Raw genomic sequence first — 218,306 nt, 5'->3', positions numbered from 1 at the left:
CAGCTCTACCCTCTATTGTATCATCAGTATGTGTCAGTTTGTAAAAAAAACTCTCTTTTCCTTGAAATATTTACATTAGAAATATAAACATTTTTTAAAAACATTTCGTTTTTCTGGAGATTAAAGCTTGTTTACCATAACCACGCCCACTCTGCTGTGATTGGTCAAGCATCAATTTCCGTCATCGGAGGTCATTAATCCCGGAGGTCTCCAACTTTAAGGGACTCGTTGTATAAACCAAGGTTTGATTACAGCTGGCTGGAGGAGGAGGGAATCCATTGTTGCGTCATAATCTGCTCTCGTATCCTCTCGTTTGCCGAGATTTCAGACGGGGGAGAACTTTATTAAGTACAAACTTGAAAACATGGTCATGATGAGAGACTCACTGCATCTTGGAGAGAAAGACTTCAACATTTGAAACATGTCAGTGAGTCAAGAGAGTTGGGTTTTCAGCAATTTATTGCAACCGAACATTCTGTCTTTATCTCGTGTGTTGTCATGGAAATGTCCTCATCCTCTTACAGTCGGCGTCAGCGTCTCTCGAACCTCTGCCACTAACAGGTTTGACGATGCCTTTATTTTCCTGCGTATCCGTCGGATTCAAGCAATTATCTGTTGACACATCGGTGTGTGTGTGTGTGTGTGACATTGCTCCCTGTGTGTTGGATTCATTGAAGTCGTTAAAATTAATAGAAGTCGGCATTGAGCAACTTTAGCGGTTTAACTGCTACCGCTATCTTTGTCCTCAGGCAACACAAGAAATGTGTCCTTTTTCCCTCACCACGGAAAAATAAAAAAAATAAAAAGATTAACTCTTGCAAGGTTTGCGTAGCGTCGTAGTTCAAGACCTAACATCAGTATAACTTATAGTACAAAAGAATATGATTCATTTTGGAAACTACTCATGAGAATCTGCATCTTACCAACACTGCAGCAACTCTCATGACGCATGAACGGGACACAAAACAGGTCTCGGTGGATTAATGATATTCCATCTCATCTGTTTATCGTGGCAGGTTAATAAAAACAGCAGGTAAATATGCGTGAAAACCCCCTATAATAATGTGCAGCCTCGCTCACCATCCAGCCCTCTGAGAAATCAAAGGCTCTGCTGCAACACGGGGCGGATGAAAAGGTGAACAATTAGCCTGTAAACACAGAGGAGCACTTAGTGGTGGGAAGAAAAAAAAAAAGCCTCCTCAGTAGGAGGAGAAAAAACCGAGCTAAAGAGAATCTCTGTGCCTGCAGCGAGTCACATGAAACACTGGTAGTTAGGATAATGAAGTACTGGAACGTGAATTAAGAGTCCAGAAGTTGCTGCAGCTGAAACGACAATGCTTTGTGTGGAACCCTTAAAAACAAGTGTTGTCAGTAGATAAGATTCACGATGATGTATCACGAGTCATATTCTCTATCTCGTCTTCAATACCTCATTTTCATCTTCAATATCACCTGTTTTTATAGCTAATAAACTATTAAAAGAACTGGGAATCCTTTTTTTTTATTTTCAATTTCCTGTCTGTTTTATGACAAAAGTCATCCACGATTTCATTTCTCTTCCCTTCCACTGTTTTCACTTTGTGTGAGAGACTTCTCAAAATGCCATCTCCTCTTTTTTAAAATTGACTTCTGATTGTTTCCTCAATCTTGCATCTTCAACATGATTTGATTGCCGCTCTCGGGAGAAGCTTTTGTCTTTTAAAACTCGGATAATTCAGTTTTTTAACCGTATTTCTCCCTCAAGAAACGTTCATGTCTTGATGTCTTTCCCCTCATTTATAATCGCCATCTGAAATTCCATCTTATGGAATTCTTTTCGTTTTTGTAGCAGTAGAATCTTATCAATTCAAGTTTGCATTAAGGGTTTTTCTTTGAAGGGGTTATTTGTTCATTCCATACCTTTTACCATCAAAACTTGTTTAATATTATCTATCAGAAAATATAGATGAATATCACAATATTCTTTTACACAATAGTGTATCCTGGCCACTAAATGGCAGCTGAACATTGAGATCCCATCATTGACTGAGGACGAGAGGATACAGTCCACTCCATATGTTTGGATATATTTTGGTTTAAAATAGATAGAAGTAGCAAAGACTTCGTCAAGACCGGAGTCAAGTACTCGACAATACTACTTATATTTCCTTGTTTCTAAAGTATCACAATATATTGTGTATATATATATATATATATATATATGTGTCGTGATATGTATCGTATCTCCAGATTCTTTACAATACAGATCCCTATTTAATGTATTTAATTTTTTTTTAATTTGTATTATTTTTTTTCTACAATTGTAAAAACTAGAAAACTGTCCATGACCAAATACCTCATCATGAAGTAAAATGTGCATTATAACTAAATATATTTATCATATTGCCATTCTTTTAGTATGTGATTTTTGATACACAGTTAAAGTTTTCAGTGATGAGCATCGCTCTTAATTATCGGAAAGTTGTGACATTTTTATTTGACTTACCGACCAATCCCTAGCATCATCATACTAATGGCTACCATTAAGAAATGTCAAATTTTGCTTATTGAAGTAATTAAAATGGCCATGTTTGGTAGATTTAATTTCCTCAATTCACACGATTCCTCCGATGTTGCTTCAGTGATTCCTGTGCGACTCGAATAGAAGGAAACATGTCTTGGTTCACAGACACATTCTGTCAAACGAAAACCACCTCTCATCGTTTCTCTCTCCAGCGACACGCTTTGAAAAGCACCTGATGTGTTTCAACTGACTTTTGACCCTCAAAAGACGCGTCGTCGCACACACTCTCTCCCCCTGTGGACTCGCTTCACGCCACCATAATTACTCTCCAGCACGGCATGCAGGAGAAGGAGGTGGACGGTCTCTCTACGGGGAACTTTACTGTGACAGGAGCTCAGAATCCGCCGACCAAGCACCACCACAGGGCCTCATTATGGTCTGGTGTCCGAAAATTGTGGATCCGGGTGGATTCTCTCTTTCCTCTGTGTGAAGCTGCTCCTGGAGATTGATTGTAACGGCGTCAGACATGTAGTAGAGGTTCTGTTGCAGGTGCCATAAATCTAAGCGACTGTTGTAGATACAATTTCATGGCCGTCGAAAATGAGATTTGAATGTCAGAGAAACGAAAAATGAGGTAATTTTGCCAAGAGCAACATGACTTATGGCTTCTCAGAATGACGTGGATCTTTGGATTTTACAGCTTCATTTCATGATGAACTGCCGTCCATTTTCTTTTTTGTTTAGAATTCCGTGATGTCTCGGAGACGGAGTTTCAAGGTGCGTTCCATTTGTGATCCTTCACCTTCAGAAGTCTTGTTATCAAAGTTTGTTGAAAGAAAGAATGCTGAGGCATTATTTCTATGACTAGGGAAAAACCATAAGTTACATTCAAAGATTTGTCATGGGCAGAAAGAACAAACAAAGTTGAAGAGATGACAAGAAGAAAAAAATGTTGTTTTTTTTTTAAATAGTGGCACATAAGTCTGGTGTATGTTTTTGTTACAGAAAGAAACAACTTTCAGACCAACAACTGACCTTTTCCTGGAGCTATTGACCTTATATTTCTCCCAAACAGGAGTTTTACTATTTGTTTTGTCGCGCCTCGAGAGAAAGCCTGGAAAAAACACAATAGCTGTTTGTTTCAAGAAGGATTATAACGGCTAAATTCCAATAATACAGTAACTTTAAAACCCTTTTTTTTTCTCCATTAATGATATTTAGCATCATCCTCTCATCGTTAGCGTCAAAGCAGTACCTTTTAGAATACACGTCTACAGTAGGTCAAAATTTGTGCACACAAACACTACACTAAAAACTGTACTCCTTCGTTTAGATGGGCGGCTCATTGATGCTACTTCCCTGAGCCAATCACAGCCCAGGATACTTGGCGGTGAAAAATACAGGCCACAGAATACCATGAACTTATTATTTAAAGGGCACTTAATGTGCCGATTTAAATGTCTCTTAAATTGTTCTAGGACCTCTATTATACTCATCAGTTTGTTTCTTTTTGCACAAAACTCTCATTTAATAAAGATATTTACATTAGAAAATACGCTCAAGCCCCGCCGACTTAAGATGCACTGTAGAAAAAATCTCGTCCAAGCAACCACGCCCACTCTGCTCTGATTGGTCACAAAAACACGAGTTGCATTCAAGGACTCGCGTGAATTTCAAACTCGCCCCTAAAACTCCTGTTTTGTACATTAAAAACGAATAATAAAAATAAGGTTTGCTGCTTAATGTACACATTACAAAAACAGCTAAAGGCAGAAGTAACTCTCACCATGTTTACATAAATATTTATTAACATGTAGGTACTTAACTGATTTAGGGCTTCTAGGGGAGGACACCTGCACCAGAGTGACGTCAGAATGTTTAATTTAAACCGTATTCTCGTTTGAGATTTCAGACGTGAGAGAACTTTATTAAGTAATAACTTCAAAACGGAGCAACGTCATGATGAATGACTGTCAAACAGGGTGTGAAAATAAAAGTACACAACCTGGTGAAAACCCTGATGCGTACCTGGCCTTAAAACGTACACCCTCGTCTCCTGCATTTCTCAGCAAATAAAACTCGGTTCTCACTTGACACCACAGAAGAAGAATGTCCAACAGCATCTTTTAAAAAACACCATTATCTCAAAGAACACATTTCCTCCCAAGTACATGAAGATTTGAGCCAGAATCAGCAGAATACTGAAGAGCTTTTACCCTCATTCTGTCATAATGGTTTACACACACTGTCCGGGCCAGTGTTGCAGTCATCACTTCACTTTGTGCTGAAGTTTAACTTTGTTTTTCTCTCGCCCGAGGCTCGACAACATTGTCTTCAAGGATGTTGTTCATTTGCATCATGACCTTTTCCAATATTGGATGTTGGAATTTACAAGGCTATACCTGAGGTCGGCCAAGGTCGTAGGCTGCCAGGGTTTATCGACCGATACGTCAAGTTGCTCATTTTAAAGTCCTTGTTTGAAGCTGTTTAGTTTTCAGTGGATGGCAGATGACATTACCGCGCAAATGGCTACATCCAAGAAACACGTTGTAAGAGTTGATTTTAGCTCATTTAAAGAAGGAAGATGGTCAAATAAGGATGGGAATGACTGATATGTCTATGGCAGGGGTGGGCAATTATAATTCTTCAAGGGCCACATTAAATTCTGTGAATGTTGTTAGGGGCCGTCAAGCAAAAAGAAAGACGAGGAAAATCCCCCCCAAAAAGGACGTTCGTCATTAGGCTGTGACATTTATTAAGCTAAATAAACTGCAATTTTATTATTGTATATATGAGTTTTTTTCAAAACATTTCTTCAATTAACTTAATATATATACTAAAAAAAAGATTATGTGTTATGTGAAAATGTAAATGAATAATAAATAAAAATTACATTTGTTAATGCATTTATACATGATCATACTTTGACATTACGAGGGCCGCATAAATACAATCAAAGATCCGCATGTGGCCCCCGGGCCGTACTTTAGGCAGGTCTGGTCTATGGTCATTTGCTGTGTCTCAAATCGCATACTTCCGTTCTCAAAGTTAGTATTTTTAGTGCGTAAGTGCGTCTCCATTCTTAGTATGCGAAATATGAGTGCGCCATGCACACTAAATTGGCGTACTAACACGCCCACAAAACTGAGTATGGTTCGATGGACACTATCTACCCTAAACAGCTGCCATCTTAGTGACGTTGTAAACGGAAGTTACGTCATATATATATATATATATACAGTATATATATATACTTACAGGTGTATTTTCCACAGCAGTAGAAGGATGACACGTCTTCGCTGCTGATACCAGCTTAAATATCTCGCGAATATTTAGATTCTCATATTTTTTCTTTATTTCTTTTTACAAAATTGCAAAACGTGCTGCCAGCAGGTGTCGATAGCGTTCAAACAGCTGGTTTAAACATCGTTAAATAGAAGTAAAAGAAGAAGCTGTCGCGTCATTTCCTGTTAGTGTGTAGCGTCAGTGTTTGATTTGAGACATACTATCTGTGGAGAATTTGCGTACTAGTTAGTATGCACACTATCCTGATGCATACTAACTTCTAGTATACTAAGAGAAGTATGCGATTTGAGACACAGCACTAGATGTCACGCAGCAGCCACGTTTGATAGTTTGATAGTTACTTTATAAACAACAGTTTTAAATCAGAATTATGTCATTTAAAAATGAGCCCGATGACATTCGAGTGAATTAAAGTAGCTGATTTGTGTTTAACTGGTTTAAGTCCAAGCTATAAAATAATTAAAATACTAATGGCTACATTCGACTAACATGCTAGAGTAATACCTGAGAGGAAAGTCATGACAGATTAAATGAATAAACATGAATATATAAACGTGGAGTAAGAAAAAAAAAGAGGTGTTCTGTAGATAAAATATCTTCAATCATTTTGGCCACAACAACACGTCGTCTCCCCGGAGGTCTCTGGATGGTGCCTGCTAGGTTTCTGCTAAACTCCGCCATTAATCAGAAGCTTGTTCAGATCTTGGGGTGCGTTCCCGGGGAGGATTATGCCTCAGCGGTTGAGAGAAATACCAGCTTTTGCTTTGTTTTTTTCTTTTCTGCCAAATGAGCAGCGAGAAGAAGCCGTGGCCTGATTTGAAGGAGCTGTCCAGATGCTGAACCGGCTTCAATGAATGGAAGCTTCTGTTGAATGTGGTGGAGTTTAAAGGAACTGAGCTGGACTTGAGGTCTTAAACCAACAATGACAGATATTGTCATGATTTATTTTAATGTTGGTGCGGTTTCTGTGTGACAGCATCTTCCAAATGATGGTACTTGAGAAGGTGTAATTGTGATTATACAGTTCATTTAAAGAAATAGATCACTGTGCATAAGATAAATCCCGGATGATTAATATTATTTGCTTATTTTGATATACAATATTGTTACACAACCCCCTGTCACCTCCTCTTAATTCATCAAACTTCTCATTTCACTCATAGAAACGGTGACCTTGGCAGTTTGTCTAGTTAAAATAATGATCGTCGTGAACGTCGCAGCGTTACTCACATTTGATGGAGAGACAAAAGAAACGAGGAAAGACGAGGGACACTGCGGCAACCTTGAATTTCCATGTTTACAGTTTCTGAGGAAAATGGTTATAAATCATTCATTCACTTTCTTCAGATCTATGGGGGCGCATGAGGAATGTTAGTTGACAGGAACGTTTGGTGGTTCGCGGGAGATAGAAACTGCTTGATAAAACACATTCTTAGGCCTAAATTTCCCAAAATAACTTCATTGGTCATTGCAGGTTAAAGGTCAACGAATGTGTTGATTCAAGTGTCTCTTAAATTGATCCTAGACCTCTATTTTGTCATCAGTGTCCATTTGTAATCTTTATGATCTTAAGCCCCGCCCACTAAATCATTCAATCGTTGTTGTTTTTTACCATAACCACGCCCACTCTGCTGTGATTGGTCAACAATTGAGGTTTGTCAATGCACATTATCAATTACAAGGGAAGCCTCCACTTCCAAGGGACTCCTTGTATAAACAAAGCGGGTGTAATTACGGCCGGCTGGAGGAGGTGTGAAGCCATTATTACGTCATAATGGACTCCCCTCTCGTAACCTCTCGTTCGCCAAGATTTCAGACTGGGGGGGAGAACTTTATAAAGTAATACATTCAAAACATGGTCTTGATGAGGGACTTACTGTATCTTGGAGAGGAAAACTCGGGTTTAGACATCAGTTGTCCTTTTAGCACCATCATGCTAATGGTTACATTAGAGGTCTATGGTTTCTTTAAAGTACAAGATATTTCCACCATGGTGTTTTTGGAAGGGCTTAAACTGTTTGATAATCCAAACACTTTGCTGTTGAGGGAGCAGCCATTTGCTTCTTGTTTTATGAAGTAATGTTCAGGCATTTGAATATAGGCATTTGAAATGTTGCTTTATATTTAATATATTTATTATTTTTGCTTCGGCAATTTTATTGTTGTTTTTTATGGTTTATATTGACACTGCTTTCAAAAGCCTGAGTCCTTTCACTCAGTATCGATATTCAGCGTGAGTTCGAGGTTATATTTAGACCGTTTTGTTGGACTTTCTCCACGCAAACAAGCGTGTGTGGAGGCTGCGTGGACCACCGTGGGTGTGCAGTGGCAGCAGACTGGGAGGGTGGAGTTCTCTCTGCTTTACTTCTCTCTGGCTCCTCTGGCACCAGAGCTCAGTCTTTGCGCGGAAACCCACCGAGCGCAGAGTCTCCTGGCATGTGACCCCTCGACATCATCCGCAGCAACTTTCCATGCTGTTCCCAGCCGGAGGGACCCCACTTAGCGGACTCGTCTGGACCGGATTCGCTGCCCATCTTCTGCCTCCAGTCTCGCGCCGGGTGTTCTCGGTCTCACCACCTCGTGGTTCGGGCGGGAGATAAAGTGTCGACCCGGGGACCCTGGCCCGGGTCATGGAGGGTGACGTTATGGACAAAGTGGAGGCGACCGCGACGGTCGGAGACCTGGACCCCATGAGCGTCAGCATCCCTGCCACCAAGGTGGAGATCACCGTGTCCTGCAGGTGAGGAGACACTCCCCGCATCCCTCTCCACACGTTTATAATGAAATATTGATCAGATGCGAACAGAAAAAAAAATGACACAACTTGTGCGTAAAACAGAAAATAATCGTCGCGCTTGGATCGATCCTGGAGTTTCAAATGCGATCAATAATTTGATTTATGTCAACGCGCCTTATTCTAACATTTTATTTCTCCTGAGACTTTTTTTTTAATGCATATTGCAACGCAAATCATGTTTTATATGCGATAAAAAATGTGTGCATGAACTGAATGAATTGCAGTGCGTGAGGGCGCGCGTGTTGGTTTCCACAAGGGGGCATCGATTATGTGATGGAATTTGCTGTGATGCGTTTCCACCAGTGGATCCAGGATCAGTGACTGTCAGAAAATACTCTTGTGTTCTTTCTAAAAATGAATTTTTTTTTATGAATGAACCAGAAGATTAATCCACTAAATAACCAGGGAAGGGGAGAGAAGACACTCCCTGATGCGACCTGGTTGAGTGAATTATCTAGATTCTTATATTGACTAAACTGTTTTTATTCAACCACAAAATCATTGACTCTGAATCTCCTGTCGTGTGTTTGTGGCCCCCAGTTGTCGGGGGGGACGGCATTGAAAAAAATCTGTGGTTGTCTCTTGATTTGACTGACGTTTCTAGTCGTGAAATTGATTGTCGGTCAAATCCGTACGTCAGAACGCACACAAAAATGGGGGGAACAAAGGTTAAATTGGAAAGCTCATGATTTTCCCCGCAGCAATGTGGCAACAAAAGAGGTAATCGCATTTTTCTGTCAAATGTAATTTTCAAATAAATGGATAAATAAATGAGATGATGATACAAATAACCAGTCCAACCCACCCTTAGGTGGGACCTACTGTAGGCTTGGTGGTTTTCCAGAGTCTCTAAGATTCATAAAAGATGATTGACATACTACAAACACTTAATATCTGATATCGACTCCATGATCTTAAATAAAGTGTCAGTGTTTTATTGCTCGGAGACGTCCTGACCATTGATTTACGATGGTGTTTTCTGTCAACGTCTCGGCTCTTTGTCATGAGGACGGGGGTCAGATCTGAGCAGCATTGTTATATTGTGACTCATCCATCTTCTATATTTCATCTATATTACCGCCAGAGTTCTTTCATGGAGGCTCTATCAGTGGGTGTTTTATTTCCAAGCAGCTGTGTTTACTGACCCACGAGCTCCCCTGTCCAGTATTAAAGACTCCTCTCTCCAAGCTAGCTTCAGGACATAAGGCGAAAACATAATCTCTTTTCTCTCACTGGGAGCTTGGAACTTGGGTTTATTTCTCTTAATTCTGAGAAAAAGGGACTGTTGCGGTCGGAGCTGGGAGAGAGTGAACCATCAAACACAGCAAACAGATCAAGAGCTGAGGACAGGGATCTGCACCAGTGGTTCTGGTGACCAGAGAGTTTTAACTTGGAATTTTTGCTCAAATTTTAGGATGTTCTTGATCTGATCTGAGTTTTGTGAAACACATTATACCCACGAGCAACACCTTTCTTTGAAGACGGGTGTGAACAACTGTAGAACAGATTTATTCACTGGTGAAATATCAGAAGCTCAATGCAGGGAGGATTGGTCGACACCAAAGGGTTCGTAGTGAAGTTGCTACAGAGGTTTGGATTTTGCTGGATCGATGGATGAACTACATTTTACTTATTTATTTAAACGCTCTTGAAACCCTCAAACCTATCCAAAATGAAACAAGATTGCAACATTTGAGGCCACGACTGTTTAAAAAAAACGTGAAATTGGATTTTAGTTTAGCCAAAAGCTTGGATATTTTTGCCTACATTCACGCTTTGATCATGCTATCCTGAAATCTGACCAAAAAATAAGCAGCTCGGCGTGTGATGTGGGTCAGAACAGAGGCTCACGCTGTAATTGATTTTGTGAGTCGGAGAGTGTGGAGATTGCAGAAAACATGGAATTGAATTGTATCACGGTGCTTTGCCGGAGCAGCTGATACCGTCGTAAGCCTCCGTGACCAACTGGGAGGACGGATAAAAAACGCTCCTGATTCATATCGAGAGGGAGCGATGTCCTTTGTGTGAGCCCCCGATTGAATCCAAATACTTAAGTTGCTGTCAGGCGTTTCACCTTTAATTGCATACCGGGTGACCTAGGGACGTCCTCACGAGAGGAATTACCTCAAACTGCTCCATCTCTGGAGCGCCACTGGAATTACATCATTTTTTACGGTGGGTTGCGGGTGATATTACATAAGTAATAGTTATTTGTGAAGAGCCTTTTTAGACCAGGGTCACAAAGCGCTTGAACAATAGAAAGCAATACACATTTGAAAATACCTACACATTGTAAAGCTCTAAAAGGCCAAGACAACATAAAACAAAAATAGGAGTCCCAGGAGATCAGGGAAAGACCTGCACACATAAAAAGGTCTTAAGATGCTCCTTAAAGGAGTCAGTGGATCCATCAAACACAGAGGGATTATGATCGTTCCAAAGCTTAGGAGCAACGGTCTGGAAGGATTTCTCTCTTGATCCGGAAGCGTTCTCAGGAACCATCAGTAGATTCTGATCCACAGACCTCAGAGCCCGAGCTGGGGTTGTAAGGCAGGATCAAATCACTGATGTAAGGAGGAGTCTGACCATGAATAGATCTGAAAGTAAAACCAGAATTTTAAAATGGATTCTGAAAGAAACTGGCAGCCGATGCAGAGTTTTAAGGATCAGGGAAATGTGAGTTCTTCTACTAGAGCAGGTCAGAATTCTCAGGATCGAGATCCTGCCCCAAAGAGAATCTTGGGGTCTTGTTCATGGGTGAGGGAAGATTACGTTTCTACCTTCAACAAGATACATCTTTAAAAGGATATCTGGGCTCTCCCTCACAGATAAGCGTAGCCATCCGGGCGGTTCTCTGAGTAGAACTGCTGATCCTCTGCTTTGAGAAGAGCCAGATTAGCTATAAGGATAACCTCTAGGTTGCCTTGCTATTGAAGTGTTTATGGTATGTCCCACTAGTAGGAGACCATGGGCAATACCCGAGATAAGCTGAATAAACAACATCTCTTATCTGGCCTGGGAACATCTTGGGGTCCCTGATGAGATGCTGGACGAACTAGGAATGAACGAGACCGCTGCCTTACGAGACGTACATTCAAACTAAAATATTAACCGACGGGTAGAAATTGGAATAAACAACCAATACATCATGTATATTAACACTTCACCACCATGACAGTTATCTCTCTAAAGTATTCAGTCACATGAACAAGTCAATTATGCAAGTACTTCTAATATATATTTAATTATGCAGCATTTGAAATGCATTCCTCCTGACATATTTCCTTAAATATTTCATAAAGCTATTTACACATCCTGGTTCACTGAATTGCATTCATGCATGAACTTCCTCCCATTTCATGTGTCTTGAGTAGTTTGATCTCGCGAGAGCGACAGTCGCCGCGTGATAAGATTGCTTCTTAAACAGCTGATTTAAAATTCCAACACAAGCGTGAGGGCCACTGGGTTACTGCCTCCACTCACTTGATCTTTCATGTTCATTATTTAATACTCGTGTAGAAACCATAAATATTTCACCAGTTGACTGTTTCATTTGCTGCGTCATGCTTTAGCGACGATGCATTCATGAAAGGATGTGTTTCTGTAGCTAGAATTCATCCTCGGTTTGTCAGAAATCTTTGAGGAGAGTTTGAAGTTGAACTACGACCCCCCCACGTCGAATCCCTCTTGTTTAAATGTTTGGTAGAAACCGGAGGCTCGGTATTGATCAGCTTTTAAAAAAGAGCCCCCGAACGTTTTTGAAATATGTTCTATTCACAGGAGGGATTTCAAAGAACCTTTCAACGCTTTCAAAAAGAATGCTGAGTCGGCACAAAGCCTTGAGCAAACTCCCACCGCTGTTTGAAAATAGTCACGGAAAATTAAAGGCAAACTCTGACATCAGCAGAAAAGGAATTTAAGGATGGAGATAATTTTCAAGCACACAGGTACAAGACTGCTGCAATCATTTACACAACGTCGAACCTCTTTGCTTTTGTTCAAAGGAACATTTCGCTAATGGACAACCTCGGCAAACACCTGGAAGAACAATGATGACTCTTGTGCTGGAAAATGAGAAACAGCAAATCTGAAATGTTGCCATTAGTGTGACAATGCTATCGAGTGTATCGCTGTTCCAGACTCCAACAACTGCAGGCCGTACGACTATACAGACAGACTTCTTGTTAGATGTCGAGTCAGTGCTCAGAATTGATGTACGGCCATTAACTTGGTCCTCAGCTCCAATCTTATCTCTGCATGATAGTTTCAACCTTCACAAACAAGAAGATAAAGTTGTGGAAATTAGAAAAAAAGACTGGAAAACAACCTTTTTTTTAAAATTACATTTCCTTTTAAACATTTCCACTTTGTTTCAGACATTATAAGTATATTCTTGTTACTAGGGCCATTCCATAACTTTCAATAATAATGATAAAAACAAAAGGAATCAGGGTAAGTAATTAGGCTTTTTAATTACAACTTCCTTTCTTCAGACTCTCCCCAAAGCTAAGAAAAAAAAGGCAGTTCAGCCCAGTCATTGGCAGTACAGTGTACTTTTACCTTTGAATTAAAATGTTTTATTCATTGGTTGCAATCAAGATGTGAAGGCAAACGTGATCAGTCTATAATGAGAGGCTCGAGTAGAGCTGTGTTGAGCATATGCTTGATGTGAGTTTTGATGAAGATCTACTTCCGTACCCACTTATACCCAGTGATCTGAGCTCGCTGCTACAATGGTTTTGAACGTAGGATCCATCTAGATTAGTCTTGGCGGCATCACGCCAACATCAAACCATCAGACCTGATTTTCCCCCAGTGACCAATTAATCAGCACGTAGACCAAGCTGGACCAGTCTCAGCTGCCTCTCTGTGTCGTTGGCTGCTGTAACCATTCATCTGCCGTGATGGATCGCTCGCAGTAGAGCTGCATCCAATCAATGCTTTTCCATAGCCGGCAGGGATCTAACCGGCCCCGGCCGCTCCGGTCCCGAGGGATTCATTACCTGGCCAAACACACAATAGCTCACATGACCGGCCCGTGACAAATGCATGCAGGGAGAGGATCACCCGGCTGGCCAGGGTCCACTGATTGCCGCCGGAACCCGGGGTCAGTGGGAAAACGTGCGAATCTTGATCTAGAAGTGTCCGAAAGCAATCAGTCGAGCATGTGTGTGTGTGTGTGTGTGTGTGTGTGTGTGTGTGTGTGTGTGTGTGTGTGTGTGTGTGTGTGTGTGTGTGTGTGTGTGTGTGTGTGTGTGTGTGTGTGTGTGTGTGTGTGTGTGTGTGTGTGTGTGTGTGTGTGTGTGTTCTCTCTACTGTCCGGAACTGATCTTAAGGCTACACAATTGTGACTATATGAACGCATTTAAATTGCTTTTGTCTCACCTGTTGCCAGACGGCATCGGTAATCGTTTTCCAACCTGAGTGTCAACTGTTTTCTGGGTTAATTTCCATGGATTTAAACAACTTTTGCTGTGTCTCAAATCGCATACTTCTCTTAACATGCTAGAAGTTAGTATGCATCAGGATAGAGTACTAATCCTAAGTAGTACGCAAATTCTCCACAGATAGTATGTCTTAAAATTAAAACACTGACGCTACGCACTAACCGGAAATGACGCGACAGCTTCTTCTTTTACTTCTATTTAATGATGGTTCAACCAGCTTTTGGAACACTATCGACACCTGCTGGCAGCACGTTTTGCAAGTTTGGAAGACGAAATTAAGAAAAAATGAGAATCTAAATATTCTCGAGATATTTAAGCTGGTATCAGCAGCAAAGACGTGTCATCCTTCTACTGCTGCTGAAAATACACCTGTAAGTATATGAATATATATATATGCGTATATATGTGACGTAACTTCCGTTTACAACGTCACTAAGATGGCGGCTGTTTAGGGTAGATAGTGTCCATCGAACCATACTCAGTTTTGTGGGCGATTTAGTACGCCAATTTAGTGTGCATGGAGCACTAAATTTCGCATACTAAGATTTGAGACGCACTTACGCACTAAAAATACTAACTTTGAGTACGCTAGTATGTGATTTGAGACACAGCACTGGTTTATAGTATCTTTGTGCCATGAGGAAGGTGATGTCATCACTGTAAGTGGAATGAAAAAGCTTTTTCATTCCATTTCATTCATTCATTTCATTCATTTGAAGCTGTGAACTAAAATATTTCTTTAGCTTGTTTTACACGCCCTGAACTAAAAAGTAAACTTGATTTTGAGCGAGACCAGCACTTAAAAAAATAAACAACACTACCCAATTTTACTTCTAAATAAGTGAGTAAATGATATTGTTTTTTAAGACCAGGGTCACAAAGCGCTTAAACAATCAAAACAAAACTCAATAAAATAAATACTTAAATAAAGATCACATGGAGAACAACACAATAAATCAACTCTCAAACTCGATTAAAAAATGTTTGTGCCATATACTGGTTCTCCAACAATCACTCCCTCTCAATAAACTCATAACTACAGCTACGTACCTTTTAGCGGATTTTACATGCATAACTGGAAATGTATTCCTTTAGAACCCGCGTAGAAATGATTTTGAATCGAGTTCTTGTCCTGAAAATCCTGTGGAACTCTTGATACGTGTGGAGGTGAATCTGCTGTGTTTGGACTTTCCTGCTGCAGAAGTTCTGGTGGTCCATGTTCTCTACAAAGTACTTTTGGATGAGTTATGAGTTATGACATTTTAAATGCACAAGAGGATCCTCAATAAATAGTTGATTTATGAACCATTTTGGAAGCAATATAATGGCATGTTTTTTAAAAAGTATTTGAAGTAATTAACTGTAGTATTGCTGGTACTCTACACACACGTCCACATGTAGCTGCCAGAGGTGCTGGTCATCTGACGTTTCATGTCAGTCCAACGTTACTTTTTCAAAAGAGCGCATTAATATTTGAGGCTTTTGTGTTGTTGTTCCTTTTAATCTCCTCTGACCCGTTTTCCCCGTTGTTTGATTAAAAGTTTTGGCTTGAACTAGTTTCGAATTGTGCCGCGCCATGAATAATTAACGGCGTATGTTGTGATTAAAAGATGAATGTTTTGGGGATGATGTGTCGAGAAAATGTGTCACATGACGCTTCCGTGTGCCGGAGAGGCTGTTTTGGTGTTTATTCAATGTTTAAATTGCAGCGGTCTCGCAGGTCGACGGAGCAGATGATTATGCATGAATTTGTGACACGGTGAAAATAAATTTGGATCCCGAAACACACGCGGCCCTGGTTGGTGTCAATGATATTAATATATTCTTGTTCAGAGATCTCTCGGAGGAGGTTTGGTTTAGAGGTTCACGGCAGCCGACCCCGACGCCCTCGCGAGTGTTGATTGGAGTGATGGAAGACACTTTTCACTCCGGATCAAAAGTATCAAGCTGTTCCTCTGCCACGGATCCTCGAGGGGGTCTGGAGTGTGTGTTGGCAGACGACTGCGTTGGTGGTGTTTGACCATCGCACACGCTTGTCAGGGAAACATCGGAGGCGGCGGATCGTTTGAACAATGTGTGACAGATTGTTCAATGACACGTTCACATGTTGACGGTTGTTTTGTGTAGACGATGTTGGTCGAATCTGTTTCAAAATAGTTGTTTTTTTTAGTATCAAAATGTTTTGAAGACTTCTAGTTTGTTTTGGATGAACAAGTAACCATTGTTGTTTAGTTTAGAGTCTACTGACTCCTTTAAGAAACATCTCAAGACGTTTCTATTTGTTCAGGCTTTTCCTTGATTTTCTGGAACTCCTGTGTTGTTCTCAGTATTATCTTGATCTTTAAAGTATATACTTTTTTGAGTATTGTTTTGATTGTTAAAGCGCTTTGTGACCCTGGTCTGGAAAAGCGCTATATAAATAAAAATTACTTACTTACTTACTTACTTACATTCTCAAACTAAAGTGGAAATGTGATCCCTTCATCTTTCTCTGGGTTTTATTAGCAGCTAGGAAGAAGACAGTAGAGTCGTTACTTGGTTTTCCAGATCAACTTCACACATTTCTACTTGGAAACTACTACAAGATTACAAGCAATTTCTTGTGTTAAATCTGTTGTACAAAGAGGATTTCTACAGTGGGGCTACTTACGGTGTAGGATTCAATGATGTATGTGCATATTGTCTAAGAACCACTTCAAGAACATGAGGAGGTTTTCTTCTATTCTGTAAAGCACTTCATTTGCTGCTGCTTTCATGGGAAATAAAACTTTGATAATGATCTATTTGAGGTTCATTGTCGTACATTGGAGATTGCGCCATGAATTGACAAACGTTCCTGGCGGCTTTTTGTGCTTTGAAATGGCAACTAAAGTTGAAGTCTTCCTCTCCAAGATGCAGTAAGTTCCTCATCATGACCATGTTTTAAAGATTATTACTTTATAAAGTTCTCCCTCTTCTGAAATCTTAGCAAACGAGAGGTTACGAGAGTCCATTATGATGTAATAATGGCTTCACTCCTCCCCCAGCCAGCCTTTATCACAACCCACTTTGTTTATACAACGAGTGTCTTCCTGGATTAATGAAACATGGTGACAAACCTCTATGTTTTGACAAATGACAGCAGAGTGGGTGTGGTTATGGTAAACTATCTGTTAGTGGGCGGGGCTTGAGCACATTTTCTAATGTAAATATGTCAATAAGAAGAGTTTTGTACTAACAAAGACATACTGGTGAGTACAATAGAGTCCAACATCTGTTTAAGACACACTTAAATCTACACTTTAGATTGCCCTTTTAATCAAAGAAATGGGTTTAAAAAATGTTTCATTTAATGTAGCCATTAGGGCAGCCTTTCTATTAAACTGAAATGCATCTTTTCCCAGAATAATACATTTAAAAAAAATTAAAAAACGAAATCTCCACTTGACAAGAAACTTTCCTTCATACACTGGAGGTCGACAGACTCTGGATCTGTACGTCAGGACAGGAATTGGCAGCTCGCTTTGTTCTGGCCGTCGACGAGCTGTTTCAGGAACACGATTAATTCTAATTGCAGTTTATAATTGTCTCCTGGTTAATGAGCCAATTTACGTGTAATCTGTTTAAAAAACGAATTGAACCTCTTAGTTTCTTAGCTACATTTAATTAGCTGGATATAGCGTTAAAGACCTTTTATTTGAATACAATGAAAAGCTTTTACATCAGTCAAATCGTTTACACGTGGAGAGTCAACATGAGACTCGAGCAATGTTGACTTCTAATATTGAAGGATGGATGATTGCAGCTTTAGGTTTGAGGTTCTCTGCGGGATGGAAAGCTAACTGAGATATGAAGAGTCTTAAGTTTCGAAAATGAAATCCAAAATTCATTGTAGTTTGAAAAGAAGCCAGTGTGGGTCTCCACCCCTGACTTCACAGGTTTGTTTTTGGATTAAAAAAACCCCCGACCAGCTTGAATCCAGGTTTTGCTTCAAGCTGTTTTCTCAGACATATGTGCGAGTCACTACCGTGGATAGTCTGTTGTTGTACTTTTCCCACCTGCCGAGCTCGGCTCAACATGATTCCAGCTCCAATTAGATGAACTTACATCCCCCCCCCCACTCTATTACACTCAATTACTCTTGTGCTTTATTTATTACAGAGCTTTATTTATAAAGGCCATTTGGCTTCACATTTGACTGAACACTGTTTATTTTCTTCATCAATTAATCACCGCTTTGTCGACGGGCGGCACCGAGACGACATATGCGAGGGTGTATATCTGCGGAGTCGGGAATTATGAGATGTGGACTTTGTAGCGATTTAACTAGCAAGGTGACCCAGAAGCGGGGGATAATAATTTACCAGGCGGGAGGTTTTCACCAAAGACACTTTAATAATCACACAAAAACACGACGTAATACACAAAACGTCCACAAGATGACATTACAAATCTCAGTCTTTACGAGTCCAATTAAAAGGAAAACAGAATTCCAAGAAAACAGGTTAAGGGTGGCTGCAAGGCGCACGATCCACTACAAAAAGGGAAACATTAAACTCACAAAAGGAAACGCAAAAGCGCTGACGGGGAAAAAACAGTCAGGAGGTTGGCGTTCAAGTAGCAAAGAGAGTTTTACCGATTGTCCAGAGAAAAGGTGCTGACATCGACTCTTTAAGCAGCACCGTTTATTATACTGATAGTCGACAGCCGTGGATCTTGCCAAGCATCGCTCTCACCGACTGTTGAGAGAACAATGAAACCCAGGAAACCCAGGAAGGGGAACGTGACAGACTTGATAGTATTGAGGAATTTCGGCCAAAAAGATGTTGGTTATTATCGGGAATAGTCGTGTTGACTTAATTTAAACTGTAAGAAGCAACTTTGTTATTATTATATTGGGAAAAAAAGTCCAATTGTACAATGAATTCATTACTTTCAGGAAAAATAGAATCTGTGGATGTAATGGATCGTTTGAGTGTCGGAATAACGACTTTACAATTTTATGTCCATACCGGTTAATAAATGACTATTGTGTAGTTACCTCAACAGTTTTAGGAAAAGAAACATCGTAACTCTGGCATCTGTTTAGTGTTTTCGAGCTCCATGATGTCGTTATCTTGTGCTCGAATCGTTTCCCATCACGATCGGCCCATGAGAAACACCGTTATTGCAAAGTTACCGACTCGCTCTGTACCAATATTTCTCCAATGGTTCCCCGGAGCGCCGATTGAACGTCGGCAGGAACCAAACGCTCAATTTGGATCCTCTGCCTCGACTTTCATGGCTCCTTACCATCTTTTTTACGACCCCTCTTTTCTGGTTCTTGTGCACTTTTTGTCGGATGTAACGAGGAGATGAGAAGATTTGGACGGATTTAAAACACTATCCATTTATTCATTACATCCCCCACAGCTTCCTCTATAATCCTACCTCCGTATTAAAGAAACCAGCAGCGATTTGATTGCCGACTTTGTTTCTAGTGTAACAGAAACGAGTGATTTTCATTCATTATACTTCCAAACGAGAAATTTTAGAAACTGATTATCCTTCTTAGGGGGCGAGAGACTGCTGACCATGGAATGCGGTGATTTTTTTTTGACCTGCAGAGATCGCTGGCTGGACATGAAGTGAATAATTGAACAGATGAAGCACCTGGTGGCCCTCACGCTGAAGGCTGGCAGGAAATGCAAGGACCCGTATATGCAAACACAGCTTCAGTTGAACATGTAAGGTTAGAAAAAGCTGGTGGGTTCGGAGCCGCCCCCCCCGTCGAGCTTTCACTTTCGTCGTCGTGGTAAAAGTCTCCTTGAATTCTCTATTCAGCGTCGGCGCCGTGATTCATGGTCGCAGACAATAGTCGCGCGGCGAAACTTCAACGGAATCGAAAGGTTGTCAGAGATATGGTGGTAAATCCGTGCCGACGCCGCCGCCAAAAAAAAAGCAAAACCATCAAACGGAACCCACGCTCTGACTTCTTCTCCGTCGAGATTTGAACCAAAGACTCTGTCGCAGAAGTGCTTTGACCGAGACACGGTGCCGCCCTGAGGCACTTCCTTTGGTTTTTTTTTAAAAGGTTGAAGTGACCTCTGAGGAAGAAGTGGCGTCCCTTCTCCTCGGTTCCTCAACTCCAGCGATCGTTAAAAAGACGCCTCGGGTTATTTTCAGACAAAAACCGTGGACCCGCTGACCTGCCTGTGTACGGCCCGGCATCACAAAGCGGGTCCCAGGTATTAAAGCCAGAATCAAGCAGGTGAGACCAGTGACTGTACAGATCTATACATCACATTCTTTTGACTCGAGTAAAACATCCCTGGGGACCAGCGAAGGATCTGACACAGCAGCAACTCTCCCTCTAACAACCCACAGTTGAGTCTCACCGCATAATCCAGCACATGGATAAGTCCAGGACTCTCCAGGGAGGCAATTATATTTGTTACCCTTCCTGTCAAATCAAGGCTGAGGATCCTCTGCTGGTATTAATACCCAGATTAGTTGGTTTCTCTCGTAAGATGAAAATATTATGAAGCTTTGAACTAGTAAATGTTGCTAGTAAAGAATGAGATGTTTGACGAGTGGAGCTACAGTTGAATGTCAGTATTTATAGAGTTTCTTAGACAGTGGTGATATTAAAGGAGAGCGAAAGTTTATGTGCAGTTTGATGAAGACTTTTTATTTTAATTGGAGTCAAACCTTCAAAATGCAATCCAGATGTAACTCCTTAACACCACCTCTAATACGGTTCGTTTCATGACAATATAGATAATTGAGGTGACAGCTGTGTCTCGTACTGTAATATTTGCTGTCACATTTTGTGTTTTAGTTATTATACGTATGTTTTTAATTTATTCAATCAATTTATCATCAATTTTTGATGCCTTCATTTCGACTTCCTGAAAAATATTGTTTTTAGATACGAATTAAAGATAAGAAAGATATATTCTAACTAAAAGAAAATGACACTAAACATAGTACTAATCTTGAGTTTAATATTCCATTTTTGGTCAATTTCCACTTTAAAGTGTATTCCTAAAGAAAAACTAAGTAACAAATAAGTTTCAGTTCAAAAGCACACTTGCTTCACTTCACTACCTTGGTCAGCTATCGGTTTTTCTTCAGAAAAGTCCTCTCATTATTAAGTTTTGATCACACGTGGGCAACAAAAAAGACATGGAATTTTGCAATAATCAACAATTTGGGTTGGTGCCACAAAAAAGAATTTGATACACAGCTTTAGTAAAACCTTTGCTCTACATGTCTGCACTTTCCTCATCCATGAGCGTCATTGGTTGTCTTCCTTTATTCCATCACTCAATATCTTCTAACTTCCTTCCTAACTTCCCCTGATTTTACAGTTTTTTATTGTGTTCAAAAAGGTAACCATCACCAAGGTGGAAAATAGCTCCAAGAAAATTGACCTGAACCCTTGTCGACAACTTGTATTTCTGCTTAAATTGGGAGAAGAAACCGTTTCTGATCTTAATCAGAGTCATTACAATAGAAACAAAAACCCTTTTTTATTGAACCAGACATGTAAGCAATCACAGTTCAAGGTGGGAAAAGTGTGCGAACCCTTAGAATAATGACTTCTCAAGGAGCTAATTGGAGCCAAGAGTCAGCAAACCTGGGAGTCTAATCAATGTGATGAGATTGTCGGTGTTGGTTAAAGCCGCCCTGGTCAGACCGACTGGAGAAAGTTTAGATTGCGTTTGCCAGTTGTTTATTGATAGTTAAAACACATTTTAAGGCAAATATATGCAGAAATCAAAGTTATCCCAAAGGGTTCATACACTATTCCTTGCAACTGTAATTCTACTTTGATATGCTAGTAGCAAAAAACGAAGGTAATGCTGTGTGTTGTTCAGCGTGGCATAAACAACAATCAGCATAACAATTAGCTTTGTTTCTACGATTAAATTACAATGATCATCCATCAAGCACGTAACGATAAATATTTAATTAACACCAAACGCATTACCGACATCGACAAACAAAGTAAGCACAACCAGGCGCCGCGTAAACGTGCATTATTCAAGACGCCGCTCCTGCAGGTGTCTCGCTGATCCTCAATTAATTCAGCGCAACCAGGTTAATTTGCCGCTGAATTAAAAAATGACTCTGCTCGGGATAATTATGCAAGTAAAAAAAAAACTATTGATTTTTTTTTTTTTTTTTTCATTGCTGCAAAGTGAAATTGAAGGTAATTACCTGTGGTTTGGTTTGTTTTACATCCCGCTCATGACTGACTCATTTGCATGTGATAATGACAACGCTCATCAGCACAGAGCAAATACTATTCCACATAATGTTCCTTCCGGAGCCGCTACGTTTCCGTTCCTTAGCAACAAAGTGCTTCAGAATTTTTTTTTTCTTTTGTTGTGAAAAGGAATCAATGGAGACCAAAAGAAATGTTCGATTCACTACAACTCTGTGGAGTCTTTCTCTGTTTGGGAAGGTGATGCAGGTGCTGGTATTCTAGCAGGTCCTGAGGTGGATTTTTTAATGTTGGTTAGTGTGTAAATCTGAGAACTTGGTGCTCAGTGGGAAATTGTCTTGACCTGGATGGATGTAAAACGTCTTCCCCAGTGTCTCTGTAAAGAGAAGTGAGAAATGAACTCGATTTTTTTTTTCTGTGCTCACAAGCTTTTTGTAGTAACTTAAATAAAGTTTCTCTACTTGGTATCTGGATTTTTTTTAGATGTGGTGAAAAGATTGTTAATTTGGGAGGGACTTGAAGATATAAACCAGTCTTTCCGTATCTTTGATAAAGAATATTTTTGTTTTCAGATTTATTTGCTGAATTATAGTTTTATTTAGATTTTAATGTCTTCAAAAACATTTAGTCTTAGATTAACATAAACCACATAACATTAATTTAACATATAAACTGGTAAATAGTAGCGAAATTAGATTAATTAAAGTAGTGGCAGGAATGTCAAACAATTCAAAGTCGGCTCCAATGAGGTCACAACTAATGTTGCCTAATATCTTAAGCCTATGTGTTACCTATGGGTCAAGGTGACCCGAAAGCCAGAAAACAAATGTCTTTGTCGTATCCCTTCTGAACCATCTCTGCTACTGCATATGTATATCTGGGAGTCCATTGTGAGATAAGAGTGGCTTCACTCCTCCTCCAGCCAGCTGTAATGACGCCCTGCTTCGTTTATACAACAAGTCACTTGGAGGTGGAGATTTCTGGGATTGACCAATCACAACAGAGTGGGTGTGGTTATGATGAACAAGATTTAATCTCCAGAAAAAAAGCGTTTTCATACTGATGAGTACAATAGGTCCAATATCTATTTAAGACACACTTAAATTAAACTTTAATCAAAGGGGTTATGATAGACATACTGGAGTTAATCCAGTTTTCAGTGCATTTTAAATGACTATACCAGGGAGGTCATTCATTCATCTTGACCCTGAAACAACTGAAGGGATACCATGAACACATTTATTTTCAGGCCTTCGGGTCACCTTGACCCTGAGATTACACAAGGGTTGAAACAAATTAGAGAACTTTAAAAATGACCCCCGATGACTTTGATTTATTGTCATTCGACAAGGCGACGTGCAGGAATGTCCCGACCTCCTTAACTACGAGACAAGATGACAAGAAAATGTCTCAATAAATTACTAATCCATTTAAGAACATCCAGTATATATATATCAAATTATCCCCGAGCTGAATAAATGGCCTCATATAATGTCACATCAAGATAACCTGCAGCCGAAGCGTAAATCAACGTCTATTTAAATGCTAAATAACTTGGAATTGGCTGCTGGCCGTGAATAGCTGCTGTCATGCAAATGCAAAGAGGAAGAAAAGAGTCCAGTGAAGACGTGATAAAAAAGAATTGAAAAAAGGCTAATAACTCAGATGAATTATAGGAGGTTGTTCAGGTGAGAAGTCAAGGTTGGTGCGCCTTGATAGAAATGTGATATATATTCTAGAGCAGCATCATCAAAACTCTATCGGTTTAATGTATTTAATTAAGCTTGTGTTCGCATCAACACTTCCGAAAATGACGGTCAAACTTTAGTTTGGTTCATTTACATCTTCAATGAAAAACATTTCGATTTTCTACCGGGTCAGAGGAGTTTTTAAATGTAGCCGTTACTGCTAAATGATTTTTTTTTCCCCATACGAGAGGATTAAGAATCTAGTAAAGATTCAAATTCAGACATTAAGATCTTTTCTTACTAGAATATCTGGGATGACATATTTCAAAAGTTGAATTCTTCCTTTCTAAGATGCAGTAAGTCCCTCATCAGGACCACTGAGGTTATTACTTTATTACTATTACTTTACTTTATAAAGTAAGTAAGTAAGTAATTTTTATTTGTATAGCGCTTTTCCAGACCAGGGTCACAAAGCGCTTAAACAATCAAAACAATATTCAATAAAGTATATACTTTAAAGATCAAGATAAAACTGATAACACAACAGGAGTTCTAGAAAATCAAGGAAAAGCCTGAACAAATAAAATCGTCTTCTGAAATCTGGGCGAAGGAGAGGTTACGAGAGTCCATTATTACATAATAGTGGCTTCACTCCTCCTCCAGCCAGCTGTAATCACGCCCCGCTTTGTTTATACAACAAGTCACTTGGAGGTGGAGATTTCTGGGATTGACCAATCAGAGCAGAGTGGGTGTGGTTATGCTGAACAAGATTTAATCTCCAGAAAAAAAGTGTTTTCATACTGATGAGTACAATAGGTCCAAGATCTATTAAGACAAACTTAAATTAAACTTTAATCAAAGGGGTTATGATGTTCAGACATACTGGAGTTAATCCAGTTTTCAGTCCATTTTAAATGACTGTATAAAACTGTATCTGCAATTAAATGTCCTGAGTCAGTTCGACACTGTGCTCTGAATGGATGGAAACCCACTTCAAAATGTCTCTGATCTTGTTTTCCTGGACTAGTTTCTGAGGCAGTAGGAGGTAGAAGAGTTCGCCTCAGTGGTGTTTTGTTTTTCTGCGTGGTTAGTAGATACGTTTTTCTCTACATACGGATTCTTAGGTTGCTTCGTCCGCGGCCTGGAGGGACTTATTTTTCTGCAAATTCTGAATAAAGACAAAAAGAAAAAAAGAAGCAGCTGTGTAGTTTCTCCTGCTGTTGTTTCTCTCTCTCCGTCTCTTTATCTTCTCAGACCTTTACTCCTACTGGCTTGTGAACAGATCTTTGACTAGTCAGTGATTCACAACAAACTTTCTGGCTTCTGTTGTATCATTTTTCTGACTTGATAAAAATCCCACACACCAAATGATATGCAAAGTTAAAAATTACGCAAGTCATCTTATCCGGCAGCAACACCACAGAAACTTTCTTCGTCAAAATCCTCCAGAGATGTTGCCGGCAAGAATTTAGATGCATATAAACAGCAGAAGAACCTTGAGGGACGCGCTGACGAGTTCATTAGTAATAAAGACGAACCGCTGCGAGGTCCATTACATATGCATGTATTCATCAACCCTCACAGGTGTGCGTGAGATGTTTTCCTGTCTGGCAACGAAAAAACAATGCTGCATATATTACAGATTTTCATATGATTTTATTTGAATCATGGCTTCCTCAGTCCACAGCTGCAGTAGATCATCACTTGGTTTAACCTGGCCAAAATCCGGAGCGACTCTCACCTGGATTTAGGATCCATTTCCTGTCCCAACTTTTACATAAAAAGAAAAAAGGAAGCGATGGTGGTTGAGTTGAGGATCTTGTTGAGGGCTTCGATCCCTCCTTGCACAGTTTTGTATTCCTTAACTGGTGCTAAACAATAAAAGAAAGAAAAGAAAAGATGGTCACATGACAGGATCTGTGGCAATATGTTGAAAACTCTTTTTAAACCCTTCAATACACTGGAGATCATTCTTTCAAAACTATTTTTTTCAACTTGTGTGGTCACTATGAGTCATTCTGTTGAATAGAAGCTGTTAACTGGTAATGGATGGATGGATGGATGGATGGATAGATGGATAGATAACTGGCTAATATAATGGCTTGTAAGCATCAACACATACCAAGCGAACACAATGTATGTTTCTCTCAGAGCTGATTAAATATCTGCCTTCGCAACCCATACGCTCTGAAAAACTATGTTATGCTTTTTAAAGTCGGTTTCTTTGATGAATAGTCTTTTCAGCTGTCGGAAAATGTAAAGTATTTGATCGCATGTAAGACAAGTGTCTTTCTGCGTTAGAGTTTTTCGCTTCGCAAGGTCTTCTGCCTTTCAAAGAAGTTTCTACTTTGCTGTAATTATGAAGAAAATCAACTTTATTCCTCGACCCTCTGTCCACCTGACATTTTAAACCTGTGATAGTTGCAGTCTTTCTCTCGAGTGACTTAAAAAAAAAAAGAAGGAACTTTAGGGATTGGACTTCTCATGTCTGTAAGGGGATCATTAAAGGCCAGGCGTGTAAAGAATCTGAGTAAACTTACTTTTTGTCCTACTTTCCGAGAAGCTCATTTACATCTACAGTCTTTTCCTCGCATCACTTTACGGGATAATGATCTCTCATCCCACTGGTTCCTGCGAAGACGACGACTTAACTTGTGATATAGGCTGCGTGAGTCGGATCAGCAGGATTATCTCCGGACCCGTAATGATGGTCCTGCGGCACCGCTATCTCTTCCTTCCATAGACACGCTTGTAGAACTCGTGACCCCCACCAGGATCCCCCCTTTTGAAGTGCCTGATCAAGGTAGAATTCTGGAAATGAATCTCTCACTTCATTGCTCCTCTTATCGCCCCCTGTTGATGGAGGCGCTAATTGTTTGCGTTAATGGACACAACAGACGCAAACGACTTTATCTGCAGCGATAACGAGGCTGTCAACGATCCCGCCGCCATCGCAGCAGCACAAACAAAGCTACGTTTATTATTCGCCCACACATTCCCCCGGGGGTGGCGGAAGATTTTGTGTCCTGTAATGTGAAAATTACGTTAAGGTGAATGATGTGGTGCTAAAATCTCATCTGTATTCATTGAATTTCTGCTGCCACCGCAAGTGAAGAGGACGGTTCCGTGCCGGCGCCGCTGTAATACAAGGTTTTTATTTTCTAATGCAATTGCCGAGGACGGATGATGGCGGCTTTTGTCAGACTATTGAAATTCCCACAGACACATTATTTCAGCATTATAAGTAGGTTATTCATCTGCTTCGATATCTTGGTTAGGGAAGGCTTAAGATTCGCCTTTTATCCTTCATATGGACAAGTTCAGATGTTCACTGTTGGCTCTTCTACAAAAATACTACGGTAATCTTACAGTTCAGGTCTCAGAAGTTGGAGCTCGAAGGGCCATTTTGTGACGTCATTTTTCGAGAATCTTCCGTTTTATTTATGCTTTAATTCAACTTTTAACCTATAGTTGTTGTTTTTCTATTGCATATATCACCTAGAAAAAAACATATTTAATTTATTTGGTTAGGACCAAAAGTAGCTTAGATGGACTTTATTAATCCCTCTGGAGATCTCCTTCGGGAAATTGGGCAGACGATAGTTTCATAAAAACAAGAACAAAGTTCAGACAAAAGAACAAGTACAAGGGATTACAAAGTGCAAATATAAAGAGTGCAAACCCATAAAGAATGATTAACATAGAATAAAATTATCTTTTGAAACGGTAGTAACATTTATCTATAAGTGTTTATTTAAAAAAATATAAGATATTAAAAGTTTAAAAGAATAACAGTCCAAAAGAAGAAACAAATATAGACTTTCACAAAAACTCGGCCTTAAAATGTAACTTTTTAAATCTTTTTTTGCAATTGAGGTTGAAAAAATTGTGTTTCTGGCTCTTCTACTGTCGGAGAAGTGTAACTGTATTGTTGTAAACCATATACCGTTATACCATATAAAAGTGGGTAATGACTGTTAATAAAAAGCAATTAGGAATAGGAAAAAATAACACTTGTATCAAAAACATAAATAGTCTTTTTATGAGTAACTTCTTCCAGTCAGTCAACAAAAATGCAGGTTCCTCATAGAAAAAAACAAAAAACAAGATAAATGTAATATATTGTAAAAGCAAAAAAAAGCTATATTGAAGTAAAGCCATTTAATTATTGTAAATGTTTTGTTGCTTAATATTCTAAATAATTGTATACGTTTTCTTCGCATATCAGAATCAGCCACTTTTAATGCCAATGTTGTAAACACAAGATAGGAATATATAAATAATTCGTTTTATTTTTCTTCATTTCCCTTTTCAAAGGCGTTTAATAAGATCTAAAAGTTTGTTATTTCGCCCGGAAAAAAAACACTTTTCGTTTGAACAAGTGATGATCATGACCTCCTTGCATTGAAGTGTTTGAATAAGAAACTCACGGTTGTTTCGAGATTCCGTCCTCGTGGAATTTTTGAATAAAAGTTAAAGCCCACGAGAACAAGGCTCGTGTTACGAGGGCTACCAGAGGTGAAATGGAAAAGCCAGTCGTCTCTATTGCATCACATCTTCAGAGGTAGAAGGTCTGCTGAACTCATACAGTCAAAGCAGCAGCAATTTCTTATTTCTTTACTTTGGTTTAACTGTTGCTTTTTCGCTCCTGATTACTTTGTGCGCTCGTACCGGTCTCTCAATACACTGTGATTGCACTCCCACCTTCCATCTCTGCCCCCCAGGCAGGTTACAAACACCATGAATGTCCCTCCTTTTTTCTAGTTTTTCCTTTTCTTCTCGTTCCTCCTGCGGGTTTTTCACTCTTCGTGCGCCGCTTTGTCTCGGAGGGTAAATAAACGTTTGATTAATTCAAATCATCAACTTCTTCCTCCAAGCTTTCTTCCTGCTAAATTTATACCGAGTCGCTGTTGGACACAAAAAAAAAGAAAAAGAAAAAGAAATTCATTGTGGATCATTGGGGAAGAAAGACTCCAGCTCCTCACAAACAAAACCAGTCATTTATTATTTAGTGATTTTAGCGAAAGGCTAAAAATAAAGATTGCATGAATAATATCGTGGTTGATTGCGGGTCTTTTCTTGGATCCCGACTGGAGTCGATCAAATCTCCTGTTTCTGTAGCGTAAAGTCATTCTTTATTCGAGGGCCAGATGTATCAGTTTACTAGACCAAGGTAAAGGTGGTTGACTGTGACTTTGCAGCAGCTTAAAGTGTTTTTACTGTCTAAACATATGGTAATAATTGACTGAGAAATAACCAGAACATAAAAGAGTTTTGTCAACGCTGTATTTACAACAAATATCTTCTCTCTTACAGGAATCTGCTGGACCGGGACACCTTCTCCAAGTCCGACCCTTGTAAGTTAAACCTTTTAACGTGGACTCAGATTAGTGAACATCCTCAGCGAGCGGCACGAGTGTCTCACGGGAAAAGCGTTGGTTTCTCTCAACACCTCAGCTCGTGTAATTGAAAAAGAAGGTCAAAGACGCCGCTGTCGATAATTGAGAGAGTTACTTGCTCTGGCCTTGAGATTCATCTTGATGATAGTTAAGGTCAAAATTGAGTGAAATGATTTTTTTTACAGGTGTTACTGTATCTAAGGGAATGAAAAGTGCTTATCTTATCTATTGATCTGCAACACTTGGTCTTCAAACGCCTCCTTCTTTGTGATGCACACAGAGTGGGTTTCTCAGCTTCACTCTTTCAACGCGTGTCACTGTTTTGTGCATCGAATCGATTTAGGAATTAAATTATCAAAACAAAACCCCTAAACATTTCACCTCGATTCTCGCCGCCCTCGATCTGCAGAGCTCCTCGTCAATCGCCAGCTCTCGGCTGTCGTGTCTGGCGGCAGATGAGACTCTGTTGAGATCGTGCCAGATTGAAATCTCAAATGGAAGACTAGCAATTTAAATTTCTGTTGCTCATTGGCATCCTCAGTCGGAGCATCTCCGTCCGCGGACAGAATTTCTAAGTTGCAAAGTAAATTCAGAACTTATTTCTTTTCCTAATTCGCTGTCATCACTCACTAGACAGTAGTTGTTGCTCTAAACATGTAAAAAATGATTTTCCAAACATGAAAACACAACAGTTTGGTCAACAACACACAAAATGATGTTCGACCAACAGACTTCATGATGTACATTTTGTTGAATAGGCTTTTCAAAAGTATTCTTAACGGCTTAAATAATGAAATAAATTAGTCAATTTTGTTTCATCACAGCTAAGATCACTACTTGACAAACACTCAGTTTGAAGTATATTTTTGGCAATTAACTTCCCCAAACATATCAAAGTTTGTTGGCAAAAATTTCATCTGACATTATGTCTGACTTCACTCGATCAGTAGAAAAATCAAACCAAGTTTTATTGCAATGCAACACACTACTACACAATAGTGTTCCTAGTCCACCATAAATAAATAAAATGTATCTACCAACATTATTTTTGATATAAAATACAATGAAATCCTTGATTTATTTCAGGGATGTTTGTAGTTTGTGGTTGTCCTATAGATTAGGTTTCATTCATGGATGTTGCTGAACTACAGTCTTTTAAAAATATAACTAGATGCCTTCAAATGTATCCAAAAAAACCCCAAGTTACAATTTGTAGTTACATTAAAGCGTCTTCAATGATCAAATTTAGACTGAAGTGTCTCTGGACTCCAGTATTTGCACGACTGATCGATTGTCTCTTAAAAATGCCACTTGAAGCAGGTGGTCATAATGTTTTGTCTGATCAATGCTGCACTTTCATTTCATTATTCCAAAATTCTATTTATTTGAAAGCTGTTTGTTTTTAAATACATCAAAAAGTAACAATGCAAATAACAGCATGAAATGAAAAAACAACAATTAAAAGATGATCAGTCAAAAAGTAGCAATAGTAAGAAGAGGTTGGAAAGTAAACCTGAAAAAATAGACACAATTTTAAATTGTTATGTTTCTAAAGTGATTTGGAGAAACTTAGAAAATGATTATGACTGGTTTGTTTTATCTTCTTGAATATAATTTAAAACTGCAATGAGTAAAATTGATTGAAATGCCCCCCAAAAAAACCCCATCAAGTTAAGGTCATTAATTTCCAATATCTTTATAATAAAATATTATTGTAACTCAAATATCTAACCTATGAACTTGAGTTTTCATCCTGCAGGAGTTCCCTCAATTATTTCAGGCGTCCATGTTTGAAACTTAATCGACAAGGTCTTAAAACAAATTGAATAAAACAACTTTAAACGTCTCTTTAAATCATTTAAAAATAAGCTTTTATTAAAGAAACTGATGTCAACTTGCTTGACCACAGCTACTAAATGTAACTAAAGTACAAGTGAAGTCCAATAGTGGCAAAACGGATGGACTCTCTCTCAAAGAGTACCTTGAGGTCAAGATATTTTGGCAGATGTACTCGGAGTACTTCAGTAGCTCCATTAGCCGGATTAGCCGACCAGACGACAGACATTAGCCGCGATGTGTTCGAGCCGTAGATCTCTTCTTGCTCCTCCAGATGTTCTCGTTAAACCAAACGTTCTGTGGCCAAATCGTAAATTCCAGAGAACATTTCCTCTGCTTCCCAGACGTTAAAGCAGCTCGTGATGCATTGTTTTCGCCCGGTGGTGCTGTCAGGACGTCGCCCGGTAATTGATGATGGACGTCAATATTGACGAGAGCAGACTTCTGGAGTGTGATGTTCAGTGACACCATCTTCTCTTCTCCCTCATTCCAGTGGTGGTGCTGTACACTCAGGGCGTGGAGTGCAAACAGTGGCGAGAGGTAAGAGACACAAGGCATGACGTTCTCCCACTTTAAACGCTCCGAGGGTGTCAGTCACTCGTGATTGATTGACCCCGTAAATATCCCGCCGCTGACTGAGCGGTGACGGATTGAAGTGACATGTTTGGGTAAAGATTTGTTTTTTATGGACGCCCGGGTGTAATTAGAGGCGCCGACGTGATCAAGTCGATAAAGAGTCCGTTCTCTTCTGTCGGTGTCGGCGTGTGAGAAATGAAATATCAGCCTCCAAGAATTAATCAGTCGGTGGATAAATGAAGCTCCATCACGGTTAATCTGCAGACGAGGTGTCTGAACGTACACCAGCCATCCATCTGAGACCACAGATTTAAACCATTTGTCATGTTTACAAAAACAAACTTTTGACACTTTTATTATTTCACTTTTCTGCCGCTTGACAAGTGATTGTTCAGGAGGTAATCTAGTTTTGACTAAAACATTGGAAATAAAATCACATTAAAGAACCTTCCAAGATCAGTCAGAAATATAATCGGCAAAATACTTGTTCTGAAAATATTAAGTTAAAAATTGTGGGTAAAACTAAGAGCAAGATTTTTGACGTATGTAGCTCGCTACGCTAAAATGCTAAATGTAGCGTTTAAATTCTTTTTCTTCTGCTATTTGCCTTTTTTGTGTCGCTTCCTCGTTGAGCTCCCCACTTTCAGAACCGGTTTGCTCCGAAACTTCCCCTACAGCGCTTCACTCTCCATGTCTCACTCCCTCTCAATAAACTCAGCGTCATTTAGCTTAATGTTTTTCCTAAAATGTTCAGGAGTGTTTGAGAAGTTCTGCTGTTTCATTGTATGTAATGGAACTGATGGTTCCAGATTTATTGGACTGAGAAGTCTGCCTTACTCTTGACTCAGGTGTATCTGCTCTAGGTTTAAGCAATGCCAGAGGTTGTAAGTACTAAAAAAGTATAAACCTTAAAAATCCTACGAACAGACAGTGAATTAGATTTTGTTACTAACTAAATTATTGACGGAACTAACAAGAAGTTGCATTTTAGCAGTTTAGAAACGGAAGCTACAGCTGTTTTCAGTAAAATTGGAGCAAACAAAATCAGTTTTATTTCCACTGTGAGTTTGTCGAGCATCTGCTTGTCACACCACGTCCCATATGTACACAAACGTCTCTCGTTTTTTTTGGCTCGCACCACACTGTGGGTTAGCTGCCACCGCTAATGTAGCCAGACGTGCACAGAATGACACAAACCAGGCACGGCTTGAGTCTCAGAAGGATTGAGGACGACAAACATGTAAATGACCAGCAGTATTTTTTAGTATCGCTTTTATTTAAACACAAACTACCGAGGAAATCCCAAGTGGAGGATCAAACGATGGATGGTGAAAGATTATAGATGTACACACACAGTCATTGTGTGTAATGTGTGAGTTTTGGGTATCAAGAAAAACATTAAAAAAAAATCAAAAACTAAATTTGTAGCTTACTTTAAAAAGTTGCATGTCCTCCAACGGTTTTGGCCTTATTTTAGACCAAATCTCTTTAAGAGCTTTTTTCCCAACTATAATAAACATCTTCAGGCTTTCATGGAGTTCATCTCAATGCTAAGCTGCGCCGCAGGGATCTAAGATTAAATATGGTTCTGGTGGACTCGGTGCAAAGTGTGTCCAAGTTTTGATAAACATTCCACTTATATTTGGAGTTTTAAAAGATTGTTTTCCAACTTCCACCTGTAAAAACAGCTGTATTTTCCTAAATGAATCTCTTAATAAAACAAGAGCTCTCTTACAGATGACGCCACACTCGTCTTCTGAGAGGTCGTTTTTTTCTTTCGTTCTGACTGCTATGGAAGTGTGGAGGTGTTGAAGCTGCAGCGGGCGGGGCCTCCTACACCTGTCATGTCTGGTTACTGCGCTCCACCTCCGGCTGACGCTCTGAAAGAGATAGGAGCGAGTGCTGGGCTGCCGACGACAGCTGGCTGTAGACGCTGCAGAGTCAAGCTGCGCAGCGTTGATAAAGCCAAGAGTGTCTTCTGCTCCTCTGCCATGTAATGTATTTGGGTTCTCCTGAGGGCGGTCGGTTGGAGGAGCTTTCGCTCGGCCACCAACCGACTGTAATCCAATTATTCTTCTGCGGGACAAACTCTCGCACTGGTTCACACTCCTGCGTCTGAATTTCTTCCGAAAGACTTAACTTTTTTTATTTTCTATTCAAGGGGGATTCAGAAGTCTTTACATTGTTGGACGTCGGACAAAGACGGTTATTTCTTCGAGCCTTATTTTTAACAGCTGCTAATGAAGCTCGTGCCTCGAGAGGTTTTTCCCCAAACTTGCGTCAGAACAAAGCGGTTTCTTGAAACCGTTTTGGGATCATTTTACGCTTTAAAGCCTGTTGATTATTATGAACTATTATTTTCTCCGTCACCCATGTTATGATTAATCGGTGCTCTTTGCCATCCAAGTGAGCCACGAAGACTTGATGCTCCAAAGGGAATCTTATCAGATCCCACTGAGCCTCTTCCTCCATATTCCCACTGGATCCGCTAACTAGTGCAATGGATTCATTTTTCATTCAGCGCCTTCTTAATGCCCTTGTATTCCCGCCTGCGTTTTGACAACTTCCACCACGCAGTCGATGTCGAAAAACATTTTTATTTTTGTGCATCCTTTATTTATCCAGATTAGTCTCTCAAGAGAGACCTGGCGAGGACAGACGGCAAAAAACAGTTACATATAAAAACAATTGCATTCAATATTGAGTGCAATAGCACGACATAAGAAGAAAAAGGAAACAGGATTACTGACTAAAACATTCACAATTTCCGAAGTAGTCCGACGTCAAATTACTGACAACAGCCTTAAATTTGTTAAAAGTTACTAGAATTTGTCAAAAGTTACTAGAAATTCATTAAACATTACTAGAAATTCCTTAAACGTTACTAGGCATCCATTAAAAATTTCTAGATATTCGTTAAACGTTACTAGACATTCGTTAAAAGTTAGTAGAATTTGTTAAAAATTTGCTAGAAATTCGTTAAAAGTTAGGAAATTTGGTAAAAGTTACTATAAATGTGTTAAAAGTTACTAAAATGTGTTAAATGTTACTAGACACTTGTTAAAAGTTAGTAGAATTCATTAAAAGTTTCTAGAAATTCGTTAAACGTTACTAGAAATGTGTTAAAAGTCTCTAATAGTTTCGTTGTCAAACTGAATTCCCTTCTCCTTCTCTTTCCCCCTCAGTAGAATTTTCTTAGTCACGAATTCCTGAGTTGACAATTATTAGTCTTGGTTCCTCCGGGTGTAATTATCTTTGCAAAGAGGATCGTCTTTTTTGAATAAAATCACCGCCTGGAGCTCTAAGCTCGGTTAGCTTAGCTGTTAGCCATCGCTCTAGCGTTGTCAAGATTCTTTCCTCCTCAACTATTTGTCAAGTTTTCAAAATGGCTTTGAGAGAATTGCCTGTAAACTCAGTCAACCGACTGATTTCTCCATTAGCAAGACACACTCCTTTTATTTTAAACAGTTTTTTTTTAGGATTCTTAATTAACAGTTAAATGATTAGTTTAACTTATTAATAGTTCTTAGTTTTAGATCTGGAGTGTGATACCACGATCGTGATGGAATTTCTCGCTGCTGCCTTCGAGTGTTTATTGATGCTACAACGGGGACGTATAAAAGATAAATGCTGCTCCAGGTTCATCTCCGACATCAAGGTGGTTGTTTACGTGATAATGATGTGTAATTATGCAAACATCGCCGCTTCTCCCCTCCAGCATCTGGACGCCGAGTTGAAGTGGGAGATCGGTTATTATCTCAGGTCTCCGGCTGACGCTGCTCTTTCTTTATACTCTGGCAGGAGACCGAAGTGTGTTATTGTTCTCCGCTGACACATTCATCTCCTCCCTCACAGCAGAGGAGCTTTCACTCAGGTCCAGGGGGGAGAAGAAGAAGAAGAAGAGGAACACAGTGGTGGACCTTTAAACACGACTACTCGCCGCAGGAGGGACAACGCGAACCCCACTCCTTAATATAGTCTCTAATCCTAGCCTTACTGATCCGCCAGCGTTATTACTTCACATCCTCAGTTCACAGTGACACCTTCTGTCTTATTTACGCAAATTTCAAATGTGTCTGCGACTGAATAATTCATTGTGACGGCAATTAGGTGACGCCTGCGAGTTATTATTACTAATTTGATCCCATCAGTGTTGGGCTGTTAAGGTTCCTTGTTTTACTGTGAGCTCCTGCCTGGGCTGCGAAAAAAGTCTTTCCTCGGCGCCGACAATACGCGCCTCGTTATTTCTAATCGTCTCTCGGCTGCTGCCAGTTGTTTAGAAGCGTCTCGCAGATGAATGGAATTAGTGTCGACGGGCTCCACCGTAATGAGAAGAAGCGTGGAGGAAGTTGACAGTCAGGCGGCGAAAAAGATGTCAGGACTGGACTTTTTAAGATGTGTCTTCTCTCCCGGGTTCTGATCTAGTTCGGGAGAACGGAGGTGATCGACAACTCTCTGAACCCGGACTTTGTCAGGAAGTACATCCTGGACTACTTCTTTGAGGAGAAGCAGAACCTCCGATTTGACGTGTGAGTCTTTACGATCCAAACACTCTCTCTCTCTCTCTTTCTCTCTTTCTCCACTTCCTCTTCATCCTTCTCTTGTCATCAGCTTCAGTCTCTCCTGAGGAATTATTCATCGACTTCCAACCTCAACGAAGTGTGTGTTACTGATGAATTTTTTATTCCAGCAAGAAACTATCCTAGTACACAATTAGCGGAGTCTCCTGCTTCACAACAAACACGGCGTCACTACCAATAAAACTCAGATTTTTGATGACATTTTCAGGACAAAGATGACAAAAATATAGGTGGTATACTGGAGTACCATCTGGATCCACACGTTTTTGAAGGGATAACTCTTGCATGAGTTTGATGCTGCATTATAGCAACAAAAAAAAAGGAATAAAGAAACAGTGTAAATGAGAGGAATAGTGTAATTACTGCAATTAATGAACATTATAAAAAATAAAGATAATACAATTTCTTGAATAAAGTTTCATTTTGTATGAATATTTACTTTTTTTATAGACTGCTGTGGAAACATGTAAATATAATATAAAGTCGCTTTTTCTTTTACATTTTCTTTCTATTTACTTTTAATGAACGAGAAACGGAGATGAAGTTTAATAAGTAATGTTTAGTTTAACTTTTAATGAATAATGAAAACCTAATTCTAAATGAAACATTTGTGCAATTTCATAGTTTGACCAAATGAGAGTCGCCTAAATTCAGTCTGTCAGTCCAATATAAGTGATCGTGCTTTTACTTTAGTTTGAGTTTCCCGGTCAGGAGTGGAGTAATAAAAAGTTAAAATCTTTGGTATGATACTTATTATACAATAATACAAGACCACTTTACTAACAATAGTCTTGGACAGAATGTCACCAACTCTGGATGTCATTTCCTTCAGGGATACTTTGGCATTTCCACTTCCTATTGTTGTTATAATCCATGAATGATGCCCAAAATATTTCCTCATCAACTCCGTAATCCTGCAACATAATGAACGTCCCTCAAACATACGCAAACGTTGTAAGGTTCCTCACGTCGTGGACGGTCCCCGGAGCGCCTCCATCGCCAGCGTTAAAATGAAGACGCAGGTCTCTCCGCCGCTTGATGATGAATTCATCTGGCTCAGCATCGTGGCAGCTCCAGCCAGGGCCGAGAGGATCCCTCCACAATTAGTCTCACGCCTTTACATCCCTTTTATTGCAGAGGTGGGAGTCCGGTCAATCTGGACTTTTAATGACTTGGACATCAACTTTCACCTGCACACGATGGAAACTCGCTCTGTTGTTGTTGACGTTCCCCGAGACCATATCAGAACTTAATTAGCACTGAAAGATTAGTTCTTTTAATCCCAGGTGAGGGTGTGTGTGTTCTCGTCTTAAAGGATTGTTGTGTGTGTGTTTGCAGGTACGACATCGATTCCAAAAGTCCAGATCTGGCAAAACATGTGAGTCTCAAGCTTTTGATCGAAACTTTCTTTGAAGGTCTGGCTGAAAAAAAAAAAAAAGTCCTCAACACGAATTGATCATGTGATTTTTAAACACATTTTTAAAAAAATTAAAGGGGAGGTAGATAATATTAAACAATATTGTGAGAAGGGCTGCAGATGTTTACAGATCAAATCTTGATTCTAGACGTTGAGACTAGAAGTGTAATCTCGTTTTTTGATACCACACCAGTTTTTTTCTGTTCCCACCGACCAATCACAAGAGGTCCAAGAAGAACCTTAACCTGAGGTTTATGATTGAAAAGTTGAGTAACCAAAACTTACAAAATACATCCAAAATCAAAGAGAATCATCTAAAAAAAAAGACGCGCTCCAGGTCTTGATCTGGACTAGAGGTGCTGGAAACACACTGGACTGAAAGATCATTTGCGCTTGTCTCCCTTCCCTTGAAATTGATCGCTACGGAAGCTTCTCTTCGCTCGCCTTATCAGGCGCAGTAACACCGTCTCAAAGTCTGACAGGAACTAATGCACTTTGAGATGAACCAACCAATCCCTCCTCGGCCGTACTCTCGATGCGAGACCTTCAGAGAAAGTCTTTACTTCCTGTTGGGTACACACATGCATTATAAACCTCCATCTGTATATAATGCATTGTTACCTAGACGTGAGCTTCTAGTTGTGTGTTTAGATTCATGCATGTTGCTTGATTTTTGTTTTTGTCTCTATGCAAACCATTAAGTATGCATCTATAAACTATCATTCAGAACTATGGAAGGTCTCATATTGTGCCTTTTGAACGCTTCAAAAGAAGGATATCTGCTGAATAAATGGCAGCACAATTGAAAGAAGAAGAAGCTCTGAGGCAGAATATGGAACCTTTTCTTCTCTTTGTCGTCTAAGTGGCTCTTGTTCAAACGCAGCAACAATTTGCAGTGTGTGGTTTGCATTACACCAAACCCTTCCTCTTTATTCTGCCGTCTCTGTGATGCTCTTGTGCTGCTTTGTCTTTTTGTAAAACCCTCGTGACTCTAAGCTCTCTCTCTCCCTCTCTCTCTCTCTCCGAGCCTCCGGCCTCTCCCTTCCTCACTCCTTCAAATCTCTCCTCTCACACATCTTCCTCCTCCTGCACTTGTTTGATGACAGTCTGGTATTTGAGTCGTGTGCCTTCCGTTCCATGATATGCTCTGTTGTGTCACTTGCTGCTGCCTGGGCTGTCTCTCTCTCTCTCTCTCTCTCACTCTCTCTCTCTCTCTCGCCTCCTCCTTGTCCACCCTGGAAAAGCCAACCGACTTTAACGTACGTGTTTGCCTCATTCATAACTGAACAATGACTTCAAGGAGGTTTTGACTCCTCCCGACTCACCCGTTACCCCCTAAACTCCATCTTCTCCCTTCATACCACCACGACAGGACTTCCTGGGTCAGGTCCACTGCACGCTGGGAGAGATTGTGGGCTCACCTGCCAGTCGCCTGGAGAAACCCCTCGGGTGAGTTTCCCATTTAGCTCAAAAGCACATCTTTGAAGTTGGGATTTTTGGCTGCCGGTACGACGGCCCCTCTCTCTTGACATACTGTCGGGCTGGGCTTTGAGACACTTCAGTTTTCACGACAGTAGGTTCTAACAGTGGGAGCCAGAAACCAATACTTTCGATCTACTGAATTTCTGCTTCCATCATATCCCCCAGAAACACATTATTGATACAGAACCGATCAAACATAGAGTTTTGATCTAAATAATACGCTACTTAAAACTTACTGGCATGTTTGTTTGCTTCTCTCATGGTCGTCCGCTGAGAAACTTTTATGACTACGGTGACTATTACTGTACTGTACTGTAATCTAACAAAGTTTTTATCCAATATGGTCCATAAGGTTATCAAGAAAAAGGTATTTCCCAATGTTTCTATTCTTGATTTGTCGCCTTACTTTACCAGAGTTTAGGCCAAAGTTTATTCAACTTAAATTTCCTTTGGGCCAGATTTTCAGTAGGATATGAGCTGGTCAACCCCTCTACTTTTATTTCCTGCTGCATTTAATGCAAACAGCTGTAAAATGGATACTTTCTTTTACAAATAATTGAGCACTAATGGATCTCCTCACATTATACTGCTTGTTGCTCGTGCAGACATCGAAAGGCACATCGAAAATAATCCAGTATTTTCTTAGTATAGATATTTTTCTGTCCATTGCCCGTTAAATCTTCTGTTTTCGTGTCATTATTTATGAGGGAAGGGTCCAGTGCAAACGTCCCTTAAACATTTATAGTTGACTGCAGTCTAATGACATTGGGAATCTGGCTGATCTTATACCCAAACAGTTTGTGTTCAATACCCGCTTTTTTTTTAACCTGTGGCGGCTTTTTGCTACAACCTGAGCGTTTTTTGAATAACGCGTGTTTCCGTTCATGGGTGTCGGAACATCCGAAGCATCGCTTTGCAGATATTTTGGCAGAAACCTCAAACAATCGCCCAAGCTGTGATAAATACGTCCGCCTGCTGCAGCCATCATTAGAGAGGCCGTCTAGCGAAGCCAGTGGAGAGACACGATGCTGTGAATCCATCAGCTCCTGCAGACCAGGGAGATAAAAAGCTCAGTACAAGTGTTTGAGGAACAGTGTGGAGATGGTACAGTGAGGCCCACGGAGCTCTGCAGCCTTCAGTCCAGATTGAAAGCAAGGGTTGGATCAAGAGAAGCTGCTGCAGAGTCTCACCTCGCGTCATAAACGAGCAGACGCTCCGAGGGCCCGGTCCTGCTTGACAGGCAAAAAGACCTGATTCTGCAGCTTTGAGCGAGAAGCCTCTTTCACAGCCGCCGCCAAAAGTTCCGGCGAAACTGAATTAAGCAGAATGAGGAAGGCAGATTATTTCAAACTGCTGCCTCAGACGGCTCGTCCTTGTTGTTGTTGTTGTTGTTGCTTCTACACAGATTCAAAGAGTCTTGTTAAATAGAGACACACATTTTATTATCCTTAAAAAAAAAAAGCCAACTCCAGAAAAGGGTGCACAACAGCAATTAGTTGTATTGACTTTTTTCCAGACATAAATGTTTCACGGTTTGCTGTTCCTTTAATGGATGAAAGTGCATTTAAAAAAAAAAAAGTGCTTTTAAATGGTGGTGCCAGGATGTTGATGTGCGAGACACTTTCATCTAACTCTCCTCCCTGCTGCATCATGTTTCTGGTGTCGTTTTTATCTTTGCAATTTATTTAAAGTTAACCCCCGACAGGAGAAAAAATTAATTTGAAGGCATTTTGACAGATTTCCGACATATTAAAACGAGCAACCGGGAGGAGCTTCATGTCCAAAATCTCTAAAGCAAAGTTGCTGTGGAAGAACAGACTCCTCGCTGAAGGACGACCAAACCTGAGACCTTCACTGTTTTGTTGAAAAATGATTAGTTTTAGAGCAAACCTCATGACTCACTGGCCTTCTGTCAGCGTTCATTATTGTTCACATTCTTAAAAAACACCTTTTTTAGTTTGAAATCATCATAAAATCATCTCATAATGCAGTCATTAATTCACTGCGATCGATCCTTGGGTTTTTCGACCTTAATACAAAAACATGTATTAAAATATCATCCAAGGATTCCTTTGGTTATTCAACCCTGAACAGGGGGAGTAGCTTGACCGCCCCCCCCCCCCCCCCGGTGATAATGGAGTTTTCCCTCCTGTGACGGTTGACGGCTGTGATGGTCGTTCAATGTGTGATCCATTTCTCTGTCATGCATCCTTGATGTGACGGTTTCCTCCGTCAGGCTCCTGCTGCTCCTTAAACAAGCCCGCGAACTGCATCCAATGACCTGCTTCAGAAACACATCTCTTTATTCTTCACACTTCATCTTTAATTTATTCTCCCCCCCACATCCATCCCCGGCCTCTGTGTCTGTCCTGACCTGGTTTCTCTGTGTGTTCTTAATCTATTTCACCACTCGGCTTCGCTTTACTTTTCTCTCACGTGGCAAGTACTTGTCAACCTTAAAAAACCCGACGATATCCGTCTTAAAATACTTCGACTCGTGCCATAAATCTGTCTTCATATTTCTGATGCACTACCACTAATAACAGCCCTGAAGTGAGCGACTTCTCGCCAGAAAAGCTTTTCTGTATAAATCTAATGGCCGTTGTTCGGAAGCATTTTGTATTTCAAGTTTGACAGGCGACATTCTGTGGAAGTAAGATTGTGTTTTCTGGCATCACCGTCGTCATTCCCGGTTCTGCCCGCTTGTTAAGAGCTTTTTGATCGACGAAATGTGTCTCTTTCTTTAGAGTTAATTCTTAATGTCTCACTTCTGCAGTAATAACCTCACCTTCGGCTGATATATGACCTCTTGAAAAAAAAACTAGAAATGCTGCTGGATGGAGGTGGAATAATAAAAAGGTTCTCAAGCAATAAGTAGGGTAGAAATTCCATTGAGAAATTCGATTGAAGTTGAATCTGGTCCACATCAGGGCGGTCGCAGTACAGAGGTATTGATTTGATTGTCTGTAGATTCCAGCTGCTTCGTCTCCTCCTGTAGCTCCACAGTGGTAGCGGAAGATTCCGCCCAATTACTGAGCATCGCTGGTGGTTGCAAACATGTCTAGTGGCTAGTAAGGACAGCGAGACACGCTTAACAAACGGGTGGGTGGTTTTTTTTATGGGTTTTCTAAAAGAAAATGAGCGGCGGCTACATTTGACCGTACGCCTGTTCATCTTGTTGTCTTTGGGCTAGTTGTTGCCCTGAATTTCACTTTTTGTATTTAGTCATAAAGACACATTCCCTCAGTACCTCCTTGGATCGAACCAGAAATGGGATTTTTCTATTATTTGATTAATAATAACAAAAAAAAATGAAATTATCATTAAAGGCCAACTAATGTCTAAATCCAACTCTCCTGACTCTCATGTTTCAAATGTTGAAGTCTTTCTCTCCAAGATACAGTTAGTTCCTCATTATGACCATGTTTCGAACTTATTACTTTATAAAGTTCTCCCCCGTCTGAAATCTCAGCGAACGAGGGGTTAAGAGAGCGGAGTGTATATTATGGCGTAATAATGGCTTCACTTCTTCTCAAGGCAGCTGTAATCTTTGTTTATACAATGAGTCCCTTGGAGGCGGATACTGCCTTGAATGATGACGCACGGTGACAAACCTTGATGTTTGACCAATCACAGCAGAGTGGGCGTGGCTATGGTCAACAAGATTTCATCTCAATAAAGCACATTTTCAATGTCAATATTTTAATGAAAAGAGTTTTGTACAAACAGACACTGATGATACAATAGAGTCCAACATCTATTTAAGACACACTTAAATCAACACTTAAGTTGACCTTTAAGTCCAGGGTGAATTCATGTAAATTGTGACCAGTTTGATTGTAGAAGAAACATTAAGTTTGTGTTGCTGATATCTCTATTGTGATTTCTATCCATTGCTCTGTCCTTTTTTCCCTCAACATCACCACAGTTTTTATACGTAAACACTCCAAGTCAACACATCCTGAAGAGCACGAACAAGCACGTCTTTGATCCGAGCTACAAAGATCGCTCCTTCCTCCGCTATCAATAACCTTGATATATGCTTCTCATCAAAAGCAGATTACGGGGCGACTCCTTTGTTACCTCCCCTCAGCATTTATTCCTGTCATAAGACAGGATGAAGGAACAGTCGTTCCTCCGTGGAAAAACGTTCCCGAACGGCGACGTCACTTGTTCCATGTGGAGGCTTTAATAACCGCCCGCTCGCAGGGCGGCGTCGTAATGAGCCCGTATAGGTGGCGAGATAAAATGGTTCATTATACAAATGGAGGTAACCTTTGGTGTTGGCACGCTCGGTTTTCACCACACACTTGAACATACGAACGCAGCAAACCATTAGCATGTTCACCCATTAGCCTGCTGTGTGTCTGCCGTCTGCCTCGCACTCGATGTGGGAAATGAAGCGTCGGCTCCACTGCTGTGGAAGTGCAGCTGCTGCCGCTGCGAGGGAATGGAAAAAAGAAGGATTTGTGGAAATGCACGGAAATGGCAATTTTGGTCTTTGAAAAATAATTGTTTGATAATGTGATGCGGTCGAATAGAGGATCTTATTATTTTTAGTTTTGTCGTGTAGCTGATTTTTCTGAACACATTTATTATGGCAAAATTATACTTGTTTTTTCTCATCAGCAATTTTGTTTTTCTTTTGGCTTGATGGCCCCTAATGGTCTTAAATATCGACCCTTAGGCTCTTATCTTACCTTATGCTGACAAACATGTTTTAATAGTGCAGTGGAGATTTCTTTACAGTTTGGTATCTTATTTCACTTTAGGCGTTGATGGTTTTTTTTTACCTTCTGATGTTCCAGTTCAAACTAGCTTCACTGCTGTTTGAGCTGTCGCATCTTATCAGTACCCACTCTGCCCAGCTGGGGGCAGTATTCAAAGCCCACTATTCCTACATAAAAAAACATTATCAAGCAGCATCTGGATGTGAATCAAATAAAAACAACAACAAACCCTACATCCAACTGATGCTGCCAGTCCTGTTGTTTAACGTGTCCGGAGTTGCCCCTGGCAAAATATCACACCCCATTTTAAACTATTGCGGGTGTAAAATTCACCTCTCTGTGTAGACCAAAGACGGTTTCATTTGTATTCACATCTTGTTTTGTTTTTTTCTAGCATGACCTTCCTGACTTGCAGTTTAAAAAGCCCTCTGATATTTTCGTGAATATGATAAGTGGTTATCTCAGTATCATCTAAAAAAAAAAAAAAAAAATCTGTAGTTGGCTTGAAGTGGGCGGGGCTTAGCAAAAGGTCAATTAAACTCTATTGGTAAGAAATATTGCCTCTGAAAATTAATATTTTATCGTAACCTTATTCACAACCGCTGGACATTTAAATAGAGACAAGTGACATTCAAGTGGTATAAAGGTCAGACACATCTTTACAACCATTAGTTGCTCAACGATTTCCTTGGAAACACCAAAAAAATCCAGGCTTTACAATTTGGCGACTAAGCAAAGTTGTTAGACGAAGGAAATGGATGCAGGTTTGTGTTGGGAGCTGCGTGACTGTGTGCCGCTGCAGTGGGCGGTGAAATGCTTTAGATGGCTTACAGTAATCACGTCCTCTGCCTCGGGACATCACATGCAATTAGACGCTTCTCCTGCCTCACTAAATGCCAATTTAGGCTGCGAGGCTGAGCACTAACAAGAGTCCCTCAGTAATAATAAATATTCCTGCTTAGGTCTGGAGAACCGGAAGAACTCTGACCAAATAGAGCTTCTCTTTACCCCCTAACTTCTCCTGCCGTTATTAAACGCACCGCGACTCCTAATGGCCCCGGGGTTTGAAAGCCCTGCTGATAATGTGATGATAGATTTTCGGCTTTTCTGTGCTAATGGGTTCGCTAGAGCAGCAGAGGGTTTTTTTTTTCTTCTTTTTTACTCCTCGGTAAAGCTCCGCCGATTTGTTTTTCAATCAATGCCGCCGATGTTTGGATGGTTTCGCTCTCCGCCAGGGGTGAGATGGCGGAACCTGCTCCCGCCGTGAAGTCATTTCTTCAGCGCCCTCTTTAACTGTCACTTCTGGGATGCAAATAAAAGTGATAATAATAAATGCAAGTATAAAAAAAAATGATTGCTCTTGTTCTGAGTGGTGCAGCGTACACGGAATATCAAGCACCAGGGAGTCGACTGTAAAAGTCTTGGTCATATCATCTTATTAGAGTACTGCAGTAGCACCTGCCCAAAGTTTTGAAACAAAACATATTTCACGCAGTAAGTCTCTTTAATTTGATATTTAACTCATTAACCACTTATTTGCAGTTAAAAAAAAAAAAAGTAATCGCTGATTTGGGAGGAATATCTTGTTATAGATCTTAATTCTAAAAGAAATTGCATTAAAAAATACAGCTGATTCATGGCATTATTACACTTAATCTTTTTAATTAGATTTTAGAACATATTTTTTTTGTCTTAAAGTGATAGCTCATGCAAAATTCATTTACTACTCATTTTCTACTCACCCTCGCGTCGACTAAGGTTTAGGAATATTTTCCGAGTTATCGCTCAACTCACTTCTCTTCGTCCGAAAAGACGCACTAGCGTACTAAATGTTAGTATTTTAGTGCGTTAGTGCGTCTCAATTCTTAGTATGCGAAATTTAGTGTGCCATGCACACTAAATTGGCGTACTTAAACGCCCAGAAAACTGAGTATGGTTCGATGTACACTAACCACCCTAAACAGCCGCCATCTTAGTGACGTTTTAAACGGAAGTTACGTCATATATAAATGCATATATATATATACTTACAGGTGCATTTTCAGCAGCAGTAGAAGGATGACGTCTTCGCTGCTGATACCAGCTTAAATATCTCGCGAATATTTAGATTCTCATATTTTTTCTTTATTTCTTTTTCCAAAGTTACAATATGTGCTGCCAGCAGGTGGCGATAGCGTTCCAACAGCTGATTGAAACATCGCTAAATAGAAGTAGAAGAAGAAGCTGTCATGTGATTTCCTGTTAGTGTGTAGCAGCAGTGTTTGATTTGAGACATACTATCTGTGGAGAATTTGCGTACTAGTTAGTACTACACTAAACTGATGCATACTAACTTATAGTATACTAAGAGTAGTATGCGATTTGAGACACAGCACAAGTGTTTCCTGTCTGTGTAGCATGTTAGTCTGTTAGCTTCGACTACAAACAAGCTTAAAATAAAGACTTGTTTGTTGTCGTTTTATAATCGGTTTTGCTCGTTGGGGCTTCAATACGAGAGGGACATGACAGATGAACAGTGGAGGTATTTTGATGTTTCTGAAGTTTGTCTTTTTTCGACTAAGAAAAGTGAACGCCTGTCGCGACCGTCATATGGACATAAATCTCTGCCTGTAACTCTACCTACTATGAAAACTCCTAAAATGACAATTTATTCTTATGCTTTTTTAATTTGATGACAGTCCCTTACAACAGTATAAAATGAGGGCCCTGAGGAAATCCAACTAAAAAAAAACCTGCTCAAATGTATCTTTGAATCATAAAACAAACATTTATGGTGCATTTACGGAGACAAGAATACCTGGGCCACATAAAAGGATGCGTTGGGCCAGTTTAACTTGAATGGAAAGAGAATCTTTTTATATTAAACCAATGTTTTCACGACTGCTGTAATTTAAAACTTGCACTGAACAGCATTTACACACTGACCTATTTAATAAAGTCATTTGAGGATTTAAAACTTAAAAAATGAATGTTGATCGCCGCGAGGAACTGCAGTGAAGTTCTGCATATAAAGTGGTTGGAAAAATAGACATTTAAAGACGTGTGAAGTGGAAGTTTTTCTTCTCCTACTGCGGGATTTTCCTACGGACAGTTTAGAATCTGTAGTTAAACAGAGAGGAGAAGGTCAAGGCCGCTGTAGGAATTCGATTAGCGACCTCAGGTGAAAGGTCTCGGGAATAACAAGCTCTCAAAACACCATAATTTCTCCAAACAAAAACAGTCGGTGGAAGGTAAAGAGAGTCTCCTGCAGGGAAAATGAGAAAAGAGTTCAGCGAGTCCTTCAGAGGAGAATCTTGTCAAAGGGAGGAAACAAGCGAGAGGAAATGAAAGGTCTCGGCTCCTTCCCTGACTGACACCTTCACCGTCGTCCTGGAGTCCCATGTTTATTGGCTCCGCCTGCAGGAGGTTGATGGTGTCAATCACAACAATTCCAAGCTCATTTACAGCGATTGAATCCAACGCTTCCGACGCGACTCTTCCCGACGTCGAGTTATTAGCAGGTGGAATAAAAAAAAGTCCAACAGGATTAGTTTGACGACGTCGACGTGGGAATAAATACTGTTGCGCAACTTCTCAGCCGCCGGTGAGAGAAAACAAACACTTCTTCTCTAAATCCATATCTGGCATTTCCGCAGCACATTCTGTGACCTATTTAGGTGCTTTTTCGCTCACTTGAACAAAGCCTGAAAGATGTAAATGCAGCTGCCTCCAGCCTCCCACTTTAAATATGAAACTCAGAGCCGCGGTTGGAAGTAGGACCTTCAATCTCACAGGGCTCCCATTTTTCCTCTGTCTTTTTTAATTAGTCTGAGCAAAGTTCCGTCCTCTTCTTTTCAGGTGATTATGGAGGCGCAGCGGCGCGTGAAGATCGCTGGGGGATTACTGTTATAATCCCACGTAGACTTTTGGCAGTCACGGCTAATTCCCGCCCGCCGCTGATGTAGAACCTTTTGCCGCGGCACGAATCCAGATGATCAGTGTTCCTCTTCGCTTCTCAGAGTAAACCGGACCGGATTTGCTCATTCGGTTTATACAGCTGAGCCTTCGCTATCTGCTCGCTCCAGGGCTCCCCCTAGAGGACGGGCTGTCATTGTTACTTACCCACACACCTGTGTTTGCACGATTTGTCCGTTTTGGTCAAAATACAATATTACATACTCTTAAATGTAGTGATTCGGAGAAGTTAGAACAAGAAATTACAAGATTAATTTAAGGAGGATTCAATTTATCATTTGCTTTTATTTGCCAAAATCTTTCAGTAAAATCACAAAAAAAGAGCTGAGCCAGAGGGCTCTGAAAGTTGATGCTTGTTTTAAAGTATATACAGATCAACTGTCTAATTTTTATCTCCTTTATTTATTTCTTTCATCCATCTCTTTTTGGGGGAAATATTTTTGAAATTATACTATATTTATAAATCAAATGCATTTAAAATGAATTATTGCGCAATAAAAAAAAAAATTAGTTTGTCATGGCGTAATGAGTTTTGCATTAGATATTTGTTGCTGTTGTTGCTAAACATATTAAATATACTTTTTTTTTTATTATTTCCAATCATTCAAGATCCTTTAATTGTCCCTTTACAATATTCACAGTATAAACTGTGGCCCCTGATGTCGATTGTTGTCCAGCAAATGATTCAATTCATCTGGAATATGAATTTCACAGAAAACTATGAAGTTCTCAGACGAGTTCTCAGGTAGAAAAAGATACATTTGGTCTGTTTTAGATAAGAGTCATTCATCCTCCACTTCCTGCTTTGATTTCCTGTGATACAAAACCAAAATAAGCTTAAGAATCTGCAGCCGTTTGCTCAAATAAAATGTTGGAGATTGTGTTTTAGGTCTTCTCTCCTCCGCCCCAAACATTTTTAATCCTGCCCGACCAGGTGTGAAATTGCAAGCTAACAGTCTCTCAGTACGATGACACCACAGTCACTTTCCATTTGCTCCCAAATCTGCCGACTCCGCCCTCCGGCAGCTGCCTCGTTGACCGACCCAAAGTGATAAATTGAATCCCCCTTTATTTTTTTTTTGATATCCTCAGCCTCATTTTCTTGGAGTAGATCCGTCGCTCTAATCTTGTATGCGTGACACGCCGCGGCGTTGTTAAATATCAAGACCATTCCTCATCCTAATGACCGGGTGTGAGCAGCATCAACAATTGCTTTCTTCTCCCCCATTTGGGTTCTAATGTCGGCAACCTGCGCCCACACTGATGGGCCGCGGAGGCGCCGGGGCTTTCGTGAATCACTGTTTGACGACAGGAAAAAGTGCCCTGAGATGGGAAATTATACTTGCTGGCTGAACCTCTCGACACAATCTGTCATCCCGGCGGAGACCGGAGCAGAGGAACCTGGTAATTGAAGAGAAATATGCTGCTTGATCCTCTTCCACCGAGCTGATCAAACGCCGAGCAGGCCGAGCGTCTGTGGAGACGTCCACCTCTTTCGCTTCGGTTCGGTCTCGTTTGTTTACTCGTCCACGTCGCCGCTCGTCCTCTGGATTCTCGGTTGACGGGGAGACGTCGGCAGGCGTCACTCAAACTGATAATTACTGGAGAGAGCTTCGTTTCAAGAGCTCTTCACAATGTGTCTCTTAGTTAAAGCTTTTTGGATCTCGTTTTAATGTCATTGTCAATATAAATCTTCACTATTTAATCATTTTTATTAAGACAGCAGACAATTTATCAATGTCTGGAAAGACATTTAGAATCAAGTTAAATTTCCTTGTTAAAATTTATCTTTCAAAACACTCAACAAAAACAAAAGTATCGTTTCTTAAATAATAAGTTTAAATATCCCACAGTTTCACGTAAAAACCCAGCGGGCTATCTTTGTTTTTCACCATGGCATCTTGTTTTTGGCGAGTTCTTGCTCGTCTAGTGTTGTTGTCTTGTTTCCCGATTCATCAGACGCCCCTCGAGGCTCCGTTAGTTCAGGCTAGTAATGAGTCTTTGGCTTTAACTGAATCAAATTCATTTTCTATTTTTTGCCCTTTCTTTGACTGTTGTTTAAGGGCGTCTACGCTGTTGCATTTTCTGTTGGAACATTCTGTTCGGCGTTGAATTTCGCATAAGATCCTGCTATTGTTGGATTGTGTTGTGGTGACATTGTGTTAAACCTGCATAAAGTGGTCATTTTATTTTGAAGGCGTCTACAAATAGCGACAAAAGGTAAAACACTATCAGTCTTTTCTCTTGTTTCTGTAATAATTTAACTGTCCCCCACTTTCATGTTCCACCTGTTTCAAAGACAATATTTCTTAAGTGAAATCTCAGGTTATATAATACAAACACAAGCAGGAGCCAAGGTCTTAAGCAGCAAGTTCCTACACAATTTGAGACGGCGCATACATTAAAACAGTTAAAATACAGTGAAAATTGTTCACTTACTTATCTAGTCTAATACATTTTTTAATTAATTGTAATTTTTGGGGTTTTGGTACCTGTTAGGGCCGTTGATGACGGTGAACACCACCTGAAACACACAAAAATACTAACTTAATGTCAAATATATTTTCATTAAAGAACTACAATGAAGCACATTTATCTATGAATGTAAGAACTGTTGCTATTATAGATCATGTTTTCATCGGTATCTAGTGGTAACCCATACATACAACTGGTTGCACGATCTAAAGAATAATATAAATAAGGATTTATTCATGAGGAGTCTCTCATAAATAATCTATATAAGGAAAATAAGAAATGGCACCAGTTTACAAAACGGAATATATCGGTCGAGTGTAATTAATCAAACCCGTTTCCAGTCCGAGGTGAATCCACGCCACACACTGCATCTTCATTTCCTGAACACAAACGCAACATAAGCAGGAGCCGGACCTGCAGTCGCTCCGATCACCTCGGACTAAATGAATTTATTAAATCCCATTAATCAGACGCCGGCGAGAACATCCCTCCGTCATCAGTCACGCCCGGACGCCTCGTTGTGAGAGTCTCACTTGAACCTTTATTGAGACCTGGCTCTGCACTTCCTGCTTCATTGTGATGGATTCACTCGGAGGCGGAACCTGTTCTAGATCTTAATAAGATGAACTCAATTACAGCAGAGCCACGAGAGTAACGTGCCAGGATGCAATATTCAAACGCCTTGATGATGGAGAGAATGCACCACTTCTCGCTCGTTGTGGAGGTGATTGATATTTTCCGCAGGCATCTGTACCCCGACAATCATGGTCGTCCCCGGTGTTCATTATGCAAACGTGTCCAGGGCGGGATCAGCGAGGCTCGTGCGTCGTAAAGCATGTTTGACTCTGATTTGAACTGTTTTCCACGAGCGTCGGGATCAATACTTACAAACCACGGCGTCGATTGAAAAGATTCCTGCTCGGCTCGCTTGTGGATCGGAACCCGAGAAACGTTGGATAAGGATGGATGGACACGCCTTCGATTTGAGACCAACTTTGTTCCGTACTTTACGTGACAACAAAACTGAGGGTTTTAGAACAATTTGACTCAAGAAAACATGCGATTGTCACACAGTAAACTGCTGACAAATTGTGTTTCTATAGCTATAAAGTCAGATTGGATCTCACGGGTGCTAACAGGGTCCTACAGAGATCTTTCATAACTACTCCCTTATAACAAGTAGAAAAGCGTCAATATGCTCATTTTATTCGTCTCATTCGAAGGAAGGTTTTACACTAACTTGGGGCGACATAGCTCAGATGGTAGAGTGGTTGCCTGCAGTCCAAAAGGTTGCAGGTTCAATCCCAGCTCCAGACAAGCTTGTGTCCCTGAGCAAGACACTTTACCCTGATTGCTCCTGATGGCAGATTCGGCGCCATGTGGTGCAGCCTACTCCCATCAGTATGTGTGAATGGCTGTCAAAGCGCTTTGTGACCCTGGTCTAGAAAGGCGCTATATAAATAGAGATTATTATTATTATTATTATTACTACTACTAAAGTATTGCTCTGTTGGTCAAATATCAACCAACTTACAACCTTTAAAAAGATGGAATTCAACAACATTTTTGGCCTTTAGCCCTTAGTCTGTGTCTCGTTTTTTTTTTTATCTGTCGGGATCGAATAATGAACCCTTTAACCCTTGTTTTAATTCCGGGTCCAGGTGACCCATAGGCCTGAAAACGAATGTTATTGTTTTGTCCCATGTGTTATCTCGGGGTCAAGGTGGACGACCTCCCTGGCCTCCAGAAATACATACATATATTCATCCAGAGACAACATAAGGGTTACCACAAACACATTTGTTTGTTTTCATATTGACCCTGAGATAACACAAGGGATACCACAAACACATTTGTTTTCGGGCCTTCGGGTCATCTTGACCCTCAGATAACACAAGATTCAAGTCCATGCAAGCATGTTAATGTGACAATTCAGTATTTGAGAAAAGATTCCATGGCCTTGGCATTTTGTATTTGGAATCATTTCCACAGTTTTGTATCTTGTAAAAAGCAAGTACTTCAGCTAGTAAATTATAAAAGTAAATAATGGCAGTAAAACCAGTTGATTGGCTTTAAACACAACCAGTTTGATGATGACAGATCTGGTCAAACATCGTAAACTTTCCTGGTTTTCTTGGAAAGTTTGAGTTCAAGTCTTGTTTTTTGGTGAGTTCTTGATCTTCTAGAGTTGCTGTCTCGTTTGCAGATTCATCAGACATCCTTTGAAAGTTGTGCGTCGTTAATCGTTTGCTACTATCAGAAGTTTTCGAGCGAGAGAATCACAAACTGCGAGGGCTCATCAAAACCGCCGCGATCGCCGATGATTGCAGGTTTGATGGCGACGTTAACGACCGGATCGTTACACGATCGTGGCGCGACGACATTGCGGCAACATTAACTGGAGGGCAGCAGCCGGAGAAGTCGTTATGGAGTGACGGCAGGTGAAGACCAGGCCCGGGTGAAGTGGTCTTTCAACGCAGATTTAGCCGCATGCTAATGGGGAATAATCCTCTTTCAAGGAGTCACGAACAACGACACAAACATGTCGTGTTTAATTTGTGTCTCTTTTCCTGTGGTTCAGAGCAGGTAGAAGAATCACTGTTGCCCCGAGTTTCATCATCGAGTCCTTTCCTTTCCCACGGTGGAAATAAACCCTCTTGATGTAAGACCGCGGCTCTCACTAGCAATCAGGTTGTCGTCGACGATGAGAAGAATCGTTATTGGGATCAGAACCAGGCGAGAGTTGCTCTCTAGGTGACGAGGAGCTGATCACACATTAGGAACTAAATCTTGTACAAATGGATGGTGGGCGGGGGGTGTCGTGATGTTCTGCTCCAACTCTGCTAATCCCTCTCGTGGCCCTGCGTTTTGCTTTCATCTGGAAAAAGTTGCCGCTCGCCTCTTACTTCCTGTTGAACTTTCAGAATAAAGGCGTGGTTTCTAAGATGCGACAATCAAATCAACATGGTGCAAATCTGTAGAATGTTTAAACTCTATAGAAGGCGTTAAAATAAATCAAATAAAATGCTATTCAATTTACTTTCAACTTCAAAATAATTTAAAAAAGATTAAATTGAAAGATAATGGACAATTTAGAAGCTAAATTTGTATAGATATGTATTAGAAAAAAAATCTCAATATATATATAATATGATGAAATGAATAAACTGAGAAATCTTAAAAGTTTATACCGTTACAATAAATACAAAGTATATATGCTAAACTTTAAAATTATAAAGTTAATAATGGTGAAAGAAAAAATCTCAGTTTGAGTTGATCATGTTTCCTCTTATATAAGCTTAAATAAATATGAAGAAACTTTTTTATTCTCATATTTGAACAGACTAAATGTTGACTCTATAAACTGGAGTTTTGCTTTCTCTACCAACCATTTTTCACCGAGATTAAAATTCAACATTTTGCTCTTATTACTCATTTCAATGGGTGGAAACAAAATCTTATTAAGCTGAAGACGTTCGCCGCAGAAATCCCAGGGTCGCTAAATAATTCAGCGCTCATTTAATAGAGCAGTTCCTCCTCCTGCGCTCGCGCCGGCAGTTTACGGCAAAACCAATTTAGCTGATTGAAAGAAATATTGGTCCCTGTCGCTCCCCCTCGACTCCATCACTTGAACTGGCTTTACTGGGCTTTACTGGCTTGTTTAAATGTCGTCACGGAGCGATGGTTCAGTCACCTTGAGATCTGGTCCCTCACTGTGACACCATTGTGGATTCCTTTACTGCTTCTCTTACGGCCTTCTTTATAGTCTCCCAGGAAACGAATGGGGACGAGGAGTCGTTACGTTATAACCAAGTGAACCATCACATTCGTCACTGTATTCCAGCGGCTCCTGTAGAAGAAAACTTCTCCGCGCTTGAGTCCCGATGACGGACGAGGCGGGTAAATGGAAAGCATATCTTGGAGGGAGGCAGTAAACACTTCCTGCTGGGGTAGATAAGAACGAGGAGCCCTCTCTGTCTCCGGGCAGCAGGTCCGGCCGAGGAAAGATTTGTGCGTTTGATTATCTTTGTAAATAATGTAAGCCGCCTCCAGCGCCGACACCCCCGACTTTCCAGGAACCAGTCGACTCCCCGGCTTGACCTTTGATGATTCCCCGCTTTGTGAGGCCACCGCAGGAACCTTTTGTAATTTCCGTCTTTATCGGACTGTGGAGTGTCGTCGCTGCGATCCGATCTGCCGTGTAGCTTCACACCCGGCCAACCGTTCCTTCACCTTCGGAGTCTGTTTTTCCACTCGAAGGAACACAGCGGTCCATGGTTTAGGAGCGGATCAGGGGCAGTTTGGAGTTATTTTGGAGGTACGAAGTCGGACTCTGCTGGAGAATCCTAATGAGTGCCGCAGATGAATCGGAACCGCAGTGTTTCACCACATTATTCTCTCTCGTGGGTTGACAAAAAAAAGAGTAACGTTCTATCCAAACTGTCAGTCGAGTCTCCCGCTGCTGTCGCCTTAAAATAAACTTCAATTATATGTAAAACAGACTGAAGGAGAAAAAGGACGGGGGAAAACCTAATGAGAGATGTGGTGGACTTTTTTTTTTGTACATTCAAACAAGACAAATCCAGTTCTGCCGGTGCTTATATCATAACTTTTCTCTAAAGTCTTTGGTGGATTGTAGTTTTAAATTTGTTAGAGGTTGTTTTGCATCCAAATGACTATTTCCATGAGATTTTAGCAAAAGGACTGGGCTGTAGACGCTACATTTTGCAGGTTTTCCAGATTACCATCTGGATCCATGTATCTATAAAAGGTTTGACAAGCTTCCACAACTCCTTTTCGCGTGTGTTGTGCGAGTGAATAACCACCTGCTGTTCGATCGTGGCACTGCCACTGACTGACCGAAGGTATCGACTTGAATGGGCCAAGTAAGCATTTGAGCTGCTTGGCGGGGGTCTGCGCTCTCAAGTGGCTTTTATAGCTTCAAACTTGTACTTGCAGACAGTGAATAAAACACTTGCATCATTGACTTTTAAGATAACTGGAGTGGGTTGCCAACAACAGTGCTAATGGCTACTGCATAAACTATGCATTTTTGTCATGTATTCAGTTGTATTTCTTTGGCAAAAGTGCCAAACTGCAACCAAATGTGTCACCAGTTTATTATCGATGCATTACTGTTCTCGACGTGAATTTATTCTCCTTCTTTCCAACAGAGGGATACCAGGGAAGAAATGTGGAACCATCCTCTTGTCGGCCGAGGAGCTGGGGAACTGCAGAGTAAGTTTTCTAACCGTCCAATTACCTCATTGTTCAACAGTACAGTGATGCTATACACCAATAAAAATACAAATACTTTTCTACCTGTTGAAGCAAGATGAGATATTCAAGTATTGGTTGCTGCAAATATCAGCCAAAACATTATCATCACCTCCTTTATACACAACTTTCTTTGTCACTGTTTGAAGCCAAGGTTTGCTATTTGGAGAAGAAAGTTGTCAAAGGTAAAGTGCATGCTGGGAACAGGTGCTCTGTCGTTGCTTGGCCTCGTCCTTTCTTTTCTTCCCCACAGCTTGTTGCGTAAAGTGTCGCTGAAGTTCAGCCCGTCCTGACCCTGAACATCTAATTTCCGAACATGTTTTTTTTCGACACTTTCCTGTAAGATAACGGTAACTTACTGAAGTTCCAAGTGAGCTTTGACGGCTTTAATTCGTCCAATTAATGTGAATCTCACTTTTTAAAGTCTATTTCTGGTGATTTCTTTGTAAAGAAGTATCTTAGACACGCTGAGTAATCGCGCTCATGAATGATCTCCGCCACTTCTTGCATCGGATAACGAGTGTTTACAAAGACGCCTCCACGTTATGAATGCGTGTATTAAAAGCGACGTGAACTTGTCACTTTGCAGTCGCTCGCCGTCAGTCGGGGGTTGTTTACACGGAGGCTGTGAACGGCTGTGAATTGGCCGTTGTTTATTCCGATAATAACCTTCGTCCTCTAATATTCATCGACGCCACATGGCTGCGTGGAATCATAAAGAAGGAGATTAAAGTGCCGCCGGCGAGGCAAAGGGGAGCTTAATAGACGAGCCTCCATAAACTGGCCATCGAGCCGCGTCCGTGCGCGAATGTTTCACGACATGCAGGTGCTTGTCCGAGTCCGATCGAGTGGGATTATCTTCAGAGGCTCTTTGTTCTGGTGAGGCTGCAGAAAGCGCCGGGACGCTGCAGTTCAGGCGCTCACGGTCATCTCTGCGATCAGGTGTGTTGGTAATCACCGCAGAGATGCTCTCCAGTGTAATATAAATGCAAATAGAAGTTCCATCAAATCTCTGAGCAAAACCACCGTTTTCCTTTTTCGCTCCTGCCCTCCAACGTTTACAGAGGATTTAGCAGCCGGTGCTTCAGAATCAGAACCAGAATCAGAAAACCTTTATTAGTCCCGCGAGGGGAAATTCGGTTTAACAACAGCAAGAGAAATAAAAACACCCAGAAATAAAAACGAGAAAGAAAATCTAAATAGAATAAAAGATAAATCTGCGCTATATAATATATACACAATCATATTTACATAAATAACAAGAGGTGCAGTTAAATCGTTATCTTGGTGTGTTCTTGTTGTGGAGTCTGATGGCAGCAGGGAGGAAAGACCTGCAGTACCTCTCCCTCACACACCTGGGATGGAGCATCCTATCACTGATGGAGCTCCTCTTCAGACGCTGCTTCACGCCTGGAGAGCCTGACGATCAGAAGTACCATCGAAGTCCAAACCTGGACGATGAATCGGTCCCAAAACGACGAGTCAATAGAGTCGATAAATAGTTGATAAACCAAGCAATCATATTTACTAAATGTATTCACTTAAAACAATGAGTCACTTGCGGCAACAACGAGTCGCCAAAAAGAGTCGTAGGTAAAGAAGTCAATATAAAATGGTTACTAGTCAACATGAGTCACTAAGAACTTTGAGTCACTCAGCAGAAAAATAAGGAATTCAACATTCAACTCTGAACTTTAAGTCACTAACACAACAGAGAGTCACTTGGAAACAAAAGAAGTAATTCAACGTCCCACTAAAATCCATATGAGTCACTCAGAACTTTGAGTCACTCAGAAACAGAAGAATTAATTCAACGTCCCACTAAAATCCATATGAGTCACTCAGAACTTTGAGTCACTCAGAAACAGAAGAATTAATTCAACGTCCCACTAAAATCCATATGAGTCACTCAGAACTTTGAGTCACTCAGAAACAGAAGAATTAATTCAACGTCCCACTAAAATCCATATGAGTCACTCAGAACTTTGAGTCACTCAGAAACAGAAGAATTAATTCAACGTCCCACTAAAATCCATATGAGTCACTCAGAACTTTGAGTCACTCAGAAACAGAAGAATTAATTCAACGTCCCACTAAAATCCATATGAGTCACTCAGAACTTTGAGTCACTCAGAAACAGAAGAATTAATTCAACGTCCCACTAAAATCCATATGAGTCACTCAGAACTTTGAGTCACTAGCACCCGAAAGAGTCACTCAGAAACAGAAGAAGTCATTTAACATACAGAATACTGAAAATTAAAATGAGTCACTTAGAACTTTGAGTCAAAAACACAACAAAGAGTCACTCATCACAAAAATAGAAAAGTGTCAGTCTAATCAACATGAGTCACGCGGAACTTTGAGTCACAAGCACAACAAAGAGTCACTCAGAAACAGAAGAAGTAACTCAAAATACAGTATCACTAAAATTAAAATGAGTCCCTTACAATTTTGAGTCACAAGCACAACAAGGAGTCACTCAGAAACAAGAAGTAACTCAACAGGCCATTAAAATCAACACGAATCACTCAGATATTTGAGTCACTAAAACAACAAAGAGTCACTCGGCAGAAAAATAATTAACTAAACGTTTAACAAAAATCATGTTAAACAAATGACTCGACATGTCACTAAAATCAACTTGAGTCACACAGAACTTTGAGTCACTAAAACAACAAATTCAAGGAGTCGCTCGACTGGATGAGTCACGAACAATGAGTCAGTTTAAATCTCCAATAAAGAAACACAACAAGCAACATAAGAGTCACATTTATATCAGACGCGTGAATCTAAAACGGGTCTGACTCAGGAGTGACTCACATGAGAAACACTGATGAAGTTCAGAGTCTTTAGGGAACATTAGTTGTTTGTTCCTTCGCTTCTCTTTGTCTTCTGCTTGTGTTGTTGCTGCTTGTGTTTTCTCTGCAGCCGCGCTGACACAATAAAAGAAATAACAAGAATCCGTAGAGAGTATAAATTGCTCCCGAGATTCCCCCGGTGATCTGAAGCCTCTGCCGCAGAAAATAAATGTTCCTGCTCTCCCACATTCTAATGGGAAACACTGCAGCGTCTGAGGCTGGAGAAGGTTCAGTGGTCAAGAGAAGATCTGAGGATTTCGTCATTTAGTTTCTGGCTTCTCAAGCGTTCGGCGCGCCTCAGGGCTCTGTGCTGGGGCCGCTGAGGTTCTTCACATCTCGATGAAACGTGTGAAGCGGAGGATGTTGAAGGAGGTCAGAGGCTGCGAGTCACAGGGAGAAGAAGGTCCAGCAGATGTGGGTCAGAGTGGATCGATGGAAGTCGCTCGTTCACGTCCACGAGATGCTCTTTCAAAACCCCGGAATTCTCGAGAGAAAGTTTTCACACAAACAGCTCTTTTATCTGCTGTCAAGTGCAGATATGAAGCCAAATGTTCCTCTGGAGTCCGGATGGTTAAACAAAAACAGATTCAAAAGAGCAGCTTCTGTTCGAGAGCAGAGTGGAGATGATTATTCAGACCAAAGAACACGATATCACCTCATTACCTATTCTAAAGGTTAATTTAAACATTATTCTTATTACCATTACTCTTTCTTTACTGCTGCCATCAACAAGGTGTCAAATGCCAAAGAAATAGGCAATAAATGATATGGATAATACGTTTGCAGGGAAATGATATTCTGGCTGTAAAAATGGGTTTAATGAGCTCCTTGACAGAGGTCTGTGTACTCTGAGTCAGTGATGAGATAAAATTAGTTTAAAAAATGGGAATTAAGTTGAATTAAAACATTTTTAAACTTCAAATTATGTAATTTGAAATACATGTTACCTGCTCTTTTCTTTGTTTTATGTACAGTATTTATAAGCATATACAGTATATACTGTATATATCTATATATAGAGATGTATATAAATACTTGAATTGTTATTTTATGACTAATATTCTCCATAATAACGTAATTTGTAATACATATTTTTTTTAATTATGTCACTATAGATATCATGTTTTTATCTTTTAAAATCCATAAAATCCCAAGAATTAAGTAAATATATTTTTATTAGTTAAAACGGTGATGAAATTGTAACTGAAATGCATTTATATATATATCTTTATTTTTTAACTATAAAATAATAGACAGTATTTTTATTTAATTAATTATTGGGATTTTATGGATTTTAAAAGATAAAAACAAAATGATTATTAACTTCTTTTTTTTTTACAAAGCAAATACAACCATAAGATGTTATATGATATCTGTAGTCACATAATATATATATAAAAAAACACATTTATAAAAAAATGTATTATTGAAAAGATAAGTTGAAAAACTAAAAAAGATTAGAATTAATTAACTTTTTAATTCGAAAAATTAGTAAAGATAAACAATACGGTTTTGCTTTTAAAACACTATTAAAAGCAGATCTCATGAGTTTGTAAAGTTTGCTTTAGATTATATATATGGATGTAACATAATAATTATAATTATAATAACTATAACATAAAACCCTTTAACGTCTCGTTGAAACCGAGCTGCACCAGGACTGAAAGCGAGAGTCGCTGACACCAGCATTGTTCTGTAATGGTAGCATATGTTCAAAAGTCTCCTAAATGATGGTCATTATCGTAATGACGGACGTTTCAATCCCTCATTAGCTCTTTCATTCGCTTTAGCGGCGCCCCACAATTTCGCCGTCTTCAAAATGACGACTTTTAGGTGTTTTCAAAATCTCACTGAAGATGCATTCAGGGACCGTCGTCTGACCTCGCTTCTTGTGAGAAGACGCTTTGTTTCCTTTTGTTTGTAGGCGCCGACATATTAGACAAACACAGTCTGGGATTTATTGTTGTTGTCCTTCTTTTGTGTGTTTATCGTCCTACTTCTCTGAGTCCTCGTGTCTCCGTCTGCAGGATTACGCCACCATGCAGTTCTGCGCCAACAAGTTGGATAAGAAAGACTTTTTCGGGAAGTCCGACCCCTTCATGGTCTTCTACAGAAGCAACGAGGACAGAACGTGAGTGTTGATGGATGTTTTCTTACACGTGTCAGACTCAACACATTTAAGACGGTCTGTTAACTTTAAATACATCCAGAATTAGACTCCATTCTACTTTAAACGACACAAATAAATCATATTTAATGGTGGAAAATGGATTTACTGAAGGGCCACTTTATATATTATGTCTGTAGGTCGGGGTTGTTGAGCCAAAAGAAAGAAGGGAATAGAAAAATGGCCTTTAATAGGTTTTCTTTCAGCTGACAAAAGACGAACACAAAAAGGGATATTAAATATAACTAGGTTTGAATAGTATTAAATATTAAATAGAAGTAAAAAGTATTTTATCATGATCAGTTTTATAGTTTTGCTCGCGGTCGAAGTGCGTTTCTACAAAACTGACAATTTTCTTTAGTAGTTGACATTAAAAATAACTTGAAATAAAGTGAATTTTTTACTTGACACCTTTAGGATCGTTGTCTTACTATTATTATTATTAATATTGAGTTTATTTAAATAAATATAAAATATATCGGCTTATTTTTTATCCTTTCGTAAACATTTTTTTATGCAGGTTTTCATTTCATATTAAGCTTCTTTTTGATTTTGCTAGTTACTGCGGGAGCCTCAGACGTGACATGGTGAAAAGAAAATAAAGTAATTTGTGCTTCAAATTAAATAAATTTAATTTATTATGTTAAAATTCAATTCAATCAATTGCAATGAACTGCTGTGAGGTCACTAGTAGCTAAATTGTTGGAGAACTCGACTCCGGTCCTGGGTTCGACTCCCGACTTGGAATTATTATTTCTACATTAGTAATAATAAGATATAACAATAATAACAATATTTTGAGGAGTAACTTATCATTAAAAATAGACTAGATCTCCTTTTATTCTATTTTTGTTAAGGCATCTTTTATACTCTCATGTAATTCACACCAGAATGTTAATTTGTCACCAGGAAGTACTACTTCATAGCCATTATTAGGATTATTATTATTATTTTCTAACCATGTGACCAACTCTACAAGTATGAAATGAGGCCTCATGGGAAATTTAGGGCGATTCAAAAATACAGTCAAAAAGCTACACGTGGAACAAAATCCCACAGGTTTATAAAAGTGTCTCCTGGTCTGGAAAAGTGCTATACAAATAAAAATGACTTACTTACTTTAATAAAACTGCTAGTTTTGCAGGCGGAGATTATAAACAAGTAACAATGAGATGATAATATCTGACCATAATATCTACATTAATAAGAGATGATCTAGTTATTGGATTCTTTAAACCACTCGTTAAGACCATTTAAAAGCTACTAGTCAAGTCGTTACTAAAGAAATCAAGGAAACAATTTCAATGCCTACAAGGATTCATGAAACGACTACATTAGCATCAAGGCGTAGCGAGTTAACCTCAGAGACCCGGTTTCCTTTGACCGTCACCTGGATCAGAACCAGCGGTGAAGCAGCTCACGGGTCCATATGGACGAGTCCAGCAGACACCGGCCCATGTTGAGGGGAAATCTCCGTCTCCGGGTTTAGCATTTCAAATCTCTGACCCGCACCTCCAGGTTCACCATCTGCCACAAGACGGAGGTGGTGAAGAACACCCTGAACCCCATCTGGCAGCCCTTCTCCATCCCTGTGCGGGCGCTCTGCAACGGGGACTACGACAGGTACTTGATCCTTGATCAGTTTTTCCCTCCGTCATCCGGAACACTCCGCCCTTGTCGGTTTTATCGATCCGCTTCACGGTTCCACGACTGTATCCACTTCATTCAAATCTCTACCCGAGCAAATGACCTCCCGGGGAAAACTCTGAGGAGGCTGAAAACAAAAGGCACTAAAGAGTGGGAGGAAGACTCGGGGTCTATAGATCCTGACAGGATTCCTGCTGGGACCAGTGTGGGAGTGCTCGCATGGAAACATGAAAGGAGAAGGCGTGAGAGAAAGTACATGTCAGTCTCTCTGCCCTTCCACGCCACGCTGGGTGTCAAAAGAGGTTCTTAACTCCGACCCGGCCTCGCATCACCTGCTCACTCGGGCTAATTGGGTCGGACAGATGGAGAGCTGGCAGGAAGGACTTCTGATTCCCTGAGAGGCTTTTGATGCCAGAGTCGCAGATCAAACTCTTGTCTCTGCCATGGATTTAACTGTCAAATATTACATGTAATTACTGTGGTACTACCATCTTAAAGTACTAAAGTACTACTTCAACTAATAAGGCAACAGTATCCAGGGATTGCTGTTACAATATAGAAGTAAATCTGGATATTGAATAGTTTAATTTAACATTTATAATGTTGAAAATGTGTTTTTTAATTGAAATGTTGAATATGTTTTATTGAATAATTGAATTAATTCGTTTAAGATGAAAAGTTCTTATTTATTTATTTTTTATAATTGAACCAAAAAAAGTACAATATCAACTTAAGTGTAGAAAGTCTTAAAATATGAATTTCTCACTTTTTAAAATTTGTAAATATTATTAAAACTTTCAGAAAATGTGTTAATAATTTATTATTTATTTTAAGAATATCATACTCAAAAATGTACATATAAAAATCTAATTAATATACATTTCTTTATTTAATTATTTTAAAAAATACTTTCAATATAGAAACTGTTGAATAAATTGTTTTGAAAAATAATTCAATATTAAAAAAAATCAATACATTTTTTTACGAGTGTCGTCAAATCCCCCGGTTCTAAATCCATCAGGTCTCCTTAACGATGTCGTCATCGTTCTGGTTCTGATCCGATCCAAGCAAATTAAACATCAGGACAAATTGCAGTTGATCAGCAGAACTCTGGTCAGACCTTCTCCAGTCGTCCGAGTCGGAGGGAGATCAATCAGGAGAAAGCAGGTCAATCCTCCTTTTATCTGCTCGTCGGTCGTTCCACAGCCTTTGATGGAACCTGTGGACGTCCAAACTCATCGTTAGAAGGAGAATTGAATCCTGATGATTAAGAGTTCCTCACGTAACTTTCTGACCTCGAGGCGAGACTCGTTTACAGGCGGAGGAGCGGCGCTGTCCGCGGTGCTGAATTCTTAACGCAGGTTCAGCGAGGCGTCGTTTGTTCTGGAATAAGCTCATGAAAGTTTCAACCGGTGGTTCAGTCGGGTTACAGTCCAGGAGGGAGTTTGACGTATGAATTATGCCATTGAATCATTATTTCTTAGGATAAGAAGCTCCACAGTTGTTTAAGCCCAGTGTTGGACTCCTGGCCACTGCTCTGTGGCCGCATTGTTCAGGACCAGATAAAAAAAAAAAAGAAAAAGTAAAATCAAATTCCATATGACAGTTTATATGGAATTAAATTTAATATGGTTTTACCTTTGCTAGTTTTGGACTTGTTAAAGGTTTGACAATGTCACCCTTTTCGTGTCATGACCCGACAAAATTCTTGAATCATGGAGGTTTTTTTATTTGATTATTTGCTGTGTTTCATAATTGAATGTGAAATTAGCTCCTTGGCAGAGGTATGCAGTGTCTGAGTGCTTTTAAAAATAATGATTCTTTATTTAGCCTTTTTTGTGGTTACTTTGCTCTTTGTTTCATGGTTAAAAATTCATGTTTATTACTACTTAAAAATAACGAATTGAATAAAGCAATGGCAGATATGCAGTGTCTGGTACAACATACCTCTGCCAAGGAGACACTGCATATCTCCTTGGTAGAGGTATGCAGTGTCAAAGTGCTTTTTTTTAAACAATTATTCTTTTACATATTTTGTTTTACTACTTTGGCGCTTTGTCCCGTTGTTGAATAATTTTCGATCCCCTTACCAATTCAATTAAATAATTAAATAAAGCCATGTGAAATTAACTCCTTGGCAGAGGTATGCACTGTCAAAGTGCTTCATCAAATTATTTACTTTTTGTTTTACATTGTTATTTGTTCTACTTTGTCCCGTTGTTACTACTTAAAATAATTAAATTATTTTTTTGGTAAATATCCTTTTATCCAAATAGTAAATGTTTAATTTTGGTTCACATTAACTCTGCAGGAACATATTAAAAGAGTCTCTTCAAACTGATCTTCCATGTGTTTCCCTGCAGGACGATCAAAGTGGAAATCTACGACTGGGACAGAGACGGAAGGTAACTCACCACAAACGACAGATCCCGGTGTCATTTTTATTTTTTAAAACCTTCTCCCCATGATTCCGTCTTCAGCCACGACTTCATCGGCGAATTGACGACCAGCTACAAGGAGCTGTGTCGAGGTCAGAGCCAGCTAAACGTTTACGAGGTGAGTGAGCTGTTGAGAGACGGGCGTCTCACTTGAACCGGTGCGTTGGAGCGGCTCATGTTTGATTGAGGGGATCTTGGACCGGATGATTATTCACGGCGTCTGAGGTGACGAGCCCTCTTCGATTTCCGGAGCAGATCAATGCACACTTAGCGTTATCAAGGTCAAGTTATCCGGGGTTTAATGAGAAGAAAGTGCAGGCCTTCGTGCAGCTCCAGTGTTTAAAATTAACAGCCCGGCCTCCTCGTCCCGGCCTGCCCTCGTCGGCGGCGAGTGGCGAGAGGTTAAGTGGTGCGGCAGAGCGCATGAGGAGCGGCGGCGCCCGGAATACAAATGCCCCCGAAAGGCTCGTGGAGACTTTTTTTTTGGTGGAGGACGGGATTCCACTGTCCCGTCCATCCCTCATTTAAAAGCCTCTCGGTGTCGTATCAGCTGCTCCTGGAGGAGGTTTAAGGAGGGATCAGATGGAGAAGATTGAGCTGCTCTCAGGGTCGCCCTTTAAGTCCGCTGACGCCGCAGAAAGATCTGCCTCCATTACCCTTCATCGAGCCATTTTCTTCACGCCTTTTTCCGGGTCGGGGGCCCGGGAGAAGTTTCTACATCTTTAAAGGTTAACCAGTTGAGACCGTGATGAGGTCAGCGGGGTTTTGATGTGTTCGGACGTGAACGTGGGCGGAAAAGTTTTTCGGCGTCTGAGGAATTTCTTCCACTTGAAGCTCAAATCTCTGACGGTGGTTAGAACTTTCAGTTCTGCACAGGATTCCACAGGAAACCTTGACGGGAGATCGGTCCAATCCACTCTGGTGTTAGCGCTACATGCTAACAGTTGGTTGGCAGCAGGAATGAGTTCACTGAGAGGGAGTGAGAAGGTTGGAAAACGAGTTTTGAAGTGTTTTTTGAGGTAAATGTTTGTTTTTTTGTTAGTGTTAGAAGGCTTATTGTTTGAGTTTCAATCTCACAGAGAAGTTTTTAGAAAATAAATCAGAAAAAGACCTTGAAACTGACTCATCGACGTGCATAAAAAAGTCAACTTTAAAAGCAAAGGACTGAAATTTTGTTACCCTGAATATGTGAAATCTCAGATTTATAATTAATGTCCATTTTAAGGTTTTAAAGTTGTAAAAGAGATTTCTTTTCTGACTTTTTTTTCCTTCCAAACTGTTATTACGCAGTAACATATCCTCAGTGGTGGTGAATGACTGCACCTTAAAGCACAATTAAATAAATTCTACAGCATTAAGATCCAAATAAATGTGGATATATTTTGGTGTTGAAAAGCTTAAATTCAATACAAATCAATAATAAAACGTCAATCTTTCTTCTTGACTCAACGCTTCAAGGTTCAGGGTGAGATCGATCCGTGGGCCCAAAAAAGTAACTTTAATTAAAAGTACTATCGACTCATCTGAAGCGATCGATGAGATCACAACCGCCGCGTGTTCCCCGGAGAGATATTTAATTTGAAAAGAGCAAACGGTGAAATCAGCAGATGTTTCCATCACGATATCCAAACTTTTCCCTCTAGAATTCCCACGACGTGAATTCACTCGCCTCGATAGCGTTGTATGTTTTCACATTGGCGACGAGTCGTCCCGTGAATAATCTCCGTGATCAATGTTCTCTGGTTCCCTCCTGTATTGGATCATGTCGCTCGGCTCCATTAACCTCGCAGCGTAGGAGGCGAACAATGCTTTTATTAGCGGCCGTCGACTGCTGGGGAAGAATTCTGCTGCGGGTTTACGTTCTTTCTTCTCCTCCGCCAGGTGATGAATGCCAAGAAGAAGCTAAAGAAAAAGAGATATATCAACTCTGGGACGGTAAGTCTGAGATAAGGATGCAGAGACTTCATTTGTATTCATGTGGAATTTTGCTCGTTTTTAAAAAAAGAATCTGACTTCGGAATATCTTTGCTTTTTCTTCACCGTCGTGTCGAGGTTTTTAGCAACACAACTATGAACGCACAATAACGACTGTCAACTGCTGACATTTTTCACGTTAGCAAATGCAAAACAAGACGCTTTAGTAATGAAATAATGGGTTAAAGTGGGTCCAAATGTCCGTCCAATCCTACTGTGTCAGAGCTGGTTTCCGCCAGAGCTCCAGAAGGCTTCCGCAGATGTTTCTCCCTCGATGGATTCCTGGCTCCGACTGTGACCACGAGAGCCAGGAAAACAAAGCAAATGTTTGCCGGCGCCGCTTCGTTACTGCCGTTTACTTTGGCCGCCGGATGTGTTTGCGGCGACTCTGTAATTAAAATCACTGGCCACTTCTGCAACACGTCCGCGCTCGCCTGTAATCCGCCACCGGAGAATCATTTCGAGGCGGTTCCAGTCGGCTTGTGGGCGGGCGGTGAGGTCAGCGGCTAATGTGCGGATGTGTAGGTTCGCTCCATCACCACCTGAGATGATCAGCCGCTGTTTCCTCCCTCAGGTGTCCTTGTTGTCGTTCAACGTGGAGTCGGAGCACACCTTCCTGGACTACATCAAGGGCGGGTGAGCAGCCAGAGTTCCTCTTTCTCTGCAGAGTCATGTTCATGTCGGTTTGTTTGTCTTCATGTAAACATTTGGGTCAGTTTAACATATAAATCAATCAGAAATGTCAATTATAAATGAACTTGAATGACACAAAAGAAAGAACAAATATATCGTTATCATCATCATCACTGAATGTTGTTATTGATCTACTTTTCAAAAAGATTTAATACGATGTAACAATTAATTAATATGGTAACACTATAGAATACCTATCCATTATAACTAGTTAATAGATCATTAGTTAACTGTTAAGCTTGTTCATGATCTATTACTTATTAATAAATGATCGTTGTAAATCATTAACATACAGTTAACAAGTCATTTACAACTAACAACAACTAACAACTAATTTATTGGTTATGTATAACGTTATAAACAGTAGTTTATTTTATCTTTAAATAATGTATATAATAATGTACAGTTTTACATAATTACAAACTGTTATACATAATGTCATTATTTCTCATCAATTAATATTAGTATTCTATAAGTGAACATAAATGTATATAGATATATAAATACCACATCATTTAGACTGCAAAAATCTCAATAAAACTGGCTACATCATTTGAATATGTAAACATATATATATTTTAATACTACATACTTTAATTCAAGCAAAAAAAATAAGAAAAAACTCTTTGAAATTCACTTAGTCCGCTTTTGTTTCTGCTGCCACCTGCTGTAGAGTTATTGAAAGCGTTTTATTTCTTCTGAAAAAGTGGCATCGATCAAATGTTGATTCGAATCGTTTGGTCCAACAATCCGACAACAAAAAAACTGACAGATTCGAAAGCACGGCTACAGAATATTGATGGACTCCCCTCTACTGTAAGTCCTGTCAGTACTTCAGCCTTTAAAGAAATGAGCGCAACTGACGTCCCCAACTCACTGCCGCTGTGCGTCTAATCTGAAACAAGATGGAGAGACTCTAAGACGACGACATCACTTATGGTGATAATGTGCGTCCGAAACTCAACGCCGGCTTTCGTTCGCCGCCGCAGGAAACCCTGATAAACTGTTTACAGACGACTGGCTCTCAACGACTCGCTGCACCAGCAGATCTTCATTGGATTCCTTCTGTAACTAGATTTTAGCTTTCGAAGCCACGTGACAAAATGTCAGGGAATAAATAAAAAGATCAACGCATTCAGACGCACATACAGACGTATGACTCTTATCTGCCCTGATGATGAGGACGATAAAGTGTGAGGAAGATCTTGGGAGCTTAATTAAGATCCGTCACACATGGATCTGCTCCTCTGTGGTTCACTGGCTGCTTTAAGTTCTTGCTGCTGACGGCCCACTGTCCCAGATCTGTCCCCTGCACCCCCCCTGATCCTCCCTCACAATCCTGCACCCCCCAATCCTCCCTCACACCCCTGCACCCCCCAATCCTCCCTCACAATCCTGCACCCCCCGATCACACTGTGGAGATGAGAAGCTCCTCAAGCTTCATCTATCAGCGTCGGCAGCAGAGATACCGACCACACCTCAGACTCTCAGCCTCCTGGAGGTGGAACAACAGACTCGGGGTTCAGGCTGTGGTATCAGGAGCCCAGACTGTGAATCAGCGAGAAAGAAGGGAATAAAGTTGAGACAAGAGTCGCTTCATCTTTTTCCGGCTCAGACACCGAACGATGTCAGCGAGACGAGGAAGAAAAGTGCCTGCGTGTGTTTTGAGATCACTCTGGGGAGGGAAGAGATGGAAGACTTTAAATTACCTCCACATCTGGGTTTGGATCGTTTGGGTTTAAATCCTGGCAGCACTTCTGCTCCACAATAAAGTTAGTTTTTAGAGCTTAATCTTAAATTAACGTTGGCTGTTTGTTAAAGTATTGTAAGTAAGTAAGTAAGTAAGTAATATTTATTTGTGTAGCGCTTTTCCAGACCAGGGTCACAAAGCGCTTTAACAATCAAAACAATATTCAATAAAGTATATACTTTAAAGATCAAGATAATACTGAGAACAACACAGGAGTTCCAGAAAATCAAGGAAAAGCCTGAACAAATAAAAACGTCTTAAGATGTTTCTTAAAGGAGTCAGTAGACTCCATCAAGCGCAAAGAGAGAGGAAGATCGTTCCAAAGCTTAGGAGCAACAGCCTGAAAAGATTTCTCTCCTCTGGTCCTGAACCGAGTGCGAGGAACCATAAGTAGATTCTGATCCACAGACCTCAGAGCCCGAGCTGGGGTGTAAGGCTGGATCAGATCAGTGATGTAAGGAGGAGCCTGACCATGAATAGATCTGAAAGTAAGAACCAGAATTTTAAAGTTGATCCTGAAAGAAACTGGAAGCCAGTGAAGAGTTTTAAGGATTGGAGAAATGTGAGTTCTTCTACTAGAGCGGCTCAGAATTCTCGCTGTAGAGTTCTGAGTCAACTGCAGACGAGACAGATCCTTCTTGTTAAGACATGAAAATAAACTGTTACAATAGTCCAGACGAGAAGAAACAAACGCATGGATTATAAGATCCAGATCATGTTCCGACAACATTTTCCTAAGTTTGGAGATTTTTCTCAGTTGAAGAAAACAGTTTCTGGTCAGTTTTCGGCAGTGAGACATGTCTTTATAAAATACAACACCCAGGTTTCTCAGGCTCAGTTTGACAGACTGACCTAAGTCACCCAAGTACTGACTCAACCCTGGAATCTTATCATCAGGAGCAATCACCAGTGTTTCAGTTTTCATTGTCATTAATTCTTGGCTAAAAGTTAACGCTACGTTTTTTTTGAAGGAAGATAATGTGCTGGACATGATATTGTCAATGCGCTAATGGCTACATTCAAAAATAACGTGTATCGTTAGTTTTTACACTTTTTTTTCTGGTCAATTCTACTATCAAAGGAAATTAAGAAATGACCTTCACATTTCACTTCAAGTTTTTTAATCCTTTTCAACCACTTTTTCGTAGTAAACTTCTCACTCCAAAAATGGATGACGATGATGATGATGATGATGATGAAGATTAGAACTTTTAAAAAGCGTGAAAGTGTCGAACTCTCTGTTTTGGTCGAATGGTCTCTTCATACCTTACCAAATAAATGAATATAAATAAACTCACACCACATTTTCTAAGGACTATTCTGTGTCAGGACTGCTCTGCTAATGGCTACATTAAAAAACTGTATCTATAGTTAACTTTAATTGCGTTAAATTGTAACTATCAAAGGAAACAAAAATATTTTCGGCAGGATTAGTGGTGAAGATTGATTGATTGATTGAGTTGAAGTGACAGAGTAACTGGTGAGTTTGGTTTCCTCCCACAGTCTAACAAATCAAGACTTTTTTCCCATCCAAAATGTGAGCTTTCCTACTTGTCCGCAAACCCCCTAGGTAGCTGGGATAGTGGGACAAACGTGGGCCAAAATGAAAAATGGCCGTTCACTGTGACACTTATTGGTTTTCCTTCCCGTTCAGACACTAAATAACAACAAGAGGGTTCTCATCACTGGAGTGATTCATACAGTTTTCATTTCCACACCATCTCGGTTGATTGTGTTCCTCGTCCGACTGAATTACATCTTCTCTGGAGACTCTTAGATCGCACGGAAGCCATTATTAACGCTGGCAACAATTCAGTGATGGTAAAGATTTAATGTCTCCTAAGACGTCAGAATCTCACACGAGCGCCTGGATGAAGCTCGACGACGACGGCTCTAAAGAATTAGTTTAACTTTACGAGGAGTTCTCTCTCCGGATGTTTGACACCTTCTCCTGGATCAAGGATCTGGGAAATCTTTGATCTTTTTCGTTTGTTCTTTGTTTTAGTGTCTTGTTTTGTGGTTTCCTTTCCCCAAAGACGTAATAATATCATACACCTTCCTTCACGAACCATGTTTATGCTCTTTGGCCTTACTTCCTGTTTCGCTCCCTTTTTTGAAGGATTGACCTTCACATGACCTTAAAGTTTTATCTTATCTTTAAATAATGTAAAGTAAAGCATGCAGAGCAACTGGTTAAACACAGAGCAGATTCACCTGCACCTGTCAACCCTTTTCATTTTAGGACAATAACTGCTGAACAATGTGAAACTTTCCATCATGCTACATATCCACTAAATGCATGCAGATGCAGTGATGAGTTCACTGAGTGGGAGTGAGAAAACAGTGAGCAGTGTTGTAAAGCAGGAGCGACCATAGAGTTTAAAAAGTTATTATTTATGCGAGTTAAAAGGTTCGTCGAGCGAAGTTTCGAGTTTTAAAATTGAGGCAAACATTTGATGGAGTCAGGAAGGTCGTTGTGCTCCGAACACTCTGCAGTGGAATCCATCAAAAGTTCACGCTCCGGCCTCATTGAAATGTTTCTCAATTAAATCAGAGGTGACATCAAGCGTGTAATGGCCTTCGCCACGTCTCTATTCACAACCTTAATTATGGTTTCAAATCCAAACGGGCGGAGAACAAAAAATAGATCTGTGAATCCACAGCAACGGGGGACCCCGGGTACAAAAGCTGTTCCTCGTTGCTGTGATTTACTGTATCCGTAGGAAAAGGACGACTCGCTGGAGGATTTCGGTCCCGTCTGTTTTGAAGGATTTATGGTGAATCCAGAAGAACAAAGCTGTCACCGACAAATTTATGATCCCCCCCCCATCAGGGAGCGGCACGTAATGACGGCACAATTATATGCGCGTCAGCACATCCCTCACGGAAGATCCGCAAAATAGGAAACCAAGTGAGGAATCACCTGAGCTCCGGGACTATAGATCCAAAGATTAGGGACAGAAATAAACACCCACCGTTTGAGGTTTGCAATAAGATCCTCCTCCTCCCCCCCGACAATAAACACATCCGTCCACATCAATCCACATAGATTTTCCACGGTGACGGTTCGAACTAATCCACATGTTCCTGGTGGAGCTGAAGACAAACGTGTTCAGACGAGGCACGATTGTGTTTGTTTTTTTTGTTGAAATACGCTCGGAATATTAAATTAGGGACGTCGATAAATGGACTGATGCCCAGCTGACAATTCTAAAGATTTCAGGGGAATAGATAGAAATATAAATAGATGGATGGATGGATGGATGGATAAACTTTATTGATACCTCTGGAGATCTTCTTCGGGAAATTGTTTTTCCATCACACAGCAACACAGACGATAGATTCTTAAAACATCTATCTTTAGACTTAGATTGTGTCATCTTGTTCTTTCTTTTTATGTTCTTGTTCTTATTTTATTTTGATTTATTTTTTATGAAAAATTGCTGTATTTTCTGTGGCTATTGGAAAAAAACGATTTCCCGAAGGAGACCTCCTGAGGGATCAATAAAGTTTTACCTTAACTTATCTTACCTTAAATCAAGAACAAATTGCAATAAAAAGAAAGTGCAAGATGACACAATCTAAATCTAGAGATAAAGAACATAGATCAAAGAAAAAGAATGATAAGATTAACATGGAATAAAATCATCTTTTCGCTCCGCTTCTGAGAACTAAACAGCCTAATAGCACAAGGAATGAATGAGTTCCTGAGTCTATTTGTGTTGCATCATGGGAGGAGCATTCGTGCAATAAAAGTAAAAGTGATTTTTTAGTGTGTTTTGTTACTACAGTAATACACCGATCGGTTTATTCTGATAGGAAGGTCATGAAATGTTCCGCTTTTGTACCTTATTTTCAAAAGAAGTTAACAGGTTTTTCATCCAGCATTTATTGAAGAATGTTCTATGCGTTACAATAATATCACGGAATCTCAAGGTTACAAAAACGCTAAAATATGGTAATAACTATGAACGGACATGAAAAATCAAATGCGATTAAGAATTTAAAACCATAACTTCCACTCATGGACTTTCATTTTCCACTTTTTTTCAGAAATACGCTGATATTAAGAAGCTCTTTAGTGAAAAAATGGCTGCCAAATCAAACGGTTAATGTCGCTAGATCCACACTAGATGCAAAGATAAAGGCCCACAGGGTGCAGTAGAGAGCCGTTTGGCAAGATGCTGTTCTCGTTACTCAAACAAAGATGGCTGCCATTAGTCCGAGCACTTCATGCAGTTTAGGATTGAGTCCGACAAACAGTCTGTTGAGATCATAGGTTAACGGAGGAGAAGGAGAAGAATCTGTGGTGAATAATTTAGAGTTAATCAGGCTCCGGACGCCATTATCCACCTCCACCCCTGAGGGACCAGCAATTAAAGCACCGACTGTGCCGCATTATGCAGTCACTGTTGCGAGGGCCGCAGAGAAAAGAGTCGTAATATGATGGAAAAACACTGAACCAGTAGGAAATGTTTTCCGACGACAGAAAGTGGACACGTTTGTCGGCGACAAACGCTTTAGCTTGTGATGAATCCTCATCATCCGGAAGAAAACCCTTCAGGATGAAGTCGTTCTTCCCATCAGGCTCCCGCTGAGAGTTCGAACTCATATATTCATCCGCACTTTCGTTGATCCTCGATCAATCGTGAAATCGCCTCCTTTTTCCTCGCGCTAAACAAGGTTTGCAGGAGCTCCGCGAGATTAATGATCCTCGCGCCGCCGAACCACATTCGTCTTGTTGTGCCGTTGTCGCTCCACAACAACAACACAACTAAGAAGCTTAGAATGCAAAGCCCCGGAGCGTGAGCCGGAGCCTTCCTCGGCTGGTTGAGAACGCCGCTGTGCATTTGATTTACGGCTGCTGACGTCCACGGGTTACTGAACGTCCTCGGTCTGGACTTCATCGAGATCCTCGTGTGGTCAAGACCACGAGCTGTAGAGACTTAGGAGGGAATTGACTTACATTACACGGGTGAAGAAATGTATCTATAGTTATATATATGTATATATATGGCAGATAATCAAGGCAACTATGAGTTTATGACGATAAATCAGATGAAACAAGTTTAAATCTTTGGAAAAAACACATTAAAAAGAGCTTTATAACTTGTTTTCAGTCTAGATTATGAAACTACGATGCATGACTAGTCTTTTAACTAAATTAAAATCACTTTTTTTTCCTGCTAATTAAACACTCTAGAACAGAGGTCCAGAACCTTTTATTTAACCGCGGCCTGGTCTAATGTCGGCATTATATCCTCGGACAAACCTTTAGATAAAAACGGTAAAGTTTGTTTCACTCGTTTTCTCTGGTTTACAGGTTTATTTGTGTAGATTTGACTGAAACTAGAATCTAAAGTGTCAAGATTCAGAGGAAACACCATATTTTATTTCAAAACTAAATCTCTTAAAGAGAGTAGTAATCAATAGAACAGAAATTATATAAGTTATATTTTATTTCTGTGCCGCCTGGTAACAAATTACTTGAGGAACGGTTTGATATTTGGATCAATGTTCTATTGGGCTCGAGTTCTGTTCCAACATTATTTCTTTTTCTTCTCACTCCTTCTCATTGAACTCATCCCTGTAGCTGTATGAGTGTGATTTTAACCGTCATCTTGTAATCAAAAGTTGTACTAAGAAGTGTGTGTATCTTGATGTGAACGAAGCAGTTCTGTGTTGTACCGTAATGACAGTAATACGAGCTCAAAGCCATGTTTTGAGCTTTCAAAAGAAATTTGCTGGATATGATTGAAATCAAACCCTGTTTGTCACAAACACAACCAGAAGACATTTAGACGAGTGCGATATGGAGGTGAATCCATGAGTCACCGGAGCTCGTGCTTGTTAAGAACATCTTTGACACTCAACACGTTGGATATTTTCAAGCTCCGTATATTTCAACAAGCAAAGGCTCAGAATCTTCACAGTGAAGTAGGTCATTCAAGGCGTCGGTGTCGGCGAGGAACAGCAGCTCACGTCAATATTGTGATTTATTTACGGCTCTTCGTACGGCGCAACATAAATACACTCGAGAGGTGTTCTCAAGTTTGTCCACGCTGGACGCCCTCGCCGCTCCTCCACTGACCTAAAAAAGAGGCTATATTTGAGCAGGTAGACAGGATTCCTCGGCGGAGCACGAATGACCACCAGCTGCCAGCGTGAGAGGAAGTGGGCGGACGTTTGTTATTGTTAGCCATCAGGGTCGAAGGCTTGTTCGCTGAAGTGGGTTGGATTCCATCATGTGGAGACTCAACTAGATCTGGACTAGTTTTGTGAAGTTGTTTGACACGTGTGTCCACCAGAGGGCGCCACTCAAAATACAGAAAAAACAGACCTAAGACTCGACAGGAAGTTTCTCTGACTCGTGGATTCACAGACGACTAAACACTTTCCACATTACCTTTAAATAATTTATGAAAGTTGCTAATTTTTTTTTACGTTTTTGGAAAATTGAACCCCACTTTATCGATGACTTAATTATGTATTGTTTAAAAATAAATATTCTCTTGTTCATTAGTGCAAGATTGGACTAAAAATGTCCAGTTGCTAGTTATCGATAAACAAGATTGTATTCTAACCGAGTTTAATGTTATTTAGTTATAATAAAATAATGAAATCCAGACTTTCATGTTCCCTGATTATTTATTTTTGAAATTATATTTACTGTTACCACATTATTCATGAATAAGACGATTTATTTATCTCCATAATTAACTGAAGTAACTCCATGTTGACCAAACATTTAAAAAAAAGATTTTGATGACATTAGAACTAGAAAGATTGTTGTCTCCCCGGTGCTGGAGCGACCCATGTTCTCTACCCAGCTGCACTTCTTTCACACAACGCTATTCCTTTCGGAACATTTAGTCTCAAAACTCTCTCGTCTGATTGACACCCTCGGGCTCATGATTGACACGTGTCTGGAGTTTGCGACGCACAAAAGTCGCGTTAGCTTGGATCAGACGCGACAAAAAGCTTGTGTGTTCCATCGAGGCGACACAAAAGAGGCACCTTTTGAGGTCGACTCTTTGATCCGCTGATTTCGCAGAACAAGGTTCGGAATCGGCTCAAATTGGAGCCTCGTGCTCGGATAACAAGTTTCCGTCGCGAGCCGGGAGCTGATTAAGGGTCCGAGGAATGGAGGCCGTGGTTTATGCCGCACGCCGGGAAATTTCTCAATGGAAAGCGAAGCCGGGGAAGCAATCAGAGCTAATCACAATGGAGGAGCACGTACTTTGATCCAGACTCCACTTCCCAGCTCCCCGGGGAGGAATCCAGCAGAGACTAGTTAGGATTCTCCTCAAGGTTCCTTCCTCATGAATTAAACATCCCGGCTAACTTTGGTAAGGTTGGCGGTAATAAGGAGAGCGTCAGACTTCTTAAGCACAACATTTAAGTTTGAGAGAATAGTTTTTAAAATATGGATGATGGCGGCGGATGCACGCGCAGGATTCCCTGACGTTTCATGTTGGAACGACGAAGGAAAACACGCAGCAATTAAGCAATAATTAAGGCGTGGAAATGTGATAATTTCCCAACAGACCCGACGCTCGTCCTCCCGTATCTGTATGTTTTCATCAGCGGCAGGTTATCGTGGAGACTGAAGGAAATCCAACTCCGTTCAGGGAATTATAGCTTGAATTAAAATATTAATGTGAATTATTGAATAGATAAATACATGAGGAAAGATGAAATGGTTTTAAAACCATATCAGATTCATGTCAAGATCTTTAAAATGTTAGTAAAAGCTACAGTAAGTGAAGGAAATATTAAAGTTAAATTATTTAATTATTAGATTCTTCAATCTGAGAAGAAAATAGTACATTAAAAAAAAGTTCCTTATATCAGTAATATGTGAATATGTGCGTGTAAAAATGTTGACTTAACTTGCATTATTTCCTTTTTTCAACTTAACAAGTAAACAAGTTAAATAAAAAGTTCAATTCTTACAAGGTTCTCCTCCCAAAAATGATCAATAAAATTCAACTTTAGCGTCAAATTTGTTGCATGAAAACAAAGGTGTCGACACGAACACGACGGACTGAAGTTGTGAGAGAAACCTGAAGGACACGCTCGTGATTTGTGATAAAACTGTTTTCTATTCTCCGTCTCTTCCAGGACTCAGATCCACTTCACCGTGGCCATCGATTTCACCGCTTCCAACGGTGAGTGTCGACAAGCGCCGCTCGCTTCTCATCGCGAGAGAAGCTTCATAAACAAAGCAGAGAAATTAAAAAATAAGATAAAACTTCTGAGGCACGAAAGTGTAGGAAACATGACGATATCATCATGTATGTCAAGCATTTATCAGACACGGACGGTACAGGTACAGGTGCTGTTTTATTTTGAAAATCCACCTTCTTTTTACTTCCTGTTTCAGCTTGACTTGTTAGAAAACATTTGTATATGAAAGTTTCATATTGAGTCAATTAAATGTAGGAACAGGAACTTCCAAAATGTACTTTTAATTTGCACTCATGTTAAAAAATGTGACCTTTATGGAGGAATCGATCTTGAGAAAATCAAGATGTCGGATCAAAGTCCAAAAAGAAATTCAACTTAATGAGGAAATTAAACCCGTTTTTTTTTTCCTTCTTCTCTCACCGGAGTCCATGAGTCCAAACAAGTCGCTCGCTCGTGTTTATTTAATGAACCTTTCTAACGACTTGAAAAGCGCAGAAATGATCATCACTCTTTTCAGCGGCTGCTGCGTGTCGTCGGCTAATGAGTCCTGATGGAAACAACAAGCTGTGTCCAGCTGCACTTTTCTTAGCCCTCAAGTCCACGATTACCACCGAAAAACACTTGTTTAGGTCTCCAGTTTAACGCGGGCCGACTTATTGTCTGCATTATTTCCACGTCCAGCCTTTGACAAACCCAGCAAAAAACAAAAATGGTTACGAGCGGCAAAAGTAAACGTATAATATAACGCTGAGTCGGCACAAACCCTGGGCTGGTTTCTCTGCAACAAGATGGTTTTGTGTTTCACTCTTTTTTCTTTACTAGTTTAGAGGTTTATTTTTTTGAGTAAACTTCACTAACACAGGCGTCTTGACGTGTCAAGAGTCACAAGGTAATGTTACTGAGGAGAAAATCTCACTTTTTTTTTCAAAATAAAACACTTTTTAGATTTTAATCATCACTATATTTCTGTGAACTCTTGATATCGACCCCTGGAGGTTTGAGTGTGAATTGTTCTATTATCTAAACATAAGCTCAAGAATATATCATCCAAGAGAGACTCTGTGTGGAGCTTCTCAGCGAGAACTTCACGGCTGATGAGATCTGACGCTAATTAATCTGATCTGACAACTTGTCAACGTCGTGGTTTCATTTCTTCCTCCTATTCCGGGCGCTCCCTCGTGTTCCTCCTCCGTCAGCCGTCACTTCTGCGCCCCGTCCTCGCATCGCTGACCCCCCCCGTCTCGTGTCTCGTCTCGGCAGGAAACCCGTCTCAGTCCACCTCGCTCCACTACATGAACCCCTACCAGATGAACGCGTACGCCATGGCGCTGAAGGCGGTGGGCGAGATCATCCAGGACTACGACAGTGATAAGATGTTCCCGGCTCTGGGGTTCGGCGCTAAGCTGCCCCCCGACGGGAGGGTCTCGCACGAGTTCCCTCTGGTGAGTAAAGACTTCGGTGAGGAGTCTTCAGCGCCGAGCTTCTGTTTGTTGTCGTGCAAATGATCTTCTGAGAGTCCAACACAACGAGGGCCTCCTCTTCACCATCTACTCTATCAAGACCCTCCACTGGAGGTCTGGTCCACTTGGAACAAATATTTCCACAAAAGTGTTTCTGAATCAGTCAGACTCTGCAAAAGTCAATAAATGATCTCTGGAGGTTTAAATGACTTTTTTGACTGAAGGTTAATTTTGTTTATCAGAACCACAGGTGCCAGAACTTTAAAGTGGAAAACTTTAAATTCAACCTTCGCTCGTTTTTATACTCGTGTCGACTAAAGGTTGGGATTAATTTCACAGTACGAGTTCCTTTTTAGAGCTATAGACAGAGTTTGTTCATTTTAATGTAGCAGCTGGAGCTCAGTTGTCCTTGTCTTCTTTCAAAAAGACTTAAAAACTTCTAAATAACTTTTTACCAAAGTCGCACGTTCATAATATAAAAATACAAATATTAAACAAATGTACAAATTAGATTAAATATACAGATATGCAAATAATAAGAATATTTGATTAAAAAACCTACAGATACATATACATATAGATTGTATTGTTGTTTTTTAAAATGTTTTTAAAACTCATGGTAATTATTGTTATTTATTTGCAGAATAATGTTATGAGATTTAAGATATTCAGATTTTAAAAGTAATAAAAAATATTTGAGTGATATTCTACAGTTGTGGAACTTATTTTATTAATAAAATGTACTTGAATCAATATTGAAAGATGATTTTATCTGTTTTATTTATTAAAATTTTCTAGATTTGAGATTCCTCAATATAAATGGGTATCTTTTTTTTATCAAAGAATCCAGAACAGGATGTTTAAAAATAGTCGGATGATCATTCATTTGTTCCACCGTTGGATTCGAGTTGTAACGGCAGCAAATGTACAGTAAAAAAGGAAAAACATACAGTGAAAATAAAAAAATAAAAAAATTACATCCTACTAATAACATAATAATGCATAAAATTTGATGGATTTTTATCACAAAAAAAATATTATGTTTTTTTTTACTTTTATATAATAGTCTGAAGAGAAAATAAGTTTTGTTTGTGGTATTAAGATTGAGAAAGTACAAAATAATGAGTATATTTTACAGATGTATAGTTTGACCTGATCTGGTGGTTTATCCTCTCTCTGGTTCCACAGAACGGGAACGTGGAGAACCCCTACTGCACCGGCATGGAGGGGATTCTGGAAGCGTACCACCAAAGCCTTAAGACGGTCCAGCTGTACGGACCCACCAACTTCGCCCCCGTCGTCAACCACGTGGCGAGGTAATCCCTACAGCTCGTCTCACGGCGCGTCTCAAAGTCGTTCTCCAGATAATCTCGGGAGAAACTGACGGACGGAGCGAAGGCGAAGTAAACGATGTCGGGAACACGGGCGTGTCTTCCACGACCGCTTTGTTATTCCGATCTCACGAGCGCAGATAAGGATGTGAGCTGAGTGAGAATGGATGACATTCATGTGCTCTTCTTCCCACCGGGCTGTGTTATCAATCAAACCGCGCTCTCGGGACTGAAGGCAGCGCTGGTCGTGATAATGGAGCGTCTGTCCGTCAAGGTTTCATTGAATATCAGCTTCTAAAACACTTAGATCAAGATTCAACACTCGCTCTGGGACCTGCAGCTCATCACGCCTGATGAAAATGTTATTTGAAGTGAGTAGCCTCCCCAAAAATGGTCTCTGTGAGCCCTAAAGAGCTTCTCTTTAACCCCAATAATCTTCTCTTTGAGCCCTAAAAATCTTCTCTTTAACCCCTAAAAATCTTCTCTTTAACCCCTAAAAATCTTCTCTTTAACCCCAATAATCTTCTCTTTGGCCCTCAAAAAAAATAATCTCTTTGAACCCCAGAAAGGAAACTTATCTTGAAAAACAAAAGCGGTTGGATCTAGAAAATTCAAGAACCATCTGATTGCAGAGACTGTTACGTACGGAACAAATCTATGAAACGCTTGCATGGATGAGTTCACTGGGAAGGAGTGAGACTGAGAGAGATCGGTGTTGGGAAACCAGTTTGCAGCGAGTTTCTTGAGGAAGAAAGTGATTGAATTGTTGTAAAAAGGTCATTTTTCAGTCGTTTCAAGTCCTACATCAACCGATAAAAACCTGACATTGAACCTTAAAGTTCAACTTATGTGTAGATTTAAGTGTTTCTTAAATAGACGTTGGACTCTATTGTATCATCATCTTTATAGACATTTACATTTGAAAATGATCTTGAGCCCCGCCTACTGATAATCACACCCACTCTGCTGTGATTGGTCAGGCATTGAGGTTTGTCACTGCTCGTCGTCAATCAAAGAGACTCGTTGTATAAACAAAGCGAGCGTAATAACAGCTGGCTGGAGGAGGAGTGAAGCCATTATTATGTCACAATGGACTCTGCTCTCGTAACCTCTCGTTCGCCCAGATTTCAGACGGGGAAGATCTTTATAAAGTAATTACAAGAGAGTTGGGGTTTTCAGTTCTGAAGATATTTCCACTCAAAGTGGACAATACAATCTTCACTTAAATTAACATCATTTGGTTGAACTCAACATCTCAACAAACCTCTATATAACGGTAACCTGAACAGCTCCCATAATACTTTGCTGCCCGGCCTACCAATCGCAGCTGTCAATCACTTCTGAAACGGCAGCACCTGTGTAAAATATACTGTAAATACAGCATTGTAGCAACCAATCAGCTGTCACTGAATAGAGCCGGGTGTATCAGGGGGTTCACTGTTTTGTCGGCACCATAAGTAAGGCGGGTAACAAGTGCCTCCCATTCTGAGCTTGTGTTGTTGAGACGACAAACGATCAACAGAAAGTCAAACGAGCAGCTCTGAGATTAAACCGTCGCCGCGTCGGGGCTCACCTTTGACCTTGTGTCCCTTGATCCCCGACTTCCCTCGTCAACGTCAGTCGATGGCGGGAGAAGACTGCGACTCTGGCACGAAACACCCCCGTGAATTATTCATGACGAGTCCACGACGGGCGGACGAAAGTAGGCCACGCTTACTGTGCTGTTGAGTCTCTGATGGACCCGCGGAGACCTGAGAGACCGGGGAGAACAAGTCGGTCTTATTTACATGTCTATATTCGGAGTGTGAGAAGAAAAAGGAAGAGGAAGTTGAGAAGAAGGTGTTGATAATAACAAAAAATAGTTGTTAAAATGGTCGTCTATAATGAGCGTGTTGATATAAAAGTGGTCTCACTCTCTTCTCAGGTACGCCGCCGCCGTGGAGGACGGCTCTCAATACTTCGTCCTCCTCATCATCACCGACGGCGTCATCTCCGACATGGCTCAGACGAAGGAGGCCATCGTGAACGTAAGTGCCGCTCTCGCCCGTCTCCCCGGTCTCCAGTCTCCAGGACACGACGCCGCGGCTCAGATCCAATATCGTCCTCGTTCCTCGCCGTGATCCACGTCGGCCCGGAGGTGCTCGAGAGCCGAGTCTCCTCTCCGGGGCGAGTGGCTCACTTTATTAGAACGAGGAGATGTTTGGGTTTTCGCGTCCGCCCCGGAGGCAGCGACTCTGAGCTCGTCAGGAGTGAAGAGAAGGAGGTTGAGTGAGTCGACGAGGAGCCGCTCCGAACCCCCAGCAGACTGGGTTTAAAGGGAATTTGCGACTGTTAATCAAACCATTCGAACAGCCACACCTTCCTTTTAAGATCTTGTCTGCTGCTCTGCACCTCTGCTGACGTCCCACGTCTGCTCCACCTCAGAGATGAGAGTCTCGTCAGCGCTTTAAATCAAGACGGTTCGCAGCCACAAATGTGTCATTTTGCTTTGTGTGTGTTTGAGGAACTGTGTTGCTGCGCCTTCATCCCAGAGAGGATATCAATGCAGGGTCTCGGCTCTCGCTGACGGATGTGTTCGCTGATCCTCCTCGACAGTGTCTGCAGTGAATTAGATCTTCTGCTCTCCGTCCAATAACCCTTCAGATGTTCTTTAAATATTCAGCACCTGAGAAAACACATTTTATAAACTGACTCGGTCGACTTTTGTGTGGAAATGTATCAGGGCCGTCGCAATATTGAAGGTTTGGATTTAAATTAAATTAATTTAATAGTTTCTATGTTGAAAGATTTGATTTATTTGAATTATATGATTGAATTCAATCATTTTGAAATTGGATTTTTTTTACAGTTTGATATTGTCATTACATTAATTTAAAAAAAAATAAAATATTGAAATCAAAGCAGAGCTAGTTGATCAGCCAATCATGGTGGCACCATTATAGAAAATCTATTTTTAATTTAACTTAATTCGATTTTTTAATTATTGGACAAAGAATATCAAACTCTGTGTAATCATTCTTTTCAAATATTCGATTACATTTTTTTTTTACAATAATCACTTTATGACAGAAACAAATTCAACCTTTTAATAAACAAATTATTGAATTAAATATGAAAAGAAACACATTTTTATATAGAATTAATTAAATCTAGTAATGTAAAGGTATAATGAAATACTTAAATAAAAAACATTTCAATAAATCAAACATTTTAAAAGTTAAATTCAACCATTCAATATTCTGATGACTCTGATATTCAGTACTTTTACACTTGATGAGAAATGTTTAGGGGGAAAAAAACCACAATGCTTCATGAACCACGATCCGTTCATTGGATTTTGCTCAAAAGCTTGAAAACAGATATTTATATAAAAGTGCAGTATCTGTATATTAAGGGCGAGGCGGGTTTATGGTGTTCATACCTCAGGTTTCTATCCTCCATCTCTGCACCGTAAGTAGCAAACGCTGTAAAACTGAATAATTCACCTGGAGAGCTCTGTGTGGATGTGATCAGGCGTTGGAAGGATTATCTGAGCAGGATCTTATCAGCGCCGCTACATGTATGTGTCTGTCACGAGGCGAGGGAAACATCCATAAGTGAGAGCGATGGCAGCGGCGTCGACGCCGAGGGGGTCCAGCTGAAGTCTATTTACTTCCATCTCCTCCCCCAGGAGGTTCTTCTCTCGTGGAGTTTGACCCATTTCTGCATCTGTTAATGTGTCTCCAGCATGCATCATTCATTCACAGCAGCCATGGAGTCATGAACGCCTGAAACTGTGAGAACATGTTCAGTTTAATGGAACATGTTTATCACGCGCTAAAGACGCAGCAGCTTTTTGTTGTTGAAGATTGAAGTTTTTGTTTTGTGCTGGTAAATCACGAGGGTGCGTTTAAGCTGCTGTGGACTGAGATGCAACAAGATGGTTGGATTCCTCCAGTAAACACCACTTATCTGCACTGTTGACGCCAGAGTCTCTGAAGTGTGATCATGTGATGCTTCATTATCATGTCAAGTCACTGGTGTGAACGACGTCTGCGAACACAAGAGGAAACATTTGATTCATGTCGAGCTACAAAACTTACTCCTAAGGTCTGAACACAGATTTAGATTTTAGCTTTTATATGAAGTAAATATGTTAAGAATGTTCAGTAGTAACTTAATTGTGTTTTCGTAGAAGTTAAAGTATTTTTTAAAAACAATGATCCAAAATATTATTAAAAAATACATCACAATGTATTTGACGCTGGAGTTTGTTTCAATATAAATAATTTGTTGAAGTATCAGCGTTTGTATCACAGGCTACATCTGGCAATTTGTTCAGTCAAAATCTCAAAGTAGTTTTTTTTAACATGTTTTCAACTTTAACTTTAACATATTTCACCATTTTAAGAAGTTGAAAATCATATTTTAGTTCTGATTCCCGTCAATGTTCCATGTGTGTCAATCTCTGCGAACATGTGACCACGACCAGAATTCCTGGTGGCAGCAGCTCCTCCTGGAATATCTCACTTAAGCTCAGGAAACACAGAGACAAATTGTTTCTTTAATAATTGGATTTATTTCTCCTCGTTTCTGGACTGACTCTTGTTTTTCCTCCTAACAGGCAGCGAAGCTCCCGATGTCCATCATCATTGTTGGAGTCGGACAAGCAGAGTTTGACGGTGAGAACACACACACACACACACACACACACACACACACACACACACACACACACACACACACACACACACACACACACACACACACACACACACACACACACACACACACACACACACACACACACACACAAGCAGTTCTACCTCACATCTAACTACCCTCCCTCTAAACTTTCCTACCAACAATCCCTCTAACCTTCTCTAACTACCCTCCCTCTAACCTTCCCTAACTACCCTCCCTCTAACCTTTCCTACCAACAATCCCTCTAACCTTCTCTAACTACCCTCCCTCTAACCTTACCTAACTACCCTCCCTCTAACCTTTCCTACCAACAATCCCTCTAACCTTCTCTAACTACCCTCCCTCTAACCTTCCCTAACTACCCTCCCTCTAACCTTCTCTAACTACCCTCCCTCTAACCTTCTCTAACTACCCTCCCTCTAACCTTACCTAACTACCCTCCCTCTAACCTTTCCTACCAACCATCCCTTTAACCTTACCTACTATGTTACCACTCAACCTCCCTTAAAGACTCCCTAGCTACCCACCCATCTATTATCAAACCTCCTCTCGATTTAATCTTCCCTACCATCCATCTCTCTAACTTACCCTAACTCTCCTCCCTCTAACCTTCCATTTTAAAAATCTAGAAATAACCAGCCCCTCACCCTCTTACCTACCCCTTACCTTCGCTTCCTACCTACAGATATACTAACTTACTTACCCACCCTGAATAAATCTCTATCCACCCTCTAACCTACCATGTTCCTTCCCTAATAACCCACTCTACCAAAACCTAGAAATAAACTACCCTCCCCAACCATTAACCTTCCCCACCTACCCACCCTCTAACCTACACAGCTCCTAGTATAGTTAAGATGATAAAGTGACTCTAGTTTATCTCTATTTATCTCTATTTATCTCTATTTATCCTCGGCAGCAATGGTGGAACTTGACGGTGACGACATCAGGATTTCTTCTCGGGGGAAACTGGCCGAGAGAGACATCGTTCAGGTGAGTCACGTGTTGTCAGATGTTCACCAGTGAACTGACATGTTCAGCTAATTTAGGTTAAAAGTACCTGAGAAGCTGATTTTTAAAACTTCTCTCCAACAGTTCGTTCCGTTCAGAGACTATATGGACCGCACAGGAAACCATGTTCTGAGCATGGCCCGGCTGGCGAAGGACGTTCTGGCCGAGATCCCTGACCAGCTCATCTCCTACATGAAGAGCAGAGCCATAAAGCCCAACCCTCCTCCCCCGCCCTACTCACCCGGCGACCGCCCCGAGTCCAAGCCCGTCTGAACCCTGGACTCCTTCACTGATCCCGACCCTCTTTTGCGGGAGTTCTTTGGCAGCCTCCAGGGAACCTTCTGGAGAGGATCAGGAGTTTTAGTTGTTCACTGTCCAAGCTGTCCCAGTGGTTCTGTGGTTCTGTAGGAAACGGGCCTGTCTGGCATTTATATCTTAGAACGTGCCCGTTTGTATCATGTTTGTGATACTTTTCTGGAATCGGTGTGTGTGTAAAACTAGAGTTTGTATATTTATTCAAAGGAAAATGGGGTTTTTTTTGAACGGAACAGTCGGGACAGAAGTTTTCCGTTCTCTATTTTACGAGTGAATCTCCATTTCTACTTTGATAAGCATGTGATGAGTTTACAAACCGTCCTCACTGATCTTTGCTTCAAGACGCCATCTTAACAATAGCCTGCACTACAAACTGAAGAAGCACAAAGTCTGAAACTTTTCTTTCCAACATCACGACCCTCGTTTGCCCTCCACGTGTCCACAGCCTCATCAACTACTTCCTTGTTAGCTCGCAGGAACTGTTACTCACGTGTTGTTGTTTTTGTCAATTGAGATCCTTTGACATGTCATTTAAACTTGTGAGGGGATTCGAACCAGCTTTGCTGATACTTTTTGGAGAATCCACTCAGACAAACCCCTCGAAAAGCTGTCAAAGGCATCGTTGAGTTAAGTGTCACTTAAATAAGTTGAGATGCACAACAAACTAGAATCACTTGAACTGGACTTTAGTCTGAACACCTAACAAGTGAAAGAAACAACCTAAAGGTTCTACTTTTGTCTACGTCTTCACTATTTCATGGCCTAAATTAACATATATAAGATTATACGAACTTGAACAGCGAGATTGACATTCATCAACCTTAACATTATGACCACCCAGATACATTACTTCAATTAGACTCCAATTTTGTTGTAATTTTTTTAAACATTTATATTTTGTTTTGACGTCTATTTATTCCTCATAGTTGGTGATATCATCAGTTATGCTTTTTCTATCAGTTATTTAACAGCAAACAAACATGTATTTTCACTTCTTGATTTGTTGCCACTCATCATGAAGGGCTGATGGACCCACTGTCGATAAAACTATAGTTTTGATCGAAAAAAAATGTATCTTTAACAAAATTTGATCTTAACTTTGGATTAAGTCAATCCAGGATTTAATATAGAGGCTTATATTGGCGATTTAATAACTAGCAATATTAACTAACCATGGTGAGGATCTCTTTTTTTTATCGTGGGCCTTATTCACCCCCCAAGCCTTTAGTTCTACACAGGTGGTCATAATGTTGTGGACGATGTTTTCACTTCACACTCCTTTAAAGTACATTTATATTTTGGGGAAACTCACCCTCTACGGCAGACCCCCCCCCCGTCACTCACTCCCGATCCAAATGTGCCTACTGTGTGGAGACGTGTTGTCCTGACGTGTGAAGCGGCTCAATGAGCCTTGTTGTACAAAAAGTCCAGACTTGTTTACAGTCGACCAGGAGCTGGCTCACACCACGCTTGTTCTCCATCTCTGCGAACCCCAGATCGTCTTTTCAACGCTGACGTCATGTCAGCTGCTGAAGAAGAACCATGGAAACTCACTTTCAGTTCCGTGACATTTTTCCCAGCCGGCGATGGCACACGGTGTCCGGAAGCCTCGGCAAACATCCGAGGATCAACATTCCACGGGGAAGCAGCTCTTGACGACCAGAATCATTTCCTAGAAACACACACATATGAAGAGAAGTAATGTCAGCTTCAGAAAACACATTTCATCTTCCAGATCTGGGGGAGACTCAACTTTCTTTGACTCCAAAACTAAATTCTTGGGGAGTTTTCGGCCTCCATCGCGTCTACAAGCGTCAGATGTTTGTCATTCCCGATGTTGTGCGTCTTCGACTCCAACATTGAGTTAATATTCATCCGTTGTGTTGCTCGTTGATTATTCACACATATTAAAAGGGCATGATGTTTGTCAAGTCAGCATGCGGCTCATTTCCAGAGGTCGTCAAAGGTCACGGGGGAAAACTTTGTATGCACACGAATTAAACTTTTTGGAGGTGGATTATTTTTCTCAGACGAGCAGTCGTGGCAACACTTATGCAAATGTTTACTGGAATATATTTTCTGGGCTTATTTTTTGGTAGAAAAATCTCTTTGTAAGAATGGCTGAACGCTAACCATGTACATAGACGTTCAGTGACAACTCTGTGCATGTTGGCGCCACACTTGGACTCACCTGCTCCGTGTGTGTTTACATACCTCTGCATGCTGAGTAGTTTCGAAGCAGGATCGTGGTCATATGTGGTTTGTGAGATGCTTTGTAATGGATTGCCTTAACGAAGACCATAAAATAAACCTACACAGGCAGAATGCAAGAGTTGTCGGTTTGAGTTTCTGTTGTCTGACGTCGACGGACGACACGTCTGCGACCTGCTGCAGTTGACACCAGTGTTGGGCGAGTCGCTTTGAAATGGTAACTTAACTTAAGTGACTAGTTACTTACTTACTTCTTTCAGAAGCAACTCCACTACTTTAAGTTGATGGTTACTTTTAGAGTAACTAGGAAAAGAAAATTGTTAAAGTGGGGAAAAGGGGCAATTTTTCAAAGTGAAGGAACATGATGGTTCATGAGTAGTATTAGTATTATTAGCGCAGTATAAGTATCAGTTCTATCATCAGAGGTGTTACTGTAGTGGTATAATTAGTAGTAGTTGTAGTAAAGGAAGTATAAGCCCTATCGGTAGATAGGTTATTGTAGTAGAAGTAGTAGTTGTAGTGAAGTAGAAGTATCATTAATATCAGTATAAGTATTGCTGTAATAGTATCACTAGAGGTAATGCAGTTGAAGTATCATTAGAAGTGGTACTGTACTGTAGTACAGCAGCAGAAGTATCAGTACTATCAGAAACATTGTTTTGATTGTAAAAGTGGTGATGGAGTTAAAGTACCACAACTATCTGTAGAAGTATTGCTGTAGAAATACCAGTACTGTCAGAAGTGTTACTGTAGAGATAATGCAGTTAAAGTATCCAAACTATCAGTAATAAGTGTAACTATAGTAGTAATACAAGTAGTTAAGCAGTCAAAGTACCAGTACTGTCAATAGAAGTGTTACTGTAGAGATAATGCAGTTAAAGTATCAGTAGATGTGGTACTGTAGTAGTATGAGTAGTAGTACAGCAGCAGAAGTATCAGTACTATCAGTGGTGATGTAGTTAAAGTACCACAACTATCTGTAGAAGTAAAAGTACCAGTACTGTCAGTAGAAGTGGTATCAGTAGTAGTAAGACAGTATCAGTACCATAAGTAGAAGCATTACTGTAGTAGTAGTAGTAGTGATGGTAAAGTAGACAGTAGTTCTGTCAGTAGAGTGTAATAAATGATTACATTACATCAAAACAATTTGTTTGTTAAACGAACATTCTCAACCTAAGAAATGAGTCTCATCTAGAAGTATAATGTAGTCATGAAAGTGTGACATCCTGACATCCTGAGTTATGAACATAAAGTAACAGGAAAAAAAGTTTGTTTTCACAGTAATGATAAATGTGTTTTTTGACAGTAGTAGTTTCAGCACTAGACACACAAAGTAACGTAGTTAATGGTACAAGGTTTTACTCGAACATTGTTTCTAAAACCTATAATTATGGGATAGTACTGACAAGGAGTCTGAGGATCAACCACTTAACCTGCAGCAGGTAAGATGAATGTTTATTGACAAACATGAGGTGAGAAGGTGAAGGAGTTTGTAAAGCGGAGGAACAAGAGCCTCTGATGACATCACTGCAGCACAATGAAGCACCAACACAGTTCAGCCGCTGCTCTTGAACCATGAATCATCATTATGTCTGATGAAGAAATTGTTTCTCAGGGCAGCAGTGAGTTCACTGGAGTAACGTGGGAGAGATTAGAGTCTGACGCTCTCCAGCATCAGAGATGTGAGCCGTAATGATGATGAATCTGCACTGACGTCTGACAAGAAACACAAATCATGTTCACCTTCTTCAACAACATGTTTGTCCTGATCAGCCTCCACTGGAGCAGTGGTACTACTAATACGACTGCAGTACCACTTCTACTTATAGTACTGGTGCTTCTGCTGCACCGATACTACTGCAGTACCACTTCTACTTATAGTACTGGTGCTTCTGCTGCAACAATACTACTGCAGTACCACTTCTACTTATAGTACTGGTGCTTCTTCTGCACCTATACTACTGCAGTACCACTTCTACTTATAGTACTGGTGCTTCTTCTGCACCGATACTACTGCAGTACCACTTCTACTTATAGTACTGGTGCTTCTTCTGCACCTATACTACTGCAGTACCACTTCTACTTATAGTACTGGTGCTTCTTCTGCACCTATACTACTGCAGTACCACTTCTACTTATAGTACTGGTGCTTCTTCTGCACCGATACTACTGCAGTACCACTTCTACTTATAGTACTGGTGCTTCTTCTGCACCTATACTACTGCAGTACCACTTCTACTTATAGTACTGGTGCTTCTTCTGCACCTATACTACTGCAGTACCACTTCTACTTATAGTACTGGTGCTTCTTCTGCACCGATACTACTGCAGTACCACTTCTACTTATAGTACTGGTGCTTCTGCTGCACCTATACTACTGCAGTACCACTTCTACTTATAGTACTGGTGCTTCTGCTGCACCTATACTACTGCAGTACCACTTCTACTTATAGTACTGGTGCTTCTTCTGCACCTATACTACTGCAGTACCACTTCTACTTATAGTACTGGTGCTTCTTCTGCACCGATACTACTGCAGTACCACTTCTACTTATAGTACTGGTGCTTCTTCTGCACCGATACTACTGCAGTACCACTTCTACTTATAGTACTGGTGCTTCTGCTGCACCGATACTACTGCAGTACCACTTCTACTTATAGTATTGGTGCTTCTGCTGCACCTATACTACTGCAGTACCACTTCTACTTATAGTACTGGTGCTTCTTCTGCACCTATACTACTGCAGTACCACTTCTACTTATAGTACTGGTGCTTCTTCTGCACCGATACTACTGCAGTACCACTTCTACTTATAGTACTGGTGCTTCTTCTGCACCGATACTACTGCAGTACCACTTCTACTTATAGTACTGGTGCTTCTGCTGCACCGATACTACTGCAGTACCACTTCTACTTATAGTACTGGTGCTTCTGCTGCACCGATACTACTGCAGTACCACTTCTACTTATAGTACTGGTGCTTCTGCTGCACCGATACTACTGCAGTACCACTTCTACTTATAGTACTGGTGCTTCTGCTGCACCGATACTACTGCAGTACCACTTCTACTTATAGTACTGGTGCTTCTTCTGCACCGATACTACTGCAGTACCACTTCTACTTATAGTACTGGTGCTTCTGCTGCACCGATACTACTGCAGTACCACTTTTACTTATAGTACTGGTGCTTCTGCTGCACCGATACTACTGCAGTACCACTTCTACTTATAGTACTGGTGCTGCACCGATACTACTGCAGTACCACTTCTACTTATAGTACTGGTGCTTCTGCTGCACCGATACTACTGCAGTACCACTTCTACTTATAGTACTGGTGCTTCTGCTGCACCGATACTACTGCAGTACCACTTCTACTTATAGTACTGGTGCTTCTGCTGCACCGATACTACTACAGTACCACTTCTACTTATAGTACTGGTGCTTCTGCTGCACCGATACTACTGCAGTACCACTTCTACTTATAGTACTGGTGCTTCTGCTGCACCGATACTACTGCAGTACCACTTCTACTTATAGTACTGGTGCTTCTGCTGCACCGATACTACTGCAGTACCACTTCTACTTATAGTACTGGTGCTTCTGCTGCACCGATACTACTGCAGTACCACTTCTACTTATAGTACTGGTGCTTCTTCTGCACCGATACTACTGCAGTACAACTTCTACTTATAGTACTGGTGCTGCACCGATACTACTGCAGTACCACTTCTACTTATAGTACTGGTGCTTCTGCTGCACCGATACTACTGCAGTACCACTTCTACTTATAGTACTGGTGCTTCTGCTGCACCGATACTACTGCAGTACCACTTCTACTTATAGTACTGGTGCTTCTTCTGCACCGATACTACTGCAGTACCACTTCTACTTATAGTACTGGTGCTTCTGCTGCACCGATACTACTGCAGTACCACTTTTACTTATAGTACTGGTGCTTCTGCTGCACCGATACTACTGCAGTACCACTTCTACTTATAGTACTGGTGCTGCACCGATACTACTGCAGTACCACTTCTACTTATAGTACTGGTGCTTCTGCTGCACCGATACTACTGCAGTACCACTTCTACTTATAGTACTGGTACTTCTACTGCACCGATACTACTGCAGTACCACATCTACTTATAGTACTGGTGCTTCTGCTGCACCGATACTACTGCAGTACCACTTCTACTTATAGTTCTGGTGCTGCACCGATACTACTGCAGTACCACTTTTACTTATAGTACTGGTGCTTCTGCTGCACCGATACTACTGCAGTACCACTTCTACTTATAGTACTGGTGCTGCACCGATACTACTGCAGTACCACTTCTACTTATAGTACTGGTGCTTCTGCTGCACCGATACTACTGCAGTACCACTTCTACTTATAGTACTGGTACTTCTACTGCACCGACACTACTGCAGTACCACATCTACTTATAGTACTGGTGCTTCTGCTGCACCGATACTACTGCAGTACCACTTCTACTTATAGCACTGGTGCTTCTTCTGCAACGATACCCCTGCAGTACCACTTCTACTTATACAGTAGTACTGGTACTTCTCCTGCACTGATACCCCTGCAGTACCACTTCTACTTATAGTACTGGTACTTCTGCTGCACCGATACCCCTGCAGTACCACTTCTACTTATACAGTAGTACTGGTACTTCTCCTGCACTGATACCCCTGCAGTACCACTTCTACTTATAGTACTGGTACTTCTCCTGCACTGATACACCTGCAGTACCACTTCTCCTTATAGTACTGGTACTTCTTCTGCACTGATACCCCTGCAGTACCACATCTACTTATAGTACTGGTACTTCTCCTGCACTGATAAACATGCAGTACCACTTCTCCTTATAGTACTGGTACTTCTCCTGCACTGATAAACCTGCAGTACCACTTCTCCTTATAGTACTGGTACTTCTGCTGCACTGATACAACTGCAGTACCACTTCTACTTATAGTATTGGTACTTCTGTTGCACTGATACTACCAATACTACTGCAGTACCACTTCTACTTATAGTACTGGTACTTCAGTTGCACCGATACTACCAATACTACTGCAGTACCACTTCTACTTATAGTACTGGTACTTCTGCTGCACTGATACAACTGCAGTACAACTTCTACTTATAGTATTGGTACTTCTGTTGCACTGATACTACCAATACTACTGCAGTACCACTTCTACTTATAGTACCGGTACTTCTGCTGCACTGATACAACTGCAGTACAACTTCTACTTATAGTACCGGTGCTTCTGCTGCACTGATACAACTGCAGTACAACTTCTACTTATAGTACTGGTACTTCAGTTGCACCGATACTACCAATACTACTGCAGTACCACTTCTACTTATAGTACCGGTGCTTCTGCTGCACTGATACAACTGCAGTACAACTTCTACTTATAGTACTGGTACTTCAGTTGCACCGATACTACCAATACTACTGCAGTACCACTTCTACCTATAGTACTGGTACTTCTGCTGCACTGATACAACTGCAGTACCACTTCACCTTATAGTACCGGTACTTCTGCTGCACTGATACAACTGCAGTACAACTTCTACTTATAGTACTGGTACTTCTCCTGCACTGATACCCCTGCAGTACCACTTCTACTTATAGTACTGGTACTTCTCCTGCACTGATAAACATGCAGTACCACTTCTCCTTATAGTACTGGTACTTCTCCTGCACTGATAAACCTGCAGTACCACTTCTCCTTATAGTACTGGTACTTCTGCTGCACTGATACAACTGCAGTACCACTTCTACTTATAGTACTGGTACTTCTGCTGCACTGATACAACTGCAGTACCACTTCTACTTATAGTATTGGTACTTCTGTTGCACTGATACTACCAATACTACTGCAGTACCACTTCTACTTATAGTACTGGTACTTCAGTTGCACCGATACTACCAATACTACTGCAGTACCACTTCTACTTATAGTACTGGTACTTCTGCTGCACTGATACAACTGCAGTACCACTTCACCTTATAGTACCGGTACTTCTGCTGCACTGATACAACTGCAGTACAACTTCTACTTATAGTACCGGTACTTCTGCTGCACTGATACAACTGCAGTACCACTTCACCTTATAGTACCGGTACTTCTGCTGCACTGATAGAACTGCAGTACAACTTCTACTTATAGTACTGGTACTTCTGCTGCACTGATATAACTGCAGTACAACTTCTACTTATAGTACGGGTACTTCTGCTGCACTGATACAACTGCAGTACAACTTCTACTTATAGTATGGGTACTTCTGCTGCACTGATACAACTGCAGTACCACTTCACCTTATAGTACTGGTACTTCTGCTAAACTGATACAACTGCAGTACCACTTCTACTTATAGTACTGGTACTTCTGCTGCACTGATACACCTGCAGTACCACTTCTACTTATAGTACTGGTACTTCTGTTGCACTGATACTACCAGTACTACAGCAGTTCCACTTATAGTACTGCTACTTCTGTTGCACTGATACTACTAATACTACTGCCGTACAACTTCTTCGTATAGTACTGGTACTTCTGCTGCACTGATACAACTGCAGTTTCACTTCTACTTTTAGTACTGGTACTTCTGTTGCACTGATACTACTAATACTACTGCACTACCACTTCTACTTATAGTACTGGTGCTTCTGTTGGACTGATACTACCAATACTACTGCAGTACCACTTCTACTTATAGTAATGGTTCTTCTGCTGCACTGATACAACTGCAGTACCACTTCTACTTATAGTACTGGTACTTCTGCTACACTGATACAACTGCAGTACCACTTCTACTTATAGTACTGGTACTTATGTTGCACTGATACAACTAATACTACTGCATTACCACTTCTACTTATAGTACTGGTACTTATGTTGCACTGATACAACTAATACTACTGCATTACCACTTCTACTTATAGTACTGGTACTTCTGCTGCACTGATACAACTGCAGTTCCACTTCTACTTATAGTACTGGTACTTCTGCTACACTGATACAACTGCAGTACCACTTCTACTTATAGTACTGGTACTTATGTTGCACTGATACAACTAATACTACTGCATCACCACTTCTACTTATAGTACTGGTACTTATGTTGCACTGATACAACTGCAGTTCCACTTCTACTTATAGTACTGGTACTTCTGCTACACTGATACAACTGCAGTACCACTTCTACTTATAGTACTGGTACTTCTGCTGCACTGATACAACTGCAGTTCCACTTCTACTTATAGTACTGGTACTTCTGCTACACTGATACAACTGCAGTACCACTTCTACTTATAGTACTGGTACTTATGTTGCACTGATACAACTAATACTACTGCAGTACCACTTATACTTATAGTACTGGTACTTCTGCTGCACTGATACAACTGCAGTTACACTTCTACTTATAGTACTGGTACTTCATCACTGACTAACTGTTGAAGTACATATACATATAAAGTGTATCACTACTACTACAACAAATAGTAAATAATAAATAAATAGTATCTCAACCTAACGCGTGAAATTCTTTTTGATCATAGATGAATATATTAAAGCAACTAAAGCGATGAGACAGATGTTTAGTCCTGACCAGCAGAGAATCCCTCACAATGTGGAGGTGCGTTACTGACCCCTACTGGACACAAACACATGGAGTCCAACAGTACTTCTATATCGATCTTTCTCTTCATGAAGATTTAAGCTCGGGTGACTACAGTGACTATCAATCCTGCAGCTCAGAGCCAAATGAAGATGCCATGTTGCAACATCCAATAAAAAACAGATTTCTACCTGAAATGAGAGCAGAAGAGGCGATGCCTGGCATGTTGAGCATCACAACATTATTTACTGCTCTTGCACACACTTGAGTCTCCATAAATTACCTGCCGTCGTGAGCAAAACAACAGTGAGATTGGAAATGTCAGAGATATTTTGGTGATTTCGTTTGATTCCACCTGCTGCCTGAACCAGCAAAAATAAACCAGACTGGATCAAACCCAATGAATTATTTGGCCACTAATCTTTCATAGTTTCCTCATAACATAGGAAGATGGGACAGAAACCATGAAGTAATCTTGACATATTGTCATCCATGTTTGTGTCTGGCGACACGAATAGCGGCGACAAAGTGACAACCTCTGCTGCTGTGTGGGTGTGACACCTCTTTTTCTACCACAGGAACAGAGAACAATCACTGGGGTTCGGTTTCTTCACCCGAGCCACAACAATTTTGCAAACCTAAATTCCCATTGGTCCGTCAGATCCTCTGTGTTTGAGGCCTTGGATGACAGAAGAGCTCGTCTAATGAGCAGACATTACAAGAAATACTGCTTTCTGAGAGCTGCTTTCTGCACCAGTGTTTACGCCCGAAGATAAATCCTTGTGGAAAGTGACGGCGTCTGTCAACTTGATGGATTTATTTTTAAATAGTTTCATGTTTCTCTACCGATGCATACTTGTGGTGTGACAGTCACACGTTGGGAATCTCTACGTATCCAAAGGATTTTGGATTTGTGGAAGTTCTAACACGTCAAGATGTACCAGATAAACGGCAATTTACAAACGATTCAAGGATTTAACAAGTTTTGCCTCGGTTTAGAAACAGACACAAACAAACGCACCTCATATTTTTTTGACATATGCTGCAGGGACGCCCAGATTAACTAGAAATAAAGAAGTATCTGCTCTCCTTTATATTTACACTTATTTTTAAATTTTATGTATATAATATGTATTTCTATTTCTTTCTTTTTATGTACATTTTGGTACCATATAAATTGTAAGTAAGGGAGTCCAGGGGGACCAGGGTCACAAAGCGCTTAAACAATCAAAAACAAAACTCAATAAACTATATACTTAAATGATCAAGATAACACTGAGAACAACAAAGCAGTTCCAGAAAATCAAGGAAAAGCAAGCACAAATTGTATATGTAAGTAAGTAAGTAAGTAATTTTTATTTGTATAGCGCTTTTCCAGACCAGGGTCACAAAGCTTATTAACTTACTTACTTACTAACTAACTTACTTATGTATACTATATTCTCTTCTATGCATGTGAACAGAGAAACTGGAACTATAAAACAATTTCCCTTTGAGGATGAATTAAGTATTTCTGATTCATGAAGCATCCATGTGTTTAACTGTGTCATAACAGTGAGTCTTAACTAATACGTCTTTTGAGTTAAAGGGTCTAAATAATGGTTTTTAGCTGTAAATATATCGTCTTTTAATTTGTTGTGCAAAGATATTCCCCTGTTTTGGCATTTATATCCATAAGGCTTTTCCTTAATTTTCTGGAACTCCTGTTGTGTTATCAGTGTTATCTTGATCTTTAAAGTATATACTTTATTGAATATTGTTTTGATTGTTTAAGCGCTTTGTGACCCTGGTCTGGGAAAGCGCTATATAAATAAAAATTACTTACTTACAGACAGAAAAATAGTTTATATAATTTGTTTGATAGAAGTATGTGTAGTTGTAATAACATGTCTATACTCTAGGGGCGGTAGCGCGACGTTGACACTATAATTAGGTAAAGAAGAAGATCTACAGTCGAAATGTAACAGCGGGTATTTATTGTTTTTGCGCCTTTTTTTTTTAAGGTGCAAACGGTTGTGAAAAGAACGGACACAGGGCGGGTCGCGGTTCGACCCTCGCTCATGCTAACAGGCTAACTCTCCTGCACACGAACATGTCTGTTAACGGGAGAATCATCCCCAACACGCCGCTGGCTGTGGACTTCTGGCAGCTTCGCAAATGTCCGTCGACTCGCCTCTTCTTCCTGTCGCACCTGCACAGCGACCACACGGTGGGACTCACCTCCACCTGGACCAACAGACCCATCTACTGCTCACCCGTGACCCGGACCCTGCTCACGCTCAAGCTGCAGGTCAGTCTCTGCACCAGAAACTTTTTTTTTTATATTGTAAAGTAAGGATCGAGAAATGTATGTATTTTAAAGCAAAAAAAAAAGAAAGAAACCAAACTTTTCAAAATAAACATGTTTTAATTAAATTATTTAATAAATAAATTCAATATAACAACATGGTAAATGTTTAATTCAACCATTATATAATCTGATGACTTTACTTCCATATATGTGGTATATTATTATTGTACACTGATCGATCTTGTTAAAAAGTTGTCAGACATAAGAAAAGAAATAAAGTTTTTAAATCTTTTCTGTCGTCAGGTCAAAGAAAAATGGATCCATCCTCTAGAGCTGGGCGAGCCGCACCTCCTTCCTCTGGACGACATCGGAAAAGAGAAGCTGACGGTTACCCTGATGGATGCCAACCACTGCCCCGGATCGGTCATGTTTCTGTTCGAAGGATATTTTGGAACCGTCCTCTACACTGGTAAATACTTCTTTTTAAATAAACGCTGCTTTTGAGAAAGTTTTTCCACACTGTCTCGCCTGCAGTTGATACAAAACTCTGTAGCAAGAATTCTGACCCGCTCTAGTAGAAGAACTCACATTTCTCCGATCCTTAAAACTCTTCACTGGCTTCTAGTTTCTTTCAGAATCAACTTTAAAATTCTGGTTCTTACTTTCAGATCTATTCATGGTCAGGCTTCTCCTTACATCACTGATCTGATCCAGCCTTACACCCCAGCTCGGGCTCTGAGGTCTGTGGATCAGAATCTACTTATGGTTCCTCGCACACGGTTCAGGACCAGAGGAGAGAAATCCTTCCAGGCTGTTGCTCCTAAGCTTTGGAACGATCTTCCTCTCTCTTTGAGTTTGATGGATCTACTGACTCCTTTAAGAAACATCTTAAGACGTTTTTATTTGTTCAGGCTTTTTCTTGATTTTCTGGAACTCCTGTTGTGTTATCAGTTTTATCTTGATCTTTAAAGTATATACTTTATTGAGTATTGTTTTGATTGTTTTAGCGCTTTGTGACCCTGGTATGGAAAAGCGCTATACTATAAAATTACTTACTTACGTTGAAAAAAAATCTGTCTTTATTTTAAGGGGACTTCAGATACATTCCTTCGATGCTGCGCGAGATTTACCAGAAAACCAGCGCCACCATCGACGTCCTGTATCTGGACAACACCAACTGTGACCCGAACCGCAGCCTCCCCACCAGGAAACAGGCCACTCAACAAATCAAAGAGATCATTCGCAGCCACCCGGACCACAACGTTGTCATAGGTGAGCGTGTTTGGCAGCAAGATCTTCCACGTTTGAACACTTCATAACGTCGCATTATTGACACTGAAGAAGAATAACAACAAATCATTTAATCAGAATCAAGGATTTAAACTTGAGTCTCATGTAAACAAGGATAACAAATCATAACCGTTTACAAAAATAAAGAACCGTTTTATAGGACGACTGCAATAGAAAGATCATTAAAAAATGGTGAACTTTGACAGTCAAAATCTAAACAAAACATTTTAACATGTCTTCCATGGCAGGTCTGTACTCTCTTGGAAAGGAGTCCCTGCTGGTGGATCTCGCCATGGAGTTCAAAACCTGGATCGAAGTGAGTTTCGATCGCATGGAGACCGTCACAGCTCTGGACCTGCAGGACGTCTTCACCACGGAGCTCGGAGCCGGTCGCATCCGAGCCGTCAATCACTCCCAGATCACCTCCGCCAACCTGCGACGGTGGGACGCCGAGCAGCCCACGCTGGCCATCCTGCCCACCAGCAGGCCCCTGCAGTCCTTCCACGCCAACGTCCACATCGTCCCGTACTCGGACCACTCCTCGTTCCAGGAGCTGGAGGACTTTGTGTCCGCGCTCGCGCCCACGACCCTGGTGCCCATCGTGGGACGCGGAGTTCCCGAGAGCCTTTTGACATTTTTGCCGAGTGGGAAGGATCACGAGTTCCTGGTGCCCGAGTCTGTCCAGTGCTACATGTCGAGTCACTCAGAGTCCACTTCTTTAAAAGCCGCCACGGTTTCACGGAAACGCCGTCGACCTCTTCTTCCCAAGGGAGTGATTTTCGAGACTTCGCCCAGCTCGTCTCAGAAGAAGAGAAGGCTCTCCTCCGACATGGAGAGTCTGCAGGCGGACGATTCTGAGGCAGATCAAGAACCTGCCCTGGTCTTGGACCTGACGAGGACCTTGAACGGCGTGATGGATTCTGAAGTCTTGTCGACCGGTCCCGACGATGAGTCTGTGTCTTCGGAATCCTGCAGCTTGAGCCACGGTGGCTCATCTGCAGCAGGAGTGGACTCCCCCAGGACTCCCAGGGAGAGCAACGGCACGACCCACGGTTGCAGGTCCGACTCCAGCGAGGGTCAGAGCGATGCCTCACTGTCGAAGGGCAGCGACAACTCCCTTCGGATCCGGTTGGACCAGGAGTCGTCTTTCTTAGATCCATCCAGAGAGCTGCTCCAGCGTATCGAGCAGATCGAAAATGAGATTTTGAAGAATCTTCCGTTCACAGAGGACGACTTCAAGCGATGGGGTCCGCTTGACAAGAGCCTCCTGGAACAGTTCCCACTATGTCCTTGAAACAGTGTGACCTTGAGGTCACAGTCTGCTTCTGTTAAAAAGTCTTGTCCATGGTTTACAGTTACTTCAGAAATTAAGTATTTTACTCAAGAAAACTCCTTGAACACACTTCAGTTTAACACTTTTACCTAATGTTTTTATAAATGCAAGATGACGTAATGATGGTGCTCAAAGTTGATCGTCGGCTAAAGTCACGTTTGTTTTTGTAAAAATATGACTTGATATGCAGTGAACAGTAAAACCTGTGTTGTTTTTTTCTATGTTCCTTTAAAGACAATTAATCACAATTATGCCTCTATGTGTGTGAAATGTTGCTGCTGTTTAACCCACTCTTTAACCTCATGTTTGTTCTTCGAATAAAGTCACGATTACTGTGTTAATGACTTGTATTTGTTGTTGTATATGCTTTACCTCTTTTTATCCACTAGAGGCCAGCAAACACCCTTTTCTCCTTGAGGGATGTGGATCAGCCCCTTCAAAGCTGTCCCTGTATAACAGATGGTAGATATAGTTTAGCATGATTTAAATGGAATAATTTGTGTGTAATTTCTTACTGCATCAGAAGTTGTCATCCAGCTCTACAGTCACGTGTCTACAGACACGCACACCGTCTCCTTCACTTCTTTTGTGAGGCGTCGGCATCAGTTGTGTAACTGCAAACAAAAGGAAGATCCTTTCACGCCTCTGAACAGGAGCTTCTAGCGTTTGTTCGCTAGTACGGTTTCATCGTTTGGTCACACAGTTTCCTCATATCTGTTTCTTTGTCTCTGTTGACAGCTGTGGCTCAACTTGCTTTCATTCTGCATTTGTTCAACTAAAGCGACAACCATACACTACCCACAGGTTTGCCTTTTCAGCACCAGATGGATGTTAAATTGCACCTTCTGTCACTTCATATGTTAATCCAGCTTTTGCATTTTAAATGTGATTCTTTGTTAAAAAAAAATGCTTCTTTTTTTTTTTAAATAATGAATTAAATATATTCATTCAATATTTAAATTCGGATTAAATTAATTCCAATAATTAATTAAAAAAAAACAAACATGTTGCACATTCAATGTTTTCTGATATTTATCATTTATAGCTTTTAAAATTCAATAAATAAATGTTGCTATAACGGTGCCATCAGGAAATGGTTATTTTAAAGGTTTTGAATAATAAATAAAGTTTATTTTTTTGGGGGAAAAAAACAAACCTTGGGAATTGTTGAATATTGCATTTAATTAGAATATCAAAAAGAATCTAGGACAGCGGAATAAAACTTAATATATTTCTACCTCTTCTTGTAACAGTTTTGAATCATGTGTTGGTTTCTATTCATTATTCTTTTTATTTCTGAGGGTTTGTTTATGATTTGTTTATTTTAAGGAGCACCAGAGGGCAGCAGCGAGGGCAGGTAGAGAGCGAGAGAGAGACAGAGTTGTTAAGTTGAGATCACCTGTGCAGGTGAGGCCCTTTGTCTCCAGAGCATGGCATGCGGCACAGGCACAGGTTTGGATTTTTTGTTTAAAAAAGATTAAAAGAGCTCATAATTGGTTAAAAATACTTTTGATTTAATGAATATATTAAATTAAGCTACTAAACATTAAATTTGATAATTGAAACAATGTAGATATAATAAAAATGTTTGAGTTAACATAGTTTAACAGTGTTGAATTATTTATTTTATGAGATTCTTAAGAGAATAAGAATTCTGATGAAATTTGTAATTTAAGAAATTAATAATAAATATGCTTCATGTTTGGAAAATATTTATATAATTTAGTTTCTGATTTTATCTTTTGACTGACTGTTTTCAAGTCATCGAGCTATACTATTGTTTCTATCCTTGAATAAAGAAACAGAATTTTATGAGTCGTCCAGTTTTACTCTATGTCAGACCTGGACAAATTGCGGCCCTTTCACTGTATTTATTCTAATGCATTAACAAATATTATATATAACAATATTTTGTATTTATTATTAATTTACATTTTTACACAACTCTTCCTTCCATTTTGTGTCTTTTTTTTAGTATATATTAATCCCTCAAAATATTTTTTATAAGTTAATTGAAGACATTTTTTGAAACTCATCTATACAAGAATAAAATTGCAGCTTATTTAGCTTAACAAATGTCACGGCCTAATGACGCATTTCCTAGGGATTGTTTTCGTCTTTCTTTTTGCTTGACGGCCCCTAACAACATTCACATTATTTAATGTGGCCCTTGAAGAATTTTAATCGCCCAAATAACTCGACAAATCTTTTTAACCCCCTCATAGATTCTCTCAGTTTAACAGGTACAAAGTCACACCTGTCTGACCTCTTTCACCATTACCATAAATAAATACTACTTGGTTCAAATAAGTACTATTTACACGCATAAGAGCGATTAATTAGAGTATTCATTTGGAATATATTTACTTGTTCATTTCATATTTGTTATGTTGCTTAACTCCAGTCGTCTAACCAACTGAAAGAACAAGATGGCCGTTGAAGAAAACTGACCTTCTCTAGAACCAGAAGTTGAAACGATGCATCAGTGCTGAGCAGTGGATGAAGCTGGAGAGTCGGAGGAGAGAAGAAAGCAAAAGATGAGATGTGAGTTTCTGGCTGAAGCATGAAAATTAAACATTTTTTCCATCTGGTTTTATTTGAGATTCTTCTATGATCATGATGGCTTTATCATTTTAATGTAATAATAAATACATTGACATGATTTTGTTGACCTAGTTATGTTGTGTCTAACAAAAAAACGTCATGCAAGCGGCAACTATAACTACTTGTATAATTTGAAAATAAATAGTGTATATAACTGTTTTAAACAAAGTTAAACATGTATTAAGAGCCTTTTGGACAATTTGTTGTTTTTTTTCAAATGTTAACTAGATCATTTGGTCGATCGATTGAATACGTTTATAGTTGAATTATATTTGGAGCAACATAAGTTGGTTTCTCAATATTATCACTACATTTTAAAGAGTATTATTCTACTTTTTTAAATACTGGCTTAGTGTTGCTAACAAAAATGCGTGTGGTTTAAGCTCAAAACTGGACAAAAATTAAATGCATGTTCACATTTAGTTGTAAAATGACATTAAACATAAGGACATTTTTATCAGTATCATGAAATTCAACGCAAAAATACAATTTAAACGCATGCAATACATAGTTTAGCAGGGAAATGAAAAGTTGTAGCTGACATTTTACACTCGAGTTTAATTCCTGGTTCCTTTTTTCTGTCGAGCGGCAGAATAATTTAATGTAAAACACGTTTAACTCGAAGATTAAACTCCTAAAGCTTTATAACATTTTATAAACATACCAACACCGCCATCATCACTGCGACGCCGAGTCACGTGACGCAATCACGCACACCTGCGAAAACCTTCCCTAAAGAATACATTTTGAATTTTATTAAAAGTAAAATCAATAACCAATAAACGTTTTTTCAGTTATAGATCTGATAATAAGAAACATAATTTGAAACGATGATAATTTAGCGAATTATTTACTCTTTTTTAAAACGTATAAGGTCCACTAGAGGGCGCCATATAATCAATACTTCATATACAGTTTATTTACAAGGTCAATTTTTTTTTTTTAATGAATAATTATTTTTGATTTCCCATACACATTTTGTATTCACTGGATTATTTACACACACCCATGAGAATTATTTCAGCAATGATGGGAGGGGAAGCTCGTGTCCATTTATACTCATGTCTTCTACATGATCTTGTCAAACTCAGAGACGTCCAGATTCTTGCCCTAATCCTTATGTCAACGGCAATGCATGCTGGGATCTCTTTGTCCTACCACCTGCAGGAATGCATTGTACAGACATAATGGTGCGTTTGTGGAATAAACCACGTATATGGTAATTATTTAGTACTTTTAAATATAAAAAGGAATAAAGAGTTTCAGTCAAATTTACTGATCAGGGGCAAATCTGGTATTTTAAGTCATTTAAAGTGGTTTAAAGAAGTAAATTTTTCTTAAATATGTACCGGTTTTGTAATTTAAACTTTTAAAATAATTAATTCATTTAAAAAAAACGGCAGTTTTGACATTTAAGATGAGAAAAAATGTTTTGAAAAATGTTTTTACGCTCTTTGTTCAATAATGACATACAAGAATGTGAAAGTTTTATGTATCAAGTGCGTTCTTTATTCCAAATCGTGTCATACACTTAAATAAACACGTTTTTTTTGTAAGAAAGTTCATGAAAACTCACCAGAAGTTATGAGAGTTTTACCCTTTTAATCTATTTTTCTTTTTTCTTTAGCCATATATGTACTTTGGGGCCACTTTAAAAATGAACGTATCAACTACATCTAACTACTGTCATCCTGCTGCTGCTTAGTTTGGACATTGTTCAAACACTGATCTATTGCCACAAGCATTGCAGCCTGTAAGTGTTCTTGTGTCTGACAGTTTCCATGAAAAAGCATCAAAAATGTTACAAATCCAAAGTTAGTTTCAGCTCATGCTGTTGCTAATGTCTCAGAATATTCTGTCAAATCCTCCTGCAGAGCTGAAAATAAGACCGTTTCTGTTTCCCAATCAGTTTTGTTCCTCTATACCTGCAGGCCTTTATGGAGCCGGTTTGGCCGGTTATGTGGGATTTCGGCAGAACAGGAATATCAAGGGAGAACTTGCCCAGGCCTCTGTGTTTGTGTTCCTCAAGGGAACAACTGCTCCGACTGGTTTTCTGGGGTGGGGAGGTCTCGCTGGGAGGGCGAGAGGCGTTCACACTCGTTTCCTCTCTTCGCCTGTATCACTCGGTCCATCTCTGCAGGGAGAGCGAGCGAGAACAGCCGGGTCAGCAGCCAGAGGGGAGACCAGAGCGGCGCCAGGTGAGTTTCCGTCTCAGGTGCACCTTGGCTTGCGTGTGAATGGTGTCTCGCTGCTGTTATGAAAGTTGCTTTTAAATCAAATATTGTTTTTTTTGCTATTTTGAAACTAATATGTACCAAAAAAAAAAATTGAAAATCAAGAAAACAAGGACATCAAATATTTGCTACAAAGTCGTTCATTTAAAGCCAATCATAAATGTCGTGGGCGGAGCCAAGCAGTGACCCCCCAGCTTCATTGTAGTCGAGGTTCATTAGCAGATTACACTACATATTATCTTGTGGCTTTTAAAGGTCCTTGACAACCTCTCAGTTTTTTGGTCCCATATGTGGCCCTGACCCCCCCTTTGACCATATTGGATCAAGAAATAACCAAATCACATTCAGGTTAAATAAATGTCATGAGAATAAATTCAAATAAACAAACGGATGAAGGTCCTGGAGCATCATTGGTTTGTATCGATCATTTAAAAAAAAGTTATATTTCAATATAATTTTATGAAATATTCAGTTTCAGGAAAAAAGACGGTAAGATGTATGATATGTAGATGGGTTTCTGGTTCACGAACAGAATGTCCTTTGAAAAATGTTGTCAAACGCAATTTTCCTTATCACTTCTTAAAGACATTACATGACTGAGGGCAAAATATAGCTACTTAAATTGATCACTTAAATAATTCCATCAGTTGAGGAGACCTTGAGCCAGCATAGCGCCCCCTTTTGGTCAACGATTTGTTCCCAAGACATAGGAAAACGGAAGCTTTATTTAATTGACAATGTATCTTATTGTCAAGAACAGCACGGGCGGCTTTCATTAGGACGTATGAAAGAGTTTTTGTAAATTAAATTGAAAGAAATTCAGCAGATGTTTGTCCCGAGTTAGTCCAGGAGTAGAAGCGCTTTAGGAACCAACACCTCTTTTTAGAAAACGCTTCCACTCCATCCTGAGAAAATGAGACCTACTGCAGGAAACTTTGCGCTTTTTAGAAAGTTGCATTAATGGAAAATGCCCATTTTTAAAGTGCAAACTCATTTGCTTTATTATGTTTTACTTTAATAGCTTCATCAACTGGTTGACTAAACGGTTAGGAGCACGTGCCTCGGAGCAAAGGTGGCCCTTGGGCAAAGAAATATCCAGGGTTTCATGAAAGTCGGTGACTAACAAACAAGAAGATGAATCAAAAGTAAAGGAGCGTCGGAGAAATCGGCTTTTTTTTTTCCTTGATTCAAAAGGTTCCTCGACTCCGAGCGTCAACAGTTGGAGTGTGTGAAAATATGATCAAACGATATCGGAGGAGGAGGGGAGAGGCAGACAGGTCTTTTCTTGCTCTGCACAAGTGATCAACAGACTTTTACCCTGACGGATCCTGACATGTCGGCTCCTCACCGATCGGAACAAAAATGATTTTTTTTTTTTTTATTCCTGATTTATGTCGCAAGACCATGATGTGCTACAGCTTCCATTTCAGATTGTGGTTGTTTTGATAACATTTATAACAGAATCAAACATTTTTTGATACCGGTTGATTTTGTCGTCCTTCGTGTTTTGTTTTTTTTCTTTAATTATAACTATTGCTACACTTATTCGAGAGTTTTGTTTCTGATATAGTTAACATTGAAGTCGATTTTAACATCAGACACTTGTTTTTTCCCTTTAGACGCCATCTTTTTTTTGTAGTTGTAGCTCCTTAAAGTATTAAGAGCCAGTATTAACAGTTATTTTCGAATTAATTTTTAAAAACAATTAAATTCAGACTAGTTTTGAGGAAGATTTTAAAAGGACACAAAGTAACCAACAGTTGTTGAGCAATATAGTTGTTATTGCAGACATCAAACAATGTCCATCTTCACCAAAAAGGCAAATATCTTACAGATAAAAAAACAATTCCCAAGAAGAAATGTTAGCAATTAAGGCCCTTCATGTTAGCAAAGCATGCTACGTAGCTTGTCCAATCAAGAGGTAGATGGATAAACTTTATTGATACCTCTGCAGGTCTCCTACAGGAAATTGTTTTTCCAGTCAGCACACAGCAACATAGACGATAAGTTCATAAAACAAGAACAAAAACAAAGTGAAATAAAATAACAAAAAGACAAATGGCAGAAGTCTAAGTATAAAAAAACATGGATCAAATAAAAATAACAAAGACGAAGGATACAAATATTCAAATGGAATATCATCTTTTCACTCAATTCCTGCGCCCAAACTCAGAATTATACAACCTTATAGCACGAGAAATCAATGAGTCCCTGAGTCTATTAGTGTTGCATCTGGGGAGGAGCAAAGTTAAGTAATAGTGATTTGTAAGAGGCTGCAAGTCAAGGCACGAGTAGAACAGAATATGAAACTATTTTGTAACACCATGTTAATACTCAACAATGCAGTGACACTTTTTTTTTTTTTGTAAAGCTACACAAATTCAATTTGTGACAGAGAAAAAGAAAGGGATCCTTATCTTCAGTGTTAAAATAAAGGTGTGTGTATGTGTCGAGTGACCTCATCAGCAAAGTCGACTGATTCAAAAAGGATTTTTCTAACATGTTTTATTTTCACTAACTATATTCTTAGTCAGTGACTGTCTTAAAACTTCTTGTTCGTCCAGTTTCCACCGCATTCTTTGATCGGCATGACATCTAAACATTGTGGAATGACAACTATTTTCTGTAATCTATAATAAGAATCTGAAAAAAAAGTGTTAATTATTCATGAGAACAAGAAGTGGAGTTACACAACAATACATGCCCTGAAAAAAGTAATATTTATTCCCAGATTTTATGGTCTAACTATGGGTGTTGCGTCTTTTTTTATGGTTGTTAATGAAGACTATTTTATGTATTTTTCTTACTGTTTTATTATATTTTATTTTTTTATTCCTCCTAATTGAAATTGGTTAACATTTCAAAAACTTTTACCTTAAAACATTTCCTGCCCTTCAAATTAATTTGAATTCCTAAGATATAGAAAACTATTATTTTCTCCTCGGATTTATTTTTAATTCCATAATTATCTATTGGTTTTTAAATCTGGTCGTCTGTAGCAGCTGTTTTTATACAGAAACCATATTTATGAAACGTATCTTCTTGATTACTTCATATTATAATGCGAATGATGTATACGAACACTGTTAAAAATATGTAAACAGCTGGAATAAAAGAGGTTTTTTTGTAACCTGTAGAATTCAAGTTTTGAAACAGTGACTCACTGATGACACCTCTGTGTCTGCTTCTCTTCTTATACAACTTTTTTTTCTTCTTCTTCTGACGCACAAGTTGAAGCTCGGCACGCTTTGAATGCGTCTTGAAATGTATTGGCGAGTGTGAACTGGCGCAGCTGGTAGTGCTGGTTCTATCTTCGATATGACAACGAAACTCCTGCTGCGAGCATGTTTTTATCAAGAGGTCACATTTCAAAATGGCCGACTGATGGTGAAGCCGATGTGAGGTTACAGAAGCTGCTGCTGCTTCATTAAATTGAGGAGTTACCGAGTGGGAAAATGTCCTGAATCTTTAAAAAAGGTGTATATTTTTCAGTAAACTATTCGTTAAATGAATCCAAAAAAACCTCTCTATGGTTGTTTCGAAGGTGCTCTCTGCCAAAGTAGAATGAATACATGTTTGTTTGTTTTTTTTGGCTCTACAGGCTCATGAATGCAGACATGGAGGGATTCCACGAGCTCCTCCTGAAAGTCAAGGAGGCTCATGAACGTGAAGTGGAAGGTGAGGCTGCAACAGTGACCACTGGTGCGAGGAGGATAATCTTTTCTTTTGTTTTCTCCCCCTCTAGGTTGGCAGATGAAAGTGCAGGAGCTGTCCAACAAGAAGGGATGGTCAGTTGTGCCGTCATCGGAAAATAATGTCCATTAATGACTCAAACTTTAATCGTCCACAGCGATACGAAGCGGATGGAGGAGCTGTTCACGAGGAACCAGCAGATGAAGGAGCAGCAGAGGATCCTGACGGAAAACATCAAGAATCTGGAGAACAGGTGAAAATGTTGCCCTGGATACCGGCGTAAATATCTTGCGAATATTTCTTGATCCAAACTTGCAAAACATGCTGCCAGCAGGTGTCATCGATAGTGTTTCTACAGCTGGTTCTTCATTGTTAAATATTAGTAGAAGAAGAAGCTGTCGCGTCATTTCCTGTTAGTGTGTAAGCACTAAGTAAGTCATTTATATTTGTATAGCGCTTTTCCAGACCAGGGTCACAAAGCGCTTTAACAATCAAAACAATATTCAATAAAGTATATACTTTAAAGATCAAGATAAAACTGATAACACAACAGGAGTTCCAGAAAATCAAGGAAAAGCCTGAACAAATAAAAACGTCTTAAGATGTTTCTTAAAGGAGTCAGTAGATCCATCAAGAAAGAGAGAGGAAGATCGTTCCAAAGCTTAGGAGCAACAGTCTGGAATGATTTCTCTCCTCTGGTCCTGAACCGTGTGTGAGGAACCATCAGTAGATTCTGATCCACAGACCTCAGAGCCCGAGCTGGGGTGTAAGTCTGGATCAGATCAGTGATGTAAGGAGGAGTCTGACCATGAATAGATCTGAAAGTAAGAACCAGAATTTTAGAGTTGATCCTGAAAGAAACTGGCAGCCAGTGAAGAGTTTTAAGGATCAGAGAAATGTGAGTTCTCCTACTTGAGCGTGTTTGATTTGAGACATACTATCCATCGAGAATTTGCGTACTAGTTAGTACGTACACTATCCTGATGCAAACTAACCGCCAGTACACCGAGAGAAGTATGCAATTTGAGAGGTGTGACGCCAGGAAGTTATCTACCTTATCTCCTCGAGTCGACTCAAGTTCTATTTTTAAGAAGTCATTCCTAGTATCCAGTTTTATGACGCACACAAAACAATCGATATCTAAGGAAAACTCATCTCAACTGCATCGTAATCCCATTTAAAACCCAAGTTTCTTTACATTTTATTGCTATGTAAAAATGCACTTTTCCAAGATTGAACCTATGATATGTTTATATGTCCAAATCCATCAGAAAATGTCAGTTTCAACAGTACAGCCACGGAAACAGAGCGAGTAACTGGTGTCTCCTGCACAGATTGCGAGCTGGACTGTGCGACAGGTGCACCGTCACGCAGGAGGTGGCCAAGAGAAGACAGCAGGAGTTTGAAGTATCGCAGATCCAGAGCCTCCAGCACATCACTCTGCTTGGTTAAATATTAAAACTTTCATTGGAATATCTGTCTCTCAAGTCATGTTTAATTGTATTTTATTGTTCTTCTGCAGTGGGAGAGGTGAAGCAGCTGAAGAAGGATAATCGCAGGTTAAGAGACGAGAATGCCAGTTTAAGAGCCGTGATAAAGTAAGTACAACGTCATTATTTTTTCTTTTTAATTCTTATTTATATTTAATTGTTTTAGTTGTTTTTTATGGACAGGTTTTCTCCTGGACTTGTGTATAATTGAAGTGTATTTTCGTTGCAGAGGGGCCAGTGAACAATTCACTAACGCTGAAGTTAAGCCGGTGAGATCGCCTGATCTATCGCCCCCTGCTGGTCCCACCGCGACAGTGATCAACAGAATCGCAGAGCAACCGACAGAGGGCGATGTTGTCGTGAAAACTGAGCCTTATCATAGAAACGACGGTGAGGACAAGACTGATCTTATATTATATTAAGTTTATTTGCACCTTTTATTCTTACTTTCTTTTCTCTCAATGATCAGACGACCACCTCAGACAGATGCAGAGGATTCCGTTTGTAAGTTGATCTATATTTATCGCAGTCTAAACATATTTGACCTCAAGTTTCAGCTACTTAAAATTCAACCGGATGTATCATTGTATTCATTTTGTGTGTATAAAGTTTGACCAGAGGCTCAGACTTGTGTCTTAAATTTTAAATAACGAAATATATATACAATGATTAAACCCTTTAAAGTATGTACTTTATTGAATATTGTTTTGATTGTTTAAGCGCTTTGTGACCCTGGTCTGGAAAAGCGCTATGTAAATAAAAATTACTTACTTACTTATAATATAGTAATCAACATTTCTTTGTCTTTTAACCTTTTTTTGACACTCATACCATATCTATTTACTACTTTGTATCATCATCTATCTAAATATATTTTTATAAGACGCGATTCAACAATAATAATTGAATATTCATGAATATAATTCATATTCTTCACCACAACGGGGTCCATTTTGCTTCTCACTCTTAATTTCTATTTTTTTTCTTCCCACCAGAATATCCCACTTTCTATGGTCCCCTCACTCTGGAAGGCGGAAACAAGTCCGTCTTTCTCTAGAGAGAGAAGGTAAAACAAGTGAGAATCACCAGCGACTTTAATTTATGGTGCACAGAAGATGGATAAAGTCTGTTTTTTTTTTATTTTATTTACAGACACTCTGTTGAAGTGAACGACCAGCGAGCAACAACCTCCTCTCAAGCGCCTCCTAAAAACCTGTCAGGCAGTGGAGAAGTGACCACAGCCAAGCAGATCCCTTGCCGGCCTCAGCCAATCAAAAGCGTCCCTGCCGCCCACCCCTGGGATCCCACTGACTGGGTCTCTGTAGCAGAAACAGTCGCTCGCGCCAACTTCTTGCAACAACCGTCCCAGAAACTGGGTCCCGTCCGATTTACAAACCCGATCCAGCTGCCGAAGTACGGGGGGTATTCGGGTTCTCGTAGACCAGGTTTTGGGCCTTTGTGGCACAAGCCGACAAGCCCGCAGTCGCCGGCTAAAGAACCCACCGTTTTCTTCCGTCTGAGGAATCTGGCTGATCATGGCCACGCCAAGGACAAGAAGGAGGTCCAGCCCTCCAACACTGTCCCTGCAGAAGCATCTAAAGAACACTACGACGCCCCCTTAGACTTGTCGGACAGAGGGAAGTCCAAATCAAGCCCAGATAGAGAGGCTGGAGAAGCGAGAAATGGTGAGATGGACTCTGAGAATAATCCTCACACACTTCTGTCCTCACCTTCCCCGAGTGAATCCCAACCAGCCGCCGTCATGCAGGAGGAGTTTTCTTCCGAGCAGGTATTCCTTATTTTCTCTTTTCAGAATCAACATTTGAGCCGTTTTGTCTCGATTAGATATTTGAAGTCGGAGCTCTTATAAGATTGGAAAAGTTTCTTACATTTAACACTATTATATAAAATGATTAATCATCTGTAAAAGTACTAGCACCCAAATAAATTCAATAAAATGACGCTAGTTGCAAAAAAAAAATGAAATAGTCCTTGTATATTATATATAAATTCAGAGCTTAAAGTCGGGGTAGATGATCTTCAAAATGTTGTGAGTGAGTGGCATGTTGAATTCAAAAGTTAAGAAATGCAAGGAATCCTCACTAAAATGTTGCTTCACTTTAATGATGCTCAGTATCTGGGGGTCCAAATCATTTAATGTGGCCTGTATCGGTGTAACTTTCAACTGAAAACCTAAATCACCAAAATGACAGTTGATATCATTAAATGTCAAAAATGAATCTATAGAATGAATATAAGAGGGTTCTTTTCTTTTTTTTAAGCCATTAGATGTTTCGGCCTGCAGGATAAAAAAATGTTTTGTAAGTAATTGTCTTGTTTTGAGCCCCAGGCAATATTTTGTACAATACAGACTAAACTTTCCTTTTGATTCTTTCAATACTGAGTGGGATTCCGTTCCAAATAACCATAAATTCATTTTGAAACGCCATAAAAATGTTTTACGGTAATGTATTTTCCACGGGGGAATAAAATGTAATCAATCAATTATAAAGACATTTTCCAGGGGAAAAGAAAAATCTCCTTTACTTCCTTCAAACAGAGTATTTCAGCTCTTTTGGTTAGTAGAACCATCTCTTAAAATGATGAACAAATTTAACTCAATTAATCGCTAATGATTTGTGCTCATTGTAGAATAATAATCAAAATTAAAAGTGGGTTAAAAAACAAAACAAAAAAAACACTCAGCTTTGTATTAAACACTCATCTCTCCAGATATAAATGTGCAGCGTTGTAACAAAGTCAAGTCAAGAGTGTCATCTCTGCAGGTCGACCGGGACGAGGAGCGAAGAGAGGAAAGCAACGCAGAGCAAGACATCCTGACGATTTCCATGCGACCTGGTGAGAAACTTGTCGAAGCCATTTGTAGCAAACGAATGAGCGAAAACTGACTTTTCCCAGTGGTTCTGCTGGAGTCTCTGAACCCTGTTCCGCAGACGAAGGAGTCTTCGACCACAAACGGAAAGGTAAGAGTCGACCAGGAAAATCAAAAACTTGTTCATCACATTGTGATTTCTTTCTTTTGTCGCAGTCGTCAGCGGTGACTGTGTTGGAGTGCAGCTCCGGAGATGAGGAGGAGGAGGACGAGGGAGAGATGGAGGAGTCGGCATCAGGGCCGGAGAGTAACCAGGGCTGCAAGCGCAAGAGAACATCTGACATGAGTACGGCAACATTATTCACCGTAAAATGTCTTATAATTGGTTTAATTCTGAACAATGATAACTTATGTAGTAGAGCTGTAGGTGTTATTTTAACAAAGTACTGAGACGTTTTGAATATTCCAGGAAGATAAAACGAGGAACCGACACAAATTGGAAATGGCAAAAAGCGAAACTTAAAATTTACAAAATTGCTGTTACACTATTTTTTACACTAGGGGGAGCCAAAAACACTTTTCTAAATTCCACAGATTGGACCTTTAGGCGATAATTTTTTCTACGTAAAGCAGTCTTTATCAGATTCTTCGACACAATTTTACATTTATAATGGAAAAAAAGAAATGATTATGAAATAAAGATACAAATAAAAAATACTTTCATTTTGAAGTCAAAGTGTTAAGGTTAATGATTTCTCAAGTCTGGATGTTTGTAACCAAACTACCGACTGTCTTTTTTATTTTGGACAAATTGACTTTTGTGAGATATTGAGATTATGGGATAGAATGTTCCTACATTAACATTTAATAGAAATATATATCCAATCCTTTAGAAATCAGCTCTCTGACACCGTTCATAAGTTGTTGCAGATTAGTACAAGTTTAAGTTTTAATGTGTTCTTTTCCCAAAGTTAAAATGATGTACCTCTAGATACAGATATATAGATGGATATAATTCTATTTAAAAAAAAAGGATATATAGATCTAGATGTATATCTAGATATAAATCAAATTTTCCAAGTTCATAAAGCTGGCACATGTCATTGGAGTTAGTGAATTGTCATCACAACTACAAATATTCAAATATTACCTGAGAAACGTGCACTAAAAAAAAAATGTCCTCCTGTCTTCCCAGATGGGCACGAGGAGAGGAAAGTCAAGATCACGATGCGAACAGAGGACAAGAGCTGAATGAGACTTTCAACACATGGTGCTGATGGTTCTTGAGGTACTGCCAGGACAACTGATCTTTCTTTGGAAGCTCCTCCAGTGTTGTCTTAGAGAAGATTGAACAAATCCACAAAATGTTCTCTTGCTCGTCGCAGTATTCTCCGAGGTGTGTTATCGAGGTGTTATCATGAGTCTCTCCTTCATGTGGATCTGAACCAGAAGTCATTTGGGTGCAAACGATCCGGTCCCACAGCAGTGACCGGCCCCAGGGCCACATGCACGGAGCAGTAATGGGTTTTTAAAATGTGTTATTGATTAGATTTTTACCACGTTACATTCATCTAGTGTCTGACATGCCTGCACGCATACATTAGCTGTGACACCAATAGTTTGAACCTCCAGCTGGACCTTAACAATTCTGTTGTGTTTCATGGTGCTGTTGGTTTCTTTTGACAGGAATAAAACGAGCTTTTGACTGAATAAGGAATAAGAATGTGGCACATTGGTACCACAAGATAAATTGATTTGTTTAACAAATGTTAGTAGCAGTTTCAATTTCTGATGCCATTTTCTTCCCGAGTGTCAAGACTTGCTAGTGTTGAGAAGGAGTGAGAGCTCACGACTTCTTCTTTTCTCTAAGGTCGCTTTACTTTCTTGGAAATCCCAACTTTCACAATCGCTAAGATTCTAGATTGCACTCCCATGAATTGAGCTTAAAATAAGCTTCCTTCTTAGGATTGTGGTTGTGACGGCGCTTCTTGAAATGTTCAGAGCTGGAAATATAATAATGTAACATAGACCTGTGTTTATCTTGATCTTACGGCTGTGGAATTGTTCAGAAAAGGTCTTATGTTCCAAGATAAATTACAAGTATATGCATCAAACTCATTTTCTTACTCTAAACACTCATCTCTCGGTCTCACACCCTCTTGGTGAACTCATCACCTCAGCTCCGCTCTTCATCCTGTATCAGCATCATGAAAGTTATTTTTTTTAACTTTGAAATGGTCCTTTTTTTCATCCTTTAATAACAAATCATAAAGTAATACATTTATTTTCACTCACTTTGTGAGATAAACACATGGTAGTGGGTCAGAGAATGATCATTTAAACTTCCCAGCCACATTCTTGTGAGTCTCATCTCCATATTCTAATGTCAAACAGGGAGTTCTGAGTCGATGCTGCCTCACACCTAAAGGACTATTCACTGATGATTCAAATCGGTTTTCATGTACCATTTTAGCTCATGAGCCAGCTTTTTTTCTGTCGACTCGACACAAATGTGGACACTTGGAGTTCAAAAGATTCCTGACTTTGCTGTCAAAGATCATATTTGTCACAGTTCGTCTCGGCCCGCCTTTGATTACAGAAAAAGGAAACGAGTTCCTCTTCCCCTTTTTCATGTTAAATGACTTGCAAGTGTTGAGTTTCCTTTCACAGCTGTTCAACTCTGAAGATGTACAAACTGTAAAATGTGTGACGTTTCCTTGTACAAATATTCATGTTTTCTTCATCCTTATGTCAAACTTGTCATCTTCTCGCTTCAGCCGTTAGCCTCCGTGATCCCCTGAGTGCAACAAAGCTTTAAAAAAAACCTTATTGTTGGTGCACTTACACATTGTTCTCATGCAATTATTCTGGAAATCCTACCAGAAAAAAACAATTATTTTGAAATAAACCTTGGGTAGATTTACTTAATTTATGTTTAATTGTGTTTTGTGTAACCATTTTATACAAAAAAGTTTCAAATTAATATTGAAATTTACTTTCCACAGGAAACTGCTGTAGTACACATGCCTGGCCTATGTGAGGCGCTGTGGTGTGTTCTCAAATCATCATAGAAGAAATGTGCTACACTGCAGGGGATACCTTTTGAGTGGAAGTTTTACTCTGGTAATATACATTTCTGGATGACGCTCTTTGTGATGGAAAAGTACTGAGCTAAAGAATGTTTGTCAAGTTTATTAAACCCCACTATAATTGTATCACTGCTGATGTTTTCATCACCACTGCTGGTATGACCACAATGTGGTGGTACTTCCTGCCAGGTCTCTCCGAATTACTAAAAGCCTCCCGCAACCTCGAGCATCCTACGAATAAAATGGCCTCTCCAAAAAAAAAAAAGATGACTTCTATTCAAGAAAACAATTTAAAAAGTGAATAAAAAATATATTTGTGTTAAGGGGAAACCTTTGGAGTAAGATAATTAACGGGATGCAAAACCGCAACAAAGATATAACGGCGAACTAACAGCTCTGTGCTTCAGAAAGAATTCGGACAACGGTGTTCGACTTTCTCCTCACAAGTGTTTTTTTACTTTAAACCAGATATGATTTTTATTTGTTTTAGTAAAAGCTCTTTGTTATAAATGTGACTGTGGTTTGAAGTTAGCTACAACTTTATAACTTTTCTCTTCAAGTTTATAATTTAATTTGCAGATGAGGATATAAATCTGTCTGATCTGACACACTAGCTAGGAAATGATAGACTTATGTGTATACAGGAGCTAACAGTATAGCTTTAACTGTTTCTTTGTGATGTTTTTTGCATTGAAGCAATTTATTTGAGCTGCCAAATGATTTGTTTTTTTATATATATATAGAGCACGTTGTGGATCACATTTTGAAGTTCTTTATTGTTAATAAAACACGACACAAATGTATTTTTCATATTTTGACAGTCAACCAGACAGGCTTGAAACAAGATGACAAAAAACAAACCTTACAAAAGTGATCTTAAGAAAGTGATGACATTGTACAACAGATTATTTAGGTTTTAGGAAATGGTTCCGTGTCCCTTCTGTTCCAGACGGTTGAGAAGGAAACAAGCTGGTGTGTGTTCCACTCAAAGCTTTATTGTTCCGACATGCTCTGAACAGCAGCTGGACTCTTCATCCCATCCCTGGAATCTTCTGTCATCTTTACCCCAAATTCTCCCTGTGATTGAGTTTATTTTCAGACAATATCCGACTCAGCGGTCCTGGTCGCACATGGAACATTTGTTTAATCCCACAGTTGATTGAGGATTATGGAGCGAGGAGCTGTCTAACATGTGATGCTGAAGGCCTCGGGCTGCATCACGCCTCATCCCCGCTCGGCTCTCAAAAGACAGAAGGGGTTGTGATACTAGTAAAAAGAAGAAAAAGACAATCATAATAGTATAGTTTAAGGAAAAAAAGATCAATGATTAAATGTAGAGCAGTAGCATTCCTTTCCAAAAATATTGTCAAATGAGTTTTATTTTGAAACGAGGGATGTTTCCTGCCTGTCAAGGCATCACAGATGGGTGGGCCGGTCATAATCTGTCTGATTGGTGTTGAGCACTGAAGCCGGGTTCCTCTTTTTCTCCGTCTGTCTGACTTCCTCGTTTAGTGGTCAGCTCTGCACTTCCCTCACGCAGCAGACGAACAGTTGCTCTTCAACAATGGACGTCAACCTCTGAAAAAAAGGATGAATTCTTCTGCAGTCGTTTGACTCGAGAAGACATTCCACAGCATCACAGATCTTCCTACCTGTGTTTTGTACAAAGACGGTAAGGTTTTCTTTCTACTTTTAAATTGGATTTAATAAAAACTAGAATAAACCAAATAAAAATGACAAGATAATATATACATAAATTGTGTTTTGATCATGAAGTTATGTTGTGAACATTGAGAGGAAGAATAGTTTGAATTAACAGTTGAAAGAAAAAAGAGGAACTTGCATTAAAAATGGTGGAGATCACCATCTGAAACTGAACATAAAAAAATGAAAAGTCTCCAGCATCATCGCCCTTGTGAGTCTAGACAAGAAATAAATGGTCAAATGAATTGTTACCCTAATTAAAGTGAGTATATTTAACATTTAAGGTTTTCTTACTAGAGTGTAAATATGTGTTTTCCTCCAGATTCTATCTTTTTAAGGTGTTTCTGAATGATAAATGGTGTAGATCGAGTGTGTAGGCACATAACTTGATTATTGCTGTGATTCCATTAGATGTTGTTTTGTATAACGTTCAGTTTTTTGTTGATGGGTTGGTTAATTGCTTTAATTTTAGTTTTATTTTCAGTTCTTAATGGAGCTTCAATCACCACGTTAGCCAATATTTAACCAATTCTCAGGATTTCATGTGAATCCATTCTCTTTTTTTTGTGTTATACTGTTGACAACACTAGAGAAAACATAACCTCCGAGAAGTCAAAAATAATACATAAAAACAATGGATACGTGTTGCCAAATGAATACCTTTGCTATAATCTATAACAAATCAACTCCTTCTCTAGACTTTAGAACCAAAATCGAGACATTAAACACGAATATTCCCACGATGTATCTTCTTCCCCTTCTCCCTGCTCGGGTCGCGGGGGCAGCAACTTAAGCAGAACCCCAACTTGTCTTCCTGCTATTAACACAACTGACCGCAATTACACATCACAAGTCACAGAGGTGAAACAACCTTGCAACATAAATTTGTACCGAGGCACGAAACTCCCATTGACAGAGTCAAGACAACACAACACTCTGACGTACTCCACAGGAAGCTTATTAAAAGTGACGCATCAGAAAGTGCTTCTATAATTGTGGTACAAAAATAACTGTAAAGTGTCACATACTGACATGTGAAATTATAAGTTGACTCTGATGGGTTACAGGACGTCTTGTGTCTCAGAGGTCAACTTTCTAAGGGGAACTAGATTTGTACAGTGTTGTGACACTTTCCATGGTAAACTGAAAGTACTTGCAAACCTTGACAACCCTTTCTGTCACAAGAGAAAAATGAAACAACCCTGTAATGAAAAATGATGACATAGTCCAAAGAACACACTGTATCAATCAACGTCATGAAATAAATATATTTAAAATATGGATAATTGCTTAAGCATTGAGACCCTAAAAAACACAATTGTGAATTTGCAAAAAGGGGAAATTAATTAAACCTTTAAATATAATCAAAATCTATTTTAACTTTGGTGCTTTTGTTATCTTCTTTGTTTCACTTCTGCACAAGGAAAGCACATATTTCACAACCAGTCAACCATGTGACACTTCTTCTCACCGATATACATAAAACTGTTTGGATCAAAAACCTTTCTTCAGAATAATAAAGAGTCTATGAACATTATTCCTACATTTGTCTCTTTGCGTGATAAACATGAGAATGAAGTTTGACAACGATGCAGATACAACTTAACTTATGATCATGTATTTAGCATGAAAATACACATTTATACTTCACCAACAATGAGCTAATTCTCTTGTCAGGGTTATGCATCATATGAGTGTCAGCTGAGACAAAGCTCCTACAGAAAATACTCCTCAATAGTATATAGTGTTCACGTTACGATTATTGAAAAATAAACCTTACATTAAATGATAATCATCAACACACCTCATTCATGTTTCTAAGAACCTCAATCGTTTTTAGACGTTTCATGTTTTAACTAAAAATGCGTATTGATATATTTGTGCGTACTAAACAGTTTATAAGTAACAAAATGTCCAAAAAAAACACACAGTCCAAGCGCCTGTTTTGATTTCGCCACAGTTTGGTGTCAATTTTTTAAAATAAGTTGTGTACAGTTACAGACACAACACCTTAAATTACAAGTATTATTATTATTATAATCGTATGATGTTATATCAAACAAATTTTATGCAAAAGAAGAAATAATATCTTCCTATATTCAAATGAATTCCCGGTAAGCCTGGTTTTTGGTTGATTTATTTAACGTGTCCATGTTTCTCCAGCGCAGGAAGCACAATGGGCTGCGTGGGCTCCAAGAAGGAGGATGAGTTCTCAGACAAGGACTCCAACAGCAACGATAACAGCCGTGCACAGGTGGCCCACTACGTGAAGGACCCGACCTCCGGGAAGTTTGGAAACAACACGGTAAGAACCGACAAATAAACTTCATCCCGTTTTTGACTTCTCATCCTTTTTTTGGGGGGGAATTCACAGAGAATGAATCGACACCTACCGATCCACGAACGAGTAACGGTTAAATATTTATAACGGTTAAGACGATCCGAAGGTCAACTCCTTCATAAAACCCTAACAACTACTTTATTGATCAATAGGCTCACAGTCTCGCTGCATGTGTATCATTAATAATCAACATGTAATGTGTTCAATATTCACACCATCTTTCAGCCTCATGATTGTATCAGTTCTGAGTATCAACATCTGGTTTCCCCAAACAGTTATGAAACAGGATTCTTACATAATGCTTGTTGTCGCCGTCATAAATTGATACAATCTCCTTCACATGTACAGAATATTTAATTTTCTTTTTGTTTTTTAAACGTGCTTGGTTTTAATGCGAAAAATTAATTGTGTTATTGTCTGAGGTCAAGCTGAACTGTAATAAACTTGTGTTATAAATTGTTTTATGAGAGCTAACGTGTGTCAGAAGCACGATTGCGTCTTTCTGCTTCTTGATAAACTAAATATGCTACTTCCACTAATAGTTGTTCTAGATGTTCATAAAGTGGCTAAATCCAAAGATAATTTGCAATAACAAGAAAATGTCTTCTGTCCAATCGTCACATTGAATGTTTGACCTTATTGGTTTCCTTGTGTGTGTGTGTGTGTGTGTGCTCTACACGTGTTAGTAAACCATGATAATAATTGGGAAGTTGCGCAATAGAGAAGATTAAAAAAAAAGATTGGTCTCAATCTGAACATTCTGTCCAATTATTTTGAATTACATGATTAACAATATAAATCTTAATAAAATTACTTATTTTCCATATTATTTAAAGAATAATAATAATATTTAATATAATATATAATAAAAATATCATTATATTTTGCTTCTTAGTCTTCCAAGGATTTAGCAAACTGCCGTTTGCTTCTGCTTTTGTATTTACTTATTGATTCTGTTGTTTTCACACATGGATGAACCAGAAACGTGTGACTTCTCCTTTATATCATCGCAGATGTATCCTGTAACGTTCTTCGTTCTTCTTACTGTAGCTCTTTATGAATAACTGCAGTTATTTGTCAACATTTACCTGGAGTACACAATTTGTGAAGAGTGTGCATCGTGGTCCCATTCACTAGTATTTGACACCATTTGAATGTCACTTGTCTTTCTTCTCTTTTATTAAACCATAATTAAATATATCAGTACATTTTTTTTCCACTTTGTCAGTGAAAATAATTCTCTTTCTTTTGGTTCTCAGAGTAAGATCCCATCCAACTCGCTTGATGGTGAGTGACTTTTTTAAATGCATCTTCTGGACATATTTTTCTAGACAACGTAAACACCTTAAAAGTCTGTAACAGAAAGCAAGCAGAGAATATGGGTTCAGATAACTGTCGCACTGACACAGGTAGTTGCATTACAGAATGATGTTGGTTATAGTGTAAAGAGCAAACTGACCTGAGTGACTGAAGGTCACTGTGATATGATTGAGGAAGTATTTCTCTTTATTAGAGTGTCTTAAACCATTTTTATGTAGCTTAAATTTTCTCTGTTCCTCTCCACAAAAACTACTAGTCAAAATGCCACGGACATACGTCTTGATGTACTGCTTTTCTCGTCCATCTTTGAAGGTGAAGTTGGCTTCATCGCAATGGCGTTGTACGACTACGACGCGATACACGACGGGGACCTCGGCTTCAAGAAGGGAGACAAGCTCCGCATCTTAGAAGAGTGAGTAATCCGGCCATTTTCCAGGGGAGGTAAAGCACAGACTGAGCTTTGGGTTTCTTTTATTAGAAGCCCTTACGGGTTAAAATAACAGTTGGTGTTTGCATTGAGGGTTAGAGAAAAAGGGAACCAAAAACACCCTTATCTGTCATTTGCATAGAAAATAAAGCATCTCTGTGTGGGTGATGTCATCGTGAAATAAAATGGGCCAAGAAGTGAATCTTGGGGAATTCCCTACACACAAAGAGTTCCATTAAAACCACCAGGAATTAAAAAAAACAAACAACTAATCCCTGAATGAATTTGATGAATGACTTTTTTTCCTGTCTTTCTTTAGGTCAGGAGAGTGGTGGAAAGCCATGCTCATCAGCACCAGTCGGGAGGGTTTCATCCCGAGCAATTATGTGGCCAAAGATACTTTGGAGGCAGAAGAGTAGGTGGACCGATGTTTCGGAAACTTCTATTGTTTCAATTGTTTATGTTGTTGATAATGTGAATATCATTTGTGCAGTAGAATATTCCATTTTGGCAAATTTATAATCTCATTTTTATTGTCTTCTCCTCTGAATCCGGCCTTTAAAAAGTGTATTTTCTGGTCAGACCTGTTAACCCTTGACCTTTGCTTCTGTTGTGTCCCGATGATCAGCTGGTTCTTCAAAGGCGTGAGCAGGAAGGACGCTGAGCGGCAGCTGCTGGCCGCCGGCAACAAAGTGGGATCCTTCATGATCAGGGACAGCGAGACGACCAAGGGTGAGTTATCGACAGACAAACGATGACATCAGAATAAAACGGGTTTAAAACTGCCTTCTACGACCACAGGGGCCTACTCCCTGTCTATCCGGGACAATTCCGGCCAGTCCGTGGAGAAGGTGAAACATTACAAGATCCGGACGCTGGACAACGGAGGGTACTACATCTCTCCACGGATCACCTTCAAAACCCTGCAGGAGCTGATCAGCCATTACAAGAGTCAGTCCCTCAACTCACAATTTGAGCATTTGATATTATCGATGATAATATTGTTGTTAAAATAATAACAATGATTTTTTAATTAAGAATTTACTTACTTTTGTTTTAATTACTTTCTGTAACAAAAAGGGATATTGTGCCTTATTCTAATTATCTTCCTGTTTGTTATCTATTCTCAAACAAAACTTTTAATATTATTGGAAGTCTCTATATATTTGTAGACATCAATAATCTCTGTTCCTTATATTATCTTAACACTTAAACCTCTTAACAGGTCACAAATTTTAAATTAATCTGGCAAACCATCTCTCGGGCCACATATAATGACTTGGTGGTCCAGATTTGGCCCCCAGGTTGGGGGTTGACATTCTATCCCTTGTGTTATCTCAGGGTCAAGGTGACCCGATGGCCCAAAAATATATACCTTGATGTACTTTAAGTCAACAAGGAGGATTCAAAGCTCAAATCAAGGATCTTTTTTCACTAAATTAAAGCTGAATAAACACATATTACACTGAAAACACAGTGAATGTATCAGAATGGTAGTATTACTTTCACAAGATCAATTAGCTATGAACCAATAAAAAATACCGTATTATGCATTTTACAATTATGCTATTGCTTATTCATATGGAATTAAAGCAAAATCTGTTTGTAATCCGCCTGCATCTACATTTTAAAATCATCCTTTTGTAACCTGTTCCTTATCAACAAGAGTAAATTCATAATGCAGCTATTTCTTAATTTAAGCTAATATATTATATATTAATATATGATTTATTTAAATATCTGTGGAGCAGCTGATTGTACTGATAAGCAAATTATATTAAATATTCTTGGAAAACTATTGTTTTGGGCTGTGAGTGCAGCATCCAAATAAGAAACTGTATCTATCTATCATGAGTCTATTCACTTAACTTGATGTCCTCGCTCTAGAGCAGGGAGATGGCCTCTGCCAAACCCTGACGAATGCCTGCCTAAGCCCTAAACCGGAGAAGCCGTGGGAGAAGGACGCCTGGGAGATTCCACGCTCCTCCCTGAAGATGGAGCGGAAACTCGGAGCCGGACAGTTTGGAGATGTGTGGCTGGGTGAGATGAAAGTCGGATTGGAGGTAGAAAAAAAAGCTTTTCATCGTCTGACTGAACGTGTTTTCTTTCGGAAGCCACGTACAATAAACACACCAAGGTGGCGGTGAAGACCATGAAGCCCGGGAGCATGTCGGTGGAAGCCTTCATGGGCGAGGCCAACCTGATGAAGAGCCTCCAGCACGATAAGCTAGTCCGTCTGCACGCGGTGGTCACCAAGGACGAACCCATTTACATCATCACTGAGTTGATGGAGAAAGGTGTGCGACTTGTTCATCCTTATACCCATCCATCTGAGATCAGTCATTTTAAAATATTGAAATCAATAATTATTCAACCCTAGAAAACCTTCTTCTCATGGTGACAGAAACTATTACATTATTATTTTGAACCAAGATTTGATTTCACATTCCGTTCTTTAAAGAATGGCGTTTATAAATATAACGTTGTCTTGAGAATAAATTACAACATAAATCATCTTAAAAAAGGTATGAAAGAATATCTCTAAATAAGTATATTGGAAATGAAGTGAGATAACTAAGGATGATAAGGGATTCATCTAGAAAAAACAAACATTATATGGTGTATATTTACAGGAGAATAAAAATAATAACGTAGCATACATGTGTATATATGGATATTTATATGGATAACTGCTTAGTATATGAATAAATATTGTACTATATAATTGTATCTTGTGTAACATAGATGATAAGAGACTAAATATATGTTGCTTCCTATTGCTATAAGAGCATATATATTGTGTATTTTTATGGATATCTATGTAGAAATATGTGGCAATTTGATACAAACTGAAGAAGTATTTTTTCTTCTTCCTATTCCTTTCTTTCCTTCCTACAGTACTTTTTTTTCTTTTTTATTGTGATTTATTTGTGTCATTATTTGTCTATTTTGGACCAATATTTACATGTGTTATGCTGGTTTGAAATAACATTCATAAACTCATTCCTTTCACTTTTTAATATCTACACTATTTCCGCAGAAGTGTATTACTTCTACTACTATTACTATTACTACTACTTAGTGTAGTGATAAGTCCTACATGAATTTGTTGGTCTGTTTTTCTGTAGGTAGTTTACTAGACTTCCTGAAAAGTGACGAGGGTGGTCGCGTTATTCTCCCCAAGCTCATTGACTTTTCTGCACAGGTACGTTCACTAAACAAGCTTAATTATTATCACTGGTAAAAACAATTCAGTAAATTGTATTTTGTGTCTTAAAATTCATCATATTCTGGATTCCAGATTGCAGAAGGCATGGCCTACATCGAGCTCAGGAACTATATCCACAGAGACCTCAGAGCTGCAAACATCCTGGTCAACAGTACCCTGGTGTGCAAAATCGCAGACTTCGGTCTCGCTCGTATCATCGAGGACAACGAATACACTGCCAGAGAAGGTGTGTAGTAGCACGGGGGAAAACATCGGTTAACTATGGGGGTGACAAGACTTTATCCTCTGAAATCCAGGAGCCAAATTCCCCATCAAGTGGACGGCCCCTGAAGCCATCAACTTCGGCTCCTTCACCATCAAATCGGACGTCTGGTCTTTTGGGGTTTTGCTCACAGAGATCATCAGCTATGGACGAACACCATACCCAGGTAACGTGTTTCTAAATGTTTGTCATCACGTAAACAAATAAAATGATCTCAACACTAGGAAACGTTATTTCCTCCTTGTTAATTATTGTCAGGAATGACTAACCCCGAGGTGATTCGATCGCTGGAGAAGGGACACCGCATGCAGCGTCTGGACAGCTGTCCCACGGAACTGTACGAGATCATGACGGAGTGTTGGAAGAACAAGCCCGACAACCGTCCCACCTTTGAGTACCTGCAGAGCGTGCTGGAGGACTTCTACACAGCCACAGAGAGCCAGTATCAGCAGCAGCCATGATTATTTCTTTTTTTTTTTTCAGCTATCAAAGTAAATAATGCAGTACTTTCTTCACTCATTTCTGTTTTTATCAGATAAATACCACAAGCTGTACAGAGAATATTTTTATAGCTTAGTTACTAAAAGCTCTTTTTGTATTCTATTGTTTACTATTAGTGGAATACTTATCATTAGTAAGTTTTGAATTAATAAAAAAAAAAGAGTAAACCTGTGTCTTTTCGGTTGTAAATAGAGATTCAAGACATCATGATGGAAATGAGAAGAAGACGATGAACTAGCTAAAAACAGAGACCAAATGATATATTGTTGATTGCTTTACTAAAAAACGAACTGGAAAGACTGATCCGAGTCCATATTTTTTATTGAATACATTAATATAATACCTTGTGCCTTACATTGTTTCTTATTTATTACATTAACAGGATATTCTTCTCGTGCATAAAGGCATAAAAATAAGAAGGGATGGAACATGTTTCCGTCATATTTGAGGTCAAATGAAGCATTTGAACTGTAATTTATGTTTGTACTGATGATTTTACGTAAAATAAACGTTGATAAATAAAATTGTTGTCCATGTTCTTTAATCGTATATTCTGTCGGTTTGGGCCATGATCATAGAAATGGAAAAGATTTATCTGGAGTTTTTTTTGTGGGAGTGGACTCTTCCTGACTGAGGATTATTTACTAAGATCAGGTGTGAATGTTACAACTGGAAAGTTCTAAGATTCTATCAAAAAGTCTTTTTCCTCTTCTTTCACTCACAGAACAATTCTTTGCGCAATAGTATAACCAAAACCTTTGCAATTTGCCTCTTTATTTCATAAAGCTATGCACAACATATATCTGAACAGCATTAAATCAAATTTTAATTGTTATATTACATAGTAAAATTATAAAATGATATTGCATGCTTAATTCCATCAACCCCCATTCTTTAAATGTTTTTATTTCGTGTCATTGTATTATTACTTTTATAAATCATTTAAATTTTTGGATCTTTCTATATATGTTTATATACTCGGGTTTTTATCTTTAGTGCTTACTTTCTATCACTGACCAAAGGCGTCTTTGCATTTTTGTTTATACTTTTAAAGAATGAAACCGTCACAATATTTCTCTGACGTCACGAATGACACGTATTCAAAATGGCGGCCGCAGCGATGGTGAGTGGAGAAGCAAACTCTTCTTTTTCTTAGGCTCTACTAAACTGCGAATATAGTAACACGTAGTATAGTTTGACACATATTGTTTAGTATATATTTCTACATCTGGAATATATTCCCCGCTGTGAGGGACTGGCTTTGTCAGCTCCCTCTTATACGGTTCTTGCTAACTGGCTTGTGTTAGCTAACCTAGCTTGACTATAACTAATATCTTGCTATATGACATGTACTTGGATTCACCTCGATTAATGTAACTATGACTTCTCTAAAGGTTAGCAATGAACTGGGTTTAAATGTTGTCATGTGTTGTTTCGTCCAGAGAAAACTGCTAATCCAACTTTCACTCATTGTTAGCGATGTTCGCCCCATGAACTAGTATCAGTGCAGTAACATGTCAGTAATACATCAGCTCCAACGAGTTATTCCGGTCAATATACCGTATTGTTACGATCAGAACTATCCCAGGCAAGTGATATCGTTTTTGTTACGACATTCTCTAAAACTTGTCGACCAACTTCCGCCTTATCCACCTAATGTTAACATTATTATACTTGTGAACACCCCAAGTTTCAAAAATCTACATTTTAATAAAGCTTTAAATCATCTAATGTGTGCCTTTATTTACATACAGAACGTTCTTATTAGTTTTGACATAAACATGCATTCCCATTTTTTTTAATATTAAAAAGGATCACTTGTGTTATATTAGGAAATATTTTGTTGTAACCAAGTATTTCAATATTTTCATAACATTGGAGCAGAATAAAGCATGTGATTCATTTAAATTGGACTTAAGTTAAAGCATAACCTGGAATAATAGTTTAGGAATAAGATGTTGATTTTTTTAAACGATCTTCCTCTCTCTTTGCTTGATGGATCTACTGACTCCTTCAAGAAACATCTTAAGACGTTTTTATTTGTTCAGGCTTTTCCTTGATTTTCTGGAACTCCTGTTGTGTTATCAGTTTTATCTTGATCTTTAAAGTATATACTTTATTGAATATTGTTTTGATTGTTTAAGCGCTTTGTGACCCTGGTCTGGAAAAGCGCTATACAAATAACAATTACTTACTTACAGCTATTTCTTTTTTATAAACTATTTTAAATTTGGGTTCAACTGTTACTAAAAACTAAGGCAGTGCTGCTGAAGTTTCATGTGACTCTTTGCTATTACCGTTTTAATCTCTTTTTAAACATTCAACCTCCCTTCAGCCAATCACTCTTATCACAGGCACCTCAGTGGAGTCACCATGTCATGCCAGCGGTAACATTTGTTTGCCGTGCTGTTAGAAATCCTGGAACAATGTGTATCAGGCATCATTTCATCCTGGAAATATATTCTCATGTTATGGACAGTTGTAGTTTTTCTGCTAAAGAGTAAAGCAGGGAAACTACACTTACATGAGTCTACATATCCTGAATTAGTGGACGATTTAGATTGTATGACGCTTAAATGGCAATCACCATGAAGTTAGCAAGTTATTAAATTATATTTTAATAATTTTCTACTAGTAACTTTCAAAAGGCATCACCCTTTTTGGGGGGGTTTATTGATTATCAATCACACAGCCTTTGTTTCTCTGTCGAATTTACTCATTGACCAACCCTCTTAATCATGTGATGATCAAATACTTTACCATGATACAAACTTTATACCAAATGGAAATGTGAGGTTTTGATATGTACATTAATAAGAAATCTTGTAGAATCACATTATGAACATCTTGTTACTTACTAAGTCAAAGATGAAAATTACATAAAAGGTTTGTTCTTGCTTTGATGTCTTGTGTGTTTATGTTTCAGGAGACGTGGTGGGCCTTGCTGCTGCTGTCGTCGTTGCCTGTGGTGCGGCCATTTTACGTACCTGGAGTGGCTCCCCGGGATTTCCATGAGGGTGATACAGTAGATATAAAGGTTAGAAAATAATGAGCTTCATATATGTTCTAACATTTTATACATTCCTGGGACAAAATGCATTACATCTCACATTAGTTTTTAATTCAAATGTATTGTCCTGCTGTACTGCATTATGTTTTTATTTTTTTATTGAAATATAAAAAGATGGCTGCCGATGTGTCATAACAACTGATTTTTTTGTATGCATTGTTTTTTTATTATGCTTCCAGGCAGTGAAGCTGACCAGCTCCCGAACACAGCTCCCCTATGAGTACTACTCACTGCCATACTGCAAGCCCGATTCTGTCTTTTACAAGGGGGAGAACTTGGGTTAGTTAACTCATCTACTCTCATGAGGCCGAGTTTTAAAAACTGTTGTCCTACTTCTTTCCCTGCAGGGGAGGTGCTGCGTGGTGACAGAATTGTGAACACGCTATACAATGTGGAAATGAACAAGGACAAGAAATGTGAAGTGGTGTGCAACAAGAAAAAGCTCAGTATCAAAGAGAGCAAGTTGATCGCAGAAAGAATACAGGAGGAATATTATGTTCATCTGTAAGCTGCCTTCGCAATCTATCAACTATTATGCATTAAATTTAAAAAAATGATTTGTTCTCTCAAGTTGTCACCCTTTATAGTATTGCAGATAACTTGCCGGTTGCAACCAGACTGGAGTTTTACCCAAACAAGGAGGCGGGAGGAGATGAGGAGCAGAGGAAGGATGCTGTGAAGGATGTCCAGTTTGAACATGGATACAGACTGGGCTTTGTCGACAACAACAAGGTAGCGTTTCTATCTTCTTCTCTGGATACTGATTGGAATTCTAACAAACCACATTTATTTCTACATACATTATTTTTGGGCGGGGATCAGGTGCTTGCTTGTTTCCATTGGTTCCCCATAAGGGAACAGGTGGTAGAAAATTAAAAATAACAATTTTATAAATAATAATTTCATTATTAGAAGAAGGCATTGATGTTTTCTGACTGACTTCTTAAATCTACTTTCAGAGCTTATTGAAGCTAAAACAACTGACCGGATGTATCTCTCATTTAATTTTGTGTCTCTTCTCTATTTACAGTTTTACCTGCACAACCACCTCTCCTTCATCTTGTACTACCACAGAGAAAAGGTGGAGGAGGGAGAATTGCACGAGTACAGGGTGGTGCGATTTGAGGTCATCCCACAAAGTGTTAAAGTAGACGGTAGGTTTTAAGGTCATTTTGGGGAACAAGATGTCATGAAATTGGTCATAAAATTAGGAATTTCTCTGCAGATATGAAGGCAGAAGAGAAGCTAAAAACATGCATCCTGCCAGAGGCCAGTGGCTCTTATCCACAGGAGATTGACCCAACCAAAGAAAACGAAGTCCTGTTCACGTACTCGGTCCACTGGGAGGTCAGTGCCCATTGTTGTTGTTTATTCGAATCGTTACCAACTTGATACCTACAAATAAGGTTACGCGGACTATGATTTGAATTTCACAAATTTGTACACATTTTATCCACTTTTTTAGCTGTTGAGTTTGAAGCCTAAAAACGAATGTAAAGTGTAGGGAATGAATTGGTTGTAACTGTTAAACTATAGTAGCACTATCAGTTAACACAGGAACCACAAACTGAAACTGGGTGTGTCAACACTTGTAGAAAGTGTCAAGTTCTTACTCTAAAAAAGTGTTTTTTTTTTTTTTCTTGTATTCAACAACAAATTTTTTTTATAAACATATATATACTGTGTATATATATTGTCAATGTCTTGACTATATTTTCTATTCAGTTTACAACTCATGGTGGTAAATAAGTGACTTTTCATGGAAAACACAGAATTTTCTGGGTGACCCCAAACTTTTGAACGGTAGTGTATATATATATATATATCTGTTGTATTTGATACTCATCTGTTTAAGTATTTCTATTTAAGATATTTATTTCTTTAAAAACGGTGTCAATAAAATTCAAATTATATTTAAAATGCCTCAAGTAAACTTGGATTTTTAAATAGTCAGATCAAGAGATCGGAAACTTAAATGCCGTCATGGACATTATGTCTGTTTAGAAAATGATCCATTAGTTATCAGAGTTTGGGCATGAATAACCGTCTGTTCACGATATTAAATAACCAATTCAACACGACTGTATATTACGGTACATAATAGTATTTTGTCACTTGTGCAGGAAAGCGAAGTGAAGTGGGCGTCCCGATGGGACACATACTTGACCATGAGCGACGTCCAGATTCACTGGTTCTCCATCGTCAACTCTGTGGTGGTCGTCTTTTTCCTCTCTGGTACGTTAGAACGGATGATATTATGCCTTTTATTGTTTTTTAAAACCTTTTTTTCCCCTTCGCAGGTATTCTGAGTATGATCATCATCAGGACCTTGAGGAAAGACATCGCCAACTACAACAGAGAAGATGACATTGTACGTTTTAATCCAAGTTCCATTAATGTCATTAATAACGTGTTTTCCCACAATTTTAATAGGTATGGTTTATAGTTATATGTAGAAATTGTAAATGTAAAATATTTGAATGTATTATTCCTAATGTAAAAGTATACGCTATTATAAACTATTAAATGTTGTCACTGGTCAATGAGTATTCTAGTTCCAAGAGTAAATTAAATTCACCTTCAGGCAACATACCATCTGTTCCTCCAATCAACAGGAGGACACAATGGAGGAGTCGGGCTGGAAGAATGTTCATGGAGACGTCTTCAGGCCACCCCAGTATCCCATGATCCTCAGCTCCCTGCTGGGCTCAGGCATTCAACTCTTCTGCATGATCCTCATCGTTATCTGTGAGTCTTTTCTTTTATCTTTAGGCGTGTTGTTTTTTTCCACACCTTCTGACAATTGAAAGGAAGGAAAATCAAAAGCTTTTTATTTAACAGCGTTATCTTTTGAAGTAGTTTATTGACGCTGATTTATTTTATTCTCTAGTTGTTGCGATGTTGGGGATGTTGTCACCGTCCAGTCGAGGAGCTCTGATGACGACTTCCTGTTTCCTTTTCATGTTCATGGGGTGAGATACCAACTTTTGAAGTCTTTTTTTTTTTTACTTTCAAAGCTGATTTTCTGTCCTCCATGATTAGAGTGTTTGGTGGTTACTTCGCCGGACGATTGTACCGCACACTGAAAGGCCATCGATGGAGAAAAGGGGCATTTTGTGTGAGTCCATCAACCTTTGTGATACATTTCTCTTTTTAGACTTTCTTCTTAACGTTTGTTTCCATGTAGACGGCAACTTTGTATCCTGCTGTCGTTTTTGGAATCTGCTTCGTCCTCAACTGCTTCATCTGGGGAGAACATTCATCAGGCGCGGTCAGTTCCAAGCATTCATTAATTTAACTTTGCAAATTAACATATCACAGATAAACAAGTCCAAGTCCTTCCTGTATATCTCACACAACACATGTGTGTCTCACCAGGTTCCCTTCACAACAATGCTGGCTCTGCTCTGCATGTGGTTTGGGATTTCCATGCCTCTGGTCTACTTGGGATACTACTTCGGCTTCCGTAAGCAGCCATACGATAACCCCGTGCGCACCAATCAGATCCCTCGACAGGTCCCAGAGCAGCGCTGGTACATGAACAAGTTTGTAGGGTGAGTTTTTAAACTTGTTCCCCAAGCTGAGAAACATGAATTAATTAATCCTCTTTGTTTCCTTCCCTCTAGAATCCTGATGGCAGGAATCCTGCCCTTCGGTGCCATGTTTATCGAGCTCTTCTTCATTTTTAGTGTGAGTCTCGGGTTTCCTAATGTCTCTTGCTGTACTATTCCATCTAAAAATGTGTTTGTTTCTAATGCCAGGCCATCTGGGAGAATCAGTTCTATTACCTGTTTGGCTTCCTGTTCCTGGTCTTCATCATCCTCGTGGTCTCCTGCTCTCAGATCAGCATCGTCATGGTTTACTTCCAGCTCTGTGCAGAGGTACGTCCATCTATCCAGGATGCCTATCGGTCCCGATAACTTGGGGAATTAATGTTGTTTTTAAATTTTTTTTAAAGGACTATCGCTGGTGGTGGAGAACCTTCCTGGTCTCTGGAGGCTCTGCATTCTACGTCCTCATTTATGCTGTCTTTTACTTCATCAACAAGGTACGGTTCCCCACTGTGGGACGAATAAAGGTTTATCTTCCTCTTTGACATTATCATCGATTGATAATCTACTGTGAAATATACATACTTAACAGCTTTTTGTAGCACGAGAGCAAAGTTCTGACTGAAAAGACTGTTTAAAAACTCTAAAAGTTGACGTTTCTTCTGACTCTTTCCCGGCCTTGTTGCTCATCCTAATGATCCTCCACTCTTCTGCAGCTGGACATCGTGGAGTTCATCCCATCCCTTCTCTACTTTGGCTACACCGCGTTGATGGTACTTTCCTTCTGGCTGCTAACGGGCACAATTGGATTCTACGCGGCGTACGTGTTCATCCGGAAGATCTACGCGGCGGTCAAGATCGACTGAGAGTCTTCACCGCTCTCGTCGTTTTTTTCTCTCGTCACATTCTGTTATTTTTAAATATATTTTTTATTCTTTATGTCCATCAAGCACTGACTTGTGTGTCCAGGGGACGATATGTGTGCTTTTTTTTTTTTGTTTACGGTGCAAAAAGCCCCATCTACTGGTGACATGGGGAAGAACAGCAAGAGACTCCCTTCCTCTTTCCCCCTCTCCTGTCTTTCTGAGACACAGGCGTGGAGGGAGTTCTCTGAGTGGACCGTTCTTTTACCGAGCACACAGCACAGCGGGGCCAAAGCTTGTCAAATGGTGTCTGCACATTTACAGTCTAACTTCGCGATGTTTTTACATTCACTCTTGTTGATCATGGACTCTTGTCTGTTGTTTCCCGGGGGAAGGAATCCTCTCTCCTGGCGTCTCGATTCGAGATTTTCCGCAGCAGAAGCAAAGAATCCAGAGAGAGAGAGAGAGGGAGAGAAGGAGCAACTTTTGGTTATGGTGTTTGTTCTGTAGAAGTGTTCTGGATGGAGATTATGTTGAAAGGTTTGCACTGTAACAGGAGGATTGGTTAAATTAAATGTTCTGTTATTTTTTACTTTGGTTTCCATGTCATGTTGTGACGTTACTTACTGCAGCTAATTTGGAAATCACGCGGTTCTAATAAGAAGTCACTGATCTATGTGTGGCTTGATCTGAAGGTCAACAAAGTAAGATCCCTTTATATCCTCCAAACATGCCATCAGTGTAGCTCAACTGTACTATGCACCAAAGCAGACTATTACAACCCACGGAGACGATTTACTTCCTTCGTGAGTTCAACACTGTTTATATATTTTTGTCTTTCATCAGTTGAATCTTAAGATGATTTTTTTGGGTTGTTTTTTTTTAATTTTAACATTCTCCAACTGTTCTATGGTCCTATGAGCAAGTTTCCCCTCCTTTGCCTCAAAAGTTTGATTAACTTAAGATAATATTACATTAATGGAGGCTTTGATAGCACAACGATCACTTCTTGCAACGGACAAACAATTGTTGAGTCTTTTAAGTGCCAAACTGTCGTTAATTATCTACAAATAAACAATTATCAACCTTAAAAAGACTAAAACATGTATTTATTTAAACAATGGAACACGTTAGAAAAAATAAAAGTACATGAATTAACTGTGTGACAAACTGTATAATAAAAAACGCGCTAATATTAAACGCTCGTAAAGCTACGTAGCGTCGTGTGACGTCATGAGTGCGACACTCGAACACCTGTGTGCGTCACCACAACAAAAATGCTAACCCGGAAATTGTTACTTAATATTTAGAACATTTAATCCACAACAACTGGTTATGAAGGAATTTCAGCTTAAAGTAAAGAGTTTAAAACCGCTTTTTAAGGAAGGAAAGTCGCGTGCTAGCAATGAACTCGTGACATCTTGGACATTTTGTCGTTCATGACAGCTGTCAATCAAATTGACGCCCATTTGTCCAACAAGGATGCGACTTGTCTGAGCTACAGAAACTTCTAGAAGATGAAAGTTCGACAACATGACTTGAAGAAGGAAGTCTTGGAACCACAAACAGCTTCTTTAGGTAAGAATCCTTTTTTACTATTCCTTTATGTATCCTCAAGTGTCTATTTTGTTTCTATTTTGAATTAAATATATGTTTATAAATTAGCACAACTGTTTCAGACAAGGTACGGTGGACCAGAAGTGCAAGAAAAGAATGTACAAACAAAACAGAGAATTTCCATACTTTAAAAAAGATTACAAACTCAAACAAGATTCGAATTTACATATTTACAAACTTAGGATTTCTTTAAAATGTATTTAAAAACGCTAAATTTACAAACTCTTAATTTTCTGAACCAAATTTTGCATACTTGGAACTCTGAAACACATTTACTAACTAGTTTGTAAATGTCTTTCAGGAAATTGTAAAGTTTTAACCTTGTGGTAGTTACTCAAAATGTATTTAATTTCAAAATTCTGGGACATAAAAAAAAAGTAACCCAGAATATTAACTGTATTCATCCTGTATTCATTTTATTTCATTGACTTTTTGTTCAGGCTTTTCCTTGATTTTCTGGAACTCCTGTTGTGTTATCAGTTTTATCTTGATCTTTAAAGTATATACTTTATTGAATATTGTTTTGATTGTTTAAGCGCTTTGTGACCCTGGTCTGGAAAAGCGCTATACAAATAAAAATTACTTACTTACTTTCACACAATAACATGTTCATGATTGTTAGCAGCCAAAAAAACAGTTGTTAAAATGAACAAAATGACTCAAAGAAACTAGGAAACCACTGGTTTGTCTTTTTAATCATTTCAACATAACGCATGACAACTGAAAGATACACTGAACTGTACAATAGTTCTGTTGTTGTGATCATCATCTCTTTGGATCAACCAATATACAAATCTGTCACTTAGACATCTGCAGCAACTGTTTGCATGTGAGATATGTAACAAAAAAAAAAATGCCCTCCTTCTCAGAAGCACATCGCTTATATAATTCTCCCTGTAGTTGATAAAACTCCAAGCTATATAAAATATAGTGTAACTGAATTATCTATTCAACTTTTATTCATCATCTTTCTTGTTCCAGAGGTGGCTGTAATAGCAAGTGATAAAAATAAAATGGGCTATGTCACTAAAAACAAGATACACAAAGAGGTTGGAATGCAAGACTTACATTAAGCTAGAAATATATATATATATATATATATATATATATATATGTATATTTATAATCTACATGTGGATGTCATCTGCGCCAGAAAGGTTCTTAGTAAATGCAAAAAAAAAAAGGGGGAAAAGGAAGCAATGTTCGAATCACATGAGTTCATTTGAGGTCAATTCATCTAGAAGAAATTCCCTTAAAATATCTTCTGCACCTACTAGTACAGAGGAGGTGAGGATAAGTGCATCCCTAGTAGGCGCAGGCCGAGGTAATGGAGCTACAGCCAAGTTGATGAGCAACGATCTAAGTTAAGAGGAGGAGTTGTGACAAGGGGTTAAAAAAGTTTTCTTCGTTTACTGTAGTCATTAACAGTTGGGTCATTCTAAGGAAAAAGGTGCTTTTGGTGTTTTTTCTTTACTCCTTTTTTAAGAACATGCTCCTTATTATGAGAAGTCCTTCATTAGCCCCTAAATATTAATTTCAAATTATCTTTTCAAATTGTAATACTATTAATAGTAGTTTACCCTGATCAAATTAAATCAAAAGGAAAACATTGAACTTCTCTATTTTAGTTTATCTTTATTTAAAAAAAATAAATCTGTTTTAATAAAAATGACACCTGAAAACATTTGTTGTGTTAAAGAAAGGCATCCAACGTAATCCAACATGCTATTGGTACTTTTTAAAAAACTTTAAAATACACTTTCATATTACCAATTCAAAATATACAGTGTATTATACAGTTAAATTTACTTGCAAAGGCACTAGAACAATATCGTTTTTTACATTTAAGTAAAAGACTTTGAACTCCATATGCAAGTTTTTTTCTTACACGTTTCCGTATTTACGTTATACAAATAATTTTTAAGTGCTTTCTTGTGGGTAACAAAAGTTAAATTTACTTCTTATAAATCCAGCTTTTTAAGCCACAAACTCTTCCACGTCAAAGATGTTGCCACTGTCCGCTTGGCCGTAGAGTTCAATTATATAAATGTCACTATATTGATAAGAAAAATAAAACTTTTATGTAAGTACGGAAGAGGTTATTAGTGAAAGGTCTATCAAAAATACTGTTATTCTTTTGGAGAAGAGAAATACACAAGGTTGATAAAATCTACACAATAGACTAATGGCACATACATAAACAGAATCAATACAAAAAACTTAAAACCATATAAGCTGAAATACTCTTTAAAGTTTGAAAGTGCTAGAATTCAGATTAGCTCACAGAAACCCAGGGAGGACAAACTTCATACATGCCAAAAGCTTTACCTCATCCATGTATGTAGCTTTTCTTTTTAAGCTTCACAACAAACTATCTGTTACAAAAATACAAGTCAATTTGAGTGCTACGGATTTGGCTAAAAGCCGAGATGAGGTTTTCTTAAGAAGAGCCTTTTGAAGCGCTCAGGAAAAGTTCAAATTATCAGTTCTTTTTAAAGGTGCTACTTTCCATTTATGTGTGATCACTTTAGAAGCCATCAAACATTCTGGGTTCATTCTGGGAGAGTTGGTGAAAATACAAAGGGGAAAAAGGCAATAATGTCTTTTATGTTTAAGGGGAAAAACTACATCCTACAGTATGAAAATCACTATCATTTGAAGCAGTTGTGCAAAATTGTAGTTTCTTCTCCCCAGGTTTTGGTAAGAAAAAAAATGAGGTGATGTGTTGTGTTGTTTTTTTTTTAACGAGGTCCTTTGTACAAACAGAAAATAATACATCATACGACAACAAAACTACACAAAAATGTTTGACTGTAGGAGCGACGCCCCCGTGCAGGCAGCCCTCAAGCCCGCCAGGCTTTGAATGTCAAAGCTTTCCGGTACGCGGTGGCTCTCGGCACTGCCATCTTTTTTCTCAGACCCTTTTTTGTGAAGCAGCTGAACGAGGCCGGAAACGGTTTTTTTGGGGGGCGGGGGGGCTCTTGAACACTTTGACGGTGCCTTATTTGTGCATGTTCTTGAGAAAATAATTGAAATCTAGTGGTCTACAGCTCCACCTGTAGCTAAAAAAGCAGCAAGTTTGTATGTGCTGTTTCTTTCCAGCTCTTGATTGTTACTGGTGTGTTAAGAATATGACGTTATATCCGACGCTATTGACTTTTAACCCAACGCACTTTTTCTTGAGGCTTTCGGGTTTCACTTTGGGCTTCGTGGCGGGAGTAAAGATTCTAAACTTTTGTGACCGAATCATCCGAGATCGAGCCGAAGACAAACACCTAACTGTCCGTGTTCAATAGACTGGATCCCGACTTTTTTTTTCGCCAGCGCACACACACCCCATCCACAGTTCTGTATCCACTACACTAACTCAAGTACACAAACAGGTAAGATCAGATCTGACATTGAAAGCTAATACTTCATCCATTTTCCATCAAAAAAAAAAGAAAAAAAAAGCAAGATACACACAAATGTAAACCTGCCAGACATTAAAAAACATTTCGTTTTAATACCTAAAATACACCTTAAATGAGATAAAAGTAATTATAATATTCATTTCTGAGATATTTCGTACACTGCAATAACATTCTTAAACACGTTTTTTTTCCTTTATCCCTCACTGTAAATCTTTTGTTTTAGCCATTCACATATGTCAGGGTTCATCATGCCTCTTTATTCCGAAGACGATCTAAAGATGTGGTTGTGGTTTGTTTCCTATAATAGTGATCGCTTGGGGCCTTTATGGTTATGTAAAACCATGCATACATATTGATACTTTTATGGATTTATTTGATGAGGTTTAATTCAGATCAATCTCCACTTGTAGCAATAATTTTGCAGGATTAAGTGACAGAAGTGACATGTATATGTATGTAATTACATATACGTTATTACATGATATTTGAGGGATCTTTAAACTAAAGTCGACGCCCCTCACAGGAGACGATTTCTAAGAAAGAAAAAAGTAGTTGGGGAAGGGATGAGGGGGATTCAGGGTGAAGTGCCTTCTGCTAAAGAAAAAAAAAAGTGCTTCTCTTGAGGTTTTTTTTTTTTTTTAAAGCCAGCATGATTTAAGTCTCACAGCATTCAGTGAACTAGTGCGTTCCTGTTTGTCGATAAAGTAGTACTGTGAGGAGAAGGAGATGTTCGCCTGCTCTAGGAGCATGTTGGCTTTCAGAGGAAAAATATAACAAGCGTTTTCCCTTTTTTTCGATGATAGGGATTTCCAAAAAGATTTGTTTGGCGAGTTTTTCTCACTTATTTATCTTTCCCGCTCTGCCGTTCTTCAATAAACTGCTGCTGCTTCAAAACTCAAGATGAGACATAACCTTCTTTTGAATTTGGAGGAAAAACAAAACAAAATATCCACTTCAAACTATATTTTTTTCCGGGTCACAACAGGACAGATGGTAACGAAAAGTTATCTTTGATACATTATTACTTTAGAAAAGTTTGCAGTATCACGCCTTTTGGCCTACTGATGCTGCGCTCTAGACTAGAAAGTGGGCAATAAAAAGGAGGCAATAAGGGGTCGTAAATGGATAACAAAAGGAGGGGTTAATAAATGGTTATAACTATAAGATAAGGGAAAAGCCCAAATAAAAGAGTATTATCTCGCCCTTGACTTTTTTTTTGCTTTAAGGGGTTTTACTTCCATTTAAGGCTCAAAAGCATGTAAGTGCTTTTATTTAAGGCTGAGTGTCTTTTTTGAACTGAACAAGCTACATGAAATCTACAGCCGGACATTGTTCTCACTGGAAGGCCTGGTGAAAACGAGGCAGCGTGGTGGTACTGAGGCTGGAGCTAAACACTGGTGGGAGAGGGTGCAGGGGTCCGAGGCCCAGACCCCCGCCGGAGCTCTGTTGCTCCTGAGGTTGTGGTTGCAAAGAGGTAAGAGGTGCTGCCGCGACGGCCGCGGGGTGAGGCTCAACAGCATGCAGAGATGAGGAGGAGGAGGAAGAGGAGGTCGCCGACGAGGTGTAGCCCATTACGAGCCCCCCTGTGCTCATGGGGGCGCTGTAGGGAGGAAGATTGAGGGGAAGGAACCCCAGCAGGTGGGAAAAGTCCATGTTAGCAGCGCACAGAGACTCGGCGATCATCGCGGGGCTCTTGGACAGGAGGACGTCTCCACAAAGCTCGTCCGTTAAGCCCGAGGTGGGCTCCAGTCCATCCTTAGGGGGTGACGGGGCGGCGTGGGGCTCTATGGAGTGTACCGGACCGGGCAAACCGCTCTGCAGATCCATGAGGAAGCTCTCCATCTCCACTTTCAAGGGCTTGTCCAGTAGGTATGAGGTAGATCCCAGCGGGTACTTGTGGGCAGACTGGGGCTGGTGCTGCTGCTGGGGAGCAGAGGGCTGGTGGTGGGTGGGCAACGGCGGAGAATGGTGGTGATGGTGGTGGTGGTGGTGGTGGTGGTGATGATGGGAGTGCGGGTGTATCGGACTGGGCGAGTCCATGTGACACCCCATGCCCATCGCCGCGGTCAGAGAGCCGGGCATCAGGGTCGGGTGCGGGTGAGCCACCCCGGAATTTGACATGGCCTGAAGGTGGTGGGGGTTGTACATGCCCATGGAAAACTGGCCGCCGCCGGGGAAAGCTTTACCCATCATCGGGTCTTTATTGGTACCCATGCCGCACATCATGGGACTCAGCTCCTCCTTCACAGAACACGGCGGCGACCCTGAAGCCAAGAGACCCAACATGTCCGGGGGCTCGGTCTTGATTTTCAGCAGCTCCTGCGAGTGGCTCTTCTTCACGTGGCGCGTCAGGTGGTCCTTCCTGCCGAAGCGCTGGGCACAATACTGGCACAGGAAATCCTTCCGGCCCGTGTGCACCACCATGTGCCGCCTCACGTCCTTCCGCGTGTAGAAGCGCCGGTCGCAGTGGTCGCACGGGTGCTTCTTCTCCTTGGCGCCGCCCGAGGACTTCCCGGAGTGGCTCTTGAGGTGCTCCAGCAGGACGGGCGTGCTCTCGTAGCTCTGCATGCACACTTTGCAGGTGAGGTCGCCGGCGGTCGCCGAGTGCATGGCCACATGGCGCTTGTATCCCAGCTTGGTGTTGTAGTGCTTCCCGCACTCCTCGCACTTGAACGCCTCTTTGTTGGGGTCGTGGGTCTGCAGGTGGTTCTTCAGGTGGTCTTTGCGGTGGAACATCTTCTCACAGAACGAGCACTGGTGGGTCTTCTGCGGAGAGTGTGTGGCCATATGCCTGTGGGGCGAACATGAAGTATCAGCAAATATTTTGATACACAAGCAGTTTTTTTGACCGAGACATTCACTGAAAAACAGGCCGGTTAGGTAGGAAACTAACCAAGCTACTGGTGACCACACAAACGCAAAACATTTTTATTTGTTCAGGCTTTTCCTTGATTTTTCTGGAACTCCTGTTGTGTTATCAGTTTTATCTTGACCTTTAAAGTATATACTTTATTGAATATTGTTTTGATTGTTTAAGCGCTTTGTGACCCTGGTCTGGAAAAGCGCTATATAAATAAAAATGACTTACTTACTTACTTACATCCACCGATTGCACTTATTAATTAATTTAAAAATGGATTTATACATTTCCAGTTTGTAACTCTAAATTTGTAAATCACAGCGGTCGCCATATTGCGGTTTACCTTCCATGTCTCGCTGTTTTGGCAGATTATTTTTTGCGTTATTTAGTCAGGAACGACAAAGCCCCTAGTCATTGTAAAAAAATAGGTGAGTTATTTTAACTGCACGTAAGTAAGTAAGTAAGTAAGTAATTTTTATTTATATAGTGCTTTTCCAGACCAGGGTCACAAAGCGCTTAAACAATCAAAACAATATTCAATAAAGTATATACTTTAAAGGTCAAGATATAACTGATAACACAACAGGAGTTCCAGAAAATCAAGGAAAAGCCTGAACAAATAGAAACGTCTTATGATGTTTCTTGAAGGAGTCAGTAGATCCATCAAGCGCAAAGATTAAGCCCACCTGTTACCAGCTTTACTGCTTTAGTTGGTCAATTCCCACCCACTCCCCACCTTTCTACACACTACTCTATTTAGTGACAGCCGCTACCAAACTGTATTTAATTTCTATGCATTTTGCTATGTTAAAATGGGATTGACGGCTGCGATCGATTGACTGGGCGGCAAAGCATCATGGTAGCTGTTCGGGTCACGTTTACCGAGGAGGTCATTGACAGGGATGGCGTCTCAAGATAAATGTTTCCAGTTGCAAAAGATGGTTACCTGAAGAGCTTGTATTTGGAGCTGAAGGCCTTGACACAGTGAGGCTGTGAGCAGTGAAAGGGTTTCTCTCCCGTGTGGTTGAGCCCGTGGAGCCGGAGCTTCTCCTGGGTGGCGAACAGTGCCCCGCACACCAAACACTCGTTCCCTCTCGCCCTCTCCACCTCTTCTGCTCCGTCCCCCCTCGCTCGCTCCGTCTCTAGCTCAGTGCGTGGCAGCGGGGCAGTGCTCCCGAACAGCTTTCCGGCGGTCCGTCTTCCCTCTTCCTCCAGCGTCAGTGCGGTAATATGGTGTGAGGCATCGGTGGCAGCAGCTGCCATGGCAGCCCTAGAGTGCCGCTGCCATGAAAATCCACCTGTAGCTCCCCTGCACTGCAGGCTTAAAGCGGGTACTTTTGTCGGGGTGCTCCTCGGGTCAAGGGTCAGTCGCTCGCAGACGATGACATAGAATCTGTCGCGAGAGACCACATGTCGAATTTCACAAACTTCATAAATTGTTCGAATCATACGATACGTATTACACTACAGGATCAACGTTACGATATATTGTGATACTGTAGTAACAAGGATATTTGTAGTACTTGACTCCGGACCACATGACTCTTGAAGAACTCGTAACTACCGTAATTTGTCTTGAAACCAAAATATGTCCAAATATCCCCTTTAAAAGCGGCTGGAGACAACTGTATCCTCTCATTCTCAGTCATCACCAAAATATTTCCAAACATCAGCTTTAAAAGCGGCTGGAGACAACTGTATCCTCTCATTCTCAGTCATCACCAAAATAAGTCCAAATATCAACTTTAAAAGCTGCAGGAGACAACTGTATCCTCTCGTCCTCAGTCATCGCCAGGATCTTATTGATCCTTTAGCTACGCGGGAAGTAATGACTGCTGCTATCTCTAGTGGCCAAAAGTTTAATTTCTACACTAAAATGAACAAACACAGAACATTTGCATGTTTTAAATTTTAAAAATGACTTTATTTTTTACACTATAAACGATAAAAATAACATTTATAAAAAACGAAATGTAATTTAAAAGTCGTATTGATATTTTGTAACACCCCTAGTGAACACAGTGAGGGTTAAAATACATTAAAATACAAGTATTCAGTACCTGTTGTAATCACTTTATCCGGCCACACTGCTCACATAAGGCTCCTCGCTTCTTCTCACCCAGTCCCAACAGCTATGGTTGGAGGTGAGTAGGAAATATTGCTCTGCATCTTCATTGTCCTGAAACAAAAGAAAGAAATAGAGATTTAATATTTATTTTTCTGTTTGTAGAGTTTTGCCTTATTAAACAATGCACAACCCTGAGATAAAATCCCTCTTGAAATCTGTTTATGACCCTGGTCTAGAAAGGCGCTATAGAAATAGACATTATTATTATTAATAGCCATTTTGGAGCATGTTCCTGCAGCGGCCACAAGAGGGCGCTGAAGCACAAGTCTGGCTGCCTTGACAGGAAGTTGTTATGTGATGACTGATGTCTCTCTGTCAGTGAAACAAAACAGAACTATTACGAGTTTAAATATGAGAAGGCTGGACGTAATGATCCGTCTTCATCGCTCTCCGTCATCTTTACTTGTCAACACAGAGAAGCGTTTGTGCGAGTTTGTGCGTGCAATGCAGGGTTGTGTGTCGGCATATGTACATGTGTGTGCATGTACGGAACTAGATCAGCTCCTGTAATTCCTCAGGAAAAACAAACAAACACACACACACACACACGGGTCCGGGGTTGAGAGAGGTTGTTGTCGGAGGTGGGTGAAGACTGGGGTCTATGTTTACGTCATGAAGCCTGAAGCTGCCAAGAAGCTCGGACAACTGTTGCTACTTTGAGTAAAAGAGTTAAGAAAACAAACTGGAGCGGCAGAGAAACCGGATGATCGCGCACACACACACACACACACACTCACACACTCTCTCTCTCTCTAGTGCTGCATTCCCTTATTTACCCTTTGTGACCTCAGCGACCTGACAAGCTCACACACCAGCTCAGTCCAAGGTTGAGAGGACACAAAACTGATCTCACGTCAGTGTGTGTCACGTGAAGCAGGAGTGCACAGAAAACAAAAACAGATTTAATTTAGATGAATTAATTTGGCTGTTTTTTTTTCATTTTAATATTGTTAAATACTGCAGCTTTACAGACAATTAAATAGTGTGACAAATATCTGATGTCTATTTTGACTAGGGTCGTCACGATACTAAAATCTTTTACTTGATACCAAATACTCAAGAAAGTATTAGATATTCAATACTGTTTTCGATACCACAAGGAACAAAAAAGACCCACACATTTAAAATAAATAGTTTTATAAGAAGAAAAATGAAAAAAATAACTACAATTTACAATAACGTAACAATGAACTTGTGCAGAAAGGCAACTATGATTACAAGTTTCAGGTCTGAGGTACACAAAAAACAACAATCAGAACAATATTTTTAAGTTCTACTTTTGAAAATGAGTATTTTATACAACCTTTTGGACTTTTGATACTTGACGATTAATTTTGACCCTCATATAAAATCATAAAAATCATACACACTACTTAATATCCAATAAACCAACTTAAAACATAGAAACAGAAAAAAGTGAACTCAGTGACTTCAGTTCAGAAGTACTGCACCTCTGTAAGAATAACAACAAAGAATATTTCAGTTTGAGTTTCATGTTTTGAGTGTTTTTTTCTCAAGGCTGTTGACGCTTTTGTACAGGCACTGGAATTTGGATTGTCTAGTTTAGTTACTTTAGTTCAGCGACAGTAACGAAAACAAAAATCCTTAAATTCAATTCTAAGTCCTCACTTAGGAATCTGTACCTTAGCATTGCTGCCATAAAACACTAGTTTAACAAAACCGATGAGCAGCAAGAAGATGAAATGTTCTGACTTTGTACATGATTTTAAGTATTTTTTATTGAATCTCTTTTATACCTGTTTCTTTAATTTTGTTTTGAGGTCCTAACAAAAAGTAAGATGAGGTTTTATACTTTATCTTTTTGCTTCATGTGTGGTTTCATGTATTAGAAAAACATAAATTCTTTAAAAAAAAAAATAGTATTTTCCTTTCTTGATACCACATGTTTTTTTTCCTTTTTTTTCTAAAATGATAGAAGATTTAAAGCGGTAAACTCAATAACCCGGGACCTACTGACCCCTCACAGTGTGGTTTTACTTAAGTGACCAAGACCTCGACCATAATCTGAGCAGCTGTCGTTTTAAACGTAATGTATCCTTTAAATTTAATTTATGTTTTTTTTTCCCCCCCCTCTCACCATATATAAACAGGTATACGCACTTAAACATTTCCTATATGATCTCCACACGTGCACGACCTCACAGATAAATGTACGAAAGCAGACGTTATGAGTGAGAGGTTTGGAAAGGATGGAATTTCTGATCCTCGTCCAGTGCTTTGCCCTCATGCATATACTGTAAACAAAGCAAAAAACAAATGGAGTGTTTAGGTATATTTTCCCCCCTGATCCGAACATGCTGCAGCAACAGACACATGTGCACGATGGTGTGTGTGATCCCTTCATGTGTGTGTGTTTACAGCGGTGCTTAAGAGGACCTGACAGCTGCAGCTTTGTGTCGTGGTCATCACCCAGCAGGGAGCGTGCAGGGGGTGACACCCGGCTCATTGACCACCCTCAGGGAGCCCGGTTCTATTGTACGGCCTACCCACGTCGCACATTCCTTACCAGAACCAGGGCCTGGTGCTGATTCCGCCGCACATGCAACGTAGGTTGACCATCAGATTTTCTAGTCAATTACCTTCTTTCCCTTTTAAAAAAAAATGTCCCTCCCCTCCCTTTAGACCAATCATTTTGGCTGAAATATTTCTTATAATCATATCTTGTCATCGATAAATCACCCCTATGTGTGTGTTAAGTTTTTGTCAAGTATATCAACATAGATTTTCAGGAAAATGGTGATTATTTGACGTGGAACAGATATTCTTTTTCTTTTGCGGAACCATCTGGATCCGTGTCTCTTTTGAAGGATGTATAGAAAGTAGCTGCTTGGCAGTGGTCTGGGCTTTCTGAATCATTTTCTCGCTACACATTTTTGTGTCTTAACACATAGACGGCGCATTAACTGACACAAACACTAAAAGAATAACTTGAAATGACTTAAAGAGAAGATTCTTTTTTGACACAAACAGTCTTTCTTTCGAGTGAAAATGACCTCCTCCTGCAGCCGGTCTCTCCTGGTGTTCCGCATAGCAAGTAAAAGAAGCCACATTCTTCCGAGCTTTGAAGAGAGCAGGAAGAGAAATTGGATGCTCCCTGCACACGCTTGGAATTTCTGTCAGAAAAGCGCTGTTTGTTCCAGTAATGTTTCGCTCAGCCTTTGAGCAAACAAGCTATTATGCTCAGGTTCTGATCCTGACTGAGAACTGTGTTTTTCCCGCGGTGGCCAAACCATACTGACCATCTGATTAGATTACATGCCGTGACTTGTTTACTGACCATCCTCAAACAATAAACCACCGCTCTGACCCCGCTGCGTCTCTAGATTGATCCGCCTGCTGCCAGTCTTTACAGCCGTCAACACCAGAGACTTGCTGTAGAGTTTTACAAGATCTTTATTTAGGTTTTTCATTGAACTATAAAAGAGTATTGAGCTGACACTACTCCATGATTGATTTATTCTATTTATTTTTTATACAGTGAAATAAAATCAATGTCATTTTCACACAGCGCCATGTTTTAGTTCATTAATAATGAACATAATTATATTTATTCTCTTTTGTTATTCTAGTGTGAACAGACTTGGACAAAATAATGTAGAAATAACAATTACATTTATTTTTATTCATAACTTATCTCTCAATATGACTTTTGGCTTTTGTTTTAGGGCTTTTGTCATTTTTTGGGGGGTATTTATTGCCCCCAAAAAGTGAATATAAAAATAAAGTAGCAAGAAATGCAATTTAAAAACAGCTTAACTTAAATAACTTTAGCATATTTAGCTTTACTTTGAACTTTTTTCTTCTTTATTTTTGCTGGATGGCCCCTCACAAGAGCCAGTGTATAAAATGTGGCCCCTGAGGAAATTTAATTGTCCACCAAGACCATCTAGACGTTGCTTCATGAAGAAAATATAGGACAATCTGCACCACCATGTTTTATGTCTTAGCTGTGCAAAAAAAAACACTTTTTTAGCAAAAATATTAAGCTAGTTTCAACATTTTACCTAAAGGTATATACTCTATATGCACTTAAAATAATCCTGGATAGTAAAAAAGGATTTAAACTACATTAAAACTAACTAACAAATAATAATCTCTTGGAAATTCTCAATCAACAAGTGACGTACAAGACAAAAAGTCACAAACTTTGCAAGAGTTTCTTTAGGAAAACACTTAGTCACAGCCTCATTTATCAATTATCAGAATCTAAATTTAAGTTGATCATAATAACTTGCACCAAATTTGATGGCCTGTTGAGTTATTTAACTTTTTATTTATAAAAACATGGTTTATTTTTAATTTTATGTCACATCAAGTGCATCTCTAATGTGACAACAGAGGTCAGCGTTAGGTAATGACCACCGTGTTGCTTACGTAACCTCGTATGTATATATTTTACAGGTCAGAGGGTTTGTTCCCCCCTTAGCCCTCGGACCTCTCGCAGCATACCGTAACCAAACACTGATCACACTTCAGATCCCACACTTTTTTTTTTTCGAACCCCGTAGGATGAGACTCACATTCTAAAATGGCTTTTCACAAATTCACGGGGAACCTTCCCTTCACTTCCCCCTCATCAAAAACGGCGAGCAGAATGGAGCCGCCACTTTCCAACCGCCCGGGTGTCTTTGGTTTCTGTCCTGGATGAAAGAGCTTCCACATTCCTTTCCTGCGAGGTCAGAGGTCAGGCTCTGCACTGCCTGCCTGCCCGCCCGCCACGGCTCCCGCATGCTGAGTGACTGGTATTAACCCTTTCTCTGCACTCACATGTGGGGGTGGTTCAGGGGTAAAAAAAAAAAATGCTTGTCAGATGCTCGGTAGTTTGGTGCAGCAGAGCAAGTGACCACACTATACGAACAATCTAAATTTAGAGGTGAGTTAACCGTCCGAGGTTAGGTGACAACAGCCGCTCTTTGAGGAGCGAGGGGGGGGTGAAGCGCACTCTGAGGAGGGGGAAATGTTTCACGAAAACACCTGAACGCTACACAACATAATACTTTAAGTCAATATTTGTGGATTCATTCATCCTGTACTTGGATGTGTAACTTTCTATATTAACACTCGCTGATGATTTTAGACGTATATAGAGAGTTCAACCATATGTTCGAAATACACTTCGGTTTAAGAAGCAAAATATCAAACAGCGATCACTGAAATAAAAACCTTTCCAGTGCGAAGGTCATCAAATACATGTTTTTGACACAAGAATAGTCCAGAGATATATTAATGAATTTGAAGAACATGAAAATACTGTTCATATGAAACCCATACGTTATCACACAATACACTTAAATGCTCATTTATAAACATTAATAAATGATCGTATCACATACATACATGATCATAAGCCGGAGCTAAAGACAGCATTGTGTCACGTTTATGAGTAAATGTTGTTCTCTTTTTAGTATATATTTTTATTGAGTATTGCTTTGATTGTTTAAGCGCCTTGTGACCCTGGTCTAGAAAAGCGCCCTACAAATATAAATTACTTACTTACTTACTTAAACAAAAAATAAACTTGAGTATAAAAGGAATTGTAAGTATAAAGTAACAAGAACTGTTTGTCCCCCTTTTTTTTTTTAAATCAGCTGAAACTTTTTGATAACGACCGTAAATGGTTTATTTACAGTTGAAAACTGTTGGATTTTAGGTTAGAATTTGGTTGACAAGAGTTGAAAATGCTTGATATATGATATATATATGATATATATACAAATATATGATGCATATAAAGCAAAAACTGTGAATGGTTCAAAGAGTCGATTGTTGAACATGAAGTACAGTTAAATTGATTTCATTGAAAATCCTACGATTGTACTTGAGTGACGTATACAACAAAGCATAAATGTGTATTACTCGAAGTACACAATTGTTGAAAAACTTACAAATTTACTGAAGTAAACAAAACAGTTAGTTTTCACTCTGATTGGATGGTTTTCACCTCCATCTTCACCCATAGAAACATACCTCAAGAATTTGTGTTTTATAAAATGTAATGTGAATTTTTTTAATATCATTTACCTTCCTAAGATGTAATCTACCTTATGGAAATGTGTGATTCATATTTTTAGATCTGTTGTACTGTAAATATACAATAGATATTTTTAATTTTCTGAGTTTTTATAACTGTAAGCAATTGATAAAAATCAAATAAAAATAATCCAAAGAAATCAGGAAACTTCATCCACACGCTTGAGTCGTGACCCAGGCTTAAAGATCACCGAAAAAAGGAGGGAAAACAGGAGTAATTTGCGGCGCTGCAGTCAGGGGTCTTTGCACCAGTCAAGTGACTCCAGAGAGGAGGCGGAGCACTGGGGGTGTGTTGAGGCTTCATGCTCCACTGAGCACATTGAAGTCCAGCAGCAAGTGATGGTGGCATGACTGTCATCCACACACACAGAAGTTATCCCCGCATAACTTAAAACGCCATCAGTATCAACAATAATATATATATATTTATAGTTATTTATTTTGTCGTTTATTTATGCATTATCACATATTTACATAGATTAGTTAATCTGCTTCGTAACTTTTTTTTTTGCATCTCGCATTATCTCACGATTTCTCTTGAAAAACAGTAGAACGTCTTCAGCTGAAATGATTGACACGGTGTAAACTATTTCGACAGAGCCCTCCCTCCGAGTCACTCCGCCCACAAAACCTCCTCTAGTTTCAGTTCCTTTTTCCGCTCGTGTTTTCTGACCCGAGGTGAAGCTCCAAACACGGATGCCAACAGGAAGACGACCCCAACCCTCTCCTCCACTTGTGCCGGCCGTTGGTACAGCAGGCTGAGATGTTGCCAACTATCCTTTGCTAAGAATAGGCCAAACTGTGGTTTGATAGTGGGGGGGTTTAGGGGGGCTAGGGGGGGTATCTCAAGAAAACTGCCACGGAGAAACCTTCACCATCCTTCCTGACCATTTCCCAACGCTGTGCAGGATCTGATTCGACACCTCGTCAATCATTCTCTTACTTTGATAAGTGACAAAGGAAGTTAAAATCCGACTAGTTTGACACTTGTTAGCTACTTTTATTTTGTACTGGAAATTATTTGTTATTCATTCTTTCTGCAAGAAAACCACTTTAGAGGTCATTTACAATCACTGGAAAATGGTTTTTACTACGTAAAATATAATATTATTTTTGCTAGAATTTGTCTTATAGAATTGGTATTGAAAGAAGTATCGTTCCCATATTCAAGTGAAGGTATTGGTGTAAGTAGTAAGATGATATTTGAGTATCAGCAGTGCAGTAAAAATGCAATTGTGTGAGAGAAGAACAAATTTAACTCACAAACCCTTAAAAAGGACAATGATATTTACGTGTTTTATCTTGACCTTTAAAGTATATACTTTATTGAATATTGTTTTGATTGTTTAAGCGCTTTGTGACCCTGGTCTGGAAAAGCGCTATACAAATAAAAATTACTTACTTACTTACTTACTTAAATTTGTCAAATGTAAATGATAAAAATGAACAGTAATTTGAATAGTTACACTATTTGCAAACCCTTCCGGACGTTTCAAATTCATAAAATCAGTTTAATTATCTTAAACCTAAGATTAATGACAAAACAAGCTGCAACAGCAAAAAGAATTGGGAATTTTTGTGATTTTTTTCAATTGCCATCGATAGGAAAACACAGGATTAAATAACAAACCACTCGTTGTTTTCGTCATTTGATTTTTCGATGCCGATTTATATTTAAACGTGATTGTATACGTGCTTTTTACCAAATTGTTTTTTAATGAGTTATTATAATCTTTAACGTTACACTGTGGAGAAATGTAGAGAAATAAAAGTACAGATAAGTACCTTTATATGTAGTACAGTAAAACATTAAAGTACCCACAAAATCATTGATTTAGGTAAACCTTAAAAAAAAATGTTATATATATTTTAGAACGTAAACAAATATTTGTGGCGAGAATTAAACTACAATTAAGGTCATTTAAATAGTTAATAACATCATTATAACCGGGTTGGTTCACATTAGAGCAGCAGCTGGTTCAGGCCACGAGTCGAGGTTGATCTTAACTAACTTATAAGAACTAACACATAAAAGCGAAGCGAGGAGAAAAAAAGCCAGGCTGGTATTTGACTGATGTTTATAACTCGATCCTGATCAGAGGAGGAATAAAAAAGTGCAGCACAGCGTGTGGTGGAGGTCAGCGGGGTCATTCAGGGTGAAGCCGAGTCCAAACACCCACTTTGACGTTGGTAATCAGTGTACTGGGCATAAGTCCACATGCTCACTGAAGAGCATCCACACACACACACACACACAACACACACAACCTCAGCGACACACCGCTAGCAAACAGATTTTGCGGCAACTTTCATCTCACCAAATTTCCAGATATCGCTTTCACATATTACCTCCGAAAACTTCCTTACGCCATTAACACGAACAGACCTCTGCCAAGCAGCTCATTTACACCCCAACTGTATTTATAGCCAATATTATCACATCAGACAACATTATTATTGCACAACACACCCATAAACACCTCTTGACGGAGTTGCCACTCCTTCAAAATATTCCCCGCATCCAGATGGTAATCCTAATCATCGCCAACAAACGTACATCATCAGCGTATCGGTCGATCGTGTTCGTATATTTAGTAATAAAATAACAAAAATTGTCCAAGTGGTCGTAATATTACGTCTAATCGGCGTAATAAGATCGTCGTATTTCTTCGGCAACATTCCATGTTTCCATGTTTCGCTCGGTTAAATGTTGACATTGACCGCATGACCAGCGTGTCGGCATGAGTGAGTTCTTGTGTGTTTGGGGGGGGTGGTGCTGGTGGTGTGGGGGGGGGTGGTGGGAGATTCTGGGGAAAGCCCTGGCAGGGAGTCCTGGCCATGACCTGAAGCTCCACAGCAGCCGGAGATGTGGGCATAGTGCCAGTGGGCGACCCGCCAAGGCACACCAAGGCACCCCCCCGCCCTCCCGACAGCCCTTTCCTTGTCTTTCCTCTATGTGTATTTTCTTGTGTGTGTACATCTGGCTTCCTCACTTGTTTCCTGTTCACAACACTGGCTTCAGTCGACACACAAGGAGAACGTAGGAGCGACAATTATTGATCACCTCAATACTCGAAACACAGATTCATATCTTCAAATTCAACTATTTCTTTGGCTATATATATATATATATATATATATATATATAAAATAAGAACAAGAACAAAGAGAATTAAAGAACACAAATAAGATAAAATAAAATTATATATATATATATATATATATATATAATTTATTTTTTATGAAAAATTGCTGTATTTGCTGTGGCTAATTGTAAAAAAACAACCCTGAGGGATCATAAAGTTCTACCTAATCTAATATATATATATATATATATATATATATATATATATATATATATATATAATCTGAGTCATCTATATTTGATCTTTGTTTTATTGTTGTTTATTATTGTTATTTATCGTTATTTTGTCGTGCTTGAAACACCATGCTGCATTTCATTTAAATGATTGTTTGTTTTTTGTGAAAGAAATATAAGAAAATAAATGAAAAGCTGCTTAATTGAACCAATAAAATAGTCAAATTAATTCAGATTCTAAGACTTACAGATGTATAAAAATCCATAGAAAAACACAAAGTAACACGGGGTCGTTCCAAACGTGCACAAGTGTTATATAATAAATTATTTTAATCAGTCTATAACACAACAATATATGGGTGAACATGGGTTATTGTTACGTGGACATGTGCGTTCGCCCCCCCCTGCCCTGATTATTCTCCGGCTCTGAGCGCATCAATCCAGCCGCCGGAACCTTTGTTCCCCCCAGTCCGCCAGCAGCTCTCCCCCGATTCAGATGTGGTCAGCAACAAACAATCTCTAAGTTTGGCAACGTCAGCTACGCTAAAAACAACAGACATTGTCAGACCGGCTTTTGTTGACAGAAATCTACAGGTTCCCAATAGAGCCGACAACCTTTTTTTTTTAACATCAAATTCACCTCTTTTTTAACGCCTGCTGCGCCTGATATGAATACTCGTGGAGAAGCAAGAAGCCACGTGTTGAAGTGTGTATGCAATACAAGAAGGAGGCGCAAAAGAAACTTGTAAAAATAACATTCTTGCATAATTAGGGCTTTGAAAAATTGGCAGTGGGCTGACTTTTTCTTTTAAGCGCCATCACCTTCTGAGAATTACAGTTGCACAAAGTTACAGGAGATGACAGCCATGAGACGAGACCCACCTCCTTCTTAGCGGCTTTTGTAAATCTTCGGACTAAATTGAAGGTTTTTTTGAGGGGGGGTGAGGGCGGGGGGGTGCTTTTCCTCTTATAAACAAAGGTGTAGGGGGGGTTGTAGGCAGTTCAGTGCAGCCGACCAAACAATGGCAGGGTTTTTGAAAAATGGTGCAGGGGGCAACCTGGTTGAATCCGCTAGTCTCATGTGCCTGGCTCAAAGTTTTGAGCGTGCAATACCAAGTACACACTGCCAGGACTCTGGAATAGTATGGGTGCACCGAAAAGTATTTTCGTGGTCGATACCGATTGCCAATTTTCTCAAGAGTTCGAATCCGATTTTTGCCAAAATCTTTACCCATAGAAACTTAAACACACAAACTTATTGATAAAGAGGAAATAAAACTGTCTATTTAAAACAAAACAGCCTTTAAAGACCGAAAAATAATTAACAATACAAAACTCTTCAATAAAATAAATAGTTTGAAAACTACAACAGGGAACTAATCAAACCGACAATCTTCACTTCAATCACGGCATGTTTTTATTCGCAAAATATACATGTAACAATTGTTGTGTGTGTTAATTGAATTCACGTTCAGCTAGTGTTTCACATTTAATTATCAAATTCCCTGCGTACTTGAAAGCATCGTCGTCAGCGAATGCATCGTTCGTGTGTGACCAAGAGGTTCGGTTAACGGACGTCGTTTCTCAGTTCAATTTACGTATCCATTGTTGATTTATTAAAAAAGAGAAAGAAGAAATAACTAAAAGTTCCATCAATCATCGTGTACGTATATTAATAGTATCTTCTTAAAAAAAGAATCGGCATATTCTTGTTATTTTGTCCGTACAGGATGACGTCAAAAATGCTCATATGCCAAAATATATTTAATCAGTCGCTGTTGACAACGCAATTTTTTTTCTCTATTCTCTACTGTCCACACCAAGATATAGTCTGTCGCATTCGCTCAAGTTCTGTATTAAAATTGGCTTTCAGTGCGAACACACGTTTTTAAGTCACTGGACCTTTTGGAAAAGCTTTAACATCTTGGCGTCTCTAGTCTTTTACCCAGAAAACAAAAGCAAAATCGTTCTACGGATTAGTATTCATTTGGCAAAATAATGTTTTTCTTATTTGACATGTTTATTCAAAATCACGGGTTTCTCTTTTATTACAATAAGAAGATTATTGGACAAACGAGACAACATGCTCTTAGATTTAGAGAAAACCACAAATATAAGTTTAACTTTTAGTTTTACCAATAATATTTTAAGTATTTAAAGTAAATATTTAAAGATACAAGTGAGTTGTCTACATCAAATTTCTGTGTTTTGAGACGTTCCACCTGTGGATGCAGTCGCACCTACAGGTCTGGCATGTATACTCCATTGTTGTCAGTGTTTCCATGTCAGGGTTTTTTAAGTGTGTCCTTCATGATACTTTCAATTGTACTGAGAAGCCTCAATGATCTCCTCCGTCACTGAGAGTAATGGTCTGTCTCCTCCTGAAGTCAACCGTGTGGTCTCTTGTTCTTGTTGACGCTGAAGACGCCGCTGTTGTTTTGCACTGTAACGTGTCCCCCTGAGGCCACGTATCATATGGTCTGCATACTTGATGATGGTCATGGGTTCGAACGGTAGCACGGCTTACTGCACACCCTGTGCCGATGACCAACGAGGAGTCGTTCCCACGCACTGCTTCTATTATAGCATAGTTAAGTTGGATTTTTTTTCTTGGATTATACTCGTATTATTAAGTTGTCATAACAATAAGGAGCGAGATGCTGTTAAGAAAAGGCAAAAGGAATGAGAGAGAGAGAGAGAGAGAGAGAGAGAGAGAGAGTGAAGGACGGGAAACGAGCTCAGTAGTTCTTCATAAACACTCAAAACTCTTTCTTACTCTCTCCTTCTCCACTCCAGCCCCCTGAGATCAAAACACACTCTTATTTGAATGACTGGGTTTGCCGGAGGGTGGTCTTCCACCTCACTACCTCTCCAATACGATAATATGTGTGTGTTGAGGGGGGGGGGGGAGGTAAGGAGTTCCCTCTTTCCTCCTCAAAAGCTTCAGGTTTCAGTCGGAGGGTAAAATAGTTCACAGATTGCGCCGCATCAAATCCAAAGATCCATCCTCATCCAGAGAAGTCCCACAACTCCCCGAGACCATCTGTATCGTCTTGTTCGACGAGTTACCAACGTCCTGTCAGTGACGGGAGGTGATCGCTCCCGACTTTAAAAACATCTCAGAATTTCCTGTTTGGAGCAGGTGTCAACAGGAAGCTTTGTTAAGAGAATTATATCACGACAAAATCCTTCAGTTGTGTATCGATAAGACATTAAGTCGCCGGAGAAGTGTAAGCAAAACGTGAGACTTGACGACAGGTTTTTGGAACACTTAGATGGTCGAAACGAAAAAGTCTGGTAGCTCAGCAGAGATGTGATGCTGCAACTTGATCTGTGAATGTACGACCCACCACGGCCGCATTCCAAAGACCTGACGTCATCCAAGCCGAGTTTGTTTCTGAGCGAGTTGCACGCGTTGACGGAAGTTCTACTAAATATTCAGGAATTAAGGAATGTCTTGACAGTATTTAATGAAAACAAACGCATGTAAATAAAGGATTGATGTTGACTTTGAGGATATACATCCGTAGTTCATGATGCCGTTCTTTCCAGTGTCCCAGGTGTTAGCAATTAAACAGAAGTTACATTTTTCATCCTACGTTTGTGGCGCTTTTCCTTCACCGCGTCTTGAAGATGATGTTTGGAAAGGTGTCGACCGGCTACTCATAGGAACTCAACTTGAACTTCAACACTTGATAACACAACTTAAATGTCAGTCTGCCATGACAGAAGATTGAAATGTGATGTATTGCTAGCAGACATGGGGGCAAGACAAGAACATTCAAGGACAGTTCGATATGAAAGCAACAGAGAACTTGAATAAGAAGCTAACACGTGCACAACTTCAGTTTAAGTAAACATTTGAAAACAATAAAAGTGATAAATCAGCCCATACTTCCACCAAGGAGCTCAAGTTTAAAGATAATTGTGTTGGCCAGCCGTGGAAAAAAACATCCGTCACCAGAACTCGAACTTAGACCAGCGTCTCAAGACATCAAGTCTCCTAAAACAATATTAAATTAACAATAAAAACACATTTTTCGCCACATTCTTTTTAAATGTGCGAGTCTGGAAGGGAGCTGGGCAGCAGCAATGATAAGCAAGATAAGTAAAAATCTAAAGAGATACAGATCTAACTCGGATGGAAATAATTAATATCACCAAATGTATTTACTTTTAAATAAACCTAGCCGGTCCAAATTACAGAAAATCCATTTATAACCTTTAAGTTGAACTGGTGGAAGGAATTACCAAGGCTTATGAACTCAAGTCACATTGAACACAGACCATAAGTTAACAAAAGACACAACAACACAACATGGCGTAGCATCATACTACATACATACTACAGCAACACATTTGTGATAATATACAAAGATATATCTGTGTTATTCAATTGTTTTTTTTTTAGGTCATGAGGAATTTTTCAAAGGTTTGAAGTCTGGTGTTTGTTGTTGTTTTTAAGTCAACACTTAATTAAACCAACACAAGGCATAACTGATCTGGAAGTTGTATGTTTGTTGATCCTTTTCTACTAGAACTGATGTTCCTTCAGTGGTTTGTTAGTCTGTGAAAACCACAATATCTTACAACGTGTTTACTTTTAGTTGCATGAATATCTTCTGATTCGATTCTGTAGTTTCATTTAGACCAACAATAGTTTTTATCCAAGCTGTGCGCTTACTTATATCCACTACTTAACCCTGTCAAATGTGCAAACTGTAGCATAGAACTCTATTAAGGTAAGCTTTAATTAAAAAAACATTCAAATATTCTCAGGCTCAGCTCAGGCTTTCAAAATATATCATTAATATTATGAATTATTACTAAAGTCAACATCATATGTCAGGGAACCTGTTTAGTCACCAACCATTTCCCCATAGTAAGTCTTTTTTTTAATCAAACGTATAAAAATTATATAAATATTACTGTCACATTAGACAGCACCCTAGATTTCACAAGAGGCGACTTCCCAAAAATGACTGTTAATGGAAAAAACTTCAATAATACTTTTCTAAATGTTTTAAATATTTATTTTACTATGTGAAAACCACACACGGACAGCCAGGTTTTAAAATGTATGTTATATTTTCTAGCCTAAAAAACACATGTCAATATGATGACATCTGCAAATCTTTGTAAAAACTAAAAATATATCATAAATAGCATCAGCTCAAGAGACTTAAACCTAGAAAACACTTATTCATTGTTTCTCGTAAAAGAAGCAGATGAGAGTGCAATCTTTTTATATTAGTTTTTTTTTTAAATGGACACCAATGACTATTTAATTGAAAGAAACGGTGAATTCAATATAGAGACAATCCTTATTTTCTAAATATACATTATTTGCTTAAGAACTTCACAAGGAATCGTAAATCATGTTTACAATGACATTTACTACGACACACCTGCTACAAAGTATCTTCTCATTACACACTTGGAAGGACGGGAGTGTTGAAGAGAAACCACACGGATGATCACTTAATACTCGCTCTGAAAGCTGCTACTGAAAGTCACTGACAAAATGGGACCATCTAAACAAAACAGCAGAGAAATGAGGGAGGGGGGGGGAAACCGGGAGGAGAGGAGGGAGGTATAGCAATGAGCGAGGCAGCGTCACGTGACCAGCAGTCCAGCAGAGAGTGCTATAATAGGCCCCCTCTCGGAGCAAAGAGGCAGAGGCTGGATGAGAACCAAAATCCCTCTACCACACACAGGCCGACCATTGTTGGCTATTCACTGGACTCCATCTCGGGCCACTTTATCATTCAATTAGGACAGCTTTCACACCGCACACCACAGAAAAGAGGCCTTCAATCAAACTGAAAACTTCACACTGGCCCTGGAGGGGACGCAGAGAGGGGACTCTCAGTCGTCACCCCACTTTCATTTTTCCCTGCTTGTTGTTGTTCCTGATAACTTTGTGAGATGGAGAGAAAAGATGGAGGGATGTAAAGGAGGGGAGATGAGGACATCCCGCTTGTTGCACGTTAGCTTCCAGGTGTGTGTGTGTGTGTGTGTGTGTGTGTGACGGTGTGAGGGGTTAAATTTTGCTAAGTGGCTGTGTGTGGAGGGACCCGGGGTTGGTTGGTAGGTGGTGGGGTGGGGGGGGCAAAGAAAGAGAGTGAGGGAGTGAGGAGAGAGAGGGGGGAAAATTCAAAGCGCAGAGCAAAGAATGGCACAGCAAAGTACACTTGAAGTAAATAATGAGAGAGAGGAGTATCCTCCAGAAAAGAGGGGAGCTGTACGGGTACTGTAAGGGACTTCTGAGGGACAGAGGAAAGACATTTAGATAGAATTGTTGGGAATAAAATAAACGTGTAAGTATTGAATATTTGTCTAATTATTTTAGCAATGTCTTTCATAGTGTTTTTATGTATTTATTTGTCCTAAAAATTAGTTATTTGATTGAATTTTAAATGATTTTAAAGCTCAGATTTGTCCCCCGGGCTGCGAGTGTGACACATCCGATGTCACTGAAGGAGAATCTTGCTCACGACTATGAAGGGAGTGAGTGAAGACCAGCACCTTCTAATAAAGCCAGTCTTCTCTCTCTCTGAAGGACTCATTCAATAGTGTCTCCAGAGATTCGATTATTTATGTTGAAGTGAAAACTACTGTACCTGTTAGAGCCTGCAATTTACGATTGGGGAGGAGGGGGGGGGGGACATATTATTAAATATCCTGTTACAGGAATGTCGAGGAAATGTGTCATCAGACAATGAGGCAGCTTATAAATCCAGCCTCCCTTCATTCATCAGCTCCACTGTACGTGAGTCAGGAGTCTCCGCATGTATCGCGTTTCATCTTCAACCCCTTGACTCACCGACCGGCGTCTTCACGCTCATTCCCCGGTGGTGACTGGGACACTATCGGAAGCATAGCTTCCAAGTGAATCACTTTGGTTGCACGTTTGATGTGTAACTCAACCTACGATCAGAAACGTTTTGATCTTAGGATTTTACCGTTTTCTCGATGAACCATCAACCACAAATATGTTTTCGTCAGCCCTGACAATTCTCAGGATTTACATTCAGAATTTGATCTGAATCTAGTTGATTACGGGTGTTCGAACATCTGGGCCAAATTGAGACAAATTGCGGCACCGAGTCGCCTATTTTAAGAAGCAGCGAACACTTCATTGGTGAAGAACCAGCAATTCCGTAGAAGCTGAAACTGTCTGGGAAAAGTCGTGGTCAGTGCTGGGTGCACTGTGTATGATGGAATGTTCTGAAGACCTCAACTAGTAGGATGGAATGAGACGTTCGGACAAAATATTTTTACGTGAATTCAAAGCAAAATAAATAACGTAAGGGACTTAAATAGAATTTTAAAGGATTTGGTTGAGGTCAAGGAGAAGTTATTGCATTTTGGTGGCGTTCTGGAATTTTCGAAGGATTATTACTTACTGCTGCTGCTTACTTGGTGGATAAAGTCATGTCTGATATTGTTTTTAAACTTTTAAAACATTGATTTAGTTTGACATTTTTCTCATTTTCAACCTATTATTGAGTGACATTCATTACAACATACCATCTTTTTCTTTTCAATGCATCGTGGGGAGTGATTTACTGTTGCATTGTGGGGAATAAAAACAAAAACAGGAGCAAAATATCGGATTCACAATCTTCCCCATCAAAAAAATCACCAATACTTTGATCTCGGCGCTAAAGGGGATCTCATGACGTCCATCCCGGTGACCCTCTGCTCTTAAAGTTCCACATGACAAATCACAAAAGCCGCTCGTCAGTGAAGTTTCCGATTTTGTATTTTCTTTTCCATTTGCCCTGCTATGACTTAATCTGCCGCCGATCATCGCGGAGGCCAACAGACTTCCCACTATTCCCGCTTCTCTTCCCTCCGAAAAGTCTAAGGTTAAGTACAAGACTATCAGTGTGTAAGAGACGACCTTCCAAACCAGCACTGTGTTTACAGCGCGGGGAGAAAAGCCTATTAATAAATCTGTCCTAGACAGCCTGGCGGAAGTGGCCTGAGGCCTGTAAACCTAGTCTGGATGGACACAGTGTGAGAATGAAGAATTGGAAGTTTGAGGAGGAAATGTAGAGTTTGGACAATGAGTGCATTCATCGTATCTGCATAGTTTGTGGGTTCTGAGTATTACAGGTCATATTGGGGGGATCTAGCCAGAAGCCCTGCAGACCATTCCTGGAGCCGCTCAGGCCCGGAATGATGATTAATGCTGCCACGCTGGGAATATAGTTGATGTTGAATAATATGTCTCTCTTGACAACACATTTCATTCTTGCCTTTGCAGAGTAATGGTTTCAGTGAATGTCATTTTTTTATTTAAAAAAGTTCCACTAAAACATTCTCTTAAAATTAGGAATCGAGATAATATAATGTGATTCAGATAATATTTATTTTCGTGGTCCATATGTACTCCCAAGCTTTATAAAAAAAGTTTTAACTATTTCAATTTATTACATTTATGATTGATTTAATTTGCACTAATTTAAGGTCTTCCCTGTGGTGGTTAGCCTTGCATCACTGAAGCACTGGATGGTTCCACTAGGGGGCGCACTGATACGCATCATAAACAGATAAAAAAAATCAGTTTATTCATTTTATCCTGATTATTATCTTATCCCAGCTCCCAGGGTAAGAGGCACGGGACACCCTCAACTAGTGTCCTATTGGTAACGTGGCACCCAGAGAGAAACCACCACTTACTCTATAAACAGAATTTGGACAAAATTGCTCAATTAACCCACGTATGTTTTTAGACTGTGGGAGGAAACCGGAGTCCCCGGATTTTATCCCTTGCAAGCCAGGGCTGATGTACGAACTGCACACAGAGCGGATGCAGGTCGACTCAAGCTGAAGCAAACCATGTGTACATTGTCTATATTTATCGCACTGTTGGCGCAATAACTCAAAAACTGATGATTGGATTTATAAGCGTGAGGTTTATAATGGGACAAGGAATCAACAATACACTTTTGTTGTGTTCCGTATAACCGTCTGAATCCGATAATGTTCAAGAGGAAAGAAAGGTAGAAGATACGATAACTTATGCTGCATCTCTTATCAAAGATGACATTTTAAATCTTGAGTTCTTGATAAAGTTACGAGAGCTAAATCTGAAAGTTTACATTCACAAGTCAAAAAAAGCTCCCAATCTGGTGTTTGTTTATTTGAGTCTCTGTAGGCAACTCTTGCATGTATTTCCAGCCAAACACTTATTTTTAAAATACCCAAACACAAACTAACACGACTGTGTTTAAGCCGTGCCGTGTGGTGTAAACCAGAGCCGCTCGCTGATGGATGGATGCCGGTTCTGAAAAGCCACAGCTGCCCGGCTCTTCCTAGAAAACACGCTCGTGAGAAAGAGCGACAGTATGTGGTGGAAGCATCTCGCATCCTCTTACTATTTCTGAGCAGCACAAGTCGTCAGAATCGTGTGCCGCGCTAGAAAAATGTGTGGGTTGTGTTTGTGTTGCTACGCATGAATTTGTCTTTTTATCACCAATTTAGTGAAATTTTGATTGTTCTGCAACTACTTATGTTATCGTGGTTCCCAACCCCTGGTCTAATTCATATTCATTAAAATGTTTTAATTTATAATAAAGAAGATTAAATGAGAACGAATTAATGAAAAAACAACATATTTTTTTTAATTTCTGATTGAGGAAAAGCATCATATGAAATTGATTGAGTATCCCAGCATGCCGCTCAGTGTTAGCTCCGCCCATATCGCTTTACACTAGTGCTGTGTCTCAAATCGCATACTTCTCTTAGTATACTAGAAGTTAGTATGCATCAGGATAGTGTACGTTCTAACTGGTACGCAAATTCTCAACAGATAGTATGTCTCAAATTAAACACTGACACTACACACTAACAGGAAATGACGCCACAGCTTCTTCTTCTACTACTATTTAACAATGTTTCAACCAGCTGTTTGAACGCTATCGCCACCTGCTGGCAGCACGTTTTGCAAGTTTAGAGGAAGAAATAAAGAAAAAATATGAGAATCGAAATATTCGCGAGATATTTAAGCTGGTATCAGCAGCGAAGATGTGTCATTCTTCTACTGTTGGCTGAAAATACACCTGTAATTATAATATATATATATATATATATATATATATATGACGTAACTTCCGTTTACAACGTCACTAAGATGGCAGCTGTTTAGGGTAGATAGTGTCCATCGAACCATACTCAGTTTTGTGGGCGTTTTAGTACGCCAATTTAGTGTGCATGGCGCACTAAATTTCGCATATTTAGAATTGAGACGCACTTAAGCACTAAAAATACTAACTTTGAGTACGCTAGTATGCGATTTGAGACACAGCATAGTTCTTCTGCAACAGTCTTTGTTTTTAAATGTATTTTTAATGAAATAAATATTTATATTAATTGCGTTTTTTTGTAGCTATTTTTACATCACCTGTAGAAATGCACAAAAATCTAAATATTAGATTGAAATGCTGTTGACAAAATTTAGAAGAAGCTTTGAGAAAAATCTTTATCGCTATCATGAAAAGTAAAACACTTGGTAAAATGACCTTTTGTGATGGACTTGGTCACGGTTCACACTTTTGCTCTATGTTCGGACATTTCTCTAGTTAAATTTTTAGTATTTTTTGATATAAAAAAACACTGTAACGGAACCCAAACGTGCTTTACTCGGAAAATATACTTTTTTTTCATGAGGGTGTGATGAAGATAAAGGAAGCGACAACAAGAAGAAGCAGGAAGTGCTTTAGTAAATGACATAACCATGTCCACCACGGTCAGCGTTGGAGATTGTAATGCAAAGAGCAGACCAGGACTCGCACTGGTCGCACCGGCTGAGATCTCGCACAGAGTGAAAGAGAACGAGTGCAATGAGAGGAAATAGAAATATTTAAAACCCTTGAAAACATTCTCCCATCTGCAACACTTTAAGACAGGCATGTTCGAAGTAACGCCCGGGGGCCGTTTGCGGCCCATGCACAGATTTCACGTTAAAAACATTTAAAAAAAGTTAATATAAAACTTAAAACCTTTTATGATCTTGCCAAAGAAAATCACTAGAACGTGAAGCTGCAACGTGTAAAAAGTAAAACCTTCTCTTTTGGACCTTATCCACATATATGTGCTTTTATTTTGAAACTTCTGAACGCCGCAGCTTTAAAATGTTTATCCCAAAGTCAAAGGTGTGATTGGGAAGAATTGGACGAACTAAAACCCCTCCTGACGTGGGTTCGAAGGCTCACACTAAGCAGCTACTGTGCAAGAATCCACATACGAGGAATAAATAAATGTCGCTGCGCTCACTGGAAAAACAAATACACAAACTGCGGCGACGAACATGTACGCACACATCCTCCGCCTCCGCTAACGCCTCGTATTCCCATTCTCAGGCTCTCGCTCTCCTCCTCCTCCGCGGCTCAGAGAAAACAACAAATACTACAAACTTTTTTTTTTTCGCGGCACTTCACAGAGGAACAACATCCATTCTGGCATGAACCCGCTGTCCCCTGGTTCCCTTGTGCCGCTCCCCCTCGTCCCATCCCAGAAGGTGAAGCAGTACAAAGAAAGGGATCAGAGCTTTTTCCGATTCTTCCCTGGTTATTAACTAGCGTTCGTCGCCTCAGAGGGCCGTCCTTCCCATTAACCCAACTGATGCTCTTTTCTCATGGAAATCAGCCTGCTGTTGCCGCTGCCGCCGCCACCTTCTCTGCAGCCACCGCTGCCTCTGCCGGGCAGAGGTGGGTGCACGGGATGGTGGGGTGGGGGGGGTAGGATTCTGAGAGACCACCTCCCTCCCTTCCAAATCTTACACACACACACAGCCTCAGCAACAGGCTTGAGCACAAGCAGGCAAACACATTCACTCGCTCACAAAGGCAAACATGAAACGTGCTGCCTCCGACCACAGGGGGATGAATGTCATGGAAGGCAGTACAGGGACGGTGTTGATTGAGAAGCTGGCTCAGAAAAAAAATGTTTTTGAAGTGTCGCTTCAACAGGTGCACAACCTCGGTTTACTCCTAATAAATGTGTTCATTAACAGCAGTGTTAGGACCTATATTTCCTGAGGGGGCCACGTTTTATACAGTGGCTCTTGTCAGGGGCCATCGAGCTAAAATAAAAGAGCGAAAAGTCAAGCTTACTATGCTAAATTGTACTTTTGTATTTTATATAACTTGTATTGATGTAAATATACATTTGATTTATATTCACTAAAATATTTTTTGATGGGCAATAAATATTCACAAGCCATATATAGAGACTAGTATTGAATATGTATATATATATATATATATATAAATATATATATATATATATATGTGTGTGTCAGAGTAAATATTGGAATCCAGTAGAGATTGGAATACCAATCTGTACTAGTACAGATTGGTATTCCTACTACTGAACCGGGATCTGAATATTGGAATTCCAATCTGTACTAGGACAAATGGGAATTCTACCAGTACAATCTCCAAATCTAATAGGAGAGATTTGAAATCAAAATGTTTTGGAAAATAGACTGAATCATGGAATTCCAATCCGTACAAGTAGGATTCCAGATCCTACTGGATTCCAATCTGTACTGTGATAAAGAAATTAAGTAAGTTGCCATTGGTTGTGGTATCGATACTTTAGAAAAATAGTATTCTATCCTGATACAACATTTTAATATTGATACTTCTTTGAATATCAATACATTTGTCAACCTTACTGCTTTTTTTGTGGTGGTAGTGCAGGAGTGTCAAACTAAATCACAAAATTGGCCAAAACTTTCTCCTTTAGCCGTCTAAGTCGCAGGCAAAACGAAATGTATATTTAACAAACTGTACATAAGAGTTAGAGTCTGATAGTGATAGCATTTTTTATTATTAAGGTTAATTATTTTATGGGTTTGTCCTTCTCTATCAAATTAATCACCAAGAAAAAAGTTACTGTCATTGGAAGTCTCTGTTTAATTGTTTATGTCGACAAACTATTATCCTTATCTTAACTTAAACATAAGCAACTGAATATGTCACGATATCAACATGAACATTAATTTACTTTTGCCACTTAAAATAACCTTGGCAGGTGCCGCCATTTTTGATCAATAAGTCCAATTCCGGAACATGTTTCATATTGAACAAAGTTGGACTCTCCAGAGCAATAGTAATGATAAGTTTCTCCTGATTATGGGATGAATATTTCAGTCTGAAACTCTAACAGGAATCAACCGTGAGGAAGAGATTTATCAAATATTTCACAACAACGTTGACTGAATAAAGCGTCAGTTGATGAAACATGTTTCCGGACACACTCCTTCCCTGCGCGACAACAAAAACATGCTAAAGTTAACCTCCGGTGCCCTTCGGAGGAAACCCAATCTTGCAGAAGCCGCTGAAGCGACTCCCCTGGCCCGGGTCGGTGTGTGTACAGCAAACACCAGCACATGGTCCTGACTTGCAGGGCGACCGGCAGCAACAAAGCCATTGTCTTATGACAAAAAAAAAAACTGACTTCCATTTCCTTATTGTGTAGCTGGAGGGAACACATTGAGCGAGCGTGTGTGTAGGAGTGTGTGTGTGTGTTTGTAGTGGTTGAGGTGTCGGAAAACGACTTTAACTGCACTTTAACCGGCTTTGTTTTGATCCTTATCTTCAGGAATTGTATCTACTTGAACTATTGTGATTCAACATTTTGAGGCATTTAAAGGTAAATGTCTGCTGAGGTAGATTTTGCGAAATAATTTTGATTACAAAAATAGTTAGAAGTTGGAAGCTTTAAATTTGATAATATTCCTTGATTTTATATTATATATATATATATATATATATATATATATATATATATATATGTGTGTGTGTGTTAATACTTATTACAAGGAACATATTAATGATAATAATAATTGATTTTGACTTCAAAAATATCATAAGAAAAATAGTTAGAAGTTGGAAGCTTTAAATTTGATAATATACCTTGATTTTATATTATATATATATATATATATATATATATATATATGTGTGTGTGTGTGTTAATACTTATTACAAGGAACATATTAATGATAATAATAATTGATTTTGACTTCAAAAATATCATAAGAATCTTTTTTTAAATAAATATTTGAAATGCTGAGGGAGAACAAAGTACAGTAGGCCGGAGTCCAATTATAAAAGTAATTAAAAAGAAAAATTGTAATAACTTCACTATTACATCTGTAGTCTATGTGTAATAATGCATTTAATAATGTTAATCTTTTAGCTCAATTAACTTATATGTATTGTATTATAGTCATTTAAGTAGTAGTGTAAGATTATGACATGGATATTAATCAAGTCAAATTCAGAGGGTTAATCTGAGATTTAATTACACATAAATAAATAAACTTTTATTTCCTCAGGGGTCTAATTTCTTGGATCTCTTTTCAGTTCATGATAAAACATCGGTGAATAGATCTTTATTTGTTAGTGCCAACATTATTAAACGGTGGTTATAAACAAAAAATGTATCTACTGAAGTCATGTTTTATAGCTAATAATAGTAATAAACTTCAATAACTACTACTCATAACATGCATGTCCTGATGTATGTAAACGTGGGTGGTGGTGCGTTTCCTGAATTTTCTTTTTGGTGCTATTTTTAACAATGTTTAAGGATGTTTTCTTTGGCTTCAAGGACAGGAGGTGTCGCTCACGTCATCTTCTCTTGATCTGGAGTTTTTTAGAATGAAATGGTGTCAATCAAACAACCGTTTGAGAGAAGGAAGAAGGCGACGATGAATCACTTGATCGTGTCACTCAACTTGACCGTCTTATATTTAGTCACAACCAATCTTTTATTGAGTCGCTCCTGTGTACTCGGTTACACATCGACTTTGCACTTGAGCAGTGATATAAAGCCGGCGCTGCTACATTAATCCAAGCCTCACACAGCATTTACTGCTTCCCGACAAACAAGATCAGTTGTAATGGTTTCCAGTCGCTGCTTTGGACAATTTTTACAGCATCTTTCACAGAGTTTTGTGACGACAAAGTCGCACACTTTTGTGCGTTAGGTGGCATCAGACATGAGCCGCTCATCCATCCTCACTGTAACATGTGTCACTGTGGTGCAGACAATACATTCATATGATTGACATACAGCGAAACCAATCTGACCTCAAACACCTCAAAGACAACACATGCAAAAAAACAAACTTAAAAAGCCTGTTATCTCTCTTACGTCCACAAGGGGCAGTGGAATTAATCTACGTGAAAATGATGTTGATTTAAATATATCGGAATCTTTAATGGTCAGTGTTGTAAACACAACATGGGTTTTTTTTAGTGGTTGCAGTACATAATGAATTAATTAAATAGGATGACACACAAAATAAGCAACAGAACTGAATTTTAAAATATATTTTAAATGATAATATATGTGTTTATGTCTTGTTGTTGTCATCACAACTTAGCTGAAGCTACAGTTATTGCATGAAACTAGTCAACAGTAAAGTTATTAGTTCATAACGGTAGTTTTATTACAACAAAATCCATCAATGGCGCTGTTTTAATCTAAGGAGATATGGCATCACATGTTTAGTAAAAATGTGTTTTGATCAATAATATCCATCTTATTGCCACTGTATTACTATGTTATTAATTATATTTAGAACATTCTCAGACCTCTGGTTAAATACACAGTAATAATGTTCTATTTCTTAGTTACTCTTGGAAATCAAGGTTGTGATGTTGCTTTATTTCTATTTTGTACACAGTTTACTCAAAGATGCATTATTTATTCAAATATAACTCACTAGTTTACTGTAAAAAACGACTTAAATGGTGACGTAAACGACTTGTTTTCCTTCTTTATAACAATGAAAACACTATTTTTTCTGTTAACTTTAAATGAATTATATATGTTTTTAATAGAAGAAAATACACAAGTATCTTTGTCCCCCTGGTCTTAATTGAGTCTTTGACCTGCAAGTGTATTGTGACGAATCCTGTCGACGAAAAATGAACAAAAATCATTAAAGTCGCACAAGCTGCAGACACGGGTCACAGCGCCACCAACTGGTATGGAGGCAGAATTGACCTGCGTTAGTGTCATATTCCCTAAGTTTACAGGATAATGATCTCATTTGATTTATCTGATATGAAGACGCTTAATTGACGACAAAACTTTGAAAAAGGAAAACTGAAAGTTAACAAATATAAACATGCAAGTTATATACAAAGCAGGTTATTTAGTTTTTAACTTTTGTAAAGTACTTGTTAAACTATTAGAGTTAAATTCAAGCAGATTATGATATTCAACTTCCACAGAAAAAAAGTACATATTATATTAATATATAAACATCACTAGTGTGTCATAATCATTTTTGATCAAATCCTTCGACAACACCGGAGAGTGAAAAACAAATATGAAGTAGTTTAAAGAGAATTACAGGTGAATGTTTTATTTATTTACACCTCAAACGTTATTATTTTCATTTGTGAGCCTCGAATCAACAAGTGCACAAACTGAACCCCCACATTCTGACCTTAACAACCCCCCCTTGATTCCCCACCTCATGGAAGGTTGTTATTTACCCGCTTCCAAGGAAAAGCACACACACACACACACACACACACCCCCCCCTCCACACACACACTCACGGAGGCAGAAGGCAAAACATCCGACCAGCCACGAACATGACATGCAGGCAACAGCGAAGGCTTTTTTTTTGTTTGTTTTACTGTCGAGCGTCGATCAAACTTGACAGACAGACAGAAAGATCCAGTTATTGATCAGTGTGTTCTGGTCACGAACACACACACACACACACCACGGGACTCACTTTGACCCCCCCACGAGTCTCTCTCTCGCACACTTTGGTCAATAATCTTCAAGTTTGACACTGAAAAAAAACTCAAGAAAATAAGGGTCGTTTAAGCAAAGTGCATGTAGTCGAGCAGCTCCACGCGCACAGTCGAGCACAAACACACGCACACAACAACAGACACACGACCGTGTCATTAAAAATGAAATATTCAGATCCTTTCCACGCTTCTCGCAGAAATACTTGTGTCGCATGTCACGATAGATCCACGAGAAACTTTAGAAGTTTGTGAAACAGCTTGAAAAACACAAGGGGAAGGAAGAGAAGAGAAAAAAAAGCAGCAGTTTACGCACCAAAAAGTTTCCAGCACCGCATTAGTCAATTTCACATGGATCCCCGGTAACCTTCCATCCCGGACCGGACCACGAAAGCCACCCACCGACTCCTGGATCCGCTGACCCCTCCGATCGGACCTTTTAAATGAGTTTTCCCCCTATTTTTTCCCAAAATATTTTTTGGGCAGTATTCTGGGCCCGAGTGTGTGTGTGGCTCTTCTCAGGCTGCAGCCGAGTTATGGGGCGGTAAGCATTGTGGGAGTGTGACGTCACATCACTTTCACAACTTTTTTTAGTCGCACAGTTTACTGTTTTGTTTTTTGTTTTGTTTTTTAACTGCAGCGCAGATTCACATGATACACCTGCAGGAAAACACATGTATAGTTAAAATCATCTTAAAAAACTATGTTTATTAATTACGCAGCAACTACTTTATTTATATTTCTATTAAACAATTAACACTTTTAAACAATGCTGCGTTAAAATGATTGTTTGAGTTTATTTTACATAAAAGTTTATTCAACATATTATTTAAACATATTTAAATTTGTACGTTTGTTTTTAATCAAAAACATTTAAATTAAATTTACAATGAGCGCCTCACTTACATTAGCAAACACAATATTCCTTTAATGATGGCGGTCAAATACAACATTATTATAATTATTATTATTATTAAAACAGTATTACATATAATGAACATAATAATAATAATAATTGTATTTATAGATCACCTTTCATACAATGTATTCCAGTTATATATGAGTATTCTTTTTTACATTAAAAGTAAAATGTTTCCAAGTGATTCCACGTGTTGTTGTTGCCGGTGGTCCCTTCTCTCCCACCTTGACTTTCTATACAAGTGTGTGTGTGCGCGCGCCCGTGAGTGTGTGTGTGTGTGTGTGTGTTGCGCGCGTGCACGGTGGGGAGGGAGAATTACTTCCAGGGCACATCAACTCGTTTCCCCTTCACCTCCCAACTTCCCCCCCTTTTTGCACCCACAACTCCTGTGCGAAGCCCCTCAACAGCAGCCCACCGAGCCCGCAGGGCCAGCGTGTTGTTGAGAGTCGTGTGGGGGGTAGGGGAGCAGGGGTCTTCAATAATGCTGCCTTCAGGGGAAATCATATTTCTTAAACCCTCTCTCGGACACGTCTCGAAACCAAAAATAATCCATTTCAAACACGCGGCTTATTTTTAAAAATAGCTTTCAGTGCTGATGACGTATATAATGATTTTATTACGTTCAATTTCACACATTCAAAAACTCTAAATCCATTATATGTCGATATTACAAGCGCATTTTAAAGCGGAAGTAAGTTAAATATAATTATTGTTTTGCTAAGTTCATTTAAAAAAAAAAAAAAAATCGGTTTAAACCTTGTTAATCAATGTCCTGTTGATAATATTGACATTTCCGACAGTCCCTGAAGGCATCAAAGGCCTCTCGGCGTGTTCGATACACGGCAGCGGTGAGAGTCTGTTGTTCTTTTTTTAAAAGCGCCAAATAATGACGGGAAAAAAAGTGTTTAATCCAAAGGAAGTCGCTCTAGTTATGAAAGTGAAAATAAACGCGTTCATTTGGAGCCGAAATGATGAAGGAAAGCAGAGATAAGACAGTTTATGATCCATGTAAGGTTGGGGTTATTTTACGCATATAAACGTCCCGATTGCGCGTTAAAAGCGCATAAATAATTTAGATTAAATTGTTTATTAATAATGAACATGTTTTTGGCGAATTATTTATTAGAAATGTCAACGTATTACTTTACAAAATGCCATGTCGTTTGGTGACGTCATCACGAAGCCCTTAATGAAGGCGTGTTTTTTTTTTTACATAAAAAGTTGTGAATTAACGATGTACTTAAAAGTTAATGAACAAATAAACTTAATACATAATGGAAATTATATAGAGAACAATTAAACAAGAGTTATGTCAATTAATTTCTTGTTTATTTAAATCACTGACTTTACTGTCTCAGTATGTTTTTTTTCTCTTTAAATACTAACTAAATACTAACAAAAACAATTGTAAAACGTTTTTCAAAAAGCATAATTCAAGGGATGTTTAGACCTTTTGTCAACTCGGGGACCAAAGTTAAAACTAGGTTGGAATAAACAAAAATGTATTTAGTTAATACTACAGAAAAAACAATCAGATATTTTGTATCTTTAACTGTGTTTTTATGTGCAAGACTTTTTAATACAAACATTGTAATTGATTAAGATATTTATCTTAATACATTTTAGAAATTATCCTATTTTTGTGAACTTGGTCCTTTTATGTTTTATCTAATAATAGTTCATTAAAATAAACAACTGATAACACAATTAAAAGAAGTTAAGACTTGCTTGATTATCAGTTTATTCACTTAGTTTCTAAGTTACACTTACAGAGTGAATTCTTTTTACATTTTACTTTACAATATTGCATGTTTCTTTGCAGTATTTTCTCATACAATGAATGAATTTTACATTTTTTCATGCGTAAATGACATAATTAATTTATTTTCTCATTTAAGCATCGATGGCCCCTTTTAATGAAACTGAATTTATACTTTTTAATCAAAATTATGCAATAGTTAGTGTTGAAAAATGTGCAGAATATTTTCTATCAATAGTTCTTAGTCTTTCAATAAATATATGTCTGGACATTTTATTTGATTGTATTTAAGATTGTGTGGAATTGTCTCATTTTACATACATTATAAAGCCTTCGTTTATTTTTAAACAAATGTTTTCATTTTATTTTTTAAAGTTTCTGTCATCTATTGTACTTTTCACTTTAATGATTTATTTTATGTTAAATATGCCACATAATATTGTCATCATATTATATAATTATCTTTATCTTTAAAATGACTTTGGTCCTACATTAGAATAAGGATTGTTCACAAGCAACGATAATGAGGTTGAAATCTAGTGATTACAGCAGCGGGTAGTCATTAAGGAGTCCCCTCATGGTGACCTGTGTTTGGCCCTCCTACACATCAAATCCAGACAAACCTCGCGTCCCTGCGAAGCGTCTCGCACACCTCACCTCAAACATCCTCAAAAACCCCGCTTCCGTCGCGAGCGCAGGACAACTGCCCTTCAAACGCTTCAGTGACAGAGAAACTCAAGTCTTTATCACGTGTTAAGTGCAAACATCTGAACCTGCTTAGGTGGACTAGCAGTGGTCCGATACCTTCTGGCTCCTCTTTCACACGCCGTCCCACCAAGACAATAGCAATTAGCAACACCACAATTAGCTCACATCTGGGGCGTATTAGCTGGTCGGCCAGCAAAGGGGGCTTCGCCGTGAGCTGGAGGCAAACGTGTGTTTTTTATGTGTTTGCTTTACAACAGATGGGCGGTTTACATTAGAGCACGACTGGTGATAAACAGCTCAGAGATGGGGAAACCCCCAGCATCCAAAGAGTTTCTGGATGGAGACACAGGATGAGGGCAGTTGACTCTGATACGAGAGCAGCCGTGGTGGTTTCTCCGGCAGCGACTTTTGTTGATGATGTTGATTGTTGCTGCATTTACATGTTTCATAATATTGACCTAAGAAAGCAGCCAGGATGTGGATCAGCTCCTCTAAGTCTGACATTCCTTTGTGATAGGCTAGACTGTCCCTGGGGTCTTGTGAGATCAATATAGGGTCTTTAAAAACATTTAGTAATAATAATAATAATAGTGTGTGTTTCAAGAGACAAAATGAACCGTAAATGATATAATTAACCATTAAAAAAAGTATTCTATTGATTCTTAAGAACATCTTATTTAATTATCATTTTAAATAATAAAAATAATGATTATTCAAAGGTAGAGTTAAAAAAAAGGGAGAAATCTGAAGCTTAATGACAAAATATTTCTAGTTTAATTTAAAACGTTTTTTTTTTTCAATTTATTTCTGACTCTAATAAACTGCCTGAGCAAGGTTGTCTATCTGACTCTTTTGAGGACATCAGGGAACACCAGGGGTCTGCAGCGACCTGATAAGACCATGGGTGGGCCTCGCAGCTTCACCTCACCTCAGATAGGGGGCAATGTAGATACAGAAAGTTCATTTTCGTCATTTAAAAGGTTAAAATCAAGATCTGCACCGGGATTTCACAAAAAAAATGCAATCCACGTCACTGAGATATGAGGGTGGGATCACTTTAAAGTTTTTAAAATAACTTTATTCATTATTATTATCACAACTTCATCATGAGAATATTGAAAGGAGCTAAATCCTAAAAGGTTTGTTGTTTTAAAGGGAATACAATATCAAACAGATTCAAAACAAAATATGACTTTTTTGTAAAGAAAACTTTGAAACCTTATGAATTTGTTTTATTTATTCTTCTATATGTAGTTTCTAACACCTTAAGTATAGTTCCTGATATACTTAATATTGTTTATGTATTAAAAAATAATCTTTACATATTGTAAAAAGATATAATTTTATCTAAACTTGTAATATAAAACAGAAAATAATGAGAAACAAGTGACCCCTAAAGGTCGGGTGGATTGTTTAAGGTCGACTCTCTTGTTATCTGCAGCAACACTGCAGTATCAGGTGAATGACACTCACACACAATAAACTCACACACATGTTCATGTAAATACCATCTGCAGTGTCAGCGTCAAGCCAGCAACACTCGGAGGAACTGGTTTGACAAAAGAGAAGTAAACTGTTGACACAAGAGCGTGAGTCACAGATGAGTCACATGGCAATTAAATTATTATTTTTTTAATTAATAATCTGTTTGTGCTATATCTGATGAGCTTAAATTTAAATTATACATCTAATACTCTTTTCTTTTAACATGTTCCTTTTCATTTATATATATTTTAATGTATTTTTATTTGCGTAATATTTGAGTATTATTCTTAAATTCATGCTTGGATCATATATGTTTGTCAACATATAATACTCTCGTTGTCTATTAGCATTAGTGTCATTTTCTAAATGTAATTAATATTAATATTTGCTAAAAAAAAAGAAAAAGCAAAGTCTGTGTTTCAAGTAATTTGATAAATGACACATTTACTTCAATATGTATCTGTGTATTTTAAAACAATATTTTGATATTAAAATGTTCATGGTTTCATTTACAGTCACTTACAAATTGTACTTCGTTCATTTATTGATTAGAGTGATGTCAGTATTGTCAAGTATTTCTTCGCTACTCTTGCTCATTGTTATCCGCTGGGACCTGTTTTTCTCTTATGTAGTATTATTTAAAGTGTCTTTGGTATGATTTCAACCTTAAATTAAATTGAATTGAATCCAAATAAAACAATTGTTTTCATTTTTGTTCACAAATAACATGCAAATATCCAGTGCGTTTTTTCATTCATGTCTTGCAATTAAAACTTTGGCCGCTAGATGGCACTAAAGTACAGTGAAATCCTTCGAGATCTTGGCGACGACTGAGGATGAGAGGATACAGTCGACTCCAGCAGCTTTTAAAGCTGATGTTTTGACATTTTTTGTTTTCAAAACAAAAGAAAGAAGTAACGACTTCGTCAAGAGTCATGTGGTCTGTAAATTTTACAACACCAGAGTCAAGTACTGGACAATACTACAAATATATCCTTGTTAATACAGTATCACAATATATTGTACCGTTGTCTCTGTATCATGAATTTATTTTTGTTACATTTCAACCTAAGGTCGCTAGATGGCAGCAGTCACTACATCCTCCGCAGCTAAGATCCAATGATGACTGAGGACGAGAGGATACAGTGACTCCAGCATCTTTTAAAGCTGATGTTTGGACATATTTTGTTTTCAAAACAAATTAAAGCAGTTACGACTTCGTCAAGAGTCATGTAGTCTGTAAATTGTACAACACCAGAGTCAAGTACTCGACAATACTACACATATATTGCTCGTACAGGATTGCAATATATTGCTATCTACGTTATAAGTATCGCCAATACAGACCACTAGTCATCATAGGAAGATTTTCAATCTTTACACGTGCATATGCGTCGTATTCCTAATAATATGAGACAACAATGTAACTTCTTCTCTGATGTGCCTTCACTCTCGCAGGAGATAAACTAATAACAAACGTCTCATCCTCGGCGCGTGAATCCTTCAAAGCAGGTGTCGGAATAATAAACCGAGGTGGGGGGGCGGGTGGGGGGTAGCATTGTGCGTCCACCTGACAGAGGCCTCGTCGGTGAGTTGTGCGTCTCTTCATTGTTATCATCACTGTCATGGCCAACAATGAGAGTCAGTGTGTGTTCGCGCAGCAGGGGGAGGAGCCACTCGAGGGAACGGCACAGGAAAGAACAGCCAGCTGTCGAGTGTCACGGAGAAAAGAAAAGTGTGATCGAACACAAAGAGTGAACGACTGGCTTGGCTGAGCCGGAGGATGTGGAGGGATTAAGATGCCTTCAAAGACCAGAGGAGAAAACAGTGTTAACGTGTGCGGCGGCGGGGGGGTGGGGGGGGGGGGGTAGGATACAGAGGAAAACTTTTCTTCAGGCACCTGCTGTCGTTCAGAACCCATATCTGTAATGTTTAACCGCCTACAAAAGGTTGTAAATGCTGAAAGAATAATGTGTCAATTTAGAGAGTCAGGGCCACTAGCTAGAGTCAGGGAGCCTAACAAAAGGCTTTCGGACCGCACCCTGGACACGTGTTGCTATGGTGATCCGGCACCCAGGCCCCGGGTATGTTGAGCACATCTGAACATCTGACGTCGACCCTTTAATGGCGGAACTGTGGGAATTAAGAGGTGCCTTGTGATTGGCTGAACGGTGAACTCTGGACGACCATCAAACTTTGATGTGTGATAAGTTAATGTTGCTCTCCACGGCCCACAATCCACCAGGAGCACCGTGACGTCAAGAACACGATGAGGACACACGCTCTTATAAATAAATAAATTGTTAAAAATATCAATTTTGTCATTCAGAACAAATTTATGAGGGAATTTAAAACGATTATTTTATTGTTTCCCACTTTGTTTGTGTTGTGAAAATACTGAAGCATTATCTTGTTCTAGTATGAAAACTCCTCATCAAGATCAGTAGAAATCATGTGGAACTCGTGGTCTAATGGTAGAGTCTCTGCTCAACAATCTGTGAGTTGTGAGTTCAATTCCTGGCTGTTTAATTTTAACATTGAGATCAGATTTGCTCATATAAGTTGGTTAAATATTAGAATCGAAATGTCACTTGTGTGGCTGAATAGCTGATTGTGACAAACACCTGCATGACAGTGTGGAGATGCAGGATGGTTGTAGGTTCAAAACCCACATTTGACTAAAATCTTCATTGACCTTTAAGATGTTAAGAAAGACATTACAGTGAGATGATTGTCAAATGTGGTGAATTAGCTCACTGAGGTAGACTCTAGTAAGCAATGCAAGAGGTTGTTAGTTCAAATCCCTCCCTGTGCTTTTATCATATCAGTCCAAATGTTAAAGATAAATATATCCTAATCAAATGTCCAAGTGTGGATGGCTGTGGTTGAGTGGTTAGAGCAAAAGTCCCTGCTCAAATGTGAAGACCACTGGTGCCTGAGATCAAATCCCACACTTCCACAAATTGAGCGGAAAAGGAAAATCATGTGTTCAGACATTTGTGATGAGACCCACTGTGGTCAGAGACAGTGAAGGACAAAGAGGATGATGGTGGAACAAGGTCAAGGTGAGGAATGGGGGCAGTGGTGGCACACTTTTATTAAATTAATTAAAATATTTTTAAAAAACAACCTTTATTCTGACATTTCCTTACTTGTTGAAGCTCTCTTGTGCTCTGCCTCCATTGCATCTTGATGCATGTCCACCATCTTTCATTTTTGTCCACCATCTTTCATGTTATAACTATCACACAACCAGGGTTTTCTTAGCTCACTTTAAACACACATCAGTGTTTTCCTTTTCCGCTCAGTTTGGTGGAAGAGTGGGATTTGATCTCAGGCAACAAGGGTACTTCACATTTGAGCAGGGACTTTTGCTCTAACCACTCAACCACAGCTGTCACACTCAGACATTTGTTTAGGATATATTTATCTTTAACATTTGGACTGAAATGATAAAAACATGATGCCAAGGGTGGGAATTGAACCTAGAACCTGGAGAAGCCAACATTGCAGTAGACCAACCCAGTGAGCCACAGGAGCTTGATGGAAACACTTGTGATAATAATAGAAGAGAGCGAAGTCAACAAAGTTTCATCGACATAAAACAAATAATTTAAAATAAGTTTTTCAGGTTGTGTCGCCCCCTAGAGGGACACAAGAGAACAGTCACTCAGGCCCTCTTGACTAACAAGTGGACTATGAAGGTAAAGGAGAACACTGGACTTGAACCCATGTCAGAAGAGCTCATGAATCATAAAAAAGTACAAGAACTTCAACCACTTGACCATGAAGGATGGAATTGAGAACTCTCAAAAATAAGTTTTTATTCTTTGGATCAACCAAGAATCAAGTGAAAGTGAAGTAAAAGGTGCAGCATTTGAACTTGAAAGGTTGACTCTAAAAGAAAAAACCTCCAGTGAAACAAAGATGAATTAAAAAAAGTGTAGATGATGAAGCTGGATCTTCTTCAACATTATGAACGTTGCAACCTGAAGAAGTCCACATTGCAGTCCACTAATCAAGTGAGCTATTTGATCTTTAGTCTTGCAAGATCTTAACTCAGATTTAGAAGTGTGAAGGTCAAAGGTGTACACATTTTTAAGTGTCAATGTCATGTAGTGTAGTGCTCTTGGGTTCAAAACTGGGATGTTATATTATTAACTCATATCTAGACAATTGGTCTTGTGTAAAATTTTTGTTTTTCCATGAGATGAGTCCAGAATTATAGCTCAGTCTGATAGCTGTGTCAGCAGGAAGATCCAGAGGTCTTGTGTTCAAAGCCCGGCTATGTCTTCAAACTTGAGTGATTTTAAGTCAGAGTGAAGGTCAAATAAATCCAAACAAAAATTTTAAGTGAGAAGATGGTCTAGTGTAGTGGTCGGACTCTCAGCATTCACATCCAGAGCACTTGGCTTCAAGACTGGGCTCTTATATTATTAACTTTTATCTTGACAGTTGGTCTTGTGTTAAGTTTGTGTATTTCCATGAGATGAGTTTTAGCTCTGTCTGATAATTGTGTGTAAGCAGGAAGATCCAGAGGTCTTGGGTTCAGAACCCAGCTATGTCTTCAATCTTGAGATTTTAAGTCAGAGTGAAGGTCAAATAAATCCAAACAAAAGATTTTAGTGTGAAGGTCATCTAGTGTAGTGGTCAGACTCTCTACATTAACATCAAGAGGTCTTGGGTTCAATGCCCAGCTGTGTGTTTAGTCTTGAGATTTTTACTAAGAGTGAAGGTCAAATACAACAAAACAAAAAAAATTTATTGTGAAGGTGATCTAGTATAGTGGTCAGACTTTCTGCATCAACTACCACAGGTCTTGGGTTCAAGGCCATACTGTGCCTTAGTCTTGAAATTTTGACTAAGAGTGAAGGTCAGATAAAACAAAAACAAAATATTTGCTGTGAAGGTGATCTAGTGCAGTGGTCACACTTTTGCATAGAGAACCAAAGGTCTTGGGTTCAAGGCCTGGCTTTGACTTTTGTCTTGAGATTTTGGCTTAGAGTGAAGGTCAGATAAAACAAAAACAAAATATTTGCTGTGAAGGTTATCTAGTGCAGTGGTACCACTCTCTGCATAGACAACCAAAGGTCTTTGGTTCAAGACCTAGCTGTATTTTTAGTCTTCAGATTTTGACTGAGAGTGAAGGTCAAATAAAACAAAACTAAAATATTTGCTGTGAAGGCAATCTAGTGCAGTGGTAGCACTCTCTATATAGACAACCAAAGGTCTTGGGTTCAAGGCCTAGCTGTATTTTTAGTCTTCAGATTTTGACTGAGAGTGAAGGTTAAATAAAACAAAACCAAAATATTTGCTGTGAAGGCAATCTAGTGCAGTGGTAGCACCCTCTGCATAGACATACAAAGGTCTTGGCTTCAAGGCCTACCTGTATATCTATTATTGAGATTTTGACTAAGAGTGAAGGTTAAATAAAACAAAACCAAAGTATTTGCTGTGAAGGTGATCTAGTGTAGTGGTCAGACTCACTGCATAGACAACCAAAGGTATTGGGTTCAAGGCCTGGTTGTATCTTTAGTCTTCAGATTTTGACTGAGAGTGAAGGTCAAATAAAACAAAACCAAAATATTTGCTGTGAAGGCAATCTAGTGCAGTGGTAGCACTCTCTGCATAGACATACAAAGGTCTTGGGTTCAAGTCCTGGCTGTATTTTTAGTCTTCAGATTTTGACTTAGAGTGAAGGTCAAATAAAACAAAAACAAAATATTTGCTGTGAAGGTGATCTAGTGTAGTGGTGAGATCAACCGACTGGCGGTTCTCTGAGCCTCACAAGCTCAGGGTTCGAATCCCACCCTTCACTCAGGGAGCTGGAGCAAACCAGACCGGGCGCGAATCCGGGGTAGTAGGGCCGTGTCCTCCCCCGAAACATCAAGAGAGCAAAAGGAGGGGGTTATACTTTTATTTTGCATATGGAAAAATCTCTAAAACTATGGCATCAAAAATTGGTCTCTCCTCCCCCCTCTGTATCCCCTCCTCCCCGACAGGAAGTGGTTCCATGAAGATCAAGTGAGGGACACTTGATCTTCATCAAACCACTTCCTGTCACCCAGGAACTTGAAGAAAAGCATGAAGTCCGAAGGTTCTCCATGCAGCAGCTTCAGATGCTCCTGTGGTGGAGAACAGAGGACGTCACAACTCTGCAGGTCAAAGGTCAAATACAACAGTCACAGAAGCTCATCCTCACCCAGATGTTCCTCAAGTCCACTACCTGCTTCTCCATCAGGTCCTCATACACCTTCTCCTCTTCAGTCTCACCACCTGTTCAGGAAGGAGACATTAGGACCAAACCAGAGTTCATGGACGACTGAAGACACTCACAGGTGGTGTTAGCGAGCCATGGATCTCATGATGACCTTCAAGGTTCAATCTTCGTCACACATCTTCAACAATCTTCTCCACAGCTGGACTTCATGTCCTCGTACTCAGTACCAGTGAACTCCAGCAGGGGCTGAGCCAGCTGGAGACTAAAGAGAAGAACAAGTTAACAATTAATACAAAAATGTACATAAAAATAAAAGTAAAAAAAAGTTATACAATTACTTCACTTGTTTGACTGATTTAAATCATTAATATTATAATCTTAAAACCTATATAAAATAAACTTAGATTTTTCTGTAATACTTTGTATTTATGAATAGATCTGAGCTGGAATTATAGACTTAAATCAACACTTTCGGGATTTAAAGGGAACAAAAATGTATCTTTTCTGCAGGGATTAAGTAATAAAACATCTTGTATTCAACTTAAATCAATGTCTGCGTTTCTTTAAACGATTGACTTTGTTGTTCGCTTCTCGTTTAAATGCAGCTCCGAGACCTTAAGTAACAACAGCGCCCTCAAGCGGCATTGACACGTAACAAAAAGCAAATAGTGCATTTTAATATTTTCATTCGTGTACATTCATTAATAAAAATAAATGCTGAGATAAACATCAGAAACTATTCTTTAACAATAAAATAGTTTTGTAATACAATAATAAAAAATAAACATGATTTCTAACCGATTAATTTGTCATGTCGAAAAAATCCATTGAAATTAATATTGAATGTAAGTAAGTAATTTGTATTTATATAGCGCATTTCCAGTGAATAAAAATAAGAATATTTCTCTTCATCTTAAACTGAAAGAGATATTATTGTTAGGGACGCATCGATCTATAAATAATCTGAAACTCTTCAGCGTTGAATAAAATCTTCACATTTGCAAAACCTAATCAATTTGAAGCAGCGAAGACTATTATTTTGCTTTTATTTAACTTCCAGTTCATTTAAATTGTATTGTTCTAAACACCTGCATAATGTTTTTGTACTTTTTAGTTAAATAAAACAATGTTAAACTATTTCACCACGTTTAAGTACTTTCTGAACATCTTGAGTACGTTGCAACAACACCGTGATAATAATGATGCCTGTAATGATTTTGATCACAATGATCGTCACATAAAGTTGTGAGACAGTTACATCCCGCTTTTAATTTTACAAAAGTATTTTTTATTTAGTTCTAAAATGTTGGTTTTGACTTAAAGATCATGATGCCTGCAATTCTTTATGTTCCTCACAATATTGTTACTTTGTTTATGAAATCTTGTTGAACACTTTCTTCTTCATTCAAATAAAAAACTGTGGTTCCATGTGGTTTTTATTTTTATTCAAAGCACGAGCAGAGTTCTCTCACAGTTGGTAATAAAGTTGATATTTTAACACTAGTACCAGTCGATACTAAATGAATTTGGACAAGAGAAGTTGTTAAAAAAAAATTATTTACTTAAAGTATTAAATGGATTCAAAGTTAAGAGAATAAATATTTGTGATTTCCTCAAATAATTATACAGGAATTTATAATTATTTTCATGAGCAAACTTAAATGTATCCATTATTTTCAATTCAATATTATCTTTTTTTCCAAGTAGTTCTTTGTCGTTGGTCCGTTATAAATAAACATCTCATTCTGTTTAAACTAATGAGTGTGAAGACAAAATGTTCAAAATAAATATTAAGTGACCAGAGATTTTTCTTTCAATTCATTTAAAGCAGTTTGTTGATAAGTTTTAACTTTTTTTTTTTTTTTTTTTAAATCCAGCCCTAAATCTGTCAAAGTGAACTAAAGTAAAAGTAAAACCTTTGAAATAAACATTTTTCTTACTTTAAACCTTGAATAGATGAGTTTGCATGAATAAAAGTTACCCTCAAGAATTCCCTTCAAGAATATTTAACAACATTTTCTTGAATAATATTTGACCTTCTGCATGTGAATAATGTATTGACCTTTGACCTCATCAGTGTCAGGTGCGCTCCTTAGCATTAGCTTTAGCAACGACTACAGTTGCACTGAAAGTGACTTTAATTCAACACATGCATGAACGAGAAAGACTCAGTTGTATTGTTTAACTTTACAAACAAACTTCAGGACAAAAGTTAATGAATATAAAAGTTCGACAAAATAGAATCACGACTTTTAATAAACGCTAATTTCGTCTTTAATATGAGTTTAAGTTCACAAGATGGTTCTCAGCTGCTGTAGTTGTGTAGAAAGTCAACGTTCTCACCCGCAGATGTCCCAGTAAGCCAGGGTCATGAGCATGTTGGAAGTTTTCATCTTCAACGTTGTTCAAACTGGAGCATCAGCTAGTTTGGTCACGTGACTGCGCAGGTGTGCGCGCACACACCGTCGGCCACAACATCCGGATTGTGATTTCTTAGAGCGCCCCCTAGTGGATGGAAGTTGAAGTTTAAGAATTCGTTAAACTTCAAAGTTGAATTTATATTTGAATCCATGCATTGATCAGATTAATTTGAAACTATAACAAAAATTATTAGTTTACGTGGACATTTAAGTTTGTTTGAATTATCTGTAGAACAATGAAACATGTAGTTGATCTCCTTCAACCCCAAGTAAGTAAGTTATAGTTGATTGTGAAGAGCTTTCTAGACCAGGGTCACAAATTGTTAAACAATAAAAAGCAATACACGTTAAAAAATCCCGGCAAATTTGAAAACTCTAAAAGACAAAAGACACACACGTCCCAGAATTAAGATCCAGACGCTCTTCTATTTATTGATCCTAGATAAAGGTTTACAATGTTACACTTTTGTTTCCACATATTGAAACAATCCCCAAATTAATGGCCAACTTTTCATTTATATATGTTTCAACTGTGTTCTATTGATTCTATATTTAACTCTCGAACAAAATCTCACAACGACTTAAGGGACATTTCCACCAAAATTGTAGTTTATGACCTTAGAGAAGGTCAGGGCGTCATCGAGCGGCTCTGGACAAAAGAGTGTTGAGACTGAAGTTTCCTTAATATAATTTAATATAGTAAAGTTCTATTAATATTATATAATATAGTAAAGTTTTATAGTAAAGTAATATAATAAAGTTCTACCTACATACCTACCTTGTTATTAATTTCTGCTTCTTCCTCGACATCATTGACAGTCTTTACTGTGTTAATGTCTAATGTTGAAAAAAAATACATGCATTGGATGATTCGAGTTGAACTGGGAGATTCTGTGACACTATTGTTGTCATGAAGTTGTAAATACACATATAAAAATAACGTCTAAATCCTAATAAACAAGGAGTAGATTGAAGGAGATCAACTACATTTTTAATTGTTCTACAGATAATTTAAACAAACGTAAGTGTCCACGTAGACTGATCATTTTGTTGTAGTTTCAAATTCTTCTGATCAAGATCCATTCAACTTTGAGTAACTATTTCCATCCACCAGAGGGCGCGCTAAGAAACTACACTTCGGATGTTGTGGCCGCCCGGTGTGTGCGCACACCTGCGCAGTCACGTGACCAAACTAGCTGATGCTCCAGCTTGAACCACATTGAAGATGAAAACTTCCAACATGCTCATGACCCTGGCTTACTGGGACATCTGCAGGTGAGAACATTGACTTTCTACACAACTACAGCAGCTGAGAACCATGTTGTGAACTTAAATTTATATTAAAACGAAACTAGTGTTTATTAAAAGTCCTGATTCTATTTTGTCGAACTTTTATATTCATTAACTTTTGTCCTGAAGTTTGTTTGTAAATAAAACGATAGAACTGAGTCTTTCTCGTTCATGCATGTGTTGAAGTAAAGTCACTTTCAGTGAAACTCTACTTGTTGTTGAAGCTAAAGCTAATGCTAAGAAGAACACCTGACACTGATGAGGTCAAAGGTCAGAAGGTAAACTATTGTAAAAGGTCTTTCAAGGGGAACTTTTTATAAATCCAAAGTCATCTATTTAAGGTTTAAAGTTAAAACATTTTTCATTTTAAACGTTAAAATTTAACTTTTGTTTACTTCGTTGATAGTTTTTACATTTAAAAACAGCTTTTAAATGATGAGAAATAAAAACCTCTGCACACTAAATAGTAACACATTAGTTTATACAGTATTATGTTTTCATTTATAACAGACTCAGGTCTGTTAATAATGAAGCTCATGAACAACAGAAAACGATGAGACGCGTGTTGTTCAGATGCTTCAGCTGCTCAGAGACACATGTGTGCATCACTCCTGCATTTGTATTAAAAAACCCGCTTGTCACTTCTATGTTTTGGTTATATTTCTGTGTATAAATGAACGTTGTATCGAAGCAACCATTTGCTTTTCTCTGTGTGAAACTTGTAGAATTGCTTTGTAACTTTGTCTGTTCATGCAGGTTTAATTTTTCTTAAGCAGGTTAATTTTGATTTGAAAGTGAGTTGAACTTTTTTATATTTTTTTCCAATCCCAATACAACAATTATTCATAAAAAATAAAGACAACGAGAACAAAGAGAAATAAAGAGAACGAACAAGATGACACAATCTAAGTCTAAAGATAAAGAACATAGAGCAAAGACAAAGGATACAAAGATTAACATAGAATAGAACATCATTATACTTTAACTCCACTCCTGCCCCCGAACTCAGAATTGTACAGTCTAGCAGCCCGAGGAATGGCCAGCAGCACAGAGAGTTTCAGTGGCAGAGACATGGAGACTAGAGTTGATCTGAGCAGAGAATCTCTCTCTTGTTCCATCTGTCTGGATCTACTGAAGGATCCAGTCGCTCTTCACTGTGGACACACCTACTGTAAGACCTGTGTTGAACGTTTCTGGCAGGATAAGAACATCTACAAGTGTCCTCAGTGCAGACAGAGCTTCAGACCGAGACCTGTCCTGCAGAAGAACATCCTGTTGGCCGAGCTAGTGGAGGAGCTGAAGAAGAAACAAGCAGCTGAGGACCTCTGCTCTGCTGGACCTGAAGATGTGGCCTGTGACGTCTGCACTGGGAGGAAGACGAAAGCCCTCAAGTCCTGTCTGGTGTGTCTGGTCTCCTACTGTCAGGAACATCTTCAGCCTCATCGAGAAGCTCCGGCCTTCAGGAGACACAAGCTGGTCCAGCCGTCCAAGCAGCTCCAGGAGATGATCTGCTCTGAACACGAGGAGGAGAAGAAGATGTTCTGTCGTTCTGATCAGCAGCTCATCTGTTCTGTCTGTGTGGACCAACACAAACATCATGACATCGTCTCGGCCGCAGCAGAGAGGAGGGAGAGAGAGAAAGACGTGGGTCAGAGTCGAGGAAGGATCCAGAAGAAGATCCAGAACAGAGAGAAGGAAGTGAAGTCGCTTCAGCAGGAACAGGAGAACATCAGAGTCTCTGCTGATGAAGTAGTGAAGACCAGTCAGAAGACCCTCAACCAGATGATCCAGATCCTCCAGAGAACATACTCTGATGTGGAACAGCAGGTCAGATCTCTGCAGGAGACTGAAGCCGCTCCAGTCCGAGGACTTCAGGAGCAGCTGGAGCAGGAGATTTCTGAGCTGAGGAAGAAAGATGCTGAGCTGCAGCAGCTGTCACTCACCGACAGTCACATCGTGTTCCTGCAGAACTGGACCTCACTCTCAGAGGTCAGTGAAGACACGACCTCACTCTCAGAGGTCAGTGAAGACACGACCTCACTCTCAGAGGTCAGTGAAGACACGACCTCACTCTCAGAGGTCAGTGAAGACACGACCTCACTCTCAGAGGTCAGTGAAGACACAACCTCCTCCATGACCCTTGAGCAAACTCACCGCCGCTTTGAGGAAGTGACAGCAGACCTTCTGAGAGACACGTGGACCAACATCTCACTGATGATCCATCCAGAGAGAGAGCAGTTCCTCACACACTCACAGGACATCACTCTGGATCCAAACACTGCAGAGTCATGGTTGATGTTGTCTGAAGGAAACAAGAAAGTGACAAACATGTGGAAACCTCAGCCTCGTCCTGATCATCCAGACAGATTCATCGAATATCGTCAGGTCTTGAGTCAAGAGTCTCTGACTGGACGTTGTTACTGGGAGGTGAAGATAAGAAAACATGTTCAAGTAGCAGTTTCATACAAGAACATCAGCAGATCAGGATATGAAAGTTTATTTGGATTAAATGACAAATCCTGGGTTTTATATTGGTACGACTCTGGTTGTGTATTTAGTCACAACCACATCGAAACTTCCATCTCCAGTGTCAGACCCTCCACAGTGGGGGTCTACCTGGATCACTCTGCAGGTCTTCTGTCCTTCTACAGCGTCTCTGAGACCATGACTCTCCTCCACAGAGTCCAGACCAGCTTCACTGAGCCTCTTCATGCTGGAGTCAGGATTTTCTCCTCGTGTGAGTTTGTGAAGCTGAAGTAGACGACAGTGAGATCGTGTCTCCAGGAGTGACATCATCACATGAAGCTTCAATGTTTGGATGAAAGTCTCTGAGAACGTTTGTTGTTTGTGCTGCAGTGAAGACACAGTGACGTCATGTGACTCGACTTGATCCGATTCTCTGGGATTCTGACTCACGATGACGAGTCTTCTTTAAATCTTCTCCACTGAACACGTTCATGATGGATCTGGTGTTTCTCCTTCTCTCTCAAACCTGTCAATCCTGAGAGTAAATGATGTTTTTCAAACTCATTTTATTTCTGGTTGTTTTTCTATTTTATTTTCGTTTTGAGTATGAATTACTTTATGTTTCAGACGTTGGGGCTCTGTTTTCTTTTCAATTGACATATTTTGTTACTGTTTAATTCAAAATGTTTGGAATGAAAAATGATTTCTGGTGTTTGTTTTTATCTGTTTATGAATAAACACGATTGAAAATAAAGAAATACTTCCTTGTTGTCACTGCCGTTTGAGGGCGCTGTGGTTACTACAGGTCTCGGAGACGCATTTAAATGAGAAGCGAACAAGAAAGTTGTTTATAGAAACACAAACATTGATTTAAGTTGAATACAATGTTTTTTAACCTTATAATTGGAGAAAATAAACATTTGTGTTCCCTTTAAATCCTTCAATGTGTTTCAATATATAATTTAAAAGATCAATTAAACGTTGAAGTTTCAGAATGAACGTGCGCATGTGTGAGAATCAACAAGACAGTGACAAACATGGAAGAACATCAGTCTCGTCCTCGTTTAAGTTTTTCTAAAGCATAGACTCCAGCCAAGTGTGTTTGGGTGGGAATGTGTCCAAGAGGTCAACAGGTTGGACAGACCGATCAGAAAGGCTGGTTCTGTGGTTGATGCTGGACTCACTGGTGACAGTTGCTGAGAGATCACTGGACAAACTACTGTCCATCATGATGATGACATCATCCTCTCAACACTGTCATCAGAGAAGCAGATGCAGCACGAATGCTCCTTCCCAGGTGCAACACTAATAGACTCAAGGACTCATTCATTCCTCGGGCTATTACTGTAAATTGTACAATTCTGAGTTCGGGGGCAGGAGTGGAGTGAAAGTATCTGGATGTTTGTCTTTATCTTTAGACTTAGATTGTATCATCTTGTTCTCTTTATCATCTCTTTATTTCTCTTTGTTCTTATATTATTTTGATTTATTTTTTATGAAAAATTGCTGTTTTTGCTGTGGCTATTGGAAAAAAAACAATTTCCTGAAGGAGACCTCCTGAGGGATCAATAAAGTTCTACCTAACCCAACCCTGTGAGAGGTTGCAAGTTCAACTCCCATCTTTGTCTTTATTATTTGAAAGATTAAACGTTGAAGTTTCAGCGGATTCTCAATGAACGAGTTATGTTTTCTTAAATCCACCAGAGGGCGCTCTGAGAAGAAGAAATCCCACCCGGATGTCCACCTGCGCCGTCACAGTCACGTGACAAAACGAGCTGATGCTCCAGCTTGAACAACATCGAAGATGAAAACTTCCAACATGCTCATGACCCTGGCTTACTGGGACATCTGCGGGTGAGAACGTTGACTTTCTACACAACTACAGCAGCTCAGTTTCATGTTGTGACTTAAACTCATATTAATGACGAAACTAGCGTTTATTAAAAGTTGTTGAACTTTTATATTCATTAACTTTTGTCCTGAAGTTTGTTTGTAAATAAAACAATAGAACTGAGTCTTTCTCGTTCATGCATGTGTTGAATTAAAGTCACTTTCAGTGAAACTGTACTTGTTGTTGAAGCTAAAGCTAATGCTAAGAAGAACACCTGACACTGATGAGGTCAAAGGTCAGAACGTAAAATATTGTAAAAAGTCTTTCAAGGGAAAGTTTCAAACTTATCTATTTAAGGTTTAAATTTTCCTTTTGTTTACAGTTTTTACATTTTTTAAAATCCACCCTTAAATCTGTCAAACAGTGTTTATTTAAACTAAATATTTAATTTGAACACTTGGAACATACATGTATTTACTTTCCTTTATTAAAGATTAAAACAACATATTCTTTCAATAGTTTATACAGAATGAGACGTTTATTTATAACTTATTAAACAAAGACCCACATGAACAAAAAAGATAATATAGAAATAAAATAAATGGATTTATCTAAATTTGCTCCTGAAAATAACAAATCATGTTTTTTATGTTTTATTATTGTATTACAAAACTATTTTATTGTTAAAGAATAGTTTCTGATGTTTATCTCAGCATTTATTTTTATTAATGAATGTATACGAATGAACATATTAAAATGCACTATTTGCTTTTTGTTACGTGTCAATGCCGCTTGAGGGCGCTGTTGTTACTTAAGGTCTCGGAGCTGCATTTAAACGAGAAGCGAACAACAAAGACAATCGTTTAAAGAAACGCAGACATTGATTTAATTTGAATACAAGATGTTTTATTACTTAATCCCTGCAGAAAAGATACATTTTTGTTCCCTTTAAATCCCGAAAGTGTTGATTTAAGTCTATAATTCCAGCTCAGATCTGTTCATAAATACAAAGTATTACAGAAAAATCTGTTTATTTTATATAGGTTTTAAGATTATAATATTAATGATTTAAATCAGTCAAACAAGTGAAGTAATTGTATAACTTTTATTTACTTTTATTTCTATGTACATTTTTGTATTAATTGTTAATTTGTTTGAACAAAACTGTGATAATTAATATGATAAAAGGTTTGGTAACAAAGCTCGTAAAGTTGTGTTCACGGTGTCTTAGAAACATCTACACATGAAAGTTCATGACATGTTTAATCGTTCAAGTGATGATGAAAATAAATGATTTGAATCATGAACTCCGGAGGAAAATGACAAACTGAATATTTTCCTCCATCATTCTGAACCTTTAATGTATTTCAACTCTTCACATAGTAGAATCTGTTGTTGTTGTGTAGTTTCATTGATTGTTCTTCTCTTTAGTCTCCAGCTGGCTCAGCTCGTCCGCCCCCTGCTGGAGTTCACTGGTACTGGGTACGAAGAGAAGAAGTCCAACTGTGGAGAAGATTGTTGAAGATATGTGACGAAGATTGAACCTTGAAGGTCATCATGAGATCCATGGCTCGCTAACACCACCTGTGAGTGTCTTCAGTCGTCCATGAACTCTGGTTTGGTCCTAATGTCTCTTTTCTGAACAGGTGGTGAGACTGAAGAGGAGAAGGTGTGCGAGGACATGATGGAGAAGCAGGTGATGGACTTGAGGAACATCTAGGTGAGGATGAGCTCCTGTGACTGTTGTATTTTTGTTATACAGAGTTGTGACATCCTATGTTCTCCACCCAGGACCTGCTGCATGGAGAACCTGAGGAGTCTTCATGCTTTTCTTCAAGTTCCTGGGCGACAGGAAGTGGTTGGATGAAGAGCAAGTGTTCCTCACTTGATCTTCATGGAACCACTTCCTGTTGGGGAGGAGGGGATATAGTGGGGTCCGCAGAGGGGGGAGGAGAGACCAATTTTTGATGCCATAGTTTTAGAGATTTTCCATATGCAAAATAAAAGTATAACCCCCTCCTTTTGCTCTCTTGATGTTTCGGGGGAGGACACGGCCCTACTACCCCGGATTCGCGCCCGGTCTGGTTTGCTCCAGCTCCCTGAGTGAAGGGTGGGATTTGAACCCTGAGATTGTGAGGCTCAGAGAACCGCCAGTCGGTTGATCTCACCACTACACTAGATCACCTTCACAGCAAATATTTTGGTTTTGTTTTATTTGACCTTCACTCTCAGTCAAAATCTGAAGACTAAAAATACAGCCAGGACTTGAACCCAAGACCTTTGTATGTCTATCCAGAGGGTGCTACCACTGCACTAGATTGCCTTCACAGCAAATATTTTGGTTTTGTTTTATTTGACCTTCACTCTCAGTCAAAATCTGAAGACTAAAATTACAACCAGGCTTTGAACCCAAAACCTTTGGTAGTCTATGCAGAGAGTGTTACCACTGCACTAGATCACCTTCATAGTGAATATTTTGTTTTTGTTTTATTTGACCTTCACTCTATGTCAAAATCTAAAGTCTAAAAATACAGCTAGGCATTGAACCCAAGACCTTTGGTAGTCTATGCAGAGAGTACTACCACTGCACTAGATCACCTTCACAGTGAATATTTTGTTTTTGTTTTATTTGACCTTCACTCTATGTCAAAATCTAAAGACTAAAAATACAGCTAGGCATTGAACCCAAGACCTTTGGTAGTCTATGCAGAGAGTGTTACCACTGCACTAGATCACCTTCATAGTGAATTTTTTTTGGTTTTGTTTTATTTGACCTTCACTCTATGTTAAAATCTAAAAATACAGCTAGGCATTGAACCCAATACCTTTGGTAGTCTATGCAGAGAGTGCTACCACTGCACTAGATCACCTTCACAGTGAATATTTTGTTTTTGTTTTATTTGACCTTCACTCTATGTCAAAATCTAAAGACTAAAAATACAGGTAGGCATTGAACCCAAGACCTTTGGTAGTCTATGCAGAGAGTGGTACCACTGCACTAGATCACCTTCACAGTGAATATTTTGTTTTTGTTTTATTTGACCTTCACTCTATGTCAAAATCTAAAGACTAAAAATACAGCTAGGCATTGAACCCAAGACCTTTGGTAGTCTATGCAGAGAGTACTACCACTGCACTAGATCACCTTCATAGTGAATATTTTGGTTTTGTTTTATATGACCTTCACTCTCAGTCAAACTCAAGACTAATAATAAAGCCAGGCTTTGAACCCAAGGCCTTTGGTAGTCTATGCAGAGAGTGCTACCACAGCACTAGTCCACCTTCACAGTAAATCATTTTGTTTTGTTTTATTTGACCTTCACTCTCAGTCAGAATCTAAAGACTAAAAATACAGCTAGGCATTGAACCCAAGACCTTTGGTAGTCTATGCAGAGTGTTACCACTGCACTAGATCACCTTCATAGTGAATTTTTTTTGGTTTTGTTTTATTTGACCTTCACTCTATGTTAAAATCTAAAAATACAGCTAGGCATTGAACCCAATACCTTTGGTAGTCTATGCAGAGAGTACTACCACTGCACTAGATCACCTTCACAGTGAATATTTTGTTTTTGTTTTATTTGACCTTCACTCTATGTCAAAATCTAAAGACTAAAAATACAGGTAGGCATTGAACACAAGACCTTTGGTAGTCTATGCAGAGAGTGGTACCACTGCACTAGTCCACCTTCACAGTAAATCTTTTGGTTTTGTTTTATATGACCTTCACTCTTAGTCAAACTCTCAAGACTAAAAATAAAGCCAGGCTTTGAACCCAAGGCCTTTGGTAGTCTATGCAGAGAGTGCTACCACTGCACTAGTCCAGCTTCACAGGAAATTTCTTTGTTTTGTTTTATTTGACATTCACTCTCAGTCAAAATCTAAAGACTAAAAATACAGCTAGGCATTGAACCCAAGACCTTTGGTAGTCTATGCAGAGAGTGTTACCACTGCACTAGATCACCTTCTTAGTGAATTTTTTTGGTTTTGTTTTATTTGACCTTCACTCTATATTAAAATCTAAAGACTAAAAATACAGGTAGGTATTGAACCCAATACCTTTGGTAGTCTATGCAGAGAGTACTACCACTGCACTAGATCACCTTCACAGTGAATATTTTGTTTTTGTTTTATTTGACCTTCACTCTATGTCAAAATCCAAAGACTAAAAATACAGGTAGGCATGGAACCCAAGACCTTTGGTAGTCTATGCAGAGAGTGGTACCACTGCACTAGTCCACCTTCACAGTAAATCTTTTGGTTTTGTTTTATATGACCTTCACTCTTAGTCAAACTCTCAAGACTAAAAATAAAGCTGGGCTTTGAACCCAAGGCCTTTGGTAGTCTATGCAGAGAGTGTTACCACTGCTCTAGATCAACTTCAAAGTGAATATTTTGTTTTTGTTTTATATGACCTTCACTCTTAGTCAAACTCTCAAGACTAAAAATAAAGCCAGGCTTTGAACGCAAGGCCTTTGGTAGTCTATGCAGAGAGTGCTACCACTGCACTAGTCCACCTTCACAGGAAATGTTTTTGTTTTGTTTTATTTGACATTCACTCTCAGTCAAAATCTAAATACTAAAAATAAAGCTAGGCCTTGAACCCAAGACCTTTGGTTGTCTATGCAGAGAGTGCTACCACTGCACTAGAACACCTTCACAGTGAATATTTTGTTTTTGTTTTATTTGACCTTCACTCTATGTCAAAATCTAAAGACTAAAAATACAGCTAGGCATTGAACCCAAGACCTTTGGTAGTCTATGCAGAGAGTGGTACCACTGCACTAGTCCACCTTCATAGTTAATATTTTGGTTTTGTTTTATATGACCTTCACTCTCAGTCAAAATCTAAAGACTAAAACTAAATGTAGGCCTTGAACCCAAGCCATTTTGTTGTCTATGCAGAGGGTGCTACCACTGCACCAGATCACCTTCAAAGCAAATATTTTGGTTTTTGGTTTTATTTGACCTTCACTCTCAGACAAAATCTTGACTAAAAACACAGTTGAGCATTGAACCCAAGACCTCTGGATGTCAATGCATAGTCTGACCACTACACTAGATCACTGATTTTTTTTGTTTTGTTTTGTTTAATTTGACCTTCACTCTCAGTCAAAATCTGAAGACTAAAAATACAACCAGGCTTTGAGCCCAAGACCTTTGGTAGTCTATGCAGAGAGTGGTACCACTGCACTAGATCAACTTCATAGTGAATTTTTCGGTTTTGTTTTATATGACCTTCACTCTATGTTAAAATCTAAAGACTAAAAATACAGCTAGGCATTGAACCCAAGTCTATGCAGAGAGTACTACCACTGCACTAGATCACTTTCACAGTGAATATTTTGTTTTTGTTTTATTTGACCTTCACTCAATGTCATAATCTAAAGACTAAAAATACAGCTAGGCATTGAACCCAAGACCTTTGGTAGTCTATGCAGAGAGTGGTACCACTGCACTAGTCCACCTTCACAGTAAATATTTTGGTTTTGTTTTATATGACCTTCACTCTTAGTCAAACTCTCAAGACTAAAAATAAAGCCAGGCTTTGAACCCAAGGCCTTTGGTAGTCTATGGAGAGAGTGCTACCACTGCACTAGTCCACCTTCACAGGAAATTTCTTTGTTTTGTTTTATTTGACATTCACTCTCAGTCAAAATCTAAAGACTAAAAATACAGCTAGGCATTGAACCCAAGACCTTTGGCAGTCTATGCAGAGAGTGTTACCACTGCACTAGATCACCTTCATAGTGAATTTTTTTTTGGTTTTGTTTTATTTGACCTTCACTCTATATTAAAATCTAAAGACTAAAAATACAGGTAGGTATTGAACCCAATACCTTTGGTAGTCTATGCAGAGAGTACTACCACTGCACTAGATCACCTTCACAGTGTATATTTTGTTTTTGTTTTATTTTACCTTCACTCTATGTCAAAATCTAGGTAGGCATGGAACCCAAGACCTTTGGTAGTCTATGCAGAGAGTGGTACCACTGCACTAGTCCACCTTCACAGTAAATATTTTGGTTTTGTTTTATTTGACCTTCACTCAATGTCATAATCTAAAGACTAAAAATACAGCTAGGCATTGAACCCAAGACCTTTGGTAGTCTATGCAGAGAGTGGTACCACTGCACTAGTCCACCTTCACAGTGTATGTTTTGTTTTTGTTTTATTTTACCTTCACTCTATGTCAAAATCTAAAGACTAAAAATACAGGTAGGCATGGAACCCAAGACCTTTGGTAGTCTATGCAGAGAGTGGTACCACTGCACTAGTCCACCTTCAAAGTAAATATTTTGGTTTTGTTTTATATGACCTTCACTCTTAGTCAAACTCTCAAGACTAAAAATAAAGCTAGGCTTTGAACCCAAGGCCTTTGGTAGTCTATGCAGAGAGTGTTACCACTGATCTAGATCAACTTCACAGTGAATATTTTGTTTTTGTTTTATATGACCTTCACTCTTAGTCAAACTCTCAAGACTAAAAATAAAGCCAGGCTTTGAACCCAAGGCCTTTGGTAGTCTATGCAGAGAGTGCTACCACTGCACTAGTCCACCTTCACAGGAAATGTTTTTGTTTTGTTTTATTTGACATTCACTCTCAGTCAAAATCGAAATACTAAAAATAAAGCTAGGCCTTGAACCCAAGACCTTTGGTTGTCTATGCAGAGAGTGCTACCACTGCACTAGAACACCTTCACAGTGAATATTTTGTTTTTGTTTTATTTGACCTTCACTCTATGTCAAAATCTAAAGACTAAAAATACAGCTAGGCATTGAACCCAAGACCTTTGGTAGTCTATGCAGAGAGTGGTACCACTGCACTAGTCCACCTTCACAGTAAATATTTTGGTTTTGTTTTATATGACCTTCACTCTCAGTCAAAATCTAAATACTAAAAATGAAGCTAGGCCTTGAACCCAAGTCCTTTGGTTGTCTATGCAGAGAGTGGTACAAATGGACTAGAACACCTTCACAGTGAATATTTAGTTTTTGGTTTTATTTGACCTTCACTCTCAGACAAAATCTTGACTAAAAACACAGTTGAGCATTGAAGCCAAGACCTCTGGATGTCAATGCATAGTCTGACCACTACACTAGATCACTGATTTTTTTTTGTTTTGTTTTGTTTAATTTGACCTTCACTCTCAGTCAAAATCTGAAGACTAAAAATACAACCAGGCTTTGAGCCCAAGACCTTTGGTAGTCTATGCAGAGAGTGTTACCACTGCACTAGATCAACTTCATAGTGAATTTTTCGGTTTTGTTTTATATGACCTTCACTCTATGTTAAAATCTAAAGACTAAAAATACAGCTAGGCATTGAACCCAAGACCTTTGGTAGTCTATGCAGAGAGTACTACCACTGCACCAGATCACCTTCAAATCAAATATTTTGGTTTTTGGTTTTATTTGACCTTCACTCTCAGACAAAATCTTGACTAAAAACACAGTTGAGCATTGAACCCAATACCTCTGGATGTCAATGCAGAGTCTGACCACTACACTAGATCACTGATTTTTTTTTGTTTTGTTTTGTTTAATTTGACCTTCACTCTCAATCAAAATCTCAAGACTAAACACACAGTTGGGCATTGAACCCATGACCTCTGGATGTCAATGCAGAGAGTCTGACCACTATACTAGATCACTGATTGCTTTTTTGTTTTGTTTAATTTGACCTTCACTCTCAGTCAAAATCTCAAGACTAAAGAAACAGTTGGGCATTGAACCCAAGACCTCTGGATGTTGATGCAGAAAGTTTGAACCCTATATTAGATCACCTTCACACTACTTTTTTGTTTTGTTTTGTTTTATCTTCACTCTTAGTAAAAATCTCAAGACTAAAGATGCAGCCAGGCATTGAACCCAATACCCCTGGATCTTGACGCAGAGAGTCTCACCACTACACTAGATCACCTTCACACTATATTTTTGATTTTGTTTTATTTGACCTTCACGCTTGGTCAAAATCTCTAAACCAAAGGCAGCTGGATCCTGAACCCAAGATTCTAACTGAGCTATAGTAGGTGACAGAGTGAAATTAAGAATTCTTCATTCAACAAAAACAAATCGAAATAAAAATATTTTATTAAATGTATAAGCTGGAATTGAACCAACAACTCTAGATGTTAACACAGACACCTAAGTAACTGATCTACAGTAGATGAGAGTAGTTGAAGAAATATTCATAATTTAACATATCAACTAAAAAATGAATATTTTAAAACATGCCGCAGTTGGAGTTGAACCAGCAAATCCGGTATATAAATAAATTTAAAAAAAAGCCAAAAGCTATTATTCTCTTGTTTTGAGAGAACATTTTCTATCGTCAATGTTTAACATCTTTTACTTTAACTTTTTCATTTGTCCACCATCATCGTTTGTTGAAAAAGTGGGATTTGAACTCATGCAGCTCGGGACTTTTGCTCTAATCACTCAACCATCGCTGTCACACTGAAGCATGTGATCTGGACACTTTTATACTCAACATTCAGAGCCATGTGATAAAATCAAAAAGGTTGGGAATTGAACTAGGAACCTGCAGAAGTGCTCAGGGCAGTAAACTTAACCAGTGAGCCATAGGAGCTTGATAAACCAAACTGTCTGACCTAGATAATAGAAGACAAAGAAGTCAATAAGGATCAACATAAAAACAAAAAATTGAAGAAAAAAAAAAAACTTGTTTAGGTTGTGTCGCCCCCTGCAGGGACACAAGAGAACAGTCACTCAGGTCCTCCTGAGTGGACTATGAAGGTAATGGAGAGTAGTGGACTTGAACCTGTGTCATAAGAGCTCTGGAATCTTTAAAAAAAACAACTCAAGAACTTTAACCACACGACCACGAAGGTTGAGTAGACATCTTACAAACACAAGTTTTTATTCTTTGGATCATGAAGTTAAAGGCGCAGCATTGGGACTTGAACTTGAGAGGTTGAATCTAAAAGAAGAAATTCTTCTTATTTGTTTATTGAAAAAAGCATGAATGTAAAAGTGTAGATGATGCAGCGGGAGCGTCTTCAAACATTTGTTATCTTCAGCCCAGAACACTGAGATCATTCTATCCTGGTCAACGACTGAGACGTTCCACTGATGTTTGAAATATTGTGATTCAAGAAGTCAAACTGTGCTCGACCAGGAATTGAACCTGAACATGTGAGCACAAGAGCTGCTGTCAGTCAGAGTGAGATTTTTGTACAAAAGATTCTCTGTGTCACATTTCTCTTCTTAAATTAGCATATCGAATAAAACTACTCAGCTGGAATTGAACCAACAAATCAAGAACTTCCTGCAGTCCCTCAATCCACTGAGCTAAAGTAGGCAAGTGTTGATCAAGAAACATTCTTCATATTAATCATTAGATAAATGTTTTAATAAATGCAAAAGTGGGATTCGAACAAACAATTTCAGAAGATAATGCAGACTCTCAACCGACTGAGCTATAGTAGTTGAGTATTGATTGAGAAACATTCTTCATTCAACAAATGAATCATTAGCTAAATGTTTAATAAATGCAGAATTGGGATTCGAACCAACAACTCCAGAAGTTAACATAGAAACTCAACTGATTGCACTAGAGCATGTGACTTCTCAACAAGAAACATAATTCTGTTAACAAATCAATCAATAGATCAATACATTTTCATTTAATGCAAAAGCTGGAATTGAACTAACAACTCCAGACGTTACTGCAGACCATCATCCAACTGATCTATAGCAGGTGATAGTAGATAAAGAAGCATTCTTAATTAAATATACCAGCTAAAAAAGATTAAAAAAGAGAAGATTTTTTAATTCAACAAATGAATAAAACATGTTTTTTATTATTAAATGCAGTATCTGGAGTTGAACCAACAAATCCAGAAGTTACCTCCGTCCCTCAGCCAAGCGAGCTTTAGTAGGTGATATAAAAACAAGAACATTTTTCATTTAACAATGAATCAATTGCTAAATATTTTATTAAATGCAGAAGCTGGAATTTAACCAGAAACTGCAGAGGTTACTGCAGAAAATCATCCGATTGAGTGAGGATTATATGACATGTCAGGACTTCTTCTTTCTCCATGATCCGTGTGACGTCACCAGCTCATCGTCCAACAGCTTCATGTCCACCATCATCAACAAGGTCCAAGCGGAGGAAGATCTAATGAAGATCAATATTTACTTTTCTTTTGTTAATTAATGTTCTTGAGTTGTTTTTAAAGATGGTTTGTAGGTGAAGTTTATTTTGTTCAAATGACTAAAGATGATTAATTGATGTTAAGAATCCCAACAGAAATAAACCACTGTAGAAATAATGTTAGTTCCATTAATATATCACATTAATAATTCATATGCCACGTAACAGCATCTCAAATTTAAATGATTTACTTCCTTTTCATGGAGAATACGATGAAACAAATTGGATGTTAACATGATTTAGGCAAAGGTGAGTCAGTTGGCTAAACTCATGTGGATCTTTATAATAACGGAGAGCGCCATCTGCTGGTCACTCTTTTTTTTATCATCAGAAGTCGACACAAATGGAATATTTTCCTTCGACTTGAAACGTCAATAACACAAGATTTTCTTGCACTTCAAGGCTCCAGACATGACGACACAAACGCACACCAGGAAATGTGAATTGTTGTATTGTAGAGATTACACAACAAGAACGACGTCACAGTGTTAGTAACCATCACTCCTCATGCTAAATATGACACGTGTAGGAATGTCATCAGTAAACATGTCATAGAAAACGTGACGCAGACAAACAAAGTCATTATTCTTTAGCGTAAACAATAGAAAATTATATCTACATCTGTTTATATAAAAAGAATAAATTAGATTTTTCTTCAGAGCATACGTGATCAGTCATAAGTTAGATATGCAGAGTTTGACATTCTGGTTACAGCATCTTGAGAAAAAAATCACCTGATCCAAGGTCGTGAAAAGTGACAAAAGTCTCGATTGTTTCAAGAGGTGAAGAGAATCGACGGCGGCAGACGATCGGTTCCTTCCAAGAAGCATCTCAACGCAGATGAGGTAAGAAGAACGAAGAAGAACGAAGCTTCTCGTGGCCCCGGATCTCAGTCCAGACGGAGGCTTCAAAAAAAAGGAAAAAGGCAACTTGGAAGTCTTGACGTGTCGAGTGTTTTTCTCAAAGTCTCCCGTGAAAGAACAGCATCTCGTGATTTCACAGCAACATGTGACGTCTGCAGGGAAACGCTTTTCAACCCGAGTCCAGAGAAAAAGTTTTCTTGGGAACAAACTGAATCTTCACAGTGCGTCGTGGACTCGATCCTTGCTACGAGATCAAGTCTCTTGACTTTCATCTGCACGTGAAGTCACTTCTCCAGGTCCACAGAGATCCAAACATGTCCACGTGTGACAGACGAACACACACTTAAAGGGACTGTTATTACATCTGCCAAGGAGGTTACGCTTAGCAACAGCATAGGTTCAAGTCCCGGTTAACCGGAAGTTTTTTTTTATTGATGCAATTATGTACTGGGCTCTTCATCGACGTCATTTGATACAAGCTCCTTGGCAGAGGTATGTGCCACCTCAGTGCATATATAAGACTTTTTTTTACTTTAGATTTGAATGTGAACAGATGAATTAATTTAAGATAATAGCGTTGTTAAGATCTCTGGTCCCTTCAAGTTGTTGACGGGTGACGACATATAGTGTAACACAAACTCTTGGGATGAACACAAGGAGCTGCCACGGCTGTGAGCTGTCAATCATGTGGGTCTACGGTGACGTAAGACAACAGTGGCGGTGCAGTGGTCAGTGGTCAGGGGTCCTCGGACAGTGATAAAGATGGTGAAGCAGCTTTAGTGTGTGTCTGAGGGGTCAAGTGTTCACTTGGGCACCAGGCCCCGGGACTGTGGGTACAGAGGGGGGGCGGGACTAGAGAATCCGTACGGAGACGTCGGCGTGCTGGACTTCTTCCCGGTCCTCGGTCGACTGCGAGGAGAATATCCACGTGAGGCACAGAAATCCTGAGTCATGCTTAAAGATACGCCGACTCACCTGGACTTCTTCAAGCTGCTGCCGGCGCTGGTCGGGGGGATGGCACCCAGGCCGCCACGGAACCCCGACGCGTCCACCTGGATCTCGTCCTCGTCCCTCAGGGCGTCCTCCAGAGCCGCTGCCACCGTCGGGGCAATAACCGGCTCCTGGTACTCGGTGGTGGTCCGGACCGGCAGATCCATGTCCATCATCAGGATGTTCTCGGCCTGACCAGAAAACATCATTTCAATGACGAGAAGGTCTTTTAGTTTCTACCTGAAGAAGATCTGGTCACTTACTTTGTATCTGACATCAGGTTTGGTCATCATGGCCACGCGGGCGTGATGACTCAGAGGTCTCCGGTAGCCTACTGCCGAGAGAGGTCTGGTCATCATCTGATGGTCTCTGAGACACACATACAAACACACACACTTAAAAGGTTGCTGACTCATGAGTTACACAATCTTTCCAGTAAAATACCACTAATAAATGAGCATGAGAGTAGAGAGACCAGCAGGATGCTCACCACCATCACAGTATCTAAAAACATATTTAAAAACATATTTAAAAACATTACACGTTCAGGAGTAAATGAGTTATTGTTGAAATGTAAAATTGATTAAATCCATTACGTCAGTTTGATTAGTCATGTCTGATCTGTTAATACCATGTGATTAAGTTGAAAGTCTTTTTTTCCCACTCATAGTCAGAAAGTTGCTGGTGGTAAATGAAACTTATATTGAAAACAATTCAACATGTATTGTAAAGAATCAATTACAGGTGTTAGACAATATGGATACTTCGATATGTCGCCTTTTTTTCTTTTTTTTTCGTGTACTAGATACTCGATATTGAACAGCACTATATCGTTTAATTGATGGCAGCAGCTATCACGACCTCCGCAGCTTAAGAAAGGAGATCCCTGTGATGACTGAGGACGAGAGGATACAGTCGACTCCAGCAGCTTTTAAGCCTCGTTTTGTCTCAGGGTCAAGGTAAAAGACCTCCACCACTGCACATGTATTTCAGGAAGCCAGGGAGGTCGTTCACCCTGACACTGAGATAACACAAGGGATACCACAAACACATTTGTTTTTGGGCCTTCGGGTCAAGTTAAGTGTTTAATAGTGAGATGAGGGTGAAACTCACTCTTCGGTACTTGTGATGGGTCTCATCTTCCAATAATCGTCCTCTTCATCCAGATAAGCCCGCTGCCCTATTTTGTTCTTCTCCTTCAGTGGAATGAAGTTCTCGATGATCAGCTGCCTGGAAGAGACGGATCACGAGACTCAGCAGCCAGACCACGACTCCACACCATCAACTCTGTCACAGGCTCACTTGAGCTTCTGGTCCCTGTTGAGCTCGTCCAGTGTCTGCTCCAGCTCCTGCCGTTTGTTGATGTGGGCCTCCTGGATGTCGTGGATCTCTGCCTTCACCGCCTGCAGCTTGGCAAACATCTGGAGGAGGAGATGATGAAGAACCACCGGTGGAGGGAGAAGAGTGACAACACACTCTCACCTTTTTTAGTTTTTTGCTCTTGATGTCCACTTCCTGCTGCAGAGAACTGTACGTCTCCTTCAGCTCCAGAGTCTCTTCGTCCCGACTCTCGACCTGCTGCTGCATCTCACGCTCGCGCCGTTTCTGGACAGAAAAAAAAGAAAAAGTTTTAGTATCTAACTTGGTCTTGAAGGTTTTTGATGTCTTCGTACCTGCTCTGCGATTTCCTTCCTCCTCAGCTCCAGCATTTTCTGCTGCTCGTTGGTGCGATCGACAATGTTCTTCCCACCCACCAGCAGCTTACTCTCCATGGCCTGAAAGTTGAAAAAAAAATACTTAAAAAACCACCTAGTAAAGCTGTAGAATTGACTGCATGACCCTTGACGGAGTCGTAACTGCTTTCAAATATGTCCACACATCACATCTAAATACTGCTGGAGTCGACTGTATCCTCTCATCCTCAGTCATTGCTAGGATCTTGCAGGATTTTATTGTTCCTTTAGCTGAGAGGATGTGATGAATGATGCTTTCTAGCGGCCGGATTTAATTACAACATAAAAATGAACAAACGCCGAAATATTTGCATGTTAATTGTACATTTTAAAAAATAGAATTCAATCGATTAAATATATATATATAAAAAATATGGTTCAAAAGCTATCAATACTGTGCTGAATATAGATACGGTATCATGGATAAATAAATGTGATATTTAAGTGTATTGATTATTTCTTACACCCCTGTTTAGTAGTAACATAAAAAAGATGGTGACCTTGACTTTTGCTGCCAGCATTTCTCCGGCCTCCCTCTCTCTCCTCAGGTCCTCCATCTTCTTCTCCTTCTCTCTGAGCAGTCTGAGCTTGTCCTCCGCCACCAGGCTGTGGTCCTCCATGATGGCTTTCCTCTCCCTCTCCAGCTTCTCCTCATGCTGCCTCCAGTATTCATCCCTGTTCTCCCCGGCCTCCACCTCGTCGTCCTCCGTCTCCGCATCTTCCAGGTCGTCGCCGTCGCTGCCGTCTCCGCCCCTCCTCCTCTGCCGCATCTTCTTCTTCTTCACGGAGCGTCTCTCCAGCTGATCCTTCAGCCTGGCGATCTCCTCCTGGAACTCTCGGAGCAGAGCTTCTTTGGGGTCTTCGTTGATGCGGGGTTTGTTCTTGATGTTCTTGGCCCTGTTGGAGTAACGCAGGGTGGTGATGGTCTCCTCCACGTTGTAGGAGGCCGGGCCGATGTTGGCCACCATGACGGTGCGGGCGTTTCCTCCCAGAGAGTCTTGCAGCAGGCGAGTGAGTTTAGAGTCTCTGTAGGGAATGTGGGTGCTCCGGCCGTCGGCGAGCGCAGAGATGACGTTTCCTAAGGCTGAGAGCGAGAGGTTGATTTTGGTTGCTTCCTTGAGTCGCTCCCCTTGAGCTCCGGTCTTGGTCTGACGTTCACTCCCGGCCAGATCCACCAGGTTCAGCTTCCCCACCCGGATGTGATTCTCTCCGTCCATCCCGAGCTCGCTGCACTCCACGGTGATGACGAAGATGGCGTGCGAGCGAGAGCTGTGCTCGTTCATGTTGGTGGAGCCCACCGATCGATTCTGGTTGCCCACGTTCATGACGTGCTCGATCTCCAGCACACTCTTGGTGACAAACGACGAGAGGTCTTTGACGTAGACGCCCGTGTCGGGCTTCTCCCGGAGCTCCAGCCGACACGACTGGTCCTTGGACAGCAAGTCTCTGATCTCCTCCTGATAGATCTCCAAGTACGACGCTCTCACCAGGTACTGCTGATTTTGGGAGCGAGATATGTGAGTGAAGATGTGCTCGAAGGAGTTGGGGATCACTCCTCTCCTCTCCGGGTCGTTCCTGACCCCCTCCATAGTGTAGGTCTTCCCCGTGCCCGTTTGTCCATAAGCAAAGATGGTCCCGTTAAACCCCAGAAGAACGGAATCCACCAGAGGCCTGAACGATTCATCGTACAGATCCAACTGTTTGGAGTTCCAGTCGTAAACAGAGTCAAAGGTGAAGATTTTAGGGACGTCTCCCGATGACGACTCTCTCGGGTTCCTGACGAGTATTTGTCCTAGTTTGACATCGACGGAGACGACCCTATCGTAGCGTGCGGCCTTCTCCTTCTCGTTCATGGGGCGACATCGCACCACCACCTTGACCGACTCGGCGCTCCTGCTTTTGGACATGATGGGGGAGGGAGGCCCACACGGCTCGACACTATAGAGTGGGACTTCAGGAACTATTGCCTTGTGGAAAAGACCACATCAGAACCTGGAAAAAACATAAGACAATAAGAAAAATAAAACACAATTACAGCAGAGTATGTATGTGCAAACAATGTTTACGCATCAAAATAAAACAATATAAATACAAATTAACGTATACAAACTCACGTAGTCGGAACATATTAAAAAAAGACATGCGTGGCTACAAAAGGTTAGATTATGATGAAGTGGTCACAACAAAAAAAAACATATTAAGAATGTTTAGGTGAAAACATGCATTATATGTTGATGGAAAGAACCACATTTTTACAAATGACACTTCTTTAAAGGAAGATGAAACAAGATGTTCTTTTTCCTTTATTTATGGAAGCTAATTTTAGCAAACTTTATGTCTGTGGTTTGTCCAACATAAACAATAGCTCCTTATACATCATACACAGAGTTCCTGTCCCCATTGAGGACACTTCAGATCATCGCTTGCTGGAAAATCAGCATCTGGAACGTTTTAAAGTTTGAATTAATCTATTTATTGATTGTTTTAACCTAACAATAGGTTTTTAATGTCTGGTTGGCGACAGACAATGAGTAGGTGGGTCAGAATTAAGCCTTTTGGCCTGGACTTTGACGACATATTGGACTGTATGTCCATGTGAGGTCATGGTTAGGAACAAGAGAAACATTGTGTACTGCAGGATCAACTATCCTTAAATACTGATGTTGTATCATTGTGTAATAACACAATATGTCACTCAGACATGCAGCAACATGAAGATGAATCAATGTGGAACAGACATGCAGGAAAAGGCGTTTAAGAACCCTGGGAATAAAGTACTGACTGTGTTGTATCAAAACACTATTAATATCTGACTATAGTATCAATAGGTGACATTTAATGAAAACATGTAAACAGGTTAAGATCTTTTAAGATTTTAAAGCGGGTTTAAAAACAGCAGAAGATCAATGATACTCACATCATGTTTCACACTCAAAACGTTAATCTCACACATGTCAACACATGACGTAATAAGTAGCAGTTTAATGCTCCAAAATATTTATTATTACGTTTAACTATCAATTCAAACCAGAGAACAAAATCGAGATTCTGAGTCGCAAATGACTTTGTTGTTTGGTTGACAACCCTATTTAATTGTTTTAAATGTTCAACTAGTATCGTTGACGATGAATGTTGTTAAAAAGGTGCTAAAATGTCGAGTCATGCAGCGACGCTAGCTAGTCCAGGATGAAGCCGAGCAACGAGAGCCTGAACCCGGCCTAGCAACGACAAACACACCGCTGACTGTGGCAGCCGGTCAAGGCGGACCGACGGACACACACAAGATGACTTGAACAGCATTTTAAAAGAACATTTTAAGTCAAGAGACCCGGAGAAAAGCAGAGAATATTGTGGTGTCGAGGCTTTACCTTCAGGGAGGTTAGTTAATCCAGAAGTGTTAGCTCAGGCTGCTCAGCGCTGCTATGGCGCCGGGTTGCCAGGTTCCGATGCGCTATCCCACAAAATAAGTGGATGAAACTGCTTACTTTTATTCATATATATTAATATATGTGCAAACGTGTAGAGATAAAAGCGTAGAAAAAAGATATTTTATAGCGACCTAACGTTACTTATTAAAATGCTGCCGTTTCCCGTTGTTCAAAATGGACTCGCCACATCGTTGTCTGGCAACCCCATTAACTTGCTTCTCTACGTCAGCTGATCGAAGTCAAACAAAAGTTCTTTAGAGGTTTTATTGGCAAGTTAAAAAAAAAAAAAAAAACTTTTTACAAGTGTGCAAATCCTTTTCAAAACAGTGGCGACACAGCTTGCCGTTCCTGGGAATGAGTTTCTTGGAATTGGGAGGAAGAGGAAGACGGAGGGAGAGGAAGAGAGCCGTGGACGGTTGAACTTTTCACTCACAGACAACATTCTGGATCAATAAACGTCTCTGTCTCAGTGCGTCGAGAGTCAAGTGGCCTCGTCCGTCTCTCAGAGTTCCTCCTTGGGGTTCGACTTTCCCGGCTGGTCCATGCCGAAGAATGAGGAGGGACGAGCGTGGACGTCACGCTCTCTCTTCACGAAGGCAGAGAACGAAGAGACACAGTTGCCAATGAAGTGATCGGCCTGTCCGAGGACGTAGAGGTCCAGCTGGGCCGAGTCAGGCTGAAGACTCACCACCTTTACCTGCACAGGTGCCAAGAAAAAAACATTACATCTTTTAGCAACTACAAGATAAAGCAATGTATAAGTTGGTTACCAATAAAAGTCCTGTTTTGAGCTAGACATGTTTAAATTAAAATTTAAATAAAAATAACACAATAGAATAAAATATATATTAATCCCTGCATGTATCTTACTTGAATTTTAATTTACTAATTGGAGAATTTTAATTGTTGAAAAATACTGTACAAAAAAGAGGCACATATAACTTTTGGCACATATCTCCTTTTCAAGCCTGAAGCGACTGAGAAATAATGAAAAAATATTGACAGATAAAACATTTTAATAATACAATATTAATTAAATTTATATTTATATTTATATTCATATTCATTGTATGCCATCAAATCCTATTTAATTTGTATCATTGTTCTTTTATGGTTTATCTTATCTTTTTAACAAATTGTGAAAAAATAATAATAATAAAAACTTTTTTTTTTAACATAAATATATTCACAGCATGTAATTTTTTTTGTGTTTCAATTTAACTGCTGGCCGCTAGATGGAGGCATTCATTGAAGCTAAAGCAACAATAACAATTCTGCAAGATCTATGCGATGACTGAGGATGAGAGGATACAGTTGACTCGAGCAGCTTTTAAAGCTGATGTTTGGACATATTTTGGTTTGAAAACAAATGAAAGCAGTTACGACTTCGTCAAGAATCATGTGGTCTGTGAATTATGCAACACCAGAGTCAAGTACTCGACAATACTACAAAAGGTAAATACAAAATTGTTTCCCCTACAGCACTGCAATGTATTTAATTTATCACATGTATTGTGATAAGTATTGGAATACTACATTCTTGCCAATACACATCCCTACTATATTACTACATAATATTTATATATTACTTGTGTAGGTCGCTTCTAAGGTAAAACAAGATCAATGAATGATTTAATACTAAAAGACGCAATTAAAAATAGGAAGTTTCAAACTAACATTTGAAAAAGTTACCTTTCTCTTGAAGAGTTTTTCTATTTCTCTACTGTGGGATTCGGAGTCGGTGGCTATGTAGACGGAGCGAGCAGAAGTCTTCTTCACCCACAGCTTCACAGCCCTGCGGATCTCCTGCAGGTCCGGGAGGCACATGTTCATGGTGAGCGGCAGCGTGGACTGGCGGCTGTAGCCCACGCACTGGGGCGAGGCCATGAAGTGAGGACCCGTGTCGCCGCTCTCCAGCAGCTTACAGGCGTTTTGCTGTGGAAGTGATGGACACACGGTTAGAAGATGGAGGTTGTGTTGAATAATTTAAAGTGGATATGATGAGCTTCAGGCTCACCCAGTCTATCCCGATCCGTAAGTGAATCCCAACATAGGGTCGAGTGAGCAGATCCGCTATCTTCCCGTTCCCCTCCTTCACCATGTTGTCTGACCACACCATGAAACGCTGCAGACCAAGATGCTCCTCCAACACTGGAAACTGGGCGGGAGCACCAGGAAGAGCCAGGACCGGATGTTGCGATGCTGGGAACCTGCATTTATGGAAAAAAAACGTTGTTTTAAAAGAATCTCTCGTAACATCTCAAATATGTCCAAGTTCTAGTCGTTCTACTCACTTCTTGAGCCACTGAGTCTGGTGATAACCACTGAAGGAAATCCCACCAAACAACACCGACTCGTCGAACTCAACACCGACATGGTCCCAGAACGGTCCAAATGGATTTCCATCCTGAAGGACAAACAGAATCAAAATGGTCTTTGTTAGTATTTACTTGGGTATAACTATACGATACATTATGATACTGTAATAACAAGTATATATTTGTAGTATTGTCGAGTACTTGACTCTGGTGTTGCAGAATTTACAGACCACATGACTCTTGACGAAGTCGTAACTGCTTTCATTTGTTTTGAAACCAAAATATGTCCAAACATCAGCTTTAAAAGCTGCTGGAGTCAACTGTATCCTCTCATCCTCAGTCACCATAGGGATCTCACAGGAATTAATTGTACCTTTAGCTGCAGAACGTAATGACTGCTGCCGTTTAGAGGCCGGAAGTTTAATTGTAAATTAAACGCTGTGAATATTTGTATATCAATTGTAAATTTAAAACTAATTATTTTACTTGGTAAACTAGAACCCACTAAAAGATCTCTTCTGAGGGAAAGTTAAATGTAAAATAGCTGTCGTTTCCACAGCATTTTATCTCTAACAGTTTTTAATCGCAACCTTGTTTTTCAATTACGTTCCATTGTTTAAAGGAGTCTTGATTGACAGTTGGTGTTCGGCTCACCTTCATGGGGCAGGTCTTCTTGTCTGGACTTCTCTGTGCCGCGGTCTCAAAGCAATACGCCTTCCTCAGTCCTGCAGGCCAGTGTTGGGGAGCAAGTTTCTCCATGAAGTCCTCCAGACTGAGCACCCGGTGGAACGCAGACAGAGCATCCAGCCGGAAGAACTCGCTGTACGGAACATGCACCTGGAACAGGAAGTTACTTTTATTTAATTTTGTTTTACAATGTTTGGAAGGAAAAGAAGACGCTCACATTCGTGTAAGGTGGAGAATGATGGCGGTAGACGATCCATGGTGGGACTGCAAGTGTCCGGTTTAACATCTTTGCAAAGGCCAAAGATCCCAGGAAGTGATCTGCCTGGTTTCCAAAGCGACCTGGGATAATAAACCAGTGTTTACTTGTGTTTAAAGTCATTTAAAGACTATTTAAAAGCGTGAAAAAATGTTTTTTCCTGCTGTGAACACTATTCTAATATTCTAGTATTACAAATCATTTGAATTAAGACATATAACTTAATGTAAATATTATAGTTTCCAGTTTAAAGAAGTGTTAAGTTCAGAACGTCCAGACTGAGTTACCCATGCACGGGCAGTACAGCACGTAGCCATTTTCATCCCACTGCAGCTCCACGTCGACCGCATGTAAACTCCGAAAAATAAATGAATAAAGTAGAAATGTGTGTGTAAAAGTCAGGGAGACTTGTTTGACCGCCATTCTGATTACTGACGTCAGAGCATCTTTGTCTTTTTTGCAGACCCGCTACTGCCACCTACTGTGAGGGAGAGTAACGACACGAAAATGTTTTTTTTCTAGCATTAATTTTGCCAATTCTTATGATTTATTGTACTATATAAGATTTTATAATGAACTTCCCTTTACATTGACTTGAAATGTATTCATGTTATGACTGATATCATTCTTTAAGATACTGTTTTGAAAATAAAATACATGTTGTTAAAAATAATTGTTTTGTGAATGAAGCTCAATGCATTTACTGTATTTTTAAAATGCGTTTACTGATAATTAAGGAAAACAATCGTAAAATAAAAATAAAATTCACTACCTTAATGAACATATCCATTTTTTCCAATGCGAAGTATCTTCAGTGGGACCTGAAAAGTCTTACTACACTTGAAGAAGGGTTTGCATGTTTTAGCTTGACTTTTTCTGCACTGATTTCTTTTTACATATTTCCCATTAGATTTATAGAGTTTAACACAACAAGTATCTGTAACTCACACACTCTTTGGAGCAATGTCGTTTTCCTCACGGACTTTATTAGCAGCAGTAAAATACACAGCTAGTTAAAATAGAAATAAAAATAAAAAGTCACACAGATGAGAATCAATCTGACCCACACTTGAAGTGCAAAAACAAGTCATGTTACATTCAGCAGAGAATCACATCAGTGATGAAACGGCGCGTCGATCTCAAAAAACCGGTCGTCATGTCAGAGCTGGGACACACAACAAGTGCAACTTCATGTCTACAATTGTCAAACAGCAGGACACGCGTTTGGTTGTGCGTCTGATCCTGACTGTGGGTGGAGATTGTGGTGGAGATCCTCCCCTGCTGCTGGTACAACCTTTTTCCCAAAAACATCAGCAGAGTAGAAAAAAAAAACATCCAACACATGTTTACAGATGTGACCTGTCAGTCAAACATCTTTACAAAGACGGAACGAGGAGGAATAGAAATGGTCCGACTGCGATCTCCAGCAACTACAAAACACGTCACACCAATGTGAGCTCTTCTCAATTCATAAACGGAAAGTAGTGACGAAAACAAAAAATGAAGGGAAACTCGCCCTCCGGAGGTGTGCGGGGAGTTGAGGGTGTGACCCGGACAACTGGGTCTTTCGAGATAACTGGTCCATTTCATGAGAAAAGTCATTAATATTTAATGATTTTCTGTCTTTACAAAGACACAGATAAACTCCTATAACTCAAATCAATAAGAATTTGAGCAGGCAAGCTCCTACAAAATGTGATTTATCTGCTATTTTTGGTAGTTTGATAGAGCCTGATAAACTCAAGTGATCACCCAATAACTCATTTGTGTCTAAAAGTGTATTTACTAGTTTAGCTGCAGTCGACCTGTGGTGAAATCTACCACCACGCGACACTTAGTCAGACATGATTACCACTGCAAAAAATAAAAGTATTTCAATGAATTCTTCAGGAAATATTAATAACAACATTACGTTTGGGATGCGTTTTCAAAAAACCATCAAATTATACTTTTAAATGACTAAAATAAATGAACTTTAAAAGGGAGTGACTCTGGGTCAGTTAAATAGTTTGCTTCTTGGCAGAGGTATGCACCATCTGAGTACTAGTTGTTATAAATGTTGTAACGGATTAAGGCTCATGACCTAGTCGCTGGTTTTCATGACATCACAAGCGTCCGTGGCGTCCACACACACACACACACACACACCTCACACCTCCAAACAGTCAAACTCTTCAAATCCTCATGTTTACACTCATTTTGGCACGGAAGGGAGCGGAGAGTGAGACGCAGTAATGCCCAGAGAAGAGAAACTACAGGGGAGTTCATCCACTTGACAAAAAAGATATTTACAAACCACTTCAAGTCTCAAGAGTTTCTCCGGAGGAATAAAGTGTGAGCGCACGGTGATCATGGATTGTCATGCTAACTGGTTTATGGTCCAGCTGGACTACGCGGAGGGGGTTCCAGGTGAGCGCTAACCCTTTAAATACACATGCAGGGTGAGGTCGGAGGTCCGTGTCAGGTGGTCCGGTTTGGTTGATCCGATTGTTTGGCCAAAACTTTTTAGGTGATCTGCTGCAAAAAAAAGTGCAACTTACTTAACTTTTTTCCCTCTCAAAAAATAAATTTCGGTGTCTTTATTTGACAGTCTGGGCTGCGCTGGAGTCGCACCAACAGCTATTTTAAATCTTCTTCCTGTTCTCCCGGCGAAGAGATGTGGGACGCTCATGCTGAGTCCACAGGAATTGGAGAGACCGAGGAAAGCTCCTGGTTCAATGGGAATGATCATGTGATGTGGAGGAGTCAGCAAAGAGGTCAAGGGGGGTTGATGGGGGGGGGGGTCCTCACTTCTCTCTGTAGAACAGCAGGTACATCTTGAGGGGCTCGGGCAGCGGCAGGTTCAGTATCCGCTCCCGCAAGATGTTGATGACCGGTTGGGGTCGCAGCAGCTCGCCGGTCTCTCTCTCCTCCTCCTCTTCCTCCTCTTCTTCCTCCTGCTGCTCCTCATCCTCCTCCTCTTCCTCCTCCACGGTCTCCTCCTCCTCCATCACCATCCTGGCCACCCTCCTGCTGCTCCTGGCCTGCCGCCTCACCTCCCTCTCCGCCGCCACCTCCTCCTCCTCGCCGCCGCCTTCCTGGTTGTTGTTGCTGTCGGGGTGGGCGGGGTTGCCGCCGGACACCGCCTGACGCGTGGCCAGGACCAGGGCGTTGCAGTGGCGCCGGTGGACGCGGCGCCGTTTGAAGCGGGGCCCGTATTTGTGCAGGCCGGCCACCGCCAGCCCCCGACCCACGCTGAAGGACGAGCCCCGGCCTCGCGATTGGCTGTCGGCTCCGTCCGGGGTCACGCGGAGGGTGTGTCGGATGCAGATGCGAGAGAGTTCCTGCAGACTTCGGACCTCGAACTTGGCTGTGAGGAGACAAAGTGTGATTAATATGATACATAATCTGTGCTTCATATTTAAGATGTAGTAGATCAGACCAGGAGCCAATTAGACTCCATCATGAGGTCAAAGTAATTCTATAAATCTGACCATTTAGACATTTTTTAACAGTTTTATTACTATATATAGTATATATAGTATTACTATATATAACTTGTTAAAGATCTTCTTTCTCCACTTGTATGTGTCCTTTTTATTATATAAATATAAGTAAGTAAGTAAGTAAGTCATTTTTATTTGTATAGACCTTTTCCAGACCAGGGTCACAAAGCGCTTAAACAATCAAAACAATCAAAACAATATTCAATAAAGTATATACTTTAAAGGTCAAGATAAAACTGATGATGCAACAGGAGTTCCAGAAAATCAAGGAAAAACCTGAACACATAAAAACGTCTTGTTTTATATCACATTTTATATTGAAATGTATATAAAATAAAATAATACATAATTTATTTTATGGCCTGAAAACTTTTTGGCATTAGTTGTATTTTATTTTGAATTGTTAAATATATGAAATAAATTCTAAAAATGTAATTATATACAATAAAATGAAGACCTAAACTTTTATGTTTAAGTTTCCTGTCATTTTCAATTCTTTCTTTGTCTCTTTCTTCTTCTGGCTTGACGGCCCCATATAACATTCACAGTAAAATGTGGCCCCTGAGGAAATAAATGTTTTAGAGCGACACTCACGTAAGGGGGTGATCTTGGGGCGACCATTGGTGTTGACTTTGGGCAGCAGCAGAGGAGCGAAAGACACCGAGATGATCTTTTTGGTCTCCCAGCTGTTGGCCGCGGTGCGAGTGATCTTGGTCAGCTGCAGGGGGTCGAACAGGGTCAGCGTCAGGAGCAGATACAAACCTCATGAAGATTCATCTCCACTGACCTTCTCCTCCAGAGGCATCACCAGGATGCCGCCCACCTTCAGCAGGTTCTTCATGTAGTCCTCGTGGTCCCTCTGGACCCCCGCGCCGCAGTAGACCCGATCGTACTGGCGGCTCTCCGGAGGGATCTCCAGGCAGTTCCCGACCACGAAGCAAGGCTCGCAGAATTCGAACCTGCCAACACGAGAGGAGCTGTGAGACACACCCTCAAAGGAAAAAACAATGTGAGGGCGAAGAACCCACTTATCGAAGCTGTCGCTTGTTTTGATGAAGGAATCCAGCTTCTTGTAGGCGTAGTCGATGACGTCGGAGTGCAACTCAATCCCATGATTCACGCCGAGTGGACCTGGAACAAACACACGTCAACTGATGTGATACATTTCACGATACTGGGGCAACAATATGATTTGTTATGATACTGTAGTAACAAGTATATATTTGTAGTATTGTCGAGTACTTGACTCTGGTGTTGCAGAATTTTCAGACCACATGACTCTTGACGAAGTCGTAACTGCTTTCATTTGTTTTTAAAACCAAAATTTGTCCAAACGTCATCTTTAAAAGCTGTTGGAGTCGACCGTATCCTCTCATCCTCAGTCTACACCGGGATCTCATTTCATTGTTCGTTAAGATGCGGAGGACGTAATGACTGCTGCCATCTAGCGGCCGGACGTTTAATTGCAACACAAAAATGAACAAACTGAATATTTTTGATATTTGTAAATTTCAAAAATCAAACAATTTTATTGTATACAAACTTTATTGAAATATAAACCATAACACTTATTTATAAATATGGGGCTGTGTTTATAGTGAAAAAGAATATCGCAATAAATATATATTTTATGAGGTCACTAAGAGCTTCAAATAATTATAATAGAATTTAGAGAAAAGGCTCTCACTTCTAAATCATCTTGACTTTGGGGAAGGATTACTAACATAAACAATTGATTTTAAGCTTCATAAATACCAACAGGGATAGGAAGAAAAAAGTATTTATCACTTCCGTAAGGTGGAGTCGGCAAGAGAGGATTTAAAACCGACCTAAAAAACATATTCAACATTTAAAATATTGAATCCAACCATATTCTGATTGCACTGATATAATCCCATCGTCCTCCATAGTGACTCATTCAAATGCAATTAGATAATAGAACATCTACCCACCTAGAATGAGTCCCACCATGGTGCTCAGATATCCAGTTCCACTGCCCAGATTCAGGAAGGACAACCCAGGATGTAGATCCAGAGCTTCCATCACCTCCGAGTAGATGCAGGGAGCAGACAGGTGGATGTTTCCGTGCCTCCATGCCAGGTCCTGTGACGATGGAGAATCTGGTCAGACTTCACTCACACTCCACTCACAGTCCAACTGAACTCGCACAGACCTTGTACGCGTTATCCCGATATTCATCCAGGTAGTAGTCGGCGCGGTCGATGGCCCGGAAGGCTCGCTCCACCAGGTCCGAGCGGATGTAGTAGGCCTCCTTCAGGTTGTCGATGAGGTCGTCGTTGTCCTCACCGGCACTCACAGCTCCACCCATGACGACTGCCGACCAGGAAACCAGAGGTTCTGAATCTGAAACGCCAACAAAAAGAACAATCACTGACATTAAACCAACACTGAAATAGGTGGGAAATAGTACTTTTAAAGTGAATTAATTGATTAATTAAATGTAAGTTTCAAAAGGTGAAAATTCAGCTACAAAACACACAATTTGTCGTTTAAACTGAGAAGGAAAAATAAAAGTTGTGTGGCCTGAAATAAGACAAAATCTTCTTGATACGATGATAATATATAAATCGAATTTCAAAATAATGTGTCAGTTTTAGCACCAGGTGTCGCCAGTGAGTTTCCATTAATCCGCACATTTCTTCAGTGATCTGAAACCGGAGTGTCCTGAATGAAAGGTTCACATGAACAAAAGCAGTAGTATCCTGTGATGTCATCGATGACTCCTCCCACACCAGGAAGATGTGGCCAAGTGAAACAAAAGATCACTTCCTGATCATTTAGAGAACTCTGACACTTTTATTTCCCTCATTCAAACATAAAAAGCCAGATGAATGTTTCTCGGCGGAGACGTCATCTCCGGTGACAGAAGGTGAGAAGGTGTCAGGTGAGAAAGGCGACACAGGAGGCAGAGATCACAGGATGCTTCTGAATGTGACACCAGGACAAATGGTGCCACATATTTAAATCCCTTTCCTTTCCTCTCCTGAATTCAAACTGGCCACACCAGTTTATTAAGACGCCATTTTAACTTGTAACCACAAGTGACGACGGGAATATGTTCATATTCATTAATGTTTAATAAATAAAAAAAGATAAAAGGTTGAATTATGTATTTGTGCTTCCTGGTTTATCAGTGTACACAATCCAAGACGTAGTAGAACACAATATAATACTCACTAAACCGGTCAGAAGAGATCGAACCGACCCGACTAAAACAGACTTTATGCATATATACAAGACTTATAATGAACATTTGATCCATGAGCTTGAAAAAAAAAAGGAAATTTAAAAAGTGTAGATTTCTATTTTCACTTATATAATGTACTCAAGTTTATTGTTGTTTATATATTTATCAGAATCACAAACTTTTATTTTTGTGTTGTGTCAGTACAGAATAAAATAATGAAAAAAGATAACACACTAAAATAAGCAATAGAAAAGCACAACTATCATTACTATTTATTACTGTATTATTTTATAATTTTTATGAAATTATCGTTAATATTGTTTCGGTATTTATTTATAATTTTAAATATGTAAGTAAGTAAGTAATTTATATTTATAGAGCACTTTTCCAGACCAGGGTCACAAAGCGCTTAAACAATCATAACAATACTCAATAAAATATATACTTAAAAGATCAAGATCACACTGAGAACAACACAGGAGTCTCAGAGAATTAAGGAAAAGCCTGCACGAATAAAATAAAAACATCTTAAGATGTTTCTTGATGTGTAAAGTAAATGTCTCTGGTGTGAGAAGAATGAAGGCATATTACTTTATTAAAACGTAAATAATTTGCAGCCCTTTAACCAACAGTTTTGTCATTTTTAAGAGCTAATAAATAGGTCCAGACACAAGCCAGAGATGTTTAAGTAAAGGTTATAAGACTATTATCACGTTCCGCCACACGGGGGCGCCGTGGTCGCTGTTGTTCGCACACTTGGTGTCGTAGGCCAGTGGCTTCCTACTTCCATATTGTGTCGACATTTACGTGCAGTTTAAATGCTTAATGTTGTATTAAATCCACATTATATCATCAAAAATGCTTTTACAACAACAATAGCGACGAGATTTAATTCTCAGGTTCACCACAGAGACCGTGACGAACGCATTTGGCGGTTTTTAATCTGCGTTAAACTCTGAATTAAAACAAGTCCCGGTTAAACACGCAGTCGCCGCGCACGACAGACACGCAACACTACACGTTTATAACGCTGTCACGCGCACACAAGGTCAACACAAACCAGGGGAAAAAAACAACAACAACAAAACGAGCCTCGCGACAACAACACAGAAGACGGAGCCTGACAACAGCTCCGGGGAAACACGTAACCATCCGCGGCCTTGTGCCGACGAACTGTGGCTCGGTTCGAGTGGTACCTTCACACGTCGAGTGGTCCTCGCAGCCCAGGTGGGATTCTCGTCTTTGTGGTAGTTGGAGGATCCGGTCAGAAACACATCTCTGCTGGATGTAAACATTCGGCCATCTGACGCGATGACGTCACGAGCGAGCACGTCGAGAGTGGCCTACTTTCCGCAGGACGTTTCCGTCAGACTGAACTTAATAAGTGTTTTTAAATCACTTTATATTTTCATTTGTATTTGATCATCGACTAAATGATTTACATTTTAACTCGTAATTATATTTCAAAAGTTATTTTCTTCCGCGTTTAAAAAACATTTGTTTTTTTTGTTTACTTCACATGATACAGGAACAATGATAAAACAAAGTTATTTTATTCTCTTACTTACATAAATAAGGAAGGAAGGAGACGCCCACCTAATGGACCAGACCTTTGTGTTGGAGGGAAGAAACAACTGGATCCCTCCCTTTGATCTGGGATTTGGGAATATCACGAGTGGACGAACTAGGTTTGAATAACAAAACTGAGACAGTA

General features: G+C 39.5%; 10 protein-coding genes and 1 long non-coding RNA gene across 14 annotated transcripts; 6 read left to right on the top strand and 5 right to left on the bottom strand.

Annotated features, from left to right (window-relative positions):
- Positions 1 to 8,248: 8,248 nt before the first annotated feature.
- On the top strand, positions 8,249 to 87,405 carry cpne5a (copine Va). Of its 2 annotated transcripts, XM_087781114.1 has the most exons (21): positions 8,249 to 8,549; positions 29,249 to 29,289; positions 31,661 to 31,707; positions 36,169 to 36,272; positions 37,662 to 37,701; positions 38,985 to 38,999; positions 39,113 to 39,189; positions 55,556 to 55,619; positions 60,547 to 60,650; positions 62,205 to 62,309; positions 64,697 to 64,738; positions 64,814 to 64,889; positions 66,653 to 66,706; positions 67,320 to 67,381; positions 77,313 to 77,359; positions 78,639 to 78,820; positions 80,027 to 80,154; positions 82,094 to 82,196; positions 84,773 to 84,830; positions 85,772 to 85,845; positions 85,948 to 87,405. In XM_087781114.1, the coding sequence occupies exons 1-21, from the start codon at positions 8,440 to 8,442 to the stop codon at positions 86,134 to 86,136; spliced, it is 1,722 nt and encodes a 573-aa protein (XP_087637240.1). In that variant the 5' UTR covers positions 8,249 to 8,439; the 3' UTR covers positions 86,137 to 87,405. The 2 variants fall into 2 exon arrangements, with proteins under 2 accessions (XP_087637240.1, XP_087637241.1); XM_087781115.1 differs by lacking the exon at positions 38,985 to 38,999.
- A 10,603-nt stretch (positions 87,406 to 98,008) lies between these two features.
- Positions 98,009 to 101,224, top strand: dclre1b (DNA cross-link repair 1B). Its single transcript, XM_087781421.1, has 4 exons — positions 98,009 to 98,320; positions 98,624 to 98,789; positions 99,410 to 99,592; positions 99,859 to 101,224. Exons 1-4 carry the CDS (start codon positions 98,123 to 98,125, stop codon positions 100,902 to 100,904), a joined length of 1,593 nt encoding a protein of 530 aa, XP_087637547.1. The 5' UTR covers positions 98,009 to 98,122; the 3' UTR covers positions 100,905 to 101,224.
- A 4,333-nt stretch (positions 101,225 to 105,557) lies between these two features.
- On the top strand, positions 105,558 to 117,572 carry rbbp8nl (RBBP8 N-terminal like). Its single transcript, XM_087782123.1, has 14 exons — positions 105,558 to 105,745; positions 109,383 to 109,459; positions 109,527 to 109,569; positions 109,632 to 109,727; positions 110,809 to 110,921; positions 110,997 to 111,072; positions 111,194 to 111,354; positions 111,434 to 111,468; positions 111,960 to 112,030; positions 112,117 to 112,753; positions 113,751 to 113,823; positions 113,884 to 113,948; positions 114,014 to 114,143; positions 114,993 to 117,572. The coding sequence occupies exons 2-14, from the start codon at positions 109,387 to 109,389 to the stop codon at positions 115,046 to 115,048; spliced, it is 1,629 nt and encodes a 542-aa protein (XP_087638249.1). The 5' UTR covers positions 105,558 to 105,745; positions 109,383 to 109,386; the 3' UTR covers positions 115,049 to 117,572.
- Positions 117,573 to 118,406: 834 nt separating this feature from the next.
- hck (HCK proto-oncogene, Src family tyrosine kinase) lies at positions 118,407 to 127,194 on the top strand. Of its 2 annotated transcripts, none has more exons than XM_087780856.1 (13): positions 118,407 to 118,558; positions 120,759 to 120,895; positions 122,191 to 122,218; positions 122,564 to 122,663; positions 122,998 to 123,093; positions 123,307 to 123,410; positions 123,480 to 123,629; positions 124,566 to 124,718; positions 124,793 to 124,975; positions 125,807 to 125,883; positions 125,980 to 126,133; positions 126,204 to 126,335; positions 126,428 to 127,194. In XM_087780856.1, exons 2-13 carry the CDS (start codon positions 120,767 to 120,769, stop codon positions 126,628 to 126,630), a joined length of 1,509 nt encoding a protein of 502 aa, XP_087636982.1. In that variant the 5' UTR covers positions 118,407 to 118,558; positions 120,759 to 120,766; the 3' UTR covers positions 126,631 to 127,194. The 2 variants fall into 2 exon arrangements, with proteins under 2 accessions (XP_087636982.1, XP_087636983.1); XM_087780857.1 differs by having other exon boundaries at positions 120,754 to 120,895.
- A 553-nt stretch (positions 127,195 to 127,747) lies between these two features.
- Positions 127,748 to 135,256, top strand: tm9sf4 (transmembrane 9 superfamily protein member 4). Its single transcript, XM_087781844.1, has 18 exons — positions 127,748 to 127,793; positions 129,597 to 129,707; positions 129,920 to 130,019; positions 130,088 to 130,244; positions 130,328 to 130,472; positions 130,771 to 130,894; positions 130,966 to 131,087; positions 131,864 to 131,975; positions 132,041 to 132,111; positions 132,356 to 132,488; positions 132,631 to 132,712; positions 132,783 to 132,858; positions 132,928 to 133,011; positions 133,119 to 133,294; positions 133,367 to 133,430; positions 133,502 to 133,621; positions 133,699 to 133,788; positions 134,008 to 135,256. Exons 1-18 carry the CDS (start codon positions 127,776 to 127,778, stop codon positions 134,155 to 134,157), a joined length of 1,935 nt encoding a protein of 644 aa, XP_087637970.1. The 5' UTR covers positions 127,748 to 127,775; the 3' UTR covers positions 134,158 to 135,256.
- A 2,761-nt stretch (positions 135,257 to 138,017) lies between these two features.
- plagl2 (pleiomorphic adenoma gene-like 2) lies at positions 138,018 to 171,122 on the bottom strand. Of its 2 annotated transcripts, XM_087781092.1 has the most exons (4): positions 170,661 to 171,122; positions 144,105 to 144,223; positions 142,991 to 143,437; positions 138,018 to 141,975 (listed from the first exon to the last, which is right to left on the bottom strand). In XM_087781092.1, the coding sequence occupies exons 3-4, from the start codon at positions 143,305 to 143,307 to the stop codon at positions 140,520 to 140,522; spliced, it is 1,773 nt and encodes a 590-aa protein (XP_087637218.1). In that variant the 5' UTR covers positions 143,308 to 143,437; positions 144,105 to 144,223; positions 170,661 to 171,122; the 3' UTR covers positions 138,018 to 140,519. The 2 variants fall into 2 exon arrangements, with proteins under 2 accessions (XP_087637218.1, XP_087637217.1); XM_087781091.1 differs by lacking the exon at positions 170,661 to 171,122 and having other exon boundaries at positions 144,105 to 144,236.
- A 10,189-nt stretch (positions 171,123 to 181,311) lies between these two features.
- LOC148059360 (uncharacterized) lies at positions 181,312 to 183,869 on the bottom strand. Its single transcript, XR_015709380.1, has 3 exons — positions 183,779 to 183,869; positions 181,552 to 181,697; positions 181,312 to 181,491 (listed from the first exon to the last, which is right to left on the bottom strand). It is a non-coding gene; the product is annotated as an uncharacterized LOC148059360 (long non-coding RNA).
- A 1,935-nt stretch (positions 183,870 to 185,804) lies between these two features.
- Positions 185,805 to 188,354, top strand: LOC148059359 (tripartite motif-containing protein 16-like). The gene has a single exon (XM_087781089.1). It carries the CDS (start codon positions 186,181 to 186,183, stop codon positions 187,903 to 187,905), a length of 1,725 nt encoding a protein of 574 aa, XP_087637215.1. The 5' UTR covers positions 185,805 to 186,180; the 3' UTR covers positions 187,906 to 188,354.
- An 11,737-nt stretch (positions 188,355 to 200,091) lies between these two features.
- On the bottom strand, positions 200,092 to 206,637 carry kif3b (kinesin family member 3B). Its single transcript, XM_087781216.1, has 9 exons — positions 206,579 to 206,637; positions 203,711 to 205,202; positions 203,151 to 203,252; positions 202,960 to 203,082; positions 202,780 to 202,898; positions 202,591 to 202,707; positions 201,741 to 201,846; positions 201,463 to 201,668; positions 200,092 to 201,396 (listed from the first exon to the last, which is right to left on the bottom strand). Exons 2-9 carry the CDS (start codon positions 205,115 to 205,117, stop codon positions 201,291 to 201,293), a joined length of 2,286 nt encoding a protein of 761 aa, XP_087637342.1. The 5' UTR covers positions 205,118 to 205,202; positions 206,579 to 206,637; the 3' UTR covers positions 200,092 to 201,290.
- A 267-nt stretch (positions 206,638 to 206,904) lies between these two features.
- On the bottom strand, positions 206,905 to 210,322 carry pofut1 (protein O-fucosyltransferase 1). The gene is made up of 7 exons (XM_087781329.1): positions 210,187 to 210,322; positions 209,861 to 209,982; positions 209,611 to 209,793; positions 208,933 to 209,045; positions 208,656 to 208,848; positions 208,331 to 208,573; positions 206,905 to 207,335 (listed from the first exon to the last, which is right to left on the bottom strand). Exons 1-7 carry the CDS (start codon positions 210,320 to 210,322, stop codon positions 207,141 to 207,143), a joined length of 1,185 nt encoding a protein of 394 aa, XP_087637455.1. The 3' UTR covers positions 206,905 to 207,140.
- A 543-nt stretch (positions 210,323 to 210,865) lies between these two features.
- Positions 210,866 to 217,936, bottom strand: pcmtd2b (protein-L-isoaspartate (D-aspartate) O-methyltransferase domain containing 2b). Its single transcript, XM_087781328.1, has 7 exons — positions 217,789 to 217,936; positions 215,558 to 215,748; positions 215,337 to 215,487; positions 214,413 to 214,515; positions 214,172 to 214,343; positions 213,979 to 214,102; positions 210,866 to 213,248 (listed from the first exon to the last, which is right to left on the bottom strand). The coding sequence occupies exons 2-7, from the start codon at positions 215,711 to 215,713 to the stop codon at positions 212,686 to 212,688; spliced, it is 1,269 nt and encodes a 422-aa protein (XP_087637454.1). The 5' UTR covers positions 215,714 to 215,748; positions 217,789 to 217,936; the 3' UTR covers positions 210,866 to 212,685.
- Positions 217,937 to 218,306: the final 370 nt, after the last annotated feature.

Source organism: Callionymus lyra, chromosome 19 (assembly GCF_982586985.1).
Source record: "Callionymus lyra chromosome 19, fCalLyr1.hap1.1, whole genome shotgun sequence".
NCBI classification, from domain to species: Eukaryota; Metazoa; Chordata; class Actinopteri; order Syngnathiformes; family Callionymidae; genus Callionymus; species Callionymus lyra.
Note: the sequence above shows the minus strand (reverse complement) of the source record. Positions and strands in the feature narration are given on the sequence as shown.

Coding starts and splice junctions, on each gene's coding strand:
- cpne5a (XM_087781114.1), top strand. CDS start 8,440: ATGGAGGGTGACGTTATGGACAAAGTGGAGGCGACCGCGACGGTCGGA. Junction 8,550..29,248: donor GAGATCACCGTGTCCTGCAG/GTGAGGAGACAC, acceptor TCTCTCTTACAG/GAATCTGCTGGACCGGGACA. Junction 60,651..62,204: donor AGAAGCAACGAGGACAGAAC/GTGAGTGTTGAT, acceptor CCGCACCTCCAG/GTTCACCATCTGCCACAAGA.
- dclre1b (XM_087781421.1), top strand. CDS start 98,123: ATGTCTGTTAACGGGAGAATCATCCCCAACACGCCGCTGGCTGTGGAC. Junction 98,321..98,623: donor TGCTCACGCTCAAGCTGCAG/GTCAGTCTCTGC, acceptor TTCTGTCGTCAG/GTCAAAGAAAAATGGATCCA. Junction 99,593..99,858: donor GGACCACAACGTTGTCATAG/GTGAGCGTGTTT, acceptor CTTCCATGGCAG/GTCTGTACTCTCTTGGAAAG.
- rbbp8nl (XM_087782123.1), top strand. CDS start 109,387: ATGAATGCAGACATGGAGGGATTCCACGAGCTCCTCCTGAAAGTCAAG. Junction 111,355..111,433: donor GCCTTATCATAGAAACGACG/GTGAGGACAAGA, acceptor CTCAATGATCAG/ACGACCACCTCAGACAGATG. Junction 112,031..112,116: donor TCTTTCTCTAGAGAGAGAAG/GTAAAACAAGTG, acceptor TTTTATTTACAG/ACACTCTGTTGAAGTGAACG.
- hck (XM_087780856.1), top strand. CDS start 120,767: ATGGGCTGCGTGGGCTCCAAGAAGGAGGATGAGTTCTCAGACAAGGAC. Junction 122,219..122,563: donor CCCATCCAACTCGCTTGATG/GTGAGTGACTTT, acceptor CCATCTTTGAAG/GTGAAGTTGGCTTCATCGCA. Junction 126,134..126,203: donor CGAATACACTGCCAGAGAAG/GTGTGTAGTAGC, acceptor TCTGAAATCCAG/GAGCCAAATTCCCCATCAAG.
- tm9sf4 (XM_087781844.1), top strand. Junction 130,020..130,087: donor TTACAAGGGGGAGAACTTGG/GTTAGTTAACTC, acceptor CTTTCCCTGCAG/GGGAGGTGCTGCGTGGTGAC. Junction 133,012..133,118: donor GAGAACATTCATCAGGCGCG/GTCAGTTCCAAG, acceptor GTGTCTCACCAG/GTTCCCTTCACAACAATGCT.
- plagl2 (XM_087781092.1), bottom strand. CDS start 143,307: ATGGCAGCTGCTGCCACCGATGCCTCACACCATATTACCGCACTGACG. Junction 141,976..142,990: donor TCCAAATACAAGCTCTTCAG/GTAACCATCTTT, acceptor TTCGCCCCACAG/GCATATGGCCACACACTCTC.
- LOC148059359 (XM_087781089.1), top strand. CDS start 186,181: ATGGCCAGCAGCACAGAGAGTTTCAGTGGCAGAGACATGGAGACTAGA.
- kif3b (XM_087781216.1), bottom strand. CDS start 205,117: ATGTCCAAAAGCAGGAGCGCCGAGTCGGTCAAGGTGGTGGTGCGATGT. Junction 203,083..203,150: donor GGAAGGAAATCGCAGAGCAG/GTACGAAGACAT, acceptor TTTTCTGTCCAG/AAACGGCGCGAGCGTGAGAT. Junction 201,397..201,462: donor AGCAGCTTGAAGAAGTCCAG/GTGAGTCGGCGT, acceptor TTCTCCTCGCAG/TCGACCGAGGACCGGGAAGA.
- pofut1 (XM_087781329.1), bottom strand. CDS start 210,322: ATGGCGGTCAAACAAGTCTCCCTGACTTTTACACACACATTTCTACTT. Junction 209,983..210,186: donor GCTGTACTGCCCGTGCATGG/GTAACTCAGTCT, acceptor TTATTATCCCAG/GTCGCTTTGGAAACCAGGCA. Junction 208,574..208,655: donor TACGGATCGGGATAGACTGG/GTGAGCCTGAAG, acceptor TCACTTCCACAG/CAAAACGCCTGTAAGCTGCT.
- pcmtd2b (XM_087781328.1), bottom strand. CDS start 215,713: ATGGGTGGAGCTGTGAGTGCCGGTGAGGACAACGACGACCTCATCGAC. Junction 214,103..214,171: donor TGATGCCTCTGGAGGAGAAG/GTCAGTGGAGAT, acceptor GACCCCCTGCAG/CTGACCAAGATCACTCGCAC. Junction 213,249..213,978: donor CCCCAAGATCACCCCCTTAC/GTGAGTGTCGCT, acceptor GTCTCCTCACAG/CCAAGTTCGAGGTCCGAAGT.